This window comes from Solea senegalensis, linkage group LG4 (genome assembly GCF_019176455.1).
Source record: "Solea senegalensis isolate Sse05_10M linkage group LG4, IFAPA_SoseM_1, whole genome shotgun sequence".
NCBI classification, from domain to species: Eukaryota; Metazoa; Chordata; class Actinopteri; order Pleuronectiformes; family Soleidae; genus Solea; species Solea senegalensis.
The window spans coordinates 19,596,727-19,842,554 of NC_058024.1; the positions used below are offsets into that span (position 1 = coordinate 19,596,727).

At 40.6% G+C, this 245,828-nt stretch overlaps 13 protein-coding genes and 1 pseudogene across 25 annotated transcripts in view; 8 read left to right on the forward strand and 6 right to left on the reverse strand.

Annotated features, from left to right (window-relative positions):
- Nucleotides 1-68,317, reverse strand: part of slc12a5a (solute carrier family 12 member 5a) — a 139,170-nt gene extending 70,853 nt beyond the window's left edge. Inside the window, exons 1-2 of one of the 4 annotated variants that reach the window (XM_044024132.1) lie at nucleotides 68,065-68,317; nucleotides 67,577-67,884 (exon numbers count right to left, since the gene is read on the reverse strand). In XM_044024132.1, coding sequence (XP_043880067.1) covers nucleotides 67,577-67,739 — 163 coding nt within the window. In that variant the 5' untranslated portion in view covers nucleotides 67,740-67,884; nucleotides 68,065-68,317. Of the gene's footprint in view, nucleotides 1-20,096; nucleotides 20,457-67,576 lie in introns of those variants that run through there. The other 3 variants (XM_044024133.1, XM_044024134.1, XM_044024135.1) reach the window with 3 other exon arrangements.
- A 393-nt stretch (nucleotides 68,318-68,710) lies between these two features.
- nat8l2 (N-acetyltransferase 8-like 2) lies at nucleotides 68,711-71,126 on the forward strand. 6 transcript variants are annotated; one of them, XM_044023166.1, is made up of 3 exons: nucleotides 68,711-69,011; nucleotides 69,113-69,191; nucleotides 70,156-71,126. In XM_044023166.1, exon 3 carries the CDS (start codon nucleotides 70,167-70,169, stop codon nucleotides 70,842-70,844), a length of 678 nt encoding a protein of 225 aa, XP_043879101.1. In that variant the 5' UTR covers nucleotides 68,711-69,011; nucleotides 69,113-69,191; nucleotides 70,156-70,166; the 3' UTR covers nucleotides 70,845-71,126. The 6 variants fall into 6 exon arrangements, with proteins under 6 accessions (XP_043879101.1, XP_043879106.1, XP_043879100.1 ...); XM_044023171.1 differs by having other exon boundaries at nucleotides 69,174-69,191; XM_044023165.1 differs by having other exon boundaries at nucleotides 68,711-69,007.
- Nucleotides 71,127-90,823: 19,697 nt separating this feature from the next.
- On the forward strand, nucleotides 90,824-96,997 carry LOC122767772 (1,25-dihydroxyvitamin D(3) 24-hydroxylase, mitochondrial). The gene is made up of 12 exons (XM_044023240.1): nucleotides 90,824-91,206; nucleotides 91,350-91,540; nucleotides 91,643-91,736; nucleotides 91,825-91,918; nucleotides 92,486-92,577; nucleotides 92,940-93,051; nucleotides 93,791-93,936; nucleotides 94,614-94,780; nucleotides 95,627-95,705; nucleotides 95,982-96,179; nucleotides 96,286-96,400; nucleotides 96,611-96,997. Exons 1-11 carry the CDS (start codon nucleotides 90,949-90,951, stop codon nucleotides 96,394-96,396), a joined length of 1,542 nt encoding a protein of 513 aa, XP_043879175.1. The 5' UTR covers nucleotides 90,824-90,948; the 3' UTR covers nucleotides 96,397-96,400; nucleotides 96,611-96,997.
- A 1,773-nt stretch (nucleotides 96,998-98,770) lies between these two features.
- LOC122767575 (nuclear factor of activated T-cells, cytoplasmic 2-like) lies at nucleotides 98,771-108,769 on the forward strand. 2 transcript variants are annotated; one of them, XM_044022918.1, is made up of 10 exons: nucleotides 98,771-99,064; nucleotides 99,593-100,571; nucleotides 100,665-100,854; nucleotides 101,329-101,531; nucleotides 102,558-102,730; nucleotides 102,857-102,997; nucleotides 104,216-104,271; nucleotides 104,447-104,579; nucleotides 106,216-106,809; nucleotides 108,406-108,769. In XM_044022918.1, the coding sequence occupies exons 1-10, from the start codon at nucleotides 98,944-98,946 to the stop codon at nucleotides 108,450-108,452; spliced, it is 2,637 nt and encodes an 878-aa protein (XP_043878853.1). In that variant the 5' UTR covers nucleotides 98,771-98,943; the 3' UTR covers nucleotides 108,453-108,769. The 2 variants fall into 2 exon arrangements, with proteins under 2 accessions (XP_043878853.1, XP_043878854.1); XM_044022919.1 differs by having other exon boundaries at nucleotides 100,683-100,854.
- Nucleotides 108,770-109,180: 411 nt separating this feature from the next.
- manbal (mannosidase beta like) lies at nucleotides 109,181-111,446 on the forward strand. The gene is made up of 3 exons (XM_044023801.1): nucleotides 109,181-109,359; nucleotides 109,966-110,153; nucleotides 111,077-111,446. Exons 2-3 carry the CDS (start codon nucleotides 110,004-110,006, stop codon nucleotides 111,185-111,187), a joined length of 261 nt encoding a protein of 86 aa, XP_043879736.1. The 5' UTR covers nucleotides 109,181-109,359; nucleotides 109,966-110,003; the 3' UTR covers nucleotides 111,188-111,446.
- A 1,119-nt stretch (nucleotides 111,447-112,565) lies between these two features.
- LOC122768098 (proto-oncogene tyrosine-protein kinase Src-like) lies at nucleotides 112,566-131,264 on the forward strand. Of its 3 annotated transcripts, none has more exons than XM_044023798.1 (13): nucleotides 112,566-113,096; nucleotides 120,952-121,233; nucleotides 122,113-122,212; nucleotides 123,034-123,051; nucleotides 123,660-123,758; nucleotides 123,988-124,091; nucleotides 126,262-126,411; nucleotides 126,558-126,713; nucleotides 127,144-127,323; nucleotides 127,419-127,495; nucleotides 127,610-127,763; nucleotides 127,965-128,096; nucleotides 128,326-131,264. In XM_044023798.1, the coding sequence occupies exons 2-13, from the start codon at nucleotides 120,960-120,962 to the stop codon at nucleotides 128,532-128,534; spliced, it is 1,653 nt and encodes a 550-aa protein (XP_043879733.1). In that variant the 5' UTR covers nucleotides 112,566-113,096; nucleotides 120,952-120,959; the 3' UTR covers nucleotides 128,535-131,264. The 3 variants fall into 3 exon arrangements, with proteins under 3 accessions (XP_043879733.1, XP_043879735.1, XP_043879734.1); XM_044023799.1 differs by lacking the exon at nucleotides 112,566-113,096 and adding an exon at nucleotides 115,357-115,376; XM_044023800.1 differs by lacking the exon at nucleotides 123,034-123,051.
- A 26,380-nt stretch (nucleotides 131,265-157,644) lies between these two features.
- Nucleotides 157,645-169,546, forward strand: apcdd1l (adenomatosis polyposis coli down-regulated 1-like). The gene is made up of 4 exons (XM_044022975.1): nucleotides 157,645-158,162; nucleotides 165,554-165,737; nucleotides 167,324-167,843; nucleotides 168,009-169,546. The coding sequence occupies exons 1-4, from the start codon at nucleotides 158,084-158,086 to the stop codon at nucleotides 168,789-168,791; spliced, it is 1,566 nt and encodes a 521-aa protein (XP_043878910.1). The 5' UTR covers nucleotides 157,645-158,083; the 3' UTR covers nucleotides 168,792-169,546.
- Nucleotides 169,547-172,402: 2,856 nt separating this feature from the next.
- On the reverse strand, nucleotides 172,403-173,806 carry LOC122767961 (annotated as a pseudogene).
- A 5,090-nt stretch (nucleotides 173,807-178,896) lies between these two features.
- Nucleotides 178,897-198,084, reverse strand: LOC122768246 (vesicle-associated membrane protein-associated protein B/C-like). Its single transcript, XM_044024092.1, has 6 exons — nucleotides 197,828-198,084; nucleotides 193,891-194,043; nucleotides 187,996-188,099; nucleotides 185,995-186,075; nucleotides 184,153-184,332; nucleotides 178,897-182,207 (listed from the first exon to the last, which is right to left on the reverse strand). The coding sequence occupies exons 1-6, from the start codon at nucleotides 197,883-197,885 to the stop codon at nucleotides 182,052-182,054; spliced, it is 732 nt and encodes a 243-aa protein (XP_043880027.1). The 5' UTR covers nucleotides 197,886-198,084; the 3' UTR covers nucleotides 178,897-182,051.
- A 797-nt stretch (nucleotides 198,085-198,881) lies between these two features.
- rab22a (RAB22A, member RAS oncogene family) lies at nucleotides 198,882-208,739 on the reverse strand. The gene is made up of 7 exons (XM_044023268.1): nucleotides 208,434-208,739; nucleotides 207,856-207,935; nucleotides 207,331-207,412; nucleotides 203,680-203,751; nucleotides 203,147-203,253; nucleotides 202,767-202,876; nucleotides 198,882-201,769 (listed from the first exon to the last, which is right to left on the reverse strand). Exons 1-7 carry the CDS (start codon nucleotides 208,467-208,469, stop codon nucleotides 201,672-201,674), a joined length of 585 nt encoding a protein of 194 aa, XP_043879203.1. The 5' UTR covers nucleotides 208,470-208,739; the 3' UTR covers nucleotides 198,882-201,671.
- Nucleotides 208,740-208,954: 215 nt separating this feature from the next.
- On the forward strand, nucleotides 208,955-222,632 carry ppp4r1l (protein phosphatase 4, regulatory subunit 1-like). The gene is made up of 20 exons (XM_044023267.1): nucleotides 208,955-209,186; nucleotides 210,735-210,779; nucleotides 211,324-211,453; nucleotides 212,665-212,771; nucleotides 212,957-213,099; nucleotides 213,800-213,946; nucleotides 214,080-214,187; nucleotides 214,790-214,855; nucleotides 215,068-215,226; nucleotides 215,991-216,115; nucleotides 216,510-217,009; nucleotides 217,116-217,408; nucleotides 217,693-217,779; nucleotides 218,264-218,449; nucleotides 219,210-219,371; nucleotides 219,537-219,637; nucleotides 219,892-220,012; nucleotides 220,692-220,826; nucleotides 221,252-221,393; nucleotides 222,000-222,632. Exons 1-20 carry the CDS (start codon nucleotides 209,180-209,182, stop codon nucleotides 222,143-222,145), a joined length of 2,910 nt encoding a protein of 969 aa, XP_043879202.1. The 5' UTR covers nucleotides 208,955-209,179; the 3' UTR covers nucleotides 222,146-222,632.
- A 1,934-nt stretch (nucleotides 222,633-224,566) lies between these two features.
- On the reverse strand, nucleotides 224,567-226,533 carry LOC122767797 (pre-miRNA 5'-monophosphate methyltransferase). The gene is made up of 2 exons (XM_044023269.1): nucleotides 226,321-226,533; nucleotides 224,567-225,289 (listed from the first exon to the last, which is right to left on the reverse strand). Exons 1-2 carry the CDS (start codon nucleotides 226,513-226,515, stop codon nucleotides 224,732-224,734), a joined length of 753 nt encoding a protein of 250 aa, XP_043879204.1. The 5' UTR covers nucleotides 226,516-226,533; the 3' UTR covers nucleotides 224,567-224,731.
- A 1,542-nt stretch (nucleotides 226,534-228,075) lies between these two features.
- Nucleotides 228,076-228,524, forward strand: LOC122768433 (cytochrome c oxidase assembly protein COX14 homolog). The gene has a single exon (XM_044024443.1). It carries the CDS (start codon nucleotides 228,086-228,088, stop codon nucleotides 228,254-228,256), a length of 171 nt encoding a protein of 56 aa, XP_043880378.1. The 5' UTR covers nucleotides 228,076-228,085; the 3' UTR covers nucleotides 228,257-228,524.
- A 223-nt stretch (nucleotides 228,525-228,747) lies between these two features.
- cers5 (ceramide synthase 5) lies at nucleotides 228,748-243,430 on the reverse strand. Of its 2 annotated transcripts, XR_006360304.1 has the most exons (11): nucleotides 243,351-243,430; nucleotides 238,537-238,642; nucleotides 237,649-237,779; nucleotides 237,320-237,377; nucleotides 237,119-237,169; nucleotides 236,103-236,195; nucleotides 233,674-233,802; nucleotides 233,327-233,433; nucleotides 231,442-231,598; nucleotides 230,435-230,584; nucleotides 229,502-229,568 (listed from the first exon to the last, which is right to left on the reverse strand). XR_006360304.1 is itself a non-coding variant. In XM_044024442.1 (10 exons), exons 1-10 carry the CDS (start codon nucleotides 243,413-243,415, stop codon nucleotides 229,410-229,412), a joined length of 1,056 nt encoding a protein of 351 aa, XP_043880377.1. In that variant the 5' UTR covers nucleotides 243,416-243,430; the 3' UTR covers nucleotides 228,748-229,409. The 2 variants fall into 2 exon arrangements, 1 of the variants encoding a protein (XP_043880377.1); XM_044024442.1 differs by lacking the exon at nucleotides 230,435-230,584 and having other exon boundaries at nucleotides 228,748-229,568.
- Nucleotides 243,431-245,828: the final 2,398 nt, after the last annotated feature.

Sequence of the window (245,828 nt, forward strand, 5' to 3'; positions counted from 1 at the left end):
TTTGTCTCATACATTAAAGATGAACCACTCTTACATTTAAACCCCATTAAAAGGTCTGAACCTATTCTATAAATAAGTAATGCCTCTGTCAACAGACCTTAATGGTTGACCAGCGTCTATAAATACAAAATAACTATAGCATTAATAAAATGCACACTAGTGTATTATTATTATGTTAATGTTCTTCAAAAAAAATAAACTATGTGTGACTAGTTGTACAGATTTATGGGCTCAGGACTCATTTTCTGTAAGGTTGGTAATAAAAGTAGAAAATACACCCAAACAAACAAAAAAGCCTATAGTTCAACAGACTCAAAGGACACATGCTGGCTTTGGTCTTTTCATGACATTTTGTTCACAATGAGGAGAAATATAGAATAACACCAGTTCTGCCCTTTAATGGAATTCCAGAGACAGTGGTAATAAGCGTCCTGAGGAGAAAAGGTCAGTTAACAGTCCTTCACTTGTCGCCACCATTGGCAGAGACTCAATGGGCTGAAGGCCAGCGATTAATCAAATCAACTAAAGACAGATGAGATAAGTGACAAGGATGCGGCAGCAGTTGCCATGACATTTTCAATCAACTGATGGATGATTTATAAGGAGAGTTCTGCATTACAATACTGCATACCTTCTTATCTCTGCCACATTTGCAGATGGAGTGCATGCAGTAACGCGGACAGGTGCAGGTAAGGTGCATGAGAACGTACTTTTGACAGTAACTTAAGAAAAGGACCAGTTCAGGCAGCTGAGTCACCCTCAGCAGAAACCTGTCCAGCCCAGAAGACATCCATGAAATGTGGCAGGCTTCCATTCCTCTCACTTCCTCCTCTCCTTGATTCCTGCCCTTGTCACAGTCTCCTAATCCTACCGCTGCTGTTAGCAGAGCAGCAGGTCTGGAGGGCTGCACAGCCTCTGCATGGCAAACAGTTCAAGGGGAAGGAGGAGGGGAGACGCCACATTGATGTAAGTGATTCCATTAGAGGACATTGACACTGGCATTACATGCTATTGACACAGCCACAGGTATTAATAACATAGTAAGGATGTTAAACTGTCAAGAGTGTGCTTTTATAATGCAAGTGTGTGTGTGTGTGTGTGTGTGTCCTCTCAGAAGGACTGTCCTGCACGGCACTTCTCAAGAGAGAGAACTTAGGTTGTATTATTGCAGAGGATCAGAGGCAGAGGGTATCTGGGTGCTTATCAGACCTCTGCAGCCGTGTGAGTGCAGCTATAGTGAGGTCACTGTCACCGACATGACTCTGTGTTGTTCCTAATGTCCGAGTGTCAACAGTGTGACGATCAATCTTCACGCCATTATCTCTTCCTTCGGTGACCTTGATAAGCCAGAGCTTATAAAGAGTCAGAGAAGTACATCATTTGTTACCTCAGGTGACAATGTTCATGCCTCCTTCTTTCATTATACTTCCTTACACTCGGTGTCTTTTGGCGTCTCCTTCTCTGGGGGTCACCACGGCGGATGATCCGCATATTTGATTTGGCAGATGTTATTACGCCCGGCGGCCTTCCTGATACAACCCTCCCATTTATCTGGCCTTGAGACCATCACATGGAGCACACTGGACATGCCCCCCCCCCTCCCCCGTGGCTGGGGGAGTGTCCAATTAACAGTGACAAATGGGGATTGGGCACCTTGCTTGAAACCGGCAACCCTTCGGTCACAAGCCAAGTTCCCTTTCCGCTTGGCTATGGACTGAACTCCTAAAACCATACTTTTCCATTAAAAACACACAATGTTCTTCCTACACTTACATACATGTGAAACTGAATATTGGGTTAAACTTGATGAATTGAAGAGAAAGACAGGTTAATTGGACGATGTTCTGATCATCTGTGGGCAGTGAAAGGTGTCTATTTTACCTTTTATTAATATATTTCACATTATTCTTTTATTATACTTCTATTGTTTACTTTGTATTTGTCGTGTATCTACCCTTTGCTGCTTTAAAGGGTGAATTTCAAGAGCACAGGACGAATAAAGTAGTGCTTTATTATTAGCTTTTTTGAAGTTGTAATTACAATTGTGTGTGTGTGTAGCATGTACATAAGCACACACCTGACCCTGCCTCGTTTTTAATGGCTAATATGCTGTAAGGGTTTTGAAATCCCTTTGCGATGTCCGTGTCGCATACAATTCCTTTTTCACCCTAATTATCCGTGCTTCATGCAGTCTCTTGTGATGTGTTGCGTATGTTCACATTATGATAATGATAATGATCAGTCAGCATACACTCCCCGCCATTCGTCGCTGCAGTCGTGAATTAACACTGCTACACTTTCCACATATCTGCGCGTAAAGATCCTCTCGTTTCATGACTCCTGCTTTATTTTACGGTTTGCTGCCATCTCCTCCTCAGTCAGTGTCAACGGTGTCTCACTCCTGATCTGCAGGCTCCTCACTCGTGTTTCTCTCCCTCGTATCGTTCCTTCATCTTCTGTGTTGCATTCTATCTTAAACTTGATCTTGCCTGCCTCTCCATTTCTCTCTCTCTCTCTCTTTTTTTATCTTACGTCGTTCTCTCCTCCGTCTATCCCGCTCCTCCTTCTCTGGCTCAGGAGCCAGTTTGACTGCAGTGTGACCTACTTAGCGGCACTGCCACTGCTGCTGCTGCTCCTGCAGCTGAAGCTGAAGCTGACTGGCATGGGTGAGAGTTGGCATAGCGATGTAGGCACCGAAGAGGTTCTCATGATGGGCACTGCCAGCAGAAACCAAGCAAGCACACAGAGACATCGAGATAAAGTGTCCACACACTAACCCTGCATCTGTGTGTCTCCTGACATGGTTACGAAAAAAAACTTCAACAGGAAAAGATAAGACTTTGATTCCAAAATATCACACTAGAGGTTTTTGGCATTAACATGAAACCTATAATCACGTAAAAGCCACAATCCTTCTTACTTGATTTCCTAGCCGTTTCCCCGTGTGATTAACGACTCATTACTCATTACGTTTTCCTAGCGACGCCAGTCATCAACTGAAATTAGAAAGTTTCATTTCAGCATTTAGGTCTGCATATTGTTTGATGCTCTGGACTGATAATGGCAATCTGCTAGACCCATTTGTGTGTCCATCTGTATAGTAGCAATCTTCATTGTCTGTTCAACAACACGGACTATCACTGCTAATGCTAACCACATGTCTATTATTCATCCCAAACAGAAATTCTGGAGAGGATTTTTTCAAACTAAGTGTTTATGGCAGAAACTGGACAAACTCAGTCTTTTGCTGAAGGTTGCCGGCGATGTGTTTGAATTACATTTTGCATGCAGCAAGAACGTTATTCAAAGATATTTTAAATCTTTGATTCAGCATGGTATCATGTCGGGCAGGTCTAATGGAACAGGTATGATTTGTCCATATTCATTTATAATAATTTTTTTGTCCTCATATGTTGTCCCCCTTGGTGTGAAAGATGTGGACGCCCCCTACTCTTGATACAAGGGTGTGATTAGTTGACTGTTTCTCTAACTAGAAAAAAAAACAGTTGTGCAATCTAATTTTCTGAACAAATCGAGGTTGTGGGGTGGATAATCTTCAGCTAATTTATTACAAAATCTATCATTTTGGTGTGTTTGCTACAGAAGAAGCACGCCAATGAGGACAGAATCGAGCAAGTTGTTCATCAATACTCAAAAACTAACTTTCTTGCACTCAACTTTCTGTGTCTTGGGGTTCCAGATTGTCTTAAACAAAAACTATCTGGCCATTTTTTGACCCAAGTTGGTTTGTTTCTCTCAATTCTTGAACCAGGACCGGGATAAAGAAAGGGTTTATTGGGACAAACAAGTAACATTTCTGAAACTTAATCTCTTCTCTGTGTAATTTCACTGAAAGAAGGCTGCAAGCAAGCCAATAAATCCCTTTTCTGTCATAAACATAAACATAATGCACAGCTCATCCTCACTCAAAATACTGCAGATGCCGAGCTGCTCCATTTGCTTTCATGGAAATGCCAGAAGTTCTTACCGTGTATGTATGTGTGTCATGTATGCTCATGTAAATGGTTGTGTAAGACTGTGTTTGCATGCATACACAGTACATGTATGTGGTGATGAATGCAGCTCCCCTGTGAAAGGCTGGAGTGCATTTTCCTGTCACATCCTCTGTTTGCTTTCTGGCAAGACTGTGTGACCTAGCCCAGATGTTGCACTAATGAGCTGGGACAGTGGTGCCACCTTGTCATACGATGTACTGCACATTAAGTTAGAGTAACACAGCTTTTCTTTTGTTTTTCCCTCCCAGTAACTACATATATTTTTTAATACCACATGCCAGAAAATGTATTAATGCCCGCATTCCCTGCCTCCGCAATAGCCCCCTGAAATGACCTCTGCTGTGCGTAATTATCTATATCTCCAAGTCATTTTAAAAAAAAAAATGACAAAAAAATAAATTGATAAAAACCACAACACTCCTTGATTATACATTCGAAAACAATCAGATCATTTGCATGATTGCGTTGCCTGCAAACAGTGTCAAACCTTTCACATCACAAACACGCACGTTTGTTTCTGAGCCAGTGAATGAGAACGCGGCAACAATACGTTTAATGTATATATTTTTATCCAATGAGAAATCCGGAGCATACACAAATCCATACTGACATACTTCCATATCTCTTTGCCTATTAGTGCATATGATTTTACATAAACCTTAGTCACTGTGCATAGACATTTGCTATGTATAGTATATTTGAACAGCGCTACAGTATGAGCTGATACGTGCGTGGAAATGCGGTTTTAAGTGAGAGCCTAGTTATAATGCCTCAGTGCCTCCAGCTCAGGCTCTACTCCCTGCATGCCTGGTTTCCTCACGCAGGACTGACTGTCACTATCCATCTATACACTCATTATGCAGGACCCCGAACAAAGCACTTATTTTCTGTTTTCACTTGCCTGATTAAAACAGGCTAATTAGCACGGTGACATTCCCGGAAAACAGCACTCATTTGACGGAGGACTTAAAACGTACACATAATTTATACATACATTATAAAAGGTGTGTGTGTGTGTGTGTGTGTGTATTAAAAAATGTTCACATCTACATTCGGGCTGCAGTTTCTCTAGAGAAAAAGAATGTCCTGTGTTTCTTTAAAGGTCTGGCCAGGTTTTGTAAAACAATTCTGCAATTTGTCTTGAAGACCTAGACGGACTGCGCTGCCCTGTAAGTGAGGCGGTGCACAGAGTCTCCAGGCACCTGCTAATCATGAACTTAGGATAAGTGAGAGCAGGCTCTGTAGCGGCAGTGATGCCACACGCACACTGCGATCTAAATTGTTTTTGTCAGCATTAGACGGGAGATAATGATGGCCTAAGCACAATGTGGGTATTTTCTCACCATCGGGATCGTTATATTGTGCTGCACCTTAGCAACAGGCACTGTATGTATGAAGATGGGAGTACAGCAGCGTGACAATCATAATGTGCTCCGTTCCATCAGGCAGTGACACTAATATCGGAGGTGTTGGTTAAAGCAAGTGTAATGGCAGTCCTCTCAGGTAAGTCCACTGCAGGGACGAGGCATTTCAGGACAGGGGAAGGTTGACGGGGGAAGAGTAGAAACTAACTAGAATTGATCAAAAATGGCAGGTGAAAAGGAATGCAAAGTCATGTTGCTATAGCAACAAGCCATGTAGGCAAGGATAAAGACTGGATTCATGCAGTCACTTTCTCCATCTCTCCCTCCCTCTCTCGTCCAAGAAAATATGAGCAGAGCCGCTGCGTGGCCATCTGAGCAGGTTCCTTATGCTCTTGTAATATATACTGAAATGTCTGAAAGTGGACATGTCACAATTACTCCTGAGGTATGGGGGAGTGGCTTCATTCATTTTCCTTGTGGCTGTAGCTATCGAGTACTACCGATTCCAGGACACGCTATGCCAACCTCCCCCATTTGTATGCAGGAGGCAGCGTTGCTGCCGATATCATTTCTAGAAGCAACAGCTAACGTTATTGAATAACAGAGCCAGGAAAATGTCAGGTTGCTACTGCAGCAGTGAAGCTGTGACAAAAAAAAAAAACATCCTCAGAGTGGCAACACGTATCTGTAGGATGGATGCACCGCCACAATAAAACATAATAGTTTATTCTATACAGTAATATTCAGTAAATGAGCCTCCAGTGACTCTGGGGCTTGCTCACAACATTCAGATCGAGTAACCCCACAGGCGGCAGAGATGTTTGTGCTACGTTTCGCTTGATGCCATCTGCGGCCTTTATTAGTTGGAAGAGAAGCAGCCACAAGAAGTGCTGCTGCAGTTATGTATGATTTGGTGCTGTATTAAAAATAAAAAAGAACTGGACTGAACTGAAGCTGAGGGCTTCAATCAAGTGTTCATTATGTTCACAGACGCTCCGCTCTCACCTCGGCATTTAAGTGCTAATGTATGGCCCTCTGCTCTATAATCCCAAATATGAATGTGGTGGCCTCATTCAGTCAGTTATGGTTTGGCCATGTACCACGGTGCCTGTCGGGCACACCAAGCACAGATTATTATATTTCCTGTTGCTCCTGTTCCTCCTCCAAAACAGAGGGTGACAGCTGCTATGGAGGCAAAACAACAAAGCCATAGGCAAGTTGTGTTTCTGTTTTTGTTTTTTTTTATTTGCGGTTTTGTCTGAAATCAGTGAGCAGAAATGAATTCATAACAACTCATTTCTTTACTTCTCTCTATTCTGATCGAAAGATACAGAAATAAAATGCCCCACTCTAAATTAAAAAAGCTCAGCTCAAGTTCAAAGATGAGGAAACAAAACAAGTGCCAAAGGTAACTGGCAGCCATCTTGTTTAGAGACATCTGCTGAGGAATCCTTTGATGTGGCTGTGCAGTGATGGCAGGCAGCCCCCCCCCCCCCATCACACCAGTCCCTCTGTTTCTTCCTCCCTACACAATTGTGCCTCTCAAATATTAAAGGCTCGTTCGCTCTCTCCGACGATAATGAAATTAAGCGGATGTGTGACAAGCTGCAGCAATCCTGTCCAGGAGGAGACCGCACCACGCATGGGACACGGGGGGGAGAGCAGGTGGAGAATGAGGGAGGATGATTAAAAGAAAATAGATCTGAGAGAAATGGAAGGAGCAAGAATTATTGAAAAATCAAAGAGCGTCAGCGTAAACGGAGAACAAACCAATCTCACACGGACGGACGCTTTTTTAAAAAATTTTTTAGTCAAAGCAGCACAATAATTACCAACTCAAAAATAACTAAAACAACAATTAATCTCAGCTGACATGGCAGCTCACAGGTCTGGAGATTAGACCCAGCTGTGATAAAGAGCTGCCGAGCCAAAGTCTTGGCTGCACTAAAGTAAAAAAACGACCTAGGAAGCAGCTGTGGAATAGGAGAATGAGGGGATTAGGACGTTTTGGGTTCAATAATCTAGACATCACGGACGAAGACGACAGTGTAGGAAAGTAAGAAGATGACACACAGCAAATGAGGGATCAGCAGTGTGTAAGTAGAGGTCCAGGGATTAGTGGACGGAGGTCACGGAAGCCTCGCTCACTCTCACAGACGTGTAGAAATCTCTGTCTTAGAGACGGACATAGGGCACGAAGGGAGGGACTGAGCTTTGAGGGCGAAGACTGGACTTGACAGCCCTTGAAAAGTGAAAAATGCATACAGTGTACATTTTGAAGCACCACTGGTGAAAGCTTTTTGTATTAAGCATTCAGAGGATACATGAGACATCTTCAGATGGAGACAAAAAGTGTAGAATGTACAGGCTTCTATTTTAAGATGTTGGGGGGGGGCTTTTATGTCCCTTAGCAGAAGTCTTAAGATATTCATATTGAATAATGAAGGCCATAAGACCAGGATACATGCATTCATTCGAGTGTCACCATCCTTTTTGAATTTGAATGAACTCAAATGGATGTTATGTAAAAAAGAAAAAAAAGAAAAAAGGGCTGCAAACCACGATTGGCTTGATGGAATACCAAATTTATTTCCAAGACGATGTTTTGGATGCATGAGGGACGTTGAATATGGTAAGACATGAAACAATTCAGGGTACACTGTCACGTCTATCAAGCACCAGGTTTCATTAGATAAATAAATGGCGGATCAAACCAATGAACGTGTTATTCCGACAGTGTCTATGATTAATGCTGTCAGACTATCACATGCATTCATTCATGCATGTGTTAATGTAAAGTATACATCTTACATAGATTGCCATTCATAAATTAAGTAGTTAAGCTGCCATAACTGCTTATCTGGGGTGTCGTTGGATATAATCTGGATTGGCTTCTTTTTTTTTTTGTACCAAAACTGAGCTGAAATAGACTAAAATAGCTGAAGGTAATGATCTGGAGGTGTGCTTGGTTTACAGTCATTTAATCCATTGTTAATATAAAAGCTTTTATTTGTGCAGCTTAAAGAAAATGTGTCTAAGGGTCAACTGAGGGCCTGAACTGTCAGCACTAAATCTGAAGTGCAGAGATGTCGGAGTCAAACACCCTAACAAGTGAAATACTTGGAAAAATCATCATATTTTGCTAAACACTGAGTGTATTCTGCATTTCTGCTGTGGCGCACACAACGCCAGGCTCGGCGCTCTCCAGTGAAGTTGCTCCATTTCCAGTGTGACAATAGCTAAATGGGGTTCTATTGAGCAACAAGACGGGACAAGGGGCAAGTGGTGTGACTCCACAGCTGACAGCTTGCTCACCGTTATTTCATTTGCCGAGGATGCTGATAGGCTCTTTGAGACGAGGCAAAATGGGAAATATTATCCCTGTAGGCATATCAACCCCAGACACTTGCCTGCTGAGAATTATGCCGACATGTCAACTGCGCTGTTGTCAAAGAGACAGAGAGACACATAAACAGAGAGGGACTGTTACGCAGAGGTGTTACACCACTGTGAGCTAAGTGGTCGGCCTAGCCAAAGGCAACACTATACTCTGGGGAGCGGCGCATGATATTCATACTCCCAGCCATAAATATTTGATCGTGAGATTACACTATACACCTATATGTCCACTTAGCTGGGCTGTGTTTAAGTGACTGGGCTGAATGGCAATGATTAAGGGAGATGGTATGGAGTGGCTGCTCGAGGGCGCGTGAGCGATGTGTGAGCGAGGGCAATCATGTGAGTTTGATTGCTTTCTGTGAGAGCGGGAAATAAAATTAAGTAAAATATTTAGAGATGGACCTGAAATATGAATGTAAGTGGTTACAAGCACGATCAATTATTAAATTAACTCAAACCATATGCACCGCACTGAAATATGTGTGCTCTTATTTCGCCATCCATCTCTATGACAACACATGCAGCGGAGATGTGTGTGTGTGTGTGTGTGTGTGTGTTCCAGCAATTATCACAGATGTTTCAGCCAATAACACACATATTAATCACAATCTGTCTAGTACTGCATCTCTCGCTCTCTCTCTGTGTCCTCGTCCCTCTTCTCTTGCACATCTGTTTGATCACTCACAAAAGACACTCGTCCAAATACAACGTTTCACAAAAGACACTGAAAAAAGGCGACAGACAACACACAGATGTATGGGCACATACAACATAATGCACCTAACAAATTGGACCATTTACTAATAAGTACTCGGGTTGTTTTGTGTATATCTAGAGTTTGTTCGGGTAAAAGCGAGATGGGGTCCTCTTCCTACAATGAATGACTATTATCCCAAACAACTCCACTGATAGCTCTGCCATTGAAAATTATAGTGTTGCTCTTTGTGTTCCAGTCATAATGGCCCTAATCCAGTAATGCCCTTGTACATTTATCTGTCCCTTCGAACAACGTGTAAAGGGGAGACAGAGTGAGGAGGGGTTGTATGCTATTAACTAATACGGCAATTTATTTGATCACACAGTAAATATGATGTCAGGTTGGGTCGATAAACACGTGGATTTCACTTTTAAAGGCTGGAAGTCACTGGGGAAAAAAGTGCTTCAAATCGCCTTGTGTTTCAAAATTAAACAAACAAGCCTTCATTTTATGTCAAGGCTAATGATTTCCCTACTGCATTACAAGCCTTGGGAAAGGCATTCGATAATACTCCCCAAACCATGCCAACCAATTTCCACTAAAACAAATAAATAAATAATTGAATGAATTTTTTTTTTTTCTGTGCACCCTAATGGACAGAAACTTACGGGAAACTGGAAAAACCTCAAGCCACTTCACTCCCGAAGCCATAATTACAAACGGACAATGGGGCTTTAGTGTGGTCAATCACACATGGAGGAGATTTATAATCATTCCCAGCCTTTATAGGACAATGACATCTGGACCGCAGGCCGTGGCCATGAATGAGAGGCCCGAAATATTCATTTGCATGATTGCAAACAATCATCGGTTTTGATAAATGCAATTAATAAGCAATGAGCTACAAGTGAAAAGATAAAGTATCAGTCTTTGCTAAAGACAGAGGCGCTGTCATTAATGTGCTGTCATTATTCAAGTGTACTATATTTTTACTTATCATTACTTATCACAACCACTTTGCTCCAAAGTCAAGTTTAGGTGAATTACAGCTCATTGGTGCAATGTGGGTGAAACTTCAATTTGCTGTGTTTGTAGTTTCATAGAACGACACTTACACACGTATGAAACGCCTTGCATTACACAAATAAACAAACTGTTATAATAATTTTCATCAGCACCTTTCATCTTTTTGTGTTGCCTTGAGCTCCTGCATGCATATAAAAGGTTCAATAAATCTATAAAAAAAAAACACAACTACCAAGCTCTGTTTTTAGCTTGTTAGCAATAGAAATCATTCTCTCGTAACTCAAAGTCGAATATTTTATTGTGGACATGATCCATATCGGGACAAATTCATTTTTCACTGATGAGGAAAAGAGTGACTGACGAGGACAGGAATGAGCCTCTATTTTCTTTTCGGTGCGTCTCTGCCCGTCCATGTGTCCGCGCTGCCTCATTACTTTAACGGATTCACCAAACTGTACAGTAATTAATCAGAAAAACCTTTCATCATATCAGCTCTATCATTTACATCGTCTAAAAACTGCAGTCTGTGCATTGAAGTCGGTGCGCAGTGTGTGTGTGTGTGTTTGTGTTTGTGCAGAGGGAGGGAGAGTCCACTGGCATACTGATGGCTAGAGTGAGAATCATGGAGATGAGGCAGACTGTGAGGGATTGATCCCCTCCACACACACACACACGCACACACACCACAAACCACACACTGTCTGTTTACAAGGCTGCGTTTGATTTTCATCCAAGGTGGCCCACGTGCTGTGTCTTGCCTCTACAAACACCACCACTGGCTTTGCAGTCGTGTTGAAATCCCTCTGCCCACTCATACCCACCAATTAAGCTGTTTAGTTTAAAAGGTACAGCCTACCCACAATGCCATGCTGTACAACACAGGATCCTCCCACACACACACACACTCACACAGGAGTTCCCACAGCTGAAACTGTGTCCATGTTGCTGCTCCTTCCCCCAACGCTCTACTTTTCCATGCAAAGCGATTAGATAATGGCAGGACAGTCTACAAGCAAGCCGGCACAACGCGGCAAATACCACCCTCACTTTTAAAGTGCATCTGTCCACTAATATATCACAATCTGTAAGGAAACCAGTACGGTTAGAATCCAATGAGAATGGCACTAAGAGCGCAGACCTTTGCCAAGACACAGAGTGTTCTCTTTAGACTCTTCGGACTGAATCTGCAGCAACATTTTTCCATCGCAAATCTTTCCCATTCGCAACGTGGAGTTAAGTATCTTGCCCAATACATTGGCACACAGGTTAACTGTGCATGGAATTTAACCCACAACCTCCAAGAGACTGCTTGCTCTACCACTGAGCTACTGTCCAACGACCCAACCAACCAACCAACCAACCAACCGATGCAGGTGAAAACATAAACTCTTCTTGTTTAAGGCCTACTTTAATAGTGGAATAAATGATAGTTCTTTTGTTGCTGTTACAAAATCTGTGAGCAGAGATGATGATATCTTCAAACTAAAACTAGATATTTTGTGCAGTCTTTTCTAGAGAACATCATTAAGGTCCTTATACTGTGCATGCAAATGTTGTATAGTCATAGTGTTGTGTATAAAATATAACAGACATAATTGTCATGCCAAATTTCTCCACTTCTTCCCTACATTAACAGCTCCATCACTGGTACACCAGATGTGCGTCAAGGTACAGCTGTAGCTATGCTGCCATCCTATGAGCAGGCAGCATGTCCAGTGTTTTTACAGGTGCAGTGGGGCACTCGGCAGTTTCACCATCCATTGGATTATTACACAGTGAGCCTCAAAGTCAATTTTTCTTCAGTTTCTTCAGCTGCCAGTCATAATTTCTCCCGCTGTGATCTTTAAAGCTTAGCTTTGATGTGTGTGTCCACTTGGCATTATAAATTAATCATTCGCCTTTACGCGTTCGCCTTCATTAATAATAATGAATAGCAAACGACTGGTTTACAATAAAAGAGTAACGGTACAGTACGGGTGCTATAAACGCGGCGCACTCTCTTGTTGCCGTTTGTAACCGGCACTTGTAAAACTGCACTCCTTTGCCACGGCTCTCACTGACAGGTCTAAGGAGAGGTGGAGCAGGCAGGAGTATCAATATGTAAGCTGATGTTTAAGGGCATTTCTACATCCATTTATAGACCGTGGAAGTGGAAATGAGGCGTGAATGTGCACCACGCTCTGCTGAGATTTATAAAACAGTCAGGTGAAGCTGTGCCATAATAAGTCTAGTGAAAATAATGTGTGTGTGTGTGTGTATCTTTTGCACATACACATGAATCCACACAGACTTCAAAGCATCTGGTCCCTGCAGTACAAACAATCACAGCCTCTTTTTTTATTGGTTTTGCCAATATTAGCATGCACATACATTAAAAAACATCAAAACATCACACGTGATGGCAAAAACCATACTGTATTAAAACTGCACTCCGAGATGAAAGAAACAGAAAAAAAAATTCAGTTGGCTGGTAGTTACACATGCAATTAAAGACGGAGCAGAAGGGATTGTTTGGCCTTCCTCAAAGATAGAGGGAGAGAGACGGAGAGAGGGCCATGACACTGAGGTAACGCGTGAGCAGGAAAAAGAGCGATACGTGATTTCTCTCCGTGCTTTATAAAATGCTAATGATTTATCCGCCAGGGAGATTCCTGCACTGAGATAATGTATATTCTGTACGAATGTGAGCGGTTTGTTTGAAGAAACTGATGAATGGCAGGGGAGAAGCAGTTAGTGCTGTATTTTGTTTGTCATGTTTAACCTCAGTGTAAAGGTTTTTTTTTTATATATATATTTAGCAAATATATGGAACATTTCCAACAGCACAGACTGTAACCATGGCAATCCACATTACTTGGTTACTTTTCTTCTCTTGAGCCAAATGAAAACAGCTTGATACAATGAGATGAAGCCAGGCTCTCTCTCTCTCTCTCTCACACACACACACACACACACACAGTGAAGTTTTGTGTACAGAGTCGATGCAGTGACTGATTGTTGTGCTGCAGGGCCGACCGTCTCAACCCCACACACCAGGTAAATCACTGCCAATAGGTATTTGAGTGAGAGCCAATCAATACGCGGATTCTCATTATGGTTCAATCTCCTTTAACAGGTCAGTCTGCAGCCATGTCAGATGGGTGGAAATTGAGAGACTCATCAAGGACTTTGGATCTCTTCAACACTGAGCCAGGGGATATGTCGCTCTCCCACCGATGTGAAGATCCACTCGGACAAATGATGACATTGTGTGAACAGGTAGAGCAAGTACGAGTTATAAAAAATGTTGCGTCTTAGAAAAACGGACTGTAATATTCCCAACAAGCTCCTTGTCTCCTCCACAATACCACCGATTGTGAAGGTGACCTTGACATGAATGAATTAACAGTCATTATTGAGGTTGCTATGGTGTGGAATAATCCACATCCTGAATATATAGTAGGTATAATAAGTTGACAAAATAAACCATGTCGATGATGAAAATTTGTCAACACAACATTTTATTGCTGACACGTTTAAACCACCGTTCAAGTATTGCAATGCACTACAGGAAGTGCTTTGGGCAGTAGAACCTATTTCTGCCATTGTCTACACCAACCGCGTTCTGAACTAACACAGAACAAATATGATATGCAGAAGACTGGAAAGGATTTAGTCTGTTTAACTTTACAAAGGTCTGTTACACAGAAATAACAGACAACTGGATGACTAGATGTCCCTCTTTTGTCTGAATAAAACAAAACTAGAGTTCATTCTAAATAAATAACAACCCCTGACTAATCGATTAATCATAAAAAGTAATCGACAGATGACCTGACAAAACAATCGTTGGTTGGAGCCCCAATATTGATTAATATGGTTAGAGCTTTAGGTGTGGGTGGCCCTAAACTCAGCTATAATTAAGCTTAATCCCCATTGTATAATTTATCACCAAAGGTCAATCTGGTGACCTTTGACCAAGCGTGGCACCATGCTGTGATCATCATGTGATTATGACCCCCTCTAGTCAGAATATAATTACTAACATGTTGTTGGACAGTTATCAAATAAAGGGGGCGGGCAGAAAAGTGTCAGAAAGCTGCACAGTAAATCGCCAGAAAATAATCCAAATCTAAAGAACTGTAGATGATTTTGAGATTACATATGATATAATATATAAATATATTGTATGAAGAAGATTAACAATGACTACTAGATGAGGGATTGCTAATTAATTACTGATTAATTGTGTGACATTTATCTTATGAATAGAAATGACTCAATATTTAGGTACAGTGGTTTTGTTCCTCCTGTGGTAAGAGTGCAACAACAAAGAAAACAATTTTCAGTGCAGTGGTAAGAGTGAGGATGAAGGTTCCTGTGCTCAGCTTGCTTGTATTTCTTTTGGCATGATTCATCCTTTTCCTTCACTTCTTCTGGCCTTGTTTCCCCCTCCACTAAAATCTATTTCTCTCAGACCATTCATCCATTTGAAATGTTCTACCTCAAAAAACCTCCGTGCCCACTTCGAATAGCAAGCACTGAATTAATATTTCTTTCTTTTTCTTATTTCTTTCTTTTTAATATTAATTTATATTGGACTTCCAACCAAAAGCAGTGACACCCTATCCATGAACTGCTTTAAGTAAACTAAAAATGAGGTTTAAACCAGTACAGTTGATGAAAAATAAACATTTTTTTTCAGAAAAGGGAGGGGGAAATGAGTCAAAAGGTGTATGACTAATGATTGTTGTTTAGTGTGTGTGTGTGTGTGTGTGTGCATAATGCCCTTCTTTTGTCTGAGCTTGTCATGAGCATGTCATTGTGAGTTAAAAGTAAGCTTTAAGGAAGCTGGGTCCTTCACTGCCAATTACACTCTCCTGCTTTTTAATTGACAAACCAATGAATGAATACCCATCCATTACATCTGAACACCCACTACTGATACTCTAATTAGTGCAAAAATCTATTTATCTGTCCGATCCTTACGTGAGCCATTGTGCTCATGTGTCATTACAGCCCATCATTAAGAAATTCAATTAAATGATATATAATTACTATCTAGGTTCAAAATTGAGGAGCCATTTGCACAATGGCATAAAACAGCACTGACTCTGAAAAGCAGGTGATTTTGATGAGCACGTACTGGATGAGACATTGTCCACGACTACATTTGTCAAAATTGAGTTTCTTAATGGTGTACGGTGCAGCCCTGACTCAGAGTTTGTGAACACAGCAATATACCGCTGAAAACACACTTAAAGGCCCAGTGTGTGATATTCAGGTGACACTGAAGATAATATAATATCTTTATTTTTATGAGTGTACAATCACTTTGTATTTACTTTTTCAAAAAACCCACAATCTCGAGTCTTTCCATGGTCAGCTCTACAGCGGCCGCCATTTTGGACCATCATGTATTTCCAATAGTGTTGATGTTCAATGGTAACTGAAGGCTACATAGCATAACATTCATCTTCACCACGAAATGCTGGGGAATGTTTACACACTGGAGCTTTAAATGCTCATGTTTTCAAGTGGACAGACAATTAATTTACTGTGGTTCCGTTTTGGCCCCAGCGATCTCTCACTTACTGAAAATCTCTCTCCCTCTCTATCTCGCTCTATCTCTCCATAGATAAGTTGCAGAGCGGGTAGACAGAGAATAATGACGTTGAGCATGCACAACAACTGCCTCTCGAGGAGAGAGCCCTGGGGAGCATTTTGCAGTATTACGCAGTCAGCCCTAAAGTAAATACATCACAACCACAGCCTTGACCAAGAGTATGAATTGACCAGGAAGGGAGGATGGATAACTATGATCAATCAAGGTTTCTTCATCACTACTAATCGTTTTGTCAGTTTAAAATGCCATTCTAATACAAACGACCTGCACGAGAATCTTTCCTGAAAAAATATTTAAGATGATCAATAAATAACTAAAATTGCCGCAGCTTCATTTCATATTTTTTTTTCCCGGATATCCACGGAACAAATAGGACGTATCGCACACCACTATGTCCAAACTCAGTTTGGTTCTGTATCGTACATGTCATACATGTTAATCATTCATGTGAACCTGCAGCACAGCCACACTGAGGTCTTCTCATAATTACATCAACACGGAACAAGGTAAAGCTCCCACAAGTGAAAACTGATTACACGATGAATATGAACTAAATTATAGTACATGTACAATCTTTGTATTTCAAGTTAAAAACCTTAAGACTGTCATGAAATGCTGTTATGATTTGCATCTTTTCTAGAGTTGTAAATTTAAGTTTTTTTAACTAGTCTGCTGGTCGTGGACATTAACCTTCACAGTTTGTATGATAGTAAATCAGTTGTTAACTGTGCTTTCTTTGATATCTGCCTCAGTTTTATTACTTCAGTTTTTTATTATCATTTTATTAAGTCACTGCTAATGCAAACCCAATTTTTCCTGGGAATCAGCCGTAGTACTTCAGCAACTATGGCACCTTTTGTTTTTCTTAAAGTTTCACATGCACAGGATCAATAACATTTAAATGATCAGAAAAAACAACGTCATTTTTTTTTTTTTTTTCCACATAGGCTTTCAGTTTGCCGTGCTACGGTTGGTCAGCTGACCCCCCCTGAGCACATTTCCATACAGCGTACTGTGTCCTTTTGCTTACATCAGGAAAACTACTCACTCATTAAACCCGGGCGAATAAACTGAACTGACAAAGTAATGAGTGCCTGAATACATGAATGAAATACTGCAGACAGTAACACACATTTGGAGAAGGAGCATGAAATCACGTTTGCTTGCTAACAAGAATCCAAGCACTTGAACAGCGGCAGTTAATAGAGCACAATAAACAATGAGTGCCACGACTGTCCCAGCAAACATCACTTCAATTGTAGCTTATTACTGTGGAGATGTCACAATGATAAGCAGACCTACACATTATTATATAACACACAGTGTTATTAAAAACAAGTACAAATATTTTAAATAGTAGGCTTCACATTTGTCAGACGCAGTAGCAGGAAATAAACCATCTCAAAGTCCTCATTATGAAGCAAGGTCAGGAAATAATTCAAAAAGATTGCAGGAATATTAGAAATGCCGCTAGTTTAAAGTCATTTAAGAAGTTAGCCATGCTTTTCTTTTTTAGAATCACACCCACTTTCACTGTCAAAAAATATTTTTTTAGCATTCTTATGAAGTACACTTGCATCACATGTTTTATTTGTTTATTTTTTCACAAGACAAGCCCTTGTGGGTTTTCTTTTTAATCTCATTTTACTTCTCTGTCTTCTCATGTATGTCCACATTTTTATTCATCTTATGTGCCATAATAAATCCGTGACCATGTGAGCTAACTCAGGGAAATTAATTAAACCCTCTTCGGTCTCGCTGCGTCACTCCATCTTCTTTAGACGGCGACAGCTTCCCCTCTTGTGTTTCAAAATCAAGATATGTCCCGCCATTAATCCCCTTCGCTGCTGCAAATAGGTCACTAAAACATTGCCTTCCCTTCAACTCTTCATTGTATCTCATCTCCTGACACCAAAGACACTCCACCTCTCAACCGCTCCAAAGACAAAATAATATGCAGGTAATTAACAATTTGGTGGGAGAGCAACACAGGCAGCTTATAAATATGCAAATCGGCCCATGATCACGCTCTTCTCTTAGTTTCCTTTGCAACCTTCATTTCCAATTTCCTGGAGAATTATTCCTTTCATCTTTGCATACTTTATGAAAGTTGTGCAGTGCAAAAATACACCTTCACAAAACAAACACACACACACGCACACACCAAATGCAAATCCCTTAGCTGCCCTCTTGCATGCAGGCTATAACCCAGTCATGTAATGAAGGCTATAAATCAGCACCATGGACAGCACTATGCAGGCTTGTGCTGCTGGTGTTGGGTGGTGAAGGAGAAGGGGGGTTCAGCACCAGAGAGTGTGGACAGCGACAGCCTCTGCGAAGCCTTCTCTATAAGCTGTAGCTGTCCCACACACCAGTGATGACTACACAGCGTTATTCAGGTTGTTGCAAAGTTAGTTTAGCACAGCTATTCTTCAAATTTAATGGGTATCTGTGTGTGTGTGTGTGTGTACTTGTATGTGTTACCTCTTTAGGACCTTTCAAAACACTAACCTTGTCAGGACCACGAGTTTGAATGGAGACCAAAACTGGTCCTGATGAGGCAGAACCAAATTTATGAGGTATTCTTTTCTTTTTTAATTAAAGAAGATGGAGGATGGCTGCCCCTTGATGGTTCCAAATTATTGCACTTACAAAATGGGGTCATGCCTCAAACCGCCCGACAACCTCTTACATATATTCATTACATAAACTCTTAGTTCATGATTTGAATCCCCCCCTTAAAAAAACGAGATGCCCGCATTAAGTTAAATATTCATGTTCCCAGCACTGGTCTATTTTTATCATTAGCACAGGTAGGAGCAGCAGCACAGTGAATGTATTCTCTTCAGTGGATTCCCGAGTGACCGCGACTGGCAACAATTTGTGTGATTTGATCATAACACAGAATAAGACGCATGAAAAGCAAAAACTTAAAAAGGGAGGCGGGGAAGAAAAAAAGAGCCAAATGTAGAGTGCAAAATTGAAAAAGAGGGCAGAGAGGAAGAGAACTGGGCCTCAAGAGAGAAATGTGTGCAGAGCTACGACAAAACCGCAGCGGAGATTAAGTCGATTTGCAGCTTCTGCACAAGCAGGTGAAGAATTAACCTCAGTTTGGATGAAAAAATATTGTATAATGATGATAAGGTTATTGGGGGATTTAATATCCTTCCAAAAGATGCATAGATTCAAATTTCTTTGAGTAGGTATTAGCCCCCTGCCGAACAGCTGGTATCAAAGCACTCACACTGCAGCTCTGCACAAACCAGCGACCTACAGGTTCTCTCCAAGTCATGCAGAGACTGAGGACTGGGCTGAGGGACTGGGATTGGATGGAGTGCCGATTTTGACAGCTGGGGGTGATGGGATTAGCAGCAATGCTGTGTCGTTAACTGTAGATGTGAGTAGCGGTGTGCATGTATTTTTCCCTCTGTGTGCGTGTGTGTTTTTGAGGGAACACATGGACAGACTGCCTGTCCACAGAGTGCCATATGTGCTGGGAATATTTACGCTGCCATGAAGAATGAATAAAGCATAAGATAGCTGCAGGGGAAAAAAAAACAGGAAAAAAAATCCTACTGTGGGAACATGACGGTATGATCGCGTGTTTTACTAGAAGTTTGTGCATTTGTGCGTGCGCTGGACGAAGCTGTAATGCCCTTATGATCACCATCCATCGTATAGACTGAGCCTATTACTATTCCTGTCACAACAGCCTTGCAGTAAGCGCAAAGGCAGAGCAGGAAAGCAGGCCCTTCACCATACAATGCTGTAATTAATACTTTGTCTCTCTCTTACACACACACACACACACACACACAACAAACTATACTGACCACTCATTTCCATCGGGTTGTTTAAACCTAAATAATACATGTGTTATGTTATACTCCTCTGTGTTTGAATGGCCAGGTTTACTGTATATGTGTGTGTGTGTGTGTGTGTGTGTGTGTGTGTGTGTGTGTGACTGCATGACACATCCCATCACTCACCCTGGCTCTGTGCTCCCCCGTCCCCCTCCTCTGTGTCAGTCAGGTTGTTAAGCATCCCGACTCCTCTACGGTGCTGTTCTTCAGCTGCGGAAAACGATGTCACCTATCAAGCTCTCGGCGGCTCTCCCCGTGCTCCACGCACTGTGATGAAGCCACAGAAACAGCGGGGAAGCAGGGCAGGAAATATGCCAGCCAGATCCTCCTCACTCCTCTCTCCGCTCCTCGCCGCCCGTAGGATGCACGAAGAGAGGCAGCAGAGGGAAGAGAGGGGTTGTTTTTTTTTCAGTTTGTAGATCCTCCTCTTGACGTCTCTTCTCTACTGGCTTGTAAGCGTGACACTCTCGCTCTCTCTCTGTTGCTGCCTCTCTCTCCCTTCCTCTCTCTGTTGCGCTCTCTCTCTCTCTCTCTTTCTTCAGGAGGAGGAGGAGGGAAGAGGGAGGAGGGAAGCTGCAGGAGTTTGGTAGATGATGGAATGCCTCAAAGCTGCACACTTGCTTTCTCCCACCTTCCCTCTCTCTCTGTCTCTTTTTTTGTCATCCTTATTTCTGATCTTGATCTTACCCACTCAGGTACAAAAAAAAAAGGAGAAGAAAAAACCCACACTCACTCTCCACAGCTCAGATGATGCTGCTCAGTCATAGCTGCCAACTGATTGCATATTCAAAGAGCAGTGTGATTTCCTTTACATCTATCCCTCCCCTCCCTTCCTCTCCACTCATCACAGCTGTCAGACAGAGCTATGATTGGGGAAGCAGAATTGATGCAGTGAGAGGAGTGAGCAGGCGTTATAGCCTCGCTGCTCTGCTGTTCTCCGTCCACAGAGGTGCATTATGCATCGGCTTCTCCGCCTGACAGCTTTGTAGTAAGCCGCCATGCTCTGTGCTCACTCCCTTCTTTAATGTCAGATGCAAATACGGCCTCTGTTTCCTTCAACAGATGAACAAGCCCCATCAACAGCATCTGTGTGTTCTTATGATAAACAGCTCTCCCTGTTTATGCACTCAGATGCACAAACACACTGTCTTTGTATGAAGGTGCATCAGTGTTTGGTTTTTATTAAAGCACAGTTCCATACACACACACTGACACTTGTTCCACTGCACGTTGTGTATATGCAGCTAACAAACAGAGAGTTGCTCTTTATCTTTACCTTATTTACGCTAGACACCATCATAGAGAAGTTTGTTTCCGACTGAGAGGACATGAATAGTGGCGGGTGGCACACTGTCAATTAGGCTGGTGTCATTTTGATCCATGTCGATTCATTTTGATCTGGTACACAGTGTGTTATGAGCATAAATGTGTGTTTCTATGCCCCAACCACCGTGATCCTGCACCAGACATATGAAAACAATTAATCTTGGTTTTAGTCATGTAGTGCTGATGCACAAAACCAAAAAGAAACGTCATAATTTAACAATGTCTCCGACAAAACCGGTTTTGTCAAAGTACAATTTCCTTGACAAATGAACAATACGTTTACATTTCCTCACCGCGCTGCACAGACAGACACATTTCTGTCAGTTTGTTCATTAACATTCACCCCATAGCCACTTTATTTTGTAACAACAAAGGGCGTGAAACAAATTAAATTACAATATCCACAGGATAAGAGCTTTTGTATTACAAAGCAGACAAAGCATTTCAGGTGGCACAATTACATTCTGAATGACGCGCTCAACATCGTTCAGTATAGATTATCGTGGGCATAGTTTCAAGCAGTCAATCTGCTGCTTAAATGTGCAGGGCCCGACACGAAAACAGATTATTTATATTGGTTGCTACAGTGATTCTTGCATCGACCGGAGATGCAGACTTTTTTTTTTTTGAATGACATGGAGGTAAACACTGAAGAAAACACATTATTAAACTGCATTATGAACAGCAAGGGTATTAGTTACTGTGATAATGGTACTTAACTGTTGTACATTGCACTGCAATCCACCCACAATCCTGGTGCAGTGCTTTGTGGCAGACCTTTATGCTGTAACAGCAGCTGCAGTGGTTTCAGAAAGTATAGGGACCTCTATACTATTGTATATCTAATATTGTGTTGTTTATTGTGGATTTAGAAAATAATCTAGAAATTGAATGTTTCCCATCCAACAATACGCAATAACCTAATAATAATACTAATGGTCACAAAAACACTTAAAACTATTCCAAAGTGAAAAGTATTGATATCCTTAATACACTACAATCACAGCTCGAGTCTTCTTGGATAAGTGTCTTCAGGCTTCCCACATCTGGATTAGGACAGATTATCACAGTCTTCCTGACTGAAAGCCTCTGTCAGACTGGATGGTAAACATCTGTGAGACTACATCTTCAGCTTTTTTTCTACCTATCCTCAATGGGCTTTGAATCTAGGCTTTGACTAAAATCTGTCCAAGACCGCAAGCCAGCCCTGTTGTGAAGCCATTCCAGTTTTGTCCTGGCTTCATGCTTCGGGCCACAAGATAAACTGCCACCCCAGTCTCAGGGTGCGAGACAGACCTCTTTGTTTTAGGCTGCATTCATCCCTCCCTGGATGTTGTCTTCCCATTCCTGCTGCTGTACAGCTCTCCTCCAATAGCAAGTTGCTGCCACCAATATCCTTGTAGCCTGTAGCGATGGCATTAGCCATGTGAGCAGCTATGACTACTGTCTGCCAGTCACTGCATATGGAGTTCTGCCCAAAGGGTTCAGTTTTAGTCTCGTCGGACCAGATAATCTTTCACCTCATGCTCTCATGAGTCCATAAACTGCTGTTTGGCAAAAACAAGGCAACCTGTATTAACCTGTATTATGGCTTTTAAGCAAAGTGGTTTTATGTCAAGCCGTTCTACTCCAAGGGACTGATTGATGGAGTGTGGTTGAGATGTGGCGGTGGCGCTCTGTTTGAGTGACCCATGGATGCTCCTCTGAGAAAAAGGCCTGGTTTATCTGTTTGATGAGACAGTCGACGCTAAATATGCAACAGTGAAGGGGTCTGAAACCACATGCAGTTCTGTCCCATGCTACATAAATCATGTAAATGAAGGTCTTGTCCTGCAGCAGTCACTGTTGCCTAGTCATTTACTCTACAATGGCCTTACTGCAGCGCATAGAAGGAGGACTCGGTTTAATTTACTTTGGTGCTGTGGATACAAAGCTTCAACAACAACAGGTTAAAGTCAACCAAGTCTTTACAATGCTCTACATCTACAAACTGACTAGCTATACATTCTGGAGTGTGTGGCATTGGTTCAAGCTCTCAGGTCTCCCTATATTTGGTACACGTTATAGTCAACGATTTTGAAATGAATGGATTTAGGACAGTGCCATCATCATTTTAACAGATAACAGTGAATTACAGTACACGGCAACATAGATCCCTGTTAAAGCACACAACGAACAAATTATGGAAAAAAAACCTGCTAAACCTGCCATCTGTTTAAACAGTCAACACAAGTGCGGCTGCTGCGATCACATGTGACACACTTGACATAGTTTGTCACATATATCGAACGCACCCTTTTCAACTGCGTTCACAGTGCTCCAGTCACTGCACTGATCTGCCTGAGGTGCTGCTGCTGCTGCTGCTGCTGCTGCTGCTGCTGCTGCTCCAATCAGACTCACAAGTGTGCAGGTATCACCTCTGCTAATCTCTTGCCCACGTTTCAATGCAAACAGCTTGAGCACCAAACTCTGACCTCACATTCTGATGCAAGTGTGCCACACGAGGCGGACCACTGAAGTGCACGAAACCCAACCAGCTGACAGTCTGCCAAATCAAGCAAAGCAAAGAGCCAACTGTAAATGTGAGTGTTTTTTGTTTGACATCGTGAAACGATGTAATGTCCCGTTACACAACCCTCTCTCTAATGATGCTTTGTCATCGGCCCGTATTTGTGCAAGAAAAAATAGCTTTAAATGAAATGCCCTGACAATTCATTTTTACCAGTTCTGTATCTTTATTTACAGCTTTTGGGGCTCAATCGTTCAAGCTATGAGTGATAATCATTAGTGGCACATTCATATTAATGAAGCATTGCACAATAATTTATCCCTGTCTTATTCTCCCACTGATGAACTGCTCATTTTGGGTTCTTATAATTTTGTTAATGGTAAATACATTTGTTTAATACAACATTAAAACCTTGTTTCCTTTTCTTTCTTTTTTAGTAAAACCTAGGTTCCCTTAGGTTTTACAGGGACATCCCACATAAGATACATCATTACTTTAAAAAAACACATTACATTGGTCCCCTGTGAAAACTAACATGTGAAACTGCGCTATTCTGTAAAAGATTAAACACAACAACAACTCTACTCTAAGGCTCTACTAGAGCAGCACAGACAGTCCTCCCCCAACACCCTCTATCTATTGCACTGGCCCACCCAAACAAACACATGATGACAAATCTATAGAGTGTGTATTTGCATACGGAGCAGTGAAGTGAGATCTGGTCACAAACTGTCACAGGAGACAGATTAAAGATCTTTGTTTTCCATCCAGAAATGTTCAGTTCAGATTCAGGCAGGTACATGTGAGGTGCACGTGGTCTCATGTAGATTTTACAGTGCTATGACATAATGGTTCACTTTACTCACAACTCTGATACCAAATGTTTCCTGGAGGAAATTGTACATACTCCTGTTTAATGTATTTTGTTTCATGCTAGCACAAGTGTCAGATTAACTATTAACTGATCTGCTGGCATTATTCTGTGCATGTACTGCTGACTAACGCCGGGCATCTTCTCTCTTAAGCAGCATCGCTTGCTGACAACTTAACTGTGTCTTGTCTACAAACAGTGGCCCTGTTAGTGGATTAGCCCAGACCCTTACAGCATTCATGTACTGCCAGAAGCAATTCTTTGTCTTTAGGACGGGACATAGAGGAAGTGAAAACCACAGAAATAGTAGCTGCATGAAATACTTGAACAAAAGGAGAAAAAAGAAACCTTTTTCCGGGGGCTTGTTTGTGTGAGAATGCATGTCTTCTGTGGTAGTAGTCAATAGTTTGTTATTATTATTCTCATCATTATTATTATCGAGTGGAGGCATTGACAAATAAGAGACATTTATGCCTAAATGCCAGAGGCATGAGTCACACATTTTCCCGAAGTACTAGTTATCTTGTGCATGATTACATGTTTCTGCATGAGCATATTTGAGTCGATGTGGAGTTTAGTTTGTATGTCACACCTTCCTCTAATCAACCAGTTTTTTTGGCTTTTGAAAGGCTAAATGTATTTTGATTAAAGGCTCGTTGAGATGTTATGAACTTAAGTAAAGGGACAATCTTTGTCGAGTCATTTTTGACCACAGATAACCACATTGACCTAATATGATCTACTTAAGAGGCACTAATGAAGAACGCAAACCCACACGTTCTAAAACTGATGGCAGACCGCAAAAGATATTCAATTATGTTTTTGAGCAGGGCGTGCTGACTTCTACTGACCTTGTGTTACCAAGGTCAGACCAAAGGCATCGAAAAGCTGCATGTCCAACAAATGGTACGGTGCAGTTCAGCTCGCCATAGTGAATTTTCGTACACCAATAAATTCCACAAAGAAGAAATAATGTGACACAATAAAAACACTTCCCCACACTGAAATTATTTGTTCAAAAAAAGAAACACAAACATCCTTGAATCTTCCATCCGTCATAATGCTCAGCATATTTAAAAATGTGACGTGACTTAACTCGTCACAATCAATCAGCCCACTGCAGTGTGTTTAGGTGCTGGAGTTACCCCAAAGAAGGGTGCAAAAAAGTGGGACTGTACAGTCTGAAACAATTATTCAATTAATCGATTATTAAATGAATCGTCAGCTATTTTGATAATCGATTGATCGCTTTGAAGCTTTTTCAATTATTAAAACAAGATTTCTGATTGTTTCAGCTTCTTAAATGTGAATGTTTTCTTCGTTTCTTTGCTCATAGAAATCATTAAAAGTGAATCGTTTTGGTTTTTGGACAAAACAAGACATTTGAGAACATCATTTCCAGGTTTGACAAACACTGATCAACATTTTTTAACGCCGTCTAACATTTTATGGACCAAACGATTACTCGATTAATTGTGAAAAGTATGAAAATAATCGTTAGCTGCAGCTCCAGATCAGTTAGATCGGTGCCCTTCACTAATTCTAGTGACTCTGTGGCGCATCCAGATCAATAGGTTGTGTGTTTGCATGTCAGGGTCAAAATTCTAAAAAAAAAAGTTATTCTAAATTCTAACAAGCCTCTGTCGCCCTCTGTTGCTCATATTGCAAGTAAGTGCGGAAGCGCACACACACTCCGTGGGGTGAAGTAATAATTGCGTAATGTACTGACTTGAACCGAACCGTACAGCTCAGTGGAAGCAGGGCTTAAGATGATGACGGACTTAAATGTGTACTTGGGACGTAATGAAGCATCATGAGACAGTTAAAATGATTCAAATGGGTTCAGACATGCATGCACGTATCATCTACGTTGACTGTTCAAAGTCATTGAGGCATTAGATTATACAGACCGCCGCCACGGCGTTGGTGGGTGAGAGTGTGGAGTCTGAGGCAGTGTTGGCAAATTTGTCGCTATATTATAGCAACTTTTCAGACCCACAAAACACAAATGAGAAATCTTGCGACTTTCTGGCCTAACCCTCGCTACTCTGCGAGGGAGAAATCACCAGTTCTGCCGCACAAATGAGCTGCATCTAGCTCTATTCACAAGTATGGCTGTAGACACGGAGCTGGACAGAGAGAGAGTGAAGCATTGTGACCACACAGCACAGAGTCGTAGACGCGTGCAGTGTGGCTGCTGAATCGTTACATCCCTGCGATCCACAGCTGAAACATTAACACAGAGTAAGCAAGGTTTATGGTTTCAACCTTATCATTACTGCACGACAAACACACAACACAATGGTTTGACATTTGGGAAATGTGGGACACTGCAATTAACCTTAAGCAATGCATATGATTTTTTTAGTTAATGTTGAGAATGAGCCAAATCAAATACATTTCCATTGGGTTGAGATATTTGTTATAGAGAACTCCACTCACTGTGTACGGTGGAGGGCCTCAACTGAAAAAACACTGCTCATTCAATTTGAATAGTCACGCATTTGCTTCACTGTGGGCCTGCAGCGGCAAATCAAATCATGTCTTTTCATTGATGCTCAAAGAGTGTACACTGTGCAAAGGGGAGCGCTCAGATAAGGCCGCGGTATTCTCCCTGATGCTGGCATTTTTATAATACCCGAGTGCACCCAACAACAGTGAAACACCATGTCATCGCCACTTTTGTAAAGCATTAATAGCAACTCTGCCGAGAAGTCGGCCATGACATACACTGCTCTGATTACTTTCTATAGCCACACACTTTGGTGTGTGCCCCGTGTGGGAAACTGCGATTGGTTACTGTGAGTATGACAGCGGCGCCAGCAGCAGGCATCGAACACGTCCACCGTCGGAGAACAAAGTCATGCATACAGTGCCTTGTTAGAGTACTAGAGACACAAGAAAGAACATACACAGAATGTTATTACTGAAAATGTAGTAGATCAACTACAGTAGATGTACTACAGTACATTCAAAGGTCAAACTGCAACAACATGGTGAATGGCTCCAGATAGTTGGGTGGACATCTTTGTCCTCATATGCCGAGGAATCTCTAAATCTCTGGAAAAGGAGTTAAACTTTAGTTGGAGAGAAAACAAAAGACAGAGACCAAAAAAAAGGATTGTTTCTTCGCTACGCATCAAAATGTTTGAAATCAAACAGCATGCGTAATGTCCTCTCGGAATTCCAGCAGTCTCTGAAATTAAAATAAAATATTTGGAGCACGAGGAAGCATTTGTGCTTCAAAAATGCAAGACACAAGAGTGGAGTTGATGGAGAATTAGCCTCAATATAGCCCCCGTGTCAAGCCAGATAATGACTGCAATAAATCTGACGGAAGCTGCTTTTTGACACAGTGATTTTTCTTCTTTTTTTTTTTTTTGTATGACATTTGCTGCAACTGGAGGATTGAGGGCATCTCAAGTGCATGCTGTGATAAATAAGATCGAGCAATTTTGACAAGTTCAGATAGCTAATTAATGTATAGCTTTTTTGAATCTGTCCCACTAGTGATTTGTTAAGTGCAGACGTGACTCAGTGTTAACAAAGAAGAGGAACACTATGTACTGCGATTAAAGTCCAATAATAATAGTGATTCCACCCTTGAACACAAACGGTGTTGTTCCTCTTCAAAGGTGAATCAACCTGTCTGGGTTCACTGTGCACCTTTCAAACCTGAAGGAAATGGCAGTTAATTATAAAGTCTTTGCAGTCATACATGCAACAGGCTTAGTCATACTGGAAGTCAGCTATAGTCCGAAGACTTTGGGAAAATGCATTAGATGCCTATGTATGTGTCCCTGTGATGGACTGGTGAACTGTCCAGGGTGTGACCCCGCCTATCGCCTTATTTTTAGATGAGATTGGCACAGCACCCCCTGTGACCCTCATGTGAATAGGGCTGGGTACCGAACTTCTGTTCCTTTATGGTACCGACCGGAATGCTTCGATACTACCCGCTATCGAAACGTGCCTTGTTTTTCAATCCCATGTTTCGGTACCTACGGAGTTAATCATGGGATGAAGATCTGATAATGCTGCCGGTGATTGGCTGTAACGTTACGTGTGATTGCGGCTGTTACGGCCACAGACCGCGTTCACGTGTGTCTGTGTCGTTAACTACACGTAAGTGTGTTGTGACTTGTGTGTTGGGTTAAAATGCCACGAGGTCGAAAGTGTGGCTCCGTTTCAACAAAATGAATACTAATATAGTGTGTGATGCAATATTTGTAAAATATTACTGCATTGAGTGTGGATTTGTACCATAATGTGTAATGTAATTTTCTTTTTTAGAACTGTTATTATAAAACTGGTACAGAAAAAAGAATCGTTCAGGAACCAGTATCAAAGTGAAGTCAAATTGATCAAATTTTAGATTGATACCCAGCCCTACATGTGGAGGATAAAGCGATAGAAGATAGATGGATGGATGGATTAGGTGTTGTGGAAATGGCAGTAAAAGTTGTCAAAAATGTCACTGATCTAAAGCAAAACACACAATTGTGCATCTGAAGCACACTGGTCGACGTACTTAAGAACCAACACACAGGTGTCTCTGCCATGTCCCTTTTAGACCAATAGAGGCATGACTGTCGGGGCAGGTGTGGGACAAGGATCGTGATTTGTGCCTGCTGTAGGCAGCATAAGGTGGAGGGGTGGCAGTGGATTGGAAGAGGGCAAAGCTCCTGCACCACAGCCTGGAACATGAGCAGCCAAGCAACCAAGTGGAAAAGGGACAGTCTGGTGAATCGGGCTGCAAAGAGAGATTTGTACAACCATAAAAAAAAAATAGGCTACCGTGTTTGGTAATTACAAAAAAGTTATCAATGAATAAAAAATGAAAAATATTTAGCATCCCCTTCCATTCTGTGTTAATACACATTGCAGCCTGGGCTTATTTGGCAAATAGTCCCAATAGATTTCTGTGAATTATTTAGAAGCCATTTTATGTCTAAATTGAAAGTGCAGCTGAACCCATTTTACCCAATACTCAGTTTAAAGACTCTCAATAGATGTTCAATTACGAACATATCTGCCTCTGCAAATTGGGATTGGAACGTGAATCTAATGTGTCATATAGCCAGAGCACAACAAATGTGATCTTGGGCCAGTAGCACTCAACTGCATCTAAGGAGAAGGGGAAAAAAATCCCTCAACTTGTACTTACAGTGCATTAAAGGAATGGTCTATAAATATTGGCGATCAGCGTGGGGGCAAGTCATACCACAGCCACAAACATCGCAGTAAATCCATACTGTGGTACTTAACACATGCTACACGGAGATGAAACGGTGCAGAAGAAGGAGAGAGAAAGAGACAGGAAGAAGAGAGGGAAAAATAGAAACAGTGAGACTGGCAGACCCACCGCTTGCAATATTGGACAGGAGTGCTGTTGCCATAGCAACCAGCAGCCCTCGGTTGGTATTTGGAGCAGCGGAGTAGAATTACTGCAGAGGATTTGATGCTCAGTACACATCTGGGGTCAGCTAATATGGTGCTACAATCAGCTACTCCTTTGCTCACTCAATACCGCACTCGCAATCCCTTGTTTGGGACACGGTGGCCCGGCACCCGAGCCACCGGTGTTTTAAAATCTCCCACTGAACGCCAGATTAACCGATCGTTCTCTTAATCCTGACAGATGTTTGTGCAGCCAAGTACAATGTTGGATTGGCCGACATAAACAGAGGATGTGTTGGGCTACTTTAGATAGCACCCACTGTTGGCTTTGTCGAGATGTACGCCTCTGTTTTTTTTTTTTTGTCCAACCTTTCAAAGGCTCGCGGGGCTTCAAGGTCGAACGTTATATCGACGAAAGAGTGAACCAGAAAAGGGAATGAAAAGATAAATTGTTCATCCAAGAACTTTTGCCACTCTAACTTATGCGTTTTTATACTTAATTTAAAGTCAGCATTAAAATGTGTGCCTACTTGATGCCCAGTCTGATCGGAAAAAATCTATTGCCATAAAGGGCATTCATTTGCAAGATGAGATAAAGTGAGTCATTCCTACTGATTTTGCTAAGTAGAGGAACTTATGCTACTGACTGTGTAAAACCAAAGGTGATCAAGCCTTTTCAGAAGCTGCTGCCAGTCTGTGGAATGGTTTACCTTATCATGTAAGAGCAGCACAGGCCCTAGAAACATTTAAGTCCCTGGTGAAAACACACCTCTTCTCCTTGTCATTATGAGCTAGAGAAGTTGTCTTTTCTACAGCCTCATTCTTAATTTATTACATTATTATCGCTATATTTATTCTGCAGCTTGCTTTTTGGTTTGTTTTTTGTCTTTGTCTTGTATTTCTTGTGCCTGTGCAGCACTTTGGTCAACTAAGGTTGTTTTAAATGTGCTGTATAAATAAAGTCGACATTGACTGCATGCATTCATCCATCCATCCATCTTCTACCACTTTCTCCTCCACATGGGGGTCACTGTGCCAATCTCAGCTGACTAATTAAGAATTGGAAATAAGGAAAGATGTAGAAGATATAGCAATGAGCCAGTGTGGATTAAAGCAGCCAGCCCATCCAAAGAGCTCACATACAGTATATTCTGTCTTTGTTTATTAGACGATGATTTTATACAACACACTGCCATTAAACGGCACTTTAATAGCAATGTTTTTTTACACTGTGCAAGTCTGTTGTACAAGCATCTTCTTCACCCCACAGAGGTGAATCGGACATTAGCAAGACGCAGTGTTTCTCAGTCAAACAGCGCCCGGCGTGATCGCTCAGACAGACTCATCACTATGATGCCGTGTCGTTGAGAGAGAGGGTGATTAATTCCGAACCGAGTGGCTGGCTGCAGCCTCCTACCATCATTTTTGTAAACTGAACAGGGTAAACAAACTCATTCACCAGCATAATGCTTGTGGCAATCAATTTTTCACAAGAAAAGCTCAAACAAAGCGTCGCCGCTGCGAGCGTTCAATCAGGACCTGTGGCTGAAACACGCTGTCATTGTTGAATTTGACATGGATTAGTTCGACTCCTCTTTTGATGGAGTGATATTTTCTACATTGTAATGAAGTGAGCGGGGTGTAACCAGACACATCCATTTACTGCGAGAGAGAGGTTGTACGAAGTTTAAACATGACTTTAATGGAGGTATTCATAAAAACACATCAAATACAGTACTGTGTTATATTTAATCTTCTTTGTGTCTTTGCACATGACAACGACTGGTGTTTTTTTGTTCCGAGTTATCAGTTCATGCGGTACGGGCGCGTTCTCAATTTGAATTTCCTCGTCTAGACCATCCTTGTCTGGATTATAATCACCTTGTAATATTAGTAATATGGACAATGAGATACTGAAGGCCTTTCACTGACAAATGAAATTTAAAGAGTGTGGAGTTTAAATGGAACAACATGTACTCGTACTGATGCTTGGTAAAGGGTCAAAGATCCACAGGGATCCATGTTATACAATGTGTTTCTCCCCAGTGTGAATATTTGACAGAGAGAAAGCTCACTGCGTATCCTTGTGTCTGCGTGGATATAGTGGGGATAAAAGCTTTTTCACTTCCCCGAGACCCAAATGGTTTTCTGTTATATGGTCTCGTGTGAATTAACTCACCCACAACCTTCAAATATTGACACTTCGCAATAAAAACTAATTAAAAATAAAACTGCAGCATCATTTATCATAGTCATTACAGAATGTTTAAAAGCAGAATTCCTGTGATAAATTAATTTATTATCCAAGCAAATGAGTGGCCCCTCCTCTTCACACTGCACTCCTCCTCCCTCCATCTCCGTGTATTATTCATCATAGAAATCTCCTGCCCTGCTTCCCCAGGCTATTTTTACCCAGCGTGCCCGTCACATTAACTGAGAGCCCCAATCCCCTGCTGCTCCAAACAGCAAGCTACCCTCCATCTGGATCATGGATTACATCCCTCTTTTTCAACCTGTTTCTCCCACTCTTGTTACCTCTGAGCCCATCTCACCACCACCACCACCAGCCGCTTTTATCCCCTCTGTTTCTTCGCCACTCCACTAACCATCCCACTCTCCATTCCTGTCCTCTTTTCTTTTGTCTTTCAATCATTCATACATATTAGTGTTCCCAGACCCCCTGGATCACTCACTACACAACGCTTCAGAGCAAAGTCAATGCCTGCTGGGCGGCTGTAACAGCGTGGCTGACATACCCTGCTGTACTGATCAGTCACCATCTCTGTCAAGCACTCGCATTGTTTACAGAGAAATCCGGCAATGTTGTACCTAATTACTAAAAGATCACTCTATCACCATTAATAGAGGAAAGTTTTACAAGGTTCAGTGTACATAACCTTGAAATTAAGTAGTTGCTTTTTGTCTAAAATCATCCAATTGATAAAAATACAGTAAAGAGAAGACTGATCAAATGCACCATTTAAAAAGACAAAGCTAAATTTGTTTTCCCATTTGTAATACCTATAGATCCTATTTTAGTGTCTTGTCTCACTACTTGTAGCTGCACTTCATAGTATGCCATAGTACTCAGCATTATACTTACTATACTATACAGAAAACAATTTTCCGATTTTCAGAGGGTAAAAAAAAAATATGGATGAACAAGGATGGATGGACATTTTCTCAGGTAAAACCTGCACACCACCTAAACACACACAGTGACTGACATGTAAACAAGTGAGTCGAACCAAAATTGGATAGATCAACAAACATATTCATTGTAGTTTTCTGCAATGAGTACAGCTATCTAGTAAAGGTGTCTAACAGCTTTTGCCTGGGGGAGCTCCATGGAGTAAGTTGCTTAAAATGGAAGCCAAACAGCCGAAAGACAAAAAGACAGCTGCTCTTCGGCGGCTGCCATGCGTGACGTCCACAGAGGCTAGACGTCTCTTCTGTCGTCATCACGTGTAGCCCACCTCTAGTGTGATTGGTAGATTCTGAAGTTGGCCAAATTGGCATCCTTGCCAGACGTTTCTGCAGAGGTAAATCAAAACTGACAGACTCACCTGGTTTCACCCAGGCTAACTGCATGTATGCCTTTATTCAGAATTCAGAACAAATTGGTAAGTTTTTTGGACTGACAGAGGCCGATTTAAAGCTCCATCTTGGATATTTTTAATGCAAATGGATGTAAAGACTCAACATGCTAACAACTAGCGGCATGCTAAACCGGGAAACTGCCTTATACTTGCAACACAGCAGAGGCAGACGCACTCCATTGTGTACTATGACAAGGGCAGCAACAACCACAGTATTCACTTGACTATGCATGGATGGTCCTGAACAGACTGCAACACCAATGCACTGAAGCACTCTGTAAGCAGATCAATGAATCTTGACAAATACATATTAGTTTACATTTATAACCAAAAATCAAAGCCTTTTTTGTTTGAATGTCTGAGTGTGTGTGTGGCTTTCCTCCCACAGTCCAAAAACATGCAGATCTGTTGGAATAGGCAAAATGGACGCTCTAAATTGACCCTTAGGTGTGTGAGTGAATGGACAGGTGAACTGTCCGGGGTGTACCCCGCCTATGTCAGCCAAAATTGGTGCTCCACAGCGCTCAATGCGACCCTCATGTGGGTCATTGTTATTTTCGTGGCTCCTTCAGACCAGTTGCTGGTTAGATCATTTCATTTATTTCTAATTTGCATTAACACACACGGTAACAGATATACAGATACAGGCCAAATTTTTTTTCTAAAACGACAATAATAACAAATGTTCTTACATTTTCAATTAAAAAGCATTATTCCTGAAATACTGGATTCACGCAGCCCCTGTGACAGTCCTTCACAATATTTTTACATAAAGGCAATCCTAGGGCACGATTTAATTTCTAATAAATTCTCAGCTAAACAGAGTCTCCTCTGAGAGACATGGCCTGCTCATTACTGGTGGTTATGTTTCAATCTCAGAAAGCACTCAAAGTGACAATGAAGTGCTCCTTCAACAGAGTCCCCAGCTCCTGGAACACTTTTGTGTATTTCCCATTTAAAGCTATCTCCCCTCAAGGTAGCAATATAAAGTTAATATTTCATTAGACCCATGAGGTGACATCATCTCATCTCAAGAACCTAAAACAATACCTGGTCCAAAAAATACAGTTTTTTTCCCCCATCCATTTTAATTGTTTTCAGTAAAGTGCACTCAAGCTGTTGCCTGTGAAACAAAAACATAACAAAACAAATAAAATCTGAAGGCTTGTTGGGAGAACATGTAATGTTACCTTAATCTTTATTGATCTGGAAATACAATATATAACCTCAGGGGAATAAGTGAACCGCCACCTTAACAAGACCCTGACATGACCCTTAATCTATGGTTCCTCAAACCAAATTACACTGAAAAAAAAAAAGTCAATATGTAGACCCTGTCACTACTAACCCTCATTTAGCTGCAACCAAGATTGCTCTATTTACTATTTTACAGAGGTCACAGCATTCCTATGTACACGCCCATGCTCTATCAATACAGTTTCAGAAGAATAATTGTGCCATGGCTGTCTACTGACACATAATAAGCTCTACCAATCAAATGCTCATGCATTATAAATATGCACAATGACAGTTTATTGTCCATTTTCCACCACATTTTCAATTACAAACCATATTTTGTCACAATTATTTTTTTTATATTTTTCATTATGAGACGTGCAAAGGAAGATGCACATTTCACACACACTTGCTGGGAGAAGCACTAGAGGCTCCAGTGTGTGAAGTTAGAAATAATGTCTGTCGGTATTACTAAATAACTGAACATTCAATTTTAAGTGTTTTCAGTAAATAAAAGATACTAGAAGATGCTTACATTTAAATATTTAGTCCATATTTAAATACCTGAAATCTGGACTTAAAATTACACATTTTGCCAACTTGTATATTTAGATGCCGGTAAATTTAACAAGGGTGAACCAGACAGAACCAACTTACTTCAAGCACTGTCAGTGGGATATTATGCTTTCATGCTATTTACCACTGTAGTATAATTGCTTCTGATACAACCATGGCTACAAGGCTTTGCCATATTTTGGTTACTTTTTGCATGTTTTCTTTTACGTTGAAGCGTTCAGTTTCAATAATGGAGATGTGAATCTTTCAGAAACTTACAATTTAATTCAAATCTAACTCCTTGGGTCATGATTCACTCAAAAATCTACTAATCTGCTGCTGTGTGCTAAGAAAGGTTCTGTCTCCATGAAATTAGTTAAGTAAGATTATGTAGCTTTTACAGTTGGAAAAAGGCAAGGAAATTAAAGAAAATATTGAAATTATTTATTTAAAAATTACTTAATTTTAAAACAACACTGGATTTTGGGAAGTTCTAAATCAATTAAGAGTCTTTGAGGATACGAATGACCATTTTTACAGGAATACATTTTTCTGACACCTCATGGAACTCAAAAGAGAACGTTATACAAAGGTTGAATTGAGTAACATTCGGGGAGCGTTCCTGGGGAAGCTAATGTGGAACCAAAAGCTAATGTTAGGAGAACGTTAGGAAAACTTTCCATGACAACCATACCCGCAATTAAAAAGTAACGTACCCACAACGTTCTAGGAAGCAGAATTTGTTAGCTGGGTCAATTCAATAAACACAATAGACTGAGACCAGAGTTCATTACTATTAGAATAAAGTGACTTTACCAAATATACAGTAACTCAAAATAGTAAATTCCCTGTTATTAATTAAGGTCAGTTAAACCAAAGACTGTTAGGTGTGCACATTCTGCAAAAGCTGCAGAATTAGTACCTGAAGGGTAAACTAAAGCCACCACAGAGCTTAATGTAGGTGAAGAAATCAGAAACAGAGCATCAAAGGTGGGAACTTGGTTTTTAATTACATCACACTCCTCTCGTATGTGACAGACACGAACACAACAAGGAAAGGGCTCTAGGGGCGTTTGTGTTTTTTCCATTTAACACTTACTGCATTACATCATCTTCTGTCGCTTCGCCGCTGTCGTTCTGCCGTTCTCCACCTTTCCTGTCCAACTTCTCTTTAGTACCCTTGATGTCCTGCTATCTCCCTAACACGCTTCACATTGGCTTACGCTCTGCCACGCAGGTCTGCTACTGCACACCACACTTCCTTCCCCCTGTGACTCAGCAGCTGGTTTCTGGGTTTGCAGTGATTGGTGTTTTAGGTGGGAACAGGTGTAGCCAGAGAGTGCACGTTGACCTCACTGTGTCACTTTAACTCCAACTCTCATCAAGTTTGTTTCAGATGCTGCCACTTTCCTTGTGACTCATTACAATGACCTAAGAAAAAGGGAGCTGGAGGCGAAAGTTACAGGCACTCGGTTTTATACTACAGATACAGTATTGCTCTACTGGAGTTGTTTTGTTTTATGGCAAACAGGTGTTTGTTAATCATGTGAAAACATGTACAATACGCTGATCTAATGAGATTGAAACATAAGACACAGGGTATTTACAGGAATAATGGAGTTGTGTTAAAATATCTGACTCTAATAATCCAGTAATTGTGTACAGCAAACAGAAATAGCCTTCTGAGTATTGATTTAAAAAAAAAAAAGGTTCACTGCTCTTTATATTCAGGAGTTAGTTGTTGGCAACTGGGCTTGCTGTAGTTAAACTGAAGATATTTCTCCGCTTCTTCTTCTTCTTCAGTTCAACACTCCTCAACTTCTTTATTAACGAGATGCTGCAGAAAAGTCTTTTTTCTTGTTTTGCTCTGCCTTGCTCTCTTTGTCCTAACCTCTCTCCCTTTTACTGACTGAGCTCTCAGACGTGGCAGCTGACGACGCTATTCACAGCGCTATTTTGACAAGTAACACAAATAGACACATGCAGGTAACGCAGCAGGAGAAGAGTAAGCACTAACAAGCAAAACAAGGCAAGACGAGTTCAGATCCTTCCCCGAGTATCAGAGTCAAATTTAAAACAGAGCGCCGGAACATTCACATTAGAGTTTCATTATATTCAACTCGCCTCATGAAACATTCAGCCTCTCTAAATATTGTATATGTTGTGAAATTATGTTATTATATCAACCTTTTCTAATAATTAATACCACCATAGTTATCCTTGTGATTTGTTGTATCTTATCTGGATATTTTTTCTCAATATTGCCATGTTTTTTGAAGACTTTCTTTTCCATTGAACAAGGTGAAAGTAAATGTACTTATAATTATCGTGGTGATAGTGCTTGAATTTGACATTTTCAGTTTGTTTTATTGGGACCAAGAACAATCAACCTTTTAGCTTACTGTATATTAGATACTGGATATTGACTCGTTCAATCTGAGACTATTCTTGTTTCCAGCTTCAATATTTCAATTCTCAAAAAAAAGCTAGTTTGATGTCAAGTGGTGTAAGACAGAAATTATCTGAGGTGTGAGGCAAAATAAAAAAAAAAAACAGGAATGTGGCTTATAATTATCGTGGTGATAGTGCTTGAATTTGACATTTTCAGCCAAGAACAATCAACCTTTTAGCTTACTGTATATTAGATACTGGATATTGACTCGTTCAATCTGAGACTATTCTTGTTTCCAGCTTCAATATTTCAATTCTCAAAAAAAAGCTAGTTTGATGTCAAGTGGTGTAAGACAGAAATTATCTGAGGTGTGAGGCAAAATAAAAAAAAAAAACAGGAATGTGGCAGTCTTACAGCATCTCAAGCTGTTACGTTAACCTGCCAGCCAGCACAGCAGCGTTTTCACTCAGACAAAAGAGACACAGCACACTTTTTCTTTCTTCTTTTTCAATCAGTTATCTTCCCTCTATATTACAGAGTCAGACGAGTAGAACCAATTCTGGATGTCCAATAATATAGGTGAGTGAGTATGCCATGTTGCAGGTGGGCCTTGTGTGTGTGTGTGTGTGTGTGTGCGTGCGCGTGCATGTGCATGTGTGTGTGCATGTGTAAAGATGCCAGAACCAATCAACAGAAAGGAATTTAGTGCCTCTGCTTGCTGCTCCAGTGGGCAGATCAGATTACAGCATTTAGATTCAGGAGCAGGTCTACATTCTCCCACTTCCAGCTCCACTATATCTACCCCGAAAACTTCTGCAGCAGTACATGCTGCAGAAGTTTTCCTATAGTTTGTGGAATGCACTAAATCAGACATGCTGCTCAACACATTGCTTTAGTGCCTGTGGTTCCAGTGAAATATGTGTTGTGTGTAATGGTGGGTTCAGACAAAACGCAAAGAGTTTGATGGGGGAAAAGTCCGACTGCGGTGTCTGTCGTGTTTACTGGTGTGACTAAATCTTATTCGTTCTCTGCATTTGTTTTTAATATGCTTTAAACAAAGCAAAGCCATTCAATCATGATTCAGTGTTGGTAGATAACAGCTTTTTCATTTTCTTAAATGCCCTGGAATTGGATCAGTACTTGGTATCACTCAATAAGATAAGTTCAGGCAGGTGTGGGGGCGATATGGCCAACAAGGTTTTATTATCACAACAAAATGTTTTAAATTCTCATTGCCATTGATCAAATTGCATTGTGATAATTATTGTTATTAAATTAAATACATCTTACAATATTAAGGATCTACTGTTATGTGAGCATATGAAGTACAGCATGACGTTGGAAACAAGCAAGCTTCTTTCTTTATTTTGCAGATTCATTTACATAATGTCACTCACTAACATGTCTGGAACCACCCTGGTGAGGTCAGTGAGTGTGTCATTGTTTCTACAATTGAATTGAGTGGCACATTAGAACCTCAAATGATCTTCCTCCTCGATATAGTCGTAATTTTATCAGCCACAGGCCGAGCTATAATCTTATTATCTGTTGTTAACAGAGTTGGGGTTGGGTAGCGGCTCTGCAGTGATGGGGATCTTCTCACGGGCAGATTACCTCTGCATTATCCACTCAGAAGAGAACATTATCACCTATCACGAGCCAGAGGTGTCCATTGATCCAATCAGATTGTCCCTCTAGTCATGTGGGCCACTCCCCTTGTCAGTTAATTGTGGAGAAGATGAGACACTTCACTTCAGTGGATACAGCTAGAACAGTATGTCGGTCTGCATTCCCAATTTTACTTCATTATCTTTATTTTACGTTTACGCAAAAAAAAAAAAAATGTGATTGGCTAACACCTGTTCTAAAATATTTACATAACGTGAATAATGTTCGAGCATTATTCACATTATGTAAATATTTCATCACAGGTGTCCTTAAATTCATCATTAATAGAAGAAAGTAAAAAAAAAAAACCACATACGTTCCCACTCAGGCTGAGTCACAGCTCTAACCCTGAGTAGTGACAAATTCATTAACTATTTTATTAATAAGATTTGGCTTTAGAGTCACAGTAGCACCTGGTCTGTATTTGGACCATTTCAGCCCCATCTCACTGAGCTGGCATCACTATCTAAACTATCTACCGCACTGTTAAAGATAATCATCAGTTCCATATTGAATCAGATGAATCTGTCTTTATTAACAAGCTATATATGATGATAATAATGAGACCTACTTAAAAACAATCCATTCTTAAACCCAGGTGTTTTGGCTAGCTATTTTCATATATCTAAACTTCTATAAATCCAACAAATCCAACAAAAAGTTTTAGATTTAGATTAAAACATAGCACAGAAAACACACAGGTGAAAGTTACCAACAACTGTCTCATGACCTCAGATAATGAATTAGAATCTATAGTGGTCCTGTTGGGTCTTTTGACACATTTGATCGCAACATCCCATTGTAGAGACTGGAAGAGGCGATTGGGATGAAAGGAACTGCACTTGACTGAGATTACAGTTTGTTCAACAATGACTCCTTTGTGCACATAAAAGTTAATTACAGAGTTCCCCAAGGCTCGGTGCTGGGGCCAATACTTAAGTAGTAGAGGAAAGTAGTCAGTTAAACTCCATGACTGATCAGCCTGCTGGTGCTTATCTCCAGTTTCCAAGACACAAAACAACTAGTGGTTAAAGTGGTTGCCCCTGGAGTGGGAAGGCAGAATGAATTTATGCATTTGGGTGTCGAATAGAAAAGAAGATTTATAGAAAAGCAGATTTATTCCCATAATAATTGGATCTCTCCTCATCCTCCTCTTATATAGTGAAATTAGATTAAGATTAGAACTGCTGTCAAACAATCAACATTGTGTGGCAACTTTGCCATACTGGCCAGAGAGGTCTGCAGATTGCTGGGGTATATTGGTGGAGATATGGGCTTAGTGCCAACTGGCTTATACAGTAGGTTCATTGCTGTGGAACTGACAGAAACCGAAACAAAGGTCGATGTGGCACAAAATTGACATCAGATTGCTTAATGTAGGAACAGTAATGAGGTGACCTTTCGTGAGGAGCACATCTTCCCTGCACTGTGGGTTTTAAGCACTTAAAGCACATGAATGAAGGATAATGAAAGAAATGCTTAAAGCAAAGTGAGACGTTCAAATTTTACATGAAGAAATAACTGAGATTTGCTCGCAATGGGAAACTTAAAATGATCATTTAATTTGTGGCATGTAACTTTTTTCACTTGTTCTTGTTATAGGTTATAAAAGATTTGCTCTCATGATCGCTGACCTGTTTGTGCATGCCCCCATAAGTGTCTCCAGCTGCACAGCAGATAAACATTGGCCTTTTTAAAGCTCACCAAGTCTGGACCTTATGCCCTGTGGCTCTTTTATGACAAATAGTGCATTACAAACCAGGCACAGATCACACCTGGCTACTAAATATGTACAGTTGGATTCTTTTATATATTCTGCTTTTAGCTCTATTTGATGTTGTGTTCAAAGACCTGTTCTCCCACATTGTGCCACTGTTCTCTCACAAAAAAATTTGCCTTATCTGCCCATCCTTTGTTTGGATTTACATTTACCCTTCACTTCAAATACCTAAAACATGTGACTGTTTTGTTTAAAAAAAAAACAAAAAACCCTTGAAATAAAGTTTTCAAAGCAGATACTTAGCAGATAAGGAAAACAGGAGTAGATGGTGGCACCAATCCATTTAGTTAAGTCGGCATGTTTATCATCAGAGACCTGGTGGACACACAGTATAGTGGAACACAGGTCTGTGGACAATTATCAACCATTTATAGATGGAGGTACTGACTGAACAGTTACAGTAGGTCGCATACTTCTTTCTTTTCTTCTGTTGCCTCCAATGTGGTGTTAATAACTATCTCAGGGGTTGGCATTGTTCTTTAATAAACACCTCTACATGAAAAACACCTTCCTTCCTGCAAATGAGCATTTACATTGAATGCAATGGAAACACGTCAGCTCTGGAGGAAGAATACTGTCTTCTGCAATATCTACTGTAGTCTCTTTATGAGAATGGCCAAATATTAGTTACATCTAAAGTTGCTAGAGGTGTGTAATGTGTCTGCTGCCTCTATATGTCTTTAACCATCACAAAATATATAAAAAATAAAAATATCTAACTGCCAAGCACCACAAAGGTATTTTTGTTCAGAGGACTTAGTAGCCAATGTGCATTTTGCGTGTGCTGTGTGTACAAAATTAGTGGCAGCCTATAAAAAAGTCTATAAAAAAATCAGCCCACACACTTTAAAGCCCAAACAGTAACCCTTAAAGACCACTCTACTTTTGAACTGCAGGCGGAGCGGAACACTGGGTATTACGCAACAGCACCAAATCCATATACAGTATTATTATACCACAAAAAGAAAAAAAAAATCCTATTTAGATTTATTATTTCCCTCCGAGAATGGAGTAACTCAGTGGTTGAAAGACATCAGGAATGAAAAAAAACCTGTTGTGTCAATTTTTACCTGTTGTGTCCACTCCTTTAAATTACCACACATTTTCCAAATATGGAAATAACTTCTTCCTCAGTCAAATGTCTCCGCTTTGACGTAAGCAAATGCTCTCAGGCAGCTTATGCCATGTTTCCATTATGGCACGGTTCGATTTGATATGGTAGGATTTGGAACAATAAAGCCCTGGGTCAGGCTTCTGTTCTGACTGAGAACGGAACCTTTTTTCTTGGTAGGCGGGTGTGGGCTGTAGCTGCGCCAGCGAGATATAAAGCGTGACGTTGTACCAGCGCGACGACAAGAGCAACAACATCGAGCGCGAAACAGCAGACAACAACACACCGGACAACAATGGAGGAGTTTGTGGCTGTTCGTCTCAACAAGATGTCAAGCTTTATAAGAGAAGAGACTGCGGGCGTTGAAACAACACGGAGGGAGTTACGTTTTTCAGTCGCCCAATCAGCCGACTGCCCGTACTGTACCGTACCATTTTACTCTGGTACCCCAATGGAAGGCTGGTTATTTTGGTACTATTCCTAATGGAAAGAAAAAAAATACATACCAAACCTAACTGAACCGTTCCATTCGGTGGAAACACAGCTTTACATGTGCAAACTGTAAGCGATTGTTCGAAGTAGGGGAATGTCTGCAGTGACTTGGTGCACTTGATATAATTAGAATGTTCTGTCATGTTCTTACTATAAAACTACTACTAGATTATTTACTGAGGCATTTAAGAACATGTTGTTCATAGCACATGATCTGTAGATTGGTGTGGTCCAGTAAAACTTCATGAGACTTGTATGTCAAACATTATTAGAGGAGCAATATTTTGGTTTTACTAAAGTGGAGTAGTGATCATTGAGAAGATGTAAAGCCATGCATGAAAATGTGCCCTCATTAGTTTCTGTTCTTTTTCTGGGCGAAGCTCCCCCACTCCTCCTCCTCCTCCTCCCCTTCTTCCCTCACTTAATTTTTCTTTCTGTTGCTTCATCTTTTTTCTTTGGAGAAAATAAACTGGGTCATATCCTCCATCCTGCTCCTCAGCTTCAGTGGCTTCAATGGAATAAGTAGGAAAATAGGTAAATTTACTGCAGTGCTAGTGGACGGTCATACACACACCCACACACACACACGACCAAACTTGCTGTGCTCATGAAGACTCGTATATTACTGAGGTCTAAAACGATTCCCGCCCCCCAGACAGGAACACAATGTAAGTGAAGGGCATGTCATATCTGACTGCAGGAGGCTATGATACAGTCTTTTATTATCTGTAAAGTTCCACCACTCACATTTCGCAACAGATATCGGTGCCATATGTTTTCAGAACGTTTTTGACACAGTTTATGGCGGCATATGATTGATGACTGAGTGCACCACACGAGGAAAAACCAGCCAGTGGACTGTCACTGACAGGTAACACCTTATGATTGTAATCACCATGATGATGTGGCTCATTAACACATGCTATTTATGTGCGATGAGCCAGAATTAATAGAAATAAATAAAAAATTAGATTAGGTAAGGTTCATCTCTAGCTTTTGATCATTATACAACAGTTGGTTCCAAGCGACCAATTACCGAGCAAGTAATTTGATTGGATGAGAAGCATTCCATGGGTGCTGATACTGAGTATAACAGCACTGGGACTTTTAATTGTGATATCACTTTGCTTAACAGATGTTCATAATAATCATTAATTATACTGACTTTTAATTAAATTTTGAATGGTTGTCAGGATAGGATGAGGACAAGGAGCAGGGATTCTTCCCTGTGTGCTTATGAGGCATCAGCGAGGGAGCTAATACTAGTGAATAGGCACAGGTGAGATACTTAATATGAGCATGATGACTTGCAGTGTGTTTTTTGTGAACACAAATAAATATAGCCTAGTCTTGCAGATCTGAAGATCAGGAAACAATGTAGTGTCACATCAAGCTGTTAACTCGCCATCAAGTCTGTGCCATGGCTGGTCTGACTAATTCAGAAACTGCTGATCTTACTGGGAGTGGGATTTTCCCCAATAAAATTCTCATATGGGAATGTAACCATAAACAAACTGCCAGCCTGCATTGTGAAAGACCTGTTTACTGTAACTGACAAGTTTGCTATTTTAAATTGTTTCATCCAGTTTCATATTTGAATTTTACATGCAGTTTCAAAACAGCTCACTCTTCATCGCCCCCAAATCAACTCTGTGGTTCAATCATTCAGTCTTGCCCTTCTTGATGTGATGGATGTTCATAGAGCTTTGAAGCAGCTGGATCCTCACAAATCTGCTGGTGCTGACTCCTGACATGCTTGATCCTTCTAACAGATTTTTAAGCACAACCTCATAACACTTTCTCATAGACTCATTCCTAACATGTGGAAATCTGCCTTTTCTTCCTTTACTGAAAGGAGATGGCCCCTCAGTTGTTAACGACTACAGCTAAAGTCTTTCAAATGTTTTTTTAGTGGGGAAAAAAAACAACTTTTTGTTAACATGAGTCTGGTTTTAGAAAACAACACAGCACAATAACAGCTGCTATTAAAGTGTTGTGCAGCTCTTTTTATTGACTCGTCCAAAGCCTTTGACACAGTAGACGATGTCACCTTGACAGATAAATGCAGTATAACACTAGCTTTTCTGAGAATGTTGTAGGCTGCTTTTCAAACACAGTGGGTTCAGTTTGCTGGGTCATCCTTTGCCTTCCTCCCTGTGTCCAAGGGCATGCTCCAGGGTTCTATCCTGGGACCACTCGTGTTTTCTACTAGGGCTGAACGATATGGACAAAATTTCATATCTCGATATTCATGCCAGATATCTCGATATCGATATGATACGATATGACTACGGGTTCGGTGAAAAGCAAGCATTTTTCAGAAAAATAAAAACATCATAATACAAAAGACTGTGGAAACTTTCCACATGGAAAGTGTTTTATTGATGAGAACTCACTGTGAGACTGTGTACACGGGTACCATGTCTTTTGCAATGTGGCATGTTATAGCGTCTGTAACGCCTTTATGTCTGGTGGACGTCGACTCATATGGTGTAACACTACTGAACGCATCAGTAAACACACTTAACTTGGGCTTCTTTTGGGATACCTGAGAAGTCCCCGGTGTTTCTCTCATTGTAATACACTCTTCGTGCAGCACGCGATGGTGTTGTTTCAGGTGGTGAAACATGTTTGTTGTGCTACCTTGGTTCGTTGCAATTTTCGCCAAGCACGACCTGCACAACACCTCGCTCGGGTTGACATCCTTTTTAAAATCCAAAATACCTCCAAATAATGGAGGATGATTTATGTTTTGGCACAAAATCGCCACCGGCCGCATTATCTTCTGTCACTTTTCTTTCCCGCTGTGTATGTCGTGTGTGTGTGTGTATGTGTGTGTGTATGTGCGTGTCTCAGTCTCCGTCTCCCTCCCGCCCTCCTATGTTTGTCATTGGTTGGCTTCAGCTGTCGTTCCACAGCAAGCATAAAATAAGGTTTGTGGTTGGCTGGCCGTAGTGGTGCATTCAAGGGCAATCGTAAAAATGAAGTTTATTGTGACTGCCAGAGCTGTACATGCAGGGCGAGCGCGGGGGAAAATCTATTTTGTTTATATCGTTGCTTTTTCGATATGAATATCTTGAATGTTCATATCTAGATATCGATACGATAACGATATATCGTTCAGCCCTATTTTCTACATGTAAACAATCTCTGTGACAATTTATCAAATGCTGCCTGTAATTTCTATGCAGATTACGCAGTCATCTACTTCAGTGATACCTGCAGTCTGCCTTTGATGTTGTTCAGACCCACTTAATTCAAATGAAATCGGGTGTTACGTGCAGAAAAATACTAATTCATGTTCATGTTAAATGGCAAAGCGCTACCATCTAATCTGACAAAGATCTCAGTTGTTGCCTGTGAGGTGTTTTGTAAATGAGTTGGCTGAATCCTTTGACATGTCACTCAGTGCTGCTTATGTAGTCCAGAAGCACTTGAATCATATCTCTCCTCTCTCGCAGCATCTTCTCCACTATTGTGTGCCTCTCTCTCTCTCCTGTGCAAGCAACATCTTACCACAGGTTTTCTTCCTGCTACATCTTTATCTAACACTTCAGAGGTTTCTGTGTCGACCGCTCCACACCACGGCTCAATGGTTCTGTCAAGTTCCTCTTCTAAATGTGGAAAATGTCAGGCTCCCTCTGCATACACACACAAACGGTGCACACACACGTATGAAAGCAATACAATGACATCACAATTAGGTCTGCATTAGGTAGACCACTAATCTGTTATAGAATACTTAGAATACAAATATAATTCACTGCACTTGTAAGCAAATGTGACTTATTAGTGAGCTTTGTTTGTATTTGGTCAATAGCAACATTCAGCGATCTGTTATTTGTGTACAAAAGACCTTTGTTAAGTGGAAGAGACTGTTGCTAGGGACTAATCACACAGAAGCTTCATGTGTAGAGCGGACACAATTAATTGATGAATCGATTATTAATCGATTACTAAATGAATCGACAACTATTTGGATAACCGATTCATCGGTTCAAAGCATTTTTCATGATTAAAACAAGATTTTCGATAGTTTAAGCTTCTTAAATGTGAGTCATTTTCTTCATTTCTATGAAAGTGAATCATTTTGGTTTGTGGACAAAACAAGACATTTGAGAACATCATCATTTCCAGGTTTGACGAACACCGATCAACATTTTTGAAGGTTTTCTGATATTTTATGGACCAAACGATAAATCGATTAATTATGAAAATAATCGTTACTTGCAGCTCTACTCATGTGTATCAATAGTCTGAAAACATCTGCATTTTGCACGTCAGGAAGTCCCCAACACACATGAAGGGTTTGGACAGTTATTTGCAGACAAATCAGCTTCATCAGCTTGACGTTGAATATACGCTGCTTTGCTACCACTGTCCGTCTTATTTATATCCAATAAGAGTGTCTGTGTGCTGATATAAAGGCCTGCTAGCTTGACTTAGCTTTACATCCAAGCAACATCATTCTCATTGTTTACTTGCAGTGACGTTTTATTCTTCCTCCTCGCAGCAGTGCAATATATCCCGGACGATCCCCCAGTGAAAATAAATAAAAAACAATTTTGTTTGGGGACGGACACTCAGACAAATGACTTCAGACATGTTTTTAGTCATTTCTGTACCACAGGTCAGTGTCAGCAGTGTATCTGCAGTAAGTAAATGTCATCTGTTGTGATGTGGTGCAATACAAATACAATGTATTTATCATTTGGTACATCTCTGTTGTCATAGAAACTAAACTAGGCAGTTGTAATAGCATAGTCCATATTTTGTCATGTTGCCGAGTCAGATGTCTCTGTCTGCCACAGCAACACATCAAGTGGTACCGACTCGCTTTATGCTAATTCCATTACCAAGCTGCAACATTATCTCATTATTACTACCCTGTTACAATTAACATCACAGTTCATTTCTATTATCTAGCGATTAGCCGATAGTATTACAATAACATAACTCCCTATTACTGATTTACAACCACGCTGGACCAATTTTACTGAACAGCAGTGTAAAGTGCTAACGTCAGGGTTTTTTTTATATTTGTTTTCCCAGAGAGTGGCCGCTGTGGAAAGATTAGAGAGACAGTGCTCTGTGGTCGGCCGGGCCAACCTCATCATAAAAAATACGTTTGGAGCAAACAAAAGCCCAGATCTGCCGTGTCAAAACATCACCGCAGAACTTTGATCACCTTGCACTTCCTGTTGAGCCAACAAGAAATCTCCCTCACATCTTCACACGTGTCCGTCTTGCAGCCACAGGCCTGTCAGAGGCCGTAGGGGCTTGTTTCTCGATGCTGCCACAGCTATTCTCACGTTAATTACTTGACAACCCCTCTAAGGGCCAAGAGGTTCTGCCAGCCGTGGAGGTTTCAACACTTCACTTATCTCTCACCTCAAAAAAGATTATCATGATAAAAATGTGATCGATTCTGATATCTCAGTTATCACGATAAATGTCAAATCATTTAAAATTGATTTGTTTTGCTCCGATGTGCAAAGGTTGAAGAAACCAGTTGTTGGTTGTGGTTTTAAACTTTTTTTATTTATTTAGTTTTGAAAGCTAAAATTTGTCAATGTTAATTAAACTTTACTTACTTCAATAACAGCACAACAATACTGTAAACATCAATATAACATTGCATGCCCTGTGCAAACACACTGAGAGATATAATTACTTAAAAAGTTTTACCTTAGATTTGTGAAACATTTCTCTATTTGTTCATGAAAGAGACATTTAAAATGGGTCAGCACCAGCTAAACTGATGGTTAACTGTATATAGAATCCAACCAGCTCTCCTGAATAACAGCATCAGCTATTGTACTGTACATTACTCCACAATGCATACACACACACAAAGGTTTATGTGACAGTTAACCAATGATTACCATGTGTGGCTCAGTGAGCTCTTGCTGCTTTTGCCTGTGTGTAATTGGATCATGACATGAGTCACTGATAGATTTAAAGATTGTGGTAAGTGATCTGTAAATTCAGGTGCAAGGTTTGTGCCGCGCGTGTTCAATATATCGTATCAGCATGGGTCGACACCCCCCGTGGCACTGCCGCTCGCTGCTCAGCCAAAAAAGAAAAACAATATGTCACTGTGATCCTTGTGCTTCTTTGCTGCCACAATTGCCATTGTTCTTCTGACCGCAGGTGTTTTGTAATCATTTGCATTTTAATGTCTAGGAGTCCAAATGAACTTCCTGTAGAATGCGACGTGTGAGGATATTTCGGTGCATGTGTACTTTTTGAATTCTTTCAGCGTGCCGTCTGCATGAGGCCCATAAGGCAAATTCAAACAGCGACCATGTCATTTTCTCGGGTCCATTCTAGTTTCATACAGCTGAAGTAATAAGCATGACATGTAAACCCTGTAGTGTTTGTGCACAAGTATACTGTATGTCTGTGTTACTATAGGATGATATTAGACAGCGCTTTGAGCACAGCCAAATCAGATTTACAGTCGGAGGGAGCGAGAGAATAAGACACATGGGAAATCTAACCGAGCTGAACTCGTCAACTAAAGTGCTTGAATATTGTGCTCACATAGTTTCACTATTGCTCTGCAGCCTCACATTGTGTTTAGGGAAGTCATTTTAATATTTGCATATTTCATTTCCAAAATGGCACAAACTGAAAACTAAAATGCATTGTTTATCACAAGCTACTGCACAGTCTTTACTTAGCACAGAAATAACAATATTAAAATGACAAAATGCAGATTTGAACGGCAAGATCAGAAATATTGCGTCACAAAATGTTAGAGACACACAGTTCTTGAAAACCGTTGTTGCACATGCACATGAACCAGGGCAATGCCTCGATACTGGCCTCACAATTGGATATGATTACAATTATCATGTGGACTGTTGGATTCCATTTGATTATACAGCCCATCCTGATGTATCACATCAGTTTTCTTAAGTAACCCACATGGTTATGTTTTAATCAATCAGTGTAAAGAGTACGAGAAATATGAATTAAACATTTTGTTACAGAATAAATTGAAATTAACCCCCGCCCAAACTAAAATTGTGCTTTTGTAGATGCAGCTTCTAACACCACAATTTCTTCACTCCAAAAAGATTTCTTCCAATTGAATTTTACGATGGATTTTACATGGACACAGAATGACATGATCAGATTGTGATGCTCGTACACATGCACCAAGCGTTCAGTCGGAATGAGCTATTTTGACGTGCACGGTGTTCTCCGGAAGTAGAAGAATGAAGAAGAAGCTTCACTTGACGTTTCCGTAGTAAACAACACGCTGCACATTTTTGACTCTATGTCCGCCATCTGTCTCATGTTCCGCCTTTGCTGCTTTCACGTCTGTTTCAAATGAGCTGTATTGGATCAGAGTTTTCAGATTGGCATGTTTACATATGTCCATGTAAACAGAGCAAGTGTTACATGGCTATAATTGATTATGTGCCGCCGCCACCACCTCAACAACCCTAGTATGAACATACCAGGTCAATAAATAACGTCGCAATTCCAAAACAATTCCGAAACTCAAACAAACACACGTATAATATGAAACCTACGTGATGAGTTGACTGAACACCACCCTGAGGTCATGCTAAAACATAACAACACCGGACAGATGTTTCAAAGCTCTTCTTTAGATCACCCAGGCTACTGGGAATATCTGGCCAAGAAAACACAGCCATGTCTTAATCTGCTTTCACAGCTAAGCATATTTAGCCGAAAGGATTACAAGCATGACCATCACAGCGTGCACGTGTCAGCAGAGAATATCAAATCAATGTTTGGCGTACGCCTAAGCCTCTTATGGATCCGCAAGGGAAAAGCACATACTAAATTATTTTGAGGTGTGAAGGGTGTTCCAAGTCACATGCATGCACTTTTAGGGATTGCAACAGCTCACCAATTAGTGGGGCTAATTATTCGGTCATTAATTAAGCGAGTTTCGCTCAGGGATGCTTAACTGGCGTACCAGGAGCTAGATAAGGGTTTCAGGCATGAACTTTAATATACAGATGTGGCACAAATGAAACCCACTATTTAAATGCCCAGTATGTAATTTCTACCACTAGGAGTCTCTAGATCAAAGCAACAACAAAACACCTCGTTTGATGATGTCAAGAAGCGGTGTATAATCATTGTTGTCTTATTTGTTTTCCCCGTACATTTGCACTCCACGGGGAGAGTGCAGCAACCGGCAACCACTAGTTGTGAGCCATTCATGACAAATTAACATATTACAATTAAATGAACTAACTAGTAGAACCAAATGTTTCCCTCCTCACTCTGATGTTCCACTGGGGGTTTTCCCCAAATGTTATAACAGAGATCAAAAGAGTTACCTAATATTCTTGTTGATTTTAGATGTTTTGATGCAGAAATAATTTCATATCTTTAACTTAGGAGCAGGATTTAGATATATAGATTGTAAGCCTACGTAGTAAGTAACTATCAATAGAAGTCATATCATTTTAAATAATATTATTTACACAGACAGCAGTAACTATCTCTCATCTGTTCTGAAGGTGCAGCTCTGAGAGTGTGACGTTCAGAACTGGGATCCTACACAAGATAAGAGTAGGCTAGTTTTTGTACTGCTTCTCCATGACTGAGCCAGATACCACAATAGTGAGATGAATCACTCAGTAATTCTCCCACATCTCAGTTGCTGCCAAATCAGATGAGCATAATTCAGAATTGAAAAAACAAAACAAAAAAACTCAGCTTCAGGAGCTCCTTTAAAGGTGGCTTTTCTTTGATTGTTTAATAGTTCAAAATAATACCATTTATCAGTTTTATCTTAGTCATAAAAGCATTAATCAACTTAGTTCCACAAGCAAAAACCTTTATCTGGAAAAAAAAAAAAAGAAAAAAAAAGACATTCACACACATCTATTTTAAATGGTTTCCTTGACTACACGGTATCCTGGCCACATCCATTTATAGCACATTGTGACGTCGATGCTGGTATCCTTCCCTGAAAACCGGGAGAGAAGAACTGTGAGGAACAAAATGTGAAGAGATCAACAGCCTCTCACATGAGGGAGAAAAGAAAATGTTAGAGAACTAAGAGAACTAAAGCACAGATACCTGACATCACTGTATCTATGATTGAGGCCGGGTTTGGACAAAACTCCAGAAATGATTGTCTGGCTTCGGTCGAGTTTGGTCAAATCACTTGACCAAACTTGGTAATTTCACATTCTTTTGATGAAACACGGAATAAAATAGACTGGATCTTATCGAAAATATGGTGTAAACATTTAATAAATGGATGAATAGCAAGTTTAAATAAGTGATAATAAGCAGAAACTGGTAAGTGACTGACCTGGTGTTTCTGTTTAGAACCAGGGGTTATTATTTAGGACACCAGATACCCGAAGTAAACTGAAGAGTCCTCAGACTGTGTCAGGTTCTGGTCAGGCTCGGACAAAAAAAATACAGGTTACATGTGTCAGGTTTGGACCGAAAACTGTGAGCATGAACCACACTTTAATGTGGTGGTGGCACCTACAGCATTGTGTTGTTTGCTGTGTATGTGGACCTGCGTCAAAGGTGTAACACTATGAGGAAGAAAGAGTGATTATCTTTCCAGGACGGTAGGAAAAGTAACACACACTATCACATTCACAACAGATTCAATTGCAAACCACTTGAGGGGTTCAACTGGTCAATTACAGGTGTTCACATAAACAGCATGGACAATTGCACTTGGTCAATGTATGCCTAATGCTGAATGATGTGCTATCGGCAAACAGCAACACCTCATCATTACTTCCCCATTAAAAGGAAAGAAACTGATATTCACCCACCCACACAGATGGTAAACAGTCACACTAAGGTCAGGACTATGGAGAGATATAAAAGCAATAAAGGAGTTGAAATGAGAATAATGTGCAACAGTCATTACTTGGCGAAGAATGTATTTGGTGCAGTGGCTTATATCACAGGCTACACATCTGTCATAAGTGCAGGTTAACAAGAGAGGCATAGTGCAATTCTTGACTTATGAGGCTTCAAAAACCAATGGTGCACAATGGGAAATTTGCACAAAGCTATACAACATTGTTTATCTATAACACCAGCTTCCTTTGCTGGGAACAAAAATCCATTTCAATTAAAACCAAGAGTGGTCAAGACAGGCCCCTCCCTACTTCTGGTCTGAGAGACTGGCGGCGATAGTGAACGACAGCTTCAACATAAGCTGCTGACAAGCACACAGGGCATGTGTTTATATGACCCAGGAGTTGAGAGCAGAGGAGCTCACAGAGCTACTTGATGCAGTTAAAGCTTCAATTGATGAAGTATTATCCGTTTCCCCATAGGTGACCTTTTCAGTCCTTGAAATATATATATATATTTTAAATCGTATCATTTTTCATGGCTGTTGGGATTGGTTCAAGTCCATAAATGGCACACAAAATCAATAACAATTTCTGCTGCCACAAGCAAAAATATTTTGTTCTAATTTGGTCAAAACAAAGTCCATAGTCACTTATTAAATAATGTAATTTCCTTTACAAGTATATATCAGTCCTTCCAGGATTTGTGATAGCTGATAGCTGAAATAGCTGATTTTGCAGCACTTTTTCCAAGAAGTTCTGATACATGTTGCCGTGTCTTTAAGGCATATTATTTAAATTAATTCCCCCCCAAAAAAACATACAAGTTAGAAAATATTATTTTCTGTGAAGACAAAGGCTGGATTTTTGCCGGGAAGAATAAGTAAAGCCTCTCAGTAAAATCCCCGGTTGTGATGAGTGTCTGAAGCTCAATGTGTCCGTGGAGAGGCAGCTGAATGAAACATATCCCAGTGTAAACAGTACTGTCCAGTCCCGTGACCCCATCTTTTGACAAATACTGATCGATGATGAGTGATAAAACAGCCTCTGTTAGGGTGATTTGCCTTGCACAAAACCACAACGATGGGTAAAAGTTGAAGTGAATGGGCAAAAACACAAGGTCGCACAAAAGTCATTCTAACTGGTTCAATCCTGAAGGGACTGACATGATGCGGCACACGTGTTCAACCTGTGATGGACTGCTGACAGCTTCATCACCCAGGTGTTTATAGGTTTAGATCACTTCCTATTTTTACTCTCTGCTCTTCTTTTCTCTCTTCACATTCACAGATTCTTTTCACAGGACGTTATTTACCTAAATCATTTCCAGGTAAGTTAAGGCAATCAAGTGCATAACAGGGAAACTGATCATTAGTGAGTAGGTGAGGCCAATTCACAACCAAAATCAATTTGTCCAGAACCAATGGTGCTGCCAAAAAACAATTCCACTAGTTAAATATCTATCATTGTGTGACAACACACACCCCTTAGTATTCATTTAAAAAAATGCAATTGTGTTGTTTAGGTAAGAAAAGCAAAGAAATTCAAGAACACAACGTGTCCAGACGTAAATTTGCTCAATGGTTTTTTCTGTGTCAACACAAATTATCTCAGCAATCATTGTTATCATAATTTATGATATAATATATTCGTTGACTGGGACCATTCTCTTTTTTTCCCCACAGCCTCTGAGGCCTGAAATGATGGTGTTTTCAGTTTGTTGTTTTTTAAAAGCATACAGGACATATCCATTTACCTGACAAGGAAAGAGTCTTGCCCTCACAATATCCTGCACAATAGTAAATACTTCACAAACAGAGCACTTAAAAGGGTAAAAGGAAAAGCTCAGCTTTTCTCTGTAACCTCAGATTACAGTAGTTCAGTTTCTAGAAACTGAAAGACAAGTGATGTCATGATCAACTTTAAGACTTTACGAGACAAGAGCGTGTGAATAATTCACACAGCGCAACCGTACTTAATGCACTCGCCTCGTCATCTGCCCGGGAGAGGAACTTGCGGTTATATCCTTTCAGTCAGTGCACAACAGGACACAACATGTCACATATGTCATCTGACATAAGTGGGAAGTGCGTGCGAAGTGTGACAGGATATTATAGGTCTTCGGGGAAGACAATCCTTGACCTTTCATGTTCATGGGTGGCCATGTTGTCATGCTCCTCATGTCAAGTGTTCAGATGTACAGGGCATAGGAATCCCCACGTTCTCCTCCCACTCACACGTGACCAGATACAGGCACACATGTAACACACTCACTGCACACACAGGCAAAGATGTGCACGCATGCACACACACATGCTATTGTTCACTCATGCACGCACACGCACACACACACACACACACACACACAGCGCCACCTCCAATCATGCAATCCCTTTCATTAATAAACTACGCCTGTGCCTGGAGAGGAGTTCAAGCATGAAAGACAAAACCATTACGCAACTCATACATGGAATTCTAAATCACAGACTCGGCGTTGGGCTTTCACAAGTGGGAGTTGTTAGCCTTAAATAGCTCGGATTAAAACGAGGGCTGCTTCAAACTAGGTTTGCCTCATCTAGTTCTGCATACTTCTGTGGCAGGGATAGGATAAGATACATCCAGACAAGACTCTAAGAAAAACAGCTGAAAGATTTCACATATTTGTGCGCTGCACATACAAAAACACATAATTGCAGTTGCGAGTTGATTTGCATTGTGTTTTGAACTATTCTGGATGAGAAGTGAAAGATATTACCCGTTTCCGAGCAGTCCAAAATAGAAGAATTCAATTGCAACCATCGCAATTTGATAACCATTGGTTTGTTTCAAATTGCTATTTAGATTTAAACTATTTAAGGAGGGCCACACGGTGATGTAGTGGTTAGCACTCTCGCCTTGCAGCGAGAAGACCCGGGTTCGAGCCTCGGTTGGAACAAGGGCCTTTCTGCATGGAGTTTGCATGTTCTCCCCGTGTGTGCGTGGGTTCTCTCCGGGTTCTCCGGCTTCCTCCCACAGTCCAAAAACATGCAATGTGGGGATTGGGTGAATTGGACACTCTAAAATGACCGTAGGAGTGAGTGTGAGTGTGAGAGTGAATGGTTGTTTGTCTCTAGCTGTGTGTGGCCCTGCGATGGACTGGCGAACTGTCCAGGGTGTACCCCGCCTATCGCCCGATGAAGCTGAGATTAGCACAGCACCCCCCGCGACCCTCTGGTGGAGGATAAAGCGGTTAGATGATGACTGACTATTTAAGGAGACACAAACAGGTCTTCCTTCTTTTACAGTATGTAGTGAATGCAACAATGTTGATGCAAGTTAGATGATGTCACATGACGATACCTTGACTTACGGCTTACCTAAAGAAAACTATTTTTCTTTCCAAATGTCCTTTAAAGGTCATACTTTAAATTCCTGCAGTCTTTATTACATTCATAACCTATATTTAATGTAAAGCAGAGTTAATGATTAAAAACACAGGGTATGGAAGAGGAGATTTCATTGGTTGCCATCTAGTCAGTGAGTATTATTTGAAATATGATAAGTAAAAGAATATTCATTTAAATACCCCAGACAGTGCTGGTGCAATTATAGACGATTACATAACAGTTGCATAATTATTCAAAGTGATAAGTGAGTGACTTCAATGTTTCTATGTGATTTCTCTGCAACATTATAAACTAAATGAATGTACTTATACGTATAGAATACAAATACATATAATTATTAAAAAAAACATACAGTAAAAGGTGCGTAAGTCCTTTTCAATTGTTTTTTATAACACCTTTGTTTGCTGAGAATACATAACACTTAAGTAAAAATCTTTATGAAATATATTTTTAATCATCATCAGTACTGGCAGAGCCAACACCACTGTGGGGGCTGAGCTGCATAGATGCTACAGCCACGATGTCAGTCAGATCTGAAATCTCGCCTGTTGGGTCCACTCAGGTGAGATAAATGACACAAACAACGTCAACGTCTTCTTCCTCCACCCAAGATCTATGACATGTCTTTAGTATTTCCCGGAAATCAGAGCGCAATCCGTCATGAAAATTGAAGAGGTGGTTGCCTTGCAACGGTTTTTGAAATACAGGGCTTCTGAAGGCTGCGCTGTGTGCATATGGAAATCTGCAGCAAGTCTTCCTCTCAAGAATGAGGGCAAAGGATGGCGTTTCATTTCATCTATTTTGTACAGCGTCTAGATAAGTCTCATAGTCAAGGCTTTGTCTCTTGCTCACAGTGAGCCTTGAGGGGAATAGAGCCAAAACAAAAAAATGGGAAACTGAAACAAAAATAAGAGAATTGAAACAGAAATGATGTGTGTGTACGTTTGTATGTATGTGCGTGTGAGAGAGAGAGAGAAAGAGAGAGAAAGAGAGGGAAGGTGATAGAGTGAGAGAGAAAGAGAGACCTTGTTTGCCAATGCTGTTGTGTCTCCAATGTGGTGGTAGAGCCACTGCATTGCACCAAAACTAAGGGGAGAGAGGGGGTGTAAGAGTGAGGGGGTGGGTGGAAAGTGTGAGAGAAAGAAAGATGGAGAGTGGAGAGGAAAGTGAGAGAGAGAGAGAGAGAGAGAGAGTCAAAAAACAGAGAGGGGGTAACGACAGTCACAAAAAGAGACTGTATGAAGAGGTAGAAGTAGAGCAAGAGGGATCACAGAGATGAATGGCGAGAGTGTGACAGAGAGCGTTTCCGTTTGTGTGCGAGAGTGGCACAATGAACCTTTTTGTCATCCGTCTAACTTTTCCTCATACAGATGACAATTGGGATGGGGCGGTGGGCGGTGGGAGGTGGAGGGTGGGGTGGGGTGGCGCTGTGGGGTTATGTAATGGATAAAATCCAAGATGTCAGTATTTCACTTTTCCTTCCACCACCACGTTATTCACAAAGACAATCCCGTTCCCCACTGGTGAACATACATCTGTATGCTCTTTTGACAACACACAAAACACACAGCGCTACCTATCTTACTCTGCACACACCATTAACGATGCAAGCCGACCAAACACCTATTCACATTCTGGTGGGGTTTTTTTTGCCATCCATCCATTCAGTGTCTGGCAAAGTGGCCCCAAGCTGAACGTGCCTCACACAAGAGAAGGAGAGGGAGAAAGAGACGAGGTGGCTGAGAGAGGGAGGGATGAAAAGGTGCTACATATGAATATCATACCTTCATACTTAACCCTTAGAACACGCAGCAGTATGGTTGCTTTTCTCCATTAACACAAAGAAACACAAAAAATACTCAGACGTTTTTTTAAATCGGACTGAATTTGTGAAATTTGGAAATATGTCACAGTTAAAAATTCTTTGGCTGTTTTTTATAGAGAAAAAAAAACAGAAAAGAAAAACCATCTATTTTGTGAATTCTGCACAATTATTGCTAAAAAATGAAATGAATCATACCTTATGACTCAACAAAAAAACAACCACATTTTGTAAAGCCTGAAGATGTGACCTGTAAACACCCAACCCCACAATGTCCATATAAGGAGTTGGCAATTTACCAAGGATTAAAACTATAGTGTCAGTTGATGCAAACCATTGTCAAATGACGTCACACAATGCTGATTAAACCTTTCAGCTCCATGCAACTATCTCTGTATTTATCAGTACAGCAGTGTTTAGATGTTTTGTCATCCATTTACATACAGTAACTGTTCTGCCCACAGGAAGTGACTTGTTTATGGCAAGACGGACGGCGGCAACAGCAACTTCCTGCAGTAAACCAAGACAGCTGCAAACAGTTTGGAGTATGACTGAAGACACAAAGATGAAAAGTGAGTTTTGCTGCTCAAAAAATAAACAGGTTGTTAAGCAGTTTGATGGGATAAGTGCTTCTTGTCCCCACCGGTGTGTGCACACAAACTCGCAGTCAGGTCTGATAGTATTGCTTGACAGATCCCATTTTCAAATGAAGGATGCAGCATAGAAATACAAGTTACACTTTCTGATCACAAAGACCAAACAGAGGCAGAATAATAAAATCATAAAACAAAAATCCACAAAAGCGGCACACAGCTTTAAAAATGATTGAGAATGAGCATTAACAACACATAAGGAGAACATGTGATAAAGACAGATCATGTATGTGACAAAGCTGAAACATCTGTAGTTGTACCTGATGGACATGCAGTGTCCATGCGGTGAGTATCATGACACCTTCTTTATCATAAGCCTTCCTCAAATGTTTGTAGGTACAGCGACACCAGAACCAGTAAGCTTTTGGTAGGCAGATAAAGGGAAGTGTCACCGTAGTTTAAAAGGAAGGTGAGGAAGAGAAGAAATGTCATGGAAGAGGGGAAAAAAGGGGGAGAGGATTAATGGGTATTCATGACTTGATCCACTGTTAGGGCAACAGTAGGGGTAATTTCCTAAATGGATGGATGTGGGTGCACTGGGCCAATTAAAAACATTTTTCTTTTCTTAAAAAAAAGTTTTTTGGCCCACCTTTTCAAACAAACACTTTTCTCTTAACATATATAAAGACAGACATTTTTGGGCTTTTAAACGGCACTCGCCAATATTTGAAGGAGGACAAAATGAATAAAGACAACTGTCTATATAACACTGTACAATTCAAAAGCACCACAAACTGCAGCCTTCAAACTGATTACAAAAGTTAAATCAACACCTCAGTAAAACAGAATCCGTTCTATGAGTGCAGGATGTACAGTAATATGTATATTTTTTATAATGCAAGTCAAGGCGAGCGGACACTGTGAACACACAAAATCAAGCAGGAAAGTGCTTCATGTGAAGCAATGTTTCATATGGACAATAGAAAATAACATTGTTACTGACTGCTTATAAATGGTTGGTGGATGTAAGCTGGAGATAGAGCACAATAGAACTACAAGGAATGCAACTAAACCGGATAATGAAAAGTGTGCCAAGTAAAAATAGAACATACTGACCAATATTGTGCTATTTGCTATTGAATGTTTTACAATCACTACAGTATTAGCACATGTACATATCATTCAAAGTGGTTTTTATCCTGACATTATTTTTTGCATTCTGTGAAGCATAATTTGACTAAAATGTTAACTTAAACTAAAAGCCATCTACAACAAACAGTTGATTAAAAAAAAAAAACACTCTGTACCAAAGTGATTAAAGTAATATGAGTAACATAAGACGAGCATGTGATGCACTATTAAGCCTATTACTGTTATGCAACCACGCTGTACAGTACACAGTACACCTACATATATGGTGTGGGATAGAGTTGTCACAATGAACTGCCAAAATATTCAATTTACTGAACTATGACACATCTATCTATTAACATTTTTCACATCACAATTTGCAGGGTTTTGATATTACCGTGCAACGCTGCCAAACCCACTGTGAATCATCATGCCACAGTTTGACACAACAGGTGTTGGACCAACAGAACCAATGCCAAGTTCATACTGTAGAATATTCTTTGCCCTGATTTGCATCAAAGCTACACAACACAACACAACACACAAGTTTTAGTTGTGCTCTATTTGCGCTGTGCAGAACGGTGGAGAAAGAGCTGGTGAACAGTGAGAGGAGGTACAAAGTTCAAGTTAATTTGAACTAGATTTTCTTTTTTTTCCTGCAGAACACTGTTAAACACTGTGAACACAATTGTTGGACTTGTATTGAATCGGTGGCAAGCCTAGCCACTCTATTCTGGTATGTTGTAGTGCTGGCCTGCAATCAAGTTGTTTGCCAACTTGCTCAGTATGAAAACAAATGATTAATAATACTCCGTTAGTCTGCATGCCTTTGTGTCCTTGGGCAAGACACCCCACGTTGCTGCGCGTGAATGGGTATGAAAAGATGAGTGATAGAAAATGTGCTGCACATAAATGTGCTGTGTGAAAATGGGAGTGAAGGGCAAAACTGTAGTGTAAAGTAGCTTTGAGTGGTCAAAGAGCGATATAAATACAGACATTTACCATTCAGTGTTGCACTAAGATAAACAAACTTTCAGACTAACTTATTTTTGTGACATTGCTTATTTTGACAAATTAAATACAAAGACAGCTGAGCGCTATCATGACGTTCTCCCTAAATGTCAGTGGAACAGCTATGATTAGTTAGATAAGAGTGAATAAACACTGACTATTGGATCAAATCGTAATAATACAATGACATCTGCTGATCTATGACCACTGCATTCTGACTGCAGGTCTAAAACTGCTTTGACTGCAGCTCTGAACCTGCATGATGTAAACAGAACAGTCCCCGACACTATTTATGAAAACAACCTGTCATTGGTTCATCTGTTAGGAGAACTGAACTGCGTGTACAGTAAGTGCATGGTGAACTGTTGGCGAAACTGATTCTGTAAACATTAACCACCAAAGTTTTTCATTTTTGCAATAATACATTTGCAAACTTGAGGAAAAAAAAAGATTTTGAAACCGTAGACTGACCCAAGAGTGCTTTATAGTCACCCTCTTGACATTGCGCAGTGTCGGGGACTTGCATGATAATAGTGATGGAGAATGTGTGCTCCTGGGCGCAACGAGCTGACAGAACCTTTGGACTGTGGAGAGAAGTGGGCTGTGGAACAACTCCAGGGGAGCTGTCATTTCCCTCCTGCAGCACCTAGTACCACTGCCAGCCAGCCAAAAACATTAAGATTCAAAACACAAATTTCAAAGTCAGAGCACATCATTAACAGTCATTCACTTAGTGGCTTTATATACTGCATCGTTCTTTACATTTTACCTTTCCAAAACCCAGTCTATGCCCCAAATTCAGACAGAGAGGACGAGCACAGCAGTCCTGAGGGACGGGAGAGCCTGCTATAATTCCTGAATACCAGCCCAGCCCCATGGGGATCCATGACCTGCATCTCTGGCCTGCTGCTCTCTGCCTCAATTGCCTCAGTAGGTGGAGCATGTAACAAAATAACACACACACACACACACACAGCACAATGCCAGAGCTTAGCTCTTACATTGTGATGGCAGTGATGAGCTCTGGCAAACTGTGTCTGATTCATTTTCATACTGACCTAGAAAAAGTAATTGTGTCCATAGTGTCGCTCGCTTTTTCCTATATTTACGAAAATAGAGTGGACAAAGGCATATTTCTGTGAGAAATGTGACAGCAAACCTTGTTATTCAACAGTGTTTGTCCCCTAGTCCCAACTCCCCAACAGGTTTGGCCCTTAAATGACATTCAGAATGAGTGATTTAACTAACGGCAACACCAGGATACACAGACAGCGCCACATGAAATGCAAGAATCCTTCAATCCTTCAGAATTTACATTATTTAATCTACACGTTATTTTCTTGATTCGTTTTTGAGTCAGTCAGAGATTCTTACTAATTGTCTGTCCATTGTCAACTCATTTTCATCAAGGGCCGAAAAGAATATTCTCAATACATGGTTTTTGTTTGACCTTAGATCAGTGCTGCCTGAGGAGATGGATGCAGATGTTCCACACATTGACTACTCTCTTCATTAAATATCAACTACTGTATTTACTCTACTGTGGTTTTTTTCACAAAACAAGGAAATAAAATGTGGAGCACATTTAAAATGCACCCGAGTTAGGTCTCTCTGAGCATTTCTGCGCAGGAATAGAGAGCGTGAGGTGAAGAGTCATGTGGAATATTAATTATGGTGACCGACATGACTGAAATCTCTATTGTAAAAGGACGTGCATCAGCCTCTGCAGTGGCTGTGCAAGTTGCTTGATCCGAGGACCGGCAATGGAGGTGTAATTGTCATTGAAGAGAAAATGTTCTACCTCTCGCCATGATGTGTTTTTTTTTTTTTACTCCTCCCATCTCCATCTTTTGTCCCACGTTAGTGTCATTTAGGTCTGCCCCGCAGCTTGCCTGCATGTGAGGAAGATTTCTATCAATTGGTCTCAAGCCCCCCACACCACAAACACACAGACAAACCTCCCCCTGCTTGCAGACAACTTACATAAGAGCGCAAGGATTTCTAGGCTACAGGAGATTTACCCCCCTCCCTTCTTTTTTCTCCCTCTCTCTCACCGTCTCTCTCTCTCTCTCTCTCTCTTACTTGCTAATCTTCTCCCAGTTTCACACACAACAGCAAACACACTTTCTTATCACTTGCTTAAAACACACCTTGCATCGCACGCCTAACAACGACTGTTGTGTAATTCACTGGCTTCCTGATCCCTCTTCTCATATCAGGGTTTTTCTGCCACATGATTCTGACTTACACGGAATACATGTATGCAGAGGCTGGCTGGCGTCGCTTAAGAGAGAGAACAAAAGTGCCCCCTGTTGTTGCAGCAGAGAAATGCATGTGCCCGCATCACTGCAGAGCAATTAATTTCAGACATTCCCCCTTTCCTCATTCATAGATTCTGAAACGCACATTTTGCACGCACTATATGACACAGTTAATACCAATGGTGTTGCACATTAGCGTCCGCATTATTTATTTATTTCCTTTTTCGTGGAGACGTGTAAGGTTTTGACCACGATACCTTAAGTGCTGCACGGCGGCACACAGGCATTACATTATGTCTTGTGTGTGTGTCTATCATTAAAACATTACATTGGCTGCCCTCTGCTGTCTGGTCAATGTCACCGCAGCTCTCTGCTGTCCCTGAAGAAGCCCCTGACCATTTTGATTCCATTTACACAGCCCTTTTGAAAATTAGATAGAGACCGGACATACGTGGATAATGGCATATGAGCTGTATCGATCTATACTGTATTGATGCTTCGCCCTTTGACAGAATGAGGAATAACAGGGTGAGCGATGGCAGAGAAGCTATGGCATTTAATGGTTAGCTAAATTACAAATCAATGGTACTTTTGAGAGGGGAAAAAAAATTCTGCCATTTAATGACATTACTACAGGAGTAGGACAGATGGGCAGCGAGACAGAAAAAGGTAAGTGGAAGGTTAAAGATATCTCCCAGGTCCACTTGTGTAAACAATATAGACCTTAGATGTTGTTTTGGCAATTACTGGGAAAGAAACTAAGATTATTAAAATGGCAATGGATGTTTTCTACTAATGGGTATTGATCAAACTGGGACTTTGGGAAATGCAGCAGCATATTTGGATCCTACAGCTACAGCCGTGCAAACGGATTTATACATAGTGTGGGACTGGGACCCAGGTGTTAGACAACAGCATTATTACAACTGGGATACCTGATGAAAAGAGGGACCAGGTGCTGAGAACCTTCATAGTTGCCATTCAGACACTGATACAGCAACAACTACACAGAGGCACAGAGATGCAATACCTGTATTCATTAGGTCCCTGTAGCTCTGCATTGGCATTCTGTTGTTCCTGATGTGAAGAGACAGTAGAGCCAGTCATGTGTTTAAGATTACAAAATCCAGCCTGTAACTGACAGTCTCCCCTGTTCAAATTCCCAGACCAGCCTTGAGAACAACTCAAGACAAGAGCAAGCCTGAGCTACAGCATGTTAAACTCTCCTGGTTTACATCACGTAAAGCAACAAACAGCAAAGATTTGAGTGAATAACAAAATGTTCCTAATAGCAGCCTATAATTACACAGCCTATTCTATTGCATCCTGAAGGGCTGTTTGTTTCTCTACGTGCACAACAACAGAAGGCAGACACAAAATTACAAACATTTGGAAGAGGACTTTCATTCTGCAGTAACAATCACTCGAGACATTGTTACAAAGGCGGTTCATATTAGACTGAATCTCACCTTGCCAATTAGTTGCACGTGGCCATTATATAAGCGCTCTAACATTCAGCAGAGTTACTGTGTGCATGTATTCACAAACATCACAAGACAGCAATAATGATTTACTTTGAGGAACAGGAGTTATCAAAGCAAAGGCGAATCTTTTTTTTTTTCCATCCAATAAATAATACAGTGTCGTGCTGTGCTGTGTCCAGCGGCCCCAAAAAGGGAAATGTGGTGGTTTTAATTCTCGCAAAAATGTGCAGTTTCAGAATGATACACACTTTCATTTAAAATGGTTACTGTAATTCCATTTGAAAACGCTGAAGGGCCATGGTTGCCAGATTTTCTTAAAAAGAAAACTACGGAAATTAGATGCCGCAGTACAAATACAGAACTGTCCTACTGTGTGTGTTTTATTTATTTATTTTATAAACACTTTTAGTGTGTCAGCAACAGGCAGAGATTAAATGTGAATGTGTCTGCTTGACGGCAGCGGCGGAGAAATATCACCACGAACGGCGACATTAACAATTATTATGTTATTATACGCATTAAATATCTACCGGCAAAGCGTATGCAAGAGAGTGAGGGATAGAGAGAGAGCATTAGCTTATCTTGGCAGCTATGTTTCCCTGTCCGGTAGAAAATCTGCCGTGGTCTGACAACAACCTTCTCTCTATTTTCTCCTCTGGTCGAGACAGTTTTGAGGGGGTAGTGCAACGTTTCAGGTTCATTATCGTTCAGTATCTCTGATGCTTAGCATCCTGTATGTAAGTGCTATGAGCTGCATTACTGGGTGGTAACCAAAACATTATAAAATGTATTTTGTGAATAAACCGACTGTAACGTTGTAATCAGGGAAGCCAGTATTTCAACTTAACGTTTCCTCGGTCTGTGCTGGCCCACCATGGTCATTTTAGGTCTTAATATAATATATTTCTTACATATAGCACTTTTAAAGCCCCCGTGCACATTGCCATCTCATTTGTAACACATTGCCAGTGCTGAACACCGCTGCAGCCCATTCCAGTGAGCCCCACAGACCTAAGTAAGATATATCCTGTATATCTCTTTACACCACTGCAATGTCAAAGGCAGAGTCACCACTTGGCAGCCAGGAGAGAATATTCTGCAGCCAGTCATCAACCCCGCTGGCTGGCAGAGCAGATGAAGCTCACACCTCCAACTGGATCAATAGAAACAGGATCATGAGTGCAGGCCAAGTGGGAATAATTTAGATACTGCTCCTTTTGCACCAGCTAAAATAAGACCCCCGAGTTATTACACAGCAGGAACATGGCAAATATAGCATAATTACATAGACAGATAGAGATGTGCATACAAACACAACCTAAGTGCCCTTTCTAGGGTTCGGTTTCAGTCTGCATGAGGACGACTGGTCCTGACAATGACAGCGTTTATGCCAGAAAACGTCATAAAGAGGCAACAGAGAGAGAGAGAGAGAAAGAAAGAGAGAGACTCCTTTACAGTTTGATCCGCTGCAAGCTGCACCTCCAATATACACTTCAAATTTACAGCAGCAATAAGAAATCTCTTATCTCTTCATCAATGGTTCATTTTTTGCGCTCCAACCTCAAGGAACATCAGGGAAAAAAACAAAAAGACAAAATATCACGCCATCAAAGAAAAGCATTGATTTCATGGTGGTACTTGCTCAGTCCTTTTTACTTCACTGCAAAACCATTAGTGAGACAACTCTCTTGAAAATGTAATACATCTCCATAGCAACCAGGAAAGTGGATGCAGAGACACCTGTATCTAAAAGCCTCCAGCCCAACAGGAGTAAATCATATATGAGGGGGGGATCCTTCAATAAAGCATCTCTTCAGGGGGGGTTAGATTTGTTCCTGTGCCGACCCAGAACCAGCCATCTCTTCATCCAGAGGAAGGTTAGACACACACAAAGGGTATTCACTGAGCGGATATTCATATTTGATTTAAACCTCAAAAGCTTTCAGTTGCCACGTGCAGCACTGACTACTGCTGGACTGAAAATGCAAGCCTTTCTTTCTTTACCTAAGTGGCTGGCTGGCTTATAAGAACTCTGTCAGCATAAACTGAAGCTGGGCCCAAGAAGAATAGGGGATGGAGTCATTCACTTCAGATTAAGGCTGGACATAAAAGGTAATGAAATGTAATTTGTGACATATTTTAAAGGTTTGAGCATTGACTAAACAGACTAAATGCCTGGACTACAGTCGTTGGTAGACGTCAGCGCAAAGTATATACACCAGGAAGCAGATATAATAGGGGGATTTATGGGAATCTGGGGAGGCAGGCCATTTAACTCAAATGCTATTAATGTTGCAGCCAAATCACAGGATGAAATACAACATTTCATTCACAGATAAATCTTTATTTGCACTTAGCATTTGCACTGTGACTAATATTAACCACAGGAGGCGTAATGATTCTCCAAATCCATTGTGTTCAGAATTCAAGATTTTGGTTTTTTTATCTGTCTGGTTGGAACGATAAATTGATTAACTGGTTATTTATCGATAAATGAATCGATACATTAATCAGCGCCCCAACCCAATTCACGATAGAAATAATGACAAGGGAAAAATCTCTGCAAATCTATCTGAAGACCCAAAATCTCAACAAACAAATCAGTGACTGAACTAATCTGTTTATCATTCGGCTCCTTTAATGTGAATGATTTCATGAATAGCTTTGGTTTGAGGACAAAACGTGAGGATGTTGTCCTTCTGGCATGGTGTTAATATTCAACTATGTGGCATGTTTTCCTGGAATCATGCAGACTTATGACTTAAGTCAAACAAAGTTGGATGCATATGAGGAATATGAAATACACTGTGTGTCTGAATGCATTCAACAGTAGAAGCAACATGTCTTACAAAAGCAAAACATCTCCCCCTGTGCACGTGAGAACAGACATGAACAAAATACTGCACATTGCAGACAATGCACCTGTAACAACACAACTATTAAATATATGTAAATTGTTAATAACTGTGTAATCTGTAGGCTTTGTGTTGCATGAGTCTTCTGTGACAGTGTGGAGTTATTAAGAATTCAAGTCACACACATTCTGTCCGGAGACACTGTGTTGTCACAGAGTGCTGCTAGCATCTGTAGCTCATGGCTAACAAACAGCGGTACAAATGAATGAAGTGTCGGCGTGTCTGGCTGCTTACCTTTCAACACCACCACCACCTCGGCATCGGTGGCGTCCTCCTCGACCTCTGCCCCGCCGCTGGCCGAGGGCTCGTCCCCCTCAAAGAGCTGGTTCACCTCCCCCTGGATGTCGGAGGGGCGCCGTTCGCCGTCGCTCTTGGAGACGGTGAACCTCTGGCTCATGGTTGTCGCCGGTGAGACAAGCGACGGACAGGTCGTCTTGACAGAGGCCGGAAAAATGCTCTCGCTTCCCCGCTGTTGACGGCTCCCCCCTTCTTCACCGCAAGTTTACCGCCGACCAACTCTGTCCTGACCGCGCCACGGCTCTCTGTGGAGTAATTAGATGTGTAATGCAGATTGGACCATCACCAACCTCACATCAACCGGTGTCTGTCTGCTGCTGCTGCCGCCGCACGCTCACTGGGTCCTAAAGCCGAGCTCCGCCGTCAGTGTCGCGGTTTTAACCGTAAACACACGCTGTTAAAATTAAAAAAAAACAATACCTTACCTTGCACGATAGAAATGTTGTGCTAATAATAAATTCACTGTAGCCTCATGATGTGTTTGTTTGTTCCTTTAAATGTGGCATTACACAGCACAAAAAATATAGCCCGCCACGTTTCCTGAGTCGGCGTTGCTAGGCAACCAGAGGATAAGCCAATATCTGCAGTCACTGAATGAGACAGTAGCAGTTTATATTTAGTAAGTTAGTAATGATAATAATTATAAGGAAGAACTCCTAGGGTCTTTTGACACTTCGTGCCTCTGACCCCAATAATAATAATAATAATAAGAAGAAGAAGAATCACAATAATAACAATAATAACATTAATAAAACATTGTTTTATTATTTTAAAAACATTGTTTTGATATTATAATAATAACAACAACAACAATTGTGTGGCCCCACAGTGAGTTGTTTCTGTATGTTTTTTATGAATACATTAATTCATCATAAAAATGTTTATATTGTGACAATATGTATGTATATATATATACACACACACACACATACACATATATGTATATATATACAACGGATGTCTGGTTTTGATGTAGTGGATGATTTGTGTATTCAAGACTTGGGTGGAGAGAAAAAAAAGACGGCCTTTAATCCACTGGACTGATAAGAACGAGATAATGACTTTCCAACAGCAGGTGGCGCAAACCCTCCATTTAACGCATTTCAACAACAATAGAGCACGGTTGTGAAGCGGGAGTGAAGCGGTTTTTTATTGTTGTACTGCTACATAAAGACAATGGATTTTTAAAATAGATATTTCCCCCGAACTTCGACTCTGTAAAATAATGTAAGCCTAAGTCTAAAGGTCAGGTCGTGTCTGTGTCGACATCCTCTCGGTTTCTCAGCATTCGCGGTTTCACTTCTGCCCTCGTCTTGGACTCTGCTGGTCGTCGACAAGGACCGTTTTCTGAAAAGGTGTCCGGTTAAAGTAAGTAAGTAGATTTATCGTGAACATGTAAGACAGATACATTTTCCCTGCCTGGACTAAAGTGAATAAATTGTGTGTGTTGTGCTGATAATGTGTAATCTTCAGCGGATTATCTTTGATTCAATCATTAACCTGTTCCTGGTTTATGACTTGACTTCTGCTGCAGGATATCTTCAGGTCTCAGGCAAGTGTTTGCATTAATGTTAGTTTCTTTATAACTAAATCAAAAGTTGAGTTGGATTTAAAACTATTTAATGTACCCGATGTTATTTATTTGTTCTATCTTGTGTTAAAAACGATAATGTTAATCTAGAGATGATCATTTCTATTTATGTAGTCATTGTTTAGCCTTTAAATGTGGTAATAACATCACAGAAATGACCATTCCAGTGAGTCACTACTGCTATTACAGACCCAAACTTAAATTTATATTTGTGTAAGTGTATAGTTCTAAAAACTGTTTGGTTGTTTCTTAGAATAAACCTTTTGAAATATAACTTTGGTGAGATTTATACTTTAATGAAATCTGCTATTTTGTTACTTTAGTCAGAGTGTATTTTTCAGTGTCAGTGATTTCAGTCAGATCAAAAAATAATCTATAATCGTAATATTTGCAAATGTATTACAAATACTGCGCCAATTAAAGGGACATTTCTTAAACATTGTGCACTCAAGTTGTTTCCATATGCAGAACATTTTCAAATTTGATAAAAAAAATAACAATGTCTTTAGGCCTCGATGTCTAATCATTATAATACTCTGTCAAACATTCACACACACACACACACACGTTTGTGCAGCTATTTGGACACAGCATTGGACAGCCTAAACAAAGTGTTATCCCTAACCTTAACCATAACCAGTTAATGACTTACACTAACCTTAACCTAACCACAATTCAAATCTTTAACCAGTTCCTCAGAGTTGAGGTTCTGCCTCATTAAGGACCAGCGTTTTGTCTCTACTGGTCATGGAAAGGTCCGTTGTGTTTATGCCAGAGGTTCACACACAGTAACAAGACATTAGACACCTGTAGGAATTTGAAGACATCATCATAAGTTCTAGGAAACGGGGAAAGTTTCATTATTTTTGTTGTATTTAGTTGTACATTTTAAAGACTTTAACTGATTTTTTTTTTCTTCTTCCAGTTCCAGTGGTCATGCAGCTGGTGATCCGCCGGTACCGTCCGTCAGACAGGGACACAGTGCGTGCTCTGTTCAGCACCGGCATCCAGGAGCACATTACTCCATGCTTTCACAACCGCATGGCCACTCCTTTCTGCCTCGCCATCACCGCGGCTCTGTGTGTCGCTGGTTACCTCCTCAGCTCTGTGTTAGGAGCTGTTGTGTTAGCAGCAGCGTGGATGGGCCTTGTCTACTACTGCTGCCACAAGATATATTCAGGCTTTGTGAAGGAGAGACTCCTGACAGACATGCAGGACATCCCTGGGAACTATCTGAGCAGACCGGGTGATGATTTCTGGGTGGCTGAAGCTAAATTAGATGGGAGGGTGCAGATCCTCGGTATGGTGGCTGTGAAGGCCAAACAAAGTGGAAAAGAAAAGTACGGCGAACTGATGAGGATGATTATCTCGCCGCTGTGCAGAAGGATGGGGCTGGGCTTCAGACTGGCTCAGACTGTTGTTGACTACTGTAAGGAGCAAGGCTTCTCCAAGGTGGTTCTGGAGACCAGCGCCATCCAGACTGCTGCTGTGGGACTGTATGAGAAACTGGGATTCCGCCATGTACTCTCTCCCTCTATAACAGAGTTCCCGTCATGGGTTGTAATGCTGGCCAATGTCAAGGTTTTAAGAATGGAAAAACAACTGTCGGCTTAAAAATCACTATCACTAATCACCTATTTACCAGTATATAGCTAAAGCTGTCACATCAACAATACTGCAGTGAAATCAGTGTGTGACTGGGCAGAGATTTCTTTGATTTCAAACACGACACATTGCCGCTCTTCTTGAATTTACAAGATTGCAGTTAAGCAAATTTTTTTACTAATGTACAATAAGCACTTCAATTATTATGATTTTTTTATGTTACAGTCGACGCTGTGAATGTTCGACTGTTTGTCACAAAAAAACAACAACAAATAAATCCACTCCCAAAGGTTTTGCCTCCATGTGTGTTTTGCTTTACCTGATCATTCCATTCAAATTGACATTCACTGATCAGACATTTTAGGGTTAGGGTAAAATGATTCTGGTGGATCTTCTCTGACTCAAACAGGTGCAACAGCACTAGCACTGTAGAAGGCTCAACTTCACAAAGTTTACACACGTGTATGGATCAGTAACGGGTGCACGGTTTCCATAAAGTAAGTATTGTGAGGCTGCTGTAAAACAAAAGTAGAAAAAATGCCACTTGTTTTACAAGGGCCAGTACATGTGCAACAACAGTAATGATGAGTCTACAGCTATATGGCAAGTGTATTTTAGCCAGAAATCTATAATGTCAAGAAGTCATCGCTAATTGTATCTGCCATATATCACAAATACAGCCACTGCATGTCTTTGCATCCATAACATAAAAGACAATGTGAGTTTCCACTCTCTTATTATAAATAAAAATGTAATAAATATTGTAACATTACATGAGCCAATGCAAATGATTACTTTCCCAGTGAACCGGTGTAAGAAACATCTTGGGCTCAACCACAGAGCATTTTACACAAATTAAAATATGCAGAAATATTCTTTAAAAATTGGAATTTTTTAGCAGTGGTATACAGTACGTACAGACGTACATAGACATTTCCTTAAGTCTATGGATGTTAAGTATTCAGACGAGGTTGTTGATAGCCAACACTGAACAGTAGAGGGCACCATCTGTTAATGCCACAACACTTCTCTGTGTGAAAATCATTCATCGTAGTCATCACAAAGTGTAACTAAGTGCTTGTATTGCAACACTGTTCAGTTTGTGCAACAGTGTCCAGTTTGTCAGTGATGGTCTGTGTCCAAGTGACAGCCTAGAAATTGTATAGCTCATAATTTTGGTTTGTGTGGTTAATTTCATGACAGTTGTGCAGATGTTCTATATTATAGAACATAGTGTTATCCATGTTGCACATTTATATTAATATATACAATTTCTATAGATCAGTGTATAAATGATATTTACCTTTTAGCCTTTTTGTTTTTTATTGTTAGGATTAAAATTGCAGTGTATGAAGGTGTCACAAATGATCTCATTAGGTAATCTGGATTAAATGACATGAACTGCAGTACTATTTACATATATATATAACGCTGGGAACAATGAGGCTATGTTACTTGTGCTATGTAAGCATGTTTTGCTGGTAATCCTTCTTTCAGCTATTGCAATTCTGAACTTGAAAGAGGATAATCTATTTTTATACAATAACTGGACTACATAATGAAATGCACTGCTGGTCTTTTCTAGACCTACCTGTATTTACCAAGATGTTATTTTTCTTTTCATAATCTCAAAAGAACATTTACACAACCGTTTAATTTCTGGAAAAAAAAAAAGAAAAGACAAATGACGCATGTCCTATAAGTGACTCACGGGCTGTGACTCACACATGTGTGCACACTAGTGTGTTTTTGCACTAACAAAGTCAACTATCACTGGACCAGGCCAACTGGCTCCATCAAAACAACATAACCTCGTTGTAGATGAGATATACATGTTCTAATACATTGTTTGACCATAGTTGCAAATTAGAGTTTCATTTGCTTTTACTTTAAAAGCCACATTTTTTTACACAGTACAATTAGTACTGTGTACTAAGTTCATTGGTCTGGTTCATTGGTCTGGTGCCGATGTCACTGCTTGCCACTAATTTAGTAATATTCGATGTCCCACTGCAGTGACTCTCAAAGTGGGGTCAAAACCATAGCTAGGGAGTATATAATAATTAGCAGAAATTGGGATTAATTGTGCAGGACAGCAGGTGAGGTAATATTCAGACTTCTGAATGCTTTTATGCCTCGACAGAGCTGCAGACTGTGTGTGGCTGTTCGTGCAGACGGTGTTGATGCAATGACTGGCTGAAAGAGTAGTGCTATACTTACCTTCGCACTGTCTGCTGCATTAATAGGTGCTCTCATCCAAAGACACATTTTCCTTTAAGTGCAGTTGATTGTGACATGATGTGCCGCACATCTTTTTTAGGGTCTGTTTGTTGAATCGCTGTTTCTAGCTATCCTTTCTCTCTGAAGTGTGATGTTCTCTTGATTAGCGTGAATTAGTTGTCATCTAACTTTGGAGCTCCCCTCTTCTTTGAGATTGTGTCAGTTCATTATTGATCTGTGTTTTCATTTTCACTGATCGCTCTCTCTCTATATACCAAATCTTAATTGTACAGCACTATCTCAAGGCACTTTACATAGTAAGTCAGAAACCTTTACAATATTATAAAGAGAGAAGAGAAACACAACAGTATAGACCAGGGGTGTCAAACATACGGCCCGGGGGCCAGAACCGGCCCGCCAGAGGGTCCAATCCGGCCCACAGGAAGAATTTGTTAAAATTTCACACTACGATTACTAAACGAAATGTCAAATGCAATATTTTTCACTTCCAGATACCTGTGACTAAATGTTTGTGCCTTTATAGATCCAGTGTGTTGTGTAAATAGCAAATTTAGGCATGATATTGTTGAAATTGCACTAATATTTCTCAAGAAATGTTATGCTTTGTAAAAATATCCTTTATTAAATGTAAGACAAAAGGAGAAAAAACAAAGGAGTTGTTATTAGGTTATTATGCTGGTCTGGCCCACTTGAGATCAAATTGTGCCCTATGTAGCCCCTGAACAAAAATGAGTTTGACACCCCTGGTATAGACAATGAGCAAGCACCAGGCGTCAGTGGACAGGAAGAAATATGTGCAGCATCTGCCTCAGCCAGTTGGGGTGAAAGTGCTTTGGAGTCGTCCAAAGAAAAGAAAATATAGACAATGAGAGTTTGCATGTTCTCCCCGTGTTTGCATGGGTTTTCTCTGGGTTCTCCAGTTTCCTGCCACAGTCCAAAAACATGCAGATTTGGGGATTAGGCAAATTGGACACTCTAAATTGACTGTAGGTGTGAGTGTGAGAGTGAATGGTTGTTTGTGTGTCTCATGTGATGGACTGGTGATCTGTCCAGGATGTACCCTGCCCTATGTCAGCTGAGATTCACCCCCACAACCCTCATGTGGAGGATAAAGAGGTAGAAGATGGATGGGTGGATGGAATAAGCAGCAATTAGCATGTCAAGTCTTTATACATTACTTTATATTTAAATGTAAAACTGTGGGTGGCTGTTCTCTCAGAGAGCCTTGTATTTTTATTTTTATATTTTTTAAACAGTAAAAAAATACCTGTACATAATGTATGTTAGTTTGACATTGGCTTGATTAATGTATGAATGAGTGCAATGTCGCTTAAACAGTTTATTTACTCAAGTGAAACCAGCTGGCGTCGCGATGATAAGAGCAACCGGCGAGGCGAACAATCTCTGATCTTCCACAAACCCATGCTTCACATCCCTGTACCCACAAAATCAACACATGACACTTGTTTTGAGTTCATCTCTACACACTTTTCAGGTGAACGACACTTGGCCGCTCTCCAAAGCAAAGAGTGGGATTGAGAAACCAAAGGTAGAGTTACTCCTGCCTGTGTTATAACACTTGGCAGTGTTTTTGTGTGCTCTATCTTTTTTAAGTTCAACACATGTGAAAAAGCCAAACAACATAGTCATGTTGAATATTTGTCTCAGTTGTGAGAGAGACTTGGACACACACACACACACACACACACACACACTTTATTTGTAATTTGGGCCCAAAAACCACACTGTAGAAAAAGACAATTTACATTATCTACCATCAATAAAAATACTAATTGTTAGGCCTTGGATATTTTATGATATTAGTCTTTAATTATCAATTTAACAGTTGAAATAGATTAAATATAGTGTGGCAACTTTTATAGAATTTTTATAGAAAACTTTTTTGTAATCATTTTGGTTTGTATGGTTTACAGTACAATTAGAGATGCTGCTGCTTAACTTCTCAAAAGAGTGTATTTAAAAATCCATAAATCAATACATTTGAGACACATACCAACAAAAAAAACAATACATATGAAAATAAATTGAAATAAACAAACATTTTTTAATGAACTGAAAACCAGAATCAGTTCTGGATGACTGAAATATATAAATCATTTTGTGTCATCCTTGACATACAAATCCATGTTGGTATTTATTGTAAATGTGACATTTATATATTTGCCCATATTGGACAGTAACAAGCACAGAGAGAGGGGAAAGTGTGTAGAGCACTATGGCATTGAACAAAGTTCCCTGACCTGGTTTAACTGCGACATGTTTAAACGCTACACCTCTTTTTAAGTGGGCAGAAAGTTTGCTCCCAGAATCTTGAAGAAAAGTCCATCTGGGGATTTTTTTTTTCTTTTTTTTGTCTTCTGCTTCTTCTTGTAATCCCACAATGACTCCATGATGTTGACCTTGGGCCTCTGTGGAGGCCACACCATCTGCTAGAGGTTGTTTTTGTTCCAGAATGATCTTAATGACTCTCTCTCTCTTTATGGCTGTTGTTTTGGTCCTACTCCAGAACTGATCACATGCTCCAGTATTGCTTGTCAGATAATGATCTGAAATTGAACCTATATGAGATTTTAATAATTCCCCCAATCTGAGAGGCTTATACATTGTTTTTGGGTTAATGATCAGATGGACGGCCTCATCTGTGTAATAACACGTGTGCAGAGGTCAGTCACTCTGTGGCCCCCATTGGCCCCCAACGATCATCTGATGTGGACACACACACACACACACACACACTGTATACATTGCATTTCATACAGTTCAACAAAAGTCAATAGTAACCAGACTAGATATTAATATACGTGTTCAGCCTCATTCAGCTATAAAAAGGGTAAAAACAAAGTCATGTGAATTAGTAGGATTAATTAAAAAAAATAAAATAACAATAATCATTCCATTACGACACATACACACACATACTGTTGCATCAAAACAAATGGAACAGTGGGTATCGTTTCACAACACATTCCTAGTCACCCTGTCCTCTTTATTGCACAAAAAGTTAGGACTAATGCCCAGGTACACTGACCAACACACACACACACACACACACACACACACACAAGCACAAAACTGCCAAAATGTGTAGTAGTTATTTGAACAGGTCATATTGACAGACCGACCCTGTAACGATAAACAGACGGACATCTCCTCTCTGTGCTCCCCAGGAGGCAGCAGATGCCCGGGACCCTGACGTCTTCTTCAGCGAGAAGCTTGGGTCAAACAAATAAACAAGGCTGCTGCACACGCACCAAATGAAACTCCCGACTCCGACATTTGCCGTTTGTTTTTGTCCCTTTGAACCATAAATGGCCAACGTGAACAAACTGTTTTTCTGACCCTCTGAGTCAAAAGGCACTGGATGATGTCAATCTAAATAGGACCAGAACACCGTGTTCTGCCCCCGAGACGATAACAGGTGACAATTTGCTGTAAAAACAATCAAACAAACAAACACACAAACAAACAAACAAAAATTCAGACAGAGATATTAAATCAACATTTCATCGCAACACAAATCATTTGATAAAGAAATATTTTGATTTATGTTGAGGTCATGAAGGAGCTACACAATATTCCATAGTCTATATAATGTATAATATAGTATATTTTCAATAATTATTTGCATATTGAAGATTGACATAGTCTCCTCACTCAACACTTTAGACCAGGGGTCTCAAACTCAAATAACCTGTGGGCCACTAACTCGTCTGGTTAGTCAGGGGCCAGTCAAGTAAAAAACTGTTGCTTTTTTGGGAAAAGCAACAGTTGCGGTGGACGTTATGAGCTCAATATTACATATCAATATGCCGTATGAATTACTTTTTTTTATGTACTCTTGCCTCGTTTGAGCTTTTCTGTCTTTTATCCATTATTCTGTACAGCACTTTGGTCCACTGTGTTTGCTTTGTGCTTTACAAATAAAGTGGGATTGGATCATTTCAAAATATAAGTGCTGGTTTTAATATACAACAATAAAAAAAAACATTTATGATGCAAAATTAATCTATTAATTTAAAAATAAAAACATATAGACATGAAATCGATTGGAGGGCCACATGTGGCCCCCGGGCCGCCAGTTTGAGACCCCTGCTTTAGACCTATTCTAACTGATTTGAATCAGATTTGACTTTCAAAATAATAAAATTTTAACACAGATCCCAAAGACAAGGCTGGCAAAGAAATACATTTTAGTTCTTAGTATTTATAAGCAAATGCTTTGCTATAAAATGTCTAAAATGTCTAACATAATGTATATGAGCTTGTCTTTTCTGCACTGTCATATTTGTTATAGGAAGCACTCTGTGCTACATTTTATGTATAAAAACTGCTATAAATAGGTTTATTATTATTAGGTGCCTGCTGCTGCAAGGCATACTAGTTATTATTGTTATTATTATTACTACCTGAATATGGACATGAACAACATGTACAAAAGGCCATAAAACTAAATGGGATGTGGTTTTAATAGTCAAACGCCAGATTAAATAGTCAATTAAAGCTGGTTTTTTGTAATCCCCTTTTCTTCCTGAACTCCTGGTTTTCATTTCCTCTAATCCAGTAAATGGCAACAGTAAATGAACTCTTTAACTCTTAACTTTTGACTCACACTTTGTTTTGCACTGCTGACTCCACACTGTAACTCAACACAAATGACAGCAATTAAATCAGGCCTCGCAGGCGCTTAATTTAATGCTGAACAGAGCCAAATAAAGTTTTACAATCCTCCTCTGGAGCAAATGACTTCCACTACTGTGAAACAATACTTACCACCCAATAAACTGTCACTAATGCATCGTTAAGAGTTACAATACATAAGAGTCACAATTTGTATTTAAAAAAACAACAAAAACCTTTACCAGCAGTTAAACTGCTCCACATATTCACGTGATTATAGAAGGTTCCAGACATCACTTTCCTGTACCAACAGTCTGTTTTTGTACTTTTCCGTCCATGGTCAAAAAAAAAGATGACAACAAGTTTACAATAGACAGAGTCCTGCAGTGAGAGACCTTGAGGAGGTGGTTCACGCAGAAATCAATATTGTAAAATGAAATACAGTAGCAAAACGTTAGGAGTTAGGAAAGAGAGCGAGACATAGAGGAGAGCACAAACATGTTGGTGTGATTACGCAGAGAAGGGTTAATGATCAGATGGACGGCCTCATCTGTGTAATAAACATCTGTGCAGAGGTCAGTCACTCTGTGGCCCCGCTGGCCCCCAACGATCATCTGATGTGGACACACACACGCACACACTGTATACATTTCAACATTTGACAAAAGTCAAAGAAAGCAAATTACACATATTCTGCTCTGCTGTAGCTTCAGTGAACACTCAGTGGTCAAATGATCAGTTAGTTTTAACCCATTAAAACAGAACAATCAGTATTGAACTTCTTTTTTTGCGCTCTTTTTTGGTGGACCCTTTCAACCACAACACATTTAACCATTTAATATTAATAATACAAAGGGACCAAGGCACCTGAAAAACAAAATAAAAGTTCCTTCATCTGCTTTCTTCTATATCAGGTCATTTACATGCCATTGGCAATTTCCTTTGTGAGAGATATTTAGCCACAAGAGAAGCATGCCGTTTTATGACTGTGTACAACGGTTTATTATATTATATTTTGACTGAATAATTGTCTTGAGTTTAATTAAATGGAATTGTTTATGGAATGGAAGGAATGAATTCTAAATACTTTGGAGAATCTTTTTTTTTTTTTTTTACATGCAGGAGCAACCGGTGTGGCCTATTTGATGGCACAAAAGACACTACACTATTCCTATATACTACATTTACATTTAAGCATTTAGCAGACCCTTTTATCCAAAGTTACTTTCAAAAGAGGATTAAGCTTCATAGAGGAAGACTTGGAAAGAAATCCACTAGATAGATGTTAGTCCCTTCACACTAGGTTAACATAGTATTTGTCTGGAATGCAGATTAAACCTCAGCGTTCTAAATCTAAGAAGATCTAAGAAGTGGGTACCGGCAACATTTTTTTTTTTTTTTACCATGACTCATACAATTCACTAAAATGAGGGCCCCCCAAAACATTTAGTCTGTCCATGGACTATATGGGACAAAATCCATGTGTCTATTTAAAATATTTCTTCTTGTATAAATACATCATGGATGTGTGAATATATACTGATAACATGTCGGTGTGTAATCTGTGTAATCTGATTTACTCTCTCTCTCACTATCACACTTGTAAATGTTGTGTGTGTGTGTGTGTGTGTGCTGGGAAGAGGGGCATCAGTTTCCACCCTGCTGGCACAAGCAGGGTCGATCGGTGCATGTTTTTAGCTCATTCACTCATTTACAAACCCCTGCACACGCACCCAGAGGTCGCAAGAGTTCAGAGCAGGGTACACAAGGACCCCTCTGAACTAACCAGGCTCTCTCCTCTCACAGTAAATCTCACCTCAGTTCCACGGCTCATACCAGAGCGGAGTCTCCATGCCCTCCTTATATTGTACATACAGACTCATGCACACATATGAAACACAGATTAATAAGCAGTCATGCTTTCCAAAGCCCTGCCCAAGTGTACTAAACAAAATTTCTTAAAAACCCTCTTTTGATCAGAGTAGATGACCTTAAGGCTTCGTCGCCCTGCAACATAAACACACACAGAGGCCTTGTGCCCTGGCACCACAGAGCCAGACAGAGGTTGTAACAACCAGCATAAATGATGAGGTGATTAAAACCACATCGGATTGTGGAAACCAGAGTACAGATATTAAAAAAACAGCAACACAGAAAAATACTATTTTTCTTTCTCAGGCCACATCCAGACGGAAACGTGGGGGTTACACATTGAACCCGCTGAAAAGACTCAAAACGCGGAAGTACATATGCCAGGACTCTAGTTGCACTGTAACGTTACACCAAAAAACAGAGAAGAAGACACTGTAAACATTACATTTCATTTAGCAGACACTTTTATCCAAAGCGACATACAATGGAATTGAGTACAATCAGCCTGGGGTGGAGTCGAACGTGCGACCATGACGTCTTTCGCAAACAGGGTACCGGTCTTAACCACTGAGCCACTCCACCCCTGTTATTAGATATAATAACAGAGACAGATCGAACCAAGCTCGGGAAAAGAAAGGGAAATAATGTCTGTTTGTTTAAGTTTATGGTTTGTGCCGTTTCCGTGAGAATATTTAGCAACTTTTTCTTTCTTTACAAAACAACAACAACAAATCTACCAACTTTCTGTTATAAACCCAAATACTTTATGAGAAGAAAATGCACAATTGTGCCGCACGAGTGAGATCCATCTAACTGTATTTACAGGGGGCGGAGAGTCGGACACACACACAGACACACAGAGAAGGGCTGTGTGAGCGCAGCACACATACACAGTGCACGTGAACAGCGTCACAGACAAGAACGAGCTGTGGCTGTGCAGTACAGCAGACTGTGTGTGGAACAATGACTGATCTGTTTTATTTGTTCAAGTAAAGAGGTCCCCTAAAACGCCGCCACCGTGTGGACGGAACGCCTCTCTGGCAAAAAAAAGTGTGCGTCTTCACCTAAAACTGTTTCCGTGTGGACGGCCCCTTACTATGTGAATTGTTTATGAATTTTTAGCACCTTTTTATGTAATATTGTACGCTTTTAAACATACGTGAAACAAATAAAACTGGTTTGACTTGAAACTTTCTTGCAGGTATGGAAAATTAAGATCTTTTCCATAGCTGTTTCCAACCATTTGTCCAAGACGAACCATTGGGCGTTCACGTCCACTTCACACAGGAGAAAAACAAGCCAGGGTTTGTTCTTCTCTTTCTCTTTTTTTTTTTAATTTCCCTGTGTCACTCCATCTTCCAGTTCAACTGTTTGGTTTAAAAACATCTTAAGGGCTAGTTTTGACAAGACATAACCCAGCCCTGAAAACCATATTAGGCCAAGCAAAGTCGAAGTGGGAAAAACAACAACACACGAGGGTTGTTGTTCGTGATCTTTGAGGACTCTGAACGCACCCCACTTGCTAAATGGTCTGAACATGCAGGGATGATTGAAAGTAAACACCTTTCACTGACACCAGGCAGAGTTCATATGTCTCAGCATTGATTACAGTTCTTCCCCCCTCTCCTTTCCCTCTCTGATCCCCTCCTTTCTCTGCTCTGAGTACAGTAAATCTGCACAAAGACACATCCACACACTGCCTTGCATTGCTCTTTTCTACGGGAGTATTTAAGTGGTTGAAATAACTTGTTGGGCCTTCATCAACATGACTACACCTTCCACACACGATGAGCCTCTAGAGCAGGGATGTCAAACTCATTTTTGTTCAGGGGCCACATACAGCACAATTTGACCCGTAAAAATAGTAAAATAATAGCATAATAACCTATGAACAACAAGAACTCCTTTGTTTTACATTTAATGAAGGATATTTTTACAAAACATGAAGTTTCTTGAGAAATATAAGTGCAATTTCAACAGTATCGTGCCTAAATTTACTATTTACACATCACACTGGCTCTATAAAGGCTCAAACATTTAGTCACAGGTATCTGGAAGAGATTAAGATTGTAATGGTAGTGTGAAATTTTAACAAATTCATCCTGTGGGCCGGATTGGACCCTCTGGTGGGCCAGTTCTGGCCCCCGGGCCGTAAGTTTGACACCCCTGCTCTAGATGTTATTTGGAGTTCAAGTCGATCTACTGCACTGTCTTTACATGCTTGTTTTCACCGCTTTCATCTCAGCTTTCAAGTTCACCTCCTTGTGTCGACGACGTCATTGAGCAATGCATTTCCTTTTCCAATGAAACCTGATATTGTTACTGTACAGGCAGGAATGTTTTTCACCCAGTGAGTAGCAGGGCGTGTTTTCATCACTTTGCCTGTCCCCAAATAGCCCCTATGTGGGGCTCCTCTCATTACTCATTCTCTTTATGAATGAGAGGGAACATGCCATGTAAAAATGTACGCACAACTTTTCCTGGAATCTTGCAAAGGGGTTCCTTTCCCTTAAACTAATGCTCTTGTTGTCAATGTAACAGATGTTACAGGAGTGCAGAGCTGTCCATCATTGCAGGAAAAAACACTGTCTTACAAAAATGGGTTGTTATGCTCTTTCCCGTACAGGCGTGGACACTCCGAGGGTGAGCTGACAGTGGAGGGTGATATGATCATAAACATGTGGTTTTGCAGGAAAAATACTTTGTGGTTAAGCTTCATCTTCAAGGCAGTAAAATTCCAACAAGATCAAAGCTCTCTGTCGGTATCTAACGCTCTCTTAAAAGCTTGGGAAGTCATTGCAGATGCTAGATGTTGTTCTCGCTGACAGCACTTGATTTACATTACTCTGAAAAGTTATTATTAAAATGATAACTTATTGAAAAAATACTATACTACTTTTTTGTGTCTGATACTGATATCACAAACTCAGGTATCTACCGATACCGATATTAGTCTGATATCATTTTAGACCATTTATGAACTATGACACTGTCAACAACACATTTGTGTTCTCCCAAAAAGAAGATATGAACAGTCCAAACATGACTCAGCTAAAGTGCAAAGTAATTTTTTATTGCTATTTTTGGATTGTATCAGATTTTTTTACATTTTTATCGATTCCCATGCCTATCCAAAAGGGCACAAAAATCCTGCCTATTGCACCTTTAGGTACCATCACTCATCACTACAACTAAGCAAACATGTTACATTAGAGGAGCAATGACAGCTCTTCCTCACCACACAGAAACAGGATGTGCCAAAAGGTCTTTTCCTGATTGATCTATGTTCTCCTTGTCTTAACCTAACCCCCACTTAATCATATAAGGTTTCCCGTTAAGCAACATCACAGGAACAATTATTAATAGTGGTGAACAGATCTGGATTTCCCAGAAACCTGACCTATGAGGAGTTGGATCATATGTCACGTGTGAGTGCGTCACCGATGACTAAAGTGCCGGATTGACTTCATCAGACTTCATGACATTATTCATAGACATTTGTACAGGAGATGGATTTTACATGTTGGCATTGTTACATGTAATTAAAGCACAGCTGTGTATATGGAACTTCTAGCTATGGCCTATTTGGTTGGGTTTTCGGGAAGTGAGGTATAGAACACATCACTCTATAGACATAAAAACTGTGAGTAATGGCGACATAGCAGTTAACAGTAAAGCAGTAAATGCATAACAGTGAACAGATGTAGACAAACAGTCACAAAATTCTAACAGTAAAGATGATCAGGTTAATGATAATAATAATAATAATAATCATAATCATAATTTTAAAAAATGGTTGGTTTCATTGGTTTCAAGGTTTATTTGTAAATATACAGCATATATTTTTATTGCTGATTGGGTGGCCACGCTCCAAACTGTTACACAAGTAGTGATAAAAACATGGCGTGCATGTATAAATGGGTAGTTTTATGATCTTGGAAACACTGTTTCTGTTGACTGTTCAGATCATAACTGAAATTGTTTTGATGGACACACAGAAAATCTCTAAGTTTAAGATTGTTCTAAGAATGAAATAATAAAATTTGGCCTGTAGTAACAAGCTTGGTCAGATTTTCCAGAGTTCAAAACTATACATTTAAGGAAATGAACAAGAAATGACATTTACAGTGTGTGTTACAGGTAAATATATGTGTTTTATCATTTTATCAGGCCGTATGTCAGGCAACTCCTCTCTTTACCTGCTGTTTACATCATAAAAGTGAAGGTGGTGGATAGTTGCTGTGGCAAAACAGTCGGAGATAGACAAACGGGAGAGCATTTTACCAGATCCTCACAGATCGAGGTGAATCACTGCTATGAAACGTACTCACAGCGAGCAGAAGAAAACAGAGCAGTGGGAACAAATACAAGCAACAGATTTCGTGGTTAAATGATGGACTCAGTCTAACTGACACACAATCTGCACAGCAACAATAACGGCTCGGCTCAGCTCATATCATCTCTGGGTTTTTTTTGCTTTTCCATTAGGGATAGTACCTGGTACCTGGCACTGTTTTTAGTACAGCTGAGCCGATACTAAAATTCGACCGCCGGCCACTGATTGGTCAGAGAATGTCGTCACTGGAAGAATCGTGAGTGCGCCGTCTGACACAAGAATCATGCCGAACAATGCCGAACTGTAAATCGGTTAAAAAGACCTAAAAATCCTGAAAAGCATGTGTTAACCTCCAACATTTAGCAAGGACATTTCTAAAATCTCAATATTTAACAGAGGAGTCTGGTGTATTAAGCGATTGTGAGCCGCATCACAACCATTTCCACCATATTTGAATTCAGTGATTGGGTCTCACTTTATTTAAGCTCTTGGTCGCTCTGTTGCTGGTTCCTTGTTGGCTCTTGGTTGTCACTAGCATCAGCCACATGGGGAGTAGTACCAGTCGTGTTTACTAGAGTTACTTGCTCAAGTAAACACAAACAATCCATCAAAAAACAAATCACACAGTTTGGACTGTGTTCGTCTTGATGTGTGCCAAACTTCTGTTGTGCAAATCTGCTGCTACGTATGACCACTCCTGAATGCCCACCACCGCCAGGCGGGCTGACAGGACATGGGTGCATGATGACATCCACCCAGGGCCTCTGTTTATAATAGATAACAGAGACAGGGCGATGAGTTGATGGGGCCATGGGCCTATACTGTATCTGTGGGTCAAAACGTTGACAAATCTACCTCTGAGGTGCAGGTCAGTGCAGGGGACAAAATGTGCCAATATTGTAACCAACAAGTTGATTGAGGCCGTGGCAAAGAAGGTGAAGGTGACATCACTGTTGTGGAGAAATGATTATTTAATGTGGATGAGTTTGACTTACTTTCTAAAAAGAAACAACTGGTTTAAAGTAATCTGATGTCATTGCAGCACTCTTGCATGCTCAGATCATTGCTGAGTAGACACTTGAAAACAACTGAAAGTGCTTCATAGTAACCATTGACCTGGTCAAATACTACTGCACCGGTTGAACTCCTTCACATACTGGTCTTTAAATTCTACAGACGATCATACCCGTTAACCTATTGGCTCCGTGTTTACAGAAAGTAGGCCAACACATAGCTACAGAGAGTTGGATGAGATAATCTCTGTTCTTTTAAAGTGCTCCTGCGCTCTCACCAGAACACCAGCCCCACTACAGAACAATCAGCCAGTGACAGTCATCATCATAACCCCTGAACATGCAGGGCTGATTGCAACACCTTTCACTGACATAATAATTATAATTAGTAATTATGTCTCAGCATTGATTACAGATGTTTTCCCCCCTCTACAATTCATATACAATGCATTCATAAAATCCATATTTGTAAGTAAGTAAGTACAGCACATTTTAGCAAAAGAGGAATGCACTTTTTTCACTTTGTGCAGCTGATGAGCTGCGCAGTATAGAGTGCTCGGAACTTTTTACGTTATAACTGGCCAAATGCAGAAAGATTGACTGCAGCATGTCAATACCTTCAGTGGATAAACATTGATAGTCTATCCTTTTTTTCAACACTTATCAAACTAAACGTGGAGTTCCCGGCCACACTTACAACACTGATAGACCAGGGTGTAGCTGAAAAAGTCACCAATAGATAGGTAGATAAAGTGGATCAGTGTTTCCGTGAACATTAACCCTTAGAACACAGAGCATTTCGGCTTCTTTTTTTCCATTACTATCTTTAAACATACAGTATATACAGAATGTGCAACATAGAGTGTCATATATCCTTTCTTTCAGCACTAAAAAAACTACTAAAAATTTTTAAAATCAGATTGAATTTATGAAAATTTGGAAACACAGTTTTTATGAACAAAAAGAAAAGAAAAATTGTCTAATTTTGTGACTTCTGCACAATTATTGCTACTTCATATCGCTACCAAAAAATGCAATATAAAATAAATGAATCATAACGTTGACTCAACAACACATAAAATGCCTGCATTTTTAAAGCCCAAATATGTGACCCATAAACACCCCCCCAGGATGTCCATATAAGGAGTTGTGTATTATTCCCACTGCAAATTACCATGGGTGCACTTGCGGCACAGATCTGTGCCGTATGAACACGTATCCGGGGTATTTCCACCGGCGTTACTCGCCTCGCCACGGCACGACATGGCACGGTTAAGGTTGCATCTCCGCTACAAAAGTACAGTACCTACTCAATGTAGGGCGGAGTCATCCCTGCACGGCTTCATGAAACTGTGGTTTAGGAACCACTCTGGTAGGTGGATGGATGGGTGGCAAACAACAGTACGTCAGTCAGCACAAGCCTTCAAGAACGTCAGTGAAATGATCACAATGTTGACTTTGTAAAGATAACAAGTTTAGTTCAGGATGCTGAGTGTTTTCCAGGACAATTGGCGCTCAGATATTCGTCGATGTGCTCACTCGCTGACTTCGGCGTTTCTGTATCTGTTGCTCACGAACAACAGCTCAGTAAACTATTCAAAATCATTATAGCACCAAAATGATACCACTGGCAGAGAACCAGGGTTTATTTCACCTAATGTTTTACTGCGCTCTGTCTACATTTCATTCAGTCTGTTGCTGTCAGGGAAGACAGCGGTGGATCCTCCTCCATCCAGGGAATCCTGACCAACCATTGAGCAGGCCTTCCTCTCCAGAGCTGAACGCACCCAGGAGGGAACAGCAGCCTCAATGTATGGGAGGAGGTCAATGAGTTCATGAAAGTCTCCTTCCTTACAAGTTCCAGCTCTTGCCCATCATCCCCATCAATAGGAATGACCTAGTTTTCTGGCCATAGTCAGTTTGTCAGCTTCACAAATGTTTCATGTGACATGATATTAAAGTTGGCTTGATATCAAGAATTTTAATGCTCAGTCACATCTACACAGAGAGTGCAGCGAATCGAAATGCACAGGGAAAATGCAAAGGGGAAAGGTTGACTGACAGATGAGACAGTTAAAAAGTACGAGGGGGAAATAAATTGGCTGCACTGTCAACACCATTAAGGAGTATTTCTGACAACCCTGTGAGAGCCCGAGTCGCTGCGATGTAGGGCAGAGGGTAGTGGATGCATTACTTCACTCCTTCTCTGTTGTAAATATTTTCATTCTTAGTGTAAGGGTGGGCTTCGGGGAAGGGGGTACCTCGCATTCTAGGTCAGAGCTGTTGCGTGACTACTCTGACTGTGACTGTACGAGGCTTTACCATCTCTACCGAGGATCCGAACTAATCTCCTGCTCGCAGGGCTCCACGCAGGAGCACGGTGGTCTCTCACTGAACACACAAATGTGTGCCTGTGCGCTCATAACTGAATGTGCATCTGTGTGTGTGTGTGTGTGTGTGTGTGCGCGGCTCGGCCTGTATCTCCTCTGCATGTGCCTACGGTGCTGCCTCAAACTTCAGACTCGACCACCGAACTCACTGACCTGTCAGTCAGACTGGATGTGAGTGGGTTTGAGTCATCAGGTTTGCCTGCCCTGTGTGCTGATGACTCTGCTGCTGCCTGAGAAGGTTAGCTGCCCCCTATCACGGTTCATCACTTATCTCTCTGCTGGCTAATGGCCTCACTACAAAGTCCTCGCTTATTTGATTGTTTGATACACAAAGATTGTGTGGGACTGTGATCAAAGTGACATCTAAATGAAGAGATGGTGACTTGAGACCTTCTGCAGCTGCTACACGTTCACCACGCGTTACTGCCCTGTGCTGTGTGTCTTCTCCTTTTTTGTCTTTCCTTCCTAACTATGATCTGCCCTCTTTAATTAAAATGTTGGCTTATAATGTCCACAAATACTTGAAAAAGAAAGAAAAGAAAATGAGAAAGGGAGTTGATTAGTTTCTTAAATAGTGTAAGATCCAAGGCAGAGATGACGATCACCATCTAGTCTGCTTTTTAAATTAAGACTGCAGGAATTTCATAGAATAGAATAGCAAATAAAAGAATAGAATAGAAGCTTTATTGTCATTGTTGTCAATGAGAAACAATTTAGCATCATGTCTTTTAGCAATGCATGTGCAATCACAATAAACAGAAAATAAAAGACTTAATAACAAAATAAAGAATAAAAAAATCTAAGAAATAATGATAAAAAAAATGAAAATAAATACAATAAATAGTGCATATAACCAATGATAAAAAACAGTATAAGACAGTTGTTAAAGTGAATGTCAAGTTGACAGTATCTATGGAGGAGGTTTCACACATTTGACTGCTTGTGGATAGACAGCGACAGTGTTCGTGTTCCTTGGGTCCATTTTCTGTTGTTAAATTCATCCAAATAGGTCAGAAATAACACAAAATATCTTTACAAAAAAGACGTAATCTTTCATTTTAAGATTACATGCAGTTGTGACTAATTATGCATCATGTTTTCGATTCCCTGATGGTAATTTTGTCATAAATTGTCGTGAAAATGTCATACGCTTGTATTTATGCTGATATTTAATATGGGAATTCAATAAAGACACATTTTGATATTGATATTTACAGATTTGAGATGAAACAAACAGGTGACCATGTTCCGCCCTCAGTCACTTAACCTTCACAAGGCCACAGAGGAGGGTATTGCGTAGGACTATTTGCATACAGACAAACCTCAGGAGAAAACATGTTTTCTCTATGACTTGCACCGAGTGCAGTGCCAGGTGTCAGCCAGTGCCAAACCAGACCAGGACACTGCGAGGTTGAAGTCCTGGAACAAAGCCTTTCTCAACAACCTGCTGCTCTCACTTTGACTCGAATAAATAACAGCAATAAAATCTTTTTAAAAAGAATTTCAAGACTATTTATGAAGAAATTATGGAATCCCAAACATGCTGCATAATTCGTCACAACTGCATTTAATCTTAAAATTAAAGATTACCTTTTTTGTAAAGATATGTTGTGTTATTTCTGACCAGAATATTGACCCTGTCACCACTTACTATGATGCACTTTGAAATACATATAATACAATCTAGTAATTCTATTGATCAATCAGTTTTGCAAGTACATATTGTTTCCCCTGAACATTTCTTTTTCTTTTGTTTATTATTATATAAATTAACATTAAATAAATTAACAAATTCTCACATTTATGACACTGGGATCAACACAATGGTCCAAAGATGTCTGACATCTTTTGCTGTTGCAAATAATTATATTAATGTTTTGTCATGGCCTTGCACACGTCAGCTGATCTATCCTCATGCTTTTAGTTTTCATGTTCTGCATTACCGTCTCTTTTTTAAATAAACGTTCACATAAAACCACAAACATAGCTTTCTTTTGATTCACTTTTTTTGGGTTCATCAGTCATGACATGTCAAGCAGAGCTGCACCAACTTGTATCATCAAGGTGCTGTAAAAGCAAAGATTGATTGAGTTTGATCAGTTTACAGTCCGATAAATCAATTTCAATCATGTGCCGCACAAAGTCATCTACACTGAAACACAAAGTGTATTTTGTCTGTGCCACTAAGATCAACACATACTTGTATAAATAGTCTCAGATTGGCAGGATCACACATCTTGTGTTTAGAAAGGTATCTCTTTTGCAGAAAGTAGCCTGTACATATAAAAGTACGTTCAAGGAGATAAAAATGATTCAGTTGAAACTAGTCTCATATCTGTTGGCAAAACACTGGTTCTGTTCAAAAGTACCAAGTCTGCGCTCTAGCATCGCTTAAGCTCAACAATCAATACTTAAAAAGCCAATTTCATAGCGTCCCTGGTGACCTGTTATAATAGATTCCTGCAGAAAATTCAAGAGAAACGGCAACTTTTTGTGCAAAATCAAGGAGAGTAATGAAAAGCTTTAACAATAATGTCCTCCCTTGTTTTCCAGGTGGCTGAAAAAAGTTATATTGGTGACCTCATGTCATGTTAAGCTAGAAAGCTTGGAAAAATACAGGTATCACGCTCTGAATCTCAGAACGCCAAAGCAAATGAACAGTGTGCTGGTGTGTGTGTGTGTGTGTGTGTGTGTTTTATTCTTTCTCTCTCTCTTTTTATGAGGTGGGGGTGGGGTGATTGATGTGTGTTACACCTAGGGAAGCTCCTGTGTGCTCCCCAATAATACAGCACACACCAGTCGAAGATCAAGGTTGCTCTGATGCCACCTAAGAGTCTGTGAATGAGCACTTTTACAAGGTAATAACACGGGGCCCCTGCACATGTTATTTAAGTCATGCCAGCTCTTAGAGAGTGGTGTGTGTGTGTGTGTGAGTGTGTGTGTGTGTTATCCTGCAAAATAAAGTGATGCAGATCCGTTTTTAACTAAACTCATGTTTCTCGTGTGTTATAATTACATTTCATATAACACTGATATTGAATGTGATGTTGAATGTCATGCAATCCAGTTACCCCCCTTCACCTCTCAACAAAGAACACACACACTCCACAACACAAGTAAAGCAAACACACACACACACACACACTGCAATCTGTCAAATATTTGCCCACGGCGCAGAAGTGTGGCACTACTATTTGCTTTGCCAAAGTTTCGGTTCTTCCAGTGGCGGGTCGCTCTGAAACACGGTTCAAGCGAACCGTGTCACCTTCGTGGCCCAAGTGTTTATTTATCTAAAAAAAAAAAGGGGTGGGGGGGCTCGGGGGAGGGGTTGTATAGGGAGGGCTTTGGGGCCACTTCCTAGGTCTATGCGGGGTCAAATCCTCTCATCGTGAATCGTGGATCCATAAATAAATGGGCTCGACAGCCACACCATACAGGACCAGTCGCTGATTGGTTCGGCGCGCTACGGCAATAAACACTCTGGGGGTATATATATGATGCAGCAAGGTGTGACACTTCCAAGAAACAGGGAAACCCCAAAGCATAACAAAGCAAGAAGAGCTGCTGTCTAACATTGGCTCCACTTGAGTCCATTTTCTGCGTTTTCTTGTGACAATTTGAAGATGAGGTCGCAGATCCAGCGAGTGCCTCAGATCGTTGAGCTGCTGAAGAAGAAGTCGGTGGGACTGCAGCACTTCAAACCCACATCCTCAGTGTGCGTCCTGGAGGAGAAGGATGTTGTGGAGCCTGCGCAGTGTCCTTACGCTGCCTCCACGACGCACAGCCTGGACGCGATCCCAGGACCCACCAATTGGCCTCTGGTCGGCAGCTTGTTTCAGCTGCTGCGCAAAGGAGGTCTGACAAGACAGCACGAAGCACTGGTAAAGTCAGATCAATAACTTCTTATTATCATTTTATTGAGAAGATAATGCATAAGATAATTTGTCCAATAAATGACAAATAAACTACAAAAAAAAAAAGTTCTGTGTAAGTCTAATATATGCCGTAATTTTCTTTTCTTTAGGTTGATTATCATAAGAAGTTTGGTAAGATTTTCCGGATGAAGCTGGGCTCTTTTGAGTCGGTGCACATTGGCGCACCTTGCTTACTGGAGGCGCTCTACAGAAAGGAGGGAAGTTACCCTCAGCGGCTGGAGATCAAACCCTGGAAAGCATACAGAGACCTGAGAGACGAGGCGTACGGACTGCTCATCCTGTGAGCACACACACACACGCGTGGACTGATATCTGTCACATCCAGCAAGTTTGAACCAGAAACTAATGTTTGTTTTTTGTTTTTTTTACCTTTGATTTACAGCGAGGGTGAAGACTGGCAGAGAGTGAGGAGCGCTTTTCAACACAAACTCATGAAACCCACGGAGGTGGTGAAGCTTGACAGGAAGATCAACGAGGTAATAACTTAAGTCCGTTTAGTTGCACTCAGTTGTGTGTCATTATTCTGAATAAACCGCTTTGACGCTTCATTCTCTGTCCCAACAGGTGTTGGTGGATTTCGTTGGCAGGGTTGGGAAAGTGAACGTGAATGGGAAGATTGAAGATTTGTACTTCGAACTGAACAAATGGTCGTTTGAGAGTAAGTGCAGCCTTTTTTGATTACGTATTCTTGAAAGCAACAACTAAAAATGTAGACGTCACTATTCAGCTAAGAAACGTTTGCTCTATGAACTATAAATGTAAATAAACCCCGAGTTATGTCATTGTTATTTAATATGTTAATATATTAACACACAGAAAAATAAAATTGCTTTAAAAAAATAATTGTCTAATTCTAATCAACTTATGGCCCTTGACCATGCATTTCTGCTTTATGACTCATTATTTGTTGTATACTATTGGAACTGTATGAACAAGAGAAAGCACTCAGGGATCACAAACATCCACCAAGGCCACTAAGTTTCACACAGTGTCAATACTCTTCCCTACCTCGAAAGGTTTTTTTCTCCAGAACCTCTATGACCAAAATCTAATTCTTTCCCTTGAGCAAAAAAAACCTACTTTCCCAGGAAGTTTCATCCAAATCCATCCATTACTTTTTGAGTTATGCTGATAAACAAACATTCAAACATTCAATTAACTTCTCATTCTGACCTGAGTGCACTCTTTCATGTTCTGTCTTTTGTTTTTGTTTTTTTTTTTTCAGCCATTTGTCTCGTCCTCTACGACAAGAGGTTTGGTCTTCTGCAAGAAGAAGTCAACAAGGAGGCCATGAACTTCATCACAGCTGTGAAGACTGTGAGTAGCTACCCTTGTTATTTCCCTTCTCACGTTAGTGTGTGCGGTAGCGGGGACTAGTTCATCAGGTTCAGTCCAAGCCAAGGTCAGCTGAGCTGCAGCTATAGTGATGCAGCAGTTCACCGTCTCACTGACGCTCCTGTTGTATCTGCTGGAAAATACTGGAGCAAACCACTATCATCCCAAGTCAGGAGATGATAAGTGGGGGCTCACAAAGGTCTCACAGGATTAGTTGCTGCAAAAATAACAACAACAGAGGACCTTGAAGAAGATCCAGTCAAAGGTTTTGATTGAGAGCAATGACGATTACGTCCTTTTCGATCTGTTAATCCGTCCCTTCTGTTTCTCTGTGTTTACTGTAGATGATGAGCACATTTGGCATGATGATGGTCACACCAGTGGAGCTGCACAAGAGCCTCAACACCAAAACATGGCAGGACCACACTGCAGCGTGGGACCGCATTTTCAGCACGGGTACGGAAACAGACTCAAGTTTATGCTTCACCACAGAATCACACCAATACAAATCCCACTCAAATATAATTTACCACCATTTCGGGGCATCGTTTAAACACCATTTTAATAAGGTTTATGGTCAGGGTCCCAGATTAAGCCAACAGATGACATTCTGTTTGGACAGATACCGAGCTGGTCGGAGCTCACTTCCAGTCACAAAGCAAAGAGGGAGGGCAGGAGTGAGATATGAACTGGGTGCTTCAGTTGTTTGTGTACTTGGCACCCTCTGTAAATGTCAGGCAGAGTTGTAGTAAACTGCATGACCTAAGTGAGAAATCGGCCAAATATTTGTAGTAGCAGGAGGTGGGGGGTGAAAGACATAAGGACAAAAAAGATGGCGCTGGTTGTTTACTCGACTGGAGCCACTTACAACCTCTCACCAACACACACTTTCCAAGGTCATTTTATTATGAGTAGTTTCAATTATTATTATTTAAATCACTGTGGTTCTCATTATTTGGTTTGTATAGGTAAATGCCTTGCTAACCAAAATCGGAGCAATATCAATATATTACTGTACCCCCAAGTTACTTTGAATTCTCATCTGTGAGAGCTTTAGTTGTGTCACTTCAGAGTACTTCTTGAGTCCCTGTAAATTTAACAAATGTGATCCAACATACCATCTAGCTACTATGCGACGTTATTTAAAGGAAATCAGTGCATTTATATTTTTTTTTACTGCTCTGTCGTCCTTCAGCCAAAGTCTGCATCGACCGGAGGTTGAAGAGGAACGCTGCGAGAGCTCCCGATGACTTAATCGGTGACATCCTACACCACAGCAGCCTTTCGAAGAAGGAGCTGTACGCAGCCATCACAGAGCTGCAGATCGGCGGGGTAGAGACGGTGAGTAACATCTTTACGACGCGGGAGAATAGCGCGATGTCCTTATGTGCTGATTCAATATTACAGCAAATAAATAAATAAATAACAAGAGTGCTTTATATTGAGACACAGCCTTGGTAGTTCTCCGATCTGTCTGAGTGCAGTTAGCATCTGGTCATTTTCGTACTGACTTCCTCTCAACCTGAGTTTTTTTTTTTTTTCAATGGAGTCGCCCCCTGGTGGCTAATAAGTATAGCATCTGTTCCTGATTGATTTAACATAGGAAACTGGAAGAGGCCATGCATTTTTTATGCAATCTATGGCCTTACTCATAAAAGTATCTGAAAAATAGATGCTGACATAGCTATAGCAGGCCGTCCTTACGCTGTGAATGCGAGTTATCCTTTTGAACGTTTTTACCTTTTGCACATTTTCCTTCACGTAGGGAAGAAAAAAAAAACCAACCCCTTACACAAATAGGTGCTGCCATTACAGTCCTAAAGAGGAAGAAAATAAATGTGTTGTGGATGTAACTGAGGAGCCTTTGAGGAACCCCAAGCATTCCTGAGCTTATTTCAGGACCCCACAGAGGAATGCACTTGAAGTTGCCTCACTATATGAGGTTTCCTCTCCGTGTCTTTCCTTCTCGCCCCCCCTCACTCACTCTCTCTCTCTCTCTCTCTGTTTATGTTTCTCAGACTGCCAACAGTATGCTCTGGGCTATTTTCAACCTGTCACGTAACCCTGGTGCTCAGAAGAGGCTGCTGGATGAGATTAGAGAGACGGTGCCTCCTGAACAGGATCCATGTGGAGAGCACATCAAGAGCATGCCCTACCTGAAAGCATGCCTCAAGGAGTCTATGAGGTACAGTATGACCATGTTAGATACACAGGAAGCTCCAAGCTGCTTATACAATTGCATTATGGAAGGGATAAAGTGGGGGATAAGATCAAGGCCACGGGGAGTACTCGCTTTTCAAAATCCATGTTTTTGATAATACAGTGACTTAAGTTATTACGATACACTACACACAATAATGAGCTTAGTAAGCTGCGGCAAATACTCACTTCACATGGGCTTTATGAAAGAGATACCTGCAGGGCCATTTAAAAGGTCGCATCAACTTTAAATGAATTCATTTATTCACAGTTAATATTGTCCTAAAGAGACATCATGTAAAACATCAGTAAAACACAGTACAACATCCTTTATAAAGTTCCGGGAATGTATGTAATGTAGGAGATTAAAGATCATAGCATGGAAAAGCCCATACTGTTACAACCCAGTGGTTTCAAATAAAACTCATGGCTGCATCGTGATTTCGCCCTGTACCATGGAGATTAAGAGGGGGGAAAGTTTAACACACATGACTGACTCAGAAACAAGCTTCATGAGATACAGCGGCATGACAAGAACGGCCAGTGTTCCCGGCTTAATCTACAGATTAATATATACTATGTGGTCACGTTCAAATCGCCGCATAACCTCCGCGGTCACGAGAAGAAGTTGTCAAACATGTTATTTAAGGCTTATTCCATAACTACATAAGGGAATGTTTATGACCTCTGTCTGAAGATTATAACTGCCCTCATCACAATGTGTGTGTGTGTGTGTGTGTAGCTGCTGTTAAACAGCTTAAACATGTATGTCATGCATAACTATAGCTCGACTCAGTCCATATTCCCATGCTCTATTTTCAAATTCTTACAGGTTATCACCATCAGTTCCATTCACCAGTCGGACCCTGGACAAAGACACTGTGTTGGGAGATTATGCCATTCCCAAAGGAGTAAGTGGCTTAGTTCTTACAGTTTCCATACACTAGACATGATCAGATTATTATTAATTTACATGTTACTGATGCCTGAAGGACGCCTGTTTTGTACAAAGCCTGTGTGGCGCCACTCTAGTGGTGCATGTGCAAACGGCACTCGAAAAACAAAGTCTTTATTCTAGTGAAGCCTTGTAATCTACTGTAGTATCTATTTAATTTCTCTCAAGCATAGAAACATGTGACTGAACTTGAATGACACATTGATTCATTTCTTATTTTCTCCATTTACAGACAGTTTTAATGATAAACAGCCACGCGCTGGGCTCCAACGAGGAGTACTTTGACGATGGCAAGCAGTTCAAACCCGAGCGATGGCTGCGAGAGAACAACAACATCAACCCCTTTGCCCATGTTCCCTTTGGCATCGGCAAGAGGATGTGCATCGGCCGGCGGCTGGCAGAGCTACAGCTGCAGCTAGCCATGTGCTGGGTAAGATTAGTCATCTCACTTTAATCTTAAATCATGAACTACTCTTTATTAGTGTGATAAACATGGATTTTCACAATTGATTCATTCGCGTTTGGCTCTCTTACAGTTGGTCAGAGACTATGAGATTGTGGCAACAGATAACGAGCCGCTCGACGTGATCCACTCGGGACTGTTGGTTCCCCAAAGAGAACTGCCGGTCGCCTTCATCAAGAGATGAAGAGGTGAGATTACAGATTGGATCTCCAATAAGAAAGCAGATTGATAACATGTGTAACATGTTGCCAGTTTGGTGCTTAACTAAGATGTATAACTCACTAGTACCGGCTGTGGCTTCAAGTTTCAACTTTATCAGAACTAAAATGTTCTCCAAAATGTGCACTTACATGAATTACTTTCTTCTTCTGCTGCTGCTGCTGCTGCTGCTCTCTCAGGCTCCATATTCAACTGTTCTGGATCCAGTGACAGAAAGATGATGCTTCCGTCGCCATGTGACTCCCTATATTGCTGCTCTGTAAATAGAACAAAAAGAGACATTTGACATTTTTACACATATAATCGTGCCTTGAATACCTCAAACTTATTTTAAGTATTACTTTTGACTGTTAATGACTGACCAAAGTACCAGTTGTTATGTACAAACTGAATGTTGTACGAAGGCAGCTGTCCTTAAATCTCTACCTAGATGTCAAATTGTTGTGCGTTTTCTTCTGTCTCATGTTTATTGTGTACATAAAGTGCATTTGTAATATTGTAATAATGTATATTGTACTTGTAGAAGTCTATTTTATTCACTCATATTAATAAATGCTTTAAAGACACAGTCACTGTTGCACTTTTTGTTTTACAGATTGAGAAATGGGAGTTAACAAAAGTTAACATCAATACAAGCTTAGTTTAACGTGTGGACAAACAAACAATAATTAAGCGGATTGTTTTAGAGTAAATCCTGTGCAGGAAAAGTGACGGCAGATCATTTGAGTGGTCACATGTGTAACATAAACTATTTTCTTTGTGGATGGGAACTCCAGGAACTCCACTTTCAGGGTGAACACACACCTTCACAGTCTTTTTGCAACAGAAATGCTTTCACTTAAAATGCCATCATTTACATGCTCATAATGACATTATGTCATTATGTTGATTTTTTGAAAGATTTTTAATAAAGTAAAGTAAGGTATAATGTTTTCAATATTCACCAGTTGGGATTCTTGGCAACTAAAATTTGCTAATCAAAATGGGAAATAATTCTTTGCAGGGCATTGTATTAAAACATGGACTTAATGTGTAAATTTACATACTGGGATTTTACACCTTGATTCTTGTGACTCTGACATTCTCTCACATGTGACATCAGGCGATGTCAACACGTGAAGGTGTAAAAAAGGCCTTGTCCATGAGGCTACGGTGGCCCGAGGAACTGATAAATGATATAGCAAAACATCTTCTGGATGAATAAATCAAGATAGTTTAAGAGGATTAAACACTTCATGGACACAAACAACTAAACCAGTCTTTGAAATGTTTGATAATCAGTTTAAATCAGTCAGTCATCATCTAACCGCTTTATCCTCCACCAGAGGGTCGCGGGGGGTGCTGTGCCAATCTCAGCTACATCCGGCGATAGGCGGGGTACACCCTGGACAGTTCGCCAGTCCATCGCAGGGCCACACACAACTAGAGACAAACATTCACTCTCACACTCACTCCTACTGTCAATTTAGAGTGTCCAATTTACCTAATCCCCACATTGCATGTTTTTGGACTGTGGGAGGAAGCCGGAGAACCCGGAGAGAACCCACGCACACACGGGGAGAACATGCAAACTCCATGCAGAAAGGCCCTTGTTCCAACCGGGGCTCGAACCCGGGTCTTCTCGCTGCAAGGCGAGAGTGCTAACCACTACCCCACCGTGTGGCCCAGTTTAAATCAAATCAATTTTATTTAAATAAAGTCGTAATATTATGAGAACAAAAATTGTAATATTATGACTTTATTCTCAAAAGATTACTTTTTTTTCTTTGTCGTTTGGCCCTAATACTCCTTCGTAGTTCTGAATTTGAACAATAAGAAGAAGTATTCAGGGAAAGTGAATGGTTGCCATTTACCAGTTTTGTAGCATTTAAGGCAATTAAGTAGTAATTAAGACAAGAAAAATATACAGTGATTGTATTCATTTTTTTTGGTGGGGGGTGGGGGGTGGATTAACCCTTTAAGTCCCCATGCTCTTGTGTGTAAGTTGAACAACACTCCCGCTCAGTGGTCAAAAGGTATTTTGCGCTTCCTTTTCTTTTTTTAATTCGACACATTTTTGTACTCATTTGTCGTTAGTGTGAACAAGTGATCATTTTTAAATCTATGTTTTTAAGACCACTTTTTAGTGTCGCCACGACTTTTATTAGTCTTCACATTTAATAACACAAGCTACAATCATTTCCTGTAGTAGAGGTACTCTCTAAACCCTTTGGTCCCCATAAGGACGTTAAGTCCCCGTATTGTGATGACACACACACACGCACGCACCCACACACGCGTGCGCGCGCGCTCAGATCTTCTCTTTTCGTCAGCAGTGACAGGAAACGTCGACTCTTTTTTTTTCTCCTCCTGTCGCGGTGCTGGATATTTTATTTGAGCAGCTGCTTATATTTTAAACACACTGCAGGGTTTGGCTGCTCTCTGTTGTTTTCTCCTATGAAGAGCTTTATTAGTTTTTGAATTAAAAAAAGTTATTGTTGCGCGGGATAAATATCTATATTTAGAAGTGGATATGACTTCTCGAGGTTTGGGTCTGACCGAGAGTCTAAGTCAAGACATAAGTCAAGAGGAGTTGGATTTTAACGACCTGTTTTTGTATAATACAGGGGAGTTTCCTGTTGGCTGTGACAAAGGTGAGAATGTGTTCATTAATTCGTCTTCTTGTGTAGATGAGTCGTATCATATCAGCATAATTAGTCACAATCATCCCTTAGTGTTAGTATTTGTCCTCGGCTGTAATTCAGTGGTTCTGTGAGCACTGAGCTGTCAGGTACTGATGTTACACTGAAATTCTCCTTTCACTGACCTCAAGTAGCTTAAATCATTAATTCCACTTTAGGTGCTATATTTTTAGAAACTAGGGGTAAATTGGCATGTGCAGCCTTTTCCAAGAGGAGTTAAAATCGGAAGTGACCGTGCTGTCAATTTGTTTTACAATATCCAATCATTTACTGACATCACAACTGGTTTGATAGGCAGACGTGATCCAATTTCGAAGTATCTTGGCACAAAATGTATGTGTTAAGTGTGTTGGGGTTGGCTCCAGCTCAACTTGTAACCCTCTAACGTTAGAGTTGATGGATGGGTGTGCCTGAAGGGGAAGTTTTCTTGAGGTGGTAATAGTTGTCCACAACTTCAACTTCTACTTTGTTTTTTGACAGATGATACAGGTGCCCTCTTCCAGGATAACAACCAGCCTCCACTGCTGGTGGTTGAACATCCCACAACATGTGTCTCCACCTCCATCCAACCTGTCCCCAGCCAGAACACCTCATCTCGCAGCCCACTCACTGAAGAGAACCTGTCAGGAGCTGTGTTCGAGTCTCTGGAGCTGGCAGTGAGATCCGGGAACATCGCCGCTCCCAGCCCCAGGATTGAGATTACTCCATCTGGTGACTCTCTCAGCTCGCAGACCCTGAACCCCAGTCCTGGCTCCACAGTCCTGGGAGCCTACAGGGAGTGCGTGAGCCCTGCCAGCAGTAACTCTTCCACAGGATGGCCAGCAGAGTCGTACTCTCCTGTGGCATCGCCCTGTGTTTCTCCCTCAATCGGAGGTGGCTGTAGCATGGGGTTGTCTGCCTTAGACCTCTGCCCGGGCCTCCAGAGCATCCACACTTCCTCTACCCACTCCTCTCCAAGAGCCTCGCCCCGTAACAGCGTCACAGATGAGACCCATCTCTTGCCACAGCACCAACGTGCTGCTGTGCCCCTTCCCCACCAGCGCTCCCGCTCTGCCTCGCCACATGGAAAGCGAGTTTATGACCAGGGCCACTCCTGTCTGGGGGGCACTCCTGTCAAGCAGCGCTCCCGTAGCCCAAGCCCCATCCCCTCGTCCCATGAGCAACAGGGGTCCCTCTACCTTCACCAATACCAGGCCCACGCTCAGCCCAAAATTCAGACCCCCTCCACGGGTCTGGAGGAGGACTGGAGCTCCTGTCCGTCCAGAGCAGTTCCCTCGGTAATGGTGCGAAGTGCACATGGCCAAGCTCAGACACAGGACTGTGTGTATGGAGATGTGTATGACTGGGCCATTGAGCAGGAGAGGATTTGCAGGCCTGGAGCCGAGGTCAAGTCTGACACCATCTACATTGTCCCACCTGTGTGGCCACCATCTCACCCGGTCCATCACAGCACATTCAGGTGTGTTCTCCTTCCTGTTTCTGAGATTACATCCTTCAGCTATAAGACGAAACATGGTCTAGTCTAGTGTTTTGACATTTTTGTGACGTACAGTTCCTCTCTCCCTCCCAGTGGTCTCTCCATGGCTCCACTCCCGTCTTTAGAGTGGCCACTGCCCAGCCAGTCCAGTCAGTATGAACTATTGATCCTGCAGCAGCCCAGATCTCACCACAGAGCTCACTATGAGACTGAGGGCAGCCGCGGCGCTGTGAAGACACCTAAAGGAGGGCATCCAGAAGTTCAGGTGGGTTTATTTCTTTTGCACCTTTTGTGGAATTGTTGTGGGATTGTTTGCAAGGATATATATTAACAGGAAATATGATATGACGAGTATGTACAGAACAGTTAGTGATATATATGTACACTATATGATATGTGTCTGTCAATACAAGGTAGGAAATAAGAAAATAAGTCTTTCATTTCACATTAACCTCAGTGAAAACAGTGACATGCTCATGTCACTTTCACATTAGTACTCCCACACGTACAAATTATTGAGGCGTGCAGGGCTTTCAATACTAAAGAAACGCACAAATGTGAAAGTTACATTGACAAACAATGGAAATACAGCCACAGTAAAGTCTGTTTTATATGATCCTGTTTATAAGCATCACTATTAGTTTCCCCTGGTACTTTTGCATGTTTGCTTTGCCATTGTGATTTGGGGAAATCTTTCCCAGGGGGAGAATCATTTGATCGTTTTTGTTGCCCTCACCAGCTCCGTGGATATCAAGGCTTGGTTCCGCTGAGGCTGCAGGTCTTCATAGGGACAGCGGACGAGCGTCTCCTGAAACCGCATGCCTTCTACCAGGTGCACCGCATCACTGGCAAAACCGTCACCACGCCCAGCATGGAGAGGGTGATCAGTGGCACCAAAGTGTTGGACATCCCCCTGGAGCCAACGAACCATATGAGAGTAATGTGAGTAAAACAGAGAAGATATACTGCAGGTTCATACAAGTAAAGTGCATTAATCCACAGACAGTGGCATCATTGAAGCGGGGTGCAGTACAGGCCCAAATGCAGCACAGGGCAGTTGGTAACAGCAGAGGAAATGGCAAAAAGTCAGGAGGTGAGAAATCAGCAGGTATGTGAAGGCTCTCGTGGACAGAGAGGCTGAGATGCACATCGTTTCTTTGAGGGGTAACAACAGCCAGGCAGGTGGGTAGGTACAGAGAGTTCAACCAAAGGGAAAGCTTACCAAATAGTGAGCAGGCAGTCGCTGAGGCAGAGATGTGGTCGGCAACAGTAGGCTGAGGTGATATCCAGGTTTCAGGCAGAGGCAGGCAGGGTGCAGGACTGCAGAGTCTTGCATGAGGGCTAAGAACAATCTGGCAAAGGAGAGAGTGTGGAGCCGGTGTATACATGTATAAGGAGGGCTGATTGCAGGAGACGAGCAGCAGCTGTGATCACAGGTGAGCAGTGTTGGCTTGATGAGGAGGCGTGTCTTGGCAGGCAGAGTGGGATGGGGTCAGGTGAGTGGAAACTGCATTGACAATCATGAGTAACGACTGATAACCAGTCAGCATCTCTGTGAGAAACAGATGTCTATGTCACCGACTCCTTCTTTCTGTATGCATTGTGGGCTGTAGTCTCTAGTTATAATGGCTATTTATGATAACACTGACATGGCTTATTTTCTACAGCCAACAAGTTGCTGTTCAAAACTGAAATGCACAACTTCCTGTGTTTTTCTTGCAAAGTCCTATCAAGCAGACACCAGGTTTTTACAATAGCTAATAGAAATCCTGTAACTAATTACTGGAACTCAACTGTTATTAAATAAACGAAAAGGTCACAAACCACTGATCCACAAACCACCTAATCATTTCTAACCGATGCAAATGACTCAGGGCGTGTGTTTCGTAGCAAACTTCGATGAATGTCACAGTGAAAGTATTTTCTCACTTCTGACTCATCGCATTGGCCTTCCATTACACTTCACAGGATCGATTGTGTAGGAATCCTCAAGCTGAGAAACGCAGACATTGAGCTGAGGAACGGCGAGACGGACATTGGGCGGAAAAACACGCGCGTGCGCTTGGTGTTCCGTGTCCATGTCCCTCAGTCTGGAGGACAGCTCGTGTCCCTTCAGGTTGCTTCTGATCCAATTGAATGCTGTAAGTAGTGTTTCTCGTATGTGCATCCATCGGCTCGACAAATTGACCAAATCTTTGGACACTTTTTTTGCTATCGTCACATTTTGGTCAACTATGATTTGGTATGTTTATGTTTCGTTTTCTCAGCCCAGCGCTCGGCTCAGGAGCTTCCTGCAGTCGAAAGACACGACCTGGACCGATGCTCAGTGCTCGGCGGTCAACAAATGGTCCTAATTGGTCAAAATTTTACACCTGACTCCAAGGTGATTTTCTCTGAGAAGACACAAGGTGAGGAGGAAACGCATGTGTTACCAGTAGAGCTGAAACGATTAATCGATTAATTGATTACTAAATTAATCGACAACTATTTTGATAATCGATAATCGGCTTGAAGTTTTTTTCATGATGAAAACAAGATTTCTGATTGTTTAAGCTTCTTAAATTTGACTATTTTCTTAATTTCTTCGCTCTGCATCACAAAGAAATCATGAAAAGTGAATCATTTTGGTTTGTGGACAAAAGAAGACATTTGAGAACATCATCATTTCCAGGTTTGAGGAACACCGATCAACATTTTTTTAAGGTTTTCTGATATTTTATGGACTAAGCGATTCATCGAGAAAATATTCGACAGATTAATCGATTAAGAAACTAATCGTTAGTTGCAGCTCTAGTTACTAGCGCTTGTAAGAACTTAAACTTTCAATATGGTTATGTGTTCTTGAGAGTCCATCTAAGGTGTGAAGGAACGATTTAACTTTATAATATCTTAAGAATATGCTCACTGTTTCATCTCATTATCTGTTTGGCAGTCTTTTGCCACCGCTCACTCCCTTCACCAAAGTCTGTGGAGAAAATCAGTGATTTTATATCACGGCGCATAGGAGGCAGGACGCTGGTGCAGCAGAGTGAGCACTGTTTCCAGTTAGAAAAAAAGCTGTCTAACACTGAGATCGAGTGGCAGACATATTAATATATTGTTGACTTAACAGGTAGTAACGATTCTGGATTCCAACGATTATTAAAATATTTGAATGCTTTGTACAACATCCAATATCCTGTTTGAATTTGTCATGTAGGCAACATCCTCTTTCGCCCCCACACTTTTAACCCTTGACAGAATGAACCATTAGTTCAATGTTTTTTTTTAATTATTGTTAGGTGGAAATTGTTACACTCTTTCTGCTCCTTCTGCCCACACAGAGTTGTTGGTTTGCAGGGTTTGAGAGTGCAGGATGCGTACAGTTGACTGCATGTAAAGCCTCCTTGTTGCTTGGTGTGGAGTTATATGCAACAGGATGTGGTTAGACAGACTGATAAAGATTCAGACCCAGAGAAGAGGCTTTGTATATTTTCTTTTTTGTTTTCAAAGTGTGGGTAGAGAACAGAAATGTCAGGTAAACCAAAGCTAGATTTCCACCGTCTATGCAACTCACCCACATGTTGTGGAAAATGGATTGATATCTCATGAAATAATGATCAATCTAAGGTTATGCATTTTTGCAGACGGGCAGCAAATCTGGGAGGTGGAGGCTGCTGTGGACAAAGACAAAACACAAGCTGTGAGTACTGACAAATAGGCAGTTGTATGTTTTACCAAAACAAAAAAGCAAGACACAGACTCTGCAGCTACTCCCAAAGTCAAATGATTTGAATATTTGAATACTGAGATTCTGGTCAGCATACGCCTGACATGTGACAGCAGCTTGATCATTGGGTTTGATTATCACTGCCTAGAACATGCTGTTCGCCGAGGTGCCGCCTTATCGAGACCGGACCATTTGCCACCCGGCCAAAGTCAACTTTTACGTCATCAATGGGAAGAAGAAACGCAGTCAGCCTCAGCACTTCATCTACACTCCTGTGATAGGTACATGTCTGTCGGGACGGTGGCTAAACTTATAACTTCATACAATTGTTGTATATCGGCTCCTGGTCTCTCTCGCTTTACCTCACCTCCCTCTTGTCCTTTCTTTCCCCCCTTTCTGTCCCCCATCTCTCCTCTATCCCCCATTTTTCCTTTCACCCCAACTGGTCGAGGCGGATGGCTGCACATCTTTGAGTCAGAGTGTTCTTCCTGTGAAAAGGGAGTTTTTTCTCTCCACTGATGCCTAGCGCTTGCTCATTGTGTGATCTGTTGGGTTTCTCTGCTCTCGATCATGTTGTCTATGCACAGTGCCTTGAGACAATGTATGTTGTGTATGGCGCTATGCAAATCTGAATTGAACTGAATTGACTTAGAAAGAAAAGGAGATTGCACCATGGGTAGTGTTGTGAGGAAATCACAACTCATGCATAAAACTTCTTACATCTCTGTCGAGTTTACACAAAAATAAATTGAATATAATCTGGCTTTTTATAATGTTCCTAAGGGGTTAAGGTTATACCCTTACTAGGTCTAATTTGCAGAACACAGGAAATTACACAACTTAAATCAGATTGGATCCAACTGCAGCAGAATTTCAAGAACATTTTATGGCTGAAGACATCTAAACTTGCATCTCCACTTTAATGTGATGTTCTTCATTCTTACAGTAGCTCTGTCTCAGCCTGCTTTTAGGAGGGAACTGCACCCGTGACACAGGTCTTTGCACTGGGTTGGCAACTTTCACGTAAGGTGGAAAATCTGTCGCTCTACTGTCGTTCAGCTAATGCGCTCTCCACCTACATGCAATACCCACATCTGATATTTAGACACTCTCTTAGACACTCGGATATTTAGATGGCAGTGTTTGAAGAATATATACATAAGGAGATTTTTCCAGGTTGAATAACGGTTAAATAAAAATATACATGTATATAAACGTGACAGATACGGATCTGTTTGAGATTGTTCAAAGCTTCGCCATCTCATTTGACTTCTGATGTGATATTTATACACACTAACACATTCAGGCAGTGTTAAAGTAACAGTAAAAGAACATTTATATTTAACTCTTTAGGTTATGTTAACAAACTGCAGCTTATCATCAGATTTGGTGTTACTTTAACACGGGCAAAGTGGATGATCACATCATCCATCCGTTACATTTTACAGTCACTTTTGGTGATTATTGTTCAGTTACAATGAAAAACGCTGGTTCTGCGTCAGTGGCTGAATGCACTGGAAGTCGCACCCATAATTCTTGCAAGGAATCTTGGACCATAGAAACAAGGGGCATAGACTTTCAAAAAACAGGGAACACAACAGAAATAAATAAAGCTGTGACGCTTGCAATGAACTGACAAAACAACCTAGCAGTGAGGGAATGATTAGATGAGCTTATTGGAAAATGAGACACAGGTTTGAGAAACCTGGGCATGGCCTGTAATCGTCATGGTGGCAGTGGAACCAGAACAGGAAGTAATGAGAGAGAATTATACAAAATAAAACGGGAAATAGAGGAAGTGCTTAATCCAAGTTGCAGTAACCCATGACATTTGTATCTTCCTATTAAAGTGAATGGACATCAGGAAGACGACACCCATTAAAATTGTAAAAATAATCTTTGTTTTATGTTTCACAGCCATCAAAGCAGAACCACCGGATGACTATCATTCAAACTCATATGGCAGTTCAGATAACTGGTCACTGTCATTGAAGTCGCTCTACCACCACCACCTGGAGCAAGACAGCAACCTTCAAGCCTTGAGTGTTTCTCCAACCCTGTACCATCTTGCCACTGTGGACCCCAGAGCCTGCGCTGTTACACTGGACTCACAGGACGACCCGTCAGCGTATTACCAGTCCGGTGCCAGCAGTCTGATCAGCAGTCCCATGCTGTACCACACACCAAACCAACATTACAGCAGCTGCGGTGCAGCTCTTCTGAGTGGCTTCCCAGTGGTATCCCACTCCGCCTCCTCTCCCGGTGCCAAAGCCCCTGTGGGCAAACTGACCGAAGGGTCTCAGGTTTGTGATTCATATGAGGCCTGTTTGATGTCAAGACAGCAGACAGCGCCGCCAGTGGGGAAGTCACCGCCTCCTAGATTCATCCAAAGTCAAGCTCCAGATAAGGCCGCATGCAGAGCAGAGCCAGGTGAAGGACACCACAAAGAGTGGGCTCCAGAGAGGGTTACAGTCAAAGAAGAGAACCTCAGCTATGCCTATCTGGAGGATGGTGAGTATGACTGTTACTGTACTAATGACAAGTGCTGTTAAATGAATACAGATTTATTTCTTTTCAGTAAAAAGTAACAGTCTGACTCTGAGCAGCATACCTCAAAAAGTTAAGGACAGATTTGGATGAAATATTCTGGGGATGTAGGTTATGGCCTGATGGAGAAACGATTAGGTGGTGATGACACTGTGGGAAACTGTGAGTGCTTTCTCCAATTTCAGTGTTGTTGTTCTACAGAGAGGAGCGTCTATAGCCTCGGTGCGCTGCTTAGACTATGTCCTTCTAAGCAATTAGAAAAAGTCCAAGCAAAAGAGTAGAAGCTCAAGGCTGACAGGCAGCACATGACTGAGCCTCTGGTCTGGTCATCCTTGTGCACAAAGCATCAAACTGGGAGCTAAAGGTTCGTCACTGTGACTTACACACAGTCGAGTCGAGCTGATTCCGGCATTGAATGAAATAGTCAGTGCAACCAGGAAGTGGGTGAAGCACTGGGCAGGGTGTAATGGTGCAGAGTGGTTTGACGTGTCATACTGAAACTGCAGTGAAAGTTGAAGAGCTTGCGACCTGCAAGCTCTTGACTGCATCTTGACTGCAGCTGCTTTTGCCAGTCAAGATGTGTATGAACGATTAAGGAGAAGCTGGTGAAGCTGCGAATTATTTTGAACTCTTCGTAACATTCAACTTCTTGCATCGCATCACTGAAGCTGTTCCCAACTACTAACCATTTTAGTGGCATAAAATTGCATGTATTTACTGTGTGTTAGCAGTCGTACTCAAAAACAACTGAACCGATTTCCAATCAATTCTGTGGACAGGTGGCTCTTGACCTGTGGTCGAACCCCTTACATTTTTTTAGATGACCTAAATAAGGGGAGGTTTATGTTTTGGTTTACACTTCTGTGATAGAAAACAGAAACAGGAAGTGTACTGCAGATAAATGCATGCGTGTATATATACACACACCTGTGGTTTACATGGAAGACGAGAGAAAGAAGCAATGTCTTTTCATTCTGTAGTAATAGTGACAGTAAATGAAACCAGCAACAATCTATTTCAGTGAGCATCAGAAGTGCAGTTTTTGTGTTAATATGTCTAATTGCAGTTCTTGGGATTATATATATTATTATGATATACAAAAAAATACACATGTGGTTGTAGACAGTGTAATTAAAAATTAAAACATGGATCCTAAGGATAAATTAGGTTGAAATTAAAGCAGTATTGACTGGTATTGTGTGTTCAAATAAAAGGGGTTGTAAATGTAAAATGAATGCAACTAGGACTGCAATTAATTGATTACTAAATTGGTCGCCAACTATTTTGATAATTAGTGTTTTTAAATAATTAACAAGTCATTGGAGAACGTCATCTTTTCAATGTTTGGGAAACACAGATCAACATTTTCTGATATATTATAGACCAAACTACTATTGATAAATCAATAATGAAAATATTCACTTGTTGCGGTCCTTAATGCAATTGTCCTTTAATCATCTGGTGTCCAAGGCTCTTAAACATAATTCTGCTTCACTTTGTATTTATATTGTCGTGAACATTAAAGTTACGTATGCCAACTGATTTATTCATGTTTTCCAGTGAATGACATCATAAGAAGGGACCTGAAAGGACACAGTGGAGAGTGAACCTGAAAGCCTGCAGCTGCCACGATGTCCATGCATCACATTCAACATTTAACAACTGGATATAATCTGTAGAATTATAAATATAACATCCTTGTTGTCTGAGAGGATGTTTGCAGGGTGACGGACCTTTGTCCAAACACTCAACCACCACATTTTTACACCAAAGAGCTGTTATTTCTCAGTTTTCTATATTTCAGCAAAGTTAGTAGACCATATATCACACCTTATAATGCATGTATGTGTTGTATGTTTGTATGTTTACAACTGCTCTGTGTAAGCATGTGTAAAATATTTTATAATAAATATGTTCATATGAAGCTGCGTCTGGGATGAGTTTAATTCTGCAAATCTCCCGATGCCCACACAGAGATCTGTGCATCAGCACAACATTGAAGTTAACAGATAACGTGGTAGTATAATTTGTCCCTACTCTTGTCCCTACTCTTAATGGATAATCATCATATATGATCATGATCAAATAAACATTTTGGCCACAAATGAGAAGCCATGTTACTTTAATAAAAACAAACAAACAAAAACATAATTTAAAATGTGATTTCATATTATCATACACATCATATTATCTTAAACATATTACTACATTAATAAATATAATAGATTTTTTTCAATGAATTTGGTAAATGGGAGAATTATTATAACCGTGTTTTTTATTTATACCACACATGAGCTCCAGAGGGCGACATTTTCAAAGCGATCCTTTATCAGGCCGGAAGTGGAGTGTAGGTCTTTCCGGGAAACGGAATTTATTTTTCTTTCCTTTGTAACTCAGGTTGTTTCAGAGTAGCTTTTTTCCAAAAGGCATTTCATATCTTTCTTCACTTTTTACCCTTGAAGTGTTGTTGGCAGTCTTTGGACGAAGAAAGACAGTAAAGTTTTCCCGTCACAGGTAAGGTTTTCCCTTCATACTGATATAAGAGTCCACATCTACGTTCTCACGTATGTAATTTGTGTGTTGTTACGTTGTTGTCCACGCTAATTCTATACAGCCGCATATTAACGAGAGCATTTTTCAGTGAAATAGGGAATGTATAACGTAGAGCTTGCATGCCATTGTATTTTGAGGGAAATGTTTCGTAGGCATTCTCCACATTTGATGTAAAACTAACTACAAATGGGTTAAAACTATGATAAAAACACACTAATAAAAGGTTGATCAAGATGAAACTCCATTTTCAGGTTCATCATGAATGGAGAAACTTGTCGAATGTGTTACCATGCGTCACTAATGAAAATGGTCACATCAGAATCCAATGCCCTGAGCATTGTCATCATTGAGAACAGATGAAATCTGTTCTGTAATGAATCAGAATTGAATGCAAACCTGTTTGTTTGTTTACAGATTATATAAATCTAGAGTACAGATTGAAGGCTCTGTCCATGTGCATTTAAAAATCTAAAACAATTGTACCTGTACCTGTAATATTGTGAATTGCAATTATTTTACATTGGAATTCTAATTTTCTCCTTCCTAATACTGATGTCGTTTACACAGAGAGGTCACTGAGGGAAACACAAACAGCCAGCAGCATCATGTCTGCAGATCTGGACCTGTCTCCTCCGGAAGTCCCCGAGCCTACGTTTTTAGAGAGTGTACTGCGCTACGGGCTGTTTCTGGGTGCTATCTTCCAGCTCATCTGCATCCTGGCCATCATCTTCCCCACATCCAAGGGCCATGAACAGGTGAGGTGGATCCCAAGAAGAGAATGACGTGGTGTATGGAAGTCAGGTTCTTCTTGTAACTGTGGTTTGAAACAGTTTTCTTTCACAGTTTAAGGGACACATCTTTCAGCAGTTTAGGAAAACGTTTTGGCTCAGGTTTGTCTTGGTGATTTGCGTTCACGACAGCTGGAGAAGGGGGCAGCTTCAGGCTTGAGCAAGCAGGAAGCAAAGACATTTGCCCATTCACTTGCTGTAGTTTCTCCTGTTGATTTCTCATTTAGGGTACACAAATAGAACCTCACAATCTCTGGAGTTCTGTGCATGCCATGTCAGTGTGACACTCTTGACAGCTATAAAAACAATCCTACAGAATTCGGCCATTTTAGATCTGACTTTTGAATTTATGTGAAGATAAGAGACACGTTGGGTTACTTTCTTAATCTCAATACAAACTGTCAGGAGACTTTATTTATAGGCGAGAGCAATTAAACCCAATGTCTAACTGTTCCATTTTCACCAGTCATCATCAGATGCACTGATTACTCTCCACAGTATGTCGCCGTTTCATCCTTCATAGCATTGTGCTGTCACTGCTCTGCTAGAAGAATAGAAAAGATTGCAATCACAGAAACAGTGCTGACAGACAGAATGCATTAAACCACTTATGCATTTCCTTGCTTCGTGTGTGGCCACAAAATCCCTGAATTGAAACATTTAGATCAATAAGAGACAAAATATCGAGATTTAACTTTTGAGTCTTGGACTATATGCAATTTATGCAAAACATAGTTAAATGACTCAGCTAAGTAATTCCTGGAAAACACTTCAAATCTATTTAAGAACACTTCTCTCATCATGCTTAACAGTTTATTTTCACACCTCATTTCAATGAGTCAGAAAGTTGCTTGATTGTGTTTTTAATGACTTCATGCGTTTCTCTACAGGAGGAAACAGAGTCCACTGACAGCAAAGCTGCCGAACAGATGAAGAAACCTAAAGGAGCGGCCACTCAGATTCGACAAAAACAAAAGAAAGAGAGCAAAAAGAAGCGATAGATGGCGTATGTGTGTGTGAACATGTGTAATCATCACTTGCAGTTACCACTACAATGTGCACTGACATTGAGACACTACAGTGTGACCTTGAACTCTGTCCTATTCACACTCAACATAACAAGGAGGAAACTGCCATGTTTGCTTACTGCTACATATTTCACTAGGTAACCGTTTTGCATGTATTTTCTTTTACAATTAATTACCATTTATTGGATTGTATTTGCATTAAAAACAGACAATTAAATGCATTACACAGTCATTGACCTTACTTTACATTCATTGCAGAATCAGTTTTGTCTAATGAGGTTGTGTTCTGTTGAAAGGAAATATTATGATTTAGTTGGTGTGATGCAGATTAGGACATTAGCAATATGAAATAAAAATGTTTTTATATATATTAAGACAATATTCAGATAATTCACAATTCACGTGGTGGGTAATCTAAGATTAGAAAGTTGAAGTAAAAAGGTCAAATGAAGACAACTGACCAGGACTCATATTTATTTTGTAGGCCCATTTCTGTTTACAATTTCATATTTGTTAATACAGATTCATCAAAACTCTCAAATAGGACTATAGGCATGAATGTAACCAAAAATGGTGTATTATATTTGGAGGTAAGAAATATTAAAAAAATTAACACTAGAGCTGCCAATCAACAAAAAATACCAATCAATTATCGTACACTGAATATTTTAGTGTTTGACTGTTGGTCTGTGAAAAGTAGACAGCATAATGGACTTTAAGGAAATATATGGACTTTCTGTCATTTATTAATAAATTAAAGAATAAAAACATAAAACATTGGAAGATTCTTAAGTCATCAAAGTAACCTATTTCTATCTTCATCACCAACATTTTTTGTGCTGTATGTATTACAGACTTGTACTGTATTTAATATTTCCGATTTCCATTTGTGTTTGGCTAATAACTTTAATTTAAACACATCTAATACTAAGAAACCGATCAAATTTAAAAGTAGAATACATCTGTAGTTCTTCAGTTGTCAATAACAAGCAAAGAACCGTACAGGTATCCAAAAATAAAATATTAATAAATGCATTAATTTGAGCACATACAATATAAATAAGCCTATTTTTATTTGCCGAGTTCTAATGATTTACTAAGAGTTTTAGCTCATTTTCTCCAACATAAGCTGAGGCTGACTCACCCTCATGTTCCGGAACTGTTAAAAACAGCGAGGTTCGTGTTGCCTAGCAACCGATTTAGCCTGTCACTAACCCGACTTGTGGATAAACGAGGCAGTTTCTTGCCATTAAACGTATATTTCGTCAGGTTTTTTTTCTCTCTGATAAAAAGGTCGTAACTCAGGCTGTTTTTGTCTGTTTTTTGTCAGATAACGTGTGGATGTGTCTGCCAGCGCAGTTCGGCGTAGCGTCGAACTACGCAACTCCGCCGCTGCTTACGTAAAGAGCGTAAAATCCAGTCTCGTCGTATTTGAACTCCTGTTTTTCGTCGTTGATGCACGACACAGTGCCTTTCCCTCTGCGAGACATGTTTTCTTCCCACTACAGCTCTGCTGCTGCTGTTTTGTCGCCCCTTCCTCTGAGCTGAACTCACCACTGCTGCTGCTGCTGCTGCTGCTGCTGCTTCTTCTTCGTCGGTGTGTCGGTGGTGTTTGTCCGGCCCACCGCCACTGGCAGCGAGCGGAGCCCCCTTTCTCCCGAAGACACGGCTCCTACCATGACCTGCTCCTCCTGCGAACATCCTGCCGAATTTCGCTGAATGGGAAATTCGTGGCCGGTGCCAGGTTTCCACAGTGACTGTCCACCCGCTCCCACTGACACCATCATTATTGCTCTAAATGAGGACAGCCATACTGATCTAACACGGCTCCTCGCTACTGCGCGTCTCGGATTTTTGGGCTGAATCTTAAGACGCGTCAAAGGTAAGTTGCACGTCGCTCGTGACGCTTTAATGCGGCGAAATAAGAACACGTTCTGTCAAGAATGAACACCAGCAGCGTGTTTTTAGTGTTTTACTCCCGCATTTTCACCCCTTTTTTACCCCCTTTTCTATGTGTTTAAAGGCAGCGTCTGGACCCCCTCCTCTCCCACTGACTTGTATTTCATTGTTGCTCAGGCCATTCACTCACATATGGTCAGTGCCGCTCAGTCTGGTGCCAGACCATTTACTACACGCCCTCACCAGACGAAAACCGTGTTTAAATGTCTTTTTTTTTTTCCTCTGTATTTTCATCGGATGAGAAGCGTTAAACTGACCGCGCGCACAAAATAAAGCCAACAAGCCATCGAAATTCAAAATGGAGCTGTAACAGCACCTGTTTTGATTCATCAGGCCGCATATGCGCTGTATGTGAGCCGGAGACCACGACAACCCTCAGCAGCATTTGTTCTTTTATCCAGCATTTGTTCCTGCTGTCAATCACACATCCATGTTGACGTCGTGCTGTGCTGTTTGTCCAACACACGCTCTGACGTGTATTTCTTTTTAATTATTATTATTTTAGTGTTAATTCCCATAGTAAAGCCTTCATCAATCTGACAGCTGCTTCTCCGTAGGCAGCTATACTACCCCACCCCATGGTTCCCCTAAAGCAGCTTTGCTGACAACAACTGGTGTTTATCCTGTGGAAATAGATTTTTAATTACTCGGACAATCTATTTACAGTTGGTTTGGAGTCTTTGGGCGCATTCCAGCTCATTTCCATATGGGACTGGATTCATGTTTGTTGTCATTAAGACACACAAACACTGGGTTTTTACCACTGGACTATTAAATGATAAGAACAAAACATCCACAAATCTGTTTGGATCTGAGGTAGGCCTTACGATTTGGGTTAAATAATTAATTGTAATATTTCAGACATATTGCCCGATTTGATTTGCTAAATCTAGCTTTGTAAATATGAAGTTATAGATCCAAAACTGACTGTAGAATTACTACATGGCAGGTTATTTCTGTTATTGATTCCACTTATGATTATCCTCTCATTAAATCATGTTAAATAGTCTTGTTTTGTCCACAAACAAAAAGATAAGATACATTGTCACAGCAGCAAAGACAGTAAAGCTAAATATAGTAAATAATAAACATGTATTTCCAGGAAAGTACAATATAGGAAGATATTAACAATATGACTATAAAAAGTTAAAATAGAATGCACATTACAGACAGTTTCCAGAATATATACAGCATAGGCTTGATATTCACCGTATAAACAAAGCAATGATGTTTAGTTTTCTGTCAGATTCAAGCAATGTTTGGATTACCAGGAGAAATGGCAGCTCATTTAGTCGTTAGTTAATCAGTTCATAACTGAATAATTGTTGCAGCCCTTGATTACAGCGTTTGTGATCTACTCATTTGTTTATTTCTTCAAATTGTGATTTTGATAAGTAAGTATAAGTGTTCAGCCCTAATCTAAAGTGGATCTTCAAATCCTCCCTCTCTCTCTCTCTCTGTCTCTGTCTCTGTCTCTCTCTCTCTCTCTCTCTCTCTCTCTGTCTCTCTCTCTCTTCAACAAGCTGAGGGAGTTCATGCAGCGCATCAAAACGACAACAACAACAACAACAACACCACAGTGCTGTGTTGACAGTCTATAGAAATGTCACAGACACTGTCAAACACTCAGGGCGTCTCAGGCAGAACGATTAAAAAGAAAACACTGCTCATCAACAGCTTTATTGTGGATTAACCTTCTGATTGACTAGACTTTAATAGACCTATAAAACAGGCTCCAAGAGAAGTGTTCGGGGAAAAGAAAGACTATGGCCCTTCATTTCAATATCCAGTATATCACAGAGATTGCAGTCATGTGCTGTCATTAATAAACTTCCCTTGAATTCATGGCCTAATCACTGTTTAAATGTGCTGCACCTCTGGCACAGAACGGCCTTTGTGTCCTCCTTCAGCACCGTCGGCCCTACGTCATTGCACTAATCATCCTTGAGCAGCACTTTTCTCACAGCAGAGATCGTTTGCTGCCAGAGCCTCCCGTAATAAGAGATGGACGGAAAACGGAAGTGCCCCTTTTTTATCAGTTGAATACCAAAGTGCCCTTCTCTTCCTCATGCGCTTCTTCCTCTCACATGTCCCCCTCCACCCCCCCCTCTGTTTGTTTGTCACTGAATGAGGAATACAGACCATGAGCTGGAGCAGCAGCAGCAGCAACTCGAAACAGGCTCATCACTGTGAAGGTCTAAAGGTGTGTGTTGGAGTTGAGTACAGACAACGGAGCAGATTTGATTGAGAGAAGTGGCACATGACACATGGGGCACACTTGATATGGAGTTCCTTCTTTGGCCCTTCAAATCGACTTATTCTCTTCAGAGATAATGGATAATTTGTTATTTTATTAGGACTAATGAGACTAATGTGCACATTTCCTTTCATTTCAATCTTGAGGGGAAACATCATTGCTCCTCCCCTCATCCTCCCTCCCCCCCCCCTGGGCAAACTGTAATTTTCCCATTTGACTGAAAACACTGGCTTGAACTCCGTCACTCTCTGCAGCACACAGTGGCAACTGTTACCGTCTGCTGTGACTCAGTGAGGTCTGTCGTGGCCAAATGTGCTCATGTGCCCGACCAGATACTTAACGGCTTCGTCTGCTCCGCTTCACATGGAGGTTTATGCTGATCTTTGATCATCAGGCAGAGGAAACATGAGGGAGAAGCACATTTGGGAATCTTTTAATTTGTCCTTAAATGTCCAGTGTGTGTGACATAGCACCCCACAAGTATGTCTTCATAAGGGAACTTATGTGCAGACGTGTGTGCAGACGTCTTGCTTGCTGACGGTTCGCGTGAGGTGAAATGTTGTCATCCGCACGTTTCCACAGTGGTTGAGTGGACCCTGGGTGGAAGATTGCGAGCACACCTCCAGCTTAAGTCTGCGCACGCGCTGTGTCGCACGGCACTTTCAAGTGCACTTGGTGAGACCACAATGAAGATGGTGAGGATGGAAATGTGCTTGTTGTACCCACAAATGTGGATTGAAACTCAAGGGTTCAAAGAAATCGCTGCTACTGTGCTGGAATGTGAGAGCAAGTACGCATGTGTGGAAAGCCAGATTGCTGAATGTCAGCACAGAAATGCGAAACCCTTTTTATCTGTGCTTAAGGCGAGGGCCTTGCTTTACACAGGCAGCCATCTTGCACTGCCATATTTCCAAAGCAGCCTGGGCAGACATGCATGTTTTGAAGTGGAAACTTACTATGCAAATGATTTCACCCACACAGTCTAAGAGTCCAGCTCTCGAAATAGTAAATAGTGTTTACATCCGTATCCAGCGTAGTTCCCAAATTCAGTGATCTCCTAAATGGATAACGTCCAGATAGTTAAGTGCTGGGCCCTTGAACTCATAGTTCATAGTTCATAGTTCATAGTTTTTAACACATGTTGCCACTCATTACCACATCTTTTCATTTCTTTCACATTTGTTATGAATCAGTTTTTCCTCACACTTCAATGTAAGAGAAATGTCAACGTCCACGTTGTGTGCAAAAAGAAAATGAACCTGAACTTGGCTGAAGCTGATAAGTCATCAGGAAGCGGTCTGAGTTATTCTCATGAAGCATAGGTGTTTTCCAAAGTTTCCCTGAAACTGCCTTGACATTGTGACAACACTGACATGCTGATTCCTGGTAGATGTAACATTGACCACGTTCACATCTTTCATTGGATTAGGACTGCGTTAGAAATGCACTAAGACAGGATTTATTCATGGACAGGAGGAACAATGGAGGGGAATGTAAACCTGGCCTTTTGTTTATAAAATCACTTTTGAACGGACAATATGGTTTTATGCCATTTTCTCGGGTCAGACCAGAGCACATGTGATAATGACAATAATAAACATATCAGCCTGATTTGACACCACACAACACCCACTTTCACCCCCTTCCCTACAGTGTTTTCCTCTCACCCAGCATTCGCTTCACGTGCCAGGACAGTGTAATAGATTTTGTAGATTTTTGTGACTGTAAGATCAACACAGGTCTGAGGTGCATACTGTACCAAGAGAACAAAACTTTTATTTGAGTTTTAGTGATTTGGTCAAAGTTTGGGCATTTGAATTTGAATTTTATAGCAACAAAACTTAAGACCCATGACCCTCAAGTGGTAGAAGATGAATGGATGAAAACTTAAGACATGTGGGGTTTCCATCCTGTTTTCATAATTCATACTAGGGATGGGCAGGAATATTCAATTATTTGTTTGATAAAAACTGAAAAATGTTCTATCAATAGTTGCATTGGTTTGACAAAAAAAATACCCCAATGAAAACATCATTTGTGGTGCATCTATTATCCCAGTGACAGCAGAGCAAGCATTTTAGTTTGAGAGCAAAATCAGACACATTGTGATCTTTGTTAACCGAACATCTAGAGGATGATTTAGTTTGACCGCCAACATCAACTGTAGGTCTGACTCATTCTAAATGGCCAACTCAATGTAACCTCCACATCCACAGCACTCTGTTGTGTTACATAACTTTTATTTTACATCACCTTTAATACCAGGAATGAATTAATAAAGTGGTGTACAGAATATAGGGATATATTAATGCTAGACGCAAAAGACATTTAAATACAATTTGATTTACACTGAAAAAGAGCTTCTTTGTTACCCTCCCAGCCCATCCTCCTCCTCCTCCTCCTCATCTCGCATCCTTCCTCCCATCCTGCCCTCCCACTGTTCAGGTGCCTGTTCTTGTTGCAGTCTCTGGCAGTCATGGTGGTGTGGTGCAATCTGGTTCTCCCACATTCCTCTATGCTAGTTTTTTTTGGATGGAGTAACTGAAATATCCCCTCATCTCACCATCTTTTAATTTTCCCCACTCCTTTTTTCCGGATTTCAGTTGGTCTTTATCTGACAGCGTCAGTATGACTCGTGTGTTTGCACTTCTCGACGTAAGGGCACTTTGGACACCATTTTAGGAAGGGGCATGAGGCTCGGCTACAGTGCCAGCTCTGTTGTTTACATATGTCGCCTCTTAGGCTGTCAAGGGCTTTCTGGCATGTGAGGGCAAAGTCCTGGAGAGAGCAAAGTGTTAAACATTGTGTGCATGTTTGCCGTGTCCTCCCCGGTGTGTGCTTCTACTCCACGAGTTGTTTTCCCTACTGCACTCCCAGCTGAGCCGTCCATGAGCAAGATATTGTCAATGTCAAATTTTATTATACTGCACAGAGCTGCAAAGACTAATCAATCAATCAATGAGTTGAGGAACAGAACACTAGCATATCAAATGGCTGCTTTGAGAGTGTGGATGGTTTAGTCCGTTTTACAGACAATTTTACGTTACATTTTGATTATGATGTTTATGAGTTGTGAAGACAATATTTCAGTCAGTGTGTGTGTGTGACTCACATTTACATTACGTCCACTGCAGCAAAAAGTCACCATAATAACAGGACATTATTAACCAATTACGATTTGCACATCTTCATAATGACTGTGACTAAGATTGGAATACTCAGCATGTCTTGAAGGAGAATTATTCACTTCATGGTGAAGCTGCAGCTTGAAACAATCCCACATAAGGTTACAAAAATCAAATTATCTTCATTTTAAATCAGTTATACAAATACAAACATGCCTTGGGGTAGTCACGTTTTACTGACACTATTGCTTTAATTGCCGCCATGTCGCATTTATGCTGTCCATGTAAACAAAGATCCTCCTGCTCAAGATCATACACAATCTTTTAACCCACACCTAAAACACTTTTACTTTTTTATACAATGGACTTGGTCACTAAGTAGAGCTGTAATTTGGCAGTAAGTGTTGGGGATCAGATCCAAACTCTGTGAAAAACCAAAATACAAGCTTCACGAGTGTCGAGCTGACGTTACATTTACTAGAGCATCAGCTCTTGCTGCCGTTCAATGGCTTTCGTAAAGTAAGCCAGTGTTAAAACGGCAGGTAAAAAAACAAATTCCACAGAAATATGCATCTTTTGGGCAGCAGCAGCTGTTTGAAGAGAAGGGCTTCACAGTGCTGCTCCAGGTTTAGTGTCTGTTTTGCATGTGTATTGACTTCATGAGCTGCTTTCTGTTCCATCAAGGCTATAAACCGTCATACGGTGGACTTGCACGCTGTTCACGTGTTTTGTGTGAGGCAGTCACTCACTGGTCACACAATTCCCGCAGTCCTGGCACCATGGGAAATGCACATTGGCAGGAGTTGAATCAAATCTTGCGTGTGTGTGTGTGTGTTTCTCTCATGCTCATGTACTCACTTCTCTTTTCTGCACTCGGATCCTTCTGTATCTTTGAGAATTCCCATACCTGTGTAATTATGTTCTGCTTGCACATTACACTTAAAATGCCCCCTACGTCTCATCTGTCCATGCAGTGTACTACAACCACCTACGCGTTCTTTTTCCAGCCGCTGCCAGCTCCTTTCTCCTCGTCTGTTAATAACCCTTTCGATCACACGCGTGTGCTGGAAACACTTGCATGTGTCGGGAAAAAGGATGTGAGACAAAAGTGTGGTTATGCATGAGTGTGTGTGACAGAGTCTTGCTTCCCAAACACTAAGGAGCAGCTGCTCGCACACACACACACACACCTACAGGTGTGGTGAATATTCTATCTGGAACCGACACTGCTTCTGTTCTCAAAGAAACAGAGCTGTTTCGTGTGTGTGTGCGTGCGTGTGTGCGTGTGTGTGTGTGTGTGAGTCTGTTCCGACTGGCCTGAAGTAGCCATCCTCACAGTGAGTCATCACACAGAGCCTGGAGGGGAGGCTTGGACTCGGTGTGCGGACACAGCACTCACAGCTTTCTGTGGCTGCACTTGACTGTCTGAGCATGTTTGTCTTTGTCTGCTCATAATGACACGGTGCGCTCTTGACTTGTTGCATTTATCAGGCCACAATAGATGTGTTCAGCAGCAGGGTGGAAAGGAGAAGAGGCAGTATACAGTAATTATCTGTCGAAGACTGGAACACTTTCTATTGCGTCACTCCACACGTACGGTACTGAAGCTCCTGCGTTGGAGGCTTTAGTTTTCCTTCTGAATGCTTATTGATTTAGAACAGACGGAAATGACCTTGAATGTACAGTATGAGGGCTGACTGATTCAAGGGATCCAGTTTTTCAGAGTATTTGCATGCTAAATAGTTCTAACTGAACCAGGAACTGCTCCAACAAGTGTAGTGGTCTGGTGGACTTAAATAAGATGTGAGTTCTGGGAACACGCACGGCTCTGAGGCTGAGAGAGGTCGGTGAATGAAAAGGGACAAGAATCTTTCTCGGTTTCTGAATGAGATCCATGAATAACTTTTGTACATGTTCACAATCCAAAGATATTTTAAATGCAATGACATAAAACCAAGAAAAGTGGCACAGGAGTTTTAAGATTATGTTTTCAAGTTGATGTGATTTTTTTTTTTTATCAAATGTTTAAAGATGACAAACCACCGTGACTCATTTCACAATATTAATATAGATGAGGAATTTTGTGCATAATATAACATTTTTGACTTATTTTTTACGACCATTTCTGTAAAGCCATGTTAAGGAAATAAGACGGTAAAAATAATAAGGGAAACGATTTTAATAAATCTCCTGGCTGCAACCCATCCCAGTCTCTACAAATGACTGCTCTAGACCACTTCTCCTTTGAGGGTCATAGGGGAAGATGGAACTGCTCATAGTTAACATTTGGCCAGTGGCAGGGGTTACATGTGATTCCAGTCCAGTGCAAGGACTTTATCATATTCTCTATTATTAAAATTACTTCGGCTACTAATTCCAGTTTTCGCTTGTTCCAGGTCTGCACATGGGGGCGGGCAAGAGCAAGCCCAAGGAGCCGGGCCAGCGCTCCATGAGTCTGGACGGCACCATCGGCACAGGCTCGGACAGCGGGCGTTTTCACCACCTGGGCCCCGCCCAGCAGACCCAAACCCCCAACAGGAGCCCCGCCGTGGGCACAGGCAGGCGGGGGCATCAAGGGCAGCACCATCACGCCCCGACCAACACTCCTGAGATGGCTCTTTTCGGAGGTGTGGACCACACGGGCACGATCACCTCGCCGCATCGAGGACCTCTGTCAGGTAGGGAACATGTGACAGTTCATGCAGAAACCCAGAAATCGTTTTAATTTCAGTGTCCGTACGATAAATATGTAACTGTCTTCGTGTGAAGACTGGAAACATTGAAAAGCTCAACTTGCTGAATTCCACTTCCACTTCCACTTCCATCTCATCAGTATAAGTGTAAGAAATATACATTTTACTGGTAGTTTTTGACATTTGGACAGAGCCACACTAGTTGTTTCCCCATTTGCGGTCTTTGTGCTAAGATAAGCCAACAATTTCCTCATTCTAGATCCATAGTAAACATGTTGATGTCAGCAGTCTTCCAAATTAAATCTCAGTCTAAAATGTGACTAACAGAACAAATACAGTGATCACATCTCATCCAAATTCAAACCAGCTTCCCCTTGTCTTTGAAGTTGCTTGTGTCACGGTGTTATTGCTGCTGCTGTAATGTGTCTAGACCGGCCAGATGGTTGAGTTAATGCTGCTCCATCCAGAGAGTGAAGGGGCAGCTGGTGATTCAGGAGCAGCTCTGTCGGGTCGCCTCTTCCTGCCGAGCATCTAATGACCCAGTCGGCGTTTGGCTCATTCAAAGCACGGGGTTTGAAGATGCTTTCGAAAATAGAAAACCAATGATGGGATGACTTTGTCCTTCATGGACGATCGGTCACAAGCAGTCCGAATGTCGATATTTCTCATCAGTCGTTGGCAAATTGCTTCACGCAGATTTATAGCGTTACCTGTACAGTAAATAACAAAGTATTACCACAGGCCAGACTTTATTGTTAACGCTAAATTCTGGAAGTTGGTGTGAGTAGGTCATGCAGGGAAGTCCCTCCGTCTTAAATTACTTTGTTCCCTAAAAATGTGGTACTATGTTTGTGTTTCCTGCAGGAGGTGTCACTACATTTGTGGCACTGTATGACTATGAGTCACGGACAGCGTCTGATCTGACCTTTAGGAAAGGCGACCGGCTGCAGATAGTCAACAACACGTAAGATTCAAGTCATCTCTCTCTGTCTGTCTCTCTCTCTCGCTGAAGCCACAGCTTCACAAGCAGATTTGTCAACGCACATCATGTGAGGACGAGGGCACACAGTCGTGTATGTGAGCGAATACTGTGGGAGTCAGTCAGTAACAGTTGACGAGTCTACAGTCTGATACGTGAGAGCAAACACATTCTCACAGTGTCATTATAGTACTCCACACACTCTATAGAGAACCTGTCATCGCAAGATATACACTTATATCTCCCAGCTCATGGATAACACCTAAAAGGTTGTTTTCTGTTGGATATCAACACATTTCGAAGCACATAATGTTTTTAATTAAAAGTCACAGGGTATATATTAAAGTAGTAGGCAGTTTTTAACTTGAAGCACTGGGGCAGACTTCACACACACACACAGGTGTTTAAAATCAGAGCAATGGTGTTTCTTGTCTATTCCTCTGCACTCTTTCAGTAACTTCCTGCCATGAGTCTGGTCAGCTGCATTAATATAGTCTTGGCGCTACATACTGGGGCTGATTTAAAAAAAAAAAAAATTAAAAATAAAAAATGAAATGCATTCGGTCATCCGATCCTCTGTGAGTCCAGAGATCCCACATGATGGGAGTAATGAATAAAAACCCTGCAGCCCCAGCATGTCGTCCCACTGCATACCCACCTCCTCTGCTATCTGTCTTTGCTCTGCTGTGCTGTTTGCCTTGCTATGTCTCTTTGCTGTGTTTTGATGTGTCTGCTGTGTCTGTTATCTCTCCCCCTCTTTCTCTTTCTTTCTTTCTTTCTTTCTCATGCTTCATGGTTTCTCCTAGGAAAAAGTACAGCTTCAGGTCAGTACTACTTAATGCAATAAAGGGTACAGACAGTGATTTTTGGGGCGCTTACACTTGTGAGTTAACATAAAGGCGTGAAATTAAATCTGCATTTTTTTGTTTTTTTGGTGATTTTCATTTCAGGGTGAAGAGTCTGCTAACGCCTTGTGTTTTCTTCTTGCTGCTAACAAATCGATTGAAAAGACCAAAAATCAAAAAGTCAATTATTATTTTGTGCGTAGCCTTTAATTATATTGGCACAAACTCACACCGACTGACATGTTGGTTCATTTTGTTTATTTAAGTGAATCCTACCTGTACTGTAACTCATTAGTAAGCTAAGTGTACACAGAACGATTCTGTGTAGTAAAACTATTGTCCAGGTGAAACCACAATACTGCATTTCTTTGAAAACGGGAAACTAATCTGCCCTGACACGCGCTTCTACTATGAAGTCATGGTCTTTTCAGGGGATCTGTTTACGGTGCAAAAAAGTATGAATTCTATGCATTTATCTTCTTCTTCTTCTTCACTTCTTGCATTTAGAAAACCATTTAACGAGGCTGCATTGAGTAGTTGAGCAGTTTTCTGTTTGATGTTGACTTGCGTTGCTGTCTGTGTCACAGAGAGGGGGACTGGTGGCTCGCTCGCTCCCTAACAACAGGCGAGAGTGGTTATATCCCCAGCAACTATGTGGCTCCGTCTGACTCCATCCAAGCAGAAGAGTAAATTATCTACTCCTTGTTTTCGCTGTAACAGTTTGTTGAGCACTTTTTTCCACCGACAGAGATGTGAAGCACTTGTCGGTAGCTGTGATGATGCATGCAGGTTCTGTATGCAGACACTAATGACTCATGTGCCGTCTTATATTTTCATTCTATATGTACGAATCTAAAATCTGACACTCGGGAGGAGCTTCTCACTGATCTTATTCTCCATGGCCCACTTTCTCAGGTGGTATTTTGGGAAGATCACACGGCGTGACTCAGAGAGGCTCCTTTTGAACCTCCAGAACAGACGAGGGACCTTCCTGGTGCGAGAGAGTGAGACCACTAAAGGTGAGAGGGGCAGATGCTTGCATCACTGCAGCGGCTACTCTCGACAAGATTTTTTTTATTTTTTTTTTAATGTGATTGATTTGTGTGTTTATGTAAGTATTAAAGACAGTATTGCAGCTGTTTTATTTAAAACAAGAGCTCCGAAGTTCATTGTGATGGAACGCTGACTTGTGTCTGCCTCATTTCACACTTTGCGATGTCTACAGTTTCCAGCCGTGTACGTATATACACTTCAAGCGTAACTAAACCCCCTGATCTGCAGCTAACTCCACCCAGTGCCTGATTTTGAAAAATGCCAAGAAGTGGGCAGGGTGGTGTGAGTAAGAAGGATGGAGAACATCCTTTTTTAACCCAATATGTGTAATTTAAAATACGTAAAACTACACTGTCAAGAATTGAACCTGGATCAAATCAACAACAAATTCTAGATACACATATAGTTGATCAGTTTTCACCTGGAAAAAGTGGCTTGTGTATTTAACTGCCAGACTATTGATCAATTGAAATACTGAGCAGTCACTTTCGCCTTCAGTTTAAAGATTTATCATTGTTTTAAGATGTATCTTGTGTCCATCAATGTGAACAACAGACACAACCTCTTCAAGAAGAATATAATCACTCACTCACTCACTCATCTTCTGCCGCTTTATCCTCCACATGAGGGTTTTGGGGGCACTGGTGCCAATCCCAGCTGACATGGGGCGAAAGGGGGGGTACACCCTGGACAAGAGTATAATGTCTTCATCAAATAAAAATTGAAAAATAAAAAGCATTCTCACTACAAAGGAAGACACTGTGCAGTAGCTGTTATCGCACTTTGAAAGAAGTTCTTCTGGGACTGAACTTAACGAGGCAGGATCTTGTAATGAAGTCATTTGTTAACTTTCACACAGTCCTGTGGCACCAGCATCTTTGTTCTCTGTCCCTGTGGCAGAGTTTTGCATCTTTCTTTGAAAGAACCTTGTGACATAGATGAACTCATCGGGGGGTTTATTTTGGAGGGAGTGCAGGGGGAAAAAAGGGTGGGGTGGAATGGAGTTGGGTTTGTGAATGGAAAGGGGTGAATCATTTGCTCTGCCAGAATTAGGTCAACCCTAGGATGGTGCTGGATTTCCCCCCAGCTTCAAGTCTCTGTTTTCCCAACACACACACACATGCACACATGCATAATGAGGGAGGGAAGGAGAGGCATACAGAGTGGGTAGAACAGTCAAGAGGAGACTCGGGAGGAAAAAGGAAAGGGGGAGGATCTTGTGTTCAATGACAAATGTGAGGTTCACAGTGTGACCGATAAGCACAGGCCTGCGACTCATATGTTATCATAAGTCAATAATATCATATCGTGTTCAAGGCATGTGTGATCATCTATATGACTGAGGATATGAGCACTAAAGTCTTGACCTACTTCTGCTTTCCAATCATGGGAGCTAAAAATCCATGCAGCTCAGCGCAGATACTGTGTGTGGCATTCAACTTACACACATGGGCAGAAAAGACCATGAAATTATAACAAGTGCTGCAGCTGTTGTGTCCATTAATCGTATTAAATTGCTTTAGTAAGCACACATTTAGACTAGTGAGCACTCTGGAATTACTCCAAAAAATACTATCTTGCAATGTTAAAGCAATTAATGTCAAATTCCAACCATTGGGTTGATTCGCGCACGGAAATTGATTTAGTACTCTGTTTTTTGGTAGTAATCTTGTATACATAGCCAGTAATGTCGTTTTTTAAATATTTGATTAGGAAGTCCCATCATGCATATAATCGGTAAACTACGAAAGAAATCACTCCACGGAGGCACCTCTCGGTCAACCTGTTGGTTGTCTTTCAGCAGCTGCAAGGCTCTAATTTTATTTATTTATATTCATATTTGATATGATTTATTGCTTTTTTCATTTTTCACACATATAATAATGGTTATGAAATCTAGTCTTTAGTGACATTTTCTTACAATAAAATCAGATTGTGCAGTAGGCCACACAGGACGATGTGAAGGCTAAGCTGACCCCTCCACACACACACACACACACACACTAAGGTGTTGTCCAGGGACTTGCTCAGTGCAGCTGCTTGGAAACTCCGCAGAGCAGCTGTCACACAGGCCATAATATGCCTGCTTTTATGGCTCTAACCTGTCTCTTGTCTGTTGTCTCTTCTCGTTCACAGGGGCATATTGCCTGTCGGTGCTTGATTATGACAACACCAAAGGCTTGAATGTTAAACATTACAAGATCAGGAAGCTGGACAGTGGTGGGTTCTACATCACCTCCCGCACCCAGTTCACCAGCCTACAGCAGCTCGTCTTTCACTACCGCAGTGAGTACTCACACACACACACACACACACACACACACGTGTGTGCTTCACAACACAAGTACCAAAAGCTGTGATAGTTAACCTTTCTATACTACTGTTGCCCTAAACCTGCCCCCTTTTCCTTTCACTCTCTTCCCCCATTTCAGAGCATTCTGATGGGCTATGCCATGCACTGTCAGATGTGTGTCCTGTGGCCAAACCTCAGACACAGGGACTGGCCAGGGACGCATGGGAGATCCCCCGAGAGTCCCTCCGCCTCGACCTCAAACTGGGACAGGGATGTTTTGGAGAAGTCTGGATGGGTTAGTACTACATTCTACCTCCTTCTAAAAGGAGTTAAAACTGTAGTGCGTAACAATTAAAAATGATTTAGATTTATGATAAAGATTTGGTTTAACTGATAACACAAAAAAAGTTTCTAAAGTCACTACTACTGCTCAAAAACACGGGAGGATAGGTTTGATTCCCCCGCTTTACAGTCTTCAAGTTCATCTAAATGAATCAGCTGCTGATCATATCAAAGAGCAAATATATTTAGATGTTCAAGTGCATTGGAATATTTCTCCTGGTCTCACAGTCGCATAATGGAACAATACAGAAACGCAATATAAAACCATGTGACAAACTCAAGATACTCCTGATGTGTCAATCATCCATCTCGTTTCATTTTGTCAGGTGAAAGTAAAGAGTTATAGCGTTGATTATGAATTATTGCGCTGTGTTTTCTCTCAGGTACATGGAACGGTACGACACGGGTAGCCATTAAAACCCTGAAGCCTGGCACCATGTCTCCGGAGGCCTTTCTCCAAGAAGCACAGGTCATGAAGAAGCTGAGGCATGAGAAGCTGGTCCAGCTGTACGCGGTGGTGTCGGAGGAGCCCATCTATATTGTCACCGAATACATGAGCCAAGGTGAAACGGGATGAAGTGGTGACAGAATGTTCAGGCTGTGTCACACTAAATGAGTCATTTCTCTAAATACCATATTTGTGGCTCTGTATTCACAGGTAGTTTATTGGACTTCCTCAAAGGGGACGCAGGAAAGATGCTCCGTCTGCCTCAGCTGGTGGACATGGCCGCTCAGGTAAAACACATTATCTTCTAATGTGCTCTGCCTCTTATATAACCATGAAGAAAACAAAACCGTAAAGTGATCTGAAGACAAGATATAAAAACTTCGTCCCCTCACTCTGTCCAGATTGCTGCGGGCATGGCCTACGTGGAGAGGATGAACTACGTCCACAGAGATCTGCGTGCCGCCAACATCCTGGTAGGAGACAACCTGGTGTGTAAAGTGGCAGACTTTGGTTTGGCAAGACTCATCGAAGACAACGAGTACACTGCAAGACAGGGTAAGTCCTCGCCGCTCGTTTCTAGAGATGTTGTTTTTGTCTGTTAGTTAGGGCCCTCAGTTTTAATGTGTTTCTCAATCAAGAAGCACTGGTAAGAGTTGCTTTACATTGTTAATATGGACGTGTGCATATAATAGACTTCAAATCAATGAGTGTGAGCTGTAATTGTTTGTTTTTAATATGATAATATGATCCTTTTAGGAGCCAAGTTCCCCATCAAATGGACGGCACCAGAGGCAGCTTTGTACGGCCGCTTCACCATCAAGTCAGACGTCTGGTCCTTTGGTGTGCTGCTCACAGAGCTGGCAACTAAAGGCAGAGTCCCCTATCCAGGTAGGGATTTTTACTGTCTCTTCCATCCTTAAATTACTCGGTCCCTCTCTAATTTGTTCAATATCTTTAAAAAAAAGTAGGATGACACCTGTAAGCCTTTCATTTTTAAATACTCATTTTCAGAATCTAGATTCTTCATCATTAGAAACTATATCAAATCAAAAAGATGGGGGTAGATTAATCTATTCTACCACATGTGTTGTATTTAAATGACTGTTTCTTTCGTCAGGAATGGTGAACCGCGAGGTGCTGGACCAGGTGGAGCGCGGCTACAGGATGCCTTGCCCGTCAGAGTGTCCCAGCTCTTTACACGAGCTCATGCTGTCATGCTGGAGGAAGGACCCAGAGGAGAGGCCTACCTTTGAGTACCTGCAGGGCTTCCTAGAGGACTACTTCACCTCCACAGAACCCCAGTATCAGCCCGGGGAGAATTTATAGAACCACACACTGAACCCCCGACCCGAGGAAGAGAACCTCAACACAGAACGATCTGCACTAACCGACCTCAGAGGAACGCCTGTGATGTGAGAGGATCTGAGCCTGTGAAACTCATCTGGGAGGAAGTTGAGGTTCTTCTGTAGAAGCAAAAACCGAAATAGGAACTGACAGAAATCCCCCCCCTTGCGTGCTATTGAGGAACTGCTGCAGAAGAACCTGGAGAACCTCCTCCCTGAAAGGATTCACTGTTTACTTAAGGTTCTCCTGTAGCTGTAAGAGGAGAACTCATGCTGGACAAACTTTGATTTGATCGATTTGAAGTAATGTGTTACCGACAGGTGCCACTGATGTGGGAGGAACCGAATCAGGAAGCTCAGAAGGCGCAAAGAAGGACAGAAGACTCCTGTCTAAGGGAGAACGTTAAGGGAGGATATTTCCCTCGAGCATGAGCTGTTTAGAGACACCGCCCTCTTTCCCTCTTCTGTCACGTCTCTTTTTCACTCGCCTGTGTTTCTTTCTTTTTTTCCACCCACAGAAGAGCACTGCCACTGAGGCTCAGGTGCCAAAGCAGAGTCAGTCTCTCCCATCTGCCTTTCTCCTCTGTCTATTTCTGTTTGACTTTCAGTATCTTTCTCAACAGTTTTCCCAAGTTGCTGCTTCTTGAAATTGTCTCCAAATAACTCAGCTCTGGAACACTACTTTGCATCTTTATTTATGTTTACTTGGATATTATGTGCTGTATTCAACTGTTAATAGCAGACAAAGGTTCCTGGGTTGTTTTTTTTCCCCATTACTTTTTCAATGACGGTAATTCCAGGATAGATCTACTCTGCAGGCAGGTTCTGTAATTCTGAGAATGAGGTCATTTATATGATTTATTTTGTTTATTTATCTTGTTTATTCCCGCTGTTTTTTTTTTTTGTTTTTTTTTTAACGCTAAACAGCCATGGTGCACTGCTGGATCCAACCTTGATGATTAAAACTGATTTTGGTACAGGTAGTGTTTGAACGCTTGTTGTTGATTTAACTGGAAAGTAGCAATGCAATTAATCAGCACTGCTGTGGTGGCAGTACAGAGCAGTTTAAGTAATGACCATCGCATTTCCTCAGTGACAAATTAGGTATTAAACATTTGTGTGACCTACTAAGAGGCTCGTATGACTATGGAACCAATCATGTTACTGTATAATATCAAAACTTGGCTCGAGGTGGAAAAATCTTAAGAGTAAAAGCCTGCTGTGCTCTGTGCCAAACCAATCACACCCCATACTGCTGTCTTGTGTATATACCGTTTTATCAGCAAGTTCTTTTTGAGTTTGTTGGTTCTTTAACTGCATAATATTTACTTCAAATAAGACTTTGCATCATTTGCCCAGTAATTGTCAGGAGACAGAACAGATCAACCCTGTTGCCATCCTCTAAGTGAGCTGTTATGACCGTAAAATATGCAAACAGGCAGCCCAAATGAAACTGTGTTTCTGACTTGCTCTAAGAGTTGATTTTTAAAACCAGTTAGCATGCTTTTGTGCTGTTCTTCTCTTTACCATTGACTGGGTTGGTATTTATGCTGGTATGGCTCAGGTTAGTGTGTGGGGATCAGAAACAGACTTGTGTGCCATCAATCTATGATAATCTTTTTTTTTTTTGCCATCTTATTTGCCACTGTCAGTACTCACTGTTGCACTGTACATACTATAGCTCTTTAGAGTCAATTGTGGATTATGTACAACCCATTAAAAAAAAGGAAAAATGGCACATTTCTGTTGAGTGTCACACATTTTCACAGTGGTTTGGTTTATGAGGTGATCGATGCAGCGACAGTAGATTAAAACTATAGATTTTTACTAACAAAATACTATAAAAGCATTTGTTAAACTATGAATCAGCAATAAGAGAGAGGACAGCCCCATGCCTCCACAGTGATTATCCCCCGATGATGAATGATTACAGCTCATTTAAATCGATAAACGTGTGTAAGACTCTGACACCAGGATGAAAAGGAGAATTGATATGATATGAAATATGAAAAATGAGGTCAAAGATGTAAATAGTATCTAAACAAATGACTGTGATGATCATGTTATTTGTTTTGTATAGTTCTTCTTTCATTGCACCTCCATGCCGGGGTTTTTACAGTGATGCACGCCTGCTCCCAAAAAAAGTTTTCATAACAAGACGCTGTTTTAAAACCAGGCTTAAACGGAATGGGTTTTATTTTTTATCAAATATCGGAGTTAGAATGAAATCGTATTCTGCAAAGGACAATTTTAAATTTGGCTTGACACGTATATTTATAAGAAATCACGATTCAGCTGTTCGTAAGTGCTTTCCTCTTTTTGAATTGGGAATTACCCGGGTTTTGTTCCGATGCACTGAACCGCCTGTCCGTCACTGGGACAATGTGGAAGTTCATGGGCTCATGACTCAAGTATGAGTCGTCAAGCTCTGACTGTGCCATATTCAAGTGTCTAATCCTTTTTGTTCTGTTTAATTTTATTACTATTATTATTATTACATTTTCTTTTAGAAATCTATGCAGTTTGAGTAAGATAATCCTGCAGTTTTACAGCTAGTTGTTTTAAAGTCAAAACGATGATCATAAACGGAAGGTGTGAGCATTTTGTAAGGACTTATTTTGTCTTCTTTTTTTCTGATGAAACAGGATTGAAATGGGTATTGTGCCACTTTATGTTGATCTTATGTTGTGCAATAAATTATATTTCAAATGTGTTTTGATAAGAGTGTGTGTTGGTGTGTGTGCTGTCCTTCAACCTGGGAATAATTCCTGTAAAACTTGAGCTGAGTGATGAGAGAACTTGAGAACTAGGTAAAATATTCTGTTGTCACTGATGGACGTCCGGATCTCCTGGTTTAAATTGACATTAATTCATATTATTTTGGCTTATGTCATTTTTGCACCAATTCTCAAACTAATTTTTTGGCTCTAGTTGATCAAAACAGCACTATATGGTTTATTATTATTATTATCATCATCATTTATAACATCTGATACCTTTTGATATGTTTTCAGCTGAACCTTTTTCAGATTTTGAATATCACAAGGCTGTTTGTTTTTTTAATCCCTGTCATGGATGGGTAAGTTATATATATTTGCAAGTGTAACATACATACTTAGATTACATTATACTTGGGAGTAAGTCGATCTGTTCACAGGACAGTAAATCAGGAACATTTTGGCATCTGACTTACTCAGAGCAGCTAACGTTTTTGCCCACATGGGGGCAGTGTTTTTCATTAGGACACTCATGAAGGCCACATTATTATGGAGACGCAGACCATCAGCAGCAGCAACTTGAACACACTTGAGCACACCTGCTCCTGCAGTGCAGGCCTCTACTTAACAACACTGAACTTTGTTAGTCACTCAAAGACAGTGTGATGGACGATGTCCAGTAACACCTTCTTTCTTTTCTTTTGTTCACGCTCACTCATGACATTGTTTAAAGTTCATGAAAAGCCTCACTGGCACATTGTTCAGTTTTCCTCGCTCTCTTTTTGCCTTATGTCGAAATGTAACTGCAGCTGTTAATTGGTCACATATGAGCTCTCCCTGTATCGGCCTGATTTAGCGGGCGCACTGAGCCAATCGGCTGCAGAAATGACCTTTTCTAATGAGTAGCTACAGTTTCCTGTGGTTGTTTCTGCAGTGATGTGATCGGGAGCATAAATACGTTGGTTGATAACGTGCTTCATTTCCCCTCAAGATGCATAATTGGTTTTAATGAGTTGTATGTTGATCTAGTGCCGGTGCCAAACTGGAAACGATGGAATTGAATTGTGACACAGAAAGATCAATTAATAACTTTGCTCATACGAGTGGATGAATATGTAAGTAGAACTACAGTAGGGAGAGGGAGAGGTTGTTGTTTTTCCCTTGTGAGCCACAGTGCGAGTCATTCATCTCAGTTATCCAGACAGTGTCAAAGCTCCATCTGTGAAAACAGCAAACACACTGATTCACTCTCTCTAAGTGACTGCCATTGAAACCAGACACACACACACACAGAGAAAGAGAGAGGGTGTTTGTTTTCATCTCATTACAGTGACAGCAGCATGGCAACTCCGGAGAGATGTTGGATAAAATTGGTGTTTCGTTTTTTTCTTTTCTCTCCCTCTAATGGTCCAGGTTACCCTTCTCTTTCAAACAATCCCTGGCCCGCGGTCAGCGTAGAAAGAGATATCACGGCCGTTTGCTGCTAAATGATCCGTTACAGTGAGATGATAGTTTTGGCGAGGGTTGTGTTTTCTAATTTCTAGTGTTATAACTGTCAGTCATCGACATTCTCAGCAAAACTTTAAGTTTGTACTGACGGGTTGAAAAAAAGGGAAAAAGTGGCAACTCTAAAGGTTGATGCCTGCGTCAGTGTGGAAAACAAACGTACAAAAGAAGTTAAATCAGGTAAAGTATAACACCTACTGATATTTGTTCAAATTGCAGGGCAAATTCAATGTCCTTTAATGTCAACATTAATATCAGCGTCCTGGAAATGTTGGCTATTAATACAATTCTGCAATTCAAAGAGACTTCCACTCAGATCAAATCAGTCCGTGTTCAAGATTGAAAGTTATAAAAATCCTCACACTTTAGCTGGAGGCCACAAAATATGTCATTTTGCAGGGCAGTGTTTTATACTGACAGAGATCTTTATCGGGGACTTTTGGCTTCGCCAATGTTTTGACAAACTTGTCAACTCATCTAAGAGAAACAGACAAAATTGCGGTAATGGTTTCAATAACACCAGAATGTGTTCGTGAAACTGTTTTTGGAAAAGCGACATGACGAATTTCTGTCCAGCATAATCAGCGGTTGACGCAGAAAATGTCATACTTCGATAAAAAGTTAATAAAGTAGTGGATTTATGGAGTAGTTTCATTTTCTTTCACTTTATACTTGTGTTTTCCTAGATCCTGGAGGGAAATATTGCCAAATATTTCATTTTGCTCCCTTTATTTAACCATTTTTATGGTCAAAACCTTATTATGCGCCAGAAATTTGAGGAACAAAAACAGCTCCACCTCAAACAGACCTAGAGTTACAGTACTGCTGACAGTAAATGCATCACATCAGTGATGCAATAATAGAAATACACAAATATCGAACTAGCCAATCACATGGCAGCAACTCACTGCTTTTAATGATGTATTCATGGACAAGACAACCTGCTGGAGTTCAAACCAAGCATCAGAATGAGGAAGAAAGTTGATTTCACTTGAACATGACATGATAGTTGGTGCCAGACATGTTGCACTTTGGGGGAAAACATGCAAACTATATGGAAGGAGACGGACACGTCCGAGTTAAATACAGAGGAAAAACCTGACAGTAGAGTTTGTTTCTGGACTCTAACAAATACTTGGTTACAGTTGTGTCAAAGTCTGACCTGAACACAACTGCAATGTTGTGAACTTTTTACAAAGACTGAGAGCTTTTAACGTCGACAAAACACTGGTCTGCCTTTGTCTCTCGGTTTGGTAATTGTTAAGACTGGTACTCCACAAATGCAGGACTCAAAAAACAAACAAAAAACAACACATTACTTGTCTCAAAAGGGTGGTTCAGCACACAAAGTTCAATCGGTGCAGGCAAACAAATACAAAAAGGGCAAGGCAAAGGCAGAAGTCAGTAAACACAACGAATAACAAGCTGGACCATCACACACCGAGGTACAAGGACAAAGTGGCACAGAGGGAAAGGGCTCACAGCTTATATACACATGAGGTGGAGGGAGACAACGAGACACAGGTGAATCTAATTAGGGCGGGGCAGACAATCAAGACTCACAGGGGCAGGAAGTGAAGCGATCTGACACGAGAGGAGAGGAGAGTTTCACAATAAAACAAAAAACATGACCTTAAGAGGACTGTATCAGGTAACATTTCAAAACAGAACAAAAGTCGTCTGTCCTGTATTAATCACACGGCCAGAAAAGATAACTGGAATACAGCAGCCATCTATGTCAGATATATTGTGTAATAGACACAAGTTTTCTTTTGTTCCAAGTGCAATTAATGGACTTAATCAATCCGCCAAATCCTCTGTGACACTTGGCAGTAAGCACTTGCTACACTGTTATTATAAAAAAAAAAATGAGAACCTCCATTAAAGGCCACATAGACCGGAAGCTCCAATTAACGCTGCGTTTGTGTGTGTATTTGCGTCATTACCTCGTTTATGAAACCCTAAAGTTTCAGAACAAACAGTTCAGCCACTGCTGAGAAAATAGTGTTGTATTGTTTTCCTGGGCTCTGCGAAGCAGATCGGCACTTCCGTAATTTGATGTCGTCATCAGAAATCCTCACCACTCCTCTCACCACCGTAGCGCCTCCTGGTGCGGGCACTAGTCCGGGTACATCCGGTTGCGTACATTCAACCGCAGAAGAAGAAGAACTACTCTCGTTGTAGCTGCTGAGATGCAGAGCATCCACCGTGCCAGTGGGGGAGCTGTGTATCTGAGAGCTGGCCTATCTATTACGTCACTTCCAGGTATCACAGGACAGTGGGAAAGCTCTCGTTGGCTGTCCACACCCCCAAGTCCACGTTCTGGGGGGTGTGATTTTGGTCTGAAACAGCGCGGCTGACGAGAGCGTCAGTGAGGAGATATTTTGATCGGCTCGTTTGCAGCGATTAGGAGGTTTTTAACCATGACAACAAGTTAAAATATGTAAGTAGACCTCCATAACTAACATATATGTGTAATACAAGCATTCAATGTCGCCTTTAAACAACAACGTCTTCACTTTTTACTTGAAGTGAATCATTTCCTTTGGCGCCACACCACTCGTCAGTCCAGATGGCAGAGAATGAGCTGGTCTTCTCCCTGCTTCTTCTCTTCTCTTGTTCTTCTTCCATTCTTTTCACATTGAAGGTGAGACGCTGTGCCCACATGTTCTCCATCATCGACTGACTTCAAACACTGACGATTACTCATCTACGGGCTAGTACAGTGCTCTCCGTTTCCTCTGTGGCTCGCTGCTCTTAATGACTCCCACAGATACTGAAGGAGCTGCAGTGGTGAATGTGTGTGGCTGGAAACAAGAGACTCTTTTTGATATGAGAGGATGAACAGGTGTGCAGATATCCCCCCAAACTTTAGTCAGTCTGTTTTTGTTGACTGTGTTGACAGAGCTGTGTGGAGCCAAACCTGCATGACAGTCTTTCAGTTTCCCTGCCAAGTTGCCACAGATTACACAGCTCTCTGTGGCATGAAGTTGCACCCTGTAGCTATTACTGATACCAGGAGAAATTACGTCGGTGGCTCAGTTCTGACTTGCAGGAGAGAGCGGTGTTGATACGCATGAAAACCTGTACATACATCTTCAAGAGACCTGAAAATATGCCCCGCATTCTCCACTGTTTTGATGTCAGAGCAAGAGGGGATTTAATCTCTCATCGGTATGAGCTCAAAACAGTGTTTTTTTTGTTTTTTTTTAATCCTTTTAATGCCTTTCATTGGTTTGGTTTTAAGGAGTTCAGGATGAACAAAAAAAACAGTGTCTGTTTGTTATTATTGTTTCAAATGGTTGCCAGGCAAATGTGTCGTCTTGTACTTCATTCTATTCAGCGTGGTTATGTTGTCATGGCATTGATGGATTTCTATGCACGTACACTCCTCTTCTTTCTTTTGTCGCTTGCTTTTTCTAACTATTATGTATGTTAACAAGTATTGGGTGGATGGATGGATATGCACTGACACACTTAGTCCCCCAGCAGATGATTACTATCGACTTTGATGACCCACAGACCTTTTTTACCGCACACCACCAGCAGCTTTCTGTCAAACGTCTTAACAACTGGAGTGGCAATGGCCACTCTCAGTGTTCAGAGGACGAATCCTGAAGCCGGCGAAGAAGAAGCTCCCACATTTCCTCCAGCACAACCATGAGTTTCACATTTGTGGTTTTCACTTTAATGCCTCAACAAGTATTGAAATGATTGCCGTTGAATTTAGAACAGACGATTCACGATCCACACAGACGAGGAATTATTCCTCCATTACCAATAATCAAGTCAAATGTCACTTTTTCTAGCCGCTGTGGGGCCAACGCATTGTTCTAACCAGTTAATGTTCTTACCATCGTCTTAAGCTGTGTTTTAGTAGATAAAAGCATGGTAAGAAGTGGAGCAAGCACTCAAACATCTTATTTAATTGTACTCAAGTAAAAAAAACACATTCACTTTTCTGCTTGCGTAAAAGTCAGTCAGTGCTTGCTTAGTATTAAAGGTAAATAATGACCCGTCAGAACAAGGGCCTTTCTGCATGGAGTTTGCATGTTCTCCCCGTGTGTGCGTGGGTTTTCTCACGGGTTTCCTTCCTCTGACCAAAAACATGCAATATGGGAATTAGGTAAATTAGGACACTCTAAATTCACTGTAGATGTGAGAGTGAATGGTTGTTTGTGGCCCTGTGATGGACTGGTGACCTGTGGAGGGTGTACCTCGCCTATCGCACTATGTCACGACCCTTATGTGGAGGATAAAGCGGTAGAAGATGGATGGATCAAAGGTAAATAATGTATTTAAATGAAGCATGTCCACTATGCACACAAGTAAAGAAAAATATATGTAGTGAAATGTAGAGAAAGTGCCCCAAAAATACTAAAAAAAGTGGACATGGTAAAAGTTAAATAGATAAAGTTTCCTATATTATCTGTCATGTGTGTAGACTTGTTGATACTTCTTTTGGCCTCTCTGTCATTGTGTCTTCCCACATTTCTCGTACACTTCTTCCCCTGCTCATAAATCCTGCCACCATGTGTCAGCTCTCCTCTTGTTACAATCACTATTGTCGCATTTTGTCTCTTCTATCTCTCTTGGTCTCCTTTCCCTCTCCTTCCATCTTGTTGACTTGATTTTAACGTCTTGCTGCTACATTCACATTCAACCCCCCTCCCTCCACCATGATCCATCATCCTCCATTGGTCCATTCATCACTTGACCAGGTCGCTATTGGTTCATTCATCAACCAGCCAGAAACCCCACAGCTGCAGACGGCAAACCAGCAAGGGCCAGGAATGTATTAGCTCAGAGTTTGGTCCCTAATGTTGAACGTCACCTGAAAATGTGCAGTCCAGCTACTCAGGGAATGTTTTTCCCCAGAGGCAAAAAGTAAGTTTAAGATTTAGGAATCATATTGTTATAAAGAAAACAAATAGTGTGAAATACAATAGTCAAGATCAGAAGAAAGCGTTTCTGGTCTTTATTTGAAACGGTCTGAACAGTGAATTTGTTTGTCAGATGGTACGACATGTTTCCCTGAAGACAACAATTTGTCTGCATTTGTAGAACTTTTCATACATGGTATTGCCTTCAAATCCATCTTCATCCACGTAATCCAGATTACTTTTGTTTATGTGGTTCTCAATTTAAAACTGGAAAAGAACTCTTGACATTTTCCCCCCTTGTTAAACAATTGTTCAGCAGGTATTTTTTTTGAGGTGTGACTGCAGCAGTGTGTAAAAACACAGTTTTTTTCCCAACTAAATCTGAAATGTGACTCCTGACGTCAATGCTGCATTTTTGGCTCAACAATATAAGGCTGTGCATGGGCTCAATTATTCAGCACCAGCCTGAATAAACACTTTACTGTCACTGGTGTGAATGAATCTAAGTAAATATAGAAGCACAATGAATGTCCATTGACATGTAACTGCCCTTTGCCTACATGTTCCTGGTTTGTTGAACATAATGTATTTGCCTTCGCCTGGTTATGGGAAATTTATTTCTGTACAGGAATACCTTCAACTGATTTTATCTGCAATACACAGACACAAACACACTCACACACACAGAAAGGCACCACTGAATTCCTCTAGTTACACATAAATGTTTGCACATGCATACCAAACACAAACACGCACGTGCACACATGCACAGAGAGAGAGAGGGGGGTCCGGGGCCTTTTTAAGGGTAAAAGACACACAACTCTTCCCACACACACACACACACACACACGCGTGCAGGGGCATTAACTGAACCTCTGAACAAAAGTTGGAAAATAATCTACGCAAGTTCTAACTAAGAATAGATAAAGGACCACAACATCTTCAGGTGATGGTAATTCAAGTGTGAATATTATACAGTTTGGGATTTATTTTCAATACAGCCTGCAAACAACAGAAACAAAAGGAATTTAAAAATTCCCCATGAGAAACAGTGCTTATTTTAAAAATGAACCAGAAAAGTAACCAGAGATATACATTTCAGTCCCTCTGAAAGCTGCAATATAGGGATTAGGTCAACTGGACACTCTAGATTGACCGTGAGTGTAAGAGTGAGAGTGGATGGTTGTTTGTCTCTATGTGGCCCTGTGATGGACTGGTGACCTGTCCAGAGTGTGACCCTGTCTTATGCCCCATGTCTGTTGAGATTGGCACCAGCGCCTCCCGTGACCCTCATGTGGATGATAAAGCAGTTGAAGATGAGTGAGTGAGTGAGTGAGTGAGTGAGTGAGTGAGTGAGTGAAAACTGTTGAAACAGTGTCTCTTAGTCCACGATGGAGAGGGAGCTGAAATCTTCATCAAAGGATATTACACTTCCATAACACTGAAAACAAACTATGTTTGGATAATTAGTCAGAATCAATCATCCTCAACAAATAAATGACCAAACAACACAGAGGACAGAGTTGTCAAACAACAACAGGAGAAATGACTGATGGTACGCACAAGTTAAAGTGCAAACAATGAGTGGGTTGAAAATTCCACACATGAAGGCTAGATATCAGAATTAATACTTGCTATTGACCCTTGGAAGACACAGGGTTCGTCTGCGCTCATTCCTGCACTGCTTCCCCCTACATGTGCTGGCATGTCTCTTCCGACACAGAAGCCCATATATCAGCCAGTGACCACACAGCGTCCACTGGTGACAGGACACAGCTGGGAGTCTGGTGCCAACATTAACAAGGGCTTCCTTCAGTGCCACGTACTCCTCCGTTGCACCTGTCAATATGTGTGCATTTACACGAGTGTGTGAAGCATGTGGTTCTCGTGCATATTCCCTTCCGCACCACTCGTGAATCACTCTCACGGCGCCTCTGCAGCCAGTGGCTTTGGCTCCTCGGAGGGAGAGAGGGGAAGGGACATGGGAGGGTAATTGAGGAGAAGTGTAGGGGAATGTACAGTGTAGCAGCCATGCCTTCAGTGAGTCGCATGTGTTTATGATCCTTTATTTAAAATGTACAAACTTTTTTCAGTGTCATTCTACATGAGGACATTACATAATAAAACATCAGGTACACAGGGAATGGTCAGAGAAAATGCATACATTCACACTGTTCCAAGACTGTTAAGATGAATTAAGTCAAAGGGATCAACTTGTCCAATTGTTTTTACCTATTTTTGAGGAGCACAATAGTTAAAAACTAGTTTTCCAGTGTCAGTTTTTATGTACTGTATATTTAGGGATCACGTTGATGAACAATCAACAGTATCCAATATAATGTTAAAGCTGTATATTATTATTAGTAGTAGTAGTAATAGTAGTAGTTGTAGTAGCAATGTTATTATTTATTGACTGTTAAATGTATTGTTTAGTTATTCATGAATTCATTAATTTAACTGATAGTGTATTTTGTATGTATCTATTTAAACTCATCGAAATATGATATTATATACAATAAATTCAATGTATGTATTGAAACACGTGTGATTTACTCCTTCAAGTCGATGACCATGCGGTTTGTGTGTTTTGTGCTGAATTCATTATTTGTTTGCACTTTTTTTTTTTATGAGATTTATAAATTAAAATACAGCAAAGTTGTTTCTGTTCTTTAATTATCTGCAGTTCCTCTCGATAAAAGTCATTAAAGACTGTCCAGCTCTCTGGAAAGTCCTGACACTGGCTGTATACCGTCCACTCACACTCTTGACTCCGGGGGCCCGACATGCCCCAAGACACAATGTCAAATTCCACATGGCTGAGCTACCTGGCCGGGTTATTATTGGACGACATGCCTGACAGGACGTCAGGAGCAGGAGACAAAGAGCAACTGTGGCGCTGATTAGCAAGGTGCCGGAGACAGACAAGAGCACAGGAGACAGGGACGTGAGACAGTCAACATCATACGAGGGGAAACACTACAACAAAACCCAAAAACACATACCACAACCTTGCAAGACAGCACGTTCAGTAAGAGCATGTTTGGTTTAAATCTGGATCTTGATCTGTGCTGACACTGTGAGAAACATAGTGGCCTTGTGACTTCTATAGGTTTTATGCTTAAATTCCCCTTTTCACCTTTTCTCTTCTAAAGATCTCTAAAGATCTGGCTTTTTTTTGTGAGGCAGCCGTTAACCACAATCATTCAATATTCCTCCAAGGAAAGTATTTTCATCGAAGGCTCATTCAGGCACTTTCAAAAATGTTTTTACTGGACTGATGGTTAATTTTTCCTGCGCTTCATGTGTCCAGAAAAACAAGAATATGAGATTCTATTTAGGACAACTGGAAGATAATCTGCTGCCAGAGGAGCATGAGATCATCTCTGAATCAGCAAAGCTGTGATCCATAATAACCACGTCGTACACACTCCAGACACGGCTGGGTTTGGAGAAAAATATGTGACGATCCTTTTCTCACAGAGGAGCTCGGATACTTGTAACCTCCTCCTCCTCCTCCTCTTCATGTTCAGACCCCCCCCCCGTGGCTCCTCTTCCTCCTCTTCATCCTTCTCACAGGTCAAAGATCCAGTATATGTAAGGGATGAATAAAACCTTTCATGGGAGGGATTGTCAAACAGCTGAGGAGGAGAGGAGAGTGAGGGGAAAGAGAAGAGGAGGATGTCACGGCCAAACACAACAGATGTTCAGCTGTGGACGTCGGCGTTTCAGCTGCAGTGTGGTGAGAAGCAGACGGATCTCACAGTGATTTACATCCAACACTCTTCCTCCTCTCTTCTCCATCTCTCGTTTCCCTCGTCTTGTTTTCTTTCTTTTCTTGTCCTTTCTTCCCCTCTCTCTCTCATCCTTTCCTCCTCCTCCTCCTCCTCTCTGAACATCCATTAGCGGTTGTAGAAATTAGAAGGTTAAATCTATTTCCTAATCTTATTTGTGGTTCAAAACCGCCTGATTGCTAAATCAACTGCACATTAGAATAAACTGAGGATGTAAGTCTGCTACAAACATCTTGTTTGTCACTTCAGAGCAAAACTTAAGTGGGTTATCATTGAAATGTGGGTTTAAGTTATTCCTGGTTTAATCTCGGGAAATGATTTTTGTTGAGATGGACAGAAATTCTTCCGCCGCCTGCATCAAGCAAATGGAAGTCATGAAGTGTGATTGAAGGGTTTAGCTGCTGCGGGGGTGTCTCTGTGACTGACACTCTGTACATCCCATTGGCTCGTGGATGAAATTTGATAAAGCAATCAACATTGAGGATTATAATCCAAAGACATTCAAGTCAACTTGTGTCCCTTCTATCATGCAAACAGCAGAGTCTACGTGCCACGGTCTGATAAGGTCTGAGAAAGGTTGTTAGCTCAGACCTGTGGTTTTCTTGTCATTCTTTCCATACAGCCCCACTCCTGACCTATAATCTCTCTTTCTCTCTCTCACTCCTCCATCAACCTAATCTCTGTCCCCCCCTCCTCCCTTTCTTTGCTTTGATCTACCTTGTCAGCATCCCTCCTCCCTGTCCTCCAAGCCTGCAAACGCCAGACACCCAGGTTATCGCAGATTACAGGGTGGTGAGAGCAGCGCAACACAAAACAATCATTTTTACATTATTGTCATTACTGGTCCTTGTCTGTGTTTAAAGGCTTTTTACACCCAGTTTAAAAAAACAAACAAACAAACTAAAAACCTCTTTAGTTCCAAGTTTTTAGACCATGCCAGTGGTAGAATGTAATTATCAGTTGCAGAGTTTTTCAGTAATGTTACATTAATACTTTAGGCTCTGATTATATTGTATTTACACGCCTGTATTTCTGTTCCAATTTCTGTGCACGACATCGACTTGGCATCTTTTTAAAGTGTGGTGTTTTATGACTTTACAGAAAAGGATTTGGATCCTCCCCCACCTCCAGACATTTCCTATAAATCGAAAACAATGAAAGCAATTTGTTTTTGGTTTTCAATAAATATGGATTTTACATTATAAATATTAATATCTCTTTCTTGTAACAATGTCCTGAATTTGTATCAAACACACTGAACGTTCTTGACATTTTCTTCATATACTCCCTAGTGTGGTGTTGCATAAAGGTCATGATTTGAGCTGGTTGCAGAGCTGGTGTGGTTCAAAAGGTCAAACAGGTTGGAATTCAGTAGCAAGTGGCACAGGGAAGCTATTTCTATTGCTATTATTGTCCATTACTCTATCATGGAGAAGGTTCACTCACAGCAGTGTGTTTTTCTCTGTACTTGTACATGTATAACAGTGTATATGTTGTCTAAGTAGTTGTTTCCTGTTCAGCATGGAGGGTGCACTGCTTGTGTCAAACTCATTTGGCTGAAAATCTAAAAATTCCTCTTAAAACAGAGATACAAAATTCCTGAATCATGGGAGCAGAAAACACATGTACTGACACACTAGGGTGATCAAATTTAAGATAATCCAGAGAGATTGAATCTAAAAAACAACTCTTAAATATGATCCAGTTTAGCAACAGTGTTTTCCAGTCATTTTCTCAGCACAATAAATATTCTGGGTTTTACCTCATTGAGTCTCCACCTATGTTTTGCTTTGTTAATCAAATTCCTGCAAACGCCGTGCATCATAACCTCAAAGCCTTGTTACACAAATCCACCCTCAATAACACGGAGACTTGTAAAAGAACAAGTGAGATTTCTGTGGCGACAAGACTCGCTGCCATGGAGCCTCGTCCCCCCTTAAACCCCACAAGAATCCCCTTATCTTGGATAACCTCGTCTGTAGCGTCCACTCTTCCCCGACACCCTAACCGTGACCCCGACTTGCGCTCTTGCTCCACACCCCTAATCCTGACCTCCCTCTCCTTCCCCCCTCTGGTCCCCCAGGCCGTGTCAGAATAACAAATGCACCTCCATCCTAAAAACCAGCATGCAGCCGGGCCGTGATGGATGTGCACATCACAGCCGCAGTTTACAGAGCCTCCGTGAATACAGTGCAGCCACCCCAGATCCTGTCAGCTGAGTCCCCCACACTCGGCCCTTAATGCTGCACACAGAGGGGCTCACTGCTGGTAACAACTCTTAAAAACCGGATAGTAGAGATGGTGGAAAACCTCATCCATAAATGTCAACCCCTTCTCTCCCTCTCCCTCTCTCTCTCTCTCTCTCTCTCACCCCCACCACTAACACCAGCAGCAACCATGGAGAGTTTTAGTTTACTCAAGCACTTTATGGGGGTCTGACACTGTAAAACTCTGGTGTGAAATTGAAGATGAATTGTTGTCACTTAAGAATGTGCTGCAGAGACATAGAGAGTAATTGCTTATTTTGTTTGTGCAATAAAATTCTTTTTTTTTCCTCCCTCTCTCTCTCCCTCTCTCTCTCTCTCTCTCTCTCGCTCTCTCTCGCTCCACACTTTTTCTTCTGTTATGGCGTAATTTATGTGTTAGGCAACAGGTCGTTAAGCTGTAAATCAAACAGGGATCCCGAGGCAGTCACACATATTCCTCAAACAATAAAGTTTCTATCAATAACCCTTTACCTCCACACGAACTGGCAGAATTTTACATTGACTATCTGTTTCATCCCGAACGCCGCACAACCCTAAAGCTGCACACCAAGACCGTAACCTGAGCTCTGACATGATGTTGCACCTCACCGGAAACAGGAATTGTGTGTATGTGTGTGTGTGTGTGTGCACAGAGTAGGCAATGGTGGATTGTGGGACAGCGTCAGACCTTAAGCCCCCGAGATCAGCCACCTGTGTGTTATCAAGGGCAGCCTGATAATCCTCCCTGCCCTTTATCTGCCCTCTTTGCTACACACACATACACGCGCACAGGTTCATGCAGCTATCCTTTCAAGGAGTCATGTTGACTTAAATTAATTTGGACAGCCCAAACTCATTTCAGGTTGGACTGACCCTAACCCTAACCTTACCCTTAACCTTAACCCCACCAAAATTCTAATCTTAGTTCTAAAGTTCCTTAGAAATTAGCTGCTGCTTCATTCGGACCAGGTTTGGGTCAGTGTTTATGCCAGAGAGGTAATAAATACAAGTACACAGACACACACACTGTCTGACCTCATTGGTCTACTCACCAACACACAAACTTGAGAATAAGTGATCTGTGGAGACACAGCGCAGATGTCTCAGCAGCCAGGAGGTGCAGAGTCTTCTTGTGTGATCCATTTTGTATTATGGGGTGTTATTATCAAACCTAATCAAAATATTTCTCATGTGTGAATTTGAGGTTCCAAAACCTCCAGCTCCTCCAGGCAGAGAAAATAAACCTCCAGCGCTGATGAGGGGGGGATTTCTCTTTTCTTTCTTTTCTTTCCCCACCGCATAATTTAAAAGTACAGAGAAGCATGGGAGCAGGTGAAGACCTCAAGATGCAAATCAAGAGAATATGAGCTCCGGCGGTATAGGCTATAATTTCCTCATCAAGAAGAAAGACATAGTGTCACAGGGGCTGCTTTAATCCAAACCACATCTCAACAGGTAATTAGACATCAGCCGTTCCCTCTTAAACCAAAACCTACAGGAGCCGACATGTCACTGCACACTGCAGCCACAACTACCTCCAAGCTTCATTTGGAATTTTTCACTTGCTCCCTCTGACCTGTTCTTGCCATTTACTCCTGCAAAGACGTTTCCAAGGGTGGGAGGGTGGTCTCCATCGCTGAAACATAGGTAAACCTATCCAACAAGGGAGCCTATTCTTTTGAAGGATCACTAAATTTCGGGTGTAATTTAATTCCCTCATGCCTTCTGCCCCGTATCACGGCTGCGAGTCTCTGAGGTACAACGCCACAGTAAATAATGGTCTGGGGGGCTTCACCTCAACTTGCCAGGCTGTTATTCCTTTACAGTAGAGAAATCATAAAGGGACTAGAGTCGTAAATACACCCCGTCCAACAGCTCTATAAAGACTCCACAGATGGGAATTGTGGCGGTAAAGAGGCGTTTGCATAAATTAAACATCATAAACCCTTGAAATAACTACAGGATTATGAGCACGGAACAATGCTGTGGCTGGAACAAATATGCTCGGACCATAAGAGGAATGTGGGAGAAAAGGTGAGGACAAAGCAGCAAAAGACACAAGAGACAATTCACTTTGCAGAAGAACAAACATGATGTCATGAGGCACAGGCAAAGCAGGTGAAGTAAACAAAAAGTAGGCTATATACACGTCTTAAACCAGCATCGTTTTTAAGGCCTAATGACATACTGTATAGCTTAATGCATTTGAGAACCACAGGAAACACCAAACCCTGTGCATAAGAATGCTGCGTTCATTTAAATCTCCCCCCCCGTCAAATTCACAGCTCCCTGAAATCTCTGAGTTCAGGGAAGATCCAGAAGTTTGCAGAAGAAGAATAAAGAATAAAGTATAAAGAATAAAAATAAAGAATAAAAAATGTTCATATGAATATCTGTGTATATGACGTGTATGTCGTGAGTACAAGTTCGGAATTTCTTAACTCAAATGCAGCAATAATCACAAGGAGTTACAAGGTGCTTGGTCGTGGCATAAAGTTGTACAAAGCATCCGGGTGAAGGCAACTCAAACAAGGTAAATATGATCAAATTCCTCTTTGCATGGGACTTAAGAATGAAATCAGGTAAAAACACAGTCGAGGAAACGTTGACGAGAAAATTCAACTCTTGGTTTGTGACATGAGACTTTGCTCATTTTGATCTTGAGTGTCGTGATGAACCAGACAGGTCCTGTGTTCTCCTCTTAGTTCCACATCACATCACATGCTCAGGCCCCACCCTGGTAATCCCACACCACTTCCCCTCGTCAGGAATCAAAGCAGGAATGAAATCTATCGTTTCCAGACCAGTAGAGGAGGGAGCGTGCGAGGAGTGGTGGGGGTGGGGATGGTGGTGGAGGGAGCAAGCAGGAAGAATAGCATGACCTGCTTTGATCCACTGGGAAGGTCCTCCTCACTCCCACCCACCTTCTGCCCGCCTCTACTACCCTCACACGCACGTTCTGCCATGCCAAGCACCTGTCTGCAGGTATGACATTAGAGAGTTATTCAAGGCTTCAGCCGTCACGCAATCACTGCTGTGGTTTCACTCGCTCGCCCTCGTCCTTGGCCCCGCTTATCTCTCCATCCTTATCAGCTCTCACTACATCTGTCAGCGTCAGTATCTCAAAGTCAGTTACAGACCTGGAGTGGCACAACATGGAGGCAACGATGATTACATCTGTGCCGCACGGGTGTTTAAAACCATGCGCACATTGGAAAAAGGCTTTTTCCAAGCTCAACAGAACTTATTCCTCAGCTCCTTATCACCAGCTGAGTGCACGAGGAGAATCCAAAAGGATGTTCTGTTTCTCCGTGTTTGAGGGAGTGGAGAGCTGTATCTAGGAAACAAAAATCTGTCAAAACTGTGATAGCAATACGAAAACTGTCTGTGCTTGTGTCAAATATTAATACATCATTTCCGATAAGGCCGATTTTTAGGGCGAGATGAAGATACGAGCTGTCAACTTTATCAAGATGGGGAAAAATATGTGCTGCCCTTAAAGTTCTCTGTTTTAAACGTGTTGATTCTACGGCGGACGTTTTGTTGGACAGTATAAATCAGAGACATCCTGCAGATAATGTCCACTCATAAAATTATTTAACACCGCGCGTTTGGACTCGGGGCAGAAATAACTGTGGGTTAGGCCACTTGGGAGGAGCAGAATAATTTGTACACACAACGCTGACAAATTATCACCCAATAAAGTTGTCACAGAGAACATTTAGAGTAGTTTGTCAAACTCAAACTATTAATACTGAGAGGCCGAGTGTGTGGACGTGGACGTGCATGTTCTTGCTCCGGCTTCCTCCAACCGACCAAACATGGAGGTTAGAATGGTTGTTTGTCTTTGTATGTTGATCCTGTGACAGACCGACAACCTGTCAAAGGTTTATCCTGCCAATCGCCCAAATGGGTTCTAGCTCCACCCCTATGACCCTGAATGGATAAGCGGTATAGTGGAGAGATGGATGGACATTAAGCACTGATCAAAGTTGGTAAACAAAGCAGGGAATATGCACCTCCCACAAAGTACACACAACTTAAAAGACAGAGAAAGTAATCAGCTAATCTGTTCAGAGGATTACAGCATGTTTACATCAACAACACTTTAGGAAACGTGTGAAATAAATAGGAACTCCACTACAGTGCCAAATGTAACTTTTATTCAGGTTAAAGAAAAACTCTGATCGTATTTTCACAGTGAACAAATCTCCGTCAGGTTAGCCAAATTAAATTAAATTAATCAATCAATTGTTATCTGTTGGTAATCCTTCTTTCTTTGGTGTTCTTCTTCATCCACAATGTTTTAATAATGCCTCCCTCGTCTCTTCCCTTTCTTTCTGTCTCTTGTCCTTGACAACAAGAGCTAATTTGATTTCTCCACTTTGGAAAATGTCTGTTGTGGTCTATGGTGTTATATATTTTCTGTACTTTTAAAAAAAAAATGTAATGCCTGTATCTCAGTAGACATAATATGTCTATTTGTTATTATGTTTTTAATGAATACATAAAACTACATTGAGATCACATGTGCAGCACTATATAAGCACACAGCTGAAGCCATTAGTTGCCCTCATTTTTGTTTTGTTTAAATAAAACAAATTATCCCTATGTTTGCATATTATAATGTCTGCTTTCATGTGATGTAATATCAACACTATAAAGGTTCTTCCCTTCACTCTTCATCTGGCTTTATACGTTACAATATGTCTTTTTTGCATATGTTTAATGAATTTAAATACAATCTGCCCGAGGCTTCCTCATCAGGTCACCATCAAAGTTAGTGAAATTGTTAGTGTCACTGCTCTCAGAAGTTTCTATCTATGTTCAGCATCAGCCCTCACCTCGTCCAGCCTCCTCATGTCTCTCTCTAATCTCAAACATACTGGGACCAGATTTTGCAGAGACCTCCAGTGGAATGTGACAAGTCATGAGACTGCCACCTCTGCATCCCTCCCCTCCCTGCTTCTCTGTTTCTTTCCTTCAGTTGAATGCAGCTAGCTAATAAACTAGAGGATATGAGACACGATCATAACCAAGCCAGGTCATTTGAAATACTTGAGGTGTGTTTGATTTACCACACAAGGCACGATGGCATTGCTTTTAAAACTGGAAAGTCTCTTTGTTCGGCAGAATAATTCAAGTAAACACAGTCAGTCTCACACGGCACCACCACCATGTTCAGGTCACTAACAGGACACCATGATGTAATCTCTGGACATTTATAGGTAGTTTGATACAAAAAGAACACGATGATACGAGTTACATCGCTCGTGAATCATCAGCAAGGAGCAAGTTTTGCCTGTAAAATGTTCCGCTCGGCCTGTGGATTTAATCCAACATAACTTCTGCATGTCAGGTTCCCTTTAACAGACCGGGACAAAATTTCTTTTGCCAGCTGAAGTCGGGTAAAATAATATGTGGGCAGATTTGCAAAGGCAACTGATATGGATCCAAATGGCAGATGACAGCAGCAACAGAATGGTGCGCTAATGTGTGTGTGTGCGCGCGTGTTAAAGTATTTCCTTTATACGTGTCTGCGTGCGCGTGTGTGCACATTCTCTGTAGTAGGAGATCCATCATCTGGGTCAGATTACAAAGCAGTGGGGATTCTCCGTCAATTCCAGCTGACGGATGAAAAGAAGACCAAAGATGGCAGCTATGTCAATAACAGACACGGCCTCTCCTGACATCTGCCAGCCTCAAACCCTCACCCTTTCACCCCATTAGCTCTAGTTTGTACACCATACCAACCAGATGTGACTCCTGCCCACATCTGTCACGGCCATAACCCCCACAACCTCCGCAGGGGTCAGATTTTAATTCACTTATTAAGTTGAGTTATTTCTTAAAATAAATACTGCTCTTTCACAGACATTTTCTCCACCGCTCGTGCCAAACAAGCCTCTCAAATTGCGGCAGTGCCGAAACTATACAGCGCTTTGCTGCAATGAAATGACTTATGCTGAAATTGCTTTATCTTAATTGGAGTTTGGATGAACTCCGGGACAAAGAATCGACGTGACTTCAATGACGTGGCAAAGCAGCATAAATCAAGAAGTCCTCACACGGCATAAATCAAGACATGTGTCCAAAGCAGACACAGAGTCATTTAAACATTGAACTAATTGGAAACACTTGTACTGAGTTAAAGAACGCTGTAAACATTATAATGCAAATGCAACACGAGATAAAATGACTGTATATGCTGAGAGTAACACATTATTAAAAAGTCGGATATTTATTATGTGATATCTCCTCTAACTGAAAACAAATCTGCTTTTACAGTACACACAGCAAAGGAGCAGGAGTAACCAGATTACCAGGAGTTACTGAAATTAGATTTGGTAATTAAGTCATAATGTCTTTGTGAACTTGGCCTGACGTTTGCTCGCTATTTAAAATCGTAAAATGTAGAAATACAAAAGTTTATTTATGATATAGAAAAAAGTTAAGTTATTATTAGTATCATGTCACCTGGGTCACATGGGAGGAAGTGCAAAAAAAGAAACCATTCCATGTTAAATGAAACTGTCTAAAAATGTATTTAGCTAAACTGAGAGCAGAAATAAGGCTGGCATTTGTTTGAGAGTCAACATGTGAGGTAAATGCTCGCCTTCCCGACACACAGGCACACGCGATGCTGCAGATAAGACCAGGCCCTTTAATCATCCTATATTCACATACCTGCCTTTTCTGAGCAGAGAAAGGCACCCACATCTACTGCACACTGTTCTTTGTCCTCTGCCAGTGAAATTTCTCTGAACAACAGGGTTTTCCCAAGCTTTCACCCAAAACTAAACAATGTAAATCTCATTATAGGTTCTTCTCTTTCCGATGTGTTGACAGAGCTGGGTGGTGAAACCAGGTGAGGTCTGAGATACTGTGATGTTTCCTAAATATTCAGATAAGATAGGCACTGTGTTTGAGTTTGATGTTCTCCCACTGCTGCAGATGTCTAAACACGTCATGCAGCAAGTGAGAGGAGGAATGTTATTCTGTCTGCGTTACAGGTACTCTGTAAGATGCGTCTACTACACTGTAATAGTAGCTGTAGGTTGAAAGTGTGGCGTGGCGTCAATGCTGAAGGAAATTATGGGTTCATATTTTTCTGAAATACAGCCAATGTTATGGTCTGTCATGCTCGAGACCATTTAGACTGACAGCATAAGTTTGTTTGGAGGTATCAGCAGGTACACGAACCCCACGTGACAGCGTCACGATGAGGTCAAACTGTGTCGTAACCCTCTTTCTACAGTGCTGGAAATACCCACACGAGAGCACTTTTCAGGCTCTGGACTCCAGGTAATATCAGGACTTATTTGGATGAGGACGTGCAGATATGACAAACACAGCGGGTCTTTTGTCTGAGTGAGACACATTCACAACAGCAGGAGAATCACTGGGAGGATCCTAGCGAAGGGGCTGGAACCTGGTTTAAAGCGGGCAGGAAGCAAGACACTGGCTGTTCACTCACTATGGATTCTCGAGAGCAGGGGTGTCAAACTCATTTTTGTTCAGGGGCCACATACAGCACAATTTTATCTCAAGTGGGCCGGACCAGTAAAAATAGTAAAATAACAGCATAATAACCTTTGAACAACAAGAACTTTTTCTCCTTTGTTTTACATTTAATGAAGGATATTTTTACAAAACAGTGCAATTTCAACATTATCGTGCCTAAATGTACTATTTACACATCACACTGGATCTAAAATGGCACAAACATTTAGTCACAGGTATCTGGAAGAAAAAAATATTGTATTTGACATTACGTTTAGATTGTAATCATAGTGTGAAATTTTAACAAATTCATCCTGTGGGCCGGATTGGACCCTCTGGCGGGCCGGATCTGGCCCTCGGGCCGTATGTTTGACACCCCTGCTCTAGAGTTTCTTCTGCTGTGTTCTTATGTGACCTCACACAAGCATTAACAGGAGATTATACCAGGGAGCTGGTAGAAGAACCTCCAGAGTGACTGCAGATAATGCAGATATTTATGTTCAAACAAACAACCCCTCCGTACAATCTCCGCTCAATCTCAGGAGATTAGTTCATGTCCGAAAGCAGCCATGGACGGGGGGAGGTTGACACAAAAGGGATCTGTGGCACATCAAACAATCTGAAAATAATAAATGTGCAATGACAAATAAATGTAGCGTGCAGGCACGGGCCGATAAGCACTTTCAAGGTATATTAAAACCACTCAAATTACATTTTTGCTCTAGGTGATGATACTAGTACAGCGTTAAAGTGGAAAACACCTGTGAGGTGCAAGCATAAGTAACTCCAGGAGTAACATATTACCTGCTACATATAATAAAAGTAGTCTGGACTTTTTTCAAACTCGTAGAGCAAGTCATTTATCACAATTAAAGTATTCTCAGTGTACAAATCAAATAGATACGGAGGCCACAGTCAAACGCACTCCCTGTAATAGCAGTTTGTTCACGTGCTTTTATCTACCTTCAAAAAGGTGTAAAAACAGACGTGCATTAAAAATGGACTGTTTCACACACAGAAGAGGAGAACTGGCAGCTGAGACAAAGATAGGGAGTAAAGTGTCTCCTGTCAGTGACAGTGGGAGCCAGATGGTGTGTCTCTGGCAGATCCTCTCAGGGAAAAGTTGAGCAAAAAAAAAAACCCACTGATCACTAACAGATGATTACCCACCACAGCCTCTTTTTCTTATTCTCAGGCTGCAGGTTGCCACAGCGGATTCACTGTCGCTCCAATCCTTTTCATTTTCCATCTCCATTAGCGAAAACATATCAGGAAGGATTCTCTTCACTCTTGGCTTCAAGTTGTGCTTTTAGCTCACCACAAAATGAGATGCTTATGTTTGTCTAACTTAATATCGACTGTTTGCTAAACTTTATCCCCGACCAGCTTTTGTCAAATCATAACGTAGCAGCTATAAAAGCAGGCCCGAATGAGGTGAGTGAGTGAATGATGCGGTGTCGGAGTCATTCACCTAAACATTAATATACCCATACAAAGTTAGATTATAGACATAATCTTCTGCAGAAGTACTTGGATTTGAATAATCCATGCAGTTAAATTCTCTCAACTGCAGTCTTGAGTTTCACACTTTTGCCAATGTCATCTTGAACCCAGGAGGAGCAGGGGGAAGAAGTGAGGACTGGATTTTTCTGAGGGTGTAAGGACCATCAGGTCACTGAGTCCGAGATCTGCTGTAAATCATGCCATTGCCATGCACTAAAGTCTGATTTATCATTTCTTTTATTTTAGACGGGACCATATTTAAAAAAAAATACATCCATTTGCATTGAAAAAGATATGTAAACGTTCATTGATATATAATAATGCTCCAAGGAAACAATCACCTCCTGACCAGTGACACCAAAAAAAGAAGAAAATATTAATCTCCAAAAGCACTTTGTTAATAACATGGTGGGGAGAAAAAAAAAAATAATTTAGTCACCTTTTTAAATCAGCAGCAGTGAGCATGTTGCGTTACAGTCATGGCATATCATTTGAATTATCATTATTACAATCAGCCAAGAGGTAAACTGTTTATGTCAGCCTCCAACTTATGACTCTGAATTTAAGATATTGTGAATTCCTGAAATAATATCACCCACATGGTGAAATAAACTACAAGCGTGTCAGCAAACTGGCAGGAAAACGGTACAAATGAACCACATCAGTACATTTCATCGATGAAAAAGATTATATTAACCCTTAGAACACAGAGCATTGAGGCTGCTTTTATCCATTACTATGTTAAGATGTACATACATATATACAGAGGCTATAAGAACGTGCAATATAGTGTATTTTATCCTCTTTTTCAGCACAACCTAGACAATCTGATGAAAAAAACACAACTATATAAAACACACCTGAGCAAAAAGTATGTCACGGTTCACTTGGCTCGTTTTTATGGACAAAAATAAAATAAAAACTGTCTATTCTGTGACTTCTGCACAATTATTGCTACTTTATGAACTTTGAATCAACAACACACAAGAAGACGAAAAATAACAACTTTTAAAGCCTGAATATGTGACCTGCATACAAACACACACCCCCAGGATGTCCATATTAGGCATTGTGTATTATTACCATGGATGCACCGCATCAGCACTAACTGACATAACCCATTCAGATTATAAACGCTACTGCATGGTCTTTGTACGTAGTTAGTATACTGGTGAATAATTCAAATAATTCAGGACAACATTTGGTTTCCACCGAATGGTAAAAAATTACAAAACTTTGTTAAAGTACTAAGTATTAAGAGTATTGCTCCACTGATATGGTATTCATTTTTTTCTGTTGTCATGCTGTTTCCACCCGTCAGCTTAGAAGAGACATTTTTGGACTTCCACTTGGACTCAGAGGTCGTATTTCACACACATGCAGTTTGTTCCATCCTTTATTGTCTCCTTTTCATTTGTCCCACAGGGGGCGATGTGAGATTGCGGAGGCATGGTGTAATGGAAACACAAAATGACCAGCATGAATAAACTAAGTCAAAAGTTATGTGAGAATATGCAGTCCGTTTGTGTGTGTGTGTGTGTGTATCATATGTAGGATACGTGCCCAAGCAAACACACACACACACACAGATAGCTCGTGCTTGGCGGAGAGGTATTAGTTACAGAATTGAGAAATTACTTGATTATAAAATAGAGCTGTGTGTTCTTAAGCAACTAATGCCAGCTCCTGAATGTGTGTGCCAGAAGACCAGGCTTAGTAATGTGTGTGTCTGCGTGTGTGTGTATGTGTGTGTATTAGAGACAGGAAAGGGAAAACGGTTGTGAGGGTGAGATTAAAATGTGCATTCATTTACATAGACATCAGAGTGTGGTACTTGTGTGTGTGTGTGCGTGTGTGAGCATTCCTGAAGGGACCCTGAGTGGATCAAAGCTGCTGACACCCCAGGCCGTGTCCTCCTGAGGGAGCCTGCTGTCAGATCTGGGATCAGAGATCAGCGGCGTCTGTCCTCCCTCCTCTTCACTCTCTGTGGGGTCTGTCACAGCAAGTTAGCACTCAGCCAAAGGCACTGATCAACAATCAGATTAGACCCTAATAATAGCGCCGATGCCCAGACAACAAGCATTGGACTGTCCAGGCAAGACAGTCAGACAACATCTCATCAGCTACGCCACATCTAAAGAAGAAGAAACGTGTCTTGTCCTGTTAATTGTTACTCAACTGTGCTTGAGTTCTCTCAGTAATTAATATAATACATCGCTCAACTTACATTTTTGTAACACGCTAATGCATAATTGTTGTCAATCAAAGTGTTGATGTTGGCCGCGTCAGTGAAACGATCCCTCACCACGCGGTAATTTGTGATTCTTGGTGTTTCACTGTGACCTGAAACGCGAGACACAGATGTTTATAATACTAACATTTAAAAAGGCCTCTTCATACTTTGCCTGTCACGTGTCCGCAGAGAGTTGTGCTCACGTTATGTTCACGCACATACGTCTGCAGTTCCATAAAACGAGGGTCAGTGTCAGTCTGGTATTATTTTTTGGGCTGCACATCAGACATGGACAGATGGATTAGCTTAATTTTGGATGTCAAAATCTCAACTTTCATTGTATATCAAATATCTAACCTGACATCCCCAAACAATTTCTCTGTGGCACTAATAAATAATGTAGGGAGTTCATCAAGGTTAATGAAAAATTTATTTTATGATAGAAAGAAATTATGGGCAAGATAATCAGTAAACGCAATGTGTGAACAATTGGAACTGCGATGTGTCAATATATTTAGACAGCTGGGAGATCATAAGTATTAATTATTTCACCATAGCACAGAGGGAGACGTGGGGTGAAGCTCATTGTTAGAATTTGGTGCTGTTACTGTTACCTTTCTAACATCAGAGAGAGAAAGAGAGACATTTCAATGTTTGTCTTTAATGTTGAGTAGCATGCATTAGCCAAAAAATAGACAAGAAGCAGAGGTTTGTTTGTCTGTTTGTTTAAGGAGCTGAAATTGTGCTGTGTGCATGTCTAATTTGCCTTTTGAAATCTTAAAATACTGAATTAGACAGTAAATGGTGCAGCGTACACTGCTCCAATGAAGGATGTGTCTCCTGGCATTGAGTCAACGCCAGGAGACGAGAACCTCACCAATCCTCACACTGACTGCTCGGGTTTCACGAGACTTATTTAATGAAGTGTTCCAAAAATGTCAGCAATTAACTTGTGCGGTGTTCTTAATGATTGGGATGATGGGGGGAAAACTACAGCAACAAGACCAAGATTGTAGAAAAAACAGAGTAGAATTATCCTTTAATTCTAACGTAATGTGTTTCCTGACCTTGAGACTGCGGCCTAAAGACTGTGAGAAACTCGGGGTTGGTGCTTCGAATGCGTGGCTCAGGGAAAACAGGTTTAGGCCGACTGACAATTGGCAAAGGAACCTTAACATAAGCACGATGATGCATTTCAAACTTGCCATAAAAAACACTATACCAGTGATAAAATTACTCACCCAGTTGCATTGGCCATTGCCTGTGTGTGTAGTGGTGTCAGCATTAGGAGTGTGTGCACCCTTGACTGTCTGCCAGGACTCTGGTCAGCCCACCCGCCCTAGATGTGTTGCCAGCTTTCACTTGGCAGGCACTTTGAAACCTTTCTTTACCTCGGCAGCGGTCAACAGTGTCAACAGCACCGTCAGACCACATGTGTACACGGAGCCTATGAATCAGCGTGACTGCAGCGTTTGTGTGTCCATGTGTCTTTCTAATAGGGTGTGATATGGGTTTGTGCGATCTGTGTGTATGCAGCTGCTGCAGGTTTGATGTTTGATAGTTCCTGATGTGGAATCTCTCTGTTTAAAAAAAAACGAACAGTTCACTTAAGTTGATACATGCTTTCCTGCTCATGGTCTCTCACCATGCGGAGCGTTCCTTTTTTTATGCTTTGCGATATCTGCCCATAAGATCATATCCTCCACAAAGTGAAATAAAGGAGAAAGAGATTCTTTTTTTATTGTCTCGCTCACAGCATGAAAAGAAAATGTTGTTTAAAACTTCAACGGTAACATCTCTTCCCAGAAACCATGTTCCCCACATAAGCCACAGACTTGACTGAAGAGTTTTCATTGGGACTGTTTCTTTAGTCGAATATAATTCCAAAGAAAACTGTTCACAGTGAGGTTTGTGGATTATTCAGAGCAACTGGAACATTTAGACACATCGCAAACATTCACGCCACAAGAACTTTTCTCAATATTAGAGGAGATCCCAAATTTTCCACAGACCCAATTAGTCAGAAATGTTCGTTTGTCCGAATTGTTTGTAGGAAGTGATGAGCAAAAGGAAAATAGTTTCATGTGATTCTAACAGCAAAACACCAAATACAAACGTCGGAATGCTGAATTCTCTCTTTTAGGAAGGACTCGCGTTCATTAGAAAATGTTAATTAAAATGGATCTCCATCACTTTTTGCATCTGTGTAAAAACAAGTTGCATAAAGGCTTTGCTGGATAAAGTTTGTCCGTCAGTAACAAGGAAATGTCTTATTTTATATATATGTGCAAATATTTGGATTTCTTTGTGTGCCCAGATTTGTGGCTGTATTTGGATTATTCATTGTTTTTAACTCCATGGGGTTGAGGTCGTGGCAGGAGTAATATTTTAAAACTGGGGTGATAACACCCCCCAAACCCCCCAATCCCCGTCGACATGGCTAGATACCACTAAAAGTACAGTAAGTGAGAAATATGTTTTATTTCGTGGCTGCAGTGCTGATTCCTATTTACTGCTGCCCTTTTGCTCCATGCTCTAAAAGCTCCCCAGAGCCTTTACTTTAAGAAGTTTAGAGCCCAAACGCCCCTCCACACACACACACACTTTCTCCACCTCTGCCCTCCCTCCATCCTTCTCTCCCTCTCTCTCTCTGTTCCCTCAGCTCCTAGGAGCCAGACCAGACTGCACACACACACACACAAAATACTCGATGCACATGCATCAAGTGGAACAGAGCCACAGCGCTGCACAGAAGTGAACCAGCAGTGTGTGATTGAGATTGAGAGAGAGGTGAGGGGGTGGAGAGAACTCGAGAGAGAGAGAGAGGGAGAGAGAGAGAGAGCATTTAGTCTTCTTCTTAGCAAGTAAAGGGAAGCACCAGTGTGGAGAAGTTCCATGAAGCAAGTGGCACCAACTGAGGACATTCTTTTTTATCAGATCATGAGAGCCAAGAAGTGGAGGTAGACGGAGAAGAAGAAGAAGAAAAAGAAACAGACCCAGCTCAGTGAACAGGAGACCATAGTTTCATCTGAGGGATTACTGGACATTTTATATATGACTTCCTGTCACGGTGATATCCTGCCTGAAGTAGCCTCTCTGTTTCTTGGATTTCCCAGGGATCAAAGTTTGTTTTCAAAGCAGAGCGTGTGAATGAAGTGTGCGGAAGCAGGAAACATGTCAAATGGACTTTTCAGTCACCTGTTGAAGGGAGCGTGGCTGCTGTGGCAAGGTGAGTGCAGCCACTGTCTACAGGAGGGCAGTGTGTCCTCCCTAAACAGCTATTTGAATAGTTTGTTTTTATTCCTTCAATGAATCAACACGTTCAGTGAGCTGGTGCTATACTATACTATACTACACTGTAGTGTGTATTCAGAGTTTGTCACACCACATGTCAGGAGGAAACGGTTTAACTTCCCGCGCAAAACTGAGGAAAAAAATAAATAAATTGGATTGTGAATAACACAGATTTTCCCTAAAGTACTGCAAAGATTTTCACGTGTGAAAACAATGAGATAAATGCTCTCATGTGACAAAACTGTTGGGAATTTACTGAAAAAGAACACATGGCAGAGTGCAGAGACAAAAAGGAAGAGATTATAAGAGACAGACCCATGATTATCAGGAAGTTATTATGTCATTTGTCACAATTTAAACAATTTGCAAACCTCAACATGTGGATCGGCATGTAAAAAAAAATCAAATCAAATAAAAACACAACCTGCGCTGACGTTAGACATGTGTGAATGAACCCAGCCTGTGTTTGCCCTCTGCTCCTCTGAGCGTCTTCAAAGCAGTGGCCAGTGCCGTTTTTGAAAAGGAGCTCTGCCTTTAAACAATGGAACCCTCGGAGCAGGGAAGCGTGGCCCTGGAACTAATGTTGCCATTATGTTAATCGTTAGAATAACAGGAGACGACCATTACTGACTCTACTTTAGGCTGTTGTCCATCCGCCATGGCTGTGATAGCACAAGCACAGCTGCTTGGCCATCAGGGCTGGTTAGGGTGATGGGATGGGTTGGGGAGGTGACATAGAGTCAACCACCTCACCTCATACTATTAAATAGCTGCTGTATTTTCATACTGGTAGATTGATACAGCATCTGTGCAATGATTCAGTGTAGGAAAAGAGACAGGGGAGGCCGAGCCCCTGATGGACAGTAAACAAAGCTGAAAACAGATTTGGGATTGTTTTCAAAGGTATCACAGTGGAAATGTTTGTATAATAAATGTGTTTCTGCAGATGAATGTTGACGGGTGTAATGGTTATTTTCTGTAAAAGGAAAAAAAAAAGCTTTCTTTCTCCATTATATCACTCCATAAAATTTACTCCATATTGAGCTAGACTTAAAAGAAAAAACTTGAACGCAAAAATCTAACGTTAAAGCTACAAACAGTGCATCTCATTCTATCTGTTTCAAGATAGAAATGGACTGATCTGCTGCACAGAATAAATGTTTGGATAAGTTCTGGTGAACAGACACATTTCCCCTTGTGGGTCAGTCGAGATTTAAACCAAACTTAAACTCTGGTCCAATCCCAGATTATGTTAATTTAAATTAAACCTTGGCTGCAGCATTCCTGCTGCGGTCCACAACAGTCTATTTCAAAACATGGAAACCATCCAAATGATGTGTAACAGACACCGACTGGATCTGTTAAAACACCTCCTAACAAAAGGTTTTTTTGGATTAAGGTGAAACCGATGTAAACGCAGCTCCACAACATCAATGGACCATCAACTTCCCTTGTCCGCTATCTTGGATTGATTGATTCCCATGAGCAGATATCATAATGCCAAGTGCTCATAACGAGGAATCCACTCCTAAAATATATAAGAATAAGGATGGAAGCCATTGTTTATCCACTGGTGCTCAGAACTTTGCTTGTTTTGCTTGAAAGTTACGTTTAAGCGATTAAGGATGAAAAGATAAGAAAATGCTGGAGTAGGTGGATGCGTAGGCTTGATGTGGCAGCGGTTTCTTTCGTAGTGAGCATGTGATATGTTATGTAGCAGGACAATCACGTTCTGCTGCTTCGAGATCGGGAGCCAGAATTCAGTAACCACAGTGGAACTGGCAGCGGCGTCCACTGGGCAAAGCCTGCTCGATCTCTTGTTCAAATATACAAGGCTGCGGGATTAACCGGCTTACGCTGTGATGAAAAGACAACAGCAAACGTGCATGTGCTGTTCCAGGGACAGAGGGATGGTCGTGGTCAGGGAGAGACACAGAGGTTAAAGCCCAAAAAGGGAAAGGGGTTAGACTGAGGGTTAGAATAACACAACAGATCTCATGTTCTCTAACATCTACCAAATCAACCTGACCCTTGCCTGACTTTGGCTGTAAGTGTGGAGCGAAGAGAGAGAGAGAGAGAGAGAGATGCTGAAGCACAACACTGTAGTGTAATATGTTATTACGTAAAAAGTTTTAGGATTTGCAAGTTTAATCTGTTGCTTATTTTGTGAATAAGCAAAAACTGCGTCACTGCCCTGAACATGAAGCCTACACAAAACCTTGTTAGACCAAGAAAATGGCATAGCATGACGTAAAAAAAAACTTAAAAGTGGTTATTAATAAATAAAAAAAATTTATTGTTTTATTTTAATAAAGTCAAATCTTTCCATTGCATGAGATGAAAAACAAAAAATACATTGTAGCTGTGGTCAATACCTTCTAATTTATCTAATGTTTGTGTGTGATGACCCTGTCGACACATGCAGCTGGTTGCAGCTACATGTCTGGTGATTGATAAATTATTGCCAATATGTGATGTTAACGGGAGGAATTCCCACCAGAGAGCCAATGAAGGTTTTTTTTTTTTTCCATCTACTAGAGTAAAGCATAAAAAGCTGCCAAGGCTGTTCAGTTTCCCACAGTGTCAGTACTCTCTCCTATCTATCAAGGATAACAAATGTTTTGTTTTGTTTTTAAATCCTGTAACGTTGTCCGTGAATGGATCACTGCCACGATCTAATGATTTCTTACTCGAGCCGTAACCTACTGTACATCCTTTCATCAGAACTAGTCCTTTACGTTTGGAGTTACGCGGCTCACAGAGAAACAAACAAACAAACAAACAAACAAACAGACAGACAGACAGACACATGCAGCCAGAAACATAATGTCATTGGCAGATGTAACAGCAGTAATCAAACCCTGGGCAAGAGACCCTTCTACAGAGTCATGAGATGAAGCAATGCAATTCTTGTACACAAATTATTTGGACTTTTCCCAAAACGTTACTCTCTTTTTCCCTGCAAACTACAGCACAATAGTTTGGCTTCACTCAGCCTGTGGCATTTATTCAGATTAAATGGGGTCACAAGATAAACGAGCAAAATGATTAATATGGTAGGAGAAGCACTTTCTCGGGTGTGTTTGATTTGCCTTGTTTTCTGGCCTTATACGTAGTTTATTAAAATCACTCCGAGGGGCAGCAAGAACACATTTTTTTTGTTGCCAAAGTAAAAAGATAGTCTTATAACACCTGTATCTAAGATGTGTAGGACCACTCAGTGACTCAGCGAGCCTAAAAAAAAGCCAAGTGTGAACTGTGAAAAATGTCCAGCAGTCAACTAAATGTGTGCAATCTGTGAGCTACTGTATTCTCTGCTCACACACACACACAAAACAAACACATGCACTTCACTAATCTTGTCATTACGGCACATGAAGAGGCCTCACCCTGCCTGCCTGCCTCCCTCACCCTCATCCTCCTGACAAACTTCATTCACCTCATTAACCACTAACAGACACAGAATCTGAAATCAATCCACGAGAAATGAGCCGTAAACATCACAGCTGTTTCATCGCGGGAGGGGAGAGGTGGGCGAGGAGGGCGAGGAGGGCACGGGTACTTCAGGGACAGTTTGTCCTGCATCACTGAAGCAAAGATAGCTGAGAGTGGCTTTACCGTTCGTAGTGGGGGTGGTAGCCACACTCGCCACACTGAAAGAAATGGGGGGAAGAAGGAACCACACGAGGAAGTAGTTAAAATGTTGGAACATAAAGGGCTTTCCCATCATCTCAGTGCACCAACAACATTTTCTCCAGGTCAAAACAGGTTTTCTTTTACCTCCTCTGTCTCCACTGTCACAAGTTTAGTAACTCTCCCTTAAAAGCCTCAGCAGAAACAACCATGAAAACGATGAAGCAGACAAAGGCATCTCTCTCCAATGAATGGGGCACTGGGTTGACTTAAATGTCAAGCCCTCTGTAAGCCCGGAATCAAAAGTACCTGGGTCTGGTTCTTGTTTTTACAGGAAAGCTCCAAATAAAGACGTGGTTTTCAGACTTTAGACTTTGGCTCTGCGGATGAGACATGAGAGAGGAGACCACGGGCTGCCAAACCGTAATCACAAATGCAAACAAACAAACAGAGAGACGCCTGGAGGTCTTTCATAAATGGCATCCCTTCTGCAGTCTACTGCGCATCAATGTGTGCAGTCACTGCAGTGTGTTTGTGTGAGCGTGCGTGCGTGCATGTGTGCGCATATTTGTCCGTGTGTGGAAACAGGATGAATATATGGAAGCCCAAAGCCTCGGGGAGATTATTTTGGCCAGTCATCAGTTAGACGGAGCAAAGACCACTGGCAGTGGTGGTGATGACAGACTGCCCATCCAGACCACACGCAGGTCACCGGGCTGCTGTGCTGACCCCTTGTGGGTGAGTTTAGACACTGCGAGAGGAAAACTAGGATGGATAAGAGTCTATACATACAGTATAGATATATATTATATTATATATTATATATACACACACTCAAATGCATTTTGAAACCATGTTTTCGAGGTGAACTCCATTTCTACACACAGTCCACAATCAAGTTGAAGGCCACTGAACACATCAGGGTTCAACCAGTTTTCCACTGAGTTTCATTAGTAGCAGTACATGAACTATGCTTCTTGAATCAGAGGACTACACAGTGACAGGGAGGTGCAGACTGCGTCAGTGGGACATTTTAGAGTCCACGGCGAATAAATAAATCAGGGGGAAAAACTAACGATATTTGACAGCCAATGTAGGAAATGAATCAACTTAAATAGTCCCCCAACTCTTCCAAATTGAGATGGGGGTTGGATATTATCATACGTATTACAACATCGCCTCAATTGTGGTTGGCCTAGGCCTTTTTGTAGAAGAATACTTAAAACCCCACAATGAGCAATTCTGTTTTACTAAGCTCTGCTTTTATGAGAACTCTTTTAGTAAACGCAACCATATGCCCAATTGGAATGAGATCCAAGAGAGTGAGGGGGCTGAATGACAAGTGACCTTAAGAATCACTCTATAGAAATGCTTTGGCAAAAATAGAAATTCAAATATTGGGAGCCAAAATCGACTCCCCATCACATACAGTGACTGCTTCATGCAGCTACAAAGACTGGATAACACAAAACAGACCAATTTGAATGACCTGCGTGGAGCAGTGGAAATTTATTGATCCTGATTAGTATTTCTGCTCTGATTCCTCCAGTGGGAGAGCAGCTGGGTCCAACTGACTGGGTTCCTCACCCGCAGCAGTGACACAGAGCAAACACATCACTGGGAGGGGAACAATTGCAAACATGTTTCGATGACATGTAATGTAATGTAATGATGTCCCAGATAGGAAAAAAGTCATATTAATCATATAATCACACAGACAGACTCACAAATAATAAAGGTTCTTATAAGGCATCCTTATCCTGTCCAAATGAATAGAAGTCAATGTAGAGTCCTTAAGAGGATAGCTGCGTGAACCTGTGTGTGGGTACATGTCTGTAGGCTACTAAGACAAATTCTGATTCAAAACAACTTTATTAGAACATTTTTGACCCTGTGAGGACAATGTTGGCTGGTCTTCACAACTTAAGTTGGCATAGTTGGCATTTAGTGGTGATGGTTAAGGTTAGGGTAAGGGCTTAGAACGCATTTTGTCTGAGTGTCCTCCAAGAATCCACATGAATGTGTGTGTGTGTGTGCCAGGTTGAAAGATGGTAGTAAGCTGCACACATGTCTGTGGTTGTGGTCAGCATATGGGAAGCGTCGCAAGAGTGAGGGGAATGAAAAATATCCTCCCTCTGACATTACCAAGGTTAATAAACGCCAGTTAGTCAGTCTCCATCTCGCAGCCTCTAACCCCAAAAAAACAAATCCAACAGCAAGTCAATGTTACACACTGTTCTGCTCCAAAGTCCTCATTTTTCCTCCAGCTCCATCTGCTCAGCCAACACTTCCACTGCTAACTCCCAGCTCAACAGCAGGCTCAACAGGTGATATGCTTCCCATGTGCATGTAAAGTCAAGAGAGAGAGAACTGGAGTGAGATTACTACCATAAAACTGTCCATCCCAGGAAAGCTTAGACAGTGAGAGGAAATATGTGACAGCTGTGGGGAAAAGAGGCAGCAAAAGAGGGAACAAAGTCAATATCAGTGATTGTATTTATTCATTATAAATCAGTTAGTTTATTTATGTTGTTTTTCTGTTTTTTTTTTAAATGTATGAAATAGTCAAATATTGCATTTACAATGGCCGAGTGCCCAGGAAGATGTAATCAAAATGCATTTTGAAAAAAAATTGATTGGTTCACAAAAACAGCTGCCAACTGAGTTTCTTTTGATTGACACCACTCTCAGAAAACATAATTAATCATAGAATTGTTTGCTGAGCATAACCCGAAGACTGGACACAGGTGGAAACACTTGTCCTCACATTCTTGTCTGAAGGTTTAAGTGTAAAAATGAATATTCAGAAGAACGTGGAGTATGGGAGGTAAACAAGAGGAAATCAGGAGACTGAAACCATAGTTTTCAAAAGGCATGCACAATAATGCACACATAATATAAGTTACGCTTCAGTTGGAGGACAGGTTGTTTCATTGTGTTAAATGTGATTAGAACATGGCGCACTTTTCTGAAACGAGACCCAAGTGTTCAACCTCTGCTGTTGTCGGTATCGCACGCATCTGGGTTTTGTGTGGACGGGGCTCAAAGTGCAGTGATGACCGGTGACAGACAGATACTCTCCAGATGTGGACATCAATAAATGTTATAGAGTGAATAATGCATTCATTTAGATTAACTTAACTGTCACTGCTTGGGAAAAGTCAGGCGAGAACATTCATCACCATTCAGTGTTTTGAGTCATATTATCAACAGATGTATTTGGCTTGGCTGGGTGGTGCTGTCAGCGACCTGCCGTTTGATTTATCCCAATGTTCCAAGTGTATATTTACCGTACAACCTCTATACACTCATGCACTCTCACTTAGCTATACACACACATACCTTCTGCCTCAAAGCTAATGTAAAACCAAGGCCTGTGCATTGCAGCTGCAGGCCGACTGAAGTGACAAGCCAGAACTGGCTGCACTGAGGCCAACGTCCTGATTCACAGTTACGTATAGCTCAGAGTTATTACATGGAAAATTGAGCAAATTGCAGCCTGCAGTCAACCAGAATTGTGTTTAGATCTAACAGGATGAAGATGTGAATGTTTTGCCTTTCTTTCGTGATGAAGGAGGCAGATAATGATCTCTGAATGGAATAGTTGTGGTTTACCTCTTTCCCACATCCACCCAAAACTCAGCCTAATGTGATTATTAACTCGCCATGTTCTGACTTTTCTTTCCTGTATAGTGTTGTTTGTGGCTGGGACTGGGAGTAAACTATGGGAGGTGCCCACAGCCTCCTTCACTTCCTCCTCCAACCTAAGTGAAGGTCTACACTGGGTGCCCCATTGTCAGAACCGCCACCCACAGGACAGAGTGAGAATCACAGCAGATGTCCCCCCGAGACTGGACGGCACATGGGTGTCAACAAGGTAACGTGTCATGAAGTTGTAGTCGCATAAACAATTAAAGTCATTCTCCAACTCATATACAGAAGGATATACAGAAATGAAGGACAATCTTCACAGTTACCAGATGTCACAGCAAATGGAAGATTTCAGGACGATTGTTTTAGAAATAAAATATTGGGGAAATATTATTGAAAGGGAAAAACATTTTCTACAGTTTCAGAGATTTGTAGGATTAACGCCAAGGAGCACTGACACTTTAATTTGTTTTTACCTCATTTTTCAAATATGGTATCTCTTTGAACAGTTAAACCCTTGCAAGAAATGTCATAATTTTCCAGGACTTTCATCAATATAGATATGACCAGGGCTTTTTTTCCTTGGACTTGAGGAATTGTAGGAAGTGGCTTTTACTTGAGCCATCATTATATTTGGCAGCAAAATTGTGTCAGTGGATTCAGGTTAGATACACAGTAGATATTGGCTGGATAGACAGGGAGTATGTGTGCCCAACTGCTTTTGTTTGTAACACTAGTGTGTGGATAAAAGGGATGTCACCCCTAAGGCCTGGTTAAACACCTGAGCATATGCTCTTTCGTTGAGTGGAGGATATGCAGTTCAATATGTTAGTACTTCTCAGGATCAAAACCTGAGTTTGAGAAACTAAGAAAGACAAACGGCTGTCCCTGGACAGAGGAGGAATAAAATGGATGAACACAAAGAAGAAACACAGTTCAGACTTTCGCACAAAACAAACAAAAAACCCCACAGAAAATCAAGTGAACATATCAAGTCTCTGGAGATAAAAGCATCAGAGCAGGGAAACTCCAACCTGCCTATATAACAGCCAGGCTGATTGCCTGCAGCTGTGGGAGAATTACACAGGTGCAGCCAATAGCTCCTGATCAGCAAGGAAACCTGTGATCTAGATCCTGAATCATTGTCCATCGCAAAAAAAAAAAGGTTTGAAATACTGTCAGCTGTGTCAACTGTTAGGGTTCATTCATATTTAAAAGAGCAGAGCCTGTTGATCACTGCAGAGCCTCATTAAAGGTCAAAACTACACTTACATGGTCTTCCACAATATTGTTTAAAATATTTTACCACTTGTGCTGATAAGAAAAAATGTTCAAATGTGTTTTTTTGTGGTCAGAATTTTGATGATTTTCACCAAGTCTTCTAAAGATAATAAAAGTAGCAGCATTGGCAGTATACTGAGACTGAGAGAAGATGAAGTCCACAGGACAAACATAATGTACTTTGTCACACCAGTGTTTTGGAATAATACAAATAAATACTTTACAAAATGTGTTGATGGTCATGAGTTAATAATGGTCCAGTCAGCTAATACATAACTTAAAATGATCCAGAACCCCCAGAGATAATGTATTTACAGCTCCGCATTGGGAGGAGTTAGCTTCAGAAGAGGGGGTTTATAACAACTTAATAGCTCAGAATAGTTGTGAATGTTCACTACGTGGACTAAATAAGATCTTATGTTAATCATGTGATCCAGCTCTAAATACAGTGGCAAAGTAAACTAAAGCAATCTGTCACAATCTATCAAACATGATCTGCTTTTTTCTATTTTTTTATCCTGCTGTGTTCAGGTGTGAGGTTCGACCCGGTCCTGAGTTCCTCACCCGCTCCTACACCTTTCACCCCAACCGACACTTACAGGCCCTGCAGCACTACTACACCGACAGCACCTGTGGGGATCCAGCTTACTCCCTCCTGATCTGGGGTAAGCTTCGCCTGCGCCAGGCCTCCTGGATCACCAGTGGAGGTACTGAAGCTGAACCTCACCTGAGCAAGGTGGGCATTGTTGTCCACAGCGTGGCAGCCAGGCAGAGACTGGCCTCTGGGCTGCCTCCAGTCTGCGTGGGTCTGACTCTGGGTCGAGTGGTGCCTGGGAAGCTGTATGAACTGTACAACACCCGGGCAGGGAGGGGGTGTCTTGCAGCACTGGGTTTCTCCATGATGGAGTTGGGTCTAATTCGGGTGGAGATGCAGCATCACAGCCATGGAGGGAAAATCCTGGAGCTGTTTTTGGGAGATATTCACACCGACTGGACTCAGAGAACTCACTATAGACCGACAGGATACCAACAGCCACTGCAGAATGCCATGGTAAGACATTTGAATGTGATCCCAATATGCTGGAGCTGTGATGGACTGGCGACCTGTCCAGGGTGAACCCTGCCATTCGCCCTTTGGCTAAACAGTAGATAATGAACAATGAATAATACCAATTAATCCTCACACACTGTCTAACCTCTCACTTCTTTATTGCAGCATCACATCCACCCCTGCCCTGTGTGCGCTCTGGTGTACCGCTCCTCAGAGCAGCGCCCCCCAGTGCTGCCTCGCAGGTCTGCAGCCTCTGCTTCTCTGGCTGGACGCTGGGTCAGCCAGCGCTGTGAAACGCGTCCCACTGTCCTCTTCCTTACTAGAGACTTCTCCTTTGATCCAGAGCAACAAGTGTGGGAGGGCATCTACCGACACTACTCGGACCCTTTCTGCTCTCAACCCATGTTCACGTTGAGAGCCTCAGGCCATTACGCTCAGGGAAACCCGTCCTCCAAAGTCTTGGGTGCCACTGAGTTTGTCTTCAAAGTCACACAGGTGAGAATCACAGCCATGGAGGAGCCTACAGCCAAGCTGCTGAATGAGACAAGGCCAGGGAAGTGTGGTCGGGCTGGAGGCTGGGAGGTTGGTGTGGAGCAGGATTTGACCCCCACACATGGGTGCACAGTACTCGGCATCAAGCTGCCACATAAGGAGTTTGAGCTCTTCAAGTTTGAGCCAGACCACAGGAAACACCCCCTGCTGTTCATTGGAGAGAGGCCTACTGATGGATCCAGTCCTGATCGACCGCAAAAGAGACCAACTTCCTTTCAAGCGCCCATGGTGCTTTGCAGTGGCGGTGAAAGGCCTCACCACCAGCCCCCACATCACTCAGAGTCAGGATTTAACAGTAAGCAAGTCCAGGTAACAGGCAATGGAACAGAGAGACTTACACAGTTGGTGTTACTATTGCTTGGATCTGTGCTTTGCAGCTTGTCTGGCATTCATTAGACATTGTTCAAAAATCAAGCTGAAGTCATTTCACAGACATTTTCTGGAAGCTTTTCTTCACTCCTCTTCCATATGATGATGACCACATGTGTGATAGTCAAGAAAACCATGAGGCACTCAAGAGAAATCTGTTGTGTTTGATCCCTGGCTTTCAGGTGCTGCCTTTAGGTTCACTTTAATGACTCTTAACTTCAGCTGCATTTCTACCTAAAAGTTATATGTGTATAAACAACCAACATTATACAAGTGGCATAATTTCAATATCTTAAATACATGTATAGTTCTTTAAAACCACAATCAAAAACAGATCATTCCTTTTTCACATGTGTGGGTAAAGCCTCTTTGCCTACAGCAATATAACAGTTCTCAAACATGGATCAGTTATTTCTACATCGAATGAAATACACACTCCACTGGACTCTTCATGATGCAGTATGACTAATGCACTTTGTATATAACTCTTTTTTTTTAAACATACTGGGCAGAAAATGAAGTAGAAGTAGAAAATGCACTCCAATAGATGCTATATCCCTTTTGGTGTAATCCCACTGTGGTGTGGTTTGTGGCCTTATCTCTGTCCTCTTTCAAAAAGAGTGCATTAGTCTTTTCATCAGCAACCTAATCAGAGGAATATTTATTTTAACCATTTTTATCGTACGTTTTGATTAAAAAAGATGTCTGTCTAATATTTTAGTATTGTCTCCATGTAAGAAGTGAATATTGTCTATGTATATTAAAAATGACTTTTCATAACATATTGTGTTAAGTCCAACTTTGAAACAAGTACTTTGCTCTGTAAGCCAAGGTTCTTTACACAGACACAGCAGGGCTTGACCTACATACTACTAACATCAGTATGCTAACATGTTAAATGTCAATGTTTGGTGTCGGCAGACTGGCCCAAAGTGGAAAGCTAACTACAAAATTGTGGGCCATTAGAGTCTTTACCAGATTCATTGAGTCGAAATACGCCAGTCAGAGCCATAAACTTTAACCATATGGTTATTGCCAAAAGAAAAAGCATGTTGGAAGAATTCATCGTCTGGGCAACCATGAGTGTCCGCACAAAACATCATGGACATTGAGTCACTGTTGAGTTATCTCAGCCCTGGACCGAACGGTGGAAGGAGCAGCCAAGTAAAAATTAAAGTTTATTTGTGGTGTGTCCCAAAGCTGCTGTTTTATTTCAAGACCCAAACACAAAATTGGGGCTGTAGCATCAGCTGAATTTCAACGTCTCTCTGGTGTTCATACCATGGTCTGATTCAAACCCCAGATAGTAGGTGACTGTATGGCCATTTTCACTGCCAAGGATCTGTCATGAGGCTCACACATTACACATTACACTCCAACTAGTACAAACACACACAGAAGGATATCAGATTGGATGCGCAGCAGAGCCTATCAGGAGAATGCACAGCCAACAGCCAGCAAAATACATTTCCCATTTTCTCTGTCACTAAATGAGCTGAGAGGAGCAGCAGTTAGGGGAAAAGAGAAATGTTTATATATAGCATGTGGCCTATATGTGTATGTGGCTCCGTATCTTCTGTGTTATGACTGAAGTAACTGAAGTGTTGTGCTCCAGTTCATGCATTTGGAAAATCTTTACACCTGCACTGACAAAATGACAGCGGGCATTTTAAATTCAAGTAAGTAAAAAAAATGTTTTATACATAATACATATATTATAAATATAAAAATATGTTTGATAATAATATTTTAATAATTTTGCTAGTTTTGAAGAATGGGCTGTCATTATGGGCTATTAACCTAAAAAGAATGAAAGTAGAGGAGGTTGGGGAAGGATTAAATTAAAGTTAAATTATCCTTTATTAAAATGAAGAAAAGATAGCACAGATATTGATAAATAATGATCGTACCGAGCAGGACGACAGCTACAGTGTAAACAGGCGACTGAAAGCCTCAGCTGAAGATGTGTTTGTCAAGATACAGTTATCTAATCCAAGAGATTATACAATAGGCATAAGAAAAATATATGTATGAAGCATAGAAGGCAATTTTAATATCTTATAACTCTTTAAAAAAAAAAGAAAAATGGTGGAAATATCAGGGGAAAATTTACAATGAGCTTATACCCTAGTGTTTAAAAATCGTAGAGATACTTTAGTGTATACATTTGTTGGCAGATGACAAAACTATTGATTGTAGCTGGTACAAGATTTAAAAATCAACTTTTAAGGACGTGCAACATGACGTCATTCTCCAATGTTTTTAAATGAGGAGGGAGAAGTCATTTTAAAAGTTGGTTTTCAAGAAAAGTAAAAATAATATGAATAAAGAATGAAGAAAGGCAAAATTATGTTGGCTCTTTGGTGTTGAACTGTGGGGACAAAGAAAAGGAAGGAAAAAGGAGGAGGGAGGTAGGTTGTTCCAGAGGCTGCATACTGTTCCTATTAACTCCTGCGAGAATGGTGATGGCAGCTGCGAGCCTATAGCCCCATGAGGTCATCCTCCAGGCTTGGACAGAGAATGTTTGTAACCTTGACAAGCCAACACAGAAAAGAAACAAAAAATACTGAAAGATATGAGGCTGGATGAATATGCCATTCATATATCTTTACATTAATATGATGCAGCATGTCATTGGATGGACTGGGAACCTGGATAAATCGTTGTTGAATCTATACTGAATGCGGCAATAACCACATAGATCTGCTTGTTTTGAGCTGGTGATGATAACTGAGCCGAGCATCGGGGGTAGCACATTTTTTCATTGTAGTTTCTGTTGCATGCCATAAAAAATGGAGAGACTGTTAGGGCAGAGGGCAGTGCAGGGCCAATCTGTTAATAATCAGGCCCACTGGTTTATTTCAATACATCCAAATGCAGGCAGTTCATTAAAGGTGACATAGAATGCTTGTATCACACACATATGTTAGTTATGGAGGTCTACTTACATATATTAACTTGTTTTCATGATTAAAAACCTCCTAATCGCTGCAAACGAGCCGATCAAAATATCTCCTCACTGACGCTCTCATCAGCCGAGCTGTTTCAGACCAAAACCACACCCCTAGAATGTGGACTGTGTTGTGATTGGCCAGCCAACGAGAGCTTTCCCACTGTCCTGTGATTGGCCAGGTACCTGGAAGTGACGTAATAGATAGGCCAGCTCTCAGATACACAGCTCCCCCTCTGGCACGGTGGATGCTCTGCATCTCAGCAGCTACAACAAGAGTAGTTCTTCTTCTTCTTCTGCGGTTGAATGTACGCAACCGGATGTGCCCGGACTAGTGCCCGCACCAGGAGACGCTACGGTAGTGAGAGGAGTGGTGAGGATTTTTGATGACGACATCAAATTAAGGAAGTGCCGATCCGCTTCGCAGAGCCCAGGAAAACAATACAACACTATTTTCTCAGCAGTGGCTGAACTGTTGTTCTGAAACTTTAGGGTTTCATAAACGAGGTAATGACGCAGATACACACACACAAACGCAGCGTTAATTGGAGCTTCCGGTCTATGTGGGCTTTAATACATCTTCTGATGCACCTGAACACAACATCAGTGATGGAACCTGGTATCCTCGGGTGTTTAGGGTCTCACAACATCATACACCGTCCTCCAGGCGACCCCACCACGGTTGTGTTTAGGTAGCATTCGCTTGTCCCCATGGACCTTCTCTCCGGATCCAGAGCCATCTCTACGCTTTCTGGACTGCCTCGGAGATGTTCTTGATGGCTCTGGTCCTTGATCCTCCTGTGATGCCCAGTACACTTAGGGCTCTGTGGAGTGATTGCCCCACAAATCCTCTGCAGCCTACTTCGATGGGCATGCACTTTGCCTTCCAGCCCTGCTTTTGACAGCCGATGACCAGATGATCATATTTGGTCCTCTTCCTTTCATGAGCCTCCTCCAAGCAGTCTTCCCATGGCACCGTCAGCTCCATGATGAGGATGTTCTTGGTAGCCTCTGAGACCAGACGTATATCTGGCCACAAAGTGGTGCTGACGATGTGCTGCGGGAAGCTGTTTCTCCAGGTCCACTAAGAGCTGCCAGGATTCCTGCTGCCACTCTTGTGTCCTGGCCTTGGCTGCACTCCTGCCTTGACAAACGCTATTGCACTGGTGGTGTTCTGCCCTGGCTGAAGCTGCTGATACCCTTGCTGATGGCATCTGCAATCGGTTTCAGAACCTGGTTATGGCGCCAGATGTACCGGCCCTCACCTAGAGCTTTTGGGCAGGAGCTCAGGATGTGCTCCAATGTTCCCCTGGCTGAGCACAGAGAGCAATTTGGGGTCTCCACCTTTCCCCAGGTGAAAAGGTTCGCCGGGCTAGGCAGAACATCGTACACTGCCCGAATCAGGAAGGTGATGCGGTGTGGCTCAGCCTGCCATAGGTTTGTCCAGGTGACTTTCCGGTCCATTGCCTGCTCCCACCTTGTCCCTGACCCTCCTCTCCAAGGTCTCCACCATGGAAATGGGGACCTCATAGACATGTAGCGGCCAAAGTATCCTTGGCAGAATACCATGCTGGTAAATCCACGCTTTAAACTTGCCTGTGAGGCCAGATCTGTCAACTGCTCTTAGCCAAGTGTCTAGTTCCTGGCAGGTAGACTGCACCGATGAGGAGTCCTTGAGGCTGCTGTCAAACACCTTGCCCAAGCCCTTCTCTGGCTTTTCTGTCTCATCCATGCCCACTGGAGGAGCTTTTCCAGCCCTTGCAGGATCCACCTGCATCCTGGTACAGACTCTGTGGTGACCGTTAGGTCATCCATAAAGGCCCTGATTGGTGGCTGGTGGATCCCTGATTGGGTCTGGGGCCCCCGACACCCAGACTCTGCTGACTTCACCATCATGTTCATCGCCAGGGCAAACAAGGTTACCGAGATGGTGCAGCCTGTGATTATCCCAACCTCTAGCTGATGTCACAGCTCCTGCTGAGACTCTTAACCTGAACTGATCGTAGTAGTCCAGGATCAAGTCTGCAACATGATGTGGCACATGGTGTTTGGTCATGGTGGTCTCAATCAGTTTGTGGGGGATGGAGCCAATGGAGGGATGGAGGCATGATTACATTCTGGATTTGTGTGTTGTGTTAGCACTGGGTTAATTGGCGTCATTACCTGTTATAATGGTAGAACGATGAAGCTAATTTGGACTACAATGTTATTATATTTAACGTATTTTCTATCCTGCGAAATGGGCCTCGTCCAAAGGTTCAGACACAATTTAGGTTGTGAGCCACTGCTGTGTGGCATTGTATTCATAGTTAAACATTTGATAAACACAGTTTTCTACAAGTTCATATTTATATACATGTATACAGTATAGAGAGGAATATGTTTATATATTATACATATATATATAGGTGTATATATATATAACTGTATGCTTGTGCAGTTTTACATGTTGTAATTACTTTGTTAAAGTTTGAATACATTACTTTCCTTTGAAATCTAGTGAAGCGAAACTCACCAAAACAGAGTGAGTTCAAGTGTTCTTAATGACTGACTTCGTATAAAGGAATGAAAATCATGGGTAACAGGGAGCCTGGCTCTGCCTAATGGTAACATTATCCACCTACCATCTCCGCTGATTCTGAATGTGTAAAAAAAATAATAATAATAATTTGTTAAGTTTATACGTCACTATAACAGGCTGATGTGAGAAGCAGTTCCAGCAAGAAGGAGATAAAAAACACTTACTTCTCAAACTCTTCTACTGAGAAACATTGAATAAAACTTTGAATGACCTAATATTTTGGTACTAAATCAAGTAACACAGGAATTAGATCAGTGTTTCTCAATCCTGGTCCTCAGGACCCAGTGCCCTGCATGTTTTCACTGTTTCCCTGCTCCAACACACCTGATTCAAATAAGTGGGTCATTACCAGGCTTTTGTTGATGAGCTGACTATTTGAATCAGGTGTGTTGGGACATCCCAAGGACCAGGATTGAGAAATACTGAATTATCATACATGAGCAAACCAAAAGCCAAAAGTCTTCATTTAACAAGCAATTGAAATACTTTGCACTAGAAATCATTTCCAAAACCAGTCCAGCAACCGATGTAATGAAAAACCTCCTAAGGACAAAAGGAGGGAGAAAAAAATAAGACTTTTCTGATGATACAACTCTTGAGTTTGTTGTTTGACTTTCTGCAGGCTTCTCTGAGAGAGGATATGAAAGGCCCAACCATAATATGACTTTAGGAAGAATGTTCCTATAGACTGTAAAAAGAAAACAAAACAAAACAAGTCCCGAGGAGTTTCCTTTCAGCTAAACCAATTTTCCAAACCACATACAGTTTGGTGGTTTAGTGTGATAAATGTTCTGGTAAAAGAAAGACACAACGCTGCATTTGGATGGAGACTCAATAGAAAACATAGCAGAGGTTAATAAAAACAATCCTATCTACTGCCTTTCCATGAAAATCACACACACACACGACTGGAATGACATCAGTACAGTAGTGTCTGTAACATCCAACCTATCTTACTCATTCAAAGTTCAGTCCCTGTTAAGAAAATCCCATTATTTAAATAAGAATATGAGCTGCAGCTGCCTCATAAAAATATAGCATCAGGCATGAGTTTACTGGTTCAGTAGAAACAAATGAGTTTCGATTGAGAAATTTGTCTTTTTGGCTTTGGTACACATGAATTGTTGTGTGTTTTGCCCGCAGAGCTGCTGCACAGAGCAGCGACTGCACTTTCTTACTTGATCTCATACCAAACAAAAAAGGCTAATTTTTGTTATGAGCTCATGCTCATAGAGCTAAAAAAAAAAAAAAAAAAAACATTACACCCCATTATTTTCCTTTTTCTTCTTTCTTCTTTCTTATTGGTTCAGTGTGTAAGATTTAGTGGCATCTAGTGGTGAAGTTCCCTAACTTCATGTATGTCGTAAAGAGGCTTTCATTTCTCATGTTCTCCTCGTATCTATGTGTGTTTTTTGTTTACCAGATGGTTAATTTGGCAGAATACAGTGTCAATGTAAAAGTCTTCTATTCAAAATGTTACTTAGATAGTATAAGCAGAACATTTGAATAAAAAAAAGTCTATATAAAGTATGACAAAATAAATGTGCTACCACCACTGTTACTACTACTGCTGCTGTATACACCTACATGGTAAATATTAATCTGAAAAGTAAAAATGTGCTTCAAATGTAAAATAATAAGAGAGGGACCGTGTGGAGGTGGGCGTGGCTGTCAGTCAGCTCATGACAGCAGTAACAGGTGAGCTAATTCAACATCTGAAAATAAAGCAAACAAACAGAAAGGGTGTTGTTAAAAATGGGATTCAAACCAGTGACCCTATGCAGCGGTGCTAGCCACTACTCCACCACTGTGTGTCCCTACTGTAACGTGACAATTTTTTAGAATGAAACAAGGTTTTTAACCTACTTGCTGCCTCTGGTATTCACTTTGATGAATGCTGTCCCCTGAGAGTGATCGGTCTGTTCTGGTGGCTTGTAAAATAAGGTCATGTTTCTGCTGTAAGGTTAAGATCACACAAATGATTGAAAAGGTTATTGCTGGAATGATCTGCCAGTGGCTGCGTGGGCCAGACTGCATCATTCACTGCCAGCTGTTCCGCCTCCAACCTCTCTGGCGAGCTGCAAGTCCTTTTTTCAAACCGCTACAGCCACAGAGCTCTTACGGGGGACCTTGTTTGAGTCGACGATGTGCATGAAATTAGTTTTTTCTACATGTGCCAGACTCTATGCCATGAAGAGTATTCTGTTTCACTCACTCAATGAGGGGCATACTGTATAAACAAACTATGTGAAACCTTTTGATAAAGCAGGAGATGGATTGTTTTCAAATGGCAAATAACGATGTCACACAGTTAACTTTGAGAATAGGACTGTGTCGAGCTGATGCTCAGTTTTATGAAGCCAGCCAGGCATCAAGTTTATCATCAAGTACAGAACTTAAAGAAGACCAGATCCACAGAAACAGGGTGGGAGTCTGGCTGAATAGTTCATGGAAGATCAATTAGAGGCTGAGAAAGTCCTCTGGAAGACTGAGAAGTCTGAGATCAGCATTTGATGTGTTTTCCTTCAGGTTGAAGAAAATAAGAAGTACCAGGGTCAGGAGAGTGACGGATAAAATGAAAAGCAAGTTAACGTCATCAGTCATCAAAATCCTTAATTGTCGTTGACTCTAGTTGTGTCTTTTCCTGTCACTGCACCATGTCATGCATGCAATCATTTTTAATCCTTAAGATCCTGGCTAAGTAAATAATAAATCAGTATCAATCACCTTGATTCTTAATGACTGTATCTAATTTTTCATTGAAGTAATGTTTCAGAGGTCAATAGTTCAGTTTACCTTCAGGCAGTGAACCCCTGGACTTCTTCTTGTTTTCATCTTCTCTGTATTTGGAGACATTTCTGTGCAATTTACCTTGGAAATGAATTATTTCCCACCTGACTGTACAATAAAAAACCATACACTCACATTGGTTGGCTTCCACCACTGACTTTGCAGCTGTGTTTTTGCTGTGGCCAAACCAAACAACTGAGGAGCTACCAGGCCCAGGTGCACACCAGGGGGTTCCATTCCACTTTGCTGCCGCCAACCACAAGGTGCAGACAGAAACATGGTCAAGTTGTTACAGATACAATAACACTGGATGAATCATCAAGGCTTTATTTTATTTTATTCGACACCTCAACTGCCGATGTGGGGGAAAAAAAATAAAAAAATCTAGGGGTAATTAACGTTGGCGTAGCAATACATTTTAACACTCTTATCCCACTGCAAATATTGGTACTGCCAAATCAGGCCAAGTGGTAACTACCAACAATCCAGCTTGGCTGTGGATGCCACCGGCAGCAAAGCAAGGAAAGTTGTAATCATGCAGCTAGTTGGTTTCCTGTCATTCATAGTTGGGTATTGTGTTTTGTTATGGGTCAGAATTGTATCACCTTGTAATCTGTCTGGAAAATAATAGGCATAAGAACATTTTTTTATTTATAGAGCAAGTTGCAAGCAAATAAGCTCAAAGTGCTTTCCAGGGTCAAGGAACATACAGCACTAAAACATAAAGCACACATGTGTATATACAGTACACACATGTCATATTCAGCTGAAGAGGAGAGCGTTCAGTCTGACTGATGATTCTGGATTTGTGCTCTTTGGCAGACGTTTTCTGTGAGAAATGGTGGTAGCTGGCTTTGTTTAACTTTGAACGTGCTTGCTGTTTGAGAATCCGGTTGTGAAACTTACTGGATTTTCACATAAGCCCAGCGTTTCTATACTACCAAAGTTCTTCTTTTATTCATTTGCAAGAGATTTTAGCAATAGACCTGACTGTAGGTCTAAAAGAATGCAGAGCTGTACTTTTGCCTTGTGGGGTATTATTGGAGAACTCTATTAAGGAGAATACACACATTGTGTGTAATGCACATGTTGGACAACACTGTAGGAGCTGTAATGGAACATGTTTAACATGAAAGTTGAAATCCCCATCGATCATGTTGTCATCCTTCCAGACGATATAGCCAAGAGTTCTAATCAATTAGTAAAGAACATAAGAGACAACAAATGACACTGCCGACAACAAACGCTTACTTTGATATACCTGTAACAAAAATAAGCAAATACTCATCGCAATAGCAGTACAGGCAAGTCACGTAAGCATCTGTTTGTCTGGTGAGGTAACGTGCTGAGATACTCAAGTGTTTAAAAACACGCAGTTAATGCCTGATGATATTTCCAGAATACATCTTCTGGCCAGCCAAATGAAAAATGGTCTGTCTGTCTGCTCCCAAATAAGATGTTTAACAGGTTTACCACCGTTAATCCAAGCAAAGCAAATACAGGTGCAATATAAAAATAAAATGTATGTGTATATATATATATATATTTTTTTTTTTCTTGTTCAGTGAATAGAAATGTTTTCTATTTAGATGAGACTAGTCTTTGAGGAAGCGTCTTTAAATGACATTTCCTTTTTATTAAGTGTTAATAGTTTCTTCTTCTTCTTCACTTCTGCAGTGTTTAGGCTGTAGTGAGATTGAGAGAAAACAACCAGATCACATAATCCCCACCAAATTACAACTACAAATATTAACTCATGGATCAACACACTGTGTCCCCCTGTATGACAGGAAATGACTTGACACTGTTAGTGATGGGCTTTATTCATTTAATTTATTAAGATGCTACATAGTCCAACCAGGTTGGGTGATCTTTATACACCAGAGAGACTACTTGACTAGGAATATTATTTATCTTCTCAGATAGTTATTTATTTATATACATACAAAACATTTTTTCCGACTGCTTACATTGTTCATGGTGATGGTCAGAGACTCCACAACAAGTCAGTGTAGTGTGTACAGAAGGGCCTGCATTCATTAGCGTTTACACAGAATTATCATTGTTTGCGTCATCCTACGTGGAGTAACAAAACTGATGAGGTTTACAGTAGTAAAGTCTTAAATTTCATGCAGTATTATCTGGCATTTGGAAGTATTTTCCTTGTACTAGATGCTCTGACACTCCAACCAGGATCAACTGAACAGAATAATTTTGTGTAAGTTACTGTGTGGCCTAGCATTGATAACTCATGATGGGACTGAAGCTCAGGTCTGCTGTGCCCTCCCCTCGAAGCAAGTCAAACTCAACAAATTTACACAGATACAGTAGAAACACACACTCATTTTATTTTAATCTCTTACCCACCAGATCTATTATCTTCTGCACCGCATAACATGAAAAGATGGTGAAAAATGTGTAATCATTTAGAAAAGGGGCATTTACTGATGCTTATTTACCTTTTTTATACACTTGAAAAAAACAATTAGGCTGTCAAACAATGTAAAATAATCACACTGTCCTCTACTTCCTGAAAATGTGGAGATGAAACAAATTTAGTCAACTTTTCTCTTATTTATTTTTGACACAAAAATAATCATTAGCTCTGGAACAGTACAATGTCATCATGTGATCCCTCTAAGGATATATATATATATACATATGTATGTGTATGTATATATATATATACATATATATATGTAACTAGGCTGTATGCATGTTCCTCTCAAGGGGGGGGGAAATATATATATCTTGAATTGCAAATTGCTGGAAGATTTAAGGAAAAGACTTTTAACCTTTTAGTACTGTGAAAATTAACACAATTTCAAATGCAGTGAGAATATAATATTAATGAATGGAAACATGCTGAACCAACACCAACAAAAGGCCTGCAGTGGAGTGAAAAAGAGAGCATATCAATATCCACAGTGGAGAACTGCAACAGCCAGCTTTAAACACTCTTTTGACATACATTTTGCCCAAAAAGAACAAGACGTCAACAAATGTATGGCTCTGTAGGAAAATATGACAAAACAAATAAGATGTGGGAAAGACCGTGTTTTTTTTTGTTAGCCCACAGTGACAGGACCTTGGTGTTGTCAGAAATAAAACAAAAAACATTCACCTCAACATGCACCTAATGTCCACTTGTGGTTTCTTATAATATATATGTATACATGCTTTCCATGTGATTGGGTATGAACCCTAACCCTAAATATGTTCATATACAGTATATACCTCCCTCTTAGTCTTGGACTGGAAAACGTGACAGGAATAAGGTACCGCATTTTCCGGAGTATCTGTCACAAAATACATCATGATAAAAACCTATTTAAGTCGCATTTATTTCATAATCCAAAATTGAACATTTAAACTGACTATTCAGTTAGCCTGAAGAACATAGGCTAAACTTATTAACGCAACAGGTGAACAAGTTAATTAAGTTCCCGATCTTATTCTGCATCACGTTGAATTCTTCATCCTTGGTGTTGCTTCTAAACAATTCCGCTGACTCTGGAGGAAGATGAAGTAGAGGCTTTGATTTGATGTGCTCCATACTGTCCATCACAAGCAGGGCTTTGCGTTTTTTTTTTTAAAGGCATCAGGACGTTTAGAATAGCACTTTGTTTGCCAAAAGCTCATCATTTCTTCATCCATCCACCCTTTCTTGTTTGAGGTCGCAACAAACATCCATTCCATTTGAAAATAACCATTGGTGGCAGTTTCGACACAGCGTGGCCCGTGCTCTGATTGACAGGTGGTTGCGTTGCATGAGGTGATAGCACCATGAAGGCCCGGCAGCAAAATCATTTTTCCATCTCCTTGGCAACAACATGCGCATGGAGACGCAACTGCACCGTTGATAAGCCCCCTCCAGCAGCACGCTGTTCAAGAGCCCATTTGTGGACTCGTTCCTCCATCTCTGGCCACTGCGCTTTCAGCCCGCCATTAGCCTTCTTTGATATTTATTTTCATAGAAGTTTATAGAGGTTTCGAGTTTTTCACTCACTCCAAACTTTCTTTCTGCTGCTCGATTACCGTTTTCGGCTGCATACTTTCTAATTTATGGTTTAAATTCTGCAGTATAGCTTTTTCGGTGGTGCAGTAGCAGCGTTCAATTGTCACAAGTGTGGACGGTGCCCCTTGTGGTCACAGATGACATAGCGTATATTCGCTTCTAAATAAATGGCCAGCCAAACTACTAAAAAAGCGTGACTTATAGTCCGGAAAATACGGTAGACCTAAAATAAGGAGGACATGAAGACAGAAAATACCAGTGGCATAGTGTTTCATACACTGTTCAAGCTTCCACAATCAAAGAGGAGATGATTTTACAAAGCTTCTGATTGGAGGAGTCAGTTTGATAGCCCTGTGTGAAACCCCGACAGTGTGGATCATCTCTCTGGTAAATCCCTTCCTTAAAGGGGGTTTAGCTGGAAGGAACACCTGGATATACTGTACAGAGTGTATAGTATGTGGGGGATTACGTATATACATATACGTAAGCTCTGGCCTCTGTCAGTTAGACAAAGAAACAATAATACACTAAAATGACATTCGCACAATTGCAATCTGACTCACACACCAACACTACCTCGCCAGTGTTTAAAAAAATCCATTTGACTGAATCACAAGCATTAAATCATGTTTCCATTACCCTCACCCACAGAACCAGTCATCTGTATACATGAAACTTTGGAAGAAAAGCCAGAATGATTATGTGATGATTACGTGAGGCAAGACCTGTAACAGTAGGTTTGTTCATAAGATCTTTCTTTTCTTTTTTTTAACTTTTCTCATACATTACCTTTTTGATTTATTTATTTTACATAAATCTGACAGAATCAAAACATGGAACCACCCCCCCACCCAGCAAATGTGGCATTTGCTGAACCATAACGCCAAATCCCTTGTGTTGCTTTCATCCCCCAAAAGCATGCTGCTGCCAACCAAACTGCTCTGCACTCTACAAGACCAACTTGCCCACGATGACGCCCACCACTAAGAAAAGCATAATGAGGGCCACCGTGCGGACGCTCAACCCTTCCTCCTTCTTCATGCCCATTGAGGAGTGCTGAGACGACATCATGTTACTCTTCCTCATCCGCAGACCATCGTCCTCCTGAAAGAGGGGAAACAGAGAGGAAATAATTAAGAAATGATGAAAGAGGGCAAGCATGTGGGGAGAGCAGTGGTAGTCGGAAGATGAAATTACAAACGAGAACGTACCATAGATTAAAAACTGACAGTGAGGGGAAATAAAAGGTTAGTTTGTACATCAGTCAACAAGATAAGGCAGTATTTATTTAGTAGTTGGTGCAAATGATCTACTTAAATCTTCATTTCATCAAATCCCCCTGAGAACTGGAGAAGGCGCCAGGTTTTAACACACTTCATTTCCCAGAAGTGGGTGGGTGGGGGGGCTCTGTTAGTTTAATCTAAGCCACAGGGGCAGCCAACAGTCATTCTGCCTCTGGAAAAAAGTAAAAGGGGAGGAGGTGGTGGTGGTGGTATTAGTATCTACGGGGAGGACCACGCTCTCTTGGCAGCCTGTAGCACATGTGCATCTGACTCATTTTCAACCAAACCTCATTTTAAACCTTACTTCATTGATCGTTGTAATTTATGGCACACACATTGATTTACACAACTGCTATTTCGTGTGGAACCCCGGAGTCTGCAGCTGATTATAGATGTGTGCCATTTCACTGAATGCAAACTTCAATCGCAAAATACTGTCTCTGTTTAAGGAAATACAGCAAATTCAGACACTGCTCAGCCATTTTGGAAGAAAAACGTTGTTTGATTTAAATTTCCACTTCATTTGCTTATCGTGATGGTGAACATCAATCACGACAAAATAAATTGCAGAAACATAAATGAGAATCTGGGAGTTCCATGTCACCACATAATGTGGATAATTGAGATGACAGGTCTTCTATTTTCTTTGTTTCATCATTTCTGTCTGAAAATAAATAAATAAAAGAGCAGGTACATTCCTTATCAATTGAAGTTTTTAGTTATTCAAGCAATATGTTCAGACTAGTTCCAACTCATTTGGCTGAGGAAAATGATACGATTATTAAACTCAATGATTCAAGGTACTAATCACAGAAATTAAATGGTACTTTAGTACACAGAAAATGCCACAGATTTGAGTGGGGCAATTCAATCTATCACTAATACTAAAAGATGAGCCAGCAACAAAAAAAACAAAACATAGGTGCTCCCCTTTATGAACCTCTGCGTCTACATCTATTTGAAGTCGCGATTTCTGACAGGAACACTGAAATTATACCTGCATCTTTTAAGATCTAATTGTAAAGAGCACTAAGGGTCATGGTGGGAGATATTTTTAAACCAAACCTTTGCGTTCCCCTTGCAACACTTTTTGCGTTCCCTCATAATAGTTTTCCCTCCCGGCTCCCATGCTTCAGGCAGCTCTTCCCGGGCCATAAATAGCATTTGCTCCCTACGACAACTCCCCGGAGCTCTGCAGCCCCATGCCCCAGGCCAGCACTCATCCTCCAGCCGGAACTCCACAGCTCCAACAAAATGGAGTGGGGTGCAAGTGCCATGCACAGCTGGGCAAGGCTGCCTGAGGGACAGGGAGAGCCGGGGAGGAAACACAAATGTTATCCCTTATTTGTAGCTGCATTTATTGTAGCCGTGGAGCTCCAGTGATTTGTCACGGGGAGAAAGTGCCATTTATAACCAGGCAGAGCTGCCTGAGACACAGGGAGAGCAGAGGAGCATTGGTAGAGAAACACAAAAGTTATTCCAGCTATCCTTTATTTGTAGCTGCATTTATTGGACCCGTGGAGCTCCGGCTGGAGGATGAGTGCTGGCACGGGGGCGAGGAATTGTCGCAGGGAGCAAGTGCCATGCCGGGGCGGGCAGATCTTCCTGAGGCACGGAGAGAGCGAGGAGGGAAAAATATGGCGAGGGAACGCAAAAGTTCCGTCTAAAAACATCATGACCCTAACTTGGCTTTGTAGAATTGTAAATTACGCACAATGGATTATACGGACATTCAGTGACTATAGTCCCCGAGGCATCTCACTCACCCTAATCTGTTTGTTTTCTTCCCGTAGCCTCTGGGCCTCCATCTGCAGTCTCTTACACTCCTCCATGATCTTCTTCACCTCCCCGTCATCCAGGGTGGAGCTCAGTGACTTCACAGGCAGGGCAGAGGAATCTGACTTCAGCAAGCTGGACGACATCATCTTGCTGGACTCCATGTCATGCTGTAAGTGGGTTATAGGGTAACCAGTCATAACATTAAATGCAGACTGTTGTTGCAGAGATGTTTCTATGGTAATTCTGAGCAATGGCTTGGATGGCACACAACAGCAGTTTACATTAGGGGACTTTCATGTACACCATGAATGGAAAACACAGGCCTACAAGAAAACAGAGCCACATTTGAAGCCCCCTCACTCTGCAGTACATTCAGTTTCCAACACATGTGAAACAGTTTTTTTGTTGTTTTTTGTTTTAACTACTACATACTACTACTACAAGTACACAGGCATATGGATAACCGTTTGATCATAACATACATTTAAGAACAAAGCCTTCTATTGATAAATTGCAATACTACTTATGTAACTCGTAAGCTCAGTCACCCATGTGGTATCGCATATCAGTTGTTAATTTATGTTTCATAGCTAATGAACATGTCAAAAAGAGCCATCATAGCAAGACTCAACAGAGTGAGGCCTGTTGCATATATACACTAACATAATACTTCTGTGATATATATATATATATATATATATACATATATATATACATATATGTATATATATATATATATGTGTGTGTGTATATACTGTATATGTATATATATATATGTACATATATATATACATTTGTGAATCCATACGCTGGTTTAACCCTTCTCAGTGACATCTATCCAGAACTTTACTGTACTCCTGTACAATAAAGGACATATTTGGGCGGTGCTTCCTACATGTACTGTATATCCTTTACAGTATGCAGACAGGGTGGCCCATCCCTATGACCCGGAAACTTAAAATATGTCATTTGTTTTATATGTTTTACACTCTGAAGTGGGCATTTTAAAAGGTTTTGGCCAAAACATAAACTTATGGAATTGAGTCTGTGCTATATATCAAATTAGCTGCAGGTTTTCATGCTTATTCCATGCCTCCTATCTCCATGTTTGTAGAAGAGTTCACCCAAGGGTGCCTTTCATAAGTGGATGAAGCTGGTTTCTGTCAGCATTATCTGTCTAATGGACTCTGTAGAACAGTAATGACTGGGAGCAATGTGTATGTACCACACAGTTCATAATGAATTTAAAACAGCTACCACAGGTCATCTCTCTTCTCCCGGTGTTCATAAGGCTCGTAGACTAGGCTCATATTCTGACATGCTTACATCTCTACAGATATGTGGGGTCTGTGAGGAGTCCCACCAACAATATACTGAATGTGAGAATGAACAAAGTGGGCATCTGAAAGGTAGAGCGGGAGAGAGACAAGAAGAGAAAGATGGAGGAAAGAGGGAAGTGGAACAAGATGGAGAAAGAGATAAAGAGAGAGATTTATGCTAAACATTCAGAGGCAGTATAGACAAGATGTAGAGATTACAATTTTAAAACAGAGCAGAAATGAGAGGAGCTGAGATAGGACAGAAGACTTGAGACCCATACAGAGAAGGCAAATGAACGGTGGGGTGCTGGAAAACAATAAGAATTGTATAATGGAGCACCATCTAGTACTACCAATGATGTTCTGAAAAAAAAGCAATAAAATGCATATTTTTAATTCTGGAGAGTAGAAATTGTGTGTTTGATTCCCTTTGTTATTTGATTTAATTCTCCAGTGACAACAAATAAATAATGAGACAAAGAGAGGAGAGGAACAGGAACATGTGCTTACCATCTTTTCATTATCCAATGGCATCTCAAAAACACACCTCAGCTTCGAGTCCATGAGCTCTTCTGGCTTTGCTTCCTTCCACTGGAGTCATTTGAACAGGACGAAAGGACAAATTGCAATAGTTGGTGAACATGTAAAAATCCAACTCCAATAGAAGCAATATTTACACCTCTTTCAACATTATGTGTATGAACAGGGTTGATGTGGTGGCAAAACTATAAAGGACCTTTTGAAAACTTGGAAAGCAGTAAAAACATGTTTACACAATCATTCTGGAGGAACAATGAGACATTCGCCTTGATAAAGTCCCATCAAATTATTGACATCACATTTTTGTAGTTCTCAGCAATGCAGCTATGAACACCAACAACTGATATTTGGTGTAATTTTTTAATTAACATGTATGGCAGATAATTGGGCCTATTCTTGACATTACTTGTCAACTTGAATGCTGCAAAGTGATCTTTCAACAAAAAGTTTAGTTCTTATTACCTATTATTTAAAATGTATGTATGTAATTTATGGGTCATTATTTTAAATATATTGGTGCATATTGTGTAATATGTATAATGCAGATTGGAGACACATCTTTAGTGATGCCCAATCAATGGTTATTTTTATTTTTTAAGAGCAATTTTCTGTATAATTTGATATAAACTGTTATATTTCATCAGATGGAGGAAAAAGAAATTCAGCATTATATATCGGTTATCAGCTTTATCATTTTAGCTCTAACCTCATTAAACCACTGATTATGATTATTATTCTTATTAGAAATGTATGCTAAAATAAAATTGTTTTATAAGCCATTCAGATGAGGTAATTCCTTTTTTGCTGCACAATCCAATCCACTGTCACAACACTCACAGTTTAGTCTGGAGGTGTAAAATCTTAATGTCAGCAGCAGGCAAGACAAAATATTCAAGACACATGCTTGTTGACTCTGTCCAAGACCTGCAGATGTTCTGTTAAAACACAGCTGGTAGATATGGCATCTTCATAAACCGTATGCTGAGGAGACCATTTAAAATAATACAATAAATAAGCAGCGTTTCATTGGCAAGTACCCTGTTCCTCAAACTGGGTGGCAAAAGCCTGATGTTTAAATAAATCCCTTACAGCCTTGCAATCCTAAGGTTGCCTGTTCAAATCACACACCAAATGGAAATTTCCAATGGAAGTCAAGCTGTCTTGGAATTGAGCACTAAACACACAACACAACTGCACAGTGAGGTTTAAATACCTGGACATATCATATTCACACTGTGGCTGTAAATGTGACTATGTTCCTGGTCACCGTGCACTTTTAACATATTTTTTAAACAGCTGGATTGTTATTAGAGAAGACATGCTATGTCTAGTGTTTCCAGCTCCAAACCGTGTGTGAAGCAACATATAATTGCCATCAGGACTGTGCTCTCTCTCTTGCTCTCTCTCTGTTGTCCTCCTTTTAAAGGCCAACCAAATCTCCAAATATCTCCTTTTTAGTCTAAAGTCTGCTACAATTGCAGGCTTGAACAACGCACAAGTCCAGGTTCTTCTGCTGTTCGGTGACCCTTGGGTAACCATTGCTCAGGTTGTCTGTGTATTACAGTGTGTGCAAGTATTTTACTGTGTGGGTAACTTACAAAGTGTTACAACTAAACCGTATTTTTATTTTTTTTTATTGCTGTACTGCAGGATCTCCTCCAGGCCAGTGGCTGTCTACATGAGACATGGTCAAGTAAGGTCTTTCAAGACCTTCTTTTAATTTAATTAAATATATTAAGTTTTTCAGGTGGAGATAATACATTTTACATTTTGTTAGCTCGTTCCTCTTGTATGTGAGAATAACAATTTTAACAACAATTTCCATAACTGTTCAAATAATGTGACCTGGAACTTCGGTGTCAGAAAATGAATGGGTAGATTATATACAAAGAGGAAACTGAAAGGTAAAGTAGCAATTATAATAACGATAACAGTAATACATAAATATTGTTAAAAGTGACCTATACTCACCACTCCCTCCATATCAGTCATGTCAGGAGGCGCTAGCATGGACTGGACCATGAACTTGTGTTTACTCTTTTCATTCGGGTCATAATCAAATGGCTGCAGCATTACTGAATTTAAAAAAAAGGAGAGAAAAAGCAATAGTCAGGGTCAGCATAGGAATGACAATAAACTGGCAACAATAAAACAAAATAAAGACACATAAATTAACAGTAAAATAACCTCAAAGATATTCTATTTACAGTGACAACATCTGAAAAAATAATAATCACATATCATCAAATAGTAGCACAATAATATTCTATCAAGTTTTACACTTGCAACCTAAGCTAAGCAGGCTACACACACAAAGCTTCCTTTTATAATGTCACAAAAATAGTTTGGGGTTAAAAATGACAGACTGACTTCTTATAGCAGCAGATTACTTTTTTCTTGTTCATTAGCAATACTACTTATCCTTTGAGGGCCACTGGGGAGCTACAACGAACCCCAGCTAATACTGGTGGGAGGTGAAAGGTGAGTTACAGGCCACAAGTCTTTCACAGGGTTGCAAATTAACCCAACCTGCATGTCTTCAGACAGAGAGGAATACCAGAGCGGCTGTGCTCGCTGGCCAGGGGCCAACCCCAGGGCCCTTTTGCTCCCACAACACCGCTAACCACAACACCAGGTAAAAACTAAAAATCACACAATGTAAAATTTCAACCTTCAAATTACATCTTTAAGACTATTTTGATGGTACATCATCTTACATCAGGGTGAATGGCAGCTCTGTCAAAGCCTGATCCGGTCTGCATTGCACTGCATTGGCACTATGGAACTTGTTACCAGGACATACAGTATATTTCACAAACTATACGTTTACCAACTGGAGGGGAACTCAAGGGCAAATCCTACATTGTGTTATTTTAAGAATTACATAAAAGTGAATATTTGGGGTGATAAATGGTTACACACCAGCCCACTGTGTGACCAGCAAATGAGGACTGTTATTTCCTCCTATTTTAAACCAAAGCCTTGGGAGCCTCCCAATATAGAATTAGTATAATGATTTTGTTTAGCAATGACTCTCAGTGTAATTTCCCCCTATTTTAAAACTTGTCCCCCAGGAACCTCAGTAAAGCGTGTCAAATTGTCTTTTTAGTATCGTCCAAACTGCAGCAGACAGAAAAACAACATGATTTCTTGGGGAAATTTAGGGAAAATAAACTTCTTTCCCAAATACTAACACTTACGGAACATACGCTATTAGTACTAGTCAGCAATGTTCCATCTTTTTTCCTTTCTCATCTCTTGCGTTCACTATGTGGATTAAAGAGGCATTAGTGAGTATCAAATACCCGTGTATTTGTCAAACACAAAACTAGGGCCTCCATGTCTTAAAGAAATTGGGCTTGCTCCTGCCACTTGGAAAAAGGGTTTTAGATGATTTATTTCTATGTTCGTGTTACCATGACGGTGAAACACTGACAGATCTACAAATGCCCAAGGGGGTAATCTTGCTAACAGCTTCCAAGTCTGCCTTTTTCTTTCTTAACATTACACATCACTCTAACAAAAAGCAGGTGTGGAGTTGGAATACTACTTTAACCCATCACCACATCAGTCCCCTTAGTCTGTGGTGTGTTATTTGATGTCATTCCAGTGACTGAAAAAGTATTTCAGAGCTGCAAGAATGATTTACAATCACCTTCATATGTCAGTTGTCTAGTTAAGGTGGTTGGATGAGTAAAACAGATGAAAAAGCCTATTGATGTCTGATCGTTTTCTTCTCTTTAGAATTGGGATGTAATTCAAAGCAATACTTTGACATTAGTATGAACTATGTCTGCAATGTCTATGCGCTTCTTCAACTTTCACAAGAAAAAAATGACCTCCTAATTTCAAAGCTGGTGTAGCCATTAGGTTGGTTTTCATACATGGCACATGCCAATTCTCCCTGGAGTGGAAAACCTTGGAGATGTAGTGCACCATTACAGCAATCAAGGCATTTCAATGTCACAAACCAGAAACAGACAGCTTGAACAGATTGAGAATGTCCTGTTTCAGTCAGACTCAATTTGTACGGCCATCTACCTTCGGGTCCAAGGGGACGATAATGGAGAATAGGGGCAGAAAGTGTTTCAGTTCTTTGAGCAACATAAAAAAGGTCCAGAGCCAAGGTCTGAGATTTTTTTTAAAACAACAGTAGAGGAAAAAAATACTTTGATTTGCAACCTTTGAACATACATTTGCAAAAAGCTACTGCTAATGGAATAATTCAATCTTCTTACTTCATGCTGGGCAAACATTTGCTAAACGGAGAGGCTAATTGCAGTCAACATGGTCAAGCTGGATGTAATCACATGCCTGCTTATTATTGATGAATCGAATAAGTAGAGAGGCGAAGGAGGAAGGTAAGAACATTTGTTTTTTTCCCCACTTCTTCTGTGTTGTGCTGACAACAGAATTACAACAAACAATTACCTTGAAGTGCTTACAAAATAAGTAATAGGTAAGTAATTTAAAAGGTGATGTTTAGAAATCTCTTTTTACAAACGCACAAAAGGTTTGGCATTTTTGATTTAAACAGTACCAACATAAATCATCAAAGTAGTTGCATATTTCTTTCATTTTTCATTCATTCAATCAATGAAACTATATGTATCAGTTTCACTCAATAGCTATGAGCAAAACAAGTGTCAACATTCATGGCTCAGTTTGGTTCACAGGGCCAAGAGTTACAATTAATTCATATTAAAGATCAATTGCTTTGTCAATACAATCTCCATATATTGTAGAAAATATGTCTGCTGCAGTTTCCCAGAGTGGCCCAGTACTGGAAAACCAGCTGTTAATTGAATCATCATCACTTCCATCTGACATCACACAAACCACCAAAAGGAACCATTTCCAGCCATCTCATCAGAGAAGTTTGTGTGATGAATGTGTTCTATAATTTAGTTTGGCCTTTAAACATTGATATAAAAACTCAAATGGCCATTAATAGGCTAAATGTTCCCCATCCCTGGTTAATGTACATTATGTTGTGTCTGCACTTTGGATTTAGTCATCTGCCATTCATCATGTAAACTTCTAGGTTAACTTACTAACAACAGTAGACCTGCTAAATCAATTAGATTAGTGACAAAATTGGAATACAGGCAGAGATTGTCACAATTCCCACCCCAACACAAGTATCAAGGTGTGTCAAGATGGTTTGATTGCTGATCAGTTAAAAAAAATGCCCAGATCAGCTCCGATCCTATACTTGATAAGGACTGGGACATCCCTTTCTTGTCCTCTTATAACATTAACCCCTTTGAAATTAATATCAAGACAAGCAAAATAAGCTCATTATGAAAAGTGCAATAAAGACGTTGTTCTTTTTCTTTCTGGCTCCCTAAGCATGATAGTACCTCCCGAGTATGTCAGACAAACTTCTGACAAATTCCCAGAAGAAGCTCAATATTTGTGGACACAAGAATTTTTGAAACATTCACGCCACATACTTTTCCACTGGATGCTGCTACATGACACCAATCAAACTCAGCAACATTCCTGTGGTTATGGCTATGTTCAACATATACAGTTACAGCTGGGTAGAGCTTCAAAAGCGCAGAGTCTACCCTCAGCTAAGCCTGCAAATGACACATGTGGGGTTTGTAGGTATTCTGTTGGCAGACAGTTCTCCCCCACCTCAATGAGAGAGTCTGTCTATATTGCTTTGTTGTTTAAAACTACAGGTCAAAAATAAGTGACTCGAGCAAGTTACAAAACCTGTACTTCTGCCTGAATACCTCCAAGTTTGTCCTCTAGGGATATTTTACTGTTGGTAAAACTTGTGGTATGTGTGTAGAACAGCAAATAATGATTTTAATAAGGTAAAACAGTCTGATAAGGAGATTTTTTTTTATCAATTAGCTGTACTGACGCTTTTAAGAAGAAAAGTCAAAGCTGACCTACAGGTTTCTCACATAACAAGATTTATGTTTATATTCAGTGCTACACAAAGCACTGTGAGACGGTGAGGTTAAACATAGTGAATTATCATTTGGCCCGTGGTGGTGAGCTTCTCGTTTTAAACAGCACCAAGTAGAGATGATGTGGTTAACTTTTTCTTCAACTTTTTTTTATGAGCCGCACTGGTGAACTGATACTAGAGGACATAAGCAATAGGAATATTTCAATTCAGTATACAAAATAGCATCTGTTGCTCATTTCAGAACGGTATAGCAACAAATGTCAGTTTAATGGTGTGAATTTATCACGTAAAGAATTTTACTTACACTTGGTCTTTGCCAATACCAATAAAGTATGATGTTGATATTAAAAGCCCACAAGAAGTGCCCTACTCTGACAGTACTACATTGGTGTTTGTTCTCCCTGAATACAGACTGCGTTGGGGGAGGCTACAGACCATGCCTGTTATTGCAGTTCTGGTCCCAAATACAGACAAATGTGAAGACAGGATAAGAGCAGAGAATGTCCAAAATCTAAAAAAAAATTGGTATTTATTTTACGATATGAATTTTACAAATACCACAAGACCTGTATGTTAAAAACGGAAAGTGGTGCAGCAAAACACTGTTCAATGGGGGACCCGTTTTACTGCTGCACCACACATGCTAAGGGCTTAGCTGTAACTGTAGTAGTAACTGGAGCAATGACCACTTTACTCCACCAACTTAGCAGAAAACACGTATTAGAGAACCAATAATATATGCAGTTAGACACATATAATTGCACCACTCCATCTCTCTCTCTCGCTCGCTCAATACAAGCAGACACACACACAAGCAGTGGAGTGGCTCAGTGGTTAAGACTGGTACCCAGTGTGCGAAAGACATTATAGTCGCAAGTTCGACTCCACCCCTGGCTGATTGTACTCAATTCCATTGTAAGTCGCTTTGGATAAAAGTGTCTGCTAAATGATATGTATGTATGTACACACACACACACAACTGTGCCTCTCTCACTGGAGCACTCATTCATGCTAATGCATGAAAAAAATCCTGTTGTATACCACTGAAATTTTTAAAAATACCAGCACTACTACACTCCACAACCCTTAAGTGGAGGATAAAGTGGTAGAAAATTAATGGACCAGCACTACAGAACTGGTGAAAAAAGGATATTGGATGAGGGAAAAAGTGGAGCAAAACTATAACTCCATATACATTGGCCATATTAAGACACCCAGAGGGACAGATCTTTGTATTTATTGGTGAATGCATTTTCAGAAAATCGTTTTGGACTTGAACCTGTGACGTTTTGTCAGCCTAATAAGTACGAAAGATGAAGACAGCTGTTCTGATTTGTCACCCTTTGATGACAGCAGGGCCCCGTGACACATTATGCAGTTGTTGACACTAGATAGGGTATGTTGTAAAATTAGTCTCTAGCTGTAAATGGTAGAAGATACACAGAGTGGATAGAGACAGTACCTGTCTCCCTCAAATTATATGACTGGGTATGAGGCAACCCAGTAACAGAAAAGGTGCACACTCCATATGCATTTGTGGCACATGGAACCAAAATGTGCAACACATTCCTGTTTTTGTGGGAATGAGAAAATGTTTGGTGTATTAAAAGTAAAAAAAAGCCCTTCTGATTCATTTTCTGGTGACATAAAAGTTTCAAAAACAGTGGTAGCAACATGATGAAGTTGCAAGTGAGTAAATGCATATGTTAACAAAGCAATCAGAGATGGCAGACTTCACCCCATTCACGCAACAAGCCCCTGTCGGCCTCTGTTGGTCATGTTGGCAAGTGCAAGTGCGGAAATACACAGACAGACAGACAGACAGACAGACAGACAGAGCCACTAAAAACAATTCTTCACTCCCACTCTGTGGGGTAAAGTAACAAAGGTTAATTGCCCTACAGTATTTTGTGATTAGTCAGTTGCTCATTTATTACCGGAGACATTGATTGAAGTGCCTGCATCGATAATTCCACTGTTTGGTCGCACACAGTAGCGGCGTGGTGCTGTGGTCTTCACCTTGAAGCATACATTCCTGTCTGTAGGGTTGGAGAGCTTGAGGGTTGTGGTGACCACGTCTGAGAACGGACCTGTAAAAAAGGTGGACACTTAAAAAGTTTGTTTTGGACAAGACAGTTGAGGGGTACAGAATTTGTGTGTTCTCTTTGATAAATCACATATATTACATTGTTTTTTTTTAAATGTGCAGCAAGAAAGTGACAATTATTACTGAACTAATTGCACAAATGTACAGAACATGTAACACTGATTTTACTGCACACTCCTAATCTGAGAATAAAATACAAACAGGCTAGAATTTAAACAATGTGAATGTTCAGAATAATTAGCTGAATATAAAACAAGTGAGCAAAGACAAAAAAAAAGCGACATGTGCTCACTAGATTCAGTGTGGTCAAACAAAGCCTCAATGCATGTAAATTTAATTATAACAAATCCAATCCACTCCCACAAGTCGGAACTTCTGCCACATGGTTTCCTTATTTGACCTGACATTTTGATAATAGTATTTTAGCGCCTTACCATTCAGCTACTGCAGGTTTTTAAAAAACATTTAACTTGAACTCTTCCACAAGATAAATATTTCTCGGCCTGTTTCTCATATAAAACCCTCAAATACTATGTCTTGGTAACATAACCTGGCGAGAACTATGATAACTAATATGGTCATAAGCATCACTGATGCAATTTAATCTGTTTCTCCTTTTTCTTCTAAAACATAGCCATGAATTATTGTAGACAAGTGATGTCTAATCCATCTTATGAGAAACAATTATTGTATCAGTTTACAAAAATGTTTAATGCAAGGTTGGGTCGTTGATCTGAAAGGTAGTAGTGTATATAGCGACTATCCTGTCCTGCTGTAGTCACTCTGCATAAGAGTGGGAGACTGTTTTTGACTCACTCAACAAACAATTGTCCACACACGTGCGTGTTCGGGTGAGGTTCCCATTTAATAGACACAAACAGACAAAAAAACATGAATGGATTAATGCAAAAGAGGAAGCTAATAAAAGTGATATTGCTGGAAAACAAAGAAGTGAGATGCGTAAGTGAGTGAGCGAGCGGTAAAAACCGTATTATCCTCCACCCCATGCCCCCCTGATTGCCTACACCTGTAACTATAAAGAAAGCGCTTTACTGCCACCAGTGGAGACCTGACAAAACCTAAATGACAGACAAATAAACAGTCATTTAAACATATATTTATATACAGTGTAGATATATTTCTTGACATCAACTGGAGGAGCTGAGTATTAGACCACAAATGCCATCATCAACTGAACCACACATTAGACCAACTGAGTCAATGTGTAAATTAAACGGGTCATTGCAGGTCTCTGGGAATTCACATTGAATGAGTGAGTAGTTGTCTGGATGGTGTTTCTATCCTGCCTCCTCAATAACTCCTCGCAACTCACATCAACCACATGGAGTATTTCCAGTAGTTAAGAACACTTACAGTCTCAGACAGTTACTGTACAATTTCCCAAACTTTAAACTTAATTCACTTATGAGTCACTTATGGAAACCGAATATAATTTCAGAATTTATCTTTACCATTAATTAAGAAGATATAAAATAAATATTCCCAACTTATGTAATGTCTATAACAGAGGTCTAAATGTATTTGTTGTTGGACAAATTATATTTATTCAAATGGCATCACAAACTCTCTGCTTGGCAAGACCACATTTTTTAATCAAGTACAGTTTTCTAATAATGAAAAAAACTAATTAGGCCACAACAAAAGCTTGGACAGGGTCACATTTGCAGTTCAAAGCTCACTGACACTGCATGAAAGCATGGCTCTATTTCAGAATTAGCACGTACACCGGATTGAAGATAAAGTTTCAGCTCAAAAAACATCAAGAGCAACTGACACTTCCCTAACCCGCTGAGCAAAAACAGAGAGGAAATTCAGACCCTCACAAGTCTGGCTTGACATCAAGGCTTTTAACGAAAGAGACTCACGCCACTGACTACTGTACACCTGATCTACTACTTCCTGAAAGTTTCTTGGCATACGGTTCTAACTCTTGAAAACTACAAATGACAGTCAAAAAACTATTACATATATTGGATATTTAAAGCTGTCATCTTCCAGGTTTGGGTTGTATTAAAAAAACATAGAACTGTGGGGGGGTGGAACATTTGATGTAGATTGACCTGATTAAAACAAAAATGTATTTTAAAAAATGTCCATAGCATAATTTTCATAGCATAAGTAAGTATGTGCACCATATATACGGTCTCAAAGGTTTCTACTAACCGACCCACTCTCCATTTAATTAAGTTTCACAATATGCCTGTGCCTACATATTATTTGGGACTTGAGTAGAAGCATGTGATTTGTGCTACTGTCAAGAACAAAGAGCATTGTTCCTTGTTTAACACACAACACATCTGATTTGACACTTTATTTTGAACTGTGGGGTTCAAGGGGCCAGGCCAAGCCGAGCCAGGTCAGGCACCCATGCTGTGGTTTGGAACAGCATGGGTGCCTTTTGGGTGTTCGTCCCCAAAAGGCGAACACCCAATTAGACACAAACTAATCGACAACACACAAGCAGCTTTGCATAACAACACTTAATGAGCTGAATTCTGATATAATCAGCTATTACACTATGAGTAAGAAATTAACAATATTTTCCACAATTAGTATGACAATCATTTTTCTTTCAACTACTTGTGCGTAATCATGTACACTCAATGTCGTAGACTACTCCCAAAAAAAGACAAATACCTATCCTTCAAAAAAAAAAAGAAGCAAGAATCATGAGACATCAGTCAGGAGCAACATATAGGTAACTAAGCTTTGGTTATGGTTACTTAAAACTGTCAAATACAATGCTGTCCCTTGCTTTTCATATGAGAATTTGATGCTTTTCTTTGTCAGAATTACTCCTTAAGATCTTTGAATATATAATTTGTACTGCTGCACAAACAAAACAATCAAATATTATACATAAACAATTAATATTGAGAGCATTCAAGCATTCCCCGTCCGTCTGTATGTCTTCTGGCTTTTATTAACAAAATAACCATTAATGAAAAAATGTGATTCAACACTCATTGATTGCGACCTTTTCAATGTCTCCAAATGTCATTCTTGATTGGAGCAAATATCTAATTATGCTTTGAATCTGTTGTTGAACATAACAATATTTTCGTGATACTAATTAGCCTCTCACTCCCAAGTACAGAGTGCAGAATATGTGTCAGGGTGTAATGTAATACTGAGCGGATACAGTAGTGCCATGAGTTTATGTAATATTGTTTAGGCCTAAGGCAGCGTGATACTTTCGCAGCCAAATTGTGAACTTCACTCGAATGGTCATCTGGACAAACCATAAGGAAACTGGCATGTCGATGACCTGTAGCTAAAGCATGTGATCAGGTTTATCAACTGTCCTGTCATTGTATTACAGCTTACTGTCCAACAGAGCTCATGTCAGCTAGCTCAACCTGCTAGGGATGTAGCAACACCATGTGTGCAACGAGGTCAAGAAATTAGAGGGCACTCGTGCTGTGACATATTAATTATGACTAATATTTCATAGTGGACGAACATTTCGTGTCTTACTCTCGGGACAACATTAGGGGCTGCCAGCTTGAGTGCATACCAGGGCCTGGATAGCTTAGCCGCTGGAAGCTAATTTAGCTAGCTGGCTAGCTAGCTGTCAGTTGACCTGCCGTCCGCACAGAGCAGACTCATTCGTTTCATGAGGGGCAATATAATAAGAGTGAGCACTGCATCTTCTCCCCGGTTATGTTACCATAACACTGCTCTGCCCCCCTTCTCCGCCCGCTCCGCGTCTGGCAGATGCGCCCCCGGGCCCTCCCCTCTCTTACCTCTGAATTTCAGTTCGTGTTGAGGCTCTAAGAGCAGAACCTGTTCCGGCCTGGCCATATCCCAACAGCTGGAGCGGGGTTAGCGCAGTGCAACCAGTTCCTGTCGGTCTCCCCCGTGTCAGGATTTTGTTGGGTGCTGCAAGGTCTGCGGTGTTGTTTTGACAATGAATTAGCGGGTGTATATCCTCTATAACCCCCAGTCACTGGTGCTACTCGAGCTGCTAGCGGCTGTTGTGATGCAGCAGGAAGGGAGTGAAAGACAGCGTGGTGACGTCACTGCCTCTGCAGAGAGAGACACGGAGGGGGAGGAACGGTATTGATGGGTGAACCCAGTATTAGGGAACATATAAGTGGATGAATAGTCATAATAATAAATGTCCCATCTGAACTTACCTGTGTGACATCTTAGAAACTGTACATATTTTTCATCAGCAACATGTTTTACAAAGCTTTAAAAATAAACAGTCTTGGCTTTTCAGATAGAATAAAAATGAATAGAGGACATACAGTACAGTAAATGTGATAAATGTATGTGATAAAAACAAGGAGTCCTGCAACTGATGAGTCAGACTCTAAATGTTCAATTCATGGGAAAAAAACAAAAAGAAAACCTGCCAAGTTCTCAAAGTTTACCCAGAATTACTGCTGAGATAAGGAGTTGTCACATCAAAAACTATATTAAGCTTTTTTAGTTTATTCCAATACCTGTGAAGTTAATTGATTAAACTTTTTTTTTTTAAAAACACAACAAAAACAATTTATACAATTTCAGCTTTTTCCATAGGGTGGGTAAAAACACTTTCTGCCCTCTGTCTGGCAGAGGATATTTCACTGAAATTTAAATAATGCTCCAACTCACATCTCAAGTGTCTTAATGTTATATATATAGCCTGGCAGCTCGCTGCTAACTAAAACAACATAACCAATCACTAACAACATTGTCACTAAATCCCCATGGAGAAAGTTAATGCAATTGCACAAATCTCACTTAGGCCTCACTCCAAAGAGTACACAAAGACACACACAGACTAAATGCAGGACCAGACGAGGAGAGTGTATTTTAGTCAATCTTTTATTAATAAACTGACAATTCCCTTTTTACACATTTGGAAATACACCTCAAACACGTGTTTACAGGTATTATGTTATAATCATTATGAATTGCTAATGGTGGCAACTACATTTCTGATGGTATTACTGCAAATGGTGAACACGTTTATTGTGGTCACAGAACTGACTTAAAACAGAATATAGTTTTTGATTTCTGGGCAATTTGATGTTATTTATCTACACTGAAAAATATACACAGATTGCTCACATTCCCAGGGCCAGCCCAAGACTAATTGTATTTTTCAATGCACCACTACTCATGCCTCCCGTTTCCAAATAAGGGAAAACAAGTCATAATTATCAAACTTCAAATATTTTTATAAGCATTTTATATGATTAGTACTTCAAATCATTACAACAACAATAAAAAGGTTAATTATGTATGATGTAGTAAAATGTCTTTGACATCATTTGGCACCACCATCTCCATAGCAATAACATTTGAACTAATGGTTTAAAACCTAAAATAATGTCATAGGATATTAAGAAAGTCTGACACCCTTGCAAGAATGTTTTTATAAAGTGATTTCACAGAGATATTAACAGACCGCAGACAGAGTGTTAGATAGATATAAGAGCCAATTCATACAAACAGTCTTAAGTGCAGCTTAGAAAAAGATTCCCTTTTAAATGGTACGTTTCAGCTCGAGTTGGCTCTATGATTTAATGCTGCGTGAATGATCAAAGGCAGAGTCAATTCAAAGTTAATGTTTTAAAACTCTGGTTTGCAAGGTATTCGCTCATACTATGTACAAGCAAGATTGTCACCTGTCAGTGAGCAGAGAAAACACTACTTCAATTTAAACCTGTCATTATCCTGTTGGACACAGTTTTAACAAGTTTATGGTTTGTGGTGTATCAGTCTGTAACAGATTTCTCAAATCAAGTCACAATTTATCATGATTACAACTATTGCACTCCATAGGAAAACTCCTGAAAAAAGGCAGCACTGCATAGCACATAACTCAATCAATAGCAGCTGTATTTAAGATTCTTACAAATGAAGTTCCTCATGCCGACTTTAAAGCACATGGTTCCTATTCATAAATTCAAAACCACATCTGTGTTTTTTTTGGCAACTTTTAAGAGGCTTTAAGGCTAACGGGGCTCATGAGATCCAGATCCAAGTATGAAATTACAAACAAATTATTAAGTCAGTCATAGGTGCATTTGTCCACTGCTACTAAAGTTCAAATAGGCCAATATCAGAGGGGATTGTGATAGCTGACTTGTGTGATCCTTATGCTGTGTTATCACAGATAGATATGTTGTTTTGAATTAAAAGTTATGATGGTACTATATGAAAGCTGTTTCAATAAGTTTTATTTAGTTAACCTTTTTATCAAAATTTGGCAAAATAGTGTATGGCTCGCCTATGAAACTGCTGTAAAGAATAAGCAAAGGACATTGGTGTTAAAATGAGACTTGACTGAAGTTGGAAACAACTGGCAGGATGCTCTGTGCACCATGTAGTTCATCATACAGGACACACACAAATCTGTTCATGGATCTTCAGCAATTAAAAGCAGAAACACATGGAAGCAGCTAGAAATGTTCTCATGTAATCAACTCAAGACAACCAACTGAGTCAGCAGTTTCTGCCCTGATTAAAGCTCCGTCATTGGAAAATGTGGACTGCTATGTTTCCTTCTTATCACAGAGATACATTTTTACAATCAAATCATTCTTATCATTGAAATACAAGAGATCTTGTAGGCCAAGTTTTGGTAATTAATTCTACACTGTGTGTTGGAGAATGATATAAGAACAACACCAGTCCCGTATTTGGCCATTAAGTACAATCAGTAGCTGATTATTTTTTATAAAGACTGGGAGGAGGAAGAAATGGTTCACCTAGCACAGGCTTATTGAGCTGCACTACCCAGGTGCTGTCTACAGACTTGTATTTGTAGTACAGACATAAGAACCAGGTACCAATATCCTCACCTCATGCTTGGCAAAACCCCAAATAAGTGTACTTCCCAAAACGTTGGCACTATTCCTTTTAATTCAAAGGAAACAGGCTTTCACACATCTTTCATTCCTGCATATCTGCCAGTGTGATTGTGATTTACAGTCAAAGAAAGAAATTCATATTCTGCCTGGATGAAAACAATAATCAATGCCATAAAATTTAAATCAAGCATTTCTGATGCTTCGGCAAGTTATCCTCCATGCAAACATTGAGAGTTCTGTTGCAAACAATGATCATTTCTTTCCTTGGAAACTGACAAAGTATTGATTTTACACATGAACTGCAAAGATGAATCCTTCAAAGTTGAGAACATTTGGGGGAGAAGGTTCCCTAAATAAAACTCAACGGCAATAATTTAAGTATTATATAAATTCATTTCTGTTGAATGTAAAGATAAATGTACAGATCCAAATGCAATTCCTCGGATCAATATGAGATGACAATACACCACGCAGAGACTGTTGCACCTTCATTGTTACATGAATGTATTTATGCAACAATTTTTGTCTGTGCTTTTTTTTTTAACAAGCGGATTTTTTTTTTCTGCCAGCAAATTTTAAGGTGATTCTTGATCATTTGCTGTCGCTAAGTCCTGTTTAGAAAAAGCATTCACTTCTGTCAACGGAGTGACTCTATTGCACTCTGATGACTGGCTGCATGTTGAGCCATTAGCTGAAGCAGGTTGGGGGACACAGAGAGTAAGCAAAGGTCAGGTCAAAGGTCAGGTCATACGTAATGCATGGACAATCACCGGCATCATCAGCAACACGTCCTGCGAGACTCTGAAGCCTGACGTCCAAGTTTAAAACCTTTTCCTGAAGTTCCTCCTGATGCCTCAGCAAGGGGGATGCGCTTACCTGTGAGACACACAAATTTACATAGTCTCCCAGCATTCAGCCGAGCCTTTTCTCTGCTAAGGTCTCCACCCACACATGTACTGTTAAACAACGCTTCACTTTTTCACATCAATTTTAAAATAACACAGTTTGTCGAGATAGTACCAATGCTGTAAAGACAGCTATGATAGGACAATTCAGCCTGAGATCATGTAAAGTGACACCACAACAACATGCTAGTTGCCATTGCTGTTGTTACCTATGGTTTACACCATGTTATTTAGCTCATTTTATTGCTGTATATTTTTTAACTTCTGCATGCCATTTTGATGTTGATGGTTATGCATGGTCCCACTATTTACTTTTGTTGTATGTTGCACACTTTACTGCACTTGGTTTGCCATGGACTCTGCTGCTTCCCTCATACTACATGCTGTGCATTGTCTAGTTGCTGTATGATGTTCATGGTAGCAAACAAGTTTATAAACAAGTAATAAAGTTGATCCTCTCTTTATTCTTGCAGTTATGACTTTAGACACTAGGAGCATTTGCATGGGTCTTTCAGTCTCAGGGGTCCCTCGGTAAACCAAGAGAAATGTTTCCAGTTTCCCACAACACTCAATCCAATATCCATTAGGATATAGAAGCAAGAATTCCACAGTGAGGCATCATTCCTCCAAGACTCCTTAAAATATAATGATTGATATAAAGCTCACATTAGTTGCAATATACTATATATTGTATAGTATGGAAATGAGACATTGCTACTGTGTATATCTTGTTTTTAGGGAAACAAGCAAGTGATTATCTGCATCTTATCCTGAACCAGCTCATCCCTGTCAGTGGTACACAAACAGCAGAAAACACTTGAACATTCTGAAGTTAATACATGTATGTACCATTACTGTTGCCTCCCTAAGTGTAAATGCTCCACAATGCTTAATTTGTTAAAATACTATAATACAAGTCTGAAGCTGTGTCGGTCAATGGGCACCAAATGCTCAAGAAACATACTCACTTATCTCTATAAACACCTCATTGATGTTAATGGCATTCTTGGCACTGGTTTCTACAAAGATGGCATGAATGGAGTCAGCATAGTCCTTGGCATCCTTTTCTGGCACCTCCCTGCAAATACAAAAAGTAGGTCAAAATTGTTATGTTATAATAATATGTACACAGATTCTCCACTTCCACGCATGACCTGATAATCAGTTCTTCTTACTGCTATTAGATGGAAGAAGCTCATAGGTGGTATGTATAAACAACTAAAATGTTTATGTATTTGAGCAATCAAGCAGCAACAATAAATCTTAAAACTACTCCTTAAACTCTGAAATATGAAAGCTTATTCAGTGCAAATGGACAGATTAGACCAACTGTCAATCTCAGGTTCACCTGGCATCTGACAGGTCACACTTGTTACCAGCGATGGCAACCACTATGTTAGGAGGACCATGTTGACGCAGCTCCTTCACCCAGTTCTTCAGTGTTTGGAAGGACTCCTGGAGATAAAAGTAAACAACATGTTTCACTGAGAGACGCAATTAGCAGACAGTAGCCCTCGTGGTGAGAATCAGGTGGTAAGATCAATTCCACTCTTGTATCTTTGCTGACTCACAGCGGCCTAGTGCTTTGCATAAAGACAAGGGTAAACAGATATTGTGGTTCTGTGCAAAGGTAAGAAACTCATATAATTAATAGTAGTGTTTATTAAATTGACACCAAAACATAAGGGCAAGTTATAATTTTATACTAAAAATGGTGGCTTCATACTGTGTTTACTATGTAGACATTAGAGTGGTATTAACCTTCTCTTAGCACAGCAACACACTAATACATATACATATACATACATACATACATACATACATGCATACATACATAGCAATACATTAAAAAAATAGAATGAAGCACAACAGACATATTACCTCTTTAGTGATGTCATAAACAATGATAGCTGCTGCAGAACCTCTGTAGTACATTGGTGCCAGAGCGCGAAACTATGGAAAGGCAGAGAAAATAAGCAGTGAAACACTCTTTAAGAAAAAGGGACTCTTTAAGGGATCTTTAAGGGAAAATTAATTGCTACATGAACTTGACCATATAATCTTCTGACATCATAATGTCTAGATTCAAATTCAACAAACCATATGAAACAGGATATGAACAGAGAACAAAAATCTTCTGTATGATTGCAGTTTTCCAACTCAGCTCAAGAATTGGGCTTTTCATAGACTAAAGATTAGCAATTACATAAGCCATAAGCACACAAACTGCAGATTCAACTCAATTTCTGTTTCAATAACATTGACTATAACAAACTTTAAAACGATGTATAAAAAAACAACAAAAAAATTACACTCCAGCATTATTTTACAAAACCAGGGCCTGGTGTTTTGAGCCTATAAGCCAGGCAGTTTTAAATAAAACTGCTCGACTTGTCTTTCCACCAGGACCTCACACATGTGGGAGCCATCAAGAGAAAGATGAGCAGAATGTGTCAAAAGCTGTTAGTGTTCTAATATTTATGGAAGCATATACATTTGATCTCAGCCCAACACATCACAAATCTCTGCATAGTCAAAGCAGCATGTGCAATTTCCAAATCCATAGTTGCCTGGAAGGCTGGGGGTTATTTTTTGCCAGGTTTTGGTATTTTTCCAGTAAAATACTTTCCAGTGCTTCACCAATCAGCCTGCTGTCATAATATTTTAAAACACACTGGGCTCTCTTTTTACCTCATGGGAGGGAACGAAAAGGTTAAACCCAACATCATCTTCAGTTAAAGTGGCTGAGCAACCCATATGTCCAGGCCACTGTGTCAACAGCATTTAAGACAACTTCAACAAAGCAAGGGGCAAGAAATTAAATTAAAACATCTTTCCAAATCCTTTTACATTATTTAGCTTCAGTGACAGAAAGTCACCAAGTAAATATAATCGATTATCATATTAGCAGTTCTGACTTATTACTTACCATTTCTGATAGTTCACTTCTTATCTAACAGCTGCAGTAATGTGTTACTTTGCTGAAATCATTTACAGATTAAGCATTTCATTTGTGATATAAATGATCTACTGCAACCAGGTACAGTAAAATGCTTAGAATGTTTAAGCATCAGTTTAAATACACAATAACATATTGTACAATGTATAATTGTACAAGTTCTCAAAGTAGCCATTCTTTTCATACTACAGTTTTCATATACTGGCATTCACATACTACAAACTATACTTTTAAAAGAGAACCCTTATAATGGAGGAGTAATACATGTGGTATAACTACTTTTAAATAAACAATCTAGCCATTCATTTTAATTGTATTCTATTCAATGATTTGATGAAAACGCAGTCATTTGTTTAAATTACGGTTCCGGTTCATAATTTTAATTTTCACTCTAAAAATAAGTGTAATTGTAACCTACAAGTTATAGTGCATTTGACAGACAGTTGAATTGTACCACAAACTACAACCTCCAAAATGACTAGCAAGTAGAATCAACTGTAGTTCAAATTCTGAATCGTATTAAAGGAGAATTTTCCATCAACATCTCCTAGCTGTGAGAACACTTAAATGCCTTTGTGTAATTTAGACTGGACAAGAGCTTTAAACAGGCTAATGAAATCATGTAACATGTATAATAACTAACAAACTTTATGTCACAAGAGGCAACAAATGATTTCACTTGGAATGACCCTGCCTTCCTGCCAATTCTATTTTCCATTACAATTTGAATACGATGGAATAAACGATCCGTCTTGGAGTGACAGTGTTACCTCAGGAAAGCACACATTCCACATAATTATAGTTGTTACTGGCCTTAAGTCCACTAACGGGTATCCAACTTAGAATATTTGGCAAAAGCCTCTGTATTGAGTGCTCTCTGTTTCTTTGGCCAGTATTGGGCTGCACCACCACCAGTCCTGTGTGGTCTATCTGTGCATTAAACCAAAGAGCAATCACGCTGAGGCCAGACATCTGACCACACAGCAGCCCAGAAAACAGCCCCAGTGATGCCCTGCGAGTGCTGATTAATTGCGGAAACCACAAGCTGGGTGCATAATGAAAGGAACCCTCCTATTTCAGTGGGATGCAAGGTTCCCTTTGCTTGTTTTCAGTGAAAAGGCACGGCAAGGAGGGGTGGGCCTGGAATGGTCGTTGACAGCTGAGCTCAAATATACTCCTAACTGTAAGCTCTCATGTGGTCTTAAGATATGGACTGTGGAGTGTAGCAATCTCAGAGCTTTTCCTGCCCCGGTCTTTCCTTACATGTGAATTGGCCAGATCTGTACTCCCTTTACTCAACTCAACAGATTTTGATAGGCCAAAGCTCATAAGAGGTAAGAAAACAAGCCATGAAAGGCTTTTAAATACCACAGCAGCTTTGTCAGAAAACACACACACACAAACTCTGAGATGTGTGAAACCTAACAAAGGTATGTTGCAACTGTTTCACTCACAGATGTGAAAAACTGGGAAGAATGGAGGGCCATTTGCATAAAATGTAAATGAACACAAAAGAACAGGGCAAAAATTTATTTAAAAAAAAAAGTAAATAAATAAAGATCTACATTGTGCATTGTGTAATGATGTGAATCTCATGAACACTGTACAACAGTAGACCAATGCAGCTTGAATGTATCCCTCGTTTTACCTAAAATGGGGCTACCATGATGCCCCCCCAATGACATAAAGACGCCAGGGCGACAAAAGAATCCTATTTGGTTGGGTTGTGCATGAGAAAAGGGAAGGGCATTCACAAAAAAGGGAAGTGATGCAGAGTGCTAATACAAAGAAATGTGGTATGCTGCGAGTCAAACAAGAAAGTAGTTCCTTTCTCTACAACTGTGTGGGGCTTGGTTTAACTTTCATAGGATTTAACAATAAAACTGCATGAGACACCACAATATATCATGTTCCACATATTACTGCAAATATTATCTCTATGTGTGGTTTCGTTCTAGATGTTTTTTGTCTTACAAAGCTCTCCAATCAGGTCATCTGTAGACACTCTGAAGTCCAGATTACATAAGGAGGGGCGCCTGGACATGATAATCACTGACAAACACTTTACAGGGGTGTGTGCAACATGTATCCACACAAAAGGAAAGCAATGGCACACTTTTATTTATGTCTAAAAAGCAGTACAACGAGAAAGCAGAAAGGATATGGAAAGGAGTGGCAGGACAAAGATTTAAAGGGACAAATCATCAACATGTTTTTCTACTTTAAAAAAAGGAGAAGCCATCACAGAACACACCATTCTAACTAATCTAAATGATGCTTGGATGCCTGAGAGCTTGAGGAAGCATTCACTGAACTGACAGGTAAATGTTGCCCCCTATCAGAAAAAATGAAGCACTGCATTGTTCATGTACCCCCAGGCTGGTTCAGGGAGTGGTTCTTACACATGAATAGGCATTTTCACTTCCTTTACAACTAGTAGACAAGCTTATGAATAAGTCAAGTCAAGCTGGTTCATTAAAATATGAAATCCTATCTGATGCTGTACCAAAACAATCCTCTTCAGGTTGATTATCCACCAGCAAATCAAAAAAATCCCAATGGGGCTTACTAACCCTCTCTTGTCCTGCTGTGTCCCAGATCAGGAACTTGTGTAGTTCATTTTGGTATTGCACTGTCTTGGTCATGAAGGATGCCCTGGTGAAAAGAAGCCACTTTATTTAAGACATTTACAAAACTCTATACAAAGTTATCAATTGAAGCTTTCGTTGTTTTACAACAAAAATACAATTGATTTATATGCTCATGTGATAATATTCTTGAGATAAAAGTTGAAAGAAAATGATTTGTCAATGTTGGCACAATTTCAATTTGGCTCACACAAAGTCGAGGCTGTTTGTGTTACATCAAAACATAGTTCCTTGTTGTTTAAGTGTTTATTATCTTTCACCAATAAAAAATGCTCGATTAAAAATATGGTAATACTGAATTTTGAATACATTCAATTTTGAAAGTTGATCAATTCAAATAACCTTTTTGTTTGTTTGTTTTACATTAAGTAAACTATTTTATAACTGAAAGCAAAGAAAACTGACAAAAAATAAACATAACTTTTAATGAGGTTGACTGTATGAACTTACCCAATTGTTGGGTTAATGTTTGGGTCAAAGCTGTCCTCCACAAATCTCCAGACAATACTTGACTTTCCAACACCAGTATCCTGCAGAAATAAAATAAGGTTGATACTAAACACAGCAGCCCTGATTGTTCCAAAAGACTTAAATTTGTATCATCATATAAGCAGGTGAGGACGATGTAAACTTTGAGGATGTTACCTCAGGAAACAAATGAACTAATGATAGTGACAATTACGGCTTGTGCTGTTTTAGTATGTTTTTATGAGTAAACAACAGTACATGCATGGGTGTTGTGTCCTGTGAAAGATGAGTAAATAATAGCTGAAGCAAAGACTGGTGATGTTATTACCTCAACCAATGCAGTTATATTTTAGCCGGCATTTGTCAGCCTGTTCATGAGTGTATTAATCAAGTAACGAATGATCTGATGTATGTGTTGTCACTCTTTTGATCACAGGCATACACACTTACAGTATGACCCATGTAAACAAACCAGCCTGGTGAAGGAGCAGTGATGCTACAAGTATATAAATACGGACTGTAGGTGAACATGTTTAGATGAAAGACAAACGCCAACTTACCCCCAGAAGACACACTTTTAACTCTCGTAGTGCCATATCGATCTCCTCCTCTGTCAAAATGGGTTTGTTGTGATGATGACCATTGACTATTTTATTTACAGTTATTATCTTGAGTATTCTTCAGGTGGTCTATGCTATCTAGTAGTTGTACTTCATCGTGATCACATACTGCCACATACGCGCATCTGGTTTGGTCGTATTTGGAGCATTGTGATGTACAATTACCAAGCTAACAAGCTAACTAGCTAACAGCGAAGCTTCCAAATCGCCCCGACTCCATCTTGAACTAACTGTGCAGTCACGTGACTGCTCGGCCCGTGTGTGTGCGCCCACACATATCTTTATTAGGTTGTGAGGACATTTTATCAGGTCCTCACAACTTTAATGGGCTGTTTAATGGTTAAGACTATAGTTTACAGTTAGATTTTCAGTTGTGGTTGTGGAAAGGGTAGGAGTTGCGCACTTTGTTATTGTTATATTGTTATATCAATGGTTATCCTCACAGACAGAGATAAGTGTGTGTGTGTGTGTGTGTTTGACACACAACGCCCACGGGCTCTCATCTATCCCGGTTATGCTGAAGCCGATTTAATCGGTTGACCAGTGTCAAGAATATTACACCGGATACTTTCAGCACCAGGAAGTGCTCGCAGGAAGTAGTTTGCTCCCGTGTTTGAGTGACAGCTGTGTACTGGTGACAGCCCACACCGGGACGGCGGCCCCGCAGAGCCGAGGCGAGACTTAAGATGGCAGGTAATGGTACTTTTTAAATTGTGTTTTCTTCTGGATTTTGACGCTCAGTATGGACTTGAAATTATATTGTATATTATATAGAGTTAACCTGGGGAAATAGCATTACTCGCTTAACTGCATTTGTGCTTTTTCCTGGCGAAGTGTTTGCCTCAAGTCAAGCGAGAGGACTGGACGAGCTGTTAGCAAACTTAGCCCTGCTAGCTAGCTAACCAAAGCTACTCAGCGGCATCGAAATTTGTGACTTTAAGACCACACTAGAACGTACAACGTATCAGCACATGTGCTTATCGTTGTAAATAATTATATACAGTGCATTAAAACACATCAACGCGCCTTTGATGGTGTTCATTTTCGAAATGTTGATATACCAAAGGCTGGCGAGGTGACCTAGCTAACGCTAGCCAAGTTGCTAAAGTCATTTTCAGCCCTAAGCTGACCAAATCCTCCTTTATACCAAAACAAAGGCGATATGTTTTGCTTTATCATGCTGCCTTTTTGTGGCAGTGTGAAACCATTCGCAAATATTTATTCCGCTCATAAAATGCAATGTTTAATAAATCCTGTCGGGATTGAAGTTGTTTTTGTATTTGGAGTACATTCCCTTGCTTGTCCAGCTGTAAACACTGGCATTAGCCGTCCTACCACGTTTCTCGTTTTGGGTTTATTTTGTGGCGTTCCTTTCTTACACTCCCGTGTTGTTGTTTTATAAAGTATGGTGTGTTGGCGGCACTGAAACAAATGATGGAAGTAAATCGTTTTGTCTCTGTAAATGATTTTAGGGCGTTGAAAATCACACTTGACCCGTTTTCTGTCAATTTTTTGAATGCATGATAATGGGAGACACGACCGGAACTATATTAAGTGTACTAGATTTTTCCTCCTGAATTTCGTATTGTAGTTTACCCGTTCGTTATTGGCATTAAAGCTGCAATAAATACCCGATTAATTAAATTTAAATTCACCAGAAAATGAAGCTGAAAAGGGACCGTGGCATTTCTTTATATGGGATAGTTAACTAAACAGCCATTCAAATTACTGGTCCAACGAAATATGACATTTTGATGTTCCTCAGAAGGAAAATATGATTTTGAGATTGTTTCCCCAAATCTTACAAAAGAAAAACAGGCATTAGTAGATTTAATAACCTTTGTTTTCATGAAAGTGAGAATCAGATATATCCCCTTCACCCTCAAATAGGTAATATTTGTTGTATGTCTGTTGTGTTATTCTGCATTTTTTCCCCCAAGTGTTATCTAAAAAGAAAAGTGAACACAGCGTATACCAGAAAGTCAAGTGATAATAATCACATAATCAGTCATTTTGCGAGATACAGCACTCTCCCATCATGTGAATGCGATACACGGATGCGAATTAGACTTTGTCCTCCTTAGTATTTTGCAACTTGTTGACCTGTCATCACAGAACTTCTTTGATTTTATATAGTGAGTTGTGTAAAGAGACATGAATGATAATAAGTGACATTGCCAGTTATGTTAAAATGTTTGCCACAATTGAAGCCCTGCCTTTCTAACTGTCTTATCCCTGCAGGTCTATCTTTATACTTTGAAGATGGCCATGATGATTTGGATGACTGTGAGTAATCCAGCTAATTTAATTTGTTTCAGTCAAACCCCATTAAACATTACCTGGATTATATTATATTTGAACCTTAATTTTCTTTCCCTTCATCAAGGGGATGGGGTGGGGGCATTGGGGGTTATTTTGAAGTGTCATCTTTCTGGGCAACCCCATTAACCCATGTGAAATTCAAAGCTGTCAACACCATTCAAGGTTTTGCACTATTCTATTATTAGCAGTTATACAGACCAGAAATCCCTGTCTGCATTAGCCACCGTGATGAAACGGTGTTTGGGTCCAACTGCAAAGCCAACATGTATTTACAGTTGGATGATTAAATGGAATAATCAGTTGGCCTCTCTGCTATATTCACCCTTCGGAGAGTCCTCGTTTGTGACATTACCATGTTTCGGTAGCATCAGCATTGTACTGTAATTACTGTGGTTCATCTTTCAGTGTCCGTAGTATGAAAGTTTTGTTATTGTAGGCATCATAGATGTGCTTCTTGCATTATTCAAATTTTTGGGGGTCTAAATTTATTTTTCTTTCCCTTCTGCAGTTGGATTTGATGATTATGGCTCAGAGTGTGACGGCATTCGCATTACAGCCTTCCTTGATGCAGGACAAGACAACTTAACCCCTCTCGGGAGGCTAGAGAAGTACGCCTTCAGTGAGAATGTTTTTAACAGGTACGTAGAAATCGGTGCTCGGGCAACAGCAAAAGGGTATTAACACTGTGATGTATACAGTACATGGAGCAGTATGCCTTGTAATGCAGAAAAGATTCAAGTGTTTGCCACAGTGTAGCATGACCTGCTAAAACTTTTACAAGAATCCCTGCTGGCTGTTGGGTTTTACACTGCACTCACATGTCCGCAGTAGAGGCTTCAACTGAAAAACTGCTCGTTAACTTTGCATGGGGTGGTGACACGTGTTGCTAGACACTGTGGATCCGATGCTTCACCATGCTCACGTTTCATGGGGCAGATGTTGAGAAAAGTTCATTTTAAAAATGTTTGAAATGGTCATGTTTCATTTTAATATGTGAATTAATAAATTAAGGTACTCTAAAGTAATAGGTTCCCTGCCAGTTTCACTCGCTGAGCGTCACTACATGATGTCTCTTCACGGTGGCACTTCTCAAATGAATGAGGGAAACTTGGCCAGAAGTTATCTGAAGAAGGGAGCATAGAAAGCTTTGTTAAGAGATGCCTTGTCCATGTTCAATACATAGACTTGAAACATTTTGTTCTCTGTGTTGTGAATAAATACAGAAATCCTGCACTTTCACAGATGTTTTCTTCAGTTATACAGATAATGTGATGTATTGCTACATGATTGTCGTGCAATAATTAATTATCACAGAATTATTGTATTGTGATATTATTGGTATCGTGGACCATGTATCGTGAATTGTGATTTCCAGAGCTCTCGGACAAGATGTTCTTTGACGTTGTTGACGTTGGAGTCACACACAGCAATGGCAGACACTACTTGGCCATAGCTTTAGTAACATCAGCAACTGTTATATAAAGTCGGCCAATGCAGACCAAGCGTCATCCATCCAAAATTAGGGTTAGGGTTAAAATGCAGTGTTAAGGCTAAAATAATTGAAAACGTATTGGTAAATAATTTGTTGATTTTAATGTAGTATTTAGGTTTTGTTATGTATAAAATGTAGTTTGTTGCAGACATGTAATGTTGTTTTATTGTCCCCACATAAATATGTTTAGCGTCTGTCTTCCTGCTTCTCTTGTTTAGCTTTGCAGAGTTCAAACCCTCCTCAATTTCTACTGCATATGTGTGAAGCATTTGACAGCTATGTGCTATGCTGTCTACACTCAGCACTTGCAGGCATGGGCAGGCAGTCTATTAACTTTAAGCTCCTGTTACTTTCCAGGCAAATCGTGGCACGTGGCCTGCTTGATGTGCTTCGAGAGTTCAGTGACAATGAAAACGACTTTATCAGTGTCATGGAGACAGTCGCCCGAATGTCAGAAGATGGAGGTAGATGTCTTTTCCTGTTCATCTGATAAATCTGGCACAACCTTGCATTTGTCTCCAATTTCATTTGCACATTTTGGATTAAAAAAAAAAAATGCTATGGCATTTCAAATTAACAAATACACGTACCTTGTAATGCACACATAATTATTTGTTCTTCATTTGTATTATGTGATGTGTGTTCTCAGAGCCCACAGTGCGAGCTGAACTAATGGAGCAGGTTCCCAATATTGCCATGTTTTTACATGAGAGTCGGCCCAACTTCCCAGCCGCTTTCTCAAGATACTTGGTACCAATTGTAGTCCGGTATCTTACTGATCCAAATAATCAGGTAGGTTTTATATGTTCCACTTGTCTAGCTGACCTTTGAATTTACAGCCTCTTCTTACTTTGAATGTCATTCTTCACATTTCAATGCACAGTTTAATCGAGCTAAGGCTGTTGTCCAACTAAGACTGAGTCTGAGTATACATGCGAAGGAGAAACTCAATTTATTGGCCGTGCACGTCTGGCTCTGCCTCCGCTGTATCTCTCTATAAGCTAGTGCGTATTGAATCAGTTTCCTGCTTTCCTTTGCGTCACAGAAAAGCAAACGGTGAGATGGTTCTGTATGTTTTGTACCTGCTGTACATCGTGATACAAATTAAATTGAGCATGGCTCTTGTGGTCTTGTGGAAAGCATGCCGCCACTTTATGATTTCTGGCAACATTACTGCAGTTTATACGTCGTCTCCTTCTACTTCCGGGTCAAAGACCAGAGAGGAAATTTTGGTGCATACACAGAACACCAAGTCCGACTAAGCGTATACATGCAGGATTAGTGAATCACATTATCCAGGTATGTTAGTCAGACTAAGATTAGCTCAGTTTTGGTTGGACTAATGTGTTTGCATGACATTAAGAAAACCAAATTATTGTCTTAGTCTGACTAAAAGCAGACTTTTGAAACGCATGAAAATATACTGACTCACACAACACATTTATTTTTTGTGCACGTCTTGTAAAGTTATTGTAAACTTCTATTTTTCCAGGTGCGGAAGACGAGTCAGGCAGCTTTGCTTGTTCTGCTGGAACAGGGTCTTATCTCTAAAGCTGACATGGAAACTAAAGTATGTCCAGTTCTGCTGGACCTCACAGAACCCAGCAGTGATGATGACTACAAAATAGAGGCTGTTGCTGTAAGAAAATCCACTTGTCTCAATAAATCAATAATTTAGCTCCTTAACTTCTTTTAAAGCGTTTCACTTCAAATATTCACCAGTCAGTAAGTTGTGACGGCACTAAGGGCTTCCCATATGTCTCCTCTTACAGATTATGTGTAAAGTTGTCACGATGTTGAGCAAAGACACAGTGGAGCATCTACTGTTGCCACGTTTCTGTGACCTGTGTAGTGATGCTAGACTTTTCCAGGTTCGCAAGGTAACAACATTCAAACTATATCACTACTTTTTTACTGCTATGTTACTTTTCTGATTTTTAACCTACACTATTTTCAGTTTGTGTCTGTCGTTACAACCAAGACATTTTGAGCTAACCTAAATATGTTTTTATTTATCCACAAGGATACATTGACTGAGTTTGACTTAATTCTGTTTTTGCACATCAAAGTAGCCTACACAGTGCTGTTGTTTCTGAGAAATGTTAATTATTTTCTGTAACTGGCTCCAGTTGGAGAAGAGTTTTGTTCAAAGAGTTGCAAATGTGCAAAATGTGGTGCATAGTTGTTCAGCTTTTTATAATACAAGACTATTATCCACCACTTGTCTTCGTAATCCCAGGATTTAGAATAGGTTCAATATGTTTTACCCACTGCTGCATTTTTTAAGTTTGAGTTAAAGGTAATGTCAACTGGAAATGAATTTTTTTTAGTCAAAATCTAGGATTATGTTATGTTGTTGGCCATCCAATATTACAACCAAATATCTGCTATGATGATGCTTGTATTGTAAACTGTATTCCTTTGCTTTTTGACTTGTTTTATTGTCAATGTATGTTACATAATGCCCATGTTATTTTCCAAGGTCTGTGCAGCAAATTTTGGAGAGTTCTGTTCTATTGTGGGTCAGGAGGCTACTGAAAAACTATTGGTGAGAGACCTGAGAGTCCATTTTCATCCCATTTTTATATTGACATTATTATGTAACTTTAAAGATAAACATAGGTGTTCTTGAATACTTTCCTGAGTCAACATTTAAAATGTAAATGTTTTTATTGTGTCAGGTAATTATCACACCCTTCACAGCTAACTTGCTGAATTTATGTGCAGCTGACTTGTTTTTTTGCTTTTGTTTTAACATAGATGCCCAAGTTCTTCGATCTGTGTTCGGACAGTTTGTGGGGCATCAGGAAAGCTTGTGCTGAGTGCTTCATGATGGTCTCTAATTCCACCTGTCCAGAAGTGCGACGCACAAAGCTGTCCCCCCTGTTCATCAGTCTTATTAGTGACCAGTCCCGCTGGGTAAGATACATAAAAGAAATTGCAAGTCACACAATTGCTTAAGACTACAAGCACATTAATGTGTAACTTCCTCTTTTGCTCCGATGAAAATCAAACCATTGTTGCTTAGCTCCAGTCAATTTCTTACCTGCAATTTCATGTTCCTGATTTTGAGCTGTGCACTTTTAGATGCCAATTTCTAATTTGCATTTTGTGTCCTTTTTTATGGTTCAATAACTGAGTTGAGTAAAAAAGACCTTAAGTATCACAGCACCTAACTGGCAATTCTACATACATTTGAACAATAATTACAAAACATTGGAGCCTGTGGGCTTAATGTTTTTGCAGCACTCATTCACATTTTCTTTAGTCATGTGCTATGAGCATGCATAAATGGCAACATGCTACCATTTGCATACTAAAATATTTGGTCAGCTTGTAATGATGGATATGTTAAATTGTGTGTGTTTATGCATTCATTATGTTATACAAGCAGAACTGCATGTGGTTCAATTGCCCTCATTTATTTAACATTTTGGATTAAAACTTGTTCTCAAAATGGTGCCCAATTTAATGAATCCTGTTAAACAATACTTCAAAACAATACTTTCCACACGTCTTATCTGCTAAGTCATCTGTGAGGCACTTTGAACTGTATTAATCTTAATTCAGGTTGCTGTTATGTAATTTAGACTAACCAAGTTTGTTTGCATTAAGCCATTGCCCTAATGCACTTCTTTGGAATGTTGTTGAAACTGAGAGATTCTTTCCTGCTCTACTAACAGGTGCGCCAGGCTGCCTTTCAGTCTTTGGGACGTTTTATCTCTACCTTTGCCAACCCCTCCAGCACAGGTCTTCACTTCAGAGAGGATGGCGCGCTACTCGAGGTCCCCAGGGTCATGTTGGATGGGTAAGTCCACTGTTATCTTATGTCACAGTTGAGTGAAGAATGTGCGATTATTTTGGTGGTTGAAATCCATGTATCGGGCCAGACGGTAACTATAACACATAGTAGTGCTACACAAGTATGAATTTGTGTCACTGTGAATGCATCATTGCGACACTGGCCAAATGAGTCATGGACATAATGTACTGGGCTTAATCAGGACGGACTGGATTTGTCTCATGGTTTAAAGGTTTAGAAGAATTTCACTTTTAAATAGCTTTTATGTTTGACTAATTCTTTTTCTCAAATGCAGAAGAAATTGCTCTTTCAACAAGTGTAGCTAGTTGTCAGCAATTACAAAGATGCTAATGATCTTGGTGTAAATATTTACTTTGGTTTTTGTTTTCACTCCCTACAGCAACTGTTCCCTAAACTCCTTGAACTGCTCCGACATCAGCAACTGCCGCACAGCGAGAACCATCACGCACACACCTCCCAACCAGGATGGACGTGCAACACCTTCGCCAGAGCAGATTTCAATAGCTGACCGTGAAAATATGCACAACTTTGATGACAACTCTTCTGTGTCTGCGGAGATGCAGGACGTTTTCAGCCACTTTGTCTCAAATGACAGGCCTATGACAACAAACAACACAAATAACACAAAAGAGATGGACCAGACAGATGAGAACTTTAATTCTTTCCACTTCTGGAGGTCTCCTTTACCGGATATCAGTGGGGAACTGGAGATGCTAAGTTGTCAAACATCAGAGGACGTGAGAAAGGAGGAGAATGAGGAAGATGAGGAGGAAGATAATTGTCCCGACTCCAAGTCAAGTCATGGCAAAGCTACCAGCGACCAGATCCAGAAAGTGTTAGACTGTTTGCAACCTCACATGGACGACCCTGATGTACAAGGTTAGTTTTTGTGAATTAAATTTGATCATCATATTTAGCATATTTTTGTAAGTGGTGTTTTGGCAGAAGGATTAAGCAGTAAGCGTTGCATCTGTAATTTGTCTAGCGCAAGTCCAGGTGTTGTCAGCAGCTTTGAAGGCAGCCCAGCTCGACAACCCAACAGACGACAGCCTAACTGAGCCGCAGCCAGAAGAGCAGCCTGAGAGTGACACTGAGAACCCGTCTGTGGAGAGCAAATCTGTGGAGGTTCAGTCGGAATGTGAGGAGAGCCCCACCGAAGAGGAGCAAATGATGGAGACACAACCAGAGTCGAGCCCTGTCCAGGAGCAAGGAGACGAAGAGACACAGACGGAGCCTCAGGAGGACCAGGAAGACTCTCCTCTTAACTCGCCTGTTCTAGTACGAGACTATTTTGAATATTGCAGTGTGAATAATTTAGCTTTATACACAAAAGAGGATTTAGTTTAGAGTAGGATTTATCCGACTTACAGCACCACTGTAGGATATATGAATATATCACTGAGGATCTGGCTGTATCATGCTTTAAAGGCCCTGAAATTTGAGTAAATAAGCCCCCCCCCATATAATGTTATATGGGGGGGGGGGCTGTCTTTCTTACATGTTTATTACTGGACGACGTTAGTGAGCCATAGTCTTAGAATGGATATTTGTGTTTTCCCCAGGAGTCTGAACTGATAGAGCGTGTGGAGGAAGAGGAAAAGGATGACTTGGCTCACAGCCCTCTGTCTGAGGATAAACCTAAGGTCCAGGTCAGTAAGCATTGCTCTATTCATCATCTAGCATCAACTATTTTGATCTGCTCCTCTCTGTTCATATTGATCAGCTCTGACTAGGAGTTGGCAAGATATAACACAGGTTGGCCGCATGTGGTTAGAAAACCTGGAGACACCAGACCCCACAACTAAGTCTTTGAAATTGTTTTATATGCTCTTGCTAGTATTCTGCACATTTTACCATATAGTAGAGCATCTAAATGTTAAATGTTCCTACACTGTCTTTAAACGTAAGCAAACATTTAAAATTTAAGGTTTTCCTCAAACATTGTGATAAACAATTCAAATATAATTTTTAAAAGATATCTTTCATTCTTGTGAAAATACCCCAAAAATATTGAGAGTATTTTTTATCCATATCACCCACCCCAGGCTCAGATGTGGATTATTGAACACCTTCTCCCTGTGCATCATTGTTCCTCTTTGGTCATCACACTCTTGTGTCTCACTGTGTCTCTAGAATGTCATTCCTCAGCAACTGTTGGATCAGTACCTCTCAATGACGGACCCGGCCCGGGCTCAGACGGTCGATACAGAGATAGCCAAACACTGTGCCTTCAGCCTGCCAGGAGTCGCTCTCACTTTGGGAAGACAGAACTGGCATTGCCTCAAGGACACGTACGAAACCCTAGCTACTGATGTGCAGGTAAATGGAGAAATGGGAAACCAGGAGTGTAATTGTGGTTTGTGATTGCTGTTTTTCACTGAATCGCAAACATAAACCAAATGCAAACAGAATAATTGATATTAGTTAAGCTCAGTTTAAAATACTTAAGTCATTTTGCCAAATTCTACTTATTTTGCAAAATGAACTTTTCTCAATAGCAACTCATTAATTTGTGTCTTCTGTTGAAAAGCCAAACAACCAGCAGTAGCATTAGAGATTTGCATTTGACTCGGGATCCTTTTTTTGATCCATACATGCTTATGTAATAACATTAGACTATCGGATGGTTTTACTAGATTCATCACAAATCTCACCTAATAAAGAAAATCAGGCTCATAAACTCATACATAGAAAAATTATATAAATACAAAGAAATAGCATCTTGTGATAGGATCACATTAGACTGCGTGTGACTTAAGAGTCGAAAACAATAACGGCCTTGTTATTGCTGGCAGTAATACTATGAGGCGTCTTGCTTAAGTGAGCATGTTCCTTTTGGTAGACACCAGGTACAGGAGTTACTTTTTTATTTTTTGGACAATTCAAAGACAACAGTGTAAATTGGACTGAAGTTGAAAGCCTAATCACTGAATATCACTAAAATTTTAAAGTTAGAAGATAATTGCCCGCTTCAGTAATGTAATTGACTGAATAAAGTGATATGTTCATATTTAAAAAAAGCAGCCTGAGTGGATTTGCTCTCATGCTTTTGTGTTTCTCTCCTTCCTGCTTCTCTCAGTGGAAGGTACGTCGTACATTGGCCTTCTCCATCCACGAGCTGGCAGTGATCCTGGGAGATCAGCTGACGGCGGCAGATCTGGTTCCCATCTTCAATGGTTTCCTCAAAGACCTGGACGAGGTCCGCATCGGTGTGCTCAAACATCTGTATGACTTCCTCAAGGTAAGATTTATAGATTCCTCCTCCGCTTTTCCAAGTGTGCACTTTGAATTGAATTTATCGGTTTTGGTGTTTTTTCAAACAGCTTGAAAGTATTGTGTTTGATGACTGCTGTTATTGCCTGGTGCTGGATAACTCTGTTAAATCATCTGCATCTCCCTGTTGCAGCTGCTGCACGCAGACAAAAGGAGAGAATATCTGTACCAGCTTCAGGAGTTCATGGTGACGGACAACAGCCGGAACTGGAGATTCAGATATGAGCTGGCAGAGTATGTCTTATTTTTTTCTGTCCTACATGGAAAGAATTTTGTGATATTTACATTTTTCATTTTATAGCACTCATAATTATTCAAACAGTCCCATCAGCAAAATGGCAGAGTTAAGTTTTGCTTTGGTATCACTGTGTGTTAGTCTCACAGTTGTATCTTGTAGTGCTAATTTACATTTACACTTACATTGTTCTGCTATTTACAATAAGGTTTGTATAACTCGCATGTTTCCTTCTTTCCCTGCCTCCCTCCAGGCAGCTGATCTTGATCATAGAGTTGTACAGCCACTATGACGTGTATGACTACCTCAGGCAGATAGCGCTCACACTCTGCTCTGACAAAGTCTCGGAGGTCAGGTGGATCTCATACAAACTGGTAAGCTTACAGCAGATCAGTATCAGTGTTTTTGTGTGTGTGCATGTGGACAGAAAATCTGGTTTTGAAAAACACTGGCAGTGTGTGAGAGACGGTTGTCAGCAAAAACAATAGAATGTCCAGGACAAAGGGGAAATGAGTCATTAGAGAGTAGCTGCTCAGTCACATAGACAGCTTCAGTTCTTAATTGGTAAACAAATATTGTAACATGTTATTAAAACCTTGTCTTTATTTCCTTGATGAGAAAGACTAATTACCACTGACTGTTATCAGTGGTCATTAGTCTTACACCTAAGAAACCATTATGCCACACAGTTCTTGTTTTTTAAACACATAGGTTTTTGTATGGATTAAAATTAATTATTGTTGGTTTTTGTTGCTTTCTAGGCAGAATCAGTTGTTTTCAGTCTTAATGTTTTTATCAGCTCGTAGGGCGCTGGCATTCAATTCTTCTCAACTGAATTCAACTTAAAACCATTATTTTAAAGACAGATGACGGTTTATTATTAGTCTAAGTAACTTTCATAATGCAGGCAGTTTCTACTTCTTTGTTTGTATTCTCTGACTGAGAGGAGTAAGTCCAATGACTTACTCTTGATGCACATTTTTGACCAAGGTTTTTGATCTTGTAGATGAAGTGCAGTTTTTCTAATGTACCTCTGTATTGTTTTACTTTCAGGTTGTAGAGATTCTCCAGAAGCTGTATGCATGCGGTGCTGATGATCTGGGCCTGAACTTCATCAATGAGCTTACTGTCAGGTTCTGCCACTGTCCCAAATGGGTGGGGAGGCAGGCCTTTGCCTTCATCTGCCAGGTCTGTTGTGTTTTTTACTTTACATGGAATAATGAAGCAACAGCTTCAGTGTCATCTCCCCATCTCTTTTTCCTGCTGTAAACACTGTAGCTGTTTGAGTGACTGCATGGTCATTGTCCAAACCACTTAATAAGTAAAAGCAAACATTTTTATTGTTGCAAGTTAATTCTTGTTGACAGTTAAATGTCATTTCCTTTGGATTTCTCTTTAAACAAAACAGAACAGTGGGTGTTTATGCAGTGGCCATTGCCTTAAACCACATCATTATCTGTCATCAAGGTGTTTAAGTCTTATGTGTCATGGTGAAACCTTCAGTGGAAACCATGAGCCAGTTGGTCAACATATTTGTGTCTGAGAGGATCTTGTGTAGTCCGTCACACCAACCAGTTTAAGTGACTGTCTGTCTGTGTTACCTCATACTCTAGGCTATAGTGGAGGAGGACTGTATGCCCATGGAGCAGTTCAGCCAGCACCTCCTGCCAAGCCTCCTCAGCCTCTCATCAGACCCAGTAGCTAACGTCCGTGTACTGGTGGCCAAGGCTCTACGACAGAGTGTCATGGAGAAAGGTACAAGTCCCCTGTGATATTTGTGAAAGAATTGTCGAATTTTTTTTACAACACAGATCTCTATAAGACATTTGTCAACATCCACATGCTCCATACAACATCCACACACGAGTAGTATCAACTTTTTTTACACACATTTTTGCATCGATTTGATACTTCAAGCTTCAGTATTAAGATGAAAGATGTAATTAATCCTACAAATAGCTATGTGTCTGTGTTTAATTGGTGTGCAACTCTTGTTTTGTTGTTGTTCTGCCTCTTTTTGGCCTTTTGAAACAGAAATGATGTAACATTTGTATGCTGTGTCCTTCATCTGAAAACAATACTGTAGTGTTAGTGTATACAGCAGCAGTGCAAGTGAGGGCAAGAAGAAGTTTATCACATCAAACTGTTGAATGACTGGGTTATTTGAGCAGCAGAATACACTTCTGGTGCTTCTTTGTGTTTTAAGTCATAATCCAATCATAATCCTACACTTCTATGTTTCCATTTTTCAGAGGAAGTGCATGTTACTATGTTCTATGTGCTCTGTTTCATCTCTTTCACACATACCGTGCAGTTTTTTCTGAGTTGAGAACCTAAAGGTGTCTTGTGCTTGGTTTACAGTGTACTTCAAGGAGCCGGGCTGTGCCTACTCTGACGAGCTGGAAGAGACTGTGATGGCGCTGCAGTCAGACAAGGACCGCGACGTCCGCTTCTTTGCCAGCCAGGACCCCAACAAAGGCTTGATGGACACGGCCTCTTTGACCTAGCCCCGGCGCCCCAACTCGTGTTACAGCCCACCTGCCTGTCTACCTACCTGTCTGTCTGACTGATGCACAGTCAGCACAACTTGCAACACCAGCACCTGACCAGACCCGCGACCACTCGCCTGCTGGGCAGACCCGCACCAACCATCACTTGAGAGTCGTGTCAGATGTTCAGATTAAAGTAAAGAAGCGTGAGCATGCTCAAACAATACAACCCATTGTCTGGTTGGGCTCAACACGGCACACCTTACATTCATTCACAACACACAGTGCATGCTTCTCAGCATTTTCAGGAAATGAGCAGGACTCAGAGGTCGGCTGCACTGCTTTGTAGGAGCTGACACTTTTTTCGCCTGAATATTTTTCTCGCCCTCCACACTAATAACAATGACTCAATCCCCCCCCGGCCACAGATTTGTAAAATTACAACGGGCTCTTTTTCTCCAAAGCTAACTGTAAGCTTGATATAAAATTTCTGAATTGATTTTAATATTCCTTGTTGCTTCTTTTTGTGGATTTCTTAACGAACAAGTGGGCGAGGCCTGCCCGACTGACATGTGCACTAACTCAGGGGGACTCATCTGAAACTAAACAGCATTATTAGCTTTTGTGATAAGCAGCGGCTCATGAAACCTGTTGAAAAAGAACTACAGCTGTCTGAGCAACAGACCAGCCAAACCAAGTAGCTCTGGTGGTGTGTCTCGCATCATTTCTTCTCAAATGCCTCTTGTCCTCCATCTTGTGAATTGTGCTCTGGGTTATTGTCTGTTTCTGTTCTACTTTTTTTTATTCCCTCTCTTCATTTGACCGCTGGGCCACTGAAACCACTACTGTTGCATAGAGGGAACAGTGACTCTGCCACTCAGCGTAAAGTTTGATTGACGCCATGTCTTAGACATGTATTTCTTTTAAAAACCTTAATCACAAACTGTTGACTCTCCCTCTCCAAAAAAAGTGTCTTTTTACCAAAACACTTCTCCCGAGCATCAGGTGACGATGAAATACCTCTGTTTGGACGTGACTGGCCAGTGTGTGGTTCATGTAGAGAGAGACGTCTGTTCTCGCAGATGACGAATGTGGGTGATTCTGTGGTGTCAACTTCAACATCTGAACAAGGGCTCTTAACGATGTGCCACAGGGTGACGTCAAACTCAGAAGAGATGGAAGGCAAGCTCACTGTTGGATTATGCATGCATGCCCCTCTTTGTGTATAGTCTGTTCCAGTTTTTAAAAACGTTGACCTCCTGATATGAATTATGTGACCATGGTAGCTTTCAGTGGATCTGATGGACCAGTTGAACAGTAGGATAAAGGAGCAGCCGTATTAGGAGACTGAAAGATGACTGATGTGTGAAGTTTCTCAATATTTTGCTACTCTTTGTACAGTGTAAACCTGTGGAAAACAGTATATGTTTCTGGAACCAAGGCCAGTTAAGTCGGGTTTTTAAACATGGAGATGTGTGAATACTGGGAGCAGTCACCAAGTCACTTTTTTTTAAGTCTCTTGTGCTTGTTTTCCCTCTGTTGTAAATTATATCACGCTCAACCTCCCCTTTTTTTTTGAACATAGACGTAACTTGAGAACTGATGTGGTGTGTGCTGTGCATCTCAAGTCTTTCTTCCTTCGAAAGGAGAGATCACTGCAGTAATGGCAGTGTCTGCTCATCTCATCTGTCTGCAATTTGTGTCCATCTCATTTTTATGTAGTAGAACAGTTAATATATACATTTTATGAAAATTATTTTTCTTTTTCAATTATGCACCACTGTTCAAAGATTTTATATCCTAACTTTACAAAATTTACAACCTTTGTAATATTCAATGGTTTCTTTTAAAAAGACATTTTATGTAATGTTATTTTTAGTATTCTGTAATTAAAATGATGAAAATTAGAACGCTGTGCTTGTTTTGATTTATTGACCACTGTGATCTGCTGAATGCTGCTGCTTTTTGACAATATAGCCACAAAATATAAATTGTTTTCCATGGCTTTTATCAGATGAAAGTGAAATGTTTTTTATCTTACATCATCCCATACTTGACTGTCTTCTGGTTTAAGGCTGCGACACAGCTGTTTGTAGACAACATCTCAGGCTCCAGGAATTTGGTCTGTTCAAGGTCTAATGTGTAAGAGTTGGTGACATCTAGTGGTGAGACTGTGGATTGTAACAAATGGAGGACTCCTCCCTTTCCTCTAGTATGTCAGGTAGCTAGGTGGCCTTCACGTACCAGGAAGACAATCATTCGTCTTGGTTTGTGTCGTAAGCTTCTGCTTCAAAACGTGACACAGTGGCTATAAAAAAAGGCTAATAATCGATTTTTGTTTTAAAGCCATTATGCACTAAAACTTGTATTACATTCAAAGCATTTTCACTACTTTTAGAATATTGATTAAAAGATTATTTGTAGTGTCTTTACAATGGCACTTATTAACAAAATGTGTTTATTTTTGTTAAACCAAGCATACACACCCCAGTAATACCCAGATTAACAAAACTCTTATATTTCTAAAGCTGCAAACAGTGAAATGATTGTATAATAATGTCCCTGCAGCTCCTGTGCAGCAGATGAAAACTCAACACTGTTCCTTTAGACCAATCTCCTCCTGAACAGTAGCAGTTTGCGGTCCCACACAGTGCTGCCATAGCTCTGTATGAGCTCCATGCCACAGTCTCTCTCCAGGTGTTCCCTGGCATGTGCAGCCATATCCCCACGAATCTTCAGGGTCTTGAAGACATCAAAGTCCGAGCGACCCAGCTTCCTCAGCCGCCGAGCCGCAGAGCGATAACACTTCCATGGCTGCGCCTCCAGCAGGAGATGCTGACTGATGGAGGCCAGGTGAGAGAGAAGCTGCAGCAGGCCCGAGTCTCCGTGGTTCAAATGGACCCACATGGTGACAGCCAGGCACAGACTCAAGTGGAAGTGAGAGCAGCCGTGCTGCTCCAGGTAACGCTGCAGCTGCTCTGTGTCTGTTGTGATGTCCAGAGGGATGAAGGAGATGCTGCGGGGCAGAGGGTTGGTCTGCTGAGCTCGCTGGATTAGAGCCTCGTCCAGGTCGAAGCCCAGGAGATGAACTCTGCTCTTCTCTGACTCGTCTTCACTCACAGGCTCCTGCACCACATGCTTGTAAAAGGCTACACTCAGGTCCTGGTGTTCAGAGGGAAACAAAGAGGAGGGCACTGATCACCATGTTGATTTCAGAATCAAGAATCAAACATTCTGAAAAGGGACAACACACCAATTTGTACTCACTTCTAATTTATAATAGTTCTGTACCTCCAAGGAAAATATGTTAAATAACATGAAATTAAAATAATTCTGATGTCAACCTTTCCATCTCTGATGAAAAGCTTATCATGTCTAACATCACTGTGTTCCAAACCTTATATTATTTAACAATAAGCTTGACTTGCTATGAAAATTCCATGTTGTCCTGACCAACATAATTGATACTAATAATAATATTATTACAATAAGTCTGTGTTATGTAAAATAAATAGTTTAATAAGTTGTGTTTTTGTGACCGTATTTAAGTATTTCTTTGGTTTGGTTTGGTTTGTTGCGCCTCACAATAAAACAATAGAACTGTGTGTTGGGGAGCTAGTGTTCTCAAGTCATTCACATGAAATATTAGAGCTGCAACTATTAATCGATTATTTTCACAATAAATCACTAAAAAAATCAGAAAAGGTTAAAAAATGTTGATCAGTGTTTGTCAAACCTGGAAATGAAGATGTTCTCAAATGTCTTGTTTTGTCCACAACCCAAAATGATTCACTTTTAAAGAGTTCTTTGTTATGTGGAGCATAAAGAAAGAACATATTCACATTTAAGAAGCTGAAACAATCAGAAATCTTGTTTTTTTAATCATGAAAAAAAGCGTCAAACCGATTAATTGATTATCGAAATAGTTGACGATCGATGTAGTAATGGATGAATCTAGTAATTGTTTCAGCTCTATGAAATATTAACAATTTTCCACATGAAAAACATCTCGGTGGATTTGATCGCACAGTAAAACCGTCACCATTAATTGAAACTCTTAAGGCATGTGTAGATTATGGAGAATTACTGTATGCCAAAGTGTTTAAAAACATGTCACGTGTGCATGCAGGAAAACTGCTGGTAGTTTTAACTAAAAACAATAACAACAACGTGCTGCTGTTTGACTTTCGTACCCCAGAATTACAGCCCACGTCCAACATTAGCGTGTTCTCTTCCCCGCGGTTGTAACCTAAATCCTGGAGGAGAGAGGCAGGAATGAGACTCAGACGGTTCTCTGGAGGATTAAAGGTGTAGTAGTTTATGAAGTTTCCATGAGGAGCAGCTCCAGGTTCATTTAATTCATCTACGGAGCCGCTACATGTTGCCATTGTAACTGTGTGCGTCTGTCAAATGCTTCCGAGTGGGAAACATGGACGAGCAGTCACGAACCATTCATTTACTTGGTAACATTTACCAATACCCCATTTGTTTCCGCTTCCACGAATAGTTAATTTAATTTTAATTTGTTTTAATAAAGAACACAATATTAAAACAGCAAAGTATGGAAGCCCGTTTCAGTCAAATAAATATAACGAATGCCCTGTTGTCTGGAAATGCAACCCCGTTAAAATGTATCTCTCTGTCTTGTGATCCTGGAATATTTCAGCACATAATCAGATTATTATTATTTTTTTTGGAATTGCATTTATTTCTGGTAAAATTAACAGACCGTGTAACTATTGCGATTTGTTGGTGTCATGTATTTGAGCTGAGCATCTGCAACAATAAAACAAGAATGAAGAATTATTCTAATCTCTTCCAGGTCAGTAGGTGGCGCTCTGCCACTTTGCCCGCAGGTTTGTGAGATATGTCTCCTCCGGGTTGCCGTACCCGATGAAAAGTTCATTAGCTTCTTTGCTATTTTCACATGTCTGTCCACTGACATTCAGGACAACAACGACAGTTTGTGTTTATTTGCGCCTCTTTCAACAAAAGGTAAGAAGTTCAGATGCTCAGAATCATTTAAAAGTATATGCTCTACTAAATATGTGACGGATATTTGTGCTTCTGAAGGTAAAAAGGAACAGTTTAGTAGTTTAAGATACTGTGTCACAGACACACGTGAAATGCTAATGAACGTTTAACTAATGTTACGTGATAGTTTATTAGTGCAACAGTCTGCTTCGTTTGTAAATGTACAGTATGAAAGAACAGTATGATCAGACAGCAAAACAGTCATAACCCGTGTCTGACATTAATGTGCAACACAAGGAAGTAAAATGGCAGATTTGTTTTATAACACCACAGCTGTATATGATATTATGATGCTCTGTTGACTCAAAGACGTCTCGTTTTCGAAGTATTTTCTGTATTTCCTGTCGTAATCGTATAAATATGGTTTTGTACAATATCTACACACAAAATAGAACAATGTTTCGGTGTAAAAATATAGTGCATCTCATCAGCAAACTGTACTGCAATGGAATGGACCATTACAGTGTTTTACGATATAAACTATGTGTGAATTTAGTTACTAATGTGCAATCAGCATTTTTGTTCGATCGCTTCATATTGTTCAATGATAGTAAATCTGTAAGAATAATCATGTTTGCATTATGGGAACAATAAAAATAGTATAACAGTAATAGTAAAGTATACAATACCCACGTAGCCAAGTACCTAATAGATCACATATGTGGATAACATTTAATTTAGCTAAGTTTTATGAGATGGTAGAATATAAATATAATTTGGCAAATCCAGCAAGTTAAAATAATGTATTTGATTTAAGTCTAATGAGACTCTCTACCACATTATTAATGGTGTGGCTCAATCCCAGTGCTACATTAGCCACCTTGAAGATTATAGATAAAGCTTCTTTACTCTCCAAAACTGCTGTGAGTATTTAGCCTCTCATCTTGCTGATGTCCTCTTCCTGTTTCCTTCAGGATCCTCATTATGGTGACTGGAAAGCGTTTGGCTGACATCGGCTACCGGGCTTTTTCTGGCTCCATGATGCTGCTGACGGTATACGGAGGATACCTAGCTGTAATGCGAGGGTACAGATACATGCAAAGGCAAAAACAGCTGAAGCTGGCAGCAGAAAACCAGGATCAAGTCAAAGACTAAGGCGAGATGGATTCATCTCCTTTTTGCATAGATGTGGACATTTTCCCTTTTCTCCATTTTTTTGTCATTTACTGAATCAGGAAGATGTTTATTCTTATTAGGACATTTGTCAACTAAATTATGAGGCTGGTGTGTCCTCTAATGGAAGATGAACCACACACATTGTTTGTACGTATCACTGGCCTCCTTCATGTCCAAGTTATGACTTGCACTCTTCAAGAGGTGAAGATGGATGTAATTATGTTATATTAAATGCCTTTAAACCACACAATGGTAAATAGTTTGCATTTATATAGTGCTTTCCTAAAGCTGCTTCACACTACAATTTTGCCATTCATCCATTCACTCAGTTTCATTCAGCGCATATATATCATTCATCTTTCATACGTGGGGTTAAGCATTTTGTCCAATTGGCATGAAGAGTAGCAGAGCCACAGCTATCGTCACCCAATGTACTTGTGTTCCTAGAGGACTACAATAAGAATGACACCTTTCAACAACAGAGTATATTTGGAAAAACACTACAAGGTACTGAGAACAGAATACCAGATGGTTAGTAGTATGTTCTCATACCTGGATCCCTCTATAGGCAGTGACGTCAAACAATTTCACATACATTTGGTCTCAGAAGACGTAAAAAAAACAACAATTCTAAAACGGAACAAAACAATTAGACTTGACGAAGGCAAACAATGTGGTAAAATAGTAATTACACAAAAACTCCAAAGGGCATAAACAGCCGCTGTTTAAAGTGTGGTGCATTTCTGATCACATTTCAGGTGTAATAACTTGAAAGTTTAAAGTCATCCCAGAAGTTTCCTTGTCTAAGTGTTCCAGTGTAAAATCAACCCTTAAAAACAAAAACCATCAAGTTCATCTGACCAATAAAACTGGGAGAGAACATTGAAACTGACTACTTAGCACAAATAAATCCCATTTGAAGAAAAAGCGAACGCTAATCACTTCCTATCGACTGATTTCCTGCTCAATTCACCTCTTGAGTATTGTCGTGCATGTCGTTATAGGAGTCTTCACAGATGACGTCAAGTGCATATCCAACAACCGTTCCACTCGTGAATCTGCGCACACTCGCTGTCATTGTCATGTTGTTAGGGTAATAAACTGCGGGGGGCGCCAGGCTTCAGCCTCCGTGTCACCAGCTGCTGTGGTTCTGTGCTTTGGCGGCAGCACAGTGGCCATTAGTGCCATTTTCTCCCCTCACAGAATGAACAGAATTCTTGATGCCGTCTGTGGGCTTTTCAGCTTCGTCCTCTGAGCTGCTCTCTATGTCGCTGCGGACGTCCTTACACACCTGGTGAATGGAAGACAAGGGTTTAATTAAGTTTCCCTTTTCTATATTTACATGCGAGTAATAACTTACACAAGATGAATAAAAAAAACAATTCATTTTCTGCCAAATAATGCTGGGATTTTTGACAACGCTCCTTTACGACATGAAAGGACAAGTTAACCTGTATGTTCAGCAAAATAGTGTATTACTGTTTTTTTTAAATTTGATTTAATAACAAAAAACATAAGCATTCCCTTTAATCTCCAATCCACGTCTTATTCAGTTTTTGGCCGTCTGAAATGCAGTCTCCATAATTATTATGGCATATATTCACAATGAACAATATCAGCACTGTACAGAGAAAGCTAATTTATACATGCTCTGCTGCTCTGTGAACACTTCACACCTTGATAATCAAGCAAACGCTCGTCAGTCTCCAGGGTCTCTTGTTTTTCCTTCCGTGAGAGGACAGTCTATTTATTTTAATTGCAAAGAAAACTCGAATGAAGAAAAATAGGTGAAGGTTGCTGTGTTATTTTCTTAGTTGCCCCATTTGTAACCATTTGGTTACAATATTGCCCAAATTATTTAAAGTTTGTTTTTTAATTATTTTATTCAGTGTTCGTGTCATTCTTAAATTTTTCTCTCTCCACACGGTGGTGCTGTGGTGACAATTTCAGCCCACTCCTGACTAATGAGAAACATTTGGACAAACCTGACATTTGTGACACTCTTGCCACGTTGTTTTATCATTTACAACTGTCTTCCTACTTTCTTTTTTACATTGCTCACAATGTTGCAACTAGTCTGATTAAGTCCAGATAGAAACCAATAAGAACAGATTACACAAGATGTGTGAGAGGAACCGCAACAGAGCAGAAACTTACAGCCACAAACACAGAAGGTAAAGTTCTCAAGCTGAGGGACAAACGGAAAGAAGCGAAAGTGAAGTAGTGGAGAAGAGATCAGTGGACAAAGATAGACAGAAGGACAGGAGCTCCCTCTCTCATTCCAGAGGGAGAGGAAACAAACAGCGTCTGCAGAGAGAGGACACAGAGTCAGGGACAGACTGAGGGGGAAGGAAATTCAACGAAAATTCTCTGACGGCTAACAAATTCACAGACTGCTCTTCATTTGTGTCACTGCTATAATGGCTCAGAAAGACTATTCATAAATCATTTACAAAGCTTTCAAATGTTTCAAGGATCCATTTTTTGCATAATAGTATAAAAAAAAGGAGAAATGTGTCTACTGCAACACCAGCCTGGGCACAGTGGGTCAGTCTGAGCTTGAGCTTACAGACAGACAGTAATTCACACGTCAAGATGTGTCATAAAGAAACTGTGAAGACGGTGTGCGGCGACAGCAGTGTAGGGAAGTGAAAAATAACAGGTGCCAGATCTTAGTATACAGTCGTTGTGATAGTGGGAGAAAACTTTATGTGTCAAATCAAAAATCAAACACTGTAAAGGTTTTGTGATTAAGAAGACAAAGTACACAGTTTGTGAGAGGCTGAGATGACATCTTTACTGCTGTATTATTATTATTATTATTATTATTATTATTATCATTGTTGTTATTATTATTATATTTAACTTACACATGAGACACTTAAAAGTAGAACATCTATGTGTAGGAGCTAAAACTAATTGAATTGATATTTCTGATTTTTGGGTGTGGTTTCATGGATACATTTACCTGTTCACATGCACATGGTAGTGTGCATGTTTGGCTCCGTAATTTTATGTTAACCAGCACTTTACACTACTGATATCGTTATACCATTATAGATCTTAGTTTTTTAATCATAATATTCATTTTCATCTGTTACAGTTGGTCAGAGATCATTTTCTTTCATTCAACTCATTGACTGGGCTGAGGACACGTGACCCACCTTGCCGCGCAGTATGGCTTTGATGGCTATACGGGCTATGAGGTAGGACCAGATGATGTGCAGCACTTGAAGGACCAGCAGTAAGACGTTGAACACCCACCAGGACGGGAACGGCCCGACTATAGCCCAGCTCTCAAACATAGTGGAGTTAAGGACCCTGGAAAACAAGGAGACAACGACTCAAGGATCAGAAACCATTACTAACGTCTGTCCTCAGTGATCAGATTACATGTGGACAGACCGTCCGGGATGTGTTCTCCTGTGACCACACATGATCAGACCTTCATTCAAATGCACACAACAAAAGAGACGAGAGGAGCCGAGTGGATCTAAGCTCTACTCACGCCTCTGTGACATGAAATGAGTTTTAACCATTTAAAGAATTAAAATCTAACCCTCCATTCGTGTAAAACGCTGTGAATCTAATTCCAATCAGGCAACATCAGCCATAGAAGTGGTCCTAAAAGTGTCCTGAAGACATATTCAGAACAGTGGCTCTCTTACTATGTCTGGGCGGAGTCAAACAGACCTATGGAGGGTTTTTTCAAAAGGGTTTAATATTGATAGTTGTATTTTCATCACATTATGATTAACCACTCTTCTAATGAAGCCCATTGTGAAAGCGAGAATATCCCCCATTTGAAGGCCTTTGGCAACAAAGGAATTGAGTGACAGAGGTCTACTGTAACGTTAGCTTTAAATCCAGGTGCGTGATAGGAGGTGGTCAACAGACTCGCCTCCCCCTGCACAGGTATGGATTTCAGTCCAGCAACAGAAGCTTTATCACTCATCCACACCAAGACACTGAATATAGCTGCTCAGGTTACTTTTGGCAATGATATGCTCTCTTTTGTCTGTCTCTAAAGATTGAGCGTCAACATCCAGGTCTCCGGTGAGGAACAGTCTCAGTCTAAATCTCAATAAACAAACAAACTATACCATAAAGATGGATGTTTGTCTTAAAAAATAAAAATAAAAATAATAATAATTCGTTTTACAAGCTGGTGATGGTTGTATCGCATGACAGTTATTTCTTAACATTAGATTGTGGTGGTTTTCAATCTCACCTCACATGTAATACATTTGAGGAGAGGAGAGAACAGGCCACCACCGGCATGACTTACAGTAACAGGATATGACCCGTCAGCACGGTTACTTAGAAAATCAAACGTGTGTGGTGGAATACTCTAGTATCTTTAAGAGGATCAAAGTTGGGTATTTGTATTTGTTACTTATTTCCAGCCTTTGACTTTGAGCGTTATAAAATAACAGTAAAGTTGAGGTTTATTTTATGAAGCATATTTTTTTGAAATGGCCATTCAGAATCATATTAGGGAATACATTAAAAATGGCCAGGAAAAGCACACAGTTATGGTCTTGTCATGCTTTATATTGAAACTGAGATTGCTATAGTTTGGGAATCAATGGTATACAGAATAGAATCTGACTCATACATACAGTATCTGCACTGTACACGTTTGATCGGAGCAAGGTTTGCATGTTCTCCCCATGTGTTCTCCCCGTGTCTCTGGTTTCCTCCCACAGTCCAGTGGGATTAGGCAGACACTTTTAAAATTGACAGTAGGGGTGAGTGTGAGAGTGAATGCTTGTTGTTGTCTCTATGTGGCCCTGTGATGGACTGACAACCTGTCCAGGGTGTCCCCTGCCTTTCAACCCTACGTCAGTGACCCTCATGTGGAGGATAATGTGGTAGAAGATGGATGGATGGATGGATGGATGCACATTTGTAAACTGTCAGTGTAATAATACATTCCCTGGGAAAAGAGAATGACTTTGCCAGGAAAAACAGGGATTATTATTAAAACAACACGGAGCAGCAGTTACATGCTTCATTCAGACACTGCAGGTGTCGCAGAGCACTCACCATATAGGAAATATAACAAGTCGTGTGATGAAGAAGACCACACTAAACACAATGAAGAGGAAGTCACACAGGCGCTGGTATTTGGTGTAGTTGGCCAGCTTAGCTGCCTGTTTGAAAAGAAAACAACAGAAATGTATACGTCAAAAAAGACACTCTATATTGCATATTCTTATAGCCTCTGTATATACTGCAATGGAAAAATGCTCAGGGTTAAAGGTAATGATCATTTTACCATTTCAACATCAGATATGATCACAGTAAGTGGCCTCTTCATTATACACACATTTTTATTTCTTAAATATTATATTAAACATTGAGACACTTGTGGAAACTTGTGTGTAACTGACCTCCAGGAGGAAGTCGGAGGCGTCGTGGACACACATCACCAGGCTCCCAACTCGCGCCATGTTGTTGACATAGGAAAAGCTGATCAGGCCGACTGTAGCCAGGTGATGGATGAACATGATCAGAAAGTCCTGGAATCAAAAAAGGAAAATTAATTAGCCGAGTGCACATGTCAACTCACCAGAGAAATCAGCAGAATGACTCGTGGCTCTAAGGAAGTGCTGGACCGTCCATCACTACCAACCACCACACACCAAACTACTTATTAAAATGCCAAATATTGACTTTCTCCATCAGGATGCACTGTAATTCACTCAAATGTGATACATTATAGTAAATTGCATTACCGTTATTATTCAGCACACAGTAGCAGTCTTTATTTTCTCATATTTAGTATTTATTTTCATACTTAACCTTTTTTTCTCTCATTTAGTTGCTGTGAAATATCATGTCTTTAATTGATTTGTATATTATTCATCAAGCTCACTGTGGCTCCTGCAATCAAAAAAAGATTCATACAAGCCTCTGCTTTACTTTGTGCTAAATAAACAAATGTTAACATGGTATGTAGCGTGTGAACTTTGCCAACTTAATTATATTTGCAGTAAAAGTAGTAGTTATAAACAATTCATTGTAAATGTCAATGACTGATATTGATAGTGAATTCAATTTTACATGACAGATATCATTAATGGAATTCTGCTACTGCATATAATTCGATTCAGATTCTGCAATTTAATTACTGATAAGTCAGCGTGGAGTAAGAATATAGAAGTTACTCGTGGAAAATAACATTCAAAGCAATTATAATTTTACAATTTCTTTCACAACTGCTATAACACAAAACCCGTCCATCGTCAACTCCTTTATCCTCCACATGAGGGTCGCGTGGCCAATCCCTGTTTCACCAACATATAGATACGAAGCTACACTTGGATGAAGATCCAGCGTTAATGAAAGAGTAAACACGGTGCAGAATGAGGACAAACCACAAAGCAGACACACAAAAGACAACAGACTCGCCTCCAGACAGAGACATGTGCGTCTGACCATCAGGCCATCTGGACTGACAGCAGCAGCAGCAGAGGACACAAGGAGGTCTGCAGCTGAGCGCGTCAACAATGATGCACTACTTGGTCTTACATTGAAATGGTTGTGGTCTAATATCTTAGTTTTTCACATCAAATCAGGATGAACAGTTTGAGTAAAATAGCTAATTGCAATTTTTCTGCCATTTTATTTACCACAGAGATCTGATTTGCGATATATAGACAGTATACTTCAGTTAAATAGTCACTTATAGATTTAAAACAAGATGAAGCACTACAACGTGACACCATTAAAATATCTACGTCGAAAGAAAATTTGGGACGCACTAGCCTTAGATATCAGGGAAGCCGGCTCACTAGATATTTTTTAAAAGAAGACTTAAAACTTGTCTTTTTAATCTTTAGTCTTGTCCTTTTTATTCCAACCCGTGTTGTGTTTTATTTGCATTTTTAAGGTTTTAACCTCTTGACTCGAGCCTCTTGCTATTTTATTCCACCCTGTATTGTATTTTACTGTTTTATTTGCATCTTTACTTTAGACTTCCTTAGACTTCCCTGTGTTTTATTGCTGTATTTGCTTTTTAAATTTGATTTTCCTTTCATTGTGAAGCAGTTTGAGCTGAAATCCTTGTATGAAACGTGCTGTACAAACATAGTTTATCATTATTATTATTAGTACTACTATTATTATTATTATGCTCATGATTATCATTATAATAAAGCAAAAACAGTGTTTTAAAATGACCAGATTTGCTCAAACCTTTACATGATGATGTCCTCAAATGTTTTGTTTTGTCCACAATCCAAACACAGACCACAAACCTGAACATATTCACATTTAAAGAAAACGAGAGACCTAATTAAAACTGTTTGATTGTTTATCAAAATACCAACAAACTCGAGACTTACTAAATCCATTAACGATGAATACAATAACAAAACAGTTTTAACGTCGCTCACAGTGCACGGTGGAATATGTGAGATATTAAAGGCAACCTGTCTGTCAGAGTGCAGCTCTAATACGCTGGCACTGTGAGGAATGTCTCTAATTCTAACAGAGTTAGGCCTGCTCTATCCTGCAGTCACATGACTGCTCTATCCTGCAGTCACATGACTGAGGGCAAACCTCAAGCTGCAAATACAAGGCATTCACAGAGCGTGCAGCCCGGGCCGCATTCAAAAACATGTGACCCTTGGAAACGATAACAACTGTAAAAGCTCCAGACTAAGTCAGGTTTGGACTCAGACACATGCTCATTTTGCGGTTGTTGCCAAATGAGGAACAATGGGCATATTTATTAATGTCTAGCAGGGAGTGGCAGCGGTGCAGAATCCAGTGTGGCCTAACCTCACGAAACCACAGTCAGGGCTGTTTCTCTCACCTTCCTCTTTATGTCAGTGAACTGGGAGAACATGAGTGACCAGTAGAAGGCCAGCTCTGTCACATAGTAGTGGTAAAGGCCCGGGGTCATGACCTAAAGACACAGAGAGGGGACACATGTTAAGTGTTTTGTTTTAATGATTAAATCCAAATGAAGTGTACGCCACACAGTGGTGAGAGTGAAAAGACGATGTGTGGCCACTACCGTGCAGCAGTGGTGGTCACAACACACGTCCTGACGTAAGAAGCTCTAACAATTTCTACATTTATACAGACAGCAATATTATGAACTCTAAATTAGACGCTGCCATATAAAAAGTCTGTTTAAAATAACCCGGATTATAAAGTCATATTCGGACTAAACATGTGGGATTCACATTTTTACTAACAACTGTTCCGGGTCAGGTCAACAGGTGTCCATGTAAATAATATCTAAAATGTAAACATAGTTATTGTGGGCACAGTCCACATACACACGCATTCATTTTCAGTAACAGAGGAAAAATCACTCTCTTGTAGCGTGTGAGGGTTTAAATTCCTGTCCCTAATAATCACAAAAGTGCTAATTTAATCACTCATTTTCTATATACGCACTCCATTGGCCATTTTATTAGGTACACAAGACACTTATTCAAGTTACCGTTGCTTTTATATTATTTAGATGTTCACTAGATATTTATTCTATTTCAAACCGTTCTCTGTAAACCCTCGAGATGTTTTTGTGTGAAAACCACAGTAGGTCATCAGTTTCTGAAATAGCCCGAAATACTAGGATCAGCCTGTCCCGATTCAAAATCACCTTTCCTCACTATTCGGGTACTCGGTTTGAACTTCAGCAGGTTGCTGTAACCGTGTCTGTGAGCCATAAGGGACTGAATTCAAATAAAGTGGATGTTTGTATGTGTTGTTTGACTTGATTTGTGACAGTAAAGGCAGATAAACTGCATAGGATATTTAATAAATGAAATGAGTGAAAGCTATTGTTGCATCACCTCAGGGAGTAGAAATGCGTCATACCTGATAGGGGTAACCGTACCAGCACTGCCTTGTATCCCACAGCCAAGTAGACTGAAAAGACACATGTACACGCTCAGCAAACAACTGATAATGTATGGAACTATAACAACCAAATATGATTAGTAATATATAAAAAAAAACATTGATTGAAGTGTTGCTTTATCAGCGTTTCTCCTCTCTCCCATCTGAAACTGTTCTCACCTGGCACAGAAACCGGAAACCATAGATAAATATGCACAAATAAAATGTAAACCTCCACCTGGAAGTAGAAGAGAGGACATTATAATCAAAAAATAAACTAAATTTCACAACATCCAGTCACCCACACTCAAAACATCTCAGTGCCACAACCAAGACAAATTTCAAATTTCATTCAAATCATAGCAAAAACAAGCCTTGAAGGAAAAGCCAGAAGACGTTCGTAAACTTGATGGTATGAAATACAAAACCACACCCACACAAAAATCAACAACCACTGTGCTTATGACTGCAGGTAGCGTCAAGGGTGAACGTGACAGGCATTAACCTACATGCTTTCACAGAACTTAGTGTGCGTGCTGGGTTTATCTTGGTTCCTGCGGTGTCTGAACCAACGCTGAACCTTCCGCACCTCCCAGTCCAGCTGTTTGGACAGGCCGTCCAGATGCCGGGAGTCTGGACTCTGTGCAGAGAGAGAGAAGAAATAAGGGATGAAAAGCTTCATCGTGTTGCTACTACTCTATCTTTAATATCCAACACTTGAACACATTACCAAACTGACAAGGCCGTGTGAAGAACACCACATAGAAAGAGAGCAAACTAATACAACTTTCAGTGAAAACAGCAAAAAGCAACAGCACAAGTGACGTTATTTCTGCTAATTCTACAAATGGGGACATATGTGGCCCTTTCATCACACACAGCTGTGCTAAATTGTCTTATATAACATCGTCGTGCAAGCTGCCCAAACCACACCCCTATGTTTTCAGGCGTTCCAGGAGACTGGAGGTCAAACATGCAAATTCAACGTTTCTATTAAATTCCTGACTGTTAATTCATGACAGGCGGGTTTTCTGTTGATCTTGTTGAGCACATGATGTATCCCTGCGAAATGTCTGCTTTTGTATTGTATTCATGAGTTCAGTAGACAGACTCCACTCTGTGACTGTATAGCAAATGAAGACAGCACAAGGACTCCGTTTCTCACGTGCTGACAAATGATCTGTTGTGTTGTCGACAAAGAGAGCTGCAGAAAAAAACCTAGTCACTACTACTTTGCAACGTTGTGTGGTCTGCTCTGTTGTAATGTAATGTCAATTCATTCCCACATGACATCTAACAAAGCATAAGCAGCAATAAGGAAGTCTCATTTATACAACGGTGCATAAATGCTCCTTTTACAAAAAGATAAAGAGAGAGATAAAAAAGAGAAATTGAACCTTTGTGATCGACGAGTAAACTTTCTCCAGCACTGCATTGGGCTGAGCTCTTCTTGCAACACCTGGCTGAAGGTGGAGACTCCGTGCACAGGGACCAGCAATAAATCTGTAACACAGGTCAAAATGTGAGTGAGGTCACATTTTGGTGGGAAACTTACAGACCTGTTTGGACAACGTGACGGTGTCAGACATTCGTCAGAGATTAAAACTCAGAAATCAGAAATCATTTCTATGATATAAAATGATAATTGTGTCAAATTGAAAATATGACAATGTATATTCACACAAGACATTTTCATTTGTCGGACACAAGTTCTGCTTATGTTTTACTTAGAAAAACCTATAGAAACAGTAAAATATAACAGTGTATGAACGCAGTTTAACGGCCAGGTATAAGTGAAGCATCTCATTTCCATTTATTAGGAAGATCTGTTGACCATGGCCCTCATTGGTACTGCAGTAACTGTGTTTTAATGCTAAAGGTTGCAGTTGTATGTAGTTTATGTACACACTACCTCTCAGAAACTGTGAGTCAGATTTGAAAAGAATTGCACGTTATGTTTCAAGAGATTCTCATCTGCAGTGATATATATATGTATATATGTATATATATATACATATATATATATATGTATATATATATATATATATATATATGTATATATGATGGATTACGGAGAATAACAATGAACAGAAGCACAATAAAGATATATTTCTACTTAGAGGTTGACAGATATGGAATTTTTTATTAAATATGAAAATTGCTTCACTTACAAAACATTTTAGCGAGTTTCCAACTGTTGCAGTTGCATTTTCAATGTCCTGCACTGGAGTTGTGTAGATAGTCAATGCACTGTGGCTGTGTTGGTCTTAAAATTGTTTGCAAATTGCTATCTTGAGGCAAAAGAAAGCCACTAACCAACAAAGGCCTGGTCTAAAGACAGTGGTGCAGTATTTCATGCTTATTTAAATTTAAATTTAGTGAGTTCACAGTGTGCTTTTTAAACACACTGGGACATGCTTCAACGCTCTCTTGTTCTTCACTCACGCCTCTGCCCACATCGTTTGCTGCTCAACCAGCCTGACCCACAGGGCAGCCGCACGAGCAGAGAATCGTTCACTCCTGCATTAACCAGACACCAACAGACACTAAACATGACCCCTTTGCACCTCACATTGCATGGAGATTACACACTGTGCAACTAGCTGAATTGGAGATGGACACGTCCTCATGCACCTGAGCCATGCATTTTGTGTCTGCACCACAGTGTACTCACATATTTTATACATTTTAATTATTTTATTTAAATGTGTAAACTAAGTTTATAATACCTGGTTACGGTTACGGAAACAGGTTATGAAAAACAAACCTTTGTCAAATAAGATTTTGGATGAAAAAATCATTCTGATTTTGTGACTGAGCAGCATCCTGAGAACAAAAATGAGTAAGATGTGTAAGAAGTAGTAATAATAGTTTCAGGTTCATGTCTGGTTTAGTTTTTGTTACACAAAATTCTCTCCATTTGTGCCAATTGACTGAATTATCTGACGTGTCTGAATTCATCCCTTGTTTTCGGCCGTAAAATGAAGATAAGACCGAGGGATAAACTACAGCAAAAGGAAAAGAAAAAGCTCTAGGGGAGCTTCTGAAAATCCCCAGATGCCTTCATCATTGTGGGAACATTATGACCTCATGTGTCCCTTCCCTGTATGTTTGTTCTGCATTATGTTTGAGCTTCCCTGTAGCCGAGAGACACAGAGACCCATCAAAGTTACAACTGACTGATAAAATAGATAAACAACTTATAGTATCACAGCTGACTATCCAGAAATGCAGCATGGACAAAGGATGCCTTATTACCCACCATAGGCCACTTGTGTGTCCTGTTATTGTATAGCTGTGTGGGCGAGTTATGTGGCCATAAATAATTATTTATGAGAAGGCCTTCGAGAAGGGTTCGGAAATTGAGCAGTAAATGTGACTGTTTTTTAGTCTTTAAAAGGGTTAATTCAACCTAATGCTGGTACAACACAACTCCAAACAGCAGTGACAGTAGTGGCATGATGACACAATGGTGAGTTGGGTGCTGTTGTTGTATTCAAACACCTCATGCAAAGTCTCTTTAAATCTATTTAAATAAACGTGTCAAGCAAAAACAAACGAAACCATGGAAGAAAAAAATACCCTGTGATCTTTACCTGTGAAATCTACAGCTTGAATAACTTGGTTTTCTAGAGAGGTAAAAAAAAAAAAAATAGGGAAAAAAAGAGAGAAATAAAAATGTGGCAGTTCATGAGATCTCACGTCACAGACAGACTTTACTTCCTCTGTGTCAGACATGCGACTGAAATACAGTAAATGAAGACCACAAGGTTCAGCCTAACATCTGTTACCTCAAGGCACCTCACAGTGTGGTGCGTTGTACAGTGTTCCATCACTCTCAAATGACATGACTCATCGATCAGTGACTGTCAACATGAAACAAACACGCAGAAATGCACAAATTTTGTTCAACTGCTTGTTTACACAAACATCTAATCCATTAATCACATCACATATCAGCAACTCAGTACAGTTAGGGGTGTAGATACTAGATATGAGTAAAACCGGGGCAGTTGCTAGGGTTTAACGATTTTGAATAAATATCTAATTGCAATTATTTTGACAGGAAATGCGATTGCGATATGATTCGCGATATCAAAGGGAATGATCTTTTTTACATCATTATTCTCATTCGCATTAAAAAAAAACATTTAAAAGGATTAATGTGTGATATTTGTGCAGCTCTTTGAGAAACAAAGACGTTCTCTTCAGTCTGTGGAATAAGATGTGTAATAATGATTCATCTAAAATGATATTTTGGCACATTTTGGCTTGAACAAATATTGCATCTCCTGCTATTTGAAAATTAGGGCTCTATTTTTAGCAGTAGAATACACTTCCGAAACTTTCGTGGCCATATGCAGGGCTGAACAATTAATCAACATTTTAGCGGTTGCATGTGGCCACGAAAAGTTTCAGAAGTGTATTCCACTGCTAAAAATAGAGCTTAAATGAATGTCATGATCCAACTTTGAAAATACATACTCCACAAATGGAAAGCAAATCGAATCAATTTAGCTCAAACAACTGCCTGACCGAGTACCCGCATATGCCAATCCCAGCTGCTAGTGCTGTTCTGCCACTACTCAGCTCCAAGTTTCCTGGATAGGTAACACTTAGTTAAAAGGCAGATATCACATCACAGACAGCTAAAACAAACATCTCATGTCTTGCACAACAGAGGGCGAAAAGCTCTCTGTTTGTTTGTGTGTGTGTGTGTGTGTCTGTGCGTTCCTGTATTTGTTGCTTTGTGAGGACCCAAAAACGTATAAGACAATTTAGGACAGTTTCTACACATCTTCTAAAGGGCTTTTTTCTAAGTTAAGCCCTGGTTTTAGGGTTAGAATTGGGTTTAGGTTAGGGTTAAGCATCTAGTTGTTCAGGTTCAGGTTAGGGTAAGAGGCTAGGGAATGCATTAGAGAGAGAGACGGTAGGTGATGTAAGGATGTAGTGTTCTGGTAACTATTCAGGATTCCTCAGGGAGGCAACAGATTTTCCACTGTGGATTTTTAAGTGGCAATGTTGTTGGTGCCAGACAGACTGGTCTGAGCATTACAGTGACTACCGATCTGCTGGGATTGTACCAGCATCGCAGAGGTCAGAGCAGAATGGTCAGACTGGTTCGGGAGGACAGAGAGGCTACAGTAACCATTCATGGTTACAAAGTATGCAGAAGATTATCTTGCACAACACATCAAATTTTGAAGCAGATTGGCCACGGCAGCACGACACACCAGGTGCCACTCCTATCACTTTATTATGCGACCTGTCTGCCTAACAAAGTCACCAGAGAGTGCATATTCAGTCAAAATAAGCGGTACATATTTGGCCTGTCTGTTTACAATAACACAAGGGTTAATAACAGACTAATTGGTCTTGCTGACGTCTAATAATGCCACCGATGGGAACATGTTCTAAATTAAAGGTGGAAGTGAACTGTCAACAATAGATATGGACAAACGGCAGATTGATGCAGAAACATTTCATTTTAAACGTGGACAACTTTCTCTTCACTGTTCCTTGAACAATCCTGAGTCTATTTTCAACTCTAGAAAACCGCTCTTTCTCATATAAATCCTGTATTGTCTTCTGCAGCGCACAGGGAGGGTCCGTGGTAGTGGGAATCTGACACTCACCACAAAATACCCAGAGACATTGTGTTCCATTATAAAAAAAGAGGAAGAAAATGAGTGCCTTTTGTGTGACGTAAACACCACTTGCACTTCTTGTCCTCCCTGTTTTTAATGTCTCCCTGCAGGAAGCAGATTTGCCTCAGTTGCTGCACTCTTGAGTTGGCATTCTGATTAAAAACCGGCGACAGGTGTATGGATCATAGTTGCTGCATTACATATCTCAAAGAATACAATCTGTTTCCAATCTGGGTAGACACACAAAATCTGGTTCTTTCAGAAATGTGTTTTTCTTTTAAATATGACCCTTAAACTGAATCATTTCACTGTCCTATGATACTGATTAACTCTAAGTTAAGACTGTGTGCAACTGAACACATGGAAAACATAAAAGTCATTCTGCAGAGAAGTTAGACTGAATATGGAATCATGTTGTTAAACATTACTTAGAGCAATGCACATTACAATCCTCATTTCATTGCGTAAGTGCTACTTAAGCATGAATCACTTAACGAGCGAGCCGACAAGTAGCAATCTGTGTTGTGAGAAAATCCCTAGGGCGGATATGGTGTATGACTGACCTTGAAACGACCCTGTGGTGAAGCTTAGTGCCTATTTTCACACTTTCACTCTTCCTCAAATACATGAGCTGACGTGACACAGACACAAGCAACAGTGCGAGTTCTCTTGACAGCACAGGACTTCCATATTTATGACAAACAGGAGCCGAAATTGACAGACACAGTCCATGCAAGTCCCAGCCTGCAGTGAGAATCGTCAGAATGCGTCAACAGCAGGGGAGGAGAGGTGAGAAACCCAAGTTAATCAAATGATTTCAACGTCAAAACATCCCTGCTCCCCTGAGAACGGCACCAGTGTGGTCTGTGTACACGTAGTACTGACTGAGAGCAGCGCTGCAAACAACGTGTTTCAACAGAGGAAACCTCAAAGTGCAAGGGCCTTGTCTGAGTAACAGTCGCATCTCTATAAATAGCAAAGTACTGCATTTGCAACCGTGGGTTGAACAGTTCGAAATCACAATTTAATACAACACAACTGGCAATTCACAAAGACGCCAATTTAATCATTTGATTAATCAATGTCCTTTTTAATTAAACACAAAACAAAACTGCAATACATGAATGTAAGAAGGGCCACATGGTTGGTTGTAGTGGTTTGCACACTTGACTTTGCAGCAAGAAGACCCAGGGGTCAGGATAAAGTGGTAGAAAATGGACGGATGAATAAACGTAAGAAACAGTTCATACCTTTAAATCCTCTTCCTTACATTATGATTTGATGATATCTTGTGTTAAATCTATACCATAGTTATACTGAACTGAAGCTTGACTTAAAAAGAGATGTTGCGCGTTTCAAATATCACAATTGCAATCTACAGAAACAGTTTGCAATTAGATATTTTTACATTCAGCCCTACATTTAACTGTGGGCTTCAGTCAAATTGCTGCGTTACACTTCACCATTCTGAAATATCATTGCTAGTTTAGTTAGGAGGAGAGATGTTATGCAGAAATTGAATACACCACCATAAGAATGTTTGTTTAGGTGTATAATTGCTTTATGCACTGTTTCTACAGCAGCCTAAACGGACAAACATGCATGTGACATTTTGAAACAGAAGCTTAATCTGGGCAAACAAAGAAGAATGTCTCTGCAGACACAAACCTAGACATAAACCAACAAAGGGGAAGGATAATGTCTTATGAACCAATGAATCATTGCCACTCGAGTTTGGAATGTCAAAGTGTAAGCATTAAAAGGAGAAGTTACTGAAAGAGAAAGAGATGAATGGATTGAAACTACAACTTCTTCTTCTTCTTCTTTTTACTCCAACCTGTTTGCAGCCTTCTCACTTTAGTAGCACAGTGTTGTTGCCATTGTCTGCCTTGACATAAAACAAATCACTTCCTGTGTGCAGCACAGGAATGTCGCCAGGCAACCCAACATCGAAACACCGCTATATAAGTTTAATTAGCACACAGTATCAAGTAACACAGAGATAAGACGGGAATAAACAACCAGAGACTCGTACCAGTTTAAAAATTCTATGTTTACAGGGGAAAATGCAATAGAACTAAAATTAAACAATGGGTCAGAACCAAAACAGCACAACCCTGTGTTACAGCACTATGGAAAGAGGAGTCGGAACTCAGGCTGCGGGTGATGTTTTTTTCTGATAAATAAATGAATGAGTCAGTCAGCTGACCAGAGTGACCAGAGTAGAGACAGAGTATAAAATGCTCACTGATTACATCAGCCCCGGGGTCAGGCCCGGGCTCAGCCTCTGCTCATTGTGCTCATTGAGCTCTCCGCCCTCAGACGCATCCAATATCTGATTGCTCCTAACGAACGGCCATTTGACCACATACGAACCAAACGGACAAAGCCCCGTCAGTTTATTTGTCAGTGGTTCAAGTCCTGGGAGATCTTGGAGAAGCACATTGTTATAATGCAGACTTTTTTGCAGACTAATCTTATTAGTGCCTGCCCCTCTGTTTCCCATTCATGTTTATGTGAAAATTATTCACAGTTTTTTGCGATTTTTGTCGCCATGATTACTTAAAACTCTTAGAATATCGACTGTGTCATAGCACACCATTCCCGATCAAGCCACACGTTTCTAAACTGTGGGAGGAGTTACACGGCAAAGTTTTGGGTTGAAGAATAACAATTCAATACAGAGAGCCTGACAAGCCCCTCCCTAATTCCCCCCCTCCTACTTCCACGCACATACGCACACCTCTGCCAAACTGTCCAAAACCTGCATTTACACACACAACTGTGGTTCTCCCGAACCTCTGAGAAACAGAAAACAGCACGTTTTAAAGTTGTCATATTTCAAGAACAGTTGATGATAGAGATAAAATGTTTGGTTGGTGAGTGTCAGTTTAGTATGTCGTCCAAAATGTGAAAAAAAGTCATACTTTAGTATGTCGTCCAAAATGTGTTAAATAAAGTCATAGGTTAGTATGTCGTCCAAAATGTGAAAAAAGTCATACTTTAGTAAGTCGTCCAAAATGTGACAAAAAAGTCATACT

Excerpts from the sequence above, each read along its gene's own strand:
- nat8l2 (XM_044023166.1), top strand. The coding sequence starts at position 70,167 with ATGCAGCTGGTGATCCGCCGGTACCGTCCGTCAGACAGGGACACAGTG.
- LOC122767772 (XM_044023240.1), top strand. The coding sequence starts at position 90,949 with ATGAGGTCGCAGATCCAGCGAGTGCCTCAGATCGTTGAGCTGCTGAAG. Across the intron at positions 92,578-92,939 it reads TCATCACAGCTGTGAAGACT|ATGATGAGCACATTTGGCAT; the intron begins GTGAGTAGCTAC and ends TGTTTACTGTAG. Across the intron at positions 93,052-93,790 it reads GGACCGCATTTTCAGCACGG|CCAAAGTCTGCATCGACCGG; the intron begins GTACGGAAACAG and ends GTCGTCCTTCAG.
- LOC122767575 (XM_044022918.1), top strand. The coding sequence starts at position 98,944 with ATGACTTCTCGAGGTTTGGGTCTGACCGAGAGTCTAAGTCAAGACATA. Across the intron at positions 99,065-99,592 it reads TCCTGTTGGCTGTGACAAAG|ATGATACAGGTGCCCTCTTC; the intron begins GTGAGAATGTGT and ends GTTTTTTGACAG. Across the intron at positions 101,532-102,557 it reads ACGAACCATATGAGAGTAAT|GATCGATTGTGTAGGAATCC; the intron begins GTGAGTAAAACA and ends TACACTTCACAG.
- manbal (XM_044023801.1), top strand. The coding sequence starts at position 110,004 with ATGTCTGCAGATCTGGACCTGTCTCCTCCGGAAGTCCCCGAGCCTACG. Across the intron at positions 110,154-111,076 it reads CATCCAAGGGCCATGAACAG|GAGGAAACAGAGTCCACTGA; the intron begins GTGAGGTGGATC and ends GTTTCTCTACAG.
- LOC122768098 (XM_044023798.1), top strand. The coding sequence starts at position 120,960 with ATGGGGGCGGGCAAGAGCAAGCCCAAGGAGCCGGGCCAGCGCTCCATG. Across the intron at positions 121,234-122,112 it reads GCATCGAGGACCTCTGTCAG|GAGGTGTCACTACATTTGTG; the intron begins GTAGGGAACATG and ends TGTTTCCTGCAG. Across the intron at positions 127,764-127,964 it reads CGAGTACACTGCAAGACAGG|GAGCCAAGTTCCCCATCAAA; the intron begins GTAAGTCCTCGC and ends TGATCCTTTTAG.
- apcdd1l (XM_044022975.1), top strand. The coding sequence starts at position 158,084 with ATGAAGTGTGCGGAAGCAGGAAACATGTCAAATGGACTTTTCAGTCAC. Across the intron at positions 158,163-165,553 it reads AGCGTGGCTGCTGTGGCAAG|TGTTGTTTGTGGCTGGGACT; the intron begins GTGAGTGCAGCC and ends TTTCCTGTATAG. Across the intron at positions 167,844-168,008 it reads AGCCACTGCAGAATGCCATG|CATCACATCCACCCCTGCCC; the intron begins GTAAGACATTTG and ends TCTTTATTGCAG.
- LOC122768246 (XM_044024092.1), bottom strand. The coding sequence starts at position 197,885 with ATGGCCAGGCCGGAACAGGTTCTGCTCTTAGAGCCTCAACACGAACTG. Across the intron at positions 188,100-193,890 it reads CACTTCAATCAATGTCTCCG|TAATGCTGCAGCCATTTGAT; the intron begins GTAATAAATGAG and ends TTTTAAATTCAG. Across the intron at positions 184,333-185,994 it reads CATTGGATAATGAAAAGATG|CATGACATGGAGTCCAGCAA; the intron begins GTAAGCACATGT and ends ACCCACTTACAG.
- rab22a (XM_044023268.1), bottom strand. The coding sequence starts at position 208,469 with ATGGCACTACGAGAGTTAAAAGTGTGTCTTCTGGGG. Across the intron at positions 207,413-207,855 it reads AACATTAACCCAACAATTGG|GGCATCCTTCATGACCAAGA; the intron begins GTAAGTTCATAC and ends TCTTTTCACCAG. Across the intron at positions 203,254-203,679 it reads TTTATGACATCACTAAAGAG|GAGTCCTTCCAAACACTGAA; the intron begins GTAATATGTCTG and ends TTTTATCTCCAG.
- ppp4r1l (XM_044023267.1), top strand. Across the intron at positions 215,227-215,990 it reads TTAGTGACCAGTCCCGCTGG|GTGCGCCAGGCTGCCTTTCA; the intron begins GTAAGATACATA and ends CTCTACTAACAG. Across the intron at positions 219,638-219,891 it reads TTCAGATATGAGCTGGCAGA|GCAGCTGATCTTGATCATAG; the intron begins GTATGTCTTATT and ends GCCTCCCTCCAG.
- LOC122767797 (XM_044023269.1), bottom strand. The coding sequence starts at position 226,515 with ATGGCAACATGTAGCGGCTCCGTAGATGAATTAAATGAACCTGGAGCT. Across the intron at positions 225,290-226,320 it reads ACGTGGGCTGTAATTCTGGG|GACCTGAGTGTAGCCTTTTA; the intron begins GTACGAAAGTCA and ends TCTGAACACCAG.
- LOC122768433 (XM_044024443.1), top strand. The coding sequence starts at position 228,086 with ATGGTGACTGGAAAGCGTTTGGCTGACATCGGCTACCGGGCTTTTTCT.
- cers5 (XM_044024442.1), bottom strand. The coding sequence starts at position 243,415 with ATGTATTTGAGGAAGAGTGAAAGTGTGAAAATAGGCACTAAGCTTCAC. Across the intron at positions 237,170-237,319 it reads GTTTCCGGTTTCTGTGCCAG|TCTACTTGGCTGTGGGATAC; the intron begins GTGAGAACAGTT and ends GTGTCTTTTCAG. Across the intron at positions 229,569-231,441 it reads AAGCCATACTGCGCGGCAAG|GTGTGTAAGGACGTCCGCAG; the intron begins GTGGGTCACGTG and ends TCCATTCACCAG.